This window comes from Bos taurus, chromosome 16, assembly GCF_002263795.3.
Source record: "Bos taurus isolate L1 Dominette 01449 registration number 42190680 breed Hereford chromosome 16, ARS-UCD2.0, whole genome shotgun sequence".
Classification (NCBI taxonomy): Eukaryota; Metazoa; Chordata; class Mammalia; order Artiodactyla; family Bovidae; genus Bos; species Bos taurus.
The window spans coordinates 47,814,101-48,102,458 of record NC_037343.1 but is presented as its reverse complement, the minus strand read 5'-3'; the positions used below and the strand labels follow the sequence as shown (position 1 = coordinate 48,102,458).

General features: G+C 46.8%; 2 long non-coding RNA genes across 2 annotated transcripts; one reads left to right on the top strand and one right to left on the bottom strand.

Moving 5' to 3' along the window:
• Positions 1-235,999: 235,999 nt before the first annotated feature.
• Positions 236,000-237,198, bottom strand: LOC132342472 (uncharacterized). Its single transcript, XR_009490859.1, has 2 exons — positions 237,035-237,198; positions 236,000-236,902 (listed from the first exon to the last, which is right to left on the bottom strand). It is a non-coding gene; the product is annotated as an uncharacterized lncRNA (long non-coding RNA).
• A 100-nt stretch (positions 237,199-237,298) lies between these two features.
• On the top strand, positions 237,299-239,367 carry LOC112441788 (uncharacterized). Its single transcript, XR_003029653.2, has 4 exons — positions 237,299-237,367; positions 237,665-237,712; positions 238,291-238,577; positions 239,239-239,367. It is a non-coding gene; the product is annotated as an uncharacterized lncRNA (long non-coding RNA).
• The last annotated feature ends 48,991 nt before the right edge of the window (positions 239,368-288,358 follow it).

Genomic DNA, 288,358 nt, shown 5'->3' with positions numbered 1-288,358 from the left:
GAGGATGTGGAGAAAAGGGACCCTCTTTGCACTGTTGCTGAGAATGTAAATTGACACAGCCACTATGGAGAACAGTATGGGAGATTCCTTCAAAGACTAGGAATAAGACTACCATATGATCCAAGAATCCAACTACTGGGTATAAACCCTGTGAAAGAAAAGTGAAAGTGAAAGTCATTCAGCCATGTCCAACTCTTTGTGACCCCATGGACTATACATTCCATGGAATTCTCTAGGCCAGAATACTGGAGTGGGTAGCTGTTCCCTTCTCCAGGGGATCTTCCAAACCCAGGGATTGAACCCAGGTCTCCAGTTTGCAGGCAGATTCTTTACCAGTTGAGCCATCAGGGAAGCCCATAAACCCTGAGAAAACCGTAATTCATAAAGATACATGGTCCCCAATGTAGCACTATTTATAATAGTCGGGACATAGAATCAATCTAGATGTCCATTGATAGATGAATGGACAAAGAAGTTGAGAGGCATATATACAATAGATTATTACTAGCCATAAAAAGGAATGAAGTTGAGTCAATTGTAGTGAGTTAGATGAATCTAGAGCCTGCCATACAGAGTGAAGTAAGTCAGAAAGAGAGAAATAAATATCATATATTAATGTGCATATATGCAATCTAGAAAAATAGTACTGATGAACCTATTTTCAGGGCAAAACTAGAGACACAGATGTAGAGAATGGGTTTGTGGACCCATCACAGGGAGGAGAGGGTGGGATGAATTGAGAGAGTAGTGTTGACATGTATACACAATACCATGTGCAAAATAGATAGCCAGGGGGAAGCTGCTCTCTAACACAAGGGAGCTCAGCTTGGTGCTCTCTGAAGACCTAGAGTGGTAGATTAGGGGGGTGAGGAAGTCAAGAGGGAGGGGATGTATGTATACATATGACTGATTTGCATTGTCATACAGCAGAAATTAACACAACATTGTAAAGAAATTATCCTCCAATTATTATTATTTTAAAGCAGGGATGTGGGGAACGGATTCCAGCAAGAGGGGAGGAGCAGTATGTGTGTCACGTTTTGAGCAGCTTCAGTGGCAGGGGTTTTAACAACAAAGCCATGGAGGAGGATCGGTGGGTTAGTGCTGCAGGACCAGGTCTGGGATGTGATTTCAACATGCAGCTCACAGCCTGGTTCTCTGGCCCTCCCAGAGGGCTCAGTAGGCAATGTCCTTGGATAAATTCATTTTCTACTTAAATTGGCCAAAGGCTTTCTCCTGTTGCTTGCTAGTGAGAAAGATGGTCAGTACGTGCCAAGCGGGACTGCTCCTGTGGTCTCAAAGTTGCTGCTGTGGCCTCAAAGCCAAGTAAAGGAGACTCCAGCACAGTTAAGGAGAGCTGGAAAGACATAAAGGCACCTCACCTGAGCTTACTCAAGCAATACAGCCATTTCCCATCCGCAGTCACACCAACTTGTTGCCTTGAGCATAAATAAAGGAAACAGAGCCAGAGTCATCAAGATGGTCAGGCTGGAGTTGAGGAGCAGGAACATGGGACTATGGGAAGAGGTCCCTTCCTCCCCTTACAATAGGGGATGAGAGCTTCACCCTACTCTCCCTAAAACCAAATAGAGAGTGGAGTGCTATAGAAAAATTGCTTATAGATAATAAATAGGTCAGTAGTGCAACCTGGTTTGCTTGGAACAGATTCAACTATTGTTGCAGGGCTAAGTCGCTTCAGTCGTATCCAACTCTTTGTGACCCCATGGACTGCAGCCTGCCAGGCTCCTCTGTCCATGGAATTCTCCAGGCAAGAAAACTGGAGGGGGTTGCAATGCCCTCCTCCAGGAGATCTCCCAACTCAGGGATCGAACCTGCGTCTCTATGTCTCCTGCATTAGCAGGCTGATTCTTTACCACTAGTGCCACCATAGCGTCCCTCTCACTCTCACCAAGTGTCTAGGTTTGGACAATTGGTTCTGTGGTCACTTATGACTAAACAGCTGCTCATTCCCGGTTAGACCTTGTTGAGCTGCAAGACCTGCAGTCCCACTCTGGTCCTGGGGGATCGTAAGAGGGTCCTAGTGAGAACACAGCATGAGTCCTCTGAGTTTTGGAGGTGAGCACATGTGGACATAGATTCATGCCCTTAAAAAAAAATTATTTGAAAGGAGAAAGCTGGATGAGATATCAGCTCCAGCAGGGCAAGATGGAAGGGATGTACAACAATTCTGTGAAGGGAGTAAGAGCAACTCCCCCTTTGTCCTGACCACACCCACCCCCACAGCCTTCAGGGTGCACAGAGAAACCTCCTGGGGTTCTAGTGGTTTTATGTAAAGAACTAGAAGTTTTGGGGGAGATGCAGAAGTTGTGGGGATGCTGAAGCTAGGGAAGGTGGGGCATGGAGACCTGGACACTTTTCTGAGCCATCCTCAGTGACGTTGGCTCTTCCAGAAACATGAACACAACACCCCAAGGAAACTACACTCAGCCTCTACACAGAAAGTGAAAGTGAAAGTTGCTCAGTCAAGCCTGACTCTTAGCGAACCCATGGACAATACAGTCCGTGGAATTCTCCAGTCCAGAATACTAGAGTGGGTAGCCGTTTCCTTCTCCAGGGCATCTTCCCAACCCAGGGATCGAACCCAGGTCTCCCGCATTGCAGGCAGAATTTTTTACCTGCTGAGCCATCAGGGAGGCCATCAGCAATTGACAAAATCCAAGGGAAGAATTTCAAGACCAGGGACAGCTCACCCACAACCAATAGCTGCTCCCTGCATTAAATGACCACTGTGTCGCTATCTCTTTTCCCCTGGATCCTCCACTTCAGAAGTGTTAGCAGGTAGAAAAGCACAAAGCCGCAGGAGTGAGCACCCCTACATGCCACCCCCTACATGCATACCCATTTTCTAAGCCCCTTATGTGAGGGTCTGGCCCACACGGGATTAGAAAGTGTTTTGAAACATTTACCAAAAGAGAGTTTTAAACTGAACTGGATTGATTTTCATAAACAATAGTGACTAGAAATTAGATCTGTCAATTAAATCTACAAAGACATCATTAAGTAAAGAAAGAAGGGTTTGACAGAGCATGGTTATTGAAGGAAGTTGGGAAGAAAAAAAACCATGGAGTTGAGATGTCTCAGTACACAGCTCAGTTCATGGCCTAACTTTGTGCCCAGCATTCTCCTCTCAGTGGGAAGTCTACTTCCCCCATTCTCATTGCATGTGATGGGGAAGGGATGTCCACTGTTCACTTTCCTCCCACCTCTTCTCCCCCTCCCACCTCCACTTGAGTAGTAGAATATACAAGCAAGGCTTCACCAGAGTGAACCTCAAAAATCTGCTGGAACTCTGGGAGAAGGAACAGATATTTTTGCAGTGTGATTGCTTAGCTGGTGGAGTCATCAGCCTGAAAACCATTGAGCCCCATCTTTCCACTACAAGAGAAGAACTTAACTAAGGGTGATGCCAGCACGGTAAAAAGAAGAGCCAAGAAACGCAATCCACCTGGATCCAACTGTGCCTGGAGCTAGATGCAAACCTTGAGCTCTTTGGCTTCATAAGGCCACACATTTGTTTTACTTGATAAGATATTTAAAAACAGTTTCTGTTATTATACAGAAAAATATTTGTCTGATACAGGTGCTCAATAGGTGGGAAAGGAATTTGTATCAGTCAGTCCTTAGAAGGAAACAAAAAACAGAGACAGATTAAGGCAAAGGAACTAGCTGGGACCAGCAGGAGCAGAAGGCTTTACTAGCCACAGCCTCGTGTCATCAGAGCCCATGAGAGGAGGAACTTAGGAAAAGGGATCAGCTGGAGGAAGTTGTAGCCATTTTCACAACTGCTATGATGCTAAAGCAGGGGGTGAGAGGCGGGAAGCATACTCGATATTTCTCACCTTTGCCCTTCTCCTTAAACCACTGGCCAAATCCAGAGGGAAGGAATCCTGGGTGATGCAACGGGAGGGATGCATATGTGAGTGCTTAGTCGCTCAGTTGTGTCCAACTCTTTTCAACCGATAGGATGTAGCCCACTAGGCTCCTCCTCTGTCCATGGGATTCTCCAGGCAAGAGTATTGGAGTGGGTTTCCATGCCCTCCTCCAAGGGATCTTCCCAACCCAGGGATTGAACCCATGTCTCCTGCATTGCAGGCAGATTCTTTACCATCTGAGCCACTGGGGAAGCCCTCAGAAGGAGTGCAGGATGCTTCTAATCTCCTAGCAATGCCCTCGTTCAAACAAATAGCAGGTTTGGAAGAGGCTTTCCTGTATCCAAGCCTTTGAACCTAAATCGAATCCCCCACAGGACAGCACACCAGCAAGCATCATAAAGGATAACACTGGGGCTGCCGATCTTGGATAATTTCACCCTTATTTCAAGGCTGGTTCGCTCCATACTTTTACACACATTATCCCCCTGCTGGTGTTTCCTCCCATGCTTTTCAATTCCATTCTTTGTTCAAGACCTGAAGCTTCATCTTGCCTGGAAATCTGGTCCATACCCCTCCTCCCAACCATAGCCTGCAGTACACCTCCCCATCCCTATCATAACTTTACCACCTTTAACTCCATGCACCTGACTGAGCCATGTATTTGGAATCAACCATGGCATGAGCAGGTTAGTGCCGATGCCTCAGGTTCACTCATGTAACTGTCTTTGTCTCATTTCCCTAGCCAGAGCTTGCAGCAAACAACCACCCCCCTAGAGGGGCTGGGTCTTATACTCCCTATATTTGGAGGTCTCACCCTACCCTATCTCCATCACAAACACACATCTGCTACTTGGCCCTCTTTCCTGCCCACGTGCCATACAGTGCAAATAGTAGACACCTACTGAATATTTATGGGCTGAAGTGGGTTTTAGGGGGGAATGGGGCTAAATAAATTCAGAGTCCTAGAACCACAATGTCTGTAAGATAGATTTATGCAGAGAACAGAGCAACTTCAAATAAGGGAAGTGTATGAACCAACACAGGAAGGATGAGTCCAAGGTAGACCCATGTTCTAAGCAAGGATGGGGTGCTGAGCTTATAATGGGGCACCAGGAGACCTCAAGGCTTTGAGAACACTCACCCACTCAATGTCTCATTTCCCCTGAAAATTTTACTTAAGCTATTTTGTCTGCACTTCTGCCTATGCTATGTAAATAGCTAGTCAAACTTTCAGCCTTTCCAATAAAAAATTCCATGGAGCATCTTACCCACTGTGAGAAGCGCTGCTTCCTCTTGTGTTACTTGATGGTGCCTCCTGTCTTCATCCCCACCCCACGGCCCATGGCAGAGCAAAGCAGCCCCTGATAGGACCAGCTGCTGCCTTCTCTATGTGGGGAGAGTCCACTGTGGACCAACCAGAGCCCAAACTCCACATGTGGGAGCCCAGTGGTCTGGACTTAGAGCTAAGACGTTGACATACCTGGAGAGAGCACCTGGCCACCTTCACTCTGCAGAAAGGTCCTGACCTCCCCTAGCACAGGCACAGACAATAGATGTTTCTCCTGAGTGCACAGGACAAAGCTCTGCTAAATTCTCAAAAGAGCTCTTATTTCTTATCCACTAATTTCAGCATTATTTTCTCCTGGAATTGCAAGACACAGCTCTTGGAGACCACTGGCATTTAAATAGACTGGCTGTATGGAAACGGGGCAGCATTCTGCATTCCTGCTACTGTGCTTACTGGGAGTCTTTGGTTAGGAACCAAATGCATCACCTTCAAATGCCACAGGCTTCCTTCACCTGCAACTCAATCTGATGTCATCCTCTTGTTTCCAGAAATGTCATAAATAACAACACGACTCTCAAACAAGTATACTTCTAGTAAGTTCATACGAAATATTTTTAAATGTAACAAGGCATTATAGAATTATGAAAATTTTCCTAGAAAAAAATGAGTCTTAAATAAAACTAATAATAAATGGGAAATTTTCTGCACAAAACTCAACATAATTTCCATTCCAGTTCACCTGGGGAAGAAAGGATTGATTTCCGATTGATGGAGGACAATGCTCATTAACAAAGGTGGCACCAAAGCAAGTATGTCATACCAGAGAAGATATTGATGGGGAACTTAAAAACATATCTCAGAGGAGGACCAGAGCCGCTCTGAGTGGACAGAACTGCAGATGAAATCTCTGCAAAAGCCTTAGCCCCACCTGTTTAGCTGCGGGCAGCTCACCAGATTCACTGAGTTGAAAGGCCAAGAAGTTGTTAGGATGATGAAATGAACTTATCTGATGAATCCCCTTTGCATATGAGTTTGGACTACAGAGAAGAAGAGATCATGGTTGACAGTGCAAGCAAATTTCCAAAAGAGAGTGTTCTCTCTACTTCAGAGTCAGCAAGGGACAGACTTCCTCTGGGCCACATGCACACAGCACTTGGGAAGACATCACCTCCATGCTGGGTTAATTTCTTGAGCTCCATAGGGGCAATTCATCTGGCTCCAGCCTCCCTGGCTTGTCTTAATTTTGTTTGTTTCTCCCTCAAGAAGAATTTTCCTGTTTATTCACTTCCAAATCAGATATTATCAAGTCTTCCATGAAAAGGTGGTTGGGCAAAATGTTCTTTGATTGCAAGATGTCAGAGCCAGATACATGCGCCCCTGAGTCCACTCCAAATGCACTCCCCCCACAATGTGAAAATGCAAAACAAAGAGCAAGGACCCAGTGCTCCAGAACTTGCCAACCCCAAGTCTCTACTCATGTCTGCACTAATAAACCCAGTGACCCTGAACTGCAGGGGCCTGAGATGAGAGTCAACACTGCTTAGGTCAATAAGAATCACAATGCCCGGGAAAATTCTGTCCTTGCTGTCCCAGACAGGGAACTGCAGATCTAAATGCTCATGCTGAGTAGGGCATCATCAAAACCCAATTACACACTGCAGTTGGAGCTCAGCATAGCATGAGCTAAGGAGCAACTTCAAACAATTTAAAAGTTTTATTTCAAGCAGCTTCCTCAGTTCACTTCCCCGAACTTAATTCAATCCATGAAGACTGAATGCCTACTGGGTGCCAAGATGGAGTTTGTGACATAAAGGGTGAGGCCAGGGTATCTGTAACTATGCTGCTTGCCATGCGGTCAATAAGAAATCCCATTACCAAGCTGGAGTTCCACCTACTTTCATCCAACTGTCTTCTCTAAGTTAAAGGAGCCAGGAAGCAGAAGCAGACCTGAAGATGGGTAACAAGAGAAACAGAGTCAGACTGGTGCCTGGATAGTGTGCTTATTACACAGCTGATATCATATGCTTGTAATTCATCCATCCATAGATCCAAGAGATGATGGTCTCAATCCTATGAGATGTGGTGAGCCTCAGATGGGTAAGATCTATAAAGGGTCTAGCCTGCCACCCACATTACTTTTTGACTGTTGTATAATAGATCACCACAAATTTGGAGGCTTAAAATAATACTCTTGGGGACTTTCCTGGTGGTGCAGTGGTTAAGACTTTGCCTTCCAATGCAGCGGGTGTAGGTTCCATCCCTGCCCAGGGAGCTAAGAATCCCACATACCTCTCAGCCAAAAGCTGAAAACATAAAACAGAAGCAGTATTGTAACAAGTTCAATAAAGACTTTAAAAATGTCCCACACAAAAAAAAATTCTTTAAAAAAAAAAATCAAGGTATTGATGGGCTGGGTTCTCATCTGAAGGCTCAACCATGGCAGGACCCACTATCAAGCTCCCTCAGATGGGTGGCAGAATGTATTTCTGGGAGGTTCATGACAAAGCCAGCAAAAGAAAGAGTCTTTGATTTTTGGAGCTTCTGACTTCAAGGAAGGTCCTATTTGAAAGAACTCACCTGATTGGGTCAGATTCATCTGGTGACTCAGATGGTAGAGTCTGCCTGCAATTTAGGAGACTTAGTTCCAATCCCTGTGTCAGGAATATCCTCTGGAAAAGGAAATAGTATCTCACTCCAGTATTCTTGCCTGGAGAATTCCATGGACTGAGAAGCCTGGCAGATTACAGTCCATGGTGTCACAAAGAGTCAAATACAACTGAATGACCACTTTTTTTAACCTAGAATAATCACTTCATGGGAAATAGATGGGGAAACAATGGAAACAGTGTCAGACGTTATCTTTTTGGGCTCCAAAATCACTGCAGATGGTGACTGCAGCCATGAAATTAAAAGACACTTACTCCTTGGAAGGAAAGTTATGACCAACCTAGATAACATATTGAAAAACAGAAACATTATTTTGCCAACAAAGGTCCATCTAGTCAAGGCTGTGGTTTTTCCAGTGGTCATGTATGGATGTGAGAGTTGGACTGTGAAGAAAGCTGAGCGCCAACGAATTGATGCTTTTGAACTGTGGTGTTGGAGAAGACTCTTGAGAGTCCCTTGGACTGCAAGGAGATCCAACCAGTCCATTCTGAAGGAGATCAGTCCTGGGTGTTCTTTGGAAGGAATGATGCTGAAGCTGAAACTCCAGTACTTCGGCCACCTCATGCAAAGAGTTGACTCATTGGAAAAGACCCTGATGCTGGGAGGGATTGGGGGCAGGAGGGAAAAGGGGACAATAGAGGATGAGATGGCTGGATGGCATCACTGACTCGATGGACGTGAGCTTGAGTGAACTCTGGGAGATGGTGATGGACAGGGAGGCCTGGCATGCTACAATTCATGGGGTCGCAAAGAGTAGGACATGACTGAGCAACTGAAATGAACTGAACTGAACTGGATCTCCTTTTTGGTTAACTCAAAGTCAACTGATTAGGTGCCTTAAGTAAATCTTTTTTCCTTTGCAACATAATATCATTTAGAAGTGCCATCCTGCTGGAACTCTAGAGGAGGGCCTTGTACAGATTGCAATTCACACAGGAGGTGAGAATTTAGGGGGTGCATTTTAAAATTCTGCCTCTCACAGTGCCTGGAACACACAGTTCAGTTCAGTCGCTCAGTCGTGTCTGACTCATTGCGACCCCATGAATCACAGCTTGCCAGGCCTCCCTGTCCATCACCATCTCCCAGATTTCACTCAAACTCTTCTCCATTGAGTTGGTGATGCCATCCAGCCATCTCATCCTCTGTCATGCCCCTCTCCTCCTGCCCCCAATCCCTCCCAGCATGAGTTTTTTCAATGAGTCAACTCTTCGCATGAGGTGGCCAAAGTACTGGAGTTTCAGCTTCAGCATCAGTCCTTCCAATGAACACCCAGGGCTGATCTCCTTTAGAATGGACTGGTTGGATCTCCTTGCAGTCCAAGGGACTCTCAAGAGTCTTCTCCAACACCACAGTTCAAAAGTATCAATTCTTTGGTGCTCAGCTTTTTTCACAGTCCAACTCTCACATCCATACATGACCACTGGAAAAACCATAGCCTTGACTAGGTGGACCTTTATTGGCAAAGTAATGTCTCTGCTTTTGAATGTGCTCTCCAGGTTGGTCATAACTTTCCTTCCAAGGAGTAGGTGTCTTTTAATTCCATGGCTGCAATCACCATTTGCAGTGATTTTGGAGCCCCCCCAAATAAAGTTTGACACTGTTTCCCCATCTATTTCCCATGAAGTGATGGGACCAGATGCCATGATCTTAGTTTTCTGAATGTTGAGCTTTAAGCCAACTTTTTCACTCTCCTCTTTCACTTTCATCAAGAGGCTTTTTAGTTCCTCTTCACTTTCTGCCATAAGGGTGGTGTCATCTGCATATCTGAGGTTACTGATATTCTCCTGGCAATCTTGATTCCAGCTTGTGCTTCTTCCAGCCCAGTGTTTCTCATGATGTACTCTGCATAGAAGTTAAATAAGCAGGGTGACAATATACAGCCTTGACATACTCCTTTTCCTATTTGGAACCAGTCTGTTGTTCCATGTCCAGTTCTAACTGTTGCTTCCTGACCTGCATACAGGTTTCTCAAGAGGCAGGTCAGGTATTCTCATCTCTTTCAGAATTTTCCACATTTTATTGTGATCCACACAGTCAAAGGCTTTGGCATAGTCAATAAAGCAGAAATAGATGTTTTTCTGGAACTCTCTTGCTTTTTCGATGATCCAGCGGATGTTGGCAATTTGATCTCTGGTTCCTCTGCCTTTTCTAAAACCAGCTTGAACATCTAGAATGTCATGGTTCATATATTGCTGAATCCTGGCTTGGAGAATTTTGAGCATTACTTTACTAGTGTGTGAGATGAGTGCAATTGTATGGTAGTTTGAGCATTCTTTGGCATTGCCTTTCTTTGGGACTGGAATAAAACTGACCTTTTCCAGTCCTGTGGCCACTGCTGAGTTTTCCTGGAACACACACACAAGCCCTTAACAAGTAGTACCCATGCTTGTTTGCATCCTCATCAAGGACAACATTATCTCTACTTCATATTGGGAATCTGAGGCCAGGGTGAGTTCAGTAACCAGCTCAAGATCTTATAGCTAATTGGTAGCAAAGCCAGGATTTGAGGCAGAAACTTCTCATTCCACACTGCATGCTCTCTTTCACACAATAACCTGCTATCATGAGCCCTCTTTAAACCAAGTAGAGTTGTCAACTGTGTTAAGGCTGATTCTCGACCTTCTTTGAAGTATGAAGGAGAAAAGATATGAAGTATTAACTTCTCCCCTGGGTCATTCTCTATCTATTTTGTTCTATTATAGCTCCAGTGTTTTTAGGTTAGGGTACATATATTTATGCGCTCATGAGACAGGGGTCCTTTCCCCAGGCCTAAAGATGCATCATTCTCGCTCTAAGACAACCCTGGGACTCCAGCTCCTCTTTGCCAACTGTTTCCGGTGATTTAGGAGATCTATTTGGTATTAATCTTCCCAGGTGGCTCAGTGGTAAAGAATCTATCTGCTGATGCAGGAGATGCAGGTTCAATCCCTGGGTCTGGAAGATCCCCTGGAGAAGGAAATGGCAACCCACTCCAGTATTCTTGCCTGGGAAATCTCATGGACAGAGGAGCCTGGTGAGCTACAGTCCACGGGGTCAAAAAAGAGATACAGTATGGCAACTAAACAACAACAACAACAACTTTTTGAGATTACCAGGAAAGGTCTCCTTCCCAATAAAGGAGAGAGAAATAAGGGGGAATGTTTTTTTATTCCTTTCCTTTCTACCCTCTTCTCCCTGATGAACACAGTTGTGTGAGATTGCAACACTTGGAACTTGGCTGCCACCTTTTTTTTTTTAATTGGAGAATAATTGCTTTACAATGTTGTGTTAGCTTCTGCTGTACAACAGTGTGAATTGGCTGTAGGTATGCATACATCCCCTGCTTGAGCCTCCTTCCCACCCCCATCCCATCCCCCAACTCCTACCTCTCTACGTCATTACAGAGCACCAATTTGAGCTCCCTGTGCTATACAGCAGGTTCCCAATAGCTATCTGTTTCCTACATGGTAGTGTATATATGACAATCTTCAAACCATAAGATAAAGTTCAAAAGTTAACCGAGACCACTGGCTCAGAGTCCTGACATTGCCAAGAGGTGACCTAACCCTGGCACTGACTTATTCCAGGCTCCTTGTGAGCTGGGACAGATGGGCACATGGATTAAGTCTCATATTCAGGCTTACAGCTTCAAGTATTCTCAACTGAGAAAGAATGAGAATGAAGGGATGCAGGAAGACAAGGAAAGAGAGAGGGAGGGAATGATTGGTTTTAAACATGCTGCAGGAAACCCAAATACCTGTCAGAACATGAGGAAACACATCTCCCCGCTCACCACGAGGACCACCAGTACACCTGCAGCCCAGGTCATGGGTTTCAGAGCCGGAGGGAATGGGACAGGCAGGCCCACCTTGGGTCCATTCCCACATTCTGTTAATCTCTCCTACATTTGCATGATGTCTTTAAAGTTTCAAAAAAATATTCTTTGATCAGCTGAGCAAAGCCTTCAGGGATCTGGGAAACATTTTCAGGACTTACATTTACCACTAACCATTCTGAGATGGCTATAAAAGAATCCATAGCTAAAACAAATGGTCATGATTCGAGTTAGAGATTTTTTCCATCAGCTGTTGAAACTTTCAGATACCACCAGACCTCTTCCCTGCCCTCTGAAATCTCTACCCCAGCCCAGATTCAAAGAACAGATTCCTTCCCTCTCCCCACTTGTCTCTCCCCAGATCACCTTTTACACCTGCACCATCACTAGGGAACCCTAGCCCTAAGAGACTGATAGAAAGAAGGAGGCAGAGAAGCAGGTATTTCCTGTCTGCTTACGTAGCTCAGAAACTCCACCACTAAGGGAGAAAAGTGAAGAAGGGATCCAGGACCAGCTCAGATAGTGTGTGGTACTCTCTAACGTCCTGGGATAAGAGTCCAGAAAGTCAAAGCTTCCTCTGTCTGAATGTAAGCCTCAAGAGGAGAGGTGATAAACAAGCCTCCTTCTTAATCCAAAGGGACAAGTAATTTGGGTCTACACATGCACTGCTGCTGCTGCTAAGCCACTTCAGTCGTGTCCGACTCTGTGCGACCCCATAGACCGGCAGCCCAACAGGCTCCACCGTCCCTGGGATTCTCCAGGCAAGAACACTGGAGTGGGTTGCCATTTCCTTCTCCAACGCATGAAAGTGAAAAGTGAAAGTGAAGTCACTCAGTCATGTCTGACTCTTAGCGACCCCATGGACTGCAGCCTACCAGGCTCCTCCATCCATGGGATTTTCCAGGCAAGAGTACTGGAGTGGGGTGCCATTGCCTTCTCCGACACATGCACTAGGTCTGTTAAATTAGTGCATTAGCATCCCATTTGGCTCTTCTGTAAATGTAATTTCCTGTGTCCCAGAACAAGTTAACATTCTCATTAGCAAGCATGTGACCATGATCAATATATAGATATATTCTTTGACCCACAACATCCCTATGTTAGGCGGGGTACTGGTTGTAGCGTTATGGGCCCTGCCATCAAGAAGCTTACCTTGTAATGGTGTAGTAAGATATTTCTGTGAACACTTATATAATAAGAGATTCAAATGTCAGTTCTAGACAATGAGAAAAGAAATAACCTAAGGCAAGATATGATTAATTGCCAAGTGAATTGTTCAGACAGTAATGACAGGAGGTCAGAGTGGAGAATGATTGCTTCAGTCGAGGGTAGTCAAGGATGCTTGTATCATCCTACAATTAGAAATGTGGAGACAAGGCAGAGACATTGAGTGAATGAGTTTAATATCTGTTTCCCAAATGTAGATATTGAAATAAGGCTTGGAAGGGAGATGGGAACCAGAGGTTGATGGACTTCTTGTTTGAGAGGTCAAATTCTGAGAGACTCTCCATCTAAATGGCCGATGATACCTTTGGGAAAATGAGGAAGGGAAATCTGTGGAGCTGATTTCCAAAGTACACAACTGACAGTCTTATACAATGTCTTAATTTCGTGACCAAGTACCTGCCTGGATAAGACTCATTATTGGGCCATGATTAGAGAGAGTTTGTCTGTGTTCATTTTAGGAATGTTCTTCTGCTTCTGGCAAGAGCAAGTGGCACTGAACTTTCTCTCCTGCTGTCAACATCTATAAACTCAAACAAATCAAAACATATGAGACAAATGTTTTCAGGCATTGGAAAGAAGTGAAGAAACAAAATCTCTTGAGAGAAGAAAACATATGAGGTGAATCTGACTTTCAGCCCAGCTCTCTTCCTGGGGACAGGGAAGAGCCCAGTGGTCCCACTGAGCTGAAGACATAGAGATTGGAGTTTGGTGCTGCTGGAGCAGATGGAATTTGTGAGGCAGGACCCTGGAGAGCAAGGAGGTGCAACAGAGGCACAGAGGGGATTCCCCATGAGTAGCTGGCCAGGATGAGACTCCTCCAACCCTAGCAGAGGTTAGTTTCTGTGGGGTTGAGAGAAAAATAATACCAGAAGCCTCACAGTGCTTGAAAGAGTTCTCATTAATTCACTGACTTTAGGTTGAGAAACCAACATCCTGCAGGTCTGAAAAGCCAAGGGAAGAATTTGGGGCAATAGCAAAAACTAGAAAAATGATGGGAGGGGGTGGTCATAGAAGGAAGAGAGCCTCAAAGAGGGAGCAAGATATTCTTCATACAAATGCTGCCAAAATCTCTGGATGACCCCTGAATTGTGAATGTGCATGGCAGCCAGCCAAGTCCAAGGAGACTAAGCACAGATTGGCCTTCTCCCCACCATGCTGAGAAGGAAACTGCGTGATCACTAAAATACACTGTGACAAAATTTATGCGATTCTGCAAAAGCAGTAATACAAGGAAATATATAGTTTTAAATGTTTATGCTGGAAAGAAACGAAAGTCTAATATCAGTGGTCTATGATTCAATCTAAAAATGCTTGAACAAGAGTAATAAAAAGAAAGAAATAAAAAATGTAAAAGCAGAAATCAAAATAGAAAACAAAATGCAGAAAAGAATTATGAAACCAAATGTTTATATTTTGAAAAAAATCAAGAAAATAATACAGCTGAAGCTAACTGAGAAATAAGTGAGATATAACAGAAATTAATATCAGGATCAGAGGTGAGTACATTACTACAAATCCTACAAACATTACAGAAATGGTAATAGAATACTAAAAGTATTTCTTTTTTTGCTGATAAATCAAAAAACTTGGGTGAAATAGACACATTTCTTGAAAAATACCACTTAACAAAACTCTCATAAGATGAAATAGAAAACTCAAATAGCCCAGTATCTGTTAAGCAAAATGATTCCATTTTTTATAATATAAAAGGTAAAACTTAATGCTCAGATGGTTACACATGGCCAATTCCATCCAGCATTCAAGGTAAAAATTACATTAATCCTCCATAAACTCTCTCAGAAACTACAGAAGCAGGAAATAGATGCAAATTTGTTTTATGAGGGTAGCATAACTGAGATACTAAAATATGAAAATCTATTAAAAAGAAAAAAAATCCATGAAGTTCTGCAAATCAAAGTCAGCAATATATAAAAAGATAATACATTATGTTAGCTTATACTATGAATTCAATATGTGAAAAATCAACAGAATTTACCATATTAGCACAATTAAAGGTAAAATCAAGTGTGTAATTAAACATCTGATAATATTCAATACCAGTTCATGCTAAAACCCATCAAATGAGGATATAAAGATTTTTTGATCTGTAAAGGGACTTGTAAAAAAAAATCTATAGCTATCTTCACACAAAATACTATATTACTGACTGCTTTCCTCTTAAAATAAGGACAGAGAGTGCTATTTACTCTCATCATTTTCATTTGGCATTAGTAGGTATTCTATCCATTGTAATGAGTCAAGAAAAACAAAGGCAAAAACATTAGAAAGAAAAAAGAACTCTCTCTGCTCACAGTGTTATGACTATCTTAATAAGAAATAATGAGTAATCTATAGGCAACTACCATAACCAATAATTAAATATATCAATGTCACAGGAGACAAGCTGTGGAGATACTCACAAATCAATTGTAGTTTTATAAATTAGAAATGGACAATTGAAAATTTAATTAAAAAAATCAATCTCATTCATAAAAGCTTTGGAATTACAAAATAGTCCAGTATAAATTTAATATAAGATGTGCAGGAGCAGTACACTGAAAACTATAAAATATTACTAAAAGTAATGGAAGAGGATCTAAGTAAATAGAGATGTCTGTGGGATAGAACACTTAATATCATTAAGATATTAATTCTGTCAAAATCGATCTATAGATTCAATTTAATTATCTAAATTCCAGCAAGTATTAAGGTAAGATATGTAGAGCTGAATCTAAAATTTGTATGAAGATGCAAAGAACCTTTCTAAAGGAATTTGAAAAAAAAAAAAATAGAGAACTTACAGTACCTAATTCCAAGTCAGTGTAGTGTTGACGTATGGATAGACATAAGATTGATTGGATAGAATGTAAAGTCTAGACGAGACCCACACATATATGGTTAGCTGATATTCAAGAGTGCCAAGGTAATTCAATGGAGAAATAATATCCTTTTGTGACCAATGGTTCTGAAACAGATATCCATACTATAAAATATGAATCTTCATCTCTACCTCATACCTTGAAAAAGTGAAAATGAAAGCATTATTTAGTTGCTCAGTCATGTCTGACTCTTTCTGACTCCATGGACTGTAGCCCACCAGGCTCCTCTGTCCATGGACTTCTCCAGGCAAGAATACTGGAGCGAGTTGCCATTCCCCTCTACAGGGGATCTTCCCAACCCAGGGACTGAACCTGAGTCTTTTGCATCGCAGGCAGATTCTTTACCATCTGAACCACCAGAGAAGCCCACTTTATACTTTACACAAACTTTAAGTTTGAAATAGACTTAAACATAAAACTATAAAGAAAAAAATTGTAGAAGGAAAAAATTACAGGAAAATATTTTGTGAAATGAGGGTAAAGCAACATTTTCTTAAGTAGGACGTAGACAGCAATAACCATAAAAGAAAAAAAAGCTAGATTTCATCAATATTTAAAATTCCTGCTTATAAAAAGACTCAGTTAATAAAATGAATGGACAAGTAATAAAATAGAAAATGCATTATAGACTATAGAACTCCTATAATTTAAAAGTAAAAGAAAAAAATAAAGTAACCTAATTAAAAAGAAAGAAATATTTGAACAAATACTTTACATATGAAGATATATGTATGGTCACTAAACACATAAAAAAATGCCCAACATCATTGGTCATCATATCAGTATCAATCAATATCCTATCAATGCAAATTAAAATCACAATGTGCTAGCACACCCATCAGAGTGGCTGAAATTAAGACTAACAACACAATATGTTGGTAAGGAAGGGGGACAACTAGAATGCTCACACATCATTGATGGGAGTGTGGAATGGCACAACTGCTTAGGAAAATGGTCTGGCATTTTCTCATAAAATCTAGAAAACCACCAACCTTCCAATCCTGGGTTTATTGACATGATAAATACAAACATATGACCATAAAAAAATTGTGTGTGAATGTTCATAGTAGTTGAGTCATCATAGTCAAAAACTAGAAATAGCCCCATCACAAGGAAAAGAGCTAATCAGACTTTACTACATTCACACAATGGTGGAGAAGGCTTTATATTAGTTGCAGTCCAACAGATGCAAAGTTTCAGTTATGCAAGATAAATAAGTTATAGAGATCTACTGTACTGCCTTTAGGAGAAGGCGATGGCACCCCACTCCAGTACTCTTGCCTGGAAAATCCCATGGACGGAGGAGCCTGGTAGGCTGCAGTCCATGGGTCGCTAAGAGTCGGACACGACTGAGCGACTTCACTTTCACTTTTCACTTTCATGCATTGGAGAAGGAAATGGCAACCCACTCCAGTGTTCTTGCCTGGAGAATCCCAGGGACGGGGGAGCCTGGTGGGCTGCCGTCTATGGGGTCGCACAGAGTCGGACACGACTGAAGTGGCTTAGCAGCAGCAGCACTGCCTTTGGTTAATCATTTATATGCACTTAAAAACTTGTTAAGAGGACAGGTCCCATGATAAATGTTCTTACCACAGTAAAATAGAAAAGGAGAGAAAAGGAAATTCTCCAAAAGAAATATGATTATAAACATTTAGAAAATCTGTGTGTTCTACTTTAAGTAAATTTCATCTTGTGTGTGTATTAAGTCATGTCCAAGTCTTTGCAACCCTGTGGACTACAGCCCACCAGGATCCTCTTTCCACAGGATTCTCCAGGCAACAATACTGGAGTGGGTTGCATGTCCTCCTCCAGGGGATCTTCCCAACCCAGGGATCGAACCCACATCTCTTATGTCTCCTGCACTGGTGGGAGGATTCCCAGCACCACCTGGGAATACCCATCTTAAAGTGATTCATAAATAAATATTCAACTCTAGTTAATATCATTAACTATTTTCGCTGAAATATGTAGGAGAAAGTACACTGATGTCTGGATTCCCAGGTGTTATAGTGGTAAAGAATTGACCTGCCAATGCAAGAGAGGCAAGAGACATGGGTTTGATCCCTGGGTCAAGAAGATCCTCTGGAGGAGGAAATGGCACCCCACCCCAGTATTCTTGCCTGGAAAATTCCTTGGACAGAGGAGATTGGTGACCTACAGTCCACAGGGTAACAAAGAGTCAGACATGACTAAGTCTACAACTTACTTTGAAATGCACAAAAGGTAAGATGGATTTTAGATAGATAAATAAATAGATATATTGATGATAAAGCAAAAATAGCAAAATTTTAATTGTAGAATTAAGATGATGAGTACATGGGTGTTCACAGAATGTTCAGTCACTAAATCATGTCCGACTTCTTGCAATCCCTTGAACTGCAGGCTGCCAGGCTCCTCTGTCCATAGGGATTTCCAGGTAAGAATACTGGAGTGGGTTGCCATTTCCTTCTCCAGGGGATCTTCCCAGATCAAGGATTGAACCTCATCTGCTGCATTGGCAGGTAGATTCTTTACCACTTGGCCACCAGAATAGCCTGTTCACAGGATAATTCTTTCAAATTTCCATGTTTGAAAATTTTAATCATCAAATGTAGGGGAAAATAAATGCACCTAACCAGAAAATCTAAGACTCTTCAGGGCAGGACTCCACACAGAACTGGGTTTTTTGTCTTGCTGTCACTTTATAAATTTAGTCAAATGAAGAAATGAATTCTTACCTTTTTTTTCTTTTTTTTTTTAACCTCTGTACGTCTAACAGCATCAACCTCCTGGAAAGGCAGCGCTCCCTTGTGTTTCTTGTCTGGGCTCTGTCCAGCTTCTCCTAGACCTGACTTCTAATTCTTCAGAGCCTGCACTGGATTAGGTCTCTAAGGGCCTCTTCTGAGGACTCTCACATTTTTAATCCTCTCAGTTTTGTTCACATAACTTTCAGCTTCATGTTGGCCACACTCACTAAACCATCTTCACCTCCCAAGCTCTTCTGGCCTCAATCATTTCACTCCCAGGCAGTTGCCTCATGTGATAGACCCTTCCAAGTAGGAGGTTAAGCCACATTCCATTTAATCTTCCTGTCACCAACTGGTTAGAATCACTTTAAGATCACCCCTTTCCCTTCAACCCCCAACCTGTCTCTAACTCACGGTTTCCCTTCTGTGGAACTTCAGTGGCTCTGGAAACCTACAGAAGAGCCACCAGCTTCAAAGCCAATGCCCGAAGCTCTTTGTCATCAGGTCTCACCTGGCCTATCAGGTTCCCAGGTGCTCTCTTGAAGGGTTGCTGCACCTGCCTCCCACCTGTGACCTGTCCTGTGCTCCACCAATGTTCTACCATGAGAAGTTCACCCTCATTCATGGTTCACCTCCAAAGACCACATATTTCCTTTGTCCTTCCAGCTCCAACATCACCCCAAGGTCTGGATTTGGTGTCCCTCTACCTTTAAACATTTCTATGTGGATGTCTTCGAGGCTTCTCAGTCAGCATCTCCAAAAGAAAGGCATTGACATCCCCCTAAATTTGCTTCTTCTCAGTGTCCCCGCACTAACAAACAGGGTTCCCACTGATTCACTTTGACCAGACACATTTTCATGCACTCTGTCCCCAGACCTCAGAAGCTGCAGTTTACTCTATCTGCCAAATAGATCCTTGCAACTTGCCCCCAGCCACCTGCGCCTCTGCTCTGAGGGGTTGCCGTGGACCTCAAACCAGTTTTCTGTTTCCCTTATAACTCCCCCTTCTCCCATCATGCACAGCTTTCTTCTCAGCCAGACATCAGAGAGAATCTTCTAAAACTACCAAGATCATGTCTTCATTATGCTCTTCCGGGCTTCCCAAGCAGCTCAGTGGTACCAAATCCACCTGCCAATGCAGGAGACACAGGAGACTTGGGTTCAATCCCTGAGTCAGGATGATCCCTGGAAGGAGAAATAGCAACCCACTTCAGCATTCTTGCCTGGAAAATTCCATGGACAGAGGAGCCTGGAGGGCTACAGTCCATGGGATTGCAAAGATTTGGACATGACTCACACACACACAAAAGCACTTCAGCTTCCAATGGCTGTTTTTTCATTCAGATGGTATCCAGAATCCTTGCCACAATTGGTCTAAAAGACTTAAGGGTAGGGAATTCCCTGGTGGTTCATCAGTAAGACTCCAGGAATCCAATGCAGGAGGCCTGGGTTCCATCCCTGGTCAGAGAACTAGATCCTACATGTCACAACTAAGAGTTCACATGCTGTAACTAAAATCCTGTGTACCACAACTACGACCTGGTGATTAAATAAACAGTAAATCAATAAATAACTTATTAGTGCTTAAAAAAAAAGAACAGGGCTGGTCAGTCCCTTCCCTGACCCTCCCTCTCACTCACTCTGCTCCAGCCACACTGGGCTTCTCCCTTAGCCACATGGACGCCAGTTATGACTATCTCTCAGGAGCACTGCCTTGACATTCTCTCTGCTAGGGGCTCTCCTGCTTCCAATATTCAAATGGCCAGTTCCCAGAGCTCCTCACATGCTATTCCTCTCTTCCTCCTTTCCCTGCTTTATTCTACAAAACATCTGCAGTAATCTGGGTACTACCAGAAGTGGAGGTGATAAAGCATGCAGCATTTTATTAGGAGAAATGCCAGTCAAAGAAACTGGGAAGGAGGTGGAAAAGGCTGGGAGCATGGCTGGGGCCAGTTCAGGTCTGACCCAGGTGAGTGGGAACAGTGAGAAGGCAGGTGAGAGCCTAGAACTCTGGGTGGTCTCTGGAGGGGGTTTCAGCCAAGCCACTGGAGAGTCCTTGAGCCCAAGTGTTCAAATGGGGGGTCCCTCAGCTCTCAGCACCCGGTCTGCATTAGGAGCCCAGCATTCAGATCCGAGGAGCAGCCCACAGGAAGAGTGACCTGGGCACAAATTCAGTGACAGATTCAGAACCCTGAAGCATGGGTGCTGGTCACTCACGATCCCCTTGGTGGGGGGAGCTTTCTCAGGCAACCACATACCTGAACTTCATGCTTCTATTTCCTGTCTATCCTCTTTTGAGAAGGAAATCAACATAAGGGAGCTGATCTGTTTCCTCCTTTAATTCCAGCACCTAGAATAATGCCTGTTGCTGCTGCTGTTCAGTCTCCAAGTCATGTCCAACTTTTTGTGACTCCGTGGACTGCAACTCGCCAGGCTCTTCTGTTCACAATCTCCCATAGTTTGCTCAGGCTCATGTATTTTGAGTTGATGATGCTATCCAACCATCTCATTCTCTGTTGCCCCCTTTTCCTTTTGCCTTCAATCTTTCCCAGGCTCAGGGTCTTTTCCAATGAGTTGGTTCTTCGCATTAGGTGACCAAACTACTGGAGCTTCAGCTTCAGCATCAGTCCTTCTAGTGAATATTCAGGGTTGGTTTTCTTTAGGATTGACTGGTTTGATATCCTTGCTGTCCAAGGGGACTCTCAAGAGTCTTCTCCAGCTCCACAATTCAAAAGCCTCAATTCTTCGGCACTCAGCCTTCTTTAATGGTCTAGGTGCATAGTAGGTGCTCAGTTAAATTTCTTGCATGAACAAATGAGTAAATGATTGAATGAATGAATCAGAATGCTAGCTTTCTGCCCACTCTGAGTCTGTGGAATCCCTGGTAACCCCTCCCTTATGGTACAGAGTGTTACAGTATTTTTCCTCTATTGCCAACATGGGCATGAGTTTCAAGGGCTCGGCTCCTGGCTGTAGGTACTTGGCTCCATCCTGGTACCAAAGACCTTTTGGAAACCAGGTTAATGTCTGTTCAATAAATCTCTGCTGGTCCTCATTTGGCCCTCGGGATACTCATGTGAGAAAGGGCAAGACTAGACTTCCCATTTTGCAAATAGAAGGTGTGGAATGCAGAGTTATCGATCACTTTCTAAATGCTGTGGCTTGCACACCTTATGTACTGCAACCGGTAAAGCCTCAAGGTCTTAATCTCACCCCATCACTCACCTCCATTTAATAGATGGGTCAGCTGAGACTTAGGAAGTGACAGGGCCAGTGCTAAAAGCCAGAGACTGTGACCCTTTTGCACAGAGCCCCAGCACCCCTTACTGGGTGGAAAATAACCCAACCAAGAGGCATCTCAAGAGACCTTAGATTGGAGATCTCACATTCACCTGTGAGCCATCTTCCCCCCTCCGTGAGGCTCACGACTGATGTGTGTCGCTCTTTTACCTTGGACTTCAAAATTGCAAAGGTATGTGAGTGAACAGGTTAATGCTGGGACAGCGCCTTGGAGTTCCAGAGCAAGAGCTGCTCCTAAAGCCCCACTATGATTATTCAGTATTATTAATAATCGAGTCAGAGGAAGCTGAGGTGCCCAGTGCCTTGTGGATTGATGGATCACCACATCCCTTAGCTATTTGCTAATGCCATTATTTTTACAGCTTAATCTGCTGTAACCATTTTTCGATAATCAGGGAAGCTAAATTAAATGAAATGCAACTCCTTGTGATTAAGCCCAGCATCTTGCTTACCAAAGGATATCCACTCGGGTGGGCAAGTTCTAAGCTGCCTTTTCAATGGTCTGGTTATATCTTTCTTTTTATGACCATGTTTTAATTTATATTTAAATATGTTTATTTTTACATTTAATTTATATTTAAATACATATACATATTTATTTAAATAATTGTGCTGTTGGAGAAGACTCTTGAGAGTCCCTTGGACTGCAAGGAGATCAAATCCATCAATCCCAAAGAAAACCAACACTGAATATTCATTGGGGGGACTGATGCTGAGGTTGAAGCTTCAGTACTTGGCCACCTGATATGAAGAGCCAACTCATTGGAAAAGACCTTGATTCTGGAAAAGATTGAAGGCAGGAGAAGGGGATGACAGAGGATGAGATGGTTGGATGATATCACCGACTTGATGGACATGAGTTGGAGCAAGCTCCAGGAGATGGTGAAGGACAGGGAAGTTGGGCATGCTACAGTCCATGGGGTCGCAGAGTCAGACATGATTGAGCAACAGAACAACAGGAAATATTTAAATTAACTTTCATTGGAGTATAGTTGTTTTATAATGTTGTATTGGTTTCTGCTATACAGCAAAGCGAATCAGCTATGTGTACATATATATCCCCTCTTTTTTGGATTTCTTCCCCATTTAGATCAACACAGAGCATTAAGTAGAGTTCCCTGTGCTACACAGTAGGTTCTCATTAGTTATCTATTTTATGTTGTTGTTGTTTAATTGCTAAATCATGTTCAACTTTTTGCGAACCCATGGACTGTATAGCCCTGCCAGACTCCTCTGTCCATAGGATTTCCAGACAAGAATACTGGAGTGAATTGCCATTTCCTTCTCTGGGGGGTCTTCCTGACAAAGGAATAGAACCCACATCTCCTGCACCTCCTCCATTGGCGGGCGGATTCTTTATCACTGAGCCACCAGGGAAGCCCTATCTATCTTACACATAGTATCAATAGTGTGTGTATGTCAGTCTCAATCTCCCAATTCTTCCCACCATGCCCCGCCCCCAGGCTGCAATTCTTTATGTTGCCACCACCCCTGTGTTCCTCCCAATACACAAATTTTGACCACATTGGAGAAAACTCATGGATTCTGAGACTTAGGCACAGCTAATACCACCAAGCTCATGCCTCTCATTGGAATTCTCACCTTCACTCAATGCTGCAAAGCCTGGAATGACAAAGGTCTTAAGTCACCACCAACTTTCCAACAAAGTTTCAGAATAATCAGAAGTTTTTCCAGATAGAATCATGTCTGTTCCTTCCCAGCACTGGGTGGTGTGACATGCCAGCACATCACAATCTCCAAGCAGATTCTTGAGCGTTTGTTGTGAAGGCCATGTAACAGAGAGCACACTTTAAATCAAGGAATACTCACACTGGAACTGATTTGGGATTAATTTATTTCTGTGCAGACCTTCTGGAGTAGGAAATGGAAACCCACTCCAGTATTCTTACCTGGTAAATCCCATGGACAGAGGAGACTGATGGGCTACAGTTCATGGGGTTGCAAAGAGTGGCACATGACCCAGCAACTAAGCACAGCACAGTACAGACCTTCAGTAGGGAAAAAAAAGGGTTGGGGGAAAGATGTTCAAAAATTCACACACATCTGTGGCTGCCGTAAGGAATGTTTTAAAGATAGCACCATACCAAGAATGTAGAAATAAATTAAGGAGGCTTACGAGCTGTGCACCAGAGACAGTAGCACCATCTGCTTTAAGTAACAATTATTTTCCAGAAAAAAATACACTCTGAGACTGAGTAAATGTCCCCGTAGTCTAAATATTTGCTTTCCACAAGCATCCTGGGAATGATATGCAAATATCCCAAGAACTCAGAAGGCATTACAAAATATTGAAATGGAAAGGAACAAAGTCATTCTGCTATGCGGTGTGTTCAATTGCTATGTAAATGTGGAAACATTATTATTTATTGCTTTTTCAGCTCTGACAGTTGGAAATATTGCAGAATCACGAGACATCTGTTGAGTGGGGCGTGCAGAGATCTGCAAAACCGCGATCGAGACTGAACTGTGTTATGTCTGGGCTCCTGGGTGCAGGTGTGAAGTCACAGCGAGAAACAAATTGCTCCAAGCTCTTCGCAGCCACTTACTTGGCAAAAGTTAAACACTCCAAGAGTGCATTCTGGGACGTGCCATGCTAACTCTGGCGAACACACGGGTGGTTTCTGTTTCCCGCAATCTGTTACAGAAGGCCTAACGCTGCCCGGGAACTAAGCCATCCCATGAAGTCCTTCAGAGGATAGTAAGCAGCACAGGCTTTGGGGATGAAACTTAGCAAGGTCCTGGGCCTTTTCCAATCAATGGAAATTGATTAGATGTCAGTCAAGAAATTCAGACAAGGCTTTCTATGGGCTCCTGAGGCCACAGGAGGGAGTGAGAACAAGTAACAGTTTCCCTTGCTGGCTCCTCATGGTGGGGGGGCAAGCTTGTTCCTTAAATGGGGTGAAGGTAGGTATCTGTCCAGGGCTTGGGCCAGAGCAGCAGCACCAGCAGCAGCAGCCGGTGGTATTGAGTGCAGGGGGCGTGTACAGTACCCTGCTTTTGCTCCTGACACCCTGTTTCTGCTCTGAGCTCTTAAGAAGTGGTAGTTGCCTTTTTGGGGGGTGGGGATCTTTTTGTATCTTGTCCTGAATTGGTCCCAGCTGCGCATGCACACGGTTATTTTTAGTCCCTTAGAGTTTGTATTTTGGGCTTCCCAGGTGGCCTTAGTGGTAAAGAACCCGCCTGCCAGTGCAGGTAGGCATAAGAGACACAGGTTCCATCCCTGGGTGGGGAAGATCCCCTGCAGGAAGGCATGGCAACCCTCTCCAGCATTCTTGCCTAGAGAATTCCATGGACAAAGGAGCCTGGCAGGCTACATAGGGTCACGAAGAGTCAGACACGACTGGAGCAACTTAGCATGCACTCATGCCGATTGTATTTTGTTGCTTGAGGAGACATACGTCTAGGAGCAGCACTGCAGCAAAGTGTCCCAGGTCCTAGCCCGTCTCCGAGTGGACAGACATGTGCTCCAGTCCCAGCTCTGCAACTTGCTGGCTGCAGGGCTCTGGACAAGTTGTGGGACTTCAGTAGGTCTCAGTTTCTTCATCCGTAAAATTGGGATGCCCTAGGGTTGTTATGAGAGCAGAATTATCTAATATATATCAAGGGCTTAGTGTCCTTATTTCCAGAACTCCTCTCTGTCCCTCCTCTGCTTCCCCAACTAAAGGGAGTTTCCATTAAAAATACATCTGACATCTTCGCCAGCACTTTGAAAATTTTATTGACACGCGGTGGGGGGCCTTCAGTCATGAGATAGGATTCATTAACTTGTGTCTGTGACTTTTGAATTGTCTCCTGCAGGGTCTCTGTTTGATAATCCAGGGCCTTGTTCTAGCCTTTGATATTTCAAATCTGCCAGGAGCAGCGGCACACAGCCCCAAACACTAGATCTTAAATATTCCTAAAAACACCTTCCCTTCCCGCTGTCCCAGGCTCACCCGGAAGACCTGACAGTGGTACTGGGCGAACTTTAGTGAGCAACCGAAGAGCATCGTTATGCCGCGCCTGACCACCCCAAATCACTCCTGCCATCTTTCTCAGAAAAGCAAGAAAGCTCTCTGCTTGTCAAGGGTTCACTGCAGACGCTCTTTTAACATCTATTAGATTTCTAATAGATATCTACTGTTCCTCCACACTTAGATAATATTTATTTAGGGGATGCTTGCTTAGGAGAGGCTTACCACGTGTCCAGCCTGGGGTTATCATTATTTTCATTATTCTTGTTATTGTTGAAAAAGTGAAAGTTGTGTCCAACTCTTTGCAACCCAAGGACTGCAGCCTACCAGGCTCCTCTGTGCATGGAACTCCTCAGGCAAGACTACTGGAATGGATAGACATTCCCTTCTCCAGGGGGTCTTCAGGATCCAGAGTCTCCTTTACTGCAGGCAGATTCTTTACCATCTGAACCACCAGAGAAGCCCTCTTGTTATTGTTAAACCTGCTCTGTCAATGATGTGGTGGTGGTTGAGCTGCTAAGTCATGTCTGGCTCTTCTGAACCCATGGGAAGTAGCTGACTAGGCTCCTTTGTCCATGGCATTCTCCAGACAAAAATACTGGAGTGGGTTGCCATTTCCTTCTCCAGGGGATCTTCCTAACCCAGGATTTGAACCCGGGTTTCCTGCATTGCAGGCAGATTCTGTGATGTGCCAAGTGCCAAGTTACTTCAGTCATGTTCAACTCTTCTGCAACCCCATGGACTATAGCCCACCAGGCTCCTCTGTCCTTGGGATTCTCCAGGCCAGAATACTGCAGTGGTTGCCATGGCCTTCTGCAGGGAATCTTCTTGACCCAGGGATTGAACTCATGTCTCTTAAATCTCCTGCATTGGCAGGCGGGTTGTTTACCATTAGTGCCACGGCCAGATCCCTACCAATGGTATCCTTATCAATGATACCTGAAAATATTACCAGTTAGCACACTGGTTTTCTAACTGGTAAGTAAAATTCATGGGTTCTTAAAGTTCTAGTTCCTAGGAATAGCTTCTTTATTCCCCTGGTTTCTTAACTGAAAATAAGAAAAGGATCGCCTAAGGATGAGATGCTTGATACTATGTTCAACTCCTTGAGAAAGCAACACAGGCATTAGAAAAGCACTGTGCTGCATAAACCTGTTCCTGCTTTTGCCCTTCCCCCCAAATTAAAGGATGCTCATCATCCATCATTTATAGGCAACCTCCCTGGGTATCAGGGAGAATGTCAGCATGACATTGGCCAGAGAAGCAAGGACAAGGTGCCATAAAAAGCACATGGAGAGGTCCAGAAACTGGGGAGATCCCTACTCCATGCAGTGCACAACCCACCGACTGGGTGGAGGGATGCTCTGGAGGGAGTATCCCGGTGTCTCTGGAGCTACAGGGAGACACAAGGCTGACAACAAAGAACATGGAGGGAGATCTGCTGTTGCAGAAGGACGCACACCCAGAGCATCCTCAGGGATGCAGAAAATGAGGGACCTGCCCACAGCTGCACAGAGATGGGTCTAGAGAACAGTAAGTTTTTATGCATGGGGTGAGCCTTGTTCATCCTCACAGGATGAAAAATAACCCACTGGGGTAATGTGAAACATCTCCAGAAAGCAACAAATGAGAAGAGAGATGGACTGAAAACAGACCAACAAAAAAAATAAAACAGAGCAGAGGGTGAGGGGGGAGCACACAGGACACAGGTGGATTCGGATGAGAAAAGATGATTGACAGGCAGCAGGCAAGCAGAGGGAGCGGGGGGCCCATGAGGCTGCCCAGCTGCAGAGGATGGGCGGAGGAGGCCCACACAGAGCCCTGACAGGCAGCTGGAGGAACGCTATCGCTCAGGGGCAGCCCCACAGAGACCCGCACAGCATTTACCCATCCTGACACTTGAACCTACTCTCTGAAGATCCACTGTGTGTTGAGAACTTAGTGTCGGTCAGGCTCAAGCATGGACTTGTGCACACTTTATCAAAAGTGATCTCTGCCAACCTCCATGGTTCCTTAAGCAGCAAGTGATGGAAAAGGTTTTTTTAGCAGGGTCCACTCCCTGTCAGCAAAGACCAACACGCAAACCCTGTTCCCATACAAAAATTCTCACTTTTGCTCCACATGGTGGAAAATCCAAACCTGCATAGACCTTATATTTCCAGAAACAATGCTACTGCTATGTCATTTAGGGTCTTTTGGAGAATGTGTGATTGCAAAGCATATTTTAACACATTCTTGGTTAGGCATTCTATTTGTTCTTCTCCCCCAAAGCTTATCGATTTCATTTCCTTGAGGACATGTCATGGGCCAGAATCCTTGCAAAGAGAAATTAAACCATGAGAAAGAGGGAGCATTTGATCTGGGCTCTGAAAGTTGGCTATAAGCATATTGTGTATATTTTCGAATTACAGTTTTCTCTGGATATATGCCCAAGGGTGAGATAGCTGGATCATATGGTAGCTCTATTTTTAGTTTTTTTAAGAAACTTCCATACTATTCTCTGTAGTGGCTATGCCAATTGACATTTTCACCAACGGTGTAGGAGGGTTCCCTTTTCTCCACACCCTCTCTAGCATTTACTATTTGTATACTTTTTGATGATGGTCATTCTGACTGGGTGATGTGATACCTCATTTCAGTTTTGATTTGCATTTTTCTAATAATTAGCAATGTTGTCTTTTCATGTGCCTATTGACCATCTGTATATATTCTTTGGAGAAATGCCTATTATGTAATGCTTTGCAGTCTCCTAGGCTGACTGGGCGGAAAGGGCAATGGCACCCCACTCCAGTACTCTTGCCTGGAAAATCCCATGGACAGAGGAGCCTGGTGGGCTGCAGTCCATGGGGTCTCAAAGAGTCGGACACGACTCAGCGACTTCACTTTCACTTTTCACTTTTATGCATTGGAGAAGGAAATGGCAACCCACTCCAGTGTTCTTGCCTGGAGAATCCCAGGGACAGCAGAGCCTGGTGGGTTGCCATCTGTGGGGCTGCAGAATCGGACATGACTGAAGCAACTTAGCAGCAGCAGCAGGCTGACTGGGTGCAATTAGATGAACAGGTTGCTGTAACCTTGGGGAGTGGGCAATGTGGGGACTCCACATGGGGAGGAGTAGGAGCAGTTTGTATCCAGCTCCACACTGTCAATGCTGATCTCTCCTGCAACAATCAAGGAACCTGAAACTCCTTCTCTGGGACAAACCAGAGAAAACGGAAGCACACAGTCCTCCCACCCTTAACCCCAGGATCTCAGAGAAACTGGGGATGCCACTGGGCCACTCAGAGAAGGCACTTTAGCCAAAGTAAATTAAAACTCACTGTAGAGAGAGATGATGAAGTTTGGACTCTAGCTGTAACTTCAAACAGCTGCAAATTCAGAGATCAAGAATGTTCCATGTGGCATGAAGCACCCCAAGGTAAAATGTGAAGCAGAGGTGTGAGGCAGGGAGGACCTAGAGAAGAAATATCCCGGTGTCAACTACAAGTTGGCACTCAAAGAGAGCATCTGCCAGTGACTGAACAACAGCAAGGGTGTTTGCCATCTGCCTCTGTGGAGACTGAACTCTGTGCCGCTGCAGCTGCCACACTTCAACACCCCCTGAGGGAAATTCAGGGTGGACAGTGAGGCACTCTGTGCTCCTGGTGGAAAGATCTTTAGACAGTTAGATATTTTCAGGAACTGGTTTCCTGATCCCAACCCTTGCACCTCTTCATATCTAGAAAAGCACTAAATCCCTTCATGGTGACATCAGCTCCTTGTGACTAGCAGAAAACCTTTAGTAAAGTACGGGCTGGATACGTTGAACACCCCCTTCACCAAAATCTTATGTATTGACCTTTCCCCACTGCCTCTCTGGAGCAGTCTCTCAGAGCTATTGGAGGTGCTGTCTCCTGGGCTGCAGTCCTCATTTTGCCCCAAATAAAATTTAACGTGCAACCCTCACATTGTGTATCTGTTTTAGTCGACATGGCTAAGTCCAAAACAAAGATGCTCTCTTGAGCAGCACCTGGCTGAGAGTTCCTCCAGTTTCCAATTGGGAGGAGTCAGACGTCAGTGGCAGAGCTCTTCCACAGAACTGCCTTTATCTGTGTCCTTCCGTCACATGGACTCCATCTCGGGCTTCACTTGATGGCCATCAGAGCATGAGTGCTGTGATAAGATCACACCCCGGCTCCACGACTGACCAGCAGTGTGATGCCAAGCAGCTGCCGACCTTGTCTTATCCTAACAAGAACCATCTCACAGGTGGCTTTGACAGCCCAAATTGGCATCTGTACACTGGCACCTAACTTAATCTTGGAGACAGAATTTGGGGGAACTAGAAAAGAATAGATTTATTGATTTGCCAGCCAAAGGGGACCACAGCAGGTTAATGTCCTCAATACTGTATGTCCCAACCCGGGGCAGGTGGTGGTGGTGGCAGGTGGGGTCAGTGGGATTTGATCAGGGTGCCTGCAGGGTCTGCATTCCTTCGATCCAGAGATAATCCAGTATCAGGTGGCCTCCTGATGGACTTCTGTGGTTCTTGAGGTTATTGAACTGTGACCTTCTCCTAGAAATGAAAAGTGCTTCATTAAGTAGTTAACATTTTCCATTTGGTGGGGGTTTTATTTCCACTGAACAACTCAAAGATATTGTTCTGTGCTTCCCTTGAGGGGGAACCAGGTTCTGCCCCAAGGCTGCCCTGTGGTTTCTTTTCTGCTCTTCCTGTCTTCACATCCCCTCCCTCTCCTGATTAGCAACTGTTTGAACCTGCCCTTTGGAATTCAGGCAAGGTCAAGGAGGGTGAATGAAGCCCTGTGGAAAGGCTTTTGTGTCCAGGAGCCCCACAGAGTCCTGCTAGTGTTTCAGCTTGAGGATTAAGTGAATTAATATTTACTCTATAACAAGCATGCTGCCAGTTGGCTAAAATGATGGATTTTACTTCTTTTTTTCTCTCTTCTCACCATCTTTGTTATGTTTGACACAAAGAACCCTTTCAAGAACTGTTAAGTGTCTGGAGCAGGTAAACCCTCCCCACAACTTCAGGGAAGGTCCAGGTGCCCAGGGTGGATATGCCAGGGAGGCAGCCTTTGGTTCAGCGATGATGCACATTGAGATCCCAACATAACAGTTTCCTGCACATTATCTCTTGTGAAGCAGCTTCAGGGCCTTTCTCATGCAGCCACACCTGGTCCCACATTCAAAAGGCCCCAGCACTAAGCTTAAGGCTTTCTCATTGTTGTCTTGATACTCTGAGTAATTTTCTCACAAGGGATGCTACATTTGCATTTTGCAATGGGCCCCAGAAAAAGATGTGATACCCATGAGGCATTGTACCCTCCAGGTTCCAGGGCAGCTAAGGAAGGACCCAACCTGAATGAGTAAAACCACGTGCCTTGAACTCAGACTTGCAGGATTTTCCTGAACATTTTAAAAATTATGGTAAAATACACCCAACATAAATTGACAATTTTAACTGTCTTAACATGAGAGATTCAGTGAGCAATTTCATTTGGTAAATTTATCATATGGTGCAACCATCAATACCTCCAAGTTCTGGACCATTTTCCCCACCCCGACAGAGAGCCCTGCTCACTAAATGGTCACTCCCCATCCTCCCTCCCTCAGCCCCTGCAAGAGAAAGTGAAAGTCGCTCAGTCGCATCTGGCTCTTTGCGACTCCATGGACTACACAGTCCATGGAATTCTCCAGGCCAGAATACTGGAGTGGGTAGCCTTTCCCTTCTCCACGGTATCTTCCCAACCAAGGGATCAAACCCAGGTCTCCCGCATTGCAGGTGAATTCTTTATCCGCTGACCCACAAGAGAAGCCCAACACTAATCTGCTTTCTGTCTCGATGGATTTACCAATTCTGGAAGTTTCACACAAATGGAATCATACAATACGAGGTCTTCCTTGAACTTTTGGACACACATTTAACTCACTTGTGAAACAGAGATAATATACCTAATCTCAGCATTGAGGTGAATGCTTAGTGACAAACTACCCAGGCACAGAATAAATGGTGGTTATGGTTCTTGTAGGGCTTCCCAGGTGGCGCTAGTAGTAAAGAACCCACCTGCCAGTGCTGAAAACATAAAGGAGCAGGGGTTCGATCCCCGAGTCAGGAAGATTCCCTGGAGGAGGGCATGGCAACCCACTGTAGTATTCTTGCCTGGAGAACTCAATGGATGGAGGAGCCTGGAGGGCTACTATCCACAGGGTTTCAAAGGGTCGGACATGACTGAAGCGACTGCACCGAACTGAACTGTGGCCATACAACCCAGCCAATGCTGAGTTTGAATCCTGCTCTTTGATTCTAATCCTAACTTCTATACTCTGAATCTCCTTGCTGCCTGGGTTGGATTTCCAAAGGGACAAGGATGAGGAGCAGGTTAAGCCCATGTAGACAGAGAAAAAAAAGATGAGAGAAAGTCTGGAGGAAGAAAGCACAGGCAGAAGGTTGTGGGTGGAGAAGTGAGGTGATGAGCTGGGCTCCCCAGTTGAGGCCGCCACCTGGGACCCTTGGTGCCCATCCCATGAGTCCGGTCTGCCTATCACGGTTGCCTTACAGTACCTGAAGGACCCTGGCTAAGTTTTCATCGGATCTAGACTCTGCTCTGTGGGAATTGTGGTTGAAAAGAAGGATTGTGCAGGATAAGAGAAGGCAAGCCAGCCAGTGCTGCATCCTGGGGACATTCTTTCTCTATCACAGAATCAGTGATTTGTTTCGTCTTAAAATAACTACAATGCTGTGCTGGAGCTGAGCTGCGGGAACCTCCTGGCATTCAGAAACAACAGCTCACGATGCTTCACCGTGTGTCTACCTGCCTGTAGTTAAATGGAACAGGCATGGCTTGATACCTGGGATTCTTTCTTTCCTGTTTGAGCAGGGCATTGTTTCCGCCTCCCAGTGGGCACAGATCAGCAGCACAGGAGCACAGGAGCAACACCAGCCTTTGGATACAAGGGACAGAGGCCTGGACAATGGACCACACTGTGGCTAAAAGGCCCTAGCAAAGCAAGCAGTAGCTCCAGATATCTTTGGAAACAAAGTTTCTGCTCTCATGCAACCTTCTTTTTTTGTATGAAAGTCCAGTTGGACACCAGTTGGAGCCTTCACTATCCCTTGAACTTGACAAGAGGACTTTTCTCTCTGAAATAGTCAGATTGTCATGGGGTGGTCCATGGAGGACCAGGAGAGACTCTGGTTTCAGAACATTGCCAAACAAAAAGGGAGAGATGGATAAGGGGACACGGAAAGGTGGTTCTCCCAGGAGCTCTGATTCATGGGGTAGAGGACATTTACAGGGTAAAGAACATTTTTTTGGCTTTAACCTGCATTTTCACTCTTTCACAATTATTGAAATCACATCTTCTTTCATTCCTATCATCTTGGTATTTCTGTCTCAATTCTTCCTCCCTCTTGAAATTTGCTTTATTAATTATTATTATTAAATATTATTATTGTGCACATGTGCTCAGTCGCTTCAGTCATGTCCGACTTTTTGTAACTCTATGGACTGTAGCCCACCAGGCTCCTCTGTCCCTGGGATTCTCCAGGCAAGAATACCGGAGTGGGTTGCCACGCCATCCTCCAGGGGGTCTTCCCCAACCAGGGATCAAACCCAGGTCTCCTGCATTGCAGGTAGCCTCTACTACTGAGCCACCAGGTAAGCCAAAATATTATTATCATATATTATTTATTTATTATTATTTATTGCTTTATTCCATTATTTATTAACTTTGTTTTATTTCATTTCCCCTCCAGAGGTTTGGAATATCTGCACCCTATTTCTGGTAAACTAGTAATTACCTGTAAAATTTTTGCCAATGAACCAATATATGTTTTTTTCTTGTAAATTTCTAAAATTAATCAGATTCTATAACCTCTTTATAAGACAGCTTAAATCTTTCTATATTCCATCTCTTTGTAAACTCGATATTATTCAAAGTTTTGTCAAATTTTAGTTTCAAACGATTTTCACATAAAAATTAAACTTTTAAACTCAAACCTTTTATGTTTAAAAATTGATTTTAACTTTTTGAGTCTTTTTAACCTTGCATAATAATTTTATTCAAAATTAGACATTAACACTATTTTGAAGGCCTTGACTAATATTGGATCTTATTTCTCTCTTCTTCATTTCACTTTTTTCCTTATAGCTGTACTTTTCCTGTGCAATATGCCTGCTTCTTCTTGGATCCAACTTTTGTTCTGCTGGTGTAAATGCTGGACAATTTCCTTTCAGGAATATTTTGTAGGTACTACAATTTTTAAAAATCTGCATGTTTGGGAGAGAGTTTTGCCCTCTTTTTTTGACTCACTCCGGCTTACTATAGAATTCTCAGTTCAGACCCTTTGCCCTTGGAACTTCCGAGATACAGGCCCACTGTTTTTAGACTTTCAGGCCAGAAAATGGTAACTGATGCCATTCTAATTCTTGATATTTGGAAAATAGTCTGCTTCTCTTCTATACATTTTTAGATTAGTTTTTTTTTTTAACTTGAATTTCAAAATAGTTTAGCTGTATTTAGGGCTACGTACAGTTGTGTGTTTTACTTAGCATTCAATGGGTCCTTTTGATTCAAATCTTTCTTACTACTACGGTGTTTCTTCTGTTGTTTTGTTATTAATTTTTTGCTCTTTTCTGTTCTGAATCATCCATTATTGGATGATAAATTGGATGTATTACTCATGTCTCTTAATTTTTTCTTCCTTGTTTCTCTCTTTGCCTCATTTCATCTCCCAACTCATTGATGGTTCTGAGCCATTTTCACTCTGCTCTCTAGCTGTCTATAGAATATTCCTTTTAGAAACCTTGTTTAGAAGTATTTATTACTGTCCACTCTTATTTCTTAATAGCTTCTTTTTAGAGAGCAATCTGCCCATGTTCCTAGTAAGGAAATTCAACATCAAAAAGACATCAATCCTCCCTAAATTGATGTATGGGTGCAATATATTGCCAATTCAGATTCTAATATGAATTCTATGGAACTTGACAAATTGACTATAAAATATACATGGAAGTGTGGGAAACCAAAAATGACAGTAAAAACAATGACAAGAACTTAGGGTTTCCACCACCTGTCAGCACTCACCATTAAGCAGCCCCAAGTAGGGCAAGGTTGTGTTGCCAAGGAAGGTGATAAATTGGCTGGACATAAAGTATAGAGAGTCTAGAGTTAGACCCATGCATGATAAAAAGTTATGACAGTGCAGACTAATGGGGGAGGAGGAACTTGCACTAGTTCCATTGGTTATCCATATTTTAAAAAAGTGAACTAGGTTATCGACCTCAAGTTATACAAAATTAAAAGTAAAAATCAGAACTATAAAATGTTAGATTTTCTAAAATTTATTGATCTTAAAATGAATTAAAAAATCAATAAAATTTATTGATTATAGAATTTATTAATATATAGTTGATTTACCGTGTTGTGTTAATTTCTGCTGTACATCAAAGTGACTCAGTATACATGCATACATTCTTTTTCTATATTCGTTTCCATTATGGTTTATCACAGAATATTGAATGTAGTTCCCTGTGTTATACAGGAGAACCCTGTTGTCTATCCATCCTATGTAATAGTTTGCATCTACTAATCCAAACTCCCAATCCATCCCTCTCCTACCCCTCTCCCCCTGGGCAAACACAAGTCGGTTCTCTATGACTGTGAATCTGTTTCTGCTTTGTAGATAACTTTATTTGTGTCATATTTTAGATGCCACATATAGGTGATATCATATGGTATTTGTCTCTCTCTGTTAACTGGCTCACTTCACTCAGCATGATAATCTCTAGGTTCCATCCATGTAGCTGCAAACCACATTATTTCATTCTTGCTTTATGACTGAGTGCTATGTATATATGCATCTTCTTTATCCATTCATCTCTTGATGGACATCATTTAGGTGGCTTCCCTGTCTTGGCTGTTGTGAATAGTGCTGCTATAAACATAGAGGTGCATGTATCTTTTTGAATTAGAGTTTTGTCTGGATATATGCCCAAGAGTGGGATTGCTGGATCATATAGTAGCTCTATTTTTAGTTTTTTGAGGAATCTCCATACCATTTTCCACAGTGGCTGCACCAACTTACATTCCAACTAACAGGGTAAGAGAGTTCCCTTTTCTCCACACTCTCTCCAGCATTTGTTAATTGGAGATTTTTTTAATGATGTAAACTCTTAAGTGTTTAAAACAAAATACAGAATAACATCTTTCTGACCTTGGAAAAGGGGAAGAGCACTTAAATAGAACCAAAAATATTAAATAGCTTTAAAAGATAGATACTTCTGTCTAAATTGCCATTTAAAATGTATTAAAACTACTGTAAAGAAAGTTAAAACTGGAAAGAAGATATTTTCAACACATATAACTGAAAACAAAAAGGTTTTATTATTTAGAATCTATGAGAAAGTCCTTTAAATCAACAAGAAGAAAAGAAAAGTGAAAGTGAAGTAGCTCAGTCGTGTCTGATTCTTTGCGATCCAGTGGACTGTAGCCCACCATGCTCCTCTGTCCATGGAATTTTCCAGGCAAGAGTACTGGAGTGGGTTGCCATTTCCTTCTCCAGAGGGTCTTCCCAACCCAGGGATCAAACCCAGGTCTCCCGCATTATAAGCAAGACGCTTTACCGTCTGAGCCACCCAGGGAAGTCCTAGAAGAAAAGAAACCAGGAGAGAAATGTGTAATGGACTTGAACTGTCATTTCGCAGAGGTAGAAACACATATGTCTAATAAAAAAACAATGAGGATAATTCGTTAGAAACCAGGCAAAGGCAAATTCAGATACCATGATAGGCCGTTTTACCCTCATGGGTATACTACTACTACTACTACGTCGCTTCAGTCGTGTACGACTCTGTGCGACCCCATAGATGGCAGCCCACCAGGCTCCCCCATCCCTGGGATTATCCAGGCAAGAATACTGGAGTGGATTGCCATTTCCTTCTCCAATGCACGAAAGTAAAAGTGGAAGTGAAGTCGCTCATTCATGTCCGACTCTTAGCGACCCCATGGACTGCAGCCCACCAGGCTCCTCCGCCCATGGAATCCAGGCAAGAGTACTGGAGTGGGGTGCCATTGCCTTCTCCACTCATGGGTGTGGCAGCAGCTAATAAGCTTATGATGGGTTTCCCAGGTGGCGCTAGAGTTAAAGAACCCATCTACCAGTTCATGAAACGTGTGAAGCACAGGTTCAATTCCTGGGTCACGAAGATTCCTGGGAGAAGAAAATGGCAACCCACTCCAGTATTCTTGCTTGGAGAATCCCATGGACAGAGGAGCCTGGCAGGCCACAGTCCACAGGGTCACCAAGATTAGGATTTGACTGAAGCAACTTAGCACGCATACATGCAATAAACTTATGAAACAGTGATCAGTACAAATTTGTACAGCCACTGTGGAAACAATTTGGCATGTCTTGTAAAGTTGAGCATACACATATATGAGGACTTAGTGATAAATTTTTCTAGCACCCTAGGAAATAACTGGGACTTCCCTGGTGGTCCAGACATAAAGAACCCACCTTCCAATGCAGGAGACAAAGGTTAAATCCCTGGTTGGGGAACTAAGATCCCACATGCCATAGGGCAACTAAGCCCCTGAGCTACAACTAGAGAAGTCTGCACAGTGCAACAAAGAGCTTGTGTTTGCAACATAGACCCAGCACAGCCAAGGTAAATAAATAAAATTAATGAATTAAAAGAAAAAAAGAAATTCTTGCCCAGGGGCACCAGGACCCAGCACAGTTCAGATTAGCAAAAAAAAAAAAAAACACCTGGGAACAACCCAAAGGTTCATTAATAGGACAGTGGTAAAGAATGTAGTATACCCACACAGTAGGATATTAAATACCATTAAACATGAATGAACTATAGTTAACACAGCAACATGGGTGATGCTGATAGTATAATATTGTGAGAAAACAAGCCTCTGTGATGTACCATTAAAAAGGAATGAGCTATAGATTCATACTGTATATGAGCTATAGATCCATAGATCTTATGGGATCTGTATTTTCATGCAACTTTATGTTTCTAAGATTTATCTTGTTGTATGTATCTATGTGGGCTTCCCTGGTGGTGCTAATGGTAAAGAACCTGCCTGCCAATTCAGGAGACAAAAGAGGTATGGGTTCCATCCCTGGGTCAGGAAAATCCCCTGGAATAGGAAATGGTAATCCATTCAAGTATTTTGCCTGGAGAATTCCAAGGACACAGGAGCCTGGCAGGCTACAGTCCATGGGGCCATAAAGAGCCAGACATGACTGAGCACATACACATACATAGATACGTGTGTGTGCATGCATGCAAAGACGCTTCAGTCAATTCCACTCTTTGCAGCTTCATGGACTGTAGCCTGCTAGTCTCCTCTGTCCATGGGATTCTCCAGGGAAGAATACTGGGGTGGATTGCCATGCCCTCCTCCAGGGCATCTTCCCGACCTAGGGATTGAACCTGCATCTCTTGCATCTCCTGCATTGGCAGGCAGGTTCTTTACCACTAGACCCACCTGGGAAGCCCACATAGATACATACAACAAGATAAATCTTAGAAACATAAAGTTGCATGAAAATACAGATCCCAGAAGACCACATCCAATAGGTTACCATTTTTATATAAATCAGAAACTCTCAAGACTCAGCAATATACAGGTTAGAGACCCACATGTAGAATTATCTTCTTTTCCTTCCAGTCTCTAAAGAAAGTCAGTGAAACAGTGAGGCAAAACCAGATAAGCTCAGAATGACTTTTGAACATCTTTTTCTTAAGAGCCTCGGTGAGTGAATATTTCTGTGTTACTGTGTTACCTAGTAATGATAAATCATTTGGAAAACACAAGAGCTAAAAAGGAAGAAATAGCATTGCCAATCATCTGACATATTTTTAAAGCCTCTCTGATGGGAGACTGTCTTCTGTTTTGAAGACTGAAAAATGTCAGTCTGCATCCCCTTGATGTCTTCCAGCTGTTGTGAGGGCAGAGCTAAGGCAAGAGATGTCTACACAGGAACTGCATTGCAAAAGGACTTTTGTCAGTTTGAGCTGCAAGGTCCCTGGCTCCAGAGAGTCAGTTTCTTCTCATCAGTGATCTCACACTCCTAGGTCAAATGACCATTCACTTGTGCCCGAGTGACAGACATTGTGCCACTGACATCCAAGTCAGACCAGCTTCGTTGCTTACCATTTATGTGAAAGGTGTGCCATAGTGCAGTCTTTAGAAAACCAGATTTTTGAGAATAGAATTTCCACTTAAAATAAAATTTAACAAGCTCTCTAGAGAAATTAGCTGAGGCCAGAGATCTAAACTTGCCAAATAAACATACTGTCAGATTCTAAGATGGACAAGTTTCTCCCTCCTGCACCCTGCTTTTTCAACATTAAGGATCTGAATAATCCTAGTTTTCCTCTTGCTTCCGATAGAATAAATGTTCATAAATATTCATTTTTTTTCCAACTGGAAGCATTAGGCCTTGTAACTTCGAGTGGAACTAACTGAAAATTAATGATGGTTTCAGAAAATGCAAGATTATATACACAGAAGCAATTAAACACAAACCTATTAATTATTTAGCAACTTGTTAATGAGTAGAATTCCAGCATCAGAGTTTTAGCTACTCTAGATTGCCCCTGCCAAGTCACTCATATACCACCCTTTCAAAGTTTGGCTTTGAGAGGGGAAAAATTGGGGGGAATTTCACATAGATCTGCACCTTGCAAAATGGAATCTGGGATGCCAATTACAGAGAGATGGCAAAGAACTGAGTTGGAAATGGAGCAAAGAAATCATCTCAAGATTTTGATCCAAAACCCAAGAGGTGGTGAAGTTTAATTTCAGATTCAGAATATTTGTTGTGAGAAAACAAATGTTAGTGCTATTTCTATTCTGTGCATGTGGATACATATATACTGAGGATTTTAATACGAAATTGACTCATTTGAAAGTAATTGTGTGTTTCTTCATGTTTGTGTTATTTTAAGTAAACTCAACATACAAAATCCAAAATTTACAAAAACACTGAAGTAGGATCTTCATGGATATTACAGAACCTCAAGCTCTAAGTCTAAAATTGATGCCTAGGGATATGCACCAGGGATTTTCCTGGTGGTTCAGTGGTTAAGAAAAGTCCTTGCAATGCGGGGACACTAGTTCGATGCCTGGATGGCAACTAAGACTCCGCACGCATGTGTGCTACGTCACTTCAGTCGTGTCCGACTCTTTGTGACCCCATGGACTGTATCCCACCAGGCTCCTCTGCCAATGGGATTCTCCAGGCAAGAATACTGGGGTGGGTCACCATGCCCTCCTCCAGGGGATTTTCCAACCCGGGGATTGAACCCAGGTGTCTTACGTCTTCTGCATTAGCAGGTGGGTTCTTTGCCACTACTGCCGCCTGGGAGGATGCCACAAACCCCAGGGGCGACTACACCCACCTGCCACAACTGCTGAGCCTGAGCCCTCTGAAGCCTTCGCACCACAGATACTGAGGGTGCCACGAAAGATCCTGTGTGACTCGAGGGAGACCCTGCACGCCGCAACTAAGACCTGTCAGCGCCAAATAAATCGTTTGGTCGCTAAGTCGTGTCCGACTCTTTTGAGACCCCATGGAGTGTAGCCCGCCAGGCTTCTCTGTCCATGGGATTTCCCAGGCAAGAATACTGGAGTGGGTTGCCATTTTTTTCTCCAGGGGATCTTCCTGACCCAGGGATGGAACCCATGTCTCCTGCATTGGAAGGCATATTCTTTACCACTGAGCCACCAGGGAAGCTCAGCCAAGTGAATAAATAAATATTTTAATTTAAAAATTAAAATCCATGCCTAGTGTATATTTCACTTGTAAAATTGCCCTTATGTCTTCCATCCCTTCCCTAGGCTGGTAACTCTCCATTCCCTGGACCTCCATGCTGAATTCCAGACGTGCTGCTCAAGCTTCCTACTAACACGCCCATGTGCATATCTAACAGACTTCTCAACCTTAAGCCTCTTATTCCAACATCTCAGTCCCTAGAAATGCTAGTCTTCTCCTTTCTTGACCCAATGTCTTGGAGTGATCCTTGATACCCCTCGTCTTTTCTTTCACATCCCACATTCAATCCACTGGAATCCATCTCCTCAGACACACATTCCACCCTCTTATTACCACCCACACAACTGTCATGTCCTTTGAGCAGCATTAATGACCTAACTGGTCTACAAGCTTCTACTCTTCTTCCTTCTCCTGCCTCCAGACTATGCACAGAGAAGCTTGGATGATCTCTTTAAAATGTAAATAACATCACGTCATGGAACTCCTTTGCCCAAGGCCATTCAATTGTGCCCCATTTCTCAGAGTAAAAGCCCAAGTTCTTTCATGTCCATCAGGGCTGCGCATCACCTGCCTTCAGTACTGATCTGACCACATCTCCAGAAACTTTCCCCTTTGCTGCTATGCTCCAGCTACATATGGGCTCCTGTTGTGGCCAGAATATGCCCAGAGCCCTTGGCCAGGACCTCAGTGCCTGGGTCTCCTGTTCAATGTCAGCTTCACAGGGCAGACCCAGCCTTAGTGCTGCCCTCCAACCAGCACTGCCACACCCTCCAACCACTCACCTAGCAGTTTTTTTAAGTCTGTGCATTTCCTTTGTGTGTTTCCTACATACTTCTCATGTGCTTCTTATGTGTGCATTCACTCATTCCTATATCTAATCATTTATCATTCACCCATTGTCTTTTCCTCCTACAAAAATATAGGGGCGGGTGCCATCTGTTTTGTTTACTGCTGTATTCTCTGCACTAGACCAATGCCTAACATAGAGTAGGCACTGAATACATGTTTACCAGATAAAGTAATGAATAATGATTGATTCATTAATGAAATTATGAAGGAATTAATTATTAATGGATGAATTATCAATAAATGAATAAAGATTGATTGCATTGTGAAGTGAATGGAAGGTGGCCTAAAACCACAGAGAAAACTTACAGAATAAAAAAAAACGTTTTTTTTCCAAGTCATATTTAATTGTGAATTAAAAAGCCAAATGACCAAATCAGAGATAAAAATTGCTACGTGTTGAAATTCCTCCCCCACCATCTTGCAGACATAACCATGTGACCCAGTCTTCCTGCTGGACCCCATGGAGGCCTCGTCAACCATATGGACATAGGGTTTGGGAAGCTTGCTACTCAAAGTGTGGTCCATGGGCATTGACCAGTAGTGTAGTCATCACATAGGAGCTAGTTGGAAATGCAGAAACTCAACTCCATCAGGACCTACTGAGTCAAAGTCTGCATTCTGGCCACATCTTCCAGTGATTCATTTGGAAGAAAAGAGCTGCCACTCCCACTTCATCTCTGCTGGTACAGAGATTCAAACCTACTTGTCCTCCTTTGGCTAAAGGAGTGTCACAACTTTTCTGCTTTACCCAAATGACATCCATTCCATTTATTCACTCTCATCAGAACACAGGTCCCAGTTCCTGCACCATCCCCTGTAATAATGGTGAGCAGCCACAATGCCCAGGAGATTAGGAAGCTGCTGACCATCTTTAAACCTTTCACTAGGTTCCTGGCCATCAGCACACTGCTCTTGACATGTCTTGCAATCCTGGAGCCCTCTGAGCTCTGCGCCCCACCCAACACCATGGCCCACCCTGGGGAAAGCAGCAGTGGCCTCTCCACTCCAGCCATCTCACAAGGAAGACATAGCATCCCCAGGGCAATTCTGCAGCTGAACTGGAAGGGGTGCCCACTGGGTGGGCTTCTTGGGCCTTTGTGTTTCTTCTGCTCCATTTCCATGCTCTAAGCTGGGAAGCTGAAAACCTTGGGATCACTTCCCAACCAAAACAGTGTCGTGGCTTAGGACCGAAATATTTGCAGACAAGCCTTGTGGAGTGGGAAAGAAAAGAGGGATGGATGAGCCCAGAGTGCAACCCTGGAGGGTCTCTCTTTCTAACTACCTTTACCTCCACTGGAAAAAGGAAAAAAAAAAAACAAGCCCACCCTCTGAGCAGAGCTCAAATGAGGGCTGAAGATTCCACCCGTCTGTCACACGCACCTATCAGCCAAAGCTGCTGAGAGTTCTAAAGGAAAAGTGGGGAGATGTTTGAGATGCATACATGCTATTTAATGAAAGACAGCTTGTGCCAGACGAAACAGAATTAATGGATCAGATGGAACAAGAATATAAAAATAAAAATTTTAAAAATGTCCTCAGAGTAGTTACTGAAGATAAAAACATGAAGCAGGTTCAAGCATTTCTGAAGAAGCATCAGAGAAAGTGTTATCTAAAATGATTATATTTTTTGCATTTATTTACTTTTTTAATTGAAGGATAATTGCTTCACAGAATTCTGTGGCTTTCTGTCATACATCAACAAGAATCAGCCATAGGTGCCCACATCTACCCTCCCTCCCAAGCCTGCCTCCCATCTCCCTCCCCATCCCACCCTTCCAGATTGTCACAGAGCCCCTGTTTGAGTTCCCTGAGTTACAGGGAACTCAGTAGATGGATGGCATACCAGAACACCAGAGGGAACAAAAGGAGGTGGGAGGTCAAGTGAGATGCTCACCTGGAAGGATGAGGAGGGTAAAAGGGCTAGAAGACAGCGGATGTGGCAGAAGGAGTTCTAGACATCCACATAATAGAAGCCCCACTGGGAGAGAGAAGGGCAAATGGAAAGAAACTTTTTTGAAAAGTAAGAAAAAAATCAAGAATTTCACAGACTTAGGAAAAGATGTTCTCGGCTGAAAAGGGCTCACAGAGGGCCCAGTTGGATAGATGAAAACTACAGAACAAAATAAAAAAAAGAATAAACTTTACCCAGACACATTAGGGTAAAATTTAAGATCATCAAAGAAAAAAGAAGATTCTAAAAACTTTCAAAGGGGTAGAGCAGATAACCTGCCATGGTAAGTAAGGTTGAAGATATTGCTTATGTGACTCCAATCTGCTGTTGAGAAATGTGAAGTCCAAAGGTAGAAGGAAAAGAATTACAACCCTGGGATTCTGCACATGGACAAGCTGTTGTGTAAGTGTAGGCAGAATACAAAACTTCAGAACATTTACCACACAGTAACCATTAAGAATCCAGGCTCAGAATTCCCTGGTGGTCCAGTGGTTAAAAATCTGCTTCGCAATGCAGGGGGTAAGGGTTTGATCCCTGGCCAGGAACCTAAAATCCCCTATGCCTGCCGAGCAACTAATCCAGTATGCCACAACTAGAGAGTCTGGGCACCACAATGACACAACAAAGATCCCACGTGTTGCAACTAAGACCCAATGCGCCAAATAAATAAACAAATACATATCTGTAAAAGAGCTCACACTCAGCAATCAAAGCCACAGACCTTCAGATTTTAATGTATGAATGGTGGTGTGTTGGCTTAGTCACTAAGTCATGTCTGCCTCTTGCAACCCCATGGACTGTAGCCCACCAAGCTCCTCTGTGCATGGGATTTCCTAGGCAAGAATACTGGAGTGGGTATTCATTTCCTTCTCCACCATTGTTTAATACCACGATGCTATTCTGTTATAGCAGCCCAAAGGCACTCAGATACAAGGCAAGAACTTCTCTCAGCCTTAGGCGAGAATTGATGACCATGGCCCCATGGGGGTTTGCAGTTTGAATCCACACCCTCTGTAGAGGAAATACGCATCATAGCAAAGTGGTTGAAAGCATAGTTATTAGCACCAAGGTGCCTGAGTTCAAACCCAGCTCTGCCTAGACATTCTATGTGACTCGGCTCAAATTGCACAATCTCTTTTTATCTCCATTTCCCCATCTTTAAAGTGAAGTCGCTCAGTCGTGTCCGACTCTTTGGGACCTCATGAACTGGAGCCTACCAGGGTCCTCCATCAGTGGGATTTTCCAGGCAAGAGTACTGGAGTGGGTTGCCATTTCTGTCTCCAAGGGAGGATGTAAATAATACAGTGTCTCGCAGGCAGGAAGCTCTATACGGAATTTTTGTTGAGGGAAAACACTGAACAAGGTCCTGGATTTTAGTGCCTCCAGGTGCAAGGCAGAAGTAAACACAGATCCTCTCCGGAGGAAAGCATCCCAGCCCAGGATCCTAAGGGTTCCTCAGTTAAACATGAGCTCACAATTGGAAATCACAAAACACACACAGGAACAAGCCACCAAGCAGCAGAGTCACAGGAACAGTATTCAGCATGATTGCAATAGCACCCCACTCCAGTACTCTTGCCTGGAAAATCCCATAGATGGAGGAGCCTGGTAGGCTGCAGTCCATGGGGTCGTGAAGAGTCAGACATGACTGAGCGACTTCACTTTCACTTTCCACTTACCACTTTCATGCATTGGAGAAGGAAATGGCAACCCACTCCAGTACTATTGCCTGGAAAATCCCATGGACGGAGGAGCCTGGTAGGCTGCAGTCCATGGGGTCACACAGAGTTGGACACAACTGAAATGACTTAGCATCAGCAGACCTATAATGGTTTCACATATTAGGATGGCCATGTATAGAACAGGAAGCAAACATGTATAAAATGAAATAAAGTGTTTGAAGACATGAATAAATAAAAGAAATGATCAACATGTTTACATAAAATTGAAGAAAGACCAAACAGATGGAAATTCAAATTAAAATGCCTGAAATTAAAAATTCAATAGATTGGTTTTTAAAATTGTCACAGCTAAAGACACTTGTTGCTGCTGTTTAGTCATTAAGTTGTGTCCAACTCTTTTACTGTAACTCGCCAGGCTCCTCTGTCCATGGGATTTCCCAGGCAAGAATACTGGAGTGGGTTGCCTTTACCCCACTAGGTGATCTTCTCAACTCAGGGATCGAACCCGAGTCTCCTGCATTGGCAGGTAGGTTCTTTACCACTGAGCCACCAGGAAGTAAACTGGAAAATAGACTTGAAGTAATTATTCAGAATACAGTATAGAGTGAAAGACACAAAAAATGTGAATGAGAGACTCAATAATCAAAACAAAGAATGCAGAATGAAAGGTCTAGTGAAAATTCTAATAGGAGTTTCAGAAGGAGAAAAACATTTTTTCGAGTAACGATAGAGATGTTCAAAATGAAAGTAGGTAGAAATTTTGCAGAATAAATTTGAACATTCAAGTCTCAGTCTCAGAAAGTGCAGTGAATCCCAAGCAGTATTAGATGAAATCCACACCTAAACACTGTGTTGAAATCAAAGAACATGAAAATCTTAAAATCAGCTAGAGATAAGGAGATTATCCAAAAAAAATCACATAAATTGTAGGTTTTATAATAGAAAAAAAAAAGAAGCAGCTAGATAATAGCAGAATAAAGTCTTCAAACGATTCTCACCTTGATATTGTCATTCAAAACTGCAGGATGCTTATATGTGTGTGTGACATAAAGATATTTTCTGACAAACAATAGGAGATGTTATTGGATGCTTTTATGCTCATGGAAATGACCTAGAAGAGAGGCGAAATGTGGCCATTATTGGATAATGTCCTGGAGTGGGTGAGAGGGTCCAGGAGTTGGCAGAGGGTAAGGAAGAACTCTCATCCTAACAGAAGGAGAGGCAGAATCGATGCAGGTAAACCAACAATCCTTGAAGGTGGGGACATGTGGAATTTGCTTCTGGATGTTTCTGGCTTCTCCATGAACTGGGAACAAGGTCATTGCTATCAAGGGAGAATTTCAAAGGAAGGTGTGAAATAATCCTTCCTGGAACCAGGGAATAGATGGACTAGATATTTGTATCACTGAGTCCAAGCTTGTACTGCTCACCACACCACAGGCCAATAAATCAAGTTGCTGGGGCAAGGAGTAGCAACTTTATTCAGCAAGCCAGCAAACTAAGAAGATGGTGGACTAGTACCCTGAAAAACCATCTTGCCTGAGTTAGAATTCAGGCTTCTTTTATACTAAAAGGGGAGGGGTTGTGGCTGGCTGTTGCGGACATCTTAGTGCTTGAGTCCTTTGTTCTTGCAGCTGTCCAAGTAGGTCAGGTCAAGATGTTCCTCCAACAAGATAAATTCTTGTTTTCTACTCTGCAACTTTTTACCTTTCTATAAATGGGAAAGAGTTATATTTTTTAAAGGTCAAAGCCTTGAGAATGGGCTATCCTATATATTTCATGCTATAGGCAACATTCTATAGCTGCCAGGCTCCTCCATCCATGGAATTCTCCAGGCAAGAATACTGGAATGGGTTGTCATTCCCTTCTCCAGGGGATCTTCCCAATCCAGGGATCGAATCCAGGTCTCCTGCATTGCAGGTGGATTCTTTACCATCTGAGCCACCAGGGAAACCACTTGGGGATCATTCTTAACTTGTAGCAAAAGCAACAGAATACAAAGTTTAAAGTAAAGAAACAGATCCACAATGGAGTCAGATTTGTTCTTCTGTGGGGCTTCCCTGGTGGCTCAGATGGTAAGGAATCTGCCTGTAATGAGGGAGACCTGGGTTCAACCCCTGAGTTGGGAAGATTGCCCCTGGAGGAGGGCATGGCAACCCACTGCAGTATTCTTGCCTGAGAATCCCCATGGACAGAGGAGCCTGGTGGGCTACAGTCCATGGGGTAGCAAAGAGTTGCACACGACTGAGTAACTAAGCACAGAGTTACATTTACGGTTCCCACCAAAGACCCCTTCAGGATGGTGGTTGCCTCTGTACAGCCCAACCAGGAATGAGGTTTTGCTTCTCCTCCCTCCTCCGTGTTCTGAGCCCAGGTACAGATGTGCAGTAGTTGGCAATTAGTCAAATGAGGTTTGGCAAAGTGAGTGCCCAAGGAACACTGTGGTATTTCCGAGGACAGACATGAAATCCATTAAAGTTACTGCCTACAAGGGTGGGTGTGGAAGTGAAGGGGAAGAGGAAACATTAAAATAAAATGACATAAAGTAAACCAAGAGAGGTGCCTTGCCAGGACAATAATGGCAGCCTGAGGTGAACTGAAGCATGTAATTACCCAACTGTGTGCACCTGAGGTCTAAAACCAGGGAAGGAAAGGGGGAAAAGAGTGTCCATTTATTTGTCTTTTGAATAAACTGGAAAAGAAAAACCCCGACCCTTTTTATTCACCAGTGCGTCATTGTTCACAGATACATCAACAAGAAAAGACAGATAGATCCCCGACATGGGTGATCAAGGAGAAAAGTCCAAATGTGGACATTCGAGGGCCAACCACTGGCCCTGCCTGGGTGTCCGCAGTCACGTGGGGTCCACTTTGGGTTCAGCCTGACCGCATCTATTTGTGGTTACTCATCTGCCGCACAGCCGTTGATTTTATTTTATTTTTTCCTTGCCTGTGTTAGCAGCTGATTGAGAAATAATCATCTGGAATCTGGATCCACTGCAGAGCTATGCAAACTAGCTGTGAAAATGCCATAAATAACTCAATTGGCCACTTCGCACGAGGGTTATTTCTGTTCTATACAAAAAGGCTTATGTAACACCCATACAACTCGCTGTTTTGAGTTGTTAGCGGGTAGAGAAAAGAAGGGAACTCGATACTTCTCTCAGGGAGAGAAAACCCTATATATAGCAGCTCTCTGTGATCTGGAAGCAGTTCCGGCGGACTTCAGTGTCAGATCACAGCTCCTTCCACGTTCTTCCCTCCTGCCTTTGGCCAGCAGCTCCTCCACCCAGGTGTGTGCATCAACCCTGGCTGCATAACAACCAGCCCCAAACAGAGAGGTTTAAGCAGTAACCATGTGTTTTTTCTCATGTCCTGTTGGCTGACTGGGCATGGCTGGATATCCTTATCCCTCCTCCACCACCCATGTACCACTGAGGGTGACTCATGTGTCCAATTTCAATTGGGAGCTCAGTCAGCGTTGGGACTTCCACACTCTGTGTGCACCTGAGGAAGGAGCTCAGAGTAGAGCATGCAGGTGTGAAGGTGACCCTGATGGGAAAGACCAGAGAGTCTGAAGCAGTGCTGGGCAGCCGCGTATGCCCTTCCATCCAATCAGCTCTGCCTGGGGCTCTTTGCTCTCGGCTGTCCCCTCGGCCACTGGAATGTGCTTCCTCCTTCCACTGCCTTGCCACTGTCCAAGGCTGAGTGCAAATGTCATCCCTCCTGTGGACTGAGAAGCCTCCCAACTTCCTGCATGGGTCACTCGTGTGACTGGTTCCTGCTTGGGCTCTGAGCTTTGCTGGTCTGTGATGTGAAGAACTGGGAGAATGCCAGACATCACCCTCTAGAATGTTCTGCCAGGCCATCCAGGAGCTGGCAGCTGCCATTTAGTAGAGCTGAGTGCCTTCTCTGTGTGGCAACTTTCTAAAAAAAGTGCCCTAGGTCAGTGGAGCAGAGAGACCAGGAGATCAAATGCAACCAACCAGAGTGCACGCATGGTCAGGTACCTAGTAGCAGCAGCAATGGAGAGATGCCAAAGGGAGCTGGTTCCCTCCCCAGGGCAGGAGAGACCCCGGGCTGGGCACTGTAAAAGCAGGAATGATCACCCCCAGATCATTGCTCTTGTAATGTGGGGCTCCCTGGTCAGGGTACCGTGAAGGATGAATGAATTAAGGAGCAGAGTGATTAGAACCAGGCCTGGCAGAGAGGAAGTACTGGCTAAGAATGAGCAGCCAGAACAGAAGCAGCCTCAGGCCATCACCCTGGGTCCTGGCCGTGGCCGTGGCTGACATCCACTGCACCCTGGGCCAACAGAAAGGAGTTCAGGTGCATCAAGGAGTTGGTTCCACAAAGGAGAAGGGAAGCACAGTAACGCCATCAGTTCCACGATGCTTCTGTGCAAGGGAGCTCGGGTTTTGATGATACCAGCTGCCTGCCCTGGGCTATGCTTTTGCTGTTTAAGAACCAGGTTACTAACCCTCCTTCTCACGGTTGGGCCCATGCGGGGCCGTGCTGCTTTCAGCCTCCCTGTTGCAATCCCTGACTTGCTTGCTTTTCCTACACCAAGTTGTTAATTCTCTTGCTCAAGGTTGGCGCACATGCGGAGCAGCTCTTATCTTTCCCGTTATGATGTTGTTGGACTTCCCTTTTAGCTCAGTGGGTAAAGAATCTGCCTGTGGTGCAGGAGACCCAGGTTCAATACCTGGGTTGGGAAGATCCCCTGGAGAAGGAAATGGCAAACCACTCCAGTATTGTTGCCTAGAAAATCCCGTGGACAGAGGAGCCCAGCAGGCTACCATCCATGGAATCCCAAGAGTTAGCGACTAAACCACCATGATGTTGTAATCCCTGACATGCTTTCTCTCTTACTCCACTCATTTCTCTCTCCACCCAACTGTGGGCCCAGCAGCTACAGCTCCCAGGCGTACCCTGGACCATCTGCCCTCCCTGGATATCTCTACCCTGCCCATACTGGTGGCCTCTAGCCCTCCCCATGTGCCAGGATGCAGAGATTTACCTCTCTACCTGGGATGTAATTGTGTGGATTATGCTTTCATATGCCAATTCATCATTCCCGCTTTAAGTACTATTTATATAAAGATTGTCTTTGTCACTCATTCTCCCTTATTTGCCTTTGGGCCTGAAGTTATTACCCCAGTTTCAAAGGGCTGTCACATACCTTCCTTTCAAAGATGGCCGCGTCAGGCCCGAGCTGCCATTTTTCATTAGTTTTACAAGACTTGGGGAATGTCTGAATTGAGATAACTCTGAATTGGTGGCCTGTAACCTCCTGCTGGCCTTCCAAATGACTGCAAACCCCCTCCCTGTTTCTGTCACATCCCCAGGAGACAACGAAGGGTACTTTTCTGAGGGTGAAGTACAGCCAAGCTGAAAGCCTGGTGTTCAGGGCAAAGTCACATCCTTGGGCCACCTGAGTGAACCTCTTCTGTAGCAGACCCTGGATTCCCCGAGGCCCTTCCCAGTGAGGAAGACCCAGCCTCGATGTAGGAGCTGGGAGGAGGGAGCACTTGGGTTCACTAGTGAGAACAGGAGCTGGGCTCAGAACCAGGAGGCTTTTAAGAGCTGGATGTGAATGCATCAAAACACTCATGCCCAATAGACCCATCTCACTTCTCTGTCTATAAATAACATCGGATGCCACTCTTTTTTACACGCTCTGAAAAACCCTGCTCCTGCCTGGATGGACTCTTGTGCAAAATGAAGTCCTGTTTGGGAGCCCTGAACAAGCTATTCATTTTTCTTTTCCATCGATTTGTTTCTTTCTGAACACAGATGTTTATGGAGCACTCATGGTGTGCTGGACTCTGGGACAAACCCCAGCTTCAGGACCTTCTACGTGAGTGAGTGTCCATTTGTCCATCCGTTGAGCTGTGGTGTTCACTGGGGACCAACTTTCTGGCTCATTGCCCTGCTGCCCTGTAATCCACATGATACCATAATAGGGAAGAACCTTTTTATTCTATACAAGTTAATCACTAAAGGGATGCTTCAGTTATACGAAATGGGCCATCTCCCAGATCCCTGCCTCCCGGGAAACAAACCTTAAGCTAAAATATCTTTGTTTGGCTCATGGGAAGTATCTTGACCAGGCTCACCTGTGAATGGCTACAAGAAGGAAAAAATTAATGCGTCCCTTTCGGAGGCTAATGGAAACCGGAAAGTGTTTGATTATTTGTTTGTTTGTTTTGGCAGCTATGGGTCTTCATCGCTTGGCTTGGGCTTTTGTCTAGTTGTGGTACATGGGCCTCCTATTGTGGCGGCTGCTCTTGCTGTGGAGCACAGGCCTGTGGGCTTCAGTGGTTGCGGCTCCCGGGCTCTAGAGCACAGTCTCAGTAGTTGTGCTTAGGTGCTCTGCGGCATGTGGAATCTTCCTGGACCGGGGAGTGAAGCTGTGGCTCTTACATTGGCAGGTGGACTCGACCACTGGAGCACCAGGGAAGCCCAGGAAGTGTCTGACTTTATTCTCTTCCTTTTAGTATAAAAGAAGCCTGAATTATAACTTAGACAAGATGGTTCTTCTCCATCTGCTGGATTTCTGAATAAACTATTTCTTGTCCCCACAGCTCATCTTTTGATTGGTTGGCCCGTTGTGTGATGAGCAGTGCGAGCTTGAACTCCGTAGAAGTATGGCACTGGGAGAAGGGCTGGGGAGTTTGGTAGAATGCAGATTCCATTCTGAGGGCCTGGGGGCCCTGAGGCTCTGCATTTCTGCTGAGCTCCCAGGAGATGCAAGGCTTCCATCTGAGGGCCCCTCTGAGAACTGCACTGTGTGAGGTTGTCCCCTCCATGCTATCAGCCCATCCTGACACTTCTCAGCCTGGCTACAGCCCCCATCGACTCTCCTGCCCCATCACCGACTCTTGTTTCTGGCCCCTGCCTGCCTTTGTCCCTGCCCATGGCAAGGTGTTCCAGATACACCACTCAGTTCCAGAATCATCGTCCTCCACCTCCCACCACCTGCACCTCCTGGACATCCTCCAAATCTTCCTCAAAGGGCTCTGCATCCAGGAAACCCTCAGGGTCTGCCCCTCCATACAAAGCTTTATGTAGCAAGAAATCAACCCTGAATACTCATTGGAAGGACTGATGCTGAAGCTGAAACCCCAATACTTTGGCCACCTGATGTAAAGGGTCAACTCATTGGAAAAGACCCTGCTGCTGGGAAAGACTGAGGGCAGGAGGAAAAGAGGGCAGCAGAGGATGAGATGGTTGGATGGCATCACCGATTCAGTGGACATGAACCTGAGTAAACTCCAGGAGTTGGAGATGGACAAGGAAGCCTGACATGTTGCAGTCCACGGGGTCTCAAAGAGTCAGACATGACTGAGCAGCTGAACAACAACAAATAGAGCAAGAGGTTGTGCAGAACAAGTGATGGACATGGAGGTCTGTCATGCTTCCAGATTAAAGGTGACTGTTTCTGCCTGTGAGTGTATCAGCAAAGAAGGGAGCTGTTTTCTTTCCAGAGGACAGTGAGCCTTGGAATGAGAGCCCAGTAGTTGCCCCCAAAGAGAGTCTTGATGCCTTTGTTCTAGAGAGTGTTGAGGTCCAGAGTTGAGCTGTCAGGGGGGCATGAGGGCTGTGGGGAGGGAGGTGGTGATGGGAAGGGAGAGACCCAGAACCTGGATTCTTAGAGGCTGAGGGGTGGCAGGTGGATGCTCGCTTGGGTCAGCCCAGGGCTGTGGGCTCCTGAGTGGGGGCAATGACCTGGAGGCCTGGGCAAGACCTCTGAACCAAGGCAGTGATGGAGGATGGGACCCGAGAGCCCTGGTCTGTCATCTGCTTTTGGGTGAGGCCTAGCAGTTACCGTAATTTCATTTCCTTCTGATTCTGGAGGAAGAAACTAAAGCGAGTTTTGTTTGATTTAGAAAATCATGAACCAAGCTGTTCCTTATTCCTCCAGCATCCTAGAATATCCTCACCCATAAATTGCTCCATGCACAAAGACCTGTTCACTTTGGTTTCCTGCAGCAGTTGTGGATTCTGGGCTCCTGAATGCAGGGTGGGGCCGGGGGCATCTGTCTGGGGCGTCAGGGGTCACCTGGGGTGATGGGTTCTCTCCCAGCTGTGGGTCAGTGAGCAGGAGCCCCTGCCCAGTCAATGCTCCAGTCATTCTCATTCTTCTTCAGAGTCTTGGGGCCCAGCCACCCAGAAGAAGTATGTGGAGTAGGCATCTCAGTCAGTAACAGCTGCTGTAACAAACACCAGGGATGGGGCGGCTTAAACAGCAGATGTTTATTTCTCACAGCCCTGGAGGCTGGACTCTGAGATCAGGTTGCCAGCATGGGGGGTTCTGGCCTGGACAGCCTTCCTGGCCTGCTGGTATCCGCTCTCTCACTACATCCTCACGTGTCAGGTGTCTCTTTACGAAAGGAGACCAATCCCATCATGGGGCTCCACTCTCACAGCCTCATCTAATCTGAATTCTCTCCAAGGCCCCACCTCCTAACTCCACCACATCAGGGGGTTAGGGCTTCCAAGTATGGATTTGAGGGGACCAAGCACATTCAGTCCACATCTCTGAATGAGTATGGCAGGTCCCCTGCCCTGCATCTCCTCTTGCTGAATGACCAAGGGCACGGGTGAAGAAGCTTCAAGGTGGCAGGAAGCCATGGGCTCCTTGGGGCACCGGCATCCCTCAGCCACCAGAGCCCTCAATGGAACACCTGTCTCCTATGGAGAGGCCCCCTCTGGCCCTCAAGCTCCTGGTCTCTGATGTGTTGTCCGAGGGTCTGTCCTGTGCTCCTACTGGCTGGGATTCCCTCCTGGAACCCCCAGCCCCTCAGCTGTGGTGGGGCTGGTACTAGGTGCATGGGTGAAGCCAGGCTTGATGTGCATAAGCTGGCAGAGAACAGCCCCTCTCTCAGCTCAGCTCATGAACTTTAGGTTCAGTGGTGAAGATTTCAATTGATCTGAGTCATTGATCTCTGCAGAGCACAGATCTGAGCCTCAGTTACTTAATGGCCACAGAAACCCACATGCGACACAAAATCCCTAGAAGTAGGCATAGTGGTTCTGGTGGGAGTTGATGGGTCCTTGGTATTCCTGCAGGTATGGGGGGAGTTGGGGCCTCGCCGAGCTTACCTGGCTACAGGAAGGCCCAGAGGGCCAGCCCTGTTCTGTGTTTGAGGCTCTGCTGGTGACTCCATGTCTGAGAGCTCTGCTGGTTACTGAGTTAGACCCCGTGGAGTAGCTGCGGGATGCTAGTCTGAGGTCCTCCTAGCACAGGGCCAACAGGGACAGTGGACGGATGGATGTTCACATCAGAGCCTCCAGGGCTGTGGATGCCAGAGCCCCTCTGCCTTGTTTGCTCCGCCCTGTCGCTGGGAGCATGTCAAGAAGCAGGACACAGGATGGGTCACTGGAAGCAGTGCCTGCTAGTCATCCTTGATGGTTACCCCTTAAGGAGAAGCTGCCTCTGAAATCCCACCACGCTGCATCCCAGTTGGGCTAATCAGAACTACTGAGGCAGAGCCAGAGCCTGTTGGTGTGGCCTCCCAGCAGGGTGGGGAGGGTGGTACCTGCCAGGGTCCAGCCCCGGTGGATCCAGGGAATTCGAAGGGGAGACGGCGTCGGCAATCAGGAGACAATAGCTTAATTAAGTGTTAATTAGAGATATAAAGAGTGGTTAAATAGGGATAGCTCAGTGAAAAAATTCAGTGGAGAAAAGAGGCTGAATAACTTGGTTTACATGGAAAACCAATAAAACTCCAAGACAAGGAGTTTGCACCACCCACGTAGGCCGCAGGCGTCCTCCCGTTCTCCCAAAGGAGAGGAGACACTAAGGCCTCCCTGGTCAGATCTTAGAAGCCCAGGCAAAATCAGTAGGCTTGATGGTCCTCCAGCTCCAGATGGGAATTCAGCCAGAAGGTGAGAGAAAGAACAACACAGGGAGACCAAGCTTCGGTGAGCAAGGCCCACACTTTATTTTCCAAAGTAGTGTTTATACCTTAAGTTGTGCATAGAGGGTAATGGGGGAAGGGGTAGAGTCATGCAAGGTCAGCAGTCCTTGATCCTTATCGAAGCCAGCCTTTCTTCCTGCAAACTTATCATATGCAAAAGTTTAGGTGATTTACATCATCTTCTGGCCAGGAGGCCTGTTAACATTTTATGACCCTTTCTTCAGAAAACTTATTTTTCTCTAAAGGTGATTATTCTAAAGTCAGGCGCCACCCTCCGAAAGCATTAGATAAAGTTGCATTCCTATAGGGCAAAAGTGTGGTGGGCTATGACAAGAAAAGAATTAACTTAAGGGTCTAAGGTAACAAACATTAAAGCTACTACTTACATCCCTATACACCAATTATATTAATCAATACACTCCCAGGGACACAGTAGGTAAGGGATATGGAAACTTAGCAGCAAACATTGGCCCAATAAATGAAAACCCTTCACCAATATAATTTCTAATCAACCCACTATTACTATACTAATAATCTTCTAACTGCTCAAAGGAATCTGTATTTAGAAAGTTTAGAACATCTCGTGCCTCTCACAGTTGGGAGGCTGTGAACAATCACATGTGGCCAGAAGAATCTATTCAGGCAGGCTAGAGAACTTCAAAGGAGTTTGTGAACTAAAACAGTCTTGTCATGCCCAGGAACTTTATTAACTGGAGCTGTAAGTTAACTCTTTTTCAGAGAGAGAGATGGTGGTGGGGGACAGCCCCCTGTAAAGTCAGAGGTGTAGGTGAGAGCACAAAGCAATAAATAGGCAGACTCTGGTTTGGGGGGTAGATGCTTGAGAATTTCCAGGAGGACTCCTGAGGCTCGATCCAGCCTTTGCGTATGCCGAGCCTCCTTCCTCATGACCTTTGCCACGGGCAGAGTTCCTCACACTGGCACCAGGCAGGTACCCAGGAGATCTTTTTTTGAGATCTATTTGCTTTTTCCTTTAGATCCTCTGAATTTCTGAACGAACGGTCACTTCTCTGTGGATTCATGAAGGCAAATGATGACAAGAAGACAGGAAGCTGGTGTTCTCCCAAGAACAGGACTGAGGGTGACTGCTGGAGGGCAGAGTGGACCCAGGCCAGGAATGTGCTGGCTCTAATGGGGAAACTCCCACCGAGACGAAAGTGCATTGGCTGCAGTGAGATGATCAAGAAGCCAGCAGCAGGTTCCCGATGGCGGTGAGTGTGGCATCCACCACTCATGGCGGGAGGTGCTCCCATGAGCTGACTCCACCTGGGTCTGGATCCACAACACATGGTGAGGAGGAAACCAGTGATGTGAACTCACCCTATGATACTGAAGAGCTGACAAAGAAAATGTTTTGCTCAGTTGATTGAGGTAGAAAACCGGGAACCTTGAGACTCTGAAGATGGGGAGACAGAAATAGACTTTAGGAGGCAGGAGCCAGAAGGCTGTCCAAGGTAAGAAAAAGGAAACCTTGAAACTAAGTTGTTTTTTGTTTTGTTTTGTTTTGTTTTGTTTTTTTCTGAGTTTGGACAGGGCTATCCCTGCTAAAGGGACAATGCACAGGGACTTAAACCTAAGCCAGGAACCTGGGTCTCTCCCTGCTCAGGATAGCTGACTGTCTCTGCCACCCCCCAACTCCACGCCAAGCTTCATCCTTCCTCATGTACAGGATGGTTTCAAGGAGCCTGACACCTGAAGGGAAAGACTGTGACCTTAAGACTCCCTGCTTAGTCTAGGAGGAAAGGTGACAGAGCTGACACATTCAGCTGGTTCCCTGCTTCCCTCCCACCTTTCCTGTCTCTTCTTCCTTTTATCTTGGTGCTTAGTATATTTTTGTTACTGAGGCAACAATCACATAACTCAAATTAACCAATCTAGTACATCCTCAAGGTTGTGCAAACATCACCTCTATCTAGTTTCAAAACATTTCGCCAACCCAAATAAAAACCCCCATCCTCCATTCAGTCTCTTCATTCTCCTCCCTGTTTGGATCTCCAATTTCTTTCAGCAGCTTTTCACAGTTTTCCGTACAGAAGCATTTCACCTCCATGGCTAAATTTATTCCTAGGTATTTTATTTTTTTGGATGTCATCAAAAACACAATTGTTTTCTCAATTTCCTTTCAGTATTGTTCATTGGTGGTGGATGGAAACGCAACTGATTTATGTGTTGGTCTGATGTCCTGCAACTTCTCTGAGTTTACTAACTCTAGTAGAAGTGTGTGTGTGTGTGTGTGTGTGTGTGTTTGAGATTTTCAGTATATAGAATCATGTTTCCTGTGGTTGGAGATAATTTTATTTCTTCTTTTCCAGTTTTTCCAAACAACACTGGATGTTGGTCTTCCTTTCTCAGTTTACCTTCCAGCCTCTCGCCCAGGAGACCCCTGACCCCCTTGCCCAGCCTGGGTTAGCTGTCCCCGCTATGTGCCCCATTCCCTGCTTGTCCCTGTCATCACGCCCCACCTGCGTTGTCATCGCTGGTCTGCCTGTCTTCATGTCCTGTGCGGGTATGGATGGTACCCATGGAGACCACACAGCCAGCGTGGGACTGGCATGCAGTAGGTCCACGTGCACTCGGGTGACAGTGGCATTTTTGTGGGGTGGCTCCATCACTGCACCTTGAACACCTCCTACATTCCCCTACTCCTGGAATATCTCAACATACCACCACCTCCCTTCCTGAAAAGACACCTCAAATTCACAGTGTCGCGGTCCTGCCTTCCAGACCTATACAGAGTGAGGATCACGCCTGGGGTCAGGAGGGGACGATGAGGACACTGAAGGTCACTCTGGCCACAATAAGCTAAGTATAAACACTACTCTGATAAAACAACAGTGGTGTCTTCCCAATTTGCAGAAGGAAAGCCGTGTGAATGGTAACAGTTTCTCAATCTTCCTTTCTATCCCAGAATCTTTTTTTAAACCTTGGGTGGTAGTGGTCACTTGCACCCAGATGGGCACAGACACACAGCAATGGACACGTGGGAACAAGGAGTACGGGGACCACCTGGCAGAAGGTGAAACCTCAGCAGTATCTGTCCTGAGGGTGCCGAACACAGAGGCGATGTAGCCACTGCCAGAGATGCTGCACAAGGCAGAGAGCGTGGGCAAGAAACACCACACCTTCTCCCCACCTTCCTGAGCCCTGATGGACCACATCATCTAGAAGCCAAGGACTTAGGAGCCCAGGAAACACAACATATAGAGGCCAAGTCCACAAACAAGCATCACATGGTTCCAAGTGAAATATCACAAGTGACTCAGTCCAGTCATTTGATGAAGTGGAAACTATCATTATAATCCCATCCCTTAGGTGGTGGTGGTTGTTGTTCAGTCATGAAGTCATGTCTGACTCTCTGTGACCCCCTGGACTACAGCATGCTGGGCTCCTCTGTCCTCCACTATTTCCCGGAGTTTGCTCCAATTCATGTCCATTGAGTTGGTGATGCCATCTAACCATCTCATCCTCTGCCGCTCCCTTTTCTCCTTTTGCCTTCAGTCTTTCCAGCATCAGGTAACAGATGAGAAAATTGCCCAAAGAAGAGTGCAACTCACTGGTTGATGAGCAGCAGGAGCTGGACTGTGATCTACATCTTCTCACATCCAGAATGTCCATCTCCTACCACACCGCATCACTTCACACATTTAAAACAATCTCCTAGAGATGGAACATCTGTAACACGCAATTCCTGGAATGGGGTGGTGGGGGGAGTTTACCCAGATGCATGAGTCATAGTCTCCCACCTTTAGAAGAACCTGCAGCCTGACTGCCTTGCTTTTTTTCTAGGCACATCCCCTCCCAACAGCCCCACATGCTCGTCATTATCTTGTAAAAGACAAATATGGTTTATGCTCACTCTCCTGGTATGTTTCTGGCTTGTCTCTTTTGAAGTGATTTCCCCTGAAATGTACGTCTGGCTATTACCATTTTGCACACAATAGCAAAAACACAAGCCCTCTTGAATTTATTAGAGGATTGTGATTTTAATCATCTTTTATGACCCACCTTAATTGTATATCATTTTTAATGACAGTTGAAAAAAATAAGTTATTCTTGCTGACATTTTTATGACCTATTTAATATCACAGATCAGGAGTTTTATTGGATTGCATTCTGGGTATGACATACAAACTCAGAAACCAGAGGGGAGAAAAGTGGCCTGGCCGAGTTATAGACTGTAGGGAGGAAAAAATGCTGATAATGGTCTTACAGGAGAATTGTTTCAGATTACACGGGTTACCCTGGGCTTTTATTTCTGTGTCTGTATAATAATTGTAATTTTACTGCAAAAGCTGAGTGTTGGATAAAGACTTCCCTTAAGGGGTAATTTGATTTAATAAAAAAGCTCTGCCCAGGGTCAGTATTACAGAAAACCAGGGGATGTTTCAAGACCCTGCTTCCCATCTCAGACAGCAGCTACTTTCCCACAGGGCTGTTTTGCTGGCTTCTGGTCTGGTAGAGAATTTGATTTCTTAATACAGTTCTGTAGCACAGGGGCAAAAAAAACCTAAAGACTTGCTAATTGTTAAATCAATGATGCCTTAACCTCTTTTCAAAGTTTCAAGTGTGGAAAACCCTAAACCAACCCAGGAAAAGGCTCTGTTTGGGGTCTCCACCTAAGGCCTGCTCAGAATTCTATCCCATCAGGACCAGCTCCTATTAGGGACACCTCAGACTGTCTTAGGTCTTCTCTCATGGGGAAGGGGTTAAAGTGCCTGGCAGGTTCTCTCTGTGCATCTCGAAGGGCCAACTCCTGACTTGTGAGTGCTCATGGCCTCTCCCTTCCTGAATCTGGCCTCGCACAACTATGGAGTTGATGTAGCACAGATGGTCAGCATTAACTTAATGCTGCTTTAAAGCCAAGACTCCAAATGCTCTCCATCTAGCCAAGATGGTTGCCTACATTATCTCCCGAAGATTCTTTCATCTTCCCAGATAGGAATACGTAATGGGGACAGGATGCTGGTACCCCTGATAGGGCTGCAATTGGCCCACCAGGCAAAGTCCTAATGAGACCTTTAACTGCACATGAGACCCAGGAGAGATAGAGGGTCTTGTCTGTGAGAATCTGGATAGATGCGAGGGGGCAGAGCAAGGAGCAGCAGGCTCAGAAGCTTCCAGGAGCCCCTAGCAAGTGTGACCTAAATGATCATGTGGACGGCTGTTGATAATTTATTCGGTGGTGTCACATTCTGCTGAGCAGAGATGCACATGTGTGGCCTGTCACTCTTCACCGGGGGTTTAAGAAGTTGGTGCTGCCAGGAAATCTTTTTCTCCAGAATAAACACACGTTCCTCCTAGAGAATTCCTTCTTCCGCATGTCAGATCTGATGGAATTCACGCGAACCCCAGTGAACCGCAGCCAATTAGACACCAAGCGACACCGAGCTGGCTGGCTCCCTCCGACACTGCTCATCAGAAGCCCTGCTTTCCACGGGCACCTCCGTTTAGTGCTATTCCAATTCCAGTCCTGACAACAGAAGAAACGCTGCAGCCAAAATGTTGTTTGCATTTGGGTTTTTCTCTCTGCAGTTTACCCACTTAGCACCTGTTAGGATATCTTGAACTGCACAGGAGGAGCAGGTGGGAGTCTGCCCTAATCTGCAGAAATCCACTTCTGGAGAGGCAGAGGGCATCATCCGCCCACCCTTGGTCTCCACACTTCCTGCCTGGTGTGTGTTCTTGTGCATGCTCAGTTGCTCAGTCGTATCTGACTCTTTTGCACCCCCATGGACTGTAGCCCATCAGGCTCCTCTGTCTATGGAATTTTCCAGACAAGAATACTGAAGTGGGTTGTCATTTTCTACTCCAGGGGACCTTCCTGAACCAGGGACAGAACCCATGTCTCTTATGTCTCCCACATTGGCAGGCGGATTCTTTACCACTAGTGCCACCTGGGGCCCCTTCCAATATTCCAGAGGCGGTCAGTGATGCAAACCCTGTCACTTCATCTGCTCGCTCTGAGTGTCTGCTTCCGGTTTCCCTTGTGAGCTAGGACACCCACTGTCCACTGCTGGCCAGTTCTGCAGGACTATCCACTTGGGACGCTCCTCTTTGTTTGCAGTGACAGCAACCACTTCTGAGCAACTGATACACATGCCTTCATTCCTCGAGATGCTACAGATGGCATCTACCAAGTACCAGTTCTATTATAGGTCAGGTACATGGCTGAACCACATGGACCTCCACCCATTCTCTCATGGGGTAAATCTATTGAGGGGAGGCAATGAAGGAACAGGTAAGCAAATTATATTAACAAGTGAGGTGATGAAAAAAGCTGTGCAGAGACACAGATGAAGGAGGGAAGTCAGTGATGGTCAGGGAGAGGGCAGAGTGGGGTGGGGAGGATGGAAAAGATATAGGGAAGACAGGGAAGGATGGAAGGAAGGATGGAGGAGAAGATGGAGGGGGATGCAGGGGAAGATGGAGGGGAGGCTGGAGGGGAGGCTGGAGGGGAAGATATAGAGGAGGATGGAGGGGAGGATGAAGAAAGATGGAGGGGAGGATGGAGGAGAGGCTGGAGGGGAAGCTGGAGGGCAGGATATAGAGGAGAATGGAGGGGCAGGATGGAAGAGAGGATGAAGGAAGGATGAAGAAAGATGATGGGAAGGATGGAGGAGAAGATGGAGGGGAGGCTGGAGGGGAAGATATAGAGGAGGATGGAGGCAGAGGATGAAGAAAGATGGAGGGGAGGATGGAGGGGAGGATGTAGGGGAGGCTGGAGGGGAAGCTGGAGGGCAGGATATAGAGGAGAATGGAGGGGGCAGGATGGAAGGGAGGATGAAGGGAGGATGAAGAAAGATGGAAGGGAGGATGGAGGAAAAGATGGAGGGGAGGCTGGAGGGGAAGATGTAGAGAAGGATGGAGGGAAAGGATGAAGAATGATGGAGAGGGGGGATGCAGAGGAAAACAGAAGAGAGGATGGGGGGAGGCTGGAGGGGAAGATATAGAGGAGGATGGAAGGGGAGGATGGAAGGGAGGATGAAGAGAAGATGAAAAAGATGGAGGGAAGGATGCAGGGGAAGATGGAGGGGAGGATGGATGGGAAGCTGGAAGGGAGGCTGGAGGGGAAGATATAGAGGAGGATGGATGGGGAGGATGAAGAAAGATGGAGGGAAGGGTGCAGGGGAAGATGGACGGGAGGATGGTGGGAAGCTGGAAGGGAGGCTGGAGGGGAAGATATAGAGGAGGATGGAGGGGAGGAGGGAAGGGAGGATGCAGGGAGGATGGAAAGAAAGATGGAGGAGAGGATGGAGGAGAAGATGGAGGGAAGGATGTAGGGGAAGATAGAGGGAAGGCTGAAGGAGAGGATGGAAGTATGATTCTAGAGATGAGATGAGACATGACCTGAGAAGGACCCAGTGTGGTCCTGAGGTTGTCCAGCAAAAGAACAGGAAGCACACCTACGGGCATGAGGAGGCATGAGGAGGGGCGGCTGCAGGCTCCCAGTGATCTTGTGGAGTAGGGGGTAGGCAGGAGCAGAGCGTGAAGGGCCCAAAGGGACAGCAAAGAAGTGACTCTGATGTGGAGAAGCTGCAGGTTTTGAGAGAGGGGTGGAGAATCTGGTTTGTGGTTTAGGACCCCAGGGCTGTAGTGAGACTGTAGGGGTCGAGGACAGAGGCAGAAAGAGCAGAGAAGGCCATCAGGATTAGGCAGGTAGGAGGTGATGGGCCAGGGCAGTGATGGGGAAGGAGTCCTGGGTCCTGGGTATATCATGACAGTGGAACCAACAGAACTTGGTGATGACTTGGATGAGGGAAAGAGGAGTCAGGCAGGACCCCTGGGGAAATGGAGATGACCACATAGGGGGCAGTCTAGAAAATCTAAGCTTGAAGCACAAGTAAACAAGTAGGAGTGTCCAGGCATCCAGTGTTCAGAGGAACAGCTCTGGGCAGGGAGACGAATTTTTGTGTCATTACCCAATAAGTGGGAGTTTTAAAAATCTCCACAAGGCATAAGAGCACCCAGCAAAGTGTGCAGCATAGATAAAGTGACCAAGAAGCCCAGCCCCGAGTCCAGGGCTCTCCTGCGAGACAAGGGCAGTGGGGAGACCAGTGAGAGAGACTCAGCAATGGTAGAATGCTTCAGGTGATGCTGACAGGTTAGGCAAGATGAGCCCTGGGAATTCAACCACTGGATCCTCCAACCAGGGTTAGATCCTCCAACTGGGTTATGTCCCTCATAACCTTGACAGGCATCACTGCAATGCAGCCAGAGTGGACAGTCCTGAATGGAGAGAGGCTTGCTTCATTTCCAGTATATGCTTTTTAAAACTGTATTAGTGTATAATTGGCATAAAATAAAATGTATGTGTTTAAAGTGTACAATTTGATAAGTTTTGACATAGAGGTGTGTCTATGAGCTTATGTGTACAAAGATGTACCAGCACGTATGCTAAGTAGCTTCAGTCATGTTTGGCTCTTTGAAACCCTATGGACTGTAGACTGCCAGGCTTCTCTGTCCATGGGATTCTCCAGGAAAGAATGCTAGAGTGGGCTGCCATTTTCTCTTCCAAAGGATCTTCCTGACCCAGGGATTGAACCCACATCTCTTATGTCTCCTGCACTGGCAGGTGGGTTCTTTACCACCAGGCCACCTGGGAAGCCCCACATAGATGTGCATATGTATGTACATATGTCTGTAAAATCAATAAAGATCAGGAACACATCTCCGACCCTCAGAAATCTGTGATCCTTCTTTCTTGCCCCTCCCAGCTGACGATCTGCTTGCAGATGTAGGTCAATAGGTCAAACTGCATTTTCTAGAATCTCAGTCACAAGTTAATGGAATCATACAGTATGTATTGTTTTCTGTCCGGCTTTTCCCCCCTTGACCTGGTCTGTTTTGAGATTGATCCTATTCCTTGCTGAGTAGTGTTCCATCATATGGACAAACCAGTTTGTTTATGCATTTATCTCCTGATGGATATTTGGGTCATTTCTAGTTTTTATTAGATATTTATAATCAGTTCAGTTCACTCACTCAGTAAGGTCCAACTCTTTGCGACGCCATGGACTGCAGCACATCAGGCTCCCCTGTCCATCACCAACTTCCAGAGCTTGCTCAAACTCATATCCATCGAGTCAGGGATGCCATCCAACCATCTCATCCTCTGTCATCCCCTTCTCCGCCTGCCTTCAATCTTTCCCAGTGTCAGGGTCAAAGCTATTTATAACTGCCACAAATAAAGCTACAATGAACATTTGTGAACAAGCCTTTGTATGAATGTTCAAGTACATTCACTTTTCTTGAGTAAATGCCTAGGAGGGCATTTCATTGGCTGGATCATATGACAGGTACATGCTTAACCGTTTAGGAAACTGAGAAACTGTTTTCCAAAGGGGCCCTACCACTAATCTTTCTCATGAGCACCCTACGCAGAGACAGAAAGAGTTCCACAGGTGTCTGCAGCACCCAGGGTTCAATGCTATGAAGCTGGCCGCACCTGGCCTTCAGCAGTTCATTAACATCCAGCTGACCTCTTCCTGTTTTCTTCCTCCTATCTTCTACCATGGATGTTGTTGTTGTACAGTCACTCAGTCGCGTCTGACTCCACAGCCTGCAGCACGCCAGGCTTCCCTGTGCTTCACCATCCCCCGGAGTTTGCTCAAACTCAAGTCCATTGAGTCAGTGGTGCCATCCAACCATCTCATCCTCTGCTGCTCCCTTCTCCTCCTGCCTTCCATTTTTCCTGGAAAGCACCAGGGTGTTTTCCAATGAGTCAGCTCTTTACATCAAGTGGTCAAAACATTGGAGCTTCAGATTCAGCATCGGCCTTTCTAATGAAAATTTGGGGTTGATTTTCTTTATGATTGACTGGTTTGATCTCCTTGTAGTCCAAGGGACTCTCAAGAGTCTTCTTCAGCACCACAGTTTGAAAAGCATCAATTCTTTGGTGCTCAGCCTTCTTTATGGTCCAACTCTCACATCAGCACATGACTACTGGAAAAACCATAGCTTTGAGTAGAGGGACCTTTGTCAGCAAAGTGACGGCTCTAATTTTTAATATGCTGTCTAGGTTGATCATAGCTTTTTTTTCCAAGGAGCAAGCGTCTTTTAATTGCATGACTGAAGTCACCATTTACAGTGATTGTGGAGCCCAAGAAGACAAAGTCTGTCACTGTTTCCATTTTGTTCCCCATTTATTTGCTGTGATGAGATGTGTCCATATGTCCTAGACCCCCTGGGGGACCTGCTCGCCCTGGGATTTCAGGCTAGTTGGTTCCCCTGTGACCTCAGCTTTCTGATGGGTTCAAGAAGAGTGGAGTATGGTAGATTTTCTGATTTTGTCTTATTATCGTAGAAGTGACATTTTCTGCTTTCTACACCTGATATGGAAACGGAGCTAGTATTCAGTGTGCATGCATGCATGCTAAGTTGCTTTAATCGTGTCAGACTCTTTGTGACCCTATGGAATGTGGTGTGCCAGGCTCCTCTGTCCATGGGATTCTCTTAATCCTCTTCGAGGCACTTCAACTTCTATTATCAACTCAGTTCACAAGTGAAGAAATGAAGGCAGAGTGAGAGTTTGTGTGCCACCCAACGTCAAAGAGCTATGAAGCCACACAGCCACTATGGAAATCTTATGGTAGGTAAGATCCTCAAAAAAGTAAAAAACAGAGCTGCCCTGTGATCCAGCAATGCCACATCTGAGTACAGATCTGGAGGAAACTGTCACTCTCTGGAAAAGATATCTGCACCCCCATGTCCACAGCAGCATTATTCACAACCACAAAGGCATGGAAGCAACCCAAGTATTCACTGACTGACACATGGGCAGAGAAATGTGGCGTGTATATGGGATTAAAGTGGAATACTGCTCACCATGAGAAAGAAGGAAATCCTGCCATTGGCAAGAACACAAATGAACCTTGTGGACATTATGATAAGTGAGATAAGTTAGAGAAAGACAGATACTTTATGCTCTCACTTATATATGAAATCTAAAAAAGTTGAACTTCAAAACAAAGTATTTTGTTTTGTGGCTGGTTCTCAGGGGCTTGGAGTTGGAGGAAAAGAAAAGCATTGGCTAAAGAGTCTAAGTTTCCAGTTATATAGTGAATACCTTGTGGGGATATAGCAAGCAACATGGCGACTACAGTTAATAATGCTGCACTATTCACCTAAAAAGTGCTGAGAAAGTAGATCTTAAATCATTGCCACACACACATACACACACTCCTACATACACATACACACAAGGATAGCCAAGTGAGGTGATGGATATGCTAGCTAACCTTTTTGTAAAAATCATTTCATAATATATAGTATATAAATCGTCACATTATAGACCTTACACTTGTACAATGTTACATGTCATTTATATCTCAATAAAACTGTAAATAAAAAAGAGCTAAGTGGCAGGGCTGAGATTTGAACACAGGCAGCTTGGCTCCAGAACTTGCCTTATTAATCATTAAACCCTACCACCTGCCAAGCCCTGGAGAAGGAAATGGCAACCCACTCCAATATTTTTACCTGGGAAATCCCATGGACAGAGGACCCTGGCAAGCTACAGTCCATGGGGCCTCAAAGAGTCAGACACGACTGAGTACACACACACACACACACACAGCTACTAAGCACACAGTAGGACCTTAATTAGTGTCTGTTAATTTGACAGAAGGAAGGAGAAAGAATGAGTTCTGCTGGCCTTGGCAATGCCACCTGCTCTGAGATGCACGTGTCTATGGATGTCCCTGTGTGACAAGCCTTGCCCTCCTCCAACCTGGCTTCCTGCAGGTAAGACCTCGCTCACACCACACCAACTCTTGGATCTGCAGAGGTCCATAATAACTCCTTGGTGCGAGACCCTTTGACAAAAGTCTTTGGTGCAGGGCTGTAATTGATTTCTGTATGGGGAGCATTCATATGCACGGCAAGACAATTACATTGTCGGAAATTCCCAACCGCTTAGATGTGTTCAAATTGTATTTTCAGAGATTCTTACAGCTTTTAAATCATTATCTGCCATCCACTGGAAGGATTTAATGGACTTCTTGTGAGTACCTTCATAAAGTACCCGCTAAATAGATCTGAACTACTACAGTCTCCCGTTCTTGCTGACAAAGTAATTTTGTATCATTAGCTTCAGTGGTTCAAGTACAAATCAGAAGGCGGAATGCACACACGCACCATTAGGGAACACAATATGATTGCTTTCTAGACATATTGGAGCTACTTGTGGAAATTGGGGAAATCTTGCCATTTTTAATATGCTAATGCCTACTTGAATTCTTTTCCTTGGTGCCCTTCAATTCAAAATGAAATGCTATTCATAGAGATTTCGCCTTTTTTAGATGGCAATGTTTAAGGATATGGATTAAAAAAATAAAGTTCTCCTACTTCCTAAGGACTTCGCCCCCTCCACCTTCCCATCTTGGGATAGATGTTCTTGAAAAAATAATGCATCAATAAAAAGTCAGCCCACACTGCTCTGAAGGTCAGGAGACTGCACTAACCATCTGGTACCTTCCAGCAGGTCGATTTACCCCTCTGTGCTTAGTTTACCCTTCACAAGAGGACTCTCAAGGTCCTTCATGCATCAGTCGTTTGGAGCAGACTCTAACCCCACGTGTGTGCATGTGCATCCGTGTGTGTGCATGCATCCATGTGTGTGGGTGTGTGTGACCACAGCTGCACCTGGAATGCTGGTTAGCAAACAGTGAACCCATTCGCAACTTCTCAATAGCACACTGACCTCTGGATTTTGTTTGGACTTGTTTGCATGCCATTTAGGTAATGATTTTGTCTTTCTTAATGAATGGACAATAAAAACCAAAGTAGAGGGGGCAAAAGAAAAGCCTCTGATGATCTGCAATTTACAACTGTCTATAAATGACTGATAACCCTGGATGAGAGCCATTGGGGAAAGGTCCTTATTAGAGTGAATCTCACATACTCATTGCAGCCTGAGTGCCCTGACATGTTTTTAAATTTTCCTTTAAACGTTTGTCATCATGGTTATGACTGCTGCTGTTATCACCATTGCCATTATTTTGCCTGGAGAATTATCCCAGGAGGCACCAGATGGTTACTAAGAAATTGTCTTGAGATGCCTTTCTGAGAATGTGGGTCTGTGCCTGAGAGTCCTAAACACTGGGAGGTGTGGGCATGCACGGGAAATAAAAACAACCCTTGCACAGATCTCCCCAAGGAAACTAAATAGGCATGCCAGTATCCAATTGGACATGAGAGGTAGGAGATTGGAAAACTGTAACCAGGGGTCAATGGCCAGAAAATACACACCTTAGCTGCAAATCTGCACACCCGCGCAGTGCTTCAATGCAGTTCTTCAATGCAGTTCATGCATATTTAGTCGACCGGTACAGTCGACTCGTCTATTGAATATGGCAGATCAAACAGGATGATAGAAAACAAATACCATCTCTCTGGAAATCCCCAGTGAGCACAGGGCAGTAAAGCTGACAGAAAGTCATTACATTGTGTTTGTAAAATACATTCGAAGAAGGACAAGTTGGAGTTGCGCTGAACAACAGAAACAGAACCAGTTTCTAGTAGTTTGGTGGTTACTAAACTGAGACACGAGCAAATAAACGTGAACTTCTGGAGTCTTTCCCGAGGTTTCATGTGTGACTTGGTTACCACTCAAGTTTCCCATGTGGGGTAGCTTGCCCCTGCAACAGAGTTCACAAGCCCAGGTCGGGGGCCACCAGAGCCCTCATTGGATCCCCCTGATCCATGTAGACTTGCTCAGATCAAAGCATCTTCAGGACTTCCCTCTGGACCAGTGGTTAAGACCTCACCTTCCAGTGCAGGGGGTACAGGTTCGATCCCTGGTTGGGGAGCTAAGATCAAGCATACCTCCCAAAACAGAAAACAGAAGCAATATTGTAACAAATTCAGTATAGACTTCTTAAAGCTGCTGCTGCTGCTAAGTCGCTTCAGTTGTGTCCGACTCTGTACGACCCCATAGATAGCAGCCCACCAGGCTGCCCCATCCCTGGGATTCTTCAGGCAAGAACACTGGAGGGTGTTGCCATTTCCTTCTCCAATGCATGAAAGTGAAAAGTGAAAGTGAAGTCGCCCAGTCGTGTCTGACTCTTAGCGACCCCATGGACTGCAGCCTACCAGGCAGGATCCTCCATCCATGGGATTTTCCAGGCAAGAGTACTGGAGCGGGTTGCCATTGCCTTCTCCAAAAGACTTTTTAAACGGTCCCCATTGAAAAAAAAAGAGTCCCCTTCCACACTTGGGCTACTTCTCCAGCTGTAGCAAAACCTGCCACAGGGCAGCCAGGGCACAGAACACCTCCTTGGACCCTTCTTCTAGAAGCAGTCACTGGGGGCCTCAGGATGCCTCTCTGCATTCAGACTCATTCGTCGGTCCCACCAGCCACGGTTCCTCTTAAAGCTAGTACTGTCAAGGGAAGACAGCCTCAGTGCCAAACTCCGGCCATTCACCTATGTACCAACTTGCACAAGAGCAGTGCAGAATGCAGATTTCATCCATTCTCCTGAGTGAAGCGTGCCTCCGGGAGCATGCCAAGGCTCATCAAAGCTTGGTCCCCATCACATACCAGCAGACTCGACGGTGACATCTCGCTGACAGCCCGTTCACACATCGCGCCCAGCTTGTTGATTGGCACCACTTTACTCGGAAGGAGTTGTTATGGTGAAAGCGCTTGAGGCCAGCTCCTTGCCCTACCTTACAGGAAAGATCTAAACTCCCAGCATTCCTCGAGCCCTGATTTGTCTGAGGGGTGACGCCGACAGAGAGGGATTGACAGGGGATCCCAGGAGGGCAGACACTTCAGCTCTTTTCTGTTCCATTCTTCTCACCATGGTTTCCTTGATCTCTATGATATACACAACAAACAGGGGATCTGGCAAATGTGAACATTCGTAGCAAGCTCATCCCCTGGTCGCTCAGCTGCTAAAGAATCCGCCTGCAATGCAGGAGACCCTGGTTTGATTCCTGGGTCAGGAAGTTCCCCTGGATAAGGGCTAGGCTACCTCCTCCAGTATTCTTGGCCTTCCCTGGTAGCTCAGACAGTAAAGAATCTGCCTGCATTGCTGGAAACCTGGGTTTGATTCCTGGGTTGGGAGGATCCCCTGGAGAAGGGTATGGCAACCTACTCCAGTATTCTTGCCTGGAGAATCCCATGGACAGAGGAGCCTGGCAGGCTACAGTCCATGGAGTCACAAAGAGTCAGACATGACGGAGTGACTAAGCACAGCACAGCGCATATAAATAACCACAGAAATTGCCCCAAGGTCTCAGACAGGCTGGAGACAGACTATGTGGAGAGCGGTTCCTGCAACAAGATGCAGATGAGCCCTTTTTTATGAAAACATCCCTCCACTGGGCCCCAGGGATGCAGGGATGAAAGGGACCTCATGAGCTGGTGGGAAATGGGGACACGTAGGCAGGAAATTGGAGTATGCTGTGATGAGGGGCATGATGTAGGTAACTGGGGACTGAGGTGTTTTGGGGCACTGAGCGTCCCCTTAAATCAGACATTGTGGGACGGGTGGGGGAGGCATGAAGGTGATGCTCCAGAGAAGTGTTGGCCCCCAAAGACAGGGGAATGACATGCCAGGGAGTCTACTTAGGGAACAAAAGTCCAGTGGGGAGGTGCTGAGCAGTCACCTTCCAGGTGAGGATGCAACCTCAGGTGAGGGTGACTTGGCTTCCCTGTTCACCCTAAAACCCCCAAATTACCTGAAGAGTGCTTTCAGTTCTTGGAAGGAAACCAAACCAACAAATGGGTTGGGGGCCCACAGGAGATGTTAAGGTCTGGGGACAGGCAGCTGTCACCTGCCTTCCTGCTCCCAGACCTGTGTCTACAGCAGCACCAAGCACCTGATTTACAGAACCTGGACAGGAAGAGGGACATGTTGGGGATGCCACCAGTGCCCTTCAAGTTAGGATGAGCCCTTGGTGTGATCCCAAGGGGAGGAAGAAGCCGTGTGCCAGGATGGGCGACAGTGTGCATGCCTGACCAGGCAGAGGGCTTCAGAGTTGAGCCCTGGCACCGAAGGTCACTTCACGTCGGCCTTCAGTCATTTCAGGTATAGTTTTCAAAGCTTGGAACTGAGCCTAGTTGCCAAACAGAGTTAGTTGTTGCTGTTGTTTTAAGATTAATTTAATTTTCTCATGGTCTTGTGACTTCAGGCACATAATCTCCTTGCCAAGTCTCCAGTCTGTAAAATGGGAAGACAGCTGTGTGTTCTCTATGCAACTGCCATGAGCACATGCAGAGGGCACGTGGGCATGCACAGAGGACACGTGAACACACACAGAGGACATGTGAGCACACGCAGAGAACACGTGAGTGCACCCAGAGAGCCCAGGGCATGTGGCCTGGTAAGTGATGGTTGTTACATTTCACCACTTTCATTGAATTGTGATTATACTTGTATTTTAATTGTGACTTTTTTTGTTGTCAACCCTCCTCTGGCTCTTCCCCCTTCTTTGGTCTCTTACATGCCTGTTTTAAATTTGGCGGTCCATCCCAGACCCTGTGCTGGGGAACCCTCCAGGGTGGAGGCCTGGGGAACAGACACACCTCCCATCTTGGAAGATTAACAAAAGATGACCCTGTCCACCCTCTGACCCCTTGAAGGTGGAGCAAAGGATGAAGACTGCACCCAGCATTGGTTCTGCCCCAGCCTCTGGCTCTCACGTGACTGATCCTGAAACTTTGGGGTGGAGTCAGTGCGGGCTGTGGGCAGTCAGGGACTCCATGTCCAGTGTGTGACTCTGTCCAGCCAGCTTTCCTTGGCCTCTGCAGTTGCCTGGGCTATCCTGGCAACAGCAAGAAGGTCTTATGAGCTACCCATGAGCCTTTCAGTAAATCCAGTCTGCTTAAGTAGCAGAGATGGTTTCTGGGATGGTAATTAAGAACCTTGAATTGCAAATAAATAGTCAGTCCTTGAAGTGGTAGCTTATCTGCATGAACTGGGATGGACAGAGACCAAGAGGGGCTCACCCTCACCCTCTGAGACAGAGACCACTCCTCCCTCTGTACCTCTGTCTGTCTATCCGTCTCTGTCTCTCTCTACAAGATCCTGTGTCCCTTGTTCCATTAAATCCCACTGGGGCCAAAAGCAGCATCAGGAAACCCAGAAGTGACAAGTCCTCAGCTGTGCTTAAAGTCCTTCTGTTCTCCTGGTACCTGAACCCCATTGATCCTGCCGAGCTCCTCTAACTTACTTGCAAATTGACATTGGCTTTAACCCTGAGTCCTAACTGTGAGCTTCCCTGATGGCTCAGCAGGTAAAGAATCTGCCTGCAATGTAGGAGACATAGGAGAGGCAGGTTCATTCCCTGGGTAGGGAAGATCCCCTGGAGGAGGGCATGGCAATCCACTCCAGCATTCTTGTCTGGAGAATTCCATGGACTGAGGAGTTTGGCAGGCTACAATCCACAGGATCACAAAGAGTTTGACACAACTGAGCACGTATGATGCACCTAATACGGAAGGGAAAGCTTTGCCCCTGCTAATTGGATTTCTTGTTTCAAGATAGGGGAGTGAGCCATTCTGACCTTTTAAAATCAGCCTCCTCTTACAGCCAGTCACAGGGTCAGCCTTGGATGGAGAAAGCTGAGTCCTCCCCTGGAAGCTCAGCGACCCCAGCCAAGTCCTTCCCTCTCCCTGGGCCTCGGTTTCCTGAGCTGTGAAATTAGAGGGTTCTCTCCTTCAGTTACCCAATTAACACTTTTGTGTAGAGCAAATACGATTGCCTCTTGAGTGAGTCAATGAGTGATTCGTGGAACGTGCCAGGACAGGGCTTCAGTAAATATTCTACATCCTCAATGTCGGGTGATGAAAGTGGTTGGCTGTCAAGGGCACAGGATTTCCAGGGAAGTTGACTATCATCACCCTGGGGTCCAGAACCAGCACTGCCTGCTGCTCTCACCGGGCTGGAGGGAGACATGGATGTCGTGGGTCCAGGCAGGACAGCTGTTCTTCCTTTGAGCTCCTTTGAGTGTCAACTAGTCGCAAAGCCCAAATCCACAGGGACGACAGGAGGACAAGATGGGGAAATGAATTCAACACATTCTCAAACACACATTTGAACAGGAAAATTAGACTTATCCACAGAGGGCTCTTTGGTGATGATGTTTGCTTTAAAAACAGGACAGGGGCCCCTGGGCATCTGCTCTGTGTTAACTTGGGAAGTCCTGTCCCAGCCCCTGCTCCTTCTGTCACCTGCTGCCTTCCGTCCCAGGCATGAGTGATGGTAGCCGATGGCAGTGAAAGTAAGAAAAGCACCGATTCAGGGCCACAACTCTTTGGATTAATCATCAGAACATCTGCTGTCATTCCCAGGATGGGAGTGGGGAGACTGAGGCTGACTGACCTTGAATCACACAGCTGATGATGGCAGATGATGGGGTGCTCTAACTCCACAGCTACTGCCCATCACGATGGAAACAGAGGGGCAGTGACAGCCCTGGGGGGTTCAGGATGGGAAGCAGATGCCATGGAGCACTGAGAAGAGGAAAAACACACACCCCAGGCATGCCCACATCCTGACCCCCAGACTGTGAACTGTCACCTTACAGGACAAAAGGATGTTGCAGGTGTAATTAAGTTAAGGACCTTGAGATGGAGATTCACCCTGGCTTATCCAGGTGGCTCAAATTCAACCCCAAGGACCCTTGCAGAAGGGAGGCAGGAGAGTCAGAATCAGAGAGATTAAAAAATGACATGCTTTTCCAGATGGAAGAAGGGGCCACAAGCCAAGAAATGTGGGCACCTCTAGAGGCTGGAAAATGTAAGAAGTGGGCTCTTCCCACAGAGTAGCCAGAAGCAAACAGCCCTGCCTGTATTTGACTTAGCCAGGGAGACCCATTTCAGACTTCTGGCCTTCAGAACTGCCAGGTAATACATGTGTGCTGTGTTGAGCTACTAAACCTGTTGTCTTCTGTTACAGCAGCAAAAGGGAAGTCTTACACCCAGCCTGCAGCCTCCAGAGGGAGGCCGGCAGGTGTGGATCCAGCCAGCTTCTTGCCAGCCCCATGACCAAGGTCAGTTGGGTGAAGCTTCACTGGGAAGTGGAAGCAGTAAGAGGTCCTCCCTCCCACGAGTGGCCACAAAGCCCTCAGAGCAGTGCCTGCCTGGCAAAAGCTGGGTACCAACATTGTGCGGGACATAAAGGGAGCATCAGTTGCCAAAGTCAGTGAGTGCTTCTGGTGCTGCCTCCGGAGGGTGCTCCATCTTCCAGAACTGTCGCCCCCAGGTGTCAAAGTCAGGGTGGGAGATAGGTGTTCCGTGGCTCTCCTAAAATTCTTATTTATTTACTTATGACTGTGCTGGCTCTTCATTGCTCCACGTGGGCTTTGTCCAGCTGTGATGAGAGGGCTTCTCATTGCAGTGGCTTCTCTCATTGCCGAGCATGGGCTCTAGAGCACACGGGCTTCAGTAGTTGCACCTTCCGGGTTTATTTGCACCATGATATGCGGAATCTTTCTGGACCAGGGATGGAAGTCATGTCCCTTGATTGGAGGTGGATTCTTACCCACTGGACTACCAGGGAAGCGTCTCCTGGAATTCTTTATCACAACATCAGGCAGCCCTTTTACAGACAGCAGCATCATCTACAAGGATGATTTTGTTGGCTTGCTTTCCATCCAGGACCCCACTGGACTGTAAACTCCACAGGGTGACCATTCTCTCTGGTCTGTTCACTGTTAGAAACACAACTCAGACCCCTGGGCGTGGCTCATAGTAGCTACTCAACAGATGTGTGTGGGATCAAAGGACGAAAGAATCAGCAGCAAGGCTGTGGGTTTTTTTCCTTGAGCTGAGCTGAGACATGGATGAGAAACAGCTCTCAAAGGGTTTGAGAGGAGCAAGGAAACCACTGTGGGACTGAGCAAGAAGGGACACAGGGAGGTAAGAAGCAGCACAGGGAAATTTTCTTTGAGATGAAGACATAACAAACCCAGACAGGAGAGCCCTGGGATTTCCCATTAACATCTCAGAGTGGAGAGTGGTACTCAGCCATCAGACCTCGACCAGGGAGGGAGAGGACTCCAGAAGAGTGAGGAAGGAAACTGTCCTGCAAAGGTCAAACATTTCCTCTCATTTTGCAAAGCCTGAGATTTCTGATTTCTCAGTGGACAACTAATTCACTTTCAGACAGCCCCTTGCTTGTTGAATGTCCACCGAGAGATTTGAAAGGCGATTTCAATTTGGTTTCAAATTCATGCTCCGGCTCAGGAGAGATGACAGGTTGGAGGCCATCCTAACCAGTGAGAAGCGAGGTCCTTCCACTGAATCAGTGGGCTGGTCTGTCACCTGCCGGGGTAGTCAGGGAAACCTCCCAGAAGAGCCATATCCTGGGATGCACATGACCAAGACTGTGCTTTGGGGAAGCAAATTTCATATCGAATGTTGCAAAAATCCTGGTGCTTCTGGTGAGAAGAGTAGTTGGAGAGAGGTGCTTAGTTACCCCCACCAGAATCAAATTCAAGTGAATCTGCTTAGGACATAAATAAGGAGATGAGCTAGAGATGAGAAGTCCGAATGCAGGGTGGAAGTGTTCACAGGTGTTGGGAAGCAGGAGGTGGATGAGTTTGAAACAATTTTTTTAAATAAAAAAAATTTTTTTAAGGATTTTGAGCATTACTAGTAGAGTATCTGGGGCTTCCCTGGTGGCTCAGATAGTAAAGAATCTGCCTGCAATGAAGGAGACCCAGCTTTCATCCGTGGGTCAGGAAGATCCCTTGATGAACGGAATGGCAACTCACTCCAGTATTCTTATCTGGAGAATCCCATGAACAAAGGAGGCAGGCTACAGTCCACGGGGTCACAAGAGTTTGACACAACTGAGTGACTTTCCATTGTAGAGCCTGCACATCACCACAGGGGTCCCCAGGTGAACTTTAGGAAGACCACCTTCAGGAAACCTGGAGTGGAATGTCATCGAGCCCTGCTTCCTCTTGACTGGCATCACCCCTCTTCCATTGCAGTGGGCACCAATGCTCACTGGGAGTAACAGAGGTTGACACCAAACACCCCAGGCTGCCCCTTGAGTCTTGAGACCAGCTCTCATCTCCAACTAGGAGTACAGTTTAACTGTGGACCCATTACAACAGGCGATAGCCTGCATTCCTGGAGATTATGCTCCCTTCTGGAATACCAAGGTGGGCGTGCTGGCTGGCAACATAAAACTCAGCCCAAAGGGGTTGGAAGCACAGAGATGGGAGGGCCCGTCACAGCCCTTGGGATGTCTCAAGCATCCTTTTCACTCCCTGAGCCTCACACTCAGGTCTCCTCCTTGCATACCTGCTCCCTCATTTGAAATCTTGGAAGGGAACTTCTGTAAATAGAGCCTTCATGAAGCCATCAAGCAGCCTCTCTCATAAATTTTCGGGGACATTTTTCATGCCATAAAGGTTGTGTCATGATCGCTGCCCAGCTTGATTGCCAGCTTGGAGTGTTTGCTGGGTAAGAAAGGAAAAGATAAATCATGGGAAACGCAGCTTCATTATCATGTGACATTTAAGGATAATTTACACCTGACATCACGCCACTGCTGCCGTGGAAGTAGCGTTGCCAGGAGTCTCTGTCTTAGCCACTACCACGACTGTGTCAAGAGAATGGAAATAAATTGATCCAACTGAGTTCTCTGTGCATTTTTATTGCCTGTTTATCAACATGAGTGAATAATAATACACATGGCATTACTTACAGGTCCTGGAATTGGGGTAGAGCTGCAGCAGGGAGCAGATTCACTAAGTTTTTGGAGGAATTATCCTTGGAGAGAAAGGATGGTGGTCGTTGATCACATCCATGTCCTGCCAGGGTCTGGAGTCTGTCTTATGTTTGACTTTTTATGTGATAATTTCTACAAATGGTTAGCATGAGATCCCTTCCTCCCAGCACTTGGGGAGACACTATTTTCCCTTCACTCAAGTTGAATGCCCCCTTCACACCTTGCTGACCTGAAATGCAGCCAATAGCTCACTTACCACTTCTGCAGCTGTTATATCTCTGGTGAGACTCCAACACCATCCCTCAGTCTGTGGGCGTGTGGGCGTATTTTCCGCCATGTACATACGTGCAGCTTTATAAGTGTACATTATCCCTCCCCCCCGCCCCTGCAGCTAGATAGCATGCTCCTCGAGGCTACGGTCCCATTTTTATTCTGTTTTGAATCCTCCAGGTTAAGTTGGGGCCATGCCCTCTCAGAAAGAGGTTTCCTGTAATTTCACCTTGCTGAAAATTTGACCCTGGTGAAACCAGGGGTGTGAGCACCAAACAAAGGAACTGGGAAGACAAAAGGAAAAGAGGGAGTAGGAGAAGTGGGGATGCTGAGGGGTGTTCCATGTGGGGGCCCCTCTTCCTAGTAGAGAAAGACACCAACTGACCAGCAGCTAGAAGAAAATGATGCCTCTCATTAGGAAGAGTCACCTGATGTGTCCAAATGAGCTGCTTCCAGCACCACAGATAGAGTTAACCCCATCACAGCTCCTTCATGGCAAATAGATTGGGGGAAAATGGAAATAGTGACAGACTTTATTTTCTTGGGCTCCAAAATCACTGCAGACAGTGACTACAGCCATGAAATTAAAAGACACTTGCTTCTTGGAAGAAAAGCTATGACAAAGCAGAACAGCATCAAAAGCAGAGACATCACTTTGTTGACAGAGGTCGAATAGTCAAAGCTATGGTTTTTCCAGTAGTCATGTACAGATGTGAGAGCTGGACCATAAAGAAGGATGAGCACTGAAGAACTGATGTTTTCAAAATGTGGTGCTGGAGAAGACTCTTGTGAGTCCCTTGGACAGCAAGGAGATCAAACCAGTCAATCCTAAAGGAAATCAACTCTGTGTATTCATTGGAAGGACTGATGTTGAAGCTGAAAGTCCAATACTTTGACCACCTGATGAGAGGAGCCAGCTCATTGGAAAAGACTCTGATGCTGGGAAAGATTGAAGGTAGGAGGAGAAGGGGAATACAGAGAATGAGATGGATGGATGGCATCACTGACTAGATGGACATGTGTTTGAGCAAATTCCGGGAGATAGTGAAGGACAGGGAAGCCTGGCGTGCTGCCATTTATGGGGTCTCAAAGAGTCAGACATGACTGAGCAACATCACAGCCACAGATCACACACACACATCCTCAGATCACAGCCCATCTTCCTCTGGTCACTCTCATGGGCTGAGGGCTTCTGTCCAGTTACCCTGCACAGGCAGCTCCTGGGCACTTCTTAGAGGCTGTCCTGGGGCCTCCTTTCCTTGACCAAGGATGCAGTTTAGGTCAGAGAAGACCAAAGACTCAGCATATCCAACAAGCCCCCAGTATCCCAGGATGGGCAGCTCCTGTTCCAACCCGGGGTCAGGGGTGCTGGCTTAACTAATCCCACTTCTTTTACTGCCTCCCTGAGGGGTCTTGGGAAGGTTGTGTAAGCTCATGAAGCCTACAGTTTCCTCTTCACAGAAGGCATGAAGATTCAAGGAGATGTACCTGAGAGAAACACATAGAGCAGCTCCACTGAGGACCTGCTCAATGCACAGCTTCCTATGGTTCTGCCCCGCCCAGGACTTCCACTGACCCGCATCCCTGCTCCGTAGTCTGAGTCTCAGCCTCACCTTCTGTATCAGATGCTGTTGGACCCCTCGGCTTCTAATCGTGGGGATCCATTTCACCTATTATCCTGGCCCCGCTGCTCTTCCTCACAAAAGAACCCGATGGGAGCATCCTTTTGTTGCAACGTGGCTGTGATAGGCATTGCTGTTCTCAGATGATAGCATGATTCAGTCACTGTTTGGACTTGTCACTCGGGCAGAAGATCCATTCAGCTCTGAGTAGAGCTGAGCACAGGGAGATTCAGGGTCTCCACAGCTGTGAAGCCCAGGCCAGTGATGGAGCTGGTGGGAAAAAAGAAGAGGACTGGCAATAGGGCGAATGCATTTCCAGGAACCCGTCACCACCAACCACGGCCAGACCCAGGCATCACAGGCCAAGGCTGGGGCTATTTCCCACAGATCATGGAGAGGAGCCGGCCAAGCAGCAGCTGCAGCTCCTCCATCCAGAGGTGACACCCGAATAGCTCAGAGAAAGATCAGTGATGGAGCAAGGTGCCCCACAGACACAACAGGCCTCACTTCAGGTCTGTATTTCCAAGGGTGAAATGAGAATGGAAACCCAGCCAAGAGAAATTAATTAAGGCAGCGTACCCTAAACTGTATGTTTCTGTGCAAATGGATGCAAGGCCAGGGAGCCATGAAGTGGTAGATAATTGCCTTGGGGAATGTGGGGAACTTGTAATTTAGTGAAGGAACAGCCAGGGGGAATTGGGGAGAACACCAGAAGGCAAGACAAAGAAGTCCAGTGACAGGCTCCAGGGAGACTTCCCAGTGTCCCAAAGTGCTAAGTGGCAGGTGGAAAACGGAGCTCCAGCTACCCTGAGAGAACGCAGATGGCGTCAGAGAGCCTCTCACTTGTAGGGCAGCAAGTGGAGACAAGGAATGTGGTCCCTGAACTATTTCCTCCGTATTCTCTCCCTGCCAGCCTGCCTGCAGTCTGTGCCCCATCCTCCAGCCTGATTCCTCCTTCCCCAGTTGTTGGGAATCAAGGAGCACACATGACAATCCATCATCTAGTCTTTAGTTTTGCAGATGGGAAAATGGTGGGAGGAACCGGGACCTCCTGGGTCAGGCTGTGAGGTCACTGGAGATCTGGACTGGAGCCCAGGCTCGAGACTCACCCTCACCCAGAGGATACAGAGTTACAGAATACCCTCTGTGCCCCTCTTGCTGTCTAGCGCCAAAGGCAGATGGCTGACCAAGGATGGTGGACACCTCAGGGGTGGGGCCTGTGGATTGGGGGCAGATAAACATCCCACGGCTGGAAGTGCAGCTCTGGTCCCAGACACGGCATCTACTGGGGTGAATGTGTGATGGGGGGCTCTCCAGGAACAACCCCTGCCAGCGGGGAGGGGCGGCTGACCATCACAGGCAGACTTGGCCTTCTCCCTACGAGAAAGGTGAGAGAGCAGCTGCTTCCCAGCCTCCAGGAGCACAGTCCCAAGGGCAGGAGGGGGTGCAAGCTGTCAGCGCTGATGCAGCGTGATAAAGGTATGGGCGGGGGACACAGAGAAAGCTGTCCTGATAATAAAGATGCAGGAGACAGGACCTGGGGTGTGTTACAGCTTTGGGGTCACACATGTAAACTTCAGTTGTCTAACAAAAGTGCATCATCAAAGATTAACTCCCAGAGGAAAAGATTGTCCAGAAAGACAGACTACCAGGAGCTCTGCCAAGCCCCTCTTCTGGGTCCCCCACCAGGGTCCACTGCCTGACTGTGGACTCCTCCTACACCAGTGCCTTATGGCAACTATGATCCTTGAAGGTTCCCCACAAAGGGGCCTGTGCCAGTCAAAGTTGGGTCTTACGCTGGCTTAGGTGATGGCCACGGAGCTCTCAACTCGGGCACCCAATCCCAGGTCCTCTTTGGCCAAGCAGACAATTCTGGAAGGAGGATGGAGTGGGTGGCAGGTGAGTGGTGTGCGTGGAGGCTCAAGGGTGCGAGGTGTCCTCTGAACCCAGCCCCTGCTCGGGCCCCCAAGTGCTCTGTCCCTGCTCTTGCCACCTAAGGACAAATAACACTTGGGTGGCCTGGGTCCGTGAGGTCACATTGCACAGAGGGGACCCCTCCCCCTCAGGCCTGGCTGGACTACCCAGGGCTCTCCCAGCTGGGTTGCCCACAAGCCCTTCATTCACCCTGTCTGTCCAAACTTATCCTGCAGGCTGGTGACCTCTTGGGCACCAGCCTGACCAGGCCTGTGAAACTCACACAGGGTTCTCCCCTGGCGCAGGCATCTCCTCCCTCCGTGCTATCTGAGAGGCTATCTGCACACGTATGCTGAGCTCTCTGCTCATTTCCACGGACCCCCGGCTTCTGGGCCTGCTTCTGGGCCCACTGAAGTGGGTGTGAGGCTGAGGACTGTGGCCATCAGAAAACCCCATCTGATGACACTTAATTTGATGCTTTATCTCCTGTGTCATTTTAGCTGGCCATGGGGTCCAGTTTTTGGTCAAACATCAGTCCAGATGTCTCTGAAGATATTTTTAGAGGCAATTAATGTTTAAGTCAGTATCCTTGGAGTAAGATGATCACCCTCCATAGCCTGGGTAGGTGGGCCTCAGACAATCAGGTAAAGACATTGAGAGGAAAAGCCGAGGCCAAGGAAGGAATTCTGCCCCCAGACAGCCTTGGGAATGAGCTGAAACATCAGTTCTTCCCTGGGCCTCCAGCCTGCTGGCCCGCCCTGAAGATGCTGAGATTTCAGACTTCCCAGATCCATGATGGTGTGGGCCAATCTAAGTCAGAAAGAGTAAAACAAATGTCCTATATTCTTAAATATATATGGAATCTAGAAACAATGGTATTGATGAAGCTATTTGTAAGGGCAGGAATAGAGACAGACTGAGGATGGACTTGCAGTCATAGGGAGGTAAGGGGAGGGTGGGACAAGTTTGGAGACTGGGACTGACGTGTATATGCTACCATGTGCAGAACAGATAGCTTGCAGGAAGCTGCTGTGTGGTGCAGGGAGCTCAGCTCAGTGCTCTGGGATGACCGAGACGGGTGGGATGGAGCTGGGGGAGGCAGGCTCAAGAGGGAATGCATATATGTATACATATGGCTGATTCGTGTTGTTGTGTGGCAGAAACCAACACAACATTGTTAAGCAATTATCTTCCAATAAAAAAATGAAAATAAAAAAATAAAAGTTCTCTATCTCTTCATATACATAAATGTAGATTTCATATACACAATCCTATTTGAGCTGCTTCCCTGGAGAACTCTGACTAATGCACAATGCACCCCCCACTCCCACGTCCAAGAGCAAGCCTTTTCCTGTACCCAGAGGCCAGAACTCATCAGATATGCAGATTTGCCTGACAGGTGCATTTTGGTTTCACTCAACTTTTGTAATTAAAAGGCTCTTGCTCCTTGGAAGGAAAGCTATGACAAACCTAGACAGCATACTAAAAAACAGAGACATCACTTGGCTGACACAGGTCCATATAGTCAAAGCTATGTTTTTTTTCAGTAGTCATGTACAAATGTGAGAGTTAGACAATAAAAAAGGCAGAGTGCCAAAGAATTGATGCTTTCGAATGGTGGTGCTGGAGAAGACTCTTGAGAGTCACTTGGACAGCAAAGAGATCAAACCAGTCAATCATAGAGGAAATCAACCCTGAATATTCATTGGAAGGACTAATGCTGAAGCTGAAGCTCCAATCCTTTGACCACATGATGTGAACAACTGACTCATTGGGAAAGACTCTGATGCTGGGAAAGATTGAGGGCAGGAGGAGAAGGGAATGACTGAGGATGAGATGGTTGGATGGCATTGCCGACCCAATGGACATGAGTTTGAGCAAACTCAGGGAGATAGTGAAGGACAGAGAAGCCTGGTGTGCTGCAGTCCATGGGGTCACAAAGAGTTGTACACAACCTAGTGACTAAACAACAATATCAAGTCATGCTAGACAGCATGGGCCCTAATCAAATATACCTGGCATCCTCATAGAAGGAGAAAATCTGAACTCAGACACTCATGCAGGAAGATAAATGCAGATGTTCAGGTGACACTTCAACAAAGCCAAGGAATGTCAAAACTTGCCACCAAATTGCCAGAAGTTGGGAGAGACACCTGAAACAGAAGCTCCCTCCCAGCCTCAGATGGTATGTACCTGCCTACACCTTGATCTCAGGATCACAACCTCCAGAGCTGTGAGACAGTAAGCTTCTGTTGTTTAAGCCACCTGGTGTGTGTACTTTGCTGCTCCAGGAAACTTGCACAGCTCCCTTGAGGGAGGGATGTGAGCTGGAAGAGGAATGAGCACAATCCAGCCAAAGTAGGGCAGAGACAGAGGTGCTATCTGAGAGAACAGCATGTATGGGGGTCTTGGAGGTGGGAGATGGGGAGTCCAGGGGCCTGGAAAGAAGGTCAGTGAGGTCAGTGCATCTGGAACAAGGGAGACCAGGGATAAGGTGGGAGAGGCAACAGGACTCAGGCCTCGTGTGGGATTTTGTCTTCATAGTAAGTCCTCACTGAGGAGGTTTAGGCTGCATGGATGAGGTCACAGCTGGATTTTGACGACATCACACTGGTTACAGGTGAGGAGAGTCAAGGACTGGGACCAAGTATGGGTGTCCATGCAGGAGCCAGTGTGAGGCATCGAGGCTCAGACCCAGGTGCCAGTGGGGATGGAGACAGACGGAGAGATGTGGGAGATAAGATGATGGAGACAGATGGGGAGATGCAGGACATGACTGGAGGGCGGGATCAGCAGGACGTGATCTTTGCTCAGAGAGGGGAACAAGAGGGAGATTTCTTGACTCCCAGGAGTCTTTTCTGTGACTCTTACAGGGGAAGAAAAGCTGCAAGAAAATGAGAATTTAAAGGGAATCAAGAGTTTTCATCTGAGCAGGTAAGGTGACTTGGCAACACACAAGGAGACTGTTCAAGGAAGGGATCGGTTAGAATGTAAGAAGTTGAGAAGGGAGGCTTGGGATGTCATGTGGGGTGAATGTCTGCTTATGGACAAGATTGTCTGGGGCAAGAAGAGGAGAGGGGCTGTTGAGGCAAGTTCATGTTCCTGATGCGCAGTAAGATCAAACCAACTGAAATATTAGAGTTTGCAGCAGAGAAAGGTTTACTGCAGGGCCCTGCAAGGAAACAGGTCACTCCTGTCCTGAAGAAAGCTCTACAAAGGGTTTTACCAAAGTACTTTTAAATCCAGGTGAGGGAGGGGAGTCCCAGGGTCTGTGATCAGCTTGTGCACAATCCTCTGATTGGCTGACAGTAAGGCCACAGGATGGGGTCACAGGGGTTAACTGTATCAGTCCTTAGGCTCCAGGAGGCCTGGGGTTAGACACTCAGAGTCATCAAGCATTTAACATTTTCCATTTGTTGGAGCTGTGCTATGCCAAGTCGTTTCATTCATGTCTGACGCTTTGTGACCCTATGGACTGTAGGCTCCTCTGTCCATGGGATTCTCCAAGAACACTGGAGCAAGTTGCCCTGCCCTCCTCCAGAGGATCTTCCTGACCCAGGGACTGAACCTACATCTCTTGCATTTCCTTCATTGGCAAATGGGTTCTTTACCACCAGTGCCACCTGGGAAGCCCATTTGTTGGAGAAGGGGAGTTTTTTACATCTGCAAAACAACTCAGGAAATGTGCATCAAGTACTATTATCCAGGTACTTCAAGGAGGAGCTGCAGCAGAGGATGTGGGGGAAGGCCTGTCTGGGGAAGTCTCCATAGGGTCCCGCTCAGTTACAGAGCCAGCATGAACAGTTAGGGAGTCCCTCTGCCTTTAATTTTGCATAGAGAAAGAGGAGGCCACAAAGAATACAATAAGTGGTAAAGCAAGGGCCCCATGAAAGACGAGAGAAGAGCCTATTCTAGAAAGATGGTGTGTCCTGGACAAGCCCCATGGGCCCCAGAATCTGGAGGGGTAGAGCTGAATAACAGAATGAGGGAATGTCCTTATGGGTGGAGGTGGACAGCAGGACTCAGCTCGAGATGTGTCAGGTCACGATAAGGCTGCTGGACGTCCAAGTGGGCATGACGAGTCAGGAATCAAACGGAGAGTCCGAGTTCTGGAAAAGTCCAGCTGGAGAGGTGGGTGCTGAAGTCCTCAACATGCAGACATGCTTTAAAGCAGATGAAACCACCATGAGGGTGAGTATACACATAAATGAAGGGGGAGAACTCCCAGGTCTGAGCACTGGTCACTCCAGCGATAAGACGTCATGTCGATAGGAGGGACCGACACAGGAGGTCGCAGACACAGAGTCAAAGGCAGTGGAGACTTAGGAGGGAGTGGATCCTAACGGGAAGTGGGGGGAGGTCAGAGGGGGCGGGTCCTGAAGACCAAGTAAGAGTTTGTAGAAGAGGAATAGTCAGTGTTGAACTCAGCTCTGCTGACGAATCAGGAGAGACAGGCTGAAAACTCAGCATTGGGCTCAGGACCACAGAAGTCTTGATCAGAAACAGAACCAACAGGAGATGATAGAAAGACAGAAATATAGATAGGTAGATAGATATAAATTAGATAGAAATATAGAAAGATAAATAGAAATATAGAAAATGAAAGTTGTTCAGTCATGCCTGACTCTTTGAAACCCCATGGACTATACAGTCCATGGAATTCTCCAGGCCAGAATACTGAAGTGGGTAGCCTTTCCCTTCTTCAAGGGATCTTCCCAACCCAGGGATCGAACCCAGGTCTCCCACATTGTAGGCAGATTCTTTACCAGCTAAGCCACAAGCGAAACCCAAGAATACTGGAGTGGATAGCCTATCCCTTCTCTAGCAGATCTTCCTGATCCAGGAATCTAACCTGGGTCTCCTGCATTGCAAGTGGATTCTTTACCAACTGAGCTATGGGGGAAGCCCATAGATAGAAATATATACAGATGATAGATAAATAGATAGATAGAAATATAGATAGATAGAAATATGTGTGCATGCATGCTAAGTTGCTTCAGTCATGTCCGACTCTTTGAACTGTAGCCCACCAGGCTCTTCTGCCCATGGGATTCTCCAGGCAAGATTACTGAAGTGAGTTGCCATGACATCCTCCAGGGAATATTCCCAACCCAGGGATCAACCTCACATCTCTTATGTCTCCTGAATTGACAGGCAGATTCTTTACCACTAGCACGATCTGGGAAGCCCAGATAGCAATATAGGTATATGTAAATATAGATAGATAGATAGATGGATGGAAATATAGATAGATGATAGAAATCACTCATCTAGAAGATAGAAGTCACTCAGTCGTGTCTGACTGTTTGCAACCCCATGGACTGTAGCCTGCCAGGCTCCTCCATCCATGGGATTTTCCAGGCAAGAATACTGGAGTGGGTTGCCATTTTTCCTTTTCCAGGGGCTCTTCCTCACCCAGGAATCGAACCCAGGTCTCCCGCATTGCAGGCAGACGCTTTACTATCTGAGCCACCAGGGAAGCCCTAGATAGATGATAGTTAGATAGAAATACAGAGAGATGATAGATAAATAGATAGAAAGAAATGTATTTATTTGAGGTATTGGTCCAGGTGATTATGGAGGCATAGAAGTGTCATGATCTACAGTTTGGGGACCCAGGAAACCCAGTGGCAAAGTCCTATGAATCAGGGGGCTGACTGTATCAGTCTCAGTCCACAGGCAGGACACTGATGTCCCAGCCCCTCCATCAGGCAGAAGGGGTTGAACTCTCTTCTCCTGTCTTTTCTTCTCATGAGAGCCTCGCCAGATTGGAGGAGCCCATACTGGGGAGGGAGATCTTCTCTACTGAGCCCACCAATTCCAATGCTGATCTCATCTGAAATAATGTTTAAGCAAGTATCTGGGCATCCAAGGCCAGTCTAGTTAGTTACCACATAAAACTTACCATCCCAATGGCCTTTGCATTCAGCACGGCACCATTGACTCTTGTCCGTAAGGGAACAATGCTGGGGTGGTGGCGAAGATGAGAGCTGAGTGAGGTGGGATCGGGAGAGAGTTGCAGAGAAACTTTTGAGGACAAGTGCACACAGCTCCTTTGAAGAATTTCACAGCATGGGGAGGAAGAGACACAGGCAGCAGCTTAAAGGGCATGCTGATCAAGAGATGGCTCTTCTGAAGAGGGGAAAGGTAAGAGCTTGTCTGCATGCTGAGAGAAACAGTCCAAAGCACAGGACAAAACAGTGCCGCCTGACAGAGGAGGGAGAATGTGGCAGTGTCCTTGGGCAGATGAGAGTGAGGGGATCCGGGTGCAGAAGAAGTGGGGTCTGGCCCTGGGGGTGGTGGTTACTGCTTAGAGCACAGCAGTCCTTCGTGGCAACAGAAGTAGGAGTGGATTATGTGCAGGAAGAAGGGCCGACACATACAGACAAGATCAGAGGACATTTTCTCAATGAAACAGGAAGCCATGTGTTCAGCTGAGACTAACTTTAGGGGGAAAGGCTGTGCTGTGCTTAGTCTCTCAGTCATGTCTGACTCTTTGCAACCCCATAAGCTGTAGCCCACCAGGCTCCCTCTGTCCATGGGGATTCTCCAAGCAAGAATACTGGAGTGGGTTGCCATGCCCTCCTCCACGGGATTTTCCCAACTCAGGGATCAAACCCAGGTCTCCTGCACTACAGGTAGATTCTTTACCGTCTAAGCCACCAAGGGTAGGGAAGATTCCCCTGGAGAATGGATAGGTGACCCACTCCAGTATTCTTGGGCTTTCTTGATGGCTCAGATGGTAAAGAATCTTCCTTCAATTTGGGAGACCTGGGTTTGACCCCTGAATAGGGAAGATCCCCTGGAGGAGAACACAGCAACCCACTCCAGTATTCTTGCCTGGAGAATCCCCACGGACAGGGGAGCCTGGAGGGCTATAGTCTATGGGTCACCAAGGCGGAAAAGATGGGGATGTAAAGAAGGAGGGAATCACAGAAAGACCAGGATAGTGGGGATGTGCATGGTTCAGGAAATAAGACATGCTTCCTGGGAGCACTCAAGAATCCACTCCAAACCTATGACAAACACCAAAAAATTATAACAGGAGTCATGCTGGAGAGAAGAACAGAAAGCCAGGAGCTGAACATCCTCCTGGAAAGCAGGAGTGTGCTGGGGTGCTCTGTTGGGGGAATGGTCTGTGGTGCAGAGGTCTTCAGGGAGAGTGGCCAGCTGACAGGGGGATTCAAGGGAAGAGGGGGAGAGATGGCTGGCATGGGAGATAAGGAACAAGAGACAGAGCAGTCTTCAGGCCACAGAGTGAGGCCCTGGGGGGATGTCAGTGTCAACAGGGACAACCAGGATGTATTCAAAGGCAAAGGGAAGGTTCCCTTCAAGAAAAAGGAAGGATGTGGGATATTTGATCCCTGACTGATCGTGGGCTTCAAAAGCACAGCAGATTGTCTTGGATCTTGGGATGGACAGGAGATGGGATTAGAACAGGAGGTGAAGTTAGCCTCCTGGGGATTCAGGTCTGGGGGACCAGGGATGGCTAGCAGTCCTGAGCCCCACAGTGAAGGACATGGTAAGACTGGCCTTGACAGCCCAAAGGCAGACATGGGTAGAGAAGCAGCAGGGAGGCTGGGGGCTCACCTGGGCTGGGCAGAGGTCTGGGGGTGGAGGCAAGGAGGCTAGCAGAGGCTTGGTCTTACTCAGACCGTGAGAAGTTCCCTGTACCTCCTGGTTCCAGCTGCGGGCATGAGAAAGGTGGCTGTGGCTCGTGTGACTGAGTGTTGGGCACTAGCTCTGCTTCTTCCTCAAAGTCATCAAGTCTACAGTGGGGCTGGAGGGGCTCACTCCAGGAGTACAGGCCGCCTCTCAATGTATCAGTCATCTACACTGTGTAATAAATCACCACAGTGTGAAAGTGAAAGTTCCAAAGTTACTTACTCAGTCACGTCAGACTCTCTGTAACGCCATGGACTGTAGCCCACCAGGCTCCTCTGTCCATAAAATTCTCCAGGCACGAATACTAGACTGGGTTGCCATTCCCTTCTCAGGAGAACTTCCCTCCCCAGGGATTGAACCTGGGTCTCCCACATTGCAGGTAGATTCTTTACCATCTGAGCCACCAGTTTAGCAGCTGGGAACAATACCCAGTTCTGTGGGTCTAAAGTTGGGACGCGGTGTGGCTGGGTTCTCTGCTCAGGGTCTCATACTCATGACATCTGTGTTTGAGCACAAGTTTCCTGACTTCCTCATTTGGATGGCTGGCAGAATCAAATGCCTTAGGGATGGGACACTGCAGACACATCCTCTTGCTGTCTGTCATCCAGAAGTTACTTCATTCCTAGAGGCCACGTGCTGTCCTGGCCATGTGGCCCTCCATCCTCAGAGCCAGCAATGGAGAATCGCTCTCCCATCACTTCCCTCTCATGCTTGATGTTCTCATGCCTGAAAGAGCCACTTCCCCTTTAAGGGCTCACCTGATGATGTTAGGCCCCCACCTGGGTAAGCTCTCTCCCTTAAGGCCGACTAGGACATCACACATACCCTGGCTGCACAGTAGAATCTGTCATATTCATGGTTCTGGGGATTGTACAAGGAACATACACCAGGGGTAGGAATCTTGGGGACCATCTAATGAAGAGTCCTACCCACCACACCTGGTTCCTGTTTGATGACAGCCTTGTACCAGGAAGATGAGCTGCTCCAGGCTGATAATCTCATAGGTTTTTGTATCTTTATTTCCTTGTGTGTGTGTGTGTGTGTGTGTGTGTGCTTAGTTGCTCAGTCATGTCCAACTCTTTGCAACCCCATGGACTGTAGTCCACCAGCTCCTCTGTCCATGGAATGTTCCAGGCAAGAATACTGGAGTGGGTTGCCATTTCATACTCCAGGGTATCTTCCTAACCCAGGGATCTAACCCAGATCTCCTGCACCTCCTGCATTGCAGGTGGATTCTTTACCTGCTGAGCTATGGGGGAAAGCCCTTCTCTTTTTGTAAGCAAAGGTGAAGTCTTCTTCTACGGGATAAGGCTGGGGTGGGGCAAGCAGGCTGGGGTCCAGTGTGTGCAGAGCAGGTGGAATGGTTGAGGAAAGCATGGAAAGTTGAGCTGACCAGGGACACAGAAGAGTCGCTGGCAGAGTAAGAGTGGCCAGGTCTCCTTGACTCAGAGCAGGACCAGTAGGCCTGGAGGACCAGGTGAAAGATGAAAGAGTGAAGGTCTTTCCTTTCTTTATTCAGCCTGTGTTCATCTCTACATCCCACAATGCCTCATGCTTGGCACAGAGTGCATCCACAGCGTCCTGAAAACTCTCCCTGCCCCACCCAGGCATCAGTCTCATTTGCTAAGGAGCCTCAGCCATCAGGAGCCGCAGGCGCTTCCCTGACTATTCCCGGCTCCCCCATCTGGATGTCAGCCTTCGAGGACTCTGCCCGGCTATAACCCAGCCTCAGCCGGTATATCCGGGAACTGAGGTCTGCTTTAGCAGCAACACTTTCCTCGGAAGGAGAGGACACGAAGTCCAGCTACGCCCTCCGGAGCCAGGAATGTGTTTGTGTAGGTTCTGAATTGAATAAACACACAGCATGCGGCTTGCCAAATGCCAGCACCTTCATTTTCCAATAACAAATGGCTGGTTAGAATCAATAACAGTTCCCTGCCGCTATGCTAGCAGCAGCGCGAAGGCGGCGGAGGCGGCCTGGGCTCCGGCAAACAGCTGCTGTGCCCCGTCCCAGACTCCACAGGGGGCGCAGCTGCCACTTAGCCACGCCGGCCGGCCTCACCGCTGACGCTCACTCCAAAAACTCCTCCTGCTCTTCAGCTTCACAGATAAACCGGAAAATCTGCTGGGGCATGTAGGATCCATGTAAACTGTGTTTCAGCTTAGAGGGGGCAAGCGTCCAAGAGGTGGAGAGGGAGGAGGGAGTATATGCATTATCCAGGCTGGAAGCCTGGAAGCCTGGAACCTACTCTTTAACTCAAAGGGAGTTGGCAGGTCAAAATAACATAGAGCCATTTCTGGAGCTGCCTCTCCCCAGCTGTGTGATCCTGGCAATGTTACTTAACGTCTCTGTGCCTCACATGCTCATCTATAAAGTGAGGGTTATAATAGCGACTGTCTCATGGACATCTCTCAAACATCCATGTGAAGCCCTGGAATAGATCAATAAACATTAGCATTATCACTGATCCATTCACTCTCCCCAAAGTCATCTATTGGATCCAACCATGAGCTAGGAGCTCCTTTGACGCCCCCGTGAGCTGCAGGCTCTTTCTGGTGCTTCCCACAGTACCCCATACATCTCTCAACTCAAGGGGATGCTCCCTATTTGGGCATTGGTTGGGCTGCTAAAATGCAACCACTGCAGAGGTGAACCTTTTCAAAACACAGTCAGCCTCAAGTGAGACGCTGTGGCTTGCTGCCAGTCCCAGCAAGACTAAAGGATTCTCTCATGTCACAGCTCCTTCATGGACAATGTAGTAACTGCCATGGGTACAAAGTCAATTATGTGCCTTCACATTAGGTACCTCTTTTCTCTGGGTCCACCTTGAAAAGCACCAACCTTAGGTGGGGGCAGTACCATTATACTCATCCTGGCATCTGCCTCTACTTCTCATCAACCACATGTAGATAGCCTATAGGTGAATACCCACAGGATGGCTGGAGAGCCATAGGATGAATGGGTATTCATAGGATGCATGGATTCCTATAGGATAGATGGATAGCTATGAAAGTGAAAGTCAGTCCTATCCGACTCTTCGTGACCCCATGGACTGTAGCCTGCCAGGCGCCCTCTGTCCATGGAATTCTCCAGGCAAGAATACTGGAGTGGGTAGCCGTTCCCTTCTCCAGGGGATCTCCTCAACCCAGGGATCGAACCCAGGTCTTCCTCATTGCACATGGATTCTTTATCATCCGAACCACCAGGAAAGCCCAAGAATACTGGAGTGAGTAGCTTATCCCTTCTCCAGAGGGTCTTCCTGACCCAGAAATTGAACTGGAGTCTCCTATATTGCAGGCAGATTCTTTACCAGCTGAGCTACCAGGGAAACCCCATGGATAGCTATAGGCTGGATGAATTTTCATAGGATGGATAAATAGTTGTACAATGAATGGATTCCTATAGGATGGATGGATACCCATAAGATGGATGAATAACTATAGGATGGGTGGATACCCACAGGATGGCTGGATTCCTAAAGGATGCCTGGGTATCTATAGGATACATGGATACCCACAGGATAGATGGATTTCTATAAGTTGGATGGATAACCATAGGATGGATGGATAGCACTCATTGTTAGACACTCAGGATGGACCTTGTCGCTTGTCTTGCTCAGAAGCTTCAGTGGTCCTGGCTAATCCAGCATAGCATGCCACACTCTTCCTTATCTGGCCCTAGTTGTCCTCCTGGCTTGGTATAGGGCCCCTTCCTAGGGACTCCAGCTACACTGTGCACTGTCTGGCCCATGAGGCCACCTGCTTTGATCTGTTCAAATTTCTTAACTTCATCCCTCCTCTGGATAAGTTAACACATATCCTCTAAGGCTTAGCTCTGGAGGTCACCCACAGTTCCTCCGGAGGAACTGATGTTTCCTTCCTCTGAGAGTTTCTAGCCCCCTTACCACCATTGGTTGTTGGCAGTCAGGTTTCCCTCTCAATGATGAAGAAATGGAGCATGCTGTGTTCATCTCTACATCCCACAGTGCCTAGTGCTTGGCACAGAGTGGGTTCACAGTAAGGGTGGATGGATGAATGGATGGATAGATGGGTGAATGGATGGATGGACAGATGGATGAATGGATGGATGGATGGATTGAGGGATGGTCGGATGGGTAAATGAGTGGATAGTGAACTAATTTTAGCATCATTACTCCTATGTAAGACTGTAAGGAATAAGAGAGGAAATAAATAGTATCTAGGGATCCAAGGGCTCCTCTAGTTGATTCTCACAAATCATAGACTTCAGGCCTGTCATTTTCCAGCCTTTTCTCCCCTCCCCCCACCACTTTAGCCCTCTTCCCTGAGTTCTCACTCTTGTTTCTCTACCACTGACCATGACCTCTCCTGCCCAACTAGACCCTTGACACTGGCCTCTCTGGACCTGACCGTGTCCAGTGACCTCCATAATCATAGCAGGCAGAACCTTAGATCTCAGACACCCTAAATCACATCCCTGTCTGTCCAGCACATTTTCCAAGGATGAAAAGGCACTGAATGGACATCTTAGTGATGAGGAGATGGGGAAAGAAAAGAGAAAACAAGAGGCCACCATTCCCACACATGAGTTCACTGTCAGGGAGACATGGCTGTGTCAGGGCAGAGGAGAAAGGGGCATGTCCTTATAAGATGCAGGAGGGTATTCTTGGGAATCATGTAGGCAAATCCCTGGAGAAGGTCTCATTCACTGACTGCCAAGAATATGTCTCATGTCCCATGTCTTAAACATCTTCCAGAAGAGAGGGAATATTAACCGCATTTCACAGGTAGGAAATTGGGCACTCAGAAAGTGATAACATGCAGAATATCCTACAGCCAGTAAGGGGGTCAAGCCAAATTTAAACCCAAGTCTCTGATTCTAAACCCAAGTCCCTGACTCTAAACCCAAGTCCCTGACTCTAAAACCCATTCAAAACCCTAGCTTGTGGCCCCAGAATGATTTGGAGGGAAATAAATAGGAAAATGATTTTTTTTAAAAAAAAAGGAGATAGGGATGCAAAAGGCAAGTCCTTTGCCTTGGATGTCCACTCATTCTCTTGGCTGAAACCACAGGGGAACATGTGAAAAGCAGCCGATTCTGAGCCTGTGGAGTGGGAATATTCCACTGAGTCACGTAGCAGATGCTGGGTTCTCTGCCGCCCTGAGATGGTGTTAGCCCAGCATGTGACAGCGATTAATAGCGTATTTCTCAAATCAGCCCATTAGAAATAATCATGCAGGCAAACGTGGGCCATTAATCTGCCTTGGAACCCAACCTGTACAAGCTGACAAGAGGACGGGGGATGAGACTCTCAGAGACGCCCAAGGCAGGGGATTTTTGTGCACAGAGAGAACATTGCTGTGAAGTGGGAAGAACCAAAGAGGTCCCCAAAGTGCTACCTGGGCAGCATTCATAGGGGACCCAGGACCCAAGTGACTACAGGGGGCTCCGGGCTTTCTTCCTAAGGACCAAGGACAGCTCCACTCAAAGGCAGCAGCCTGCAGTGCTGCATTGTGAAGGACTTTGAGCCCATGATCAGTTACTCTTTCTGTCTTGGGTGACGGTGGGTATGTAAAAGGCACAGGTACCCTGAATGTGATGTCCCTGGACCCAGTGCTGTGCAGGGGGCAGGAGGGAGCACCCACCCCAGCAGGGTGGAGACTTTATCATTGACATTGTAAAACATCATCTCTACGTGGTAATAAGGGGGAAATGAACTTAGATTATTGTTCTTCAATTCTCTGTAGAAAATACTCTGCCCTCTTGCCTGCTCGGGGTGTGGAGGGGCACTCCCACCCACTGTCCCCTCCCCACTTGGTAGGGCTCTCCTGCCAACTGGCCTGCACTCTCGAAGGATCTCCCTTGCAGACTGTGAAGTCTCTGCATCCTTGGGGGCACCAGCACCTCCCTGTTCCACCTGGACCCCAGAGCTGCAGCACCTGTGGATTAAGAGTGAAGGAAGGAGCACAGGGTTCATGCTGAAACTGGCCACAAAGGTGAGGGGCAGGTGAGCCATCCCCAGACTCCAGATACCAGCAGGCTTGGTGAGTCCCTAGAGCCAGCCCTCCCTCCAGGAGTGGAAAGGTGATGGGGGGCTTTCTGTAGGCTTTTCTTGGAGACCTCGGCATCTTGATTTCATGATGAAGGACAGCCCTGCTTCAGCCTAAGTTCCGTGAGGGCTGGAGGCTTCTCCTTGCACCTCCTGGAGGACATCGGTGCCTCTGCCACGTGGCTTTTGTTTTCCTTTTTAACTTTATGAAAGTATAGTTGGTTTTATGGCTTCCCTGATGGCTCAGCAATAAAGAATCTGCCTACAATGCAGGAGATTCAGGAGACATGGGTTTGATCCCTGGATTGGGAAGATCCCCTGGAGGAACAACCCACTCCAGTATTCTTACCTGGAGAATCCCAAGGACAGAGGACGCTGGGGGGCTACAGTCCAAAAGATAGCAAAGAGTCAGACACAACTGAGCGACTGAACACACATAGTTGGTTTACAATGTTGTGTTAATTTCTGCTATATAGCAAAGTGGCTCAGTTATACATACATATATTATTCATTTTCATATTCTTTTCCATTATGGTTTATCACAGGATATTGAATATAGTTCCCTGTGCTATACAATAGTACCTTGCTGTTTATCCATCCTATACATAATAGTTTGCATCTGCTAATCCCAAACTCCCAGTCTTTTCCTCCCCAATCTCTACTACCCCTCTGCAAGCAGAGGTCTGTTTTCTGTTTGTGAGTCTGTTTCTGTTTCATAGATAAATTCATTTGTGTCGTGTTTTAAATTCCACATATAAGTGATATCATATGATTCTCATTCTTTCTCTGATTCACTTTACTTAGCACGGTCATCTCTGGGTCTATCCATGTAGCTGCAAATGGCATTATTTCATTCTTCTGAATGGCTGAGTAGCATTCCATTGTGTATATGGACCTCATCTTCTTTATCCATTCCTCTGTCGATCTAGGTTGTTTCCATGTCTCGGCTATTGTTCTTAGCTGCATATCAGCATTGCTTTGGTGTTTGTTGGTTGGTGCTAGTATCCTGTCTTCTGGGCTAAAGTCCCCATGTCCTCTTTCAGATGGAGAGAGTGGAACATCTCAGAGATGTGTACCCTGAGAACCCACTTCAGCTCCCTGCCTCTGCTGGACCCCAGGATTTCTGGCCCCATGAGCCCTGTGCTGATCTGTGTCCCCAGCTTCTCACCTGGCTCCTCATGTAGACACCACCTGATTGGACATGTAGGTAGGTCCCAGGCCCCTCCCAGGGTCCACAGCCACCATCTCTCCAGGTTTGGCTAGGTACACTGACTCGCTTCTCCCACCTCCCATGAAAGTTGGACACCATCATCCTTCCCTTGGTTTTTCAATATAGCCTGAAGCATGCAGGTGTTCCAAAGGGGCGACAGGCCTGGCACAAAGCCATGATAACACGGCAAAGTCTGGATTTGCAGGATAATAAATAAAAGGGGCAATCCCTCCCCCAACACAAGGGTTATTTCAAAGAGCACACCTTCTTCAGGCAACCAGCCTTATGTAGTACTTCTCAGAAAAGCAATCTTATAAGCAGCACTTCTAAGTTAGATAGGCACCACCAGCTGATGTCTTGATGTGGCTGAAGTGTAGCCAGGAATGTACTACACACACGAATGTCCCCTGAGTAGCTCTCTACCTAGACTGTCCTTTACATAACGGATGACTCTCCCCCATCCTAATGTTCTCATGAGAAACTCGAAGTGGATCCCCACACTCTTTGCTGTAGTTGATTTTTTTAAATGTCCCATTGTGTGATTCATAGCCATTTGTTTGGGCGACTCAGATATTTTCACCTACATGAGAACATATGGGAAAAGCAGAAGCCAATCTTCCCATGCACCCACCCCAGCTGTACGATCCTCACCCCACGCAACAAGCAGCCAAGTGTCCTTCACCACCCAGTGCAATTTCCCCTGCTGATTAACCTGATAATGATCTTTGATGACTGATAAATACCTCACAAAATGGCAGCACCACGACCCGCCATGGAATTCACTGTAGATTGTAGCCTTATTCTTCCACACCTTTCTCCTGTCTCCTGCCATGTTTCCTCTGGATTTCCTATTCTCAGGGAGATGCCAGGCTCTTCCTATTTACTGCATTCACCTGTCTGGGAACTTACTTAATGGGAATGGAGTGTGTCCATGAAAACATTGCTGCCATATCAGTAAACAAAGGATGCTACTGCCTTCAAGCCATCACATTACAGCTGCCATGATGGTGAGCCCTGAGGGAACTCAGGATGCAAACAGGATTCCCACTCCCAGAGGTGCACCCTGAGGGGACTCAGGATGAGAAAGCCCAAGGTATTGGCCCCAGATTGCTGAGGTACATATCAAAGGAATGATTTTAATTAACCCAGACTCTTTTGTCTTCCAATATATAGAAAAATACTTAATTCCTTACCTTGATACAACTGGATTTCTTCAATGAGCAGTAATCTTTTGATGTTCCAAATACCTGGTCTTTGTTGCAGAAACTCCTGCATATCCTAGCTCCTCCCTTACCTCTTCTGAGCAGTCCCTCTGAGCTATCTGAGGTGCCATGTCCTAGGCTTAAGTCCTCAGTATGTCCACCAAACTTCTTCAACTGTGGTGCTGGATAAGACTCTCGAGAGTCCCTTGGACTGCAAGGAGATCAAATCACTCAATCCTAAAGGAAATCAACACTGAATATTCATTGGAAGGACTGATGTTGAAGTTGAAGCTCCAATACTTTGGCCACCTGATGCAAAGAGCCGACTCATTGGAAAAGACCCTGATGCTGGGAAAGATTGAAGGCAAGAAGAGAAGGGGATGACAGAGGATGAGATGGTTGGATGGCATCACTGTCTCAATGAGTATGAGTTTGAGCAAGCTCTGGGAGATGGTATAGGACGGGGAAGCCTGGCGTGCTGCAGTCTATGGGGTCACAAAGAGTCAGACACGACTTAGCAACTGAACAAGAACCATGCCCACCAAATGTAACATTAACTCTCAACTTCTAAGCTGTACATTTTTTCTAGTTGACAGGTACAATCTAGGGAAATAAATATTTCTTTGGGTGATTCTGAAAAAATAATCCAGGGAAAGGATGGGTCTTAGTTGTACCATTTGATTTCCCAAGCAAGAGAGTTTTGGGGAAGCATCCTGAGTCATCCCTCTTTGTACAACTGTGATGCCAAAATGCCCTCTCTACACATCCCGCTGACTCTTCTTCAAGCCCCACTTTTAGCTCATCACAGTTGTGGGGGAAATTTAGGGCAAGTATAATCGTAGTTTTCACAAAGGAGGGAACTCCACGAGGCGACAAGTCTGGGAAGAAAGCTGGAGATCTCCTTGTGTTTCCTTATCAGAGATCAGAGCCTGGGAGAAAATAATGGAGCTAGATTCCAAGAAGCTTCTTATTTTTCCTTCTTAGGTTGTTTCACATCTTTTCTCATTAGAAAGAATAATGTCTTGTCCTTTTTGCATAAAGCCGGGGACAAACATAAAGTTCTTCTGTGATTTTTAAAGCCAGCAAATAGTCCGCCGGGGTGGGGGGGGGGGAAATACAGCCCCAAATGGAGGCCTCCGTAAGTAATAAATCTGCTACCTATTGTCGTCTGTTTTCCTAAAACAAAAGTGACTGCAGCAAGCGTTTTTTATTATTGCTCATATATTGTTTAAATATTTCAGCTGGGAGCCGCTGTGTGAAGAGAGACAATAGCCCGTCTGACATGAGATTTATTAGAGAAAGTCGGCACAAATATATTTGTAGGGAACAAAATATGTTTGCAGAGATTATTCCAGATTTACGGTGATTAATAACCAATCGGACACTGCAGACCTCAGAGAGCCACCTCCCTGGCAGTTTCCGTGCCAGGTCAAGTCAGAACCAAGCATAAACTTTAGCAGTGCCAGGAACCTTTTGTGAAAGAATGAGGTTTTCCAAATAGCGTGAGATGAATACCAGAAGCAGACTTTTCTGTTCGGAAAGTGCCAGACTACTTAGTTAAACACTGGCTCTCCAAAAAGATGTGCAGCCAGGAGGCATTCATGGGCTTGGCACAGGCAGGGGCTCCCTGTGACCTGCAGATGAGATGCCAGATGCCAGAGACGTATCTTTGTTCTGGGGATAGAGAGGACCGCAGAGCAGGGGAAGGTCGAGAGAAAGCCCTTGTATGCCTCTCTTCCATCAGCTGTGTCCAGGACGCTTCTTTTGGGGATGTATACTTGAGACCCCAAGCAGAAGTGGGTTGTCTTGATTTGAAGGTGAACTCTGACCCTAAGAGTATTGATCAAGTATCAGTGGCTCACACACCTCTTGGACAAGATAAGAATCTGGCTGCTTATCCACAGAGGTGTGAGGCACTCCCTTAAAACCCACAGAGCCTGCTGGTGAGAACTCCCTGCCTGCCTCCCTGCTGACCTGCAGCATCCAAAAATGGGCAGTGGCAGCCCCCAGGGACCCCTCCCACAATAAGGGTTTCCCCTCCTCGCATGCTCTGCAGCTCCCAAAGGATGGAGTGGAGGCCGTGCTTCCTTCCGGGCAGTCAGCCCCCCTGATGCTAGATACTGTCTGTCTCTTCTTATGAGCTGGAGCTGGCTGGAAACAGCAGCCTGATTAATAAAACTCGTGAGTAGCCCCCAAGGTCGATGCTCACAGGCTCTCTCAATAAGCAGTCCATAGATTGAATCTTATCGCCCCGGAAGAGTGAGTGCACCTTGTTGAGAGCTGGCAGCCATGCCCATCTGCCCCACCAATGACAAATGGCTCACAACCCACCAAGCGTGACGGTGAGCTTTGTCTGGAAGGCGTGGAGGTGCTAATGAAGAGTGCCCCCTGTGCGCTGCTGCTCCGGGCAGGTGGGCTCGAGTGGGAGTTTGCTTCCAACTCATGCACAGTGGCCGGTGGGGCTTCCAGCCTCCCCAGCTGTTGCCATGGAGAAGGAGTTGGATGGCTTTAACACAGCTGTGTGGATGTCTCCCCAGAGACACGCCACGACAAGTTGGACTGGAAGTAGCAAATGAGCAGCCATAATCTTCAACCGTATGAGTAAGTGATTGATCGAGTACAGAGGCAGTAAACAGCGCTCTGTGTTCTGGCAGCGTGGGGCCCAGCAAAATGAGATAATCAGTCTGAGACAGACACACACAATGTAGCCGCCGGGCGCCCCGTAACCTTCCATTGTGCACCATCCCGGTCCCCAGGAATCTGCCCAGAGCTAATGGCCACTTCCTGGGGACCCTGCAGATGCCAGGCCACTCCAGGTCCCAGCTAGCCCTGAACCCATTTCAGATGAGTCCTGCCACGTGTGGCCCCTGGTGCTTTTTAAATGACGGCTTCTGTCTGCTTCTCTCAATCAGCAACCCATCCAAATCTGCTTGGTCCCAAAGGGTACTTTGTGGAGGTAGGAATCCATAGAGTTGTGAACCCCTGGTACTGTCTGCCAGGGCTCTTTCCAAAAGGACTGCTCTCTGCCACCTGGGGGCTCCTCATCCCTGGTCAGACACAGCTGGTTCAGGGCATTTTATACGCAGTGCAGAGTGACTGATGACCGGGGGAGGAGAGATGAGCTGTGGCAACCAGCATCACCTCCTGAGATTTTGCATCAGGACACTGTGAGAAGTGGATGAGGGCAGTGGAGCATCGGGGGACATCCAGAACTAGGACGGCAGGAAACCGGTGACAACAGAGGCTCAAGAGGAGACAGGGAGACAGGTCAGAGCCAGGAGTCATTAACTTCTGCATCTACCGCTGTTTGACCTCCTCAGTGCCCAGGTGTGGTTGTGTCACCGCTTCTTTGGTTTCCTGTATTTCTGATGCTTTGACATCATGGGACCCTGTTGACCCTCGAGGGATTGCCCCTCCAAGGACCAGCCAATCCCTGAGATAGTGTGCTTTCCAATGCAACACCACCCAATCTGGAGCCCACTCCCTCTTCGCCTCCTCCATCAACTCCAGGGTACTATCCACCTGCCCTCATCACCCCAGGGCAGGTACCAGACAACTAGGGACTGCCCCAAATCCACTGACATCATTCACATTGAAAGTGATAATGAAAGTGAAAGTCACTCAGTCGCGTCCGACTCTTTGCAACCCTATGGACTATATATGTCCGTGGAATTCTCCAGGCCAGAATACTGCAGTGGGTAGCCTTTCCCTTCTAGAGGGATCTTCCCAACCCAGGGTTCAAACCCAGGTCTCCTGCATTACAAGCAGATTCTTTACCAGTTGAGTCACAAGGGAAGCCCCAAAATACTGGAGTGGGTAGTCTACCTTTTTTCTAGCAGATCCTCCCAATCCAGGAATCAAACCAGGGTCTCCTGCATTGTAGGTGGATTCTTTACCAACTGAGCTATCAAGGAAGCCACACACTAGCCAATCCTAAACCCGACTACCCCACCTTGTCTGTCACTTTCCACAGAAACCACACTAAAGGCTCTTGCCTGCATTTATTCCTTCTCCCTCTTGACCCCTGACCAACCCTGGTGCTTCCCTGAGAGAAGTGTCCCCTCCCCTTGGGATATGTGAGCCCAACAAACTCTTTTCAATGGCAGTTATTTCTTGATCTGGTGGCCTTGCCATACCTAAATAATAATAAAACCTGTATTTTAAAAAACATGGTATAGACAGAGTCTGTCCTTACCCCCTTATGCTTTGATGCCCTGCCAGACACGTGTTGGGGTTCCACCTTTTCCCCACCTCTCTTGCAGTTGGGTGGGACCTGTCACTGGTTGGGCCAGTGGGCAGTGGCATCCATGTGCTTGCTGGACAGGGCACTTGAGGAAACCCTCTGGCTTTGTCCATCCCCTCTGCCACTACAGTGATGCTTCCATTGCTCTGGGTCCCTGAGAGACCCCAGGTGACAGACATGGAGTGTCACATGGACTCTCAGAAGGTTACGTGTGAGCAGACACAGAGCTTGGCTGTGCAGAGCCGCTGGCTTGGAGCTGCTCATTACTGCACCATAACCCAGGCTGTCTGAGCAATGCATTGGAAGCTGATATATGCATTTATGATAAAATCCTTGTAACGTTGTTGTTGTTGCTATTTAGTCACTCAGTTGTATCTGACTCTTTGTGACCCCCATGGACTGTAGCCCACCAGGCTCCTCTGTCCATGGGATTTCCTAGGCAAGAATCCTGGAGTGGGTAGCCATTCTCTTCTCCAGAGGAACTTCCCGACCCAGGAATCAAACCCAGATCTCCTGCATTGCAGGTAGATTCTTTACCACTGAGCCACCAGGGAAGCCACTGGAACACTCCAGTAGGAGAAGAGTGACCACCCCAAGGCGGCCATGCCATGGGGAAGCCAAGCTCCATGGAAAGGCCAGGAATAGTCTATGTCAGCAGTGCTACTGACTGGTCATCCTGACTAGACACCAGACACGTGAGTAAAGATGCCTCCAGAGGACCCCAGCCCCAAGCCAGTGAGTAATCCCAGTCTTCCAGCTGAGTCTCACACTCCATGGAGCAGTAGCAAGATGTCCCCCCTGGGCTCTGTCCTAATACCTGACTCTTCTGGTGTAACAAATGTGGAGGTGAGTGGTTAACAGCAATAGCACCTGAGGCAAAGGTGGAGCCAATGGGGTGCGCTGAGGGGCTGGATCAGAGAGTGACAGCAATGCCCCAAGCTTCACTCACACCTCGAATGAAGACAGTGTGTATCCAGGTAGATCTTCCTGCTGGGCAGGTGCACTGAGCAGTTTGCAATTCAGAGCTAGAGTTTTATGACAATACAGAGGCTCATCATCAGACATCGAGGATGAGAGGAAGTCACTTGGAAATTTGGTGCAGCTAGAGAATAGGTCTCCTGGTCCCCAGTGTATCTCCGACAGAAACGCATTTACTGGTCATCAAAATCCCTTAAGGATATTCACAGCAGCAGTATTCATGGTGGACCCAAACCGGAAACAATCCAATTGCCCATCCACAATGGAGTGAGTAAATAAACTGTAGACTGGTTTGACCATGGTAAAAAGAAAAAGAATTGCTACATAGAGCAACATGGATTAATCTCACAGGATGTTAAGAGGGAAAAGGCCAGACAGAAAAGGGTATAAGCTTTATGATTATATTCATAGGAAGTCAAAAAAAAAAAAGAAAGAAAGAAACAGGTAAAGCAAACTGATCATTGTAGATATCAGAAGGTAGTAAGACGATGGGGGTTGTAACAGCAGGGAGGGGCCTCAGGAGACTCCTGAGGGCTGAAATGTCCTTCAGCCTGGCCCTTGTCATTCTGGTACTGTTGTGCTCCCTTCACAAACATTAATCAAACTGTGTGGTTTGTACACTTGCTTGCATATGTTATATTTCCCTTTAAAAAGCTTACAAAAAAAATATTCCTTATTCTCCATGCAGGTGGCCCTGTGCATCCTGTTAGGATTTTCTGTAACAAAGCTGGGATGAAAGGCAATTGTATACTTTCATTCTATGAACAGTCATTTAACCAGAATTTCCTTTCTCTGGGGCTCAGCTTTCTGTTTAAGAGAGATTTTTCTTTACTGGCCTCGGCTGGGTGGGAAGGAGGTCCCAGACCCTATAAATAAAACGCATCTCCCTTCTAGCAAGGTCGGTTATCTCTGCACCCAGATCCTATAATATCACTGCTGATTAAAATTCATTCAACTGAGAATTAAATACATTTGCTGCTGCATCACTGCCTTTTCATAAGACGTTTTTCATTTGTATCAATGCCTTAAGATTGATCAAAATGAGACATTCATTAAATAATTCTTAATTAAAGTTTCAAAAAATGCATAATCAATTCACTTTAATTACAACATAACTTTACCCCATCATTTTTATCACATACCTCATTGTGGCATTGCATGGATGGTTTCCCATCGGTGATAAGGGAACAGCATCCCACTGACCCAGAGGAAGGATCCTAGCCAGGGTCATACCTGAAGAGTGAACTGGCTTAAAAGGAGGGGACAGTATGACCTTGTATGCAATGACTCATTCACACTTAAAAATTCAGAGGATAAGATACAGCCCTGGAATAGGTTTGGTGGGGAAGTTGCTACCTGGAGCCCTGGATCCAGTCCTGGAAAGGGCAATGTCACTTCTGCAGGAAGCTGACCCTAGTGACACACCCAAATTCCTCATTCATCTCTGTGGTGTTAACATGAGCCAAGGGTAATAGGGGCTTGATGGTAACAGCAACAAGGCCTGCAGGAAGCAGGGACCACCCAGAGTTCTCCCCCACCCTCGTCTGGACACCTACACAGGTATTCTCCCTGCTTACCCCACTGGTCCAGTAATGAGTCTGGACACTCCTACCAGACCCCAACTCATCTTGCGTCATGGCATGTGCTCTGCATTCCTTTCCAGTAAACAAAAAACCTAGAAGAGTAAGGGTCTTCGAGAACCTGATGACACTCTTGGCTCAGAGAAACCGAGATGGTGAAAGAAACAAAGGTACATTTGCTACGAATGTCATGGTGAGCTTATGACAGTTGTTGCTGTTCAGTCACTAAGTTGTGTCCAATTCTGCAAGCCCATGGACTGTAGCACGCCAGGCTCCCTGCCCTTCACTATCTCCCAGAGTCTCCTCAAATTCATGTCCATTGAGTTGGTGAAGCTATCCAACCATCTCATCTCATCCTCGGCTACATTATGACCCTGGAGGGATGGATTTCTGTGTCTTTGTGGGAGACTAGCATCTATGATTCACACAGACCAGGGTGGAAAGAGACCCCTTTGAAATAAGGTTCATTTTTCTTTGTTCTCCCCTGGAGTCCCTTGGACTGCAAGGAGATCAAGCCAGTTAATCCTAAAGGAAATCAGTCCTGAACATCCATTAGAAGGACTGATGCTGAAGCTGAAGCTTCAGTACTTTGGCTACATGATGTCAAGAACTGACTCATTGGAAAAGACCCTGATGCTGGGAAAGATTGAAGGCAGGAAGAGAAGGGGGCAACAGAGGATCAGATGTTTGGATGGCATCATCGACTCAATTGTCCTAAGTTTGAGCAAGCTCTGGGAGATGGTGAAGGACAGGGAAGCCTGGCGTGCTGCCATCCATGGGGTCACAAAGAGTCAGACACAACTGAGCGACTGAACTGAACTGGAGCCTTTTGGCCATACATGGTCACAACTTTTCTCAAATCACATTTAAGTGGCATAATAGTTGTCTTTGTTGGTTGGCTTGTTTGTTAACATTGTTGTCATTGTTACACAAGGATCCTTGAGATGTTGTGACTGTCAGAAGAAGGGTTCCTGTATCATAAACTTCCAAAAGAAAATAGATCGGTACAAAGTAAGCGGGAAGGAAAAGAGGGAAAAAAGGAAGGGATAAGAAGGGAAAGAGGGAGGGAAGACAGAGAAAGGGAGAAGAAAAGAAAACAAATCCATTTATAGATGAGGAAGCTGAGCCCCGAAGAGGTCCCTTGACTTGTCTGCAGCACAGAGTGCGCAGCAAGTCAGAAGCAGAGCTGAGTGCCAACAGTCCAGACATCCCTCCACTGTGTCTGCAGCTGGGATCCCCAGGATCTTACTAGGCTACATGAACTTGAGTTGGACCTTAAAGACTAAGAGTGTCTAGACAGTCATGGCCACTGAGCAGCAGGGGACACCTGGCTGCCTTATGTCAATCTCTCAAGTTCTGGGAAGCCTCAAACTTTCTCTCTCCCTGCCCCCTTTTTTTCTTCTTTCTCTCCGTTCACATTTTCTGAACTTTTTCTCAGCCAGAAACTTGTACTCAGAGATACACAAGGAAAGCAACATCTCCTTGGCCTTGAGGAACTCAGACTAGACTAGAGGAGTCAGAGGGACCTGTGGATCCCCTGAGCTAGAAGGCGATAGATTCTGCCTGAATGATCTCCAGTCTTTCAGCTTTAACTTGGCCATCATTTAAGGAGGCCACCCCCTCCTCCATGCAACCCTACCCCAACTCTCACCTACAGCTCCTTCATCAAGCACTCATCCTGAAGTCTCAAAGGAAAGATCCTCGTTAAGTGTGTCTTTTTTGACAGGGACCTCAAACAGGCTGTAGGGAAGTGACAACCATCATGACTGGAGACTTCAGGATCAGCTTTTCTTGGAAAACTCAAAACCCTCATGGAACATTTGTAAGCAAGGAAGGTAGGAGAAGGTATACAGGACAGTCAGGACACCTTCTAGGCTGGTGACGTAATGATCTTTGTTTTTCTCCTTAAAACATACACACAGATAAAACTTGTCTGACCCAATAGTGCATCTTCCTCTGAATATCCCATGGTTTGTGCACTGCCATGCTCCTTAGCAAGAAAGGTTCCTTTCTCTGTTTCAAAGTCACCTGTTCCTTGACCGTTCCGAGCTGTATCTGGTGAACATTGATAAGGTTTGCTGTGCCAGCCACCCTGGGTGGAGACCGCACTGGTTAAATACGTTGGGAGAGATTATGAGGGTTTTGACAATACTTCTAAGCGGCTTATGTCTCAGTCTCACCTTTAGCCAAACATCTGTTATGAGGATTTAGATAAGATGTCTCCTGAGTGATGATATAAACCTGCACATCACCACTGCCCCCTCCTCATCCCCCCCAGAAAGAGAGGAACAATTTCATTGCAGAAGATTCAGACTTGTTCGGGGTGTTAAGATTTCAACTCCACACAAAAGATTGTGGCCGCATGACTAAAAGTCATCCTACAATGATGTGTGTCTCTCCAACTCACCTCAGACAAGCCCCTCTTGGCCACTGCATACCTGGGCTCCCTACTGTAAGCAGAGCCAAGAGAATTTAACTCAGGCATAAGAGTGAATTCTCTATCCCTAGCAGACTGCAGTCAGATAATTCCATGCCCACTGTGGGCAGGCACCATTCCTGGCCCTGGGCTTGGCCACGGGACATGCTTTAGCCAATGTCATGTTAGTAAATTATTGCAAGCATAGTCTTTTCTTTTATACCTTTTTTTCTTGTTTCTTTAAAAAAATATTTCTTTCCATTATGGTTTATCACAGGATGTTGAATATAGTTCCCTGTACAGCAAACTGATTCAGTTATAAGTGAAGTGAAGTCGCTCAGTCGTGTCCGACTCTTTGCGACCCCATGGACTATAGCCTATCAGGCTCCTCCATCCATGGGATTTCTCAGGCAAGAGTGCTGGAGTGGATTGCCATTTCCTTCTCCAGAGGATCTTCCTGACCTAGGAATCAAACCCGGGTCTCCCGCATTGCAGGCAGACGCTTTACCATCTGAGCCACCAGGGAATTTTTATTTTGTATTGAGGTATAGCCAATGAACAATGTTGTGATAGCTTCAGGTGAACAGCTTAATTCACTCCTACACCTGAGTTAAATTCTCTTGGCTCTGCTTACAGTAGGGAGCCCAGGTATGCAGTGGCCAAGGGTGGCTTGTCTGAGCATGAGTTGAAGACACAGGCGTCATCGTAGGGCAACCTTTAGTCATGTGGCCAAAATCTTTCGTGTGGCGCTAAGGTCTTATCACCTTTCACCCTGTGATAGCTCAGGTGAAACCGAGCTGGATGTACATATATGTGTATCCATTCTCCCCCAAAATCCTCTCCCATCCAGCTGCCACATAACGTTGAGCAGAGATCCCTGTGCTATACAATAGGGACTTATTATTTATGCATTTTAAATATACCAGTGTGTACATGTCATTCTTTTTTAAATATTCTTTTCCATTATGGTTTATCATAGGATACTGAGTATAGTTCTTTGGGCTAAACAGAAGGACCTTGTTGTTCCCTCTAAGTTAGTATACTTGTCCTTCTACCAGTCTGTAAACTACTAAATGGCACCCCTAGGACCTTGCACCAGCCCTGGCACACAGCAGGCACTTACACGATCACAGAGCGATTGGACATCTGTCAGCAGAGGGCAGAATTAAGGAGAGATCTGTGATGGTCTACAAGATAAAATTGAGGGTCTATGTCAGGACTGGGAGTAGGAAGAGACAAATGAGACATGGCAGGAGAGGTCACTTTCTGGGGGAACTTGCACCTGTAGGACCCCCAGAACAAGCAGCGCTGTTATCCATAGCGATGCCCAGGAAGTCCCAGAGAAGCTGTATTCAAAGTTGCCCCTCAAATGTTGTGTAGCAGGAGCTCCAACGCGGTTTTTCTTTGTACTGGGGAACCCCTCCATGAGTAGTCTACTGCTGTAAGGAGTTTGCACTCCCTGAATATCTGATGACAAGTGGGTTAGAAGGGGGACTAAATGCTGGCTGAAAATACAAAGGGAGCCTCTGTGTCACAGCTGCTGCCGTCCTCCAGTAACAGATCTGATGGAGGTGATGGAGACATGGCGTCTCCCGAGTATCTGCCTCCCAAAATGAAAAGGACTTTCCATAATAAACTCAAATTCCCTCTGCTGTAATATTCTTCTTTACCCTTCTACAAAGGACACACATCTAACTGATGAGAGGGGGACCTTATTTAATCTTTAAGCATGCTTTTGTGAAAACTAGCCAGCTTTATAAGGTGATTTAGTGAGTAAAAATTATACCCGCTCTCAAGAGGAAACAAAGTCTTTGCTTTCTATTTCATGGTACTGAACACCATGAAGAGTGCCGCTGGCGTTTAATGAAAAGAAAAAGGAGAAGCTCACACGTGTACAAAAGAAACTGATGACTTAACAGAGAAGTACACAAATCCACATGGAAAAGTGTGGGCTCCCCCACTGGGTTAAGAGCAGAGAGCTGTATTGTGCTGAGTGGCTTTTTTCCTAATCAGGCCATGTCCTTTATTCCTCATCTAAATCACATCTGAGAATGAAATGCAACTCGGTGTTCTGGCCTGCCACTAGAGACGACGGTGATGCATGACCTGCAGAAGGACTGTTCCACCAGGGAGGATGGAGTAGCTGAGGAACATAGTCTCAGCCAAGGGGGTGTGGGAAAGAAGTGTGAGGTTATTTCTGAAAGGGGGAGCCAGAGAAAAGCGTGGTCCAGGCCACTGGCAGAGATCATCTGCAAGTGCAGAGTGGCCAGCAGCCCACCAGCCCTCTGCAGGCAGTGATCCTCTTTCCACACTGAAATGCAGGTGTTTGGGACCAACAGACACATGCTGCTATATATAAATTGTATAACTGAAAAGAACCTACTGTATAGCACAGGGAACTATACTCACTATTTTACTTATAAGGGAAAATAATCTGAAAAAGAATAGATATATATGTATATATAACTGAATCACTTTGCTGTATACCTGAAACTCACACAACATTATAAATCAAGTTTATAATTGGGAAGTTCCTCTGGAGAAGGGCATGGCAATCCACTCCAGTATTCTTGCCTGGAGAATTCCATGGACAGAGAAGCCTGGCAGGTTACAGTCTGTGGAGTCCCAAGAGTCAGAAACGACTGAGCGGCTAACACACATAACAGATACACTGCTGCTGCTGCTGCTGCTAACTAAGTCGTGTCCGACTGTGCGGCCCCATAGATGGCAGCCCACCAGGCTCCCCTGTCCCTGGGATTCTCCAGGCAAGAACACTGGAGTGGGTTGCCATTTCCTTCTCCAATGCATGAAAGTGAAAAGTGAAAGTGAAGTCGCTCAGTCGAGTCCGACTCGTAGCGACCCCATGGACTGCAGCCTACCAGGATCCTCCGTCCTTGGGATTTTCCAGGCAAGAGTACTGGAGTTGGGTGCCATTGCCTTCTCCGAACACACACACTACTCCAACAGAAAAAGAAAAGAAGAAGAAATGCAGGTCCCTCTTCTGGCCACTCAGAAGACTACAGAGACCCAGGAAGCATAAGTTTGCTTCTTGATTGAAAAGAACTCTAGACCCAACCCAGTTGGTAATGAATCTGCCTGCCAATGCAGGAGACACAAGTGATGAAGGTTTAATCCCTGGATCGGGAAGATCCCCTGGAGGAGGAAATGGCTACCCACTCCAATACTCTTGCTTGGAAAATGCCTGACTCCTGGCAGGAACCCTCCCAGGAGATATAACCTAACATTTGGGATTAGGACCTTGGAGGGCTACTTAAGGTTGCAAACAGATAGATACAGCTGAGGACACATGTGCAAGTAAGGAAGAGTAACCTGAAAAAAATATATATATCTATATATGTGTGTGTGTAACTGAATCACTTTTCTGTATAGCTGAAACTAACACAATATTGCACATCAACTCTACTTCAATTTTTAAAAAGAGAGAGAAATTTAAAAATAAAAGAGATAGAGAAGCTTCAGAGACAGAAATGAATAAGATGACTCAGGGGGAACAGAGGCCCGTTTTAAGACCTCTCGACAGAAGACCTGAGCGTGAACTACAACAGCATTGAGAAAAACCAATTTACAGAAAGGAGAAAGCTCTGCAAAGTTCACATTCATTATATTTTATAAAAGATTCCTGTAACTCTAGGTCCTTCTCATCAAACTGTGTTTGGGGGCCAAAATGGTTTCTAAGAGGAGCTGACAAACTGTCACTTTGGGGAGAATTATTGACAAACTAGGGGTCCACAGAGCATGCAATTTGAAGGAAAATAGGGACATGGGGGATCTTGTGGTTTCCACTCAGATGCGAGCAGAGATCCTGCCCTCCCAACCCCCATCCTGCCACCTAGGAAAGCGAAGGCTGTTTGACTCCTGGCAGGAGCCCTCCAGGAGAGAAAGTCTAACATTTGGCAAACTAAAGAACGTCGGCTCTGAGCCATCAGGGTGGTGAGACGTCTCCTGCTGGAGAGATGTGCTGGAAAGGGAGACGTGAATCACTGATGCAGGGAAAGCATTTGGGGAATCTCGTGACTCTGGAAAATGTTAGTTCTCCAAGAGGAAGGAGAGGATGGAGGGAAACTGAACATGGTTTAAACAAGTCTCTACAGAGCTGAGAATGACGAAGAGCAAGGCACCACCCCTCTGTGAAGAAGCCCACCTAAAGAGAGAGGCTGTTTTCTGTCCCACTCTGGTTAAGAAATCCAGGGCTGTACTTTTGGTCTCTTATCCTAGCCTGTGCTGAGATACAGGACAATCGGTGCTGGTTAAGGACTTCTCCTGAGAGTATGAGATGGTGGATGGCATCAATGACTCAGTGGGCATGACCCTGAGTAGACTCCAGGAGATAGTGAAGGACAGGGAAGTCTGGTGTGCTGCAGTCCACGGAGTCGCAGAGAGTCGGACGTGACTTAGTGACTGAACAACAGACTCTTAGCTCCAAACATCCCCACCTCTGCTCCACACCACGTCTTCAGGATGGGAATGGAGACACCCCATGTCCTCCCTGTCGTTAGCCCCTTGTAGGGGAAGTCGCCCCTCCTCGAGGTCCCCATGGGAAGGGCCAAGCCTGCACGATTTGCCACATCGCCCTGGCCCCTGACTGGCAGGTGGTGGATGCTGGACCGTCATCCACACACGGGTGACCCAGCACCTCTTCCGTGTGCTGCTGCTCCCATGAGAGATGGGTGCAGCATTCCTTGACCACCCCCACGACACTGGCTCTTTCTGACATGTCTGAGTCCTCACGCTTTACAAAGGCAGATGTGGTGAAGCAAAAGGATCACAGGTCTGCAGGCAGAAACCTGTCTGAATCATAGACATGAGGTGATTGTTACCCCTCACACACCATCCAGGCTCTTGCAAATAGTGATGAATCCTCATGACACTCCAGAGAGAGGGGGCCATAATTACTCTCATTTTGGAGATTAGGCACAGAGAGGTTAAGAATCTTGTGCACTGCCACGCAGCTGTGAGTATACAGAGGATTCCACCAGGGCAGTCTCACTCGGGCACCAGCCTGCCTCCTTGAGCTGGAGGAAGCAGCAGCAACCCCTCTGGCTAGAGTGTCCCCAGATATGAAATGGAGAAAATAAACACCACCCCCATCATGCATTCATTCATTCATTCACTCAAGAAACCTATGCCTGGCATTGACAGCCTCTCTCAGAAGGTGCCAGCGGGCAGAAGGTGTGAGAGCCTGCAACATTTATGACTGTTTGCCTGCTTCTCCCCTCCCATGAATGGTGCACCTGGCCCCTCTCAAGAGCCTCTTCTGGCAGGTTTCACAGACACCCACCACACAACCACCCTGATGTGAGCGTATGTGCATGCTCAGCTGTGTCTGACTCTTTGAGGTCCCATGGACTGTAGCTCACCAGACTCCTCTGTCCATGGGATTCTCCAGACAGTGGACTCTGCTGCAATCCTAATAGTGTTGAATAAAATCATTTAGGTATGTGCCTCCCCTTCAAATGGCTCCCTGTGACCATCATACAACAAAAATAGACTTTTTAGTGGATTACCACATACACACAGAGGGACGTGATCACAGTCACACGTGTTGGTAAAAGTGACCAGTGCTAAACATACACCTGCTCGGATACGAGGCCAGGACATCCCCAGGGCTTACTCAGGGCTCAGGAGGCTTTCCTAGAAGGATCCAGGTGGTAACTCTCTTAGGCTTTGTGGGTCAAGAGGGAATTGAGAATATGATGCATGTACTTATTTTTTAATTGAGTTGATTTACTATGTTATGTTAGTTTCGGTGTACAGCAAAATGATTCAGTTATATATATACACACTCTTTTTCATAATCTTTTGCATTATGGTTTATTACAGGATACTGAAAATAGTTTCCTGTGCTATACAATAGGAACTTTGTTGTTGATATATGTACTTGTATAACAAGAGGAAACAAATTTCCACATGTTTTTATTGATGGCTGTTATAATGACTGAATAACATTCTTGCAATACAAGAATAAAGTGTTTGTTTCTTGGATAACATTTTGCTTAATTGGGGTTAAAGTTGGTGATTCATTTCATTAATTCAACTGCAATATTCATGTGGGAAAAAAACATTCTCAGCTCACGGTCGGCAGGAAAACAGGCTGCAGCTGGATTTAGACTAAAGGACTGTCTTATGGGTTTCCCATGACTGCTGTAACAAATTGACTCAATCTTAATGTCTTCAAACAATACAGTTTATTATTGTTCTGTTCTGGAGGTCAGAAGGCCAACAATGGGTCTCAGTGAACTAAAACCAAAGTGTGGACAGAGCTATGTGCTTCTGGAGGCTCCAGGGAAGAATCCCTTCCCTTGGTCCCTCCAGTTTCTAGAGGTGCCCACATTCCTCACTTGGGGCCCCATCCAGGAATCAGCTCACTTCTACCTCTGCTTCCACCATCACATACCCTCTCGGGCTCCTCTCTTTCCCTTCTTAGGATCAGGTGCTGACTTTATCCACCCTCCTGGACAATCCGAGATCATCTCCCATCTCAAATCCCTTCTGCCACAGATCTCATGTTCACAATTGTGGGTTGTACAACTTGCTCATCTCTGAGAAGGACCCTATTCTGCCTGCTACTCTGAAGCCCACAGATACCTTTCTTGCTCACTGATGCTCATGTAAATAATGTACAAAGGTAAAGTGACAGTGAGCCCCATCCCACCTCCCGTTACTTGTATAAAGCCTCAGAGCTGGTGAAACGGGGACCCTGGATTCAGCCCCGGTTCCCACTTCCCAGCCAGCCCATCACCACCTGAGACATTATTTTGATTCTATGTGGGAAGGGCAGGGGCCATCCCTTGTCTGCAATGCCTGGTACCACAGCTGCTGATCAGGATGTTTTCAGAATATATTCTCAGTGCAAATCAATGTAGTGATCATTTAATATGCCTCAGGTCTGAGGAATTAAATAGAAAGTTTAACTGGAGGATCAATTTTCACCCTGACGTTTGAATGTGAGAATATGCAAACTGTAGAAGTCACAGTGATTCTGTGGCGGTCCCATTAACTATACCAGCAAATCCCACCAGCACCAGGACTGCCTTGACCCACCAGAACCCACCTCACAGCTCCAGGGGTAATGTGACTGAGAACCCCCCAAGATCCATCCAAACTGCGTCGCTCTGCTGCTCTCTTCCATCCTAGACTCAATATTCTTCTTTTAAAACTTTTTGTAGACATCATATATTGTGCGTCCTCCCACAACCAGAGGTGAGCAGGAAGCTGGTCTGTCTGGTTCTCTGTTGTGTCTCCAGTTCCTAGACTAGTGCCTGGCACATAGTAGGTGCTCAATAAATTTTTGTAGAGAAAGAGGAGAGAAGAAAGGTAGGAAGGGAGGAAAGAAGGGAAAAGGAGTGAGGGGAGAAGGAAGAGAGAGGAAGAAAGGAGGAAGGAAACAGAAAATACAAGGAAGGCTCTCCTCAATAAATCTCGACAGCAGATACAGAAACTCTCTTCTTAACCTGATGCAGTAAAAATGCCCTGGAAGAGATGCTACTTTAAAAAGTTCTTGGTCCTACCTGAGTGTGTAAGTTCTAGAACCTTCCCAGGGTAAGTAGGAGGCCATGTGAGGTGGAGAGAATCACAAGACCAGAGGGGCCCCCTGCATGTCGCTGAGGCCTGGCTCTGCCCTTGGATCCACCCTTGGCTCCCGGCACCCTGTTTTAATGTGCTCCTTGGGATTCAGGGCAAAGCCCCCTGGAAGTAAGTTGAGCAGGTGCCATGGTGCCCTCCAGGGGCAGAGCAGATGATGGACACAGAGCTAGTCAACCTGCACAGCCTCCTTTCCAGATAACTGCTATTAACTTCTACAAGTCTGCATGTAAGTAAACAGAGGTACAGAGGAGTTAAGAAAACTTGCCTGGGGTTAAAATATATACAGGAAGCTTATTTGTCAGTCACAAAATTGTTTTCAGCTCCCTACCCAGGACTGCACCTGGTGTGAGGGTGGAGACCAGAATCCCCTCTCCCTGGCCAGGAAGCTCGTTGTCCATGATGGTGTTTCCCTGGATATCTGTTTAGCATCTGTATGCTTTAAGTGATCTGCTTATACCATCTGTACTGTCATTCACTTAATATGTTTAATTCACTCACGATTGATTCTTTTAGGAAGAATTTGGGTGCTGTGGTGGCTCAGACGGTAAAGAATCTGCCTGCAATACTGGAGACCCAGGTTCGATTCCTGGGTTAAGAAGATCCCTTGGAGAAGGGAATGGTAACCCACTCCATTATTCTTGCCTGGAGAATCTCATAGACAGAGGATCCTGGTGGGCTACAGTCTGTGTGGTCACAAAGGGTCAGACATAACCGAGGAACTAACCCTTCCACTTTTTCACTTTTCACCATAGATGGAAAACTGTCACTATTTGTTATAAATGGAATATAACCAAAAAAAAAAAAAAAACCCAAAATAAATGCAAGGAAACACTCAAATTTTTTAAAAAGTATTTTTAATTAAGGTATGTACATTTTCAAAAGTTTTATTTCTTTATTTCTTGGTTGTGCTGGTTCTTCCTTGCTTCTGTGCAGGCTTTCTCCAGCTGCAGAGAGTGAGGGTATTCTTTTCTGCTTTGTTTGGGCTTCTCATTGAGGAGGCTTCACTTGTTGTGGGCTACAGGCTCTAGGCACATAATTGCAGTAATTGTGGCATGTGGGTTCTAGATTGAGGGCTCAGTAGGTGTGGCAGGTGGCCCTAGTCACTCCCGCAGCACGTGAAATCTTCCTGGACTGGGGATCAAACCCATGTCCCATGCATTAACAGGTGGATACTTACCCACTGAGCCACCAGGGAAGTCCTGGGCCATGTGCATGCTAGATAACTTCAGTCCAGCTTTCTGTGACCCTATGGTCTGTAGCCACCAGGCTCCTCTGTTCATGGCATTCTCCAGGTAAGTATACTGGAGTGGGTTGCCTTGCCCTCCTCCAGGGGGTCTTCTCGTCCCAGGGACTGAACCCTCATCTTACATTTCCTGCACTGGCAGCCTGGTTCATTACCACTAGCACCACATGGGAAGCCCAGAGAAGCCCCTCAGACTTTTAAAAATACACCTCTCTGTGTATGGCCACTGCGGAAATCACAGGTTTATTTGAAAGCAAAATTTCTCACCTGTAGATAACAAGGAAGTTGTAAATAACAATACAACCAGCTATGAAGTCTACATACCAAAGAAGTAGAAATGTAAAAATCAAGATCATGCCACACCTCCACTGGAGGATAGGCTTAAGACCCCCCTTTCTTCCCTAAACCCTGGCATTGGGAATAATTTCTTATGCAGGTCCCAGTCTGTAAAGTAAGTTTCCTTCCATTTCTCTGTCAGCAAAGGCATCAGTTCCACACCTAAAACAGTTTTGACTATAAAGATAATTACTTACAACTTGTGCTTAAGATGCAAAAAGTGCCTGTTTCCCAGATTAATGGCCCATTTTATGCGCTGCTGTAGGCCAAGGCCAAGGGTGTCCTCATGTCAGTCCCTGCAAGTGTGCAGATGCAAAAACCGGTCAATCCACTTCATTTTCTCATGTGTCTGCCATTCTTTAAAAGCCCACAAAATGAAAGAAAATTTTGATTCCCATCCTCATGAAGACATAAATCCAACATCCTCTTTGATGGGTACTGCTATTTGTCTTCATTTCAAACAAAAAATCTGCAGATCTGGGAAGCCAAGAAGGCCCTGTCCGGTTTATTTATCATGATCAAGTTTATTTAGGTGAAGTTTGCGCCTCTCCTAATGATCCTTAGGATCATTTGAAGACAGGGCTCTTAGCAAAGAGAAAACATAAGACTGGAGGGATCAGCTGGATGTATAAAAATCAATATTGTCATAAAATTAAAATCTATCATATAGAAACCCATGCTTGATGATCAAGAATTTTATGCCTAAGACATGCAGAAAACAAGATGCTTTGCACACATACTTTCTGGTGTAGAGTCAAAATGTACCAGCTAAGAAAACAAAGTGATCAGGATTCTATAACAGCAAAAAGAACTCTATATCATGTATTGGAATCTATAACATTTGTGAAATGTTTTTAAAATCAGTTATAAAAAGTGAACCTCCATCTGTACACCTATCACTCCCTAAATCCCCCCCAAATCTTCTAATAGTTGAAATATCCCTGCCACCATTCCTCTGGAATGAGGATGAAATGATCGCACCAGATTCAGTGGTCTGATGCCAATTCTAATGCACCAGCTTAATCAGGAAAGTGCTGATATATTTGTTCTTTCATCACATTATCTGCTTGCAGCTCTCTTCAAGGCATCACTGATTCCGTAAAATATTATATCCTGCATGGCCCACAGACAGCTTTCTGCTATTTGGATCAAGGGAGAGATGAATTTCAGCAAATCAAACATAGTATCTGATACAGACAATGTCTGCACACGTCTGGCTGCTTGGTGGGGGAGGAGAGGAGGTGAAGGCTTCATCACACTGGATACCCCAGCTCTGCAATGATGGTGAGTAAACATCTGAACCAGGGGTGAAGGTTTTCACTTGAGAAGGAAGCATCTGACACAAGCTCAACAACGAGAATCTTGTGAGGGTCAAAATTCACCTATTCACCCAAAATGTTTTGAGTGCCAATCTGTCACTCATGGGGTCATAAAGAGTGAGACAATGAGCCACTGAACAACTGAACAACAACTATGTCACTCACTACTAGTGAGGATCAGAATATAATATCAATATTAGGGTTGGAATGGGCTGATGCTAAGGCTGAAGCTCCAATACTTTGGTTACCTAATGTGAACAGCCAACTCATTGGAAAAGACCCTGATGCCAGGAAAGATTGAGGGCAGGAGGAGAAGGGGGCAGCAGAGGATAAGATGGCTGGATAGCATCATCGACTCAATGAACATGAGTTTGAGCAAGCTCTGGAGGATAGTGAAGGACAGGGAACCTGGTGCACTGCAGTCCATGGGGTCACAATTGGACATGACTTGGTGACTGAACAGCAGCAAACAACAAGTATTATTATTAGGTTAATATAAGGATTTATTGACAGCTATGTGTCAGCTGCCTTACTAAAAACTTTGCATGTGTCACTGAATCCTCAAAATAACCACAAACAGCTGTACTGTTATTTTGCTCACTTATTGATGAGAAAACAAAGGCACAGAGAAATTAAGTAACTCACCCAAGATCTTAAGCAATGAGTGACAGGATCAAAATGAGGACCCAGGCAGCCTGACCTCCAGAGCCACACTCAGTGCAGACATGTCCTGATGAGTAAGGCAAGGACTCTGTCTTCAAGCCACTTGCACCATAAATGGGGACTGGTGGGGGGAGACAGATACAAAGACATTGGCAAAAGCCCTCATAGTGAGACCTTCACTTCTGATGGATAAAACAAAGGACAGGATTTAACTCTCTGGTGAAGCTGTTAACACAAATTAGACAATAGATGCAATACACTGCACTTCAGACAATGAGGATTTGGGTCCCAGAGAAATGGGAAATGAACAAGGTGAGCCCTATGATTGTCTGAGCACTGCATGTGCTCTGGAGCCTGGCAGACTTCTTGGATAAAGAGACAGAGCTGAGAATCCAGGGAGACAAATGCAGCCAGTGTTTGCAAGACAGAGTTCCAGAGAGGAGAGAAATGTAGAGGAACCCCAGGGATCTGAAGAAGCCCCTAGCATTCAGCCAAGTACTAATGAGTGCACAGGTAAGGGGAAACCACCCAAGGCCAGGGATTAAAATGACCCCAAAATGATTAGAGCAAACTGTGTGCCGTGCTCACACAGAGCCAGGTATAACGTCTGTTCCCACCATCCAAGGATCTTTCAGACTCAAGGAGAATTGAGTAGACGACTTGAGAAGGATTTGCCCTCATAGCGGGGAATAATTAACCCTAGTATGAGGATTGCTACTGTCCCTCCAAACAAATCTTAACAATAAGACCCTAAACCATCACACTCTTTGAAAATAATTAATTGCAGGGACTTACCTCATGGTTCAGTGGTTAAGAATCTGCCTGCCAATGCAGGGCACACAGGTTTGATTCCTTGTCTGGGAAGATCCCACATGCCATGGAACAACTAAGCCTGTAAGCCACAGCTACTGAGCCCACACACAGTAACTACTGAAGCCCACACTCCTTAGAGCTCATGTTCCATAACAAGAAAATGCCGCCATAATGAGAAGCCCATGCACCACCACTAGAGAGTAGGTCCCAGTAGTTGCAGCTAGGGAAAGCCAGACACAGCAAAGAAGACCCAGCACATCCACAAAAAAATAACAATAATAATTAAAAAATAATTAACTGCATCCCAGAGCAAAGTTCAATAACGTTTGTAGGAAAATAAAAACATCTTGTAACCAAGACTAAAGCCACAATGTCCAGCATTCAATCAAAGCAAACAAAAAGGAAAACACAACCATGATGAGGATAACATGGATCAACTGATCACACTAAAGCTATCACAAATGTTCAAATTGGCAGATGCGGATGTTAAAAAAGCTACTATAACTCTGTAGGAGTGGAGGCAGGGAGGAGTAGAAAAATTATTTAAAGAGATGATGGTTGAAAATTTTCCAAATTCAGGGAAGACTATAGACCCAAAGATCCAAGAAGTTCAACAAACCCCAAGCACATGCTAAAGAAATCTCATCTAGACACATCATAATCAAATTGCTGAAAACCAGAGATAAGGAGAAAATCTTAAAAACACAGCCAGAGAAAAAGGATACCTGATGGACAGAAAAATAAAGACTAAGATGACCGCTGATTACTCACCAGAAACAATGCAAGTGAGAAGACAGAGAAACAACATCTCTAAAATACTGAGACCAAAAATCCTGACAACCTAGAATTCTATACCCAGCAAAAATGTCTTTCAAAAATGACAAAATAAAGATCTTCTCAGATGTACAAAATCTGAAAGAATCTATCACCAGCAGAACTGGAAATGTTTAAACTACAGGAAATGTTTAAGATTCTCCTTCAGGAAAAAGGAAAATGATTCCACATGGAAATCTAGCTCTGAATAAAGGAATTAACAGTCTTGGAAATGGTAACTATATGGGCGAATATACAAGATTATTTTATTATTATTTACAGCTCCTTATAATATATTTAACTATTTAAACAAAAATAATGATATATTGTGGGGTTTATAACATATGTAAAACTGAACAGTATAACACCTACAGCATGAAGGGAAGAAATGAAGAAATGGAGATAGAGTAGTGTAAGGTCTTCATATTAAATGGAAAGAACTATTATAGGACTTGTAGGCAGCCTGTGATGTTAGAGGTATACACTATAAAGCCCAAAGTAACCATTAAAATAACAAAGGAAAAGTTGAAGCTAGTAATCCAAGAAAGTAGATTAAAAGGAGTCATAATAAATATCTGGTTAATTCATAGAAAGGCAGGAAAAAAAGGTAGGAAAAAAAGAGGATAAAGAAGAAAATGACACAGATAGCAAAATAGCTTAAAATCTAATCATTAAAACAATCATTAAGCATAAATGATCTGCTGCAAAGTCGCTTCAGTCGTGTCCGACTCTGTGCGACCATAGATGGTGGCCCACCAGGCTCCCCCATCCCTGGGATTCTCCAGGCAAGAACACTGGAGTGGGTTGCCATTTCCTTCTCCAATGCATGAAAGTGAAAAGTGAAAGTGAAGTCAATGAATAGGTGAATGTAAAAATGACTAATACCTTGAAGATGGTGGTGGTTTAGTTGTTAAGTTGTGTCCAACTCTTTGCCCCTGTAGCCCACCAGGCTCCTCTATCCATGGGATTCTCCAAGTAAGAATCCTGGAGTGGGCTGCCATTCCCTTCTCCAGGGGATCTTCTCTACCCAGGGATCAAACTTGCATTTCCTGCATTGCAGGTGGATTCTTCACTGCTGAGCCACTAGAGACACCCAACCTTGGAAGCAACAGAGATCAAAATATGTGGGTGACTATACAATGAGATTTGGTGGCTATTTAAAGAGTACCAGTGAATTAGTCTAAAAAGCCAGAACAGAAACAGGGATTATGATGTAAAGGGAATGCAAAAAGGGTGTGTGAAGATGGATACTGGGTAGTCATTGAACTGTGCTGAGTATAAAACAGAGTATAAAGGAGAAAGATAAGTGAAATGCTCTGTTTCCTCACCCAATGAAACACTGAGACGAAACCCCTGTTCCCAGAACCACTGGGGCTATGAGGGGATTTAGCACTGGTGAAAAAGTAAAAGTGGTAGTCACACAGTCATGTCCGACTCTTTGTGACCCCATGGACTGAAGCCTGCTAGGCTCCTCTGTCCATGGGACTCTCCAGGCAAGAGTATTGGAGTGGGTTGCCATTCCCTTCTCCAACAAATGATCTAAATATACCCAATTAAAAGTCAGAGATAGAAAGACTGAATTAAAAAGAAAGATTCAACTCTATGTTGTCTATAAGAAATATATTTTAATATAAAGACAGATTAAAGGATGGAGAAAATGTTATAACATGTTACCAGTAATGAAAATAAAGCAGGGATTGTTATGTTAATATTAGAAAACATTGATTTTAGCATAAAGAATATTAGGAGGAATGAAGAAGGTCATTTCATCACGATAAAAGGGCAATTTGCCAAGTGGACAAAACAATTCTAAATGCTTATGTATCTAAGTTTCAAAATCCATTAAGCAAAATTCAAAGATTTGCAAGGAGAAATTTACAGATTTATAGTCAGAGATGTCAATGTCTCCACCTCAAAATAATTGTAGAAATTATATAGATAGAAAAACAGAAATAATGTAGACTTTGAATGGCACTGTCACCTAACTTGACCTAACATTTATAAAATACTCTACCCCAAAGAGCAGAAGCTCTTTCTTTGCGAGTATACAAGAGACATGTGGCAAGAGATAAATAATTCTATGGGCCATAAAACAATATTAACAAATCTGAAATGATTAAAGATATACAACGTATGTCCTTTCTCTCAAATAGAATTAAATTATAAATAAATTACAGATATATCAAATACAATTCCAAAGTGTTTGCAAACTAAATAGCACATTCCTAAGTAACCCATTGGTAAAGTAAGACATGAAAAAGAGAAATTAGAAAGTATTTGGAATGAAAGGAACATGAAAATATTATATGTGAAATTTTAGAGATTCTGCTAAATAGTACTTAAGGGGAAATTATAGCACTAAACACCTGTATGAGAAGAGAAGTCTCAAATTAATGACTTTAGCTTTCACCAATTTAAGAAATATATGGATGGTAGTGTCTGCAACTGAAATCAAGAACACGAAAAAAGGAGGGGGTTTATGAATGAGACACACTGAGTTACTCATAGAGCATCTATATGATTATTGGAATTTAATGGTATATGAATCTCAAACCAAGAGTAACTGCAGACTGGATGTGTAGATTTGGAATCATTAGGATACAGAAGACAATTGAACCACAAGTGTAAGTTAAATTACCCATGGAGAATATGTAATGTGGAAAGGGTAAATAGATGAGGACTGAGCCCCGGGGGGACAATATTTGAGAGGTGGAAGGAAAATCAGAATATGATAAATTTAACAAAGAAGAAAGAATCATAGAGCAGGGAAAACAGAGGGCATAGAGAGATTTTCAGGAAAAACTGATAGTGTCAAATACAACAGGAAGATCCACGGAGGAAAAGATCACAAGATCCACTTCACCTGACTTTAAGAAGCACTTTGCAACTTCATCAAGTGTGCTTCAGTAGAGTACTGAGAACTACGAGGCAGCCAGAGTTGCTAATGGGAAGCCAGGAAGCTGAAATAGTCAGTGGAGTGTTCTTTTGAGAAGCTTAGATAAATAAACGGGGTGGGGGGGGGGGGGAGAAATTGTTAACTCAAGTGGCAAATGTGAGCAAGAGAAGGTTTCCAAAATGGGAAATGCTTGAGCGTGTCTATAGGGAAAGCAGCAGCAGGCACTCAAGTTACAGAGGTTGAGAATAAGGGAGGGTGAGTGAGTGATGGGTAACATTCCACGAAAAATATTGTACCTGCTCTACAGTGAAGAGCATAGATGGATCAGTGGACTTTGGCCAGGAAGAAAAATATGTTGATCACTGAGATGGAAAATAGGAATGACTTGGGATTTCAGGCTACCCTTAACACTAAATTTTGCTGGGTAACAAAACTGTGAAGGAGGGAAACTACAAAACTAAATTTTAAGGAATGTGCTGCCAAAGGTAATTGAATACAATATCCTCCCACCCCCTCCCACCTTATCCCACCTTATCCCCCCCACCCCCTCCCACCTTATCTTATACATTCTAAGACCCTGAATGGATACCTGAAACCATGCACAGCCAAACCGCACACAGCCAAACCACATATTGTTGTTGAGTCACTCAGTCGTGTCCGGCTCTTTGCCACCTCATGGAGCATGCCAGGCTTCCCGCTCCTTCGCTATCTCCCAGAGTTTGCTCAAACTCATGTTTATTGAGTCCGTGATGGTATCCAACAATCTCACCCTCTGTTGTCCCTTTAACCTCTTATACATGCACACTTATGATAGTTTAATTTATAAATTAGGTGCAGTAAGAGATTAATAACAAATAGAACAATTATAACAATACACTGTAAAAAAAAAGATATAAATGTGGTGTCTCTCTCAAAATATATTGTACTCACTTTCTTCTTGTGATGAGGTGAAATTCAGATCCTAGGTGGGACAGGAAGGGACAGCACGAGATTTCCTCACGCTACTCAGAATGGCATGTGGTTCAAAACTTAGGAATTGTCTATTTCTACAATTTCCCTTTTAATATTCTCTGACCCTCAGTTGACCATATCCAGCCACTGGCACCATAGGAAGTGAAACTGTAGATAAGAGGGAACAACTAATACAGAAAAAAGTTTCTCAGCTGTGACCTTGGATAATTTTATATTCCTAAAATGTCTTTGGTAAACATGTTTGGGTTAGTTAAGAGTGACTGACACATGGTAAACCCCATGCTTTACTCAGTTCAATATAAAAATTGATGTCTGCTTGCAGAGTATACACTGTTTGGAAAGGTGGAGGCGGGTACCAAGGAATTGTGTCAGTTGGTGGAGGTAAATTAAGTTGGTGTTAATGGTTCACTCAGAAGTCTGCAAAGAACAGATGAAAGACATATGTATGTTCACTAATAACCAATAGAATAGAATTAAAACCCATGGTGAAACACTCTTCTCTTTTCTAATTGGCAGAGATTCAACAAAGATCCTTTATAGTAGAGCAGATAGGATCTGCTCATGTTGTCAGACTCCTTGGTCTTCTTCACTTCTTAAAATTGTGTACCTTAATTCTCCAGGTCTGTTTCCTTGTATATCAAATGAGAATATGAATAATATTTTCCTCATCCAGGGATAAGATAATGCATGCAAGGCTCTTAGCACACAGTAAGCCTACAAAAGAATTCCAGAAAAACATCTACTTCTGCTTCATTGACTACTCTAAAGCCTTTGACTGAGTGGATCACAGCAAACTGTGGAAACTTCTTAAAGAGATGGGAATACCAGAACACCTTACCTGCCTCCTGAGAAATCTGTATGCAGGTCAAGACGCAACATTTAGAACAAGACATGGCACAATGGACTGGTTGCAAATTGGGAAAGGAGTACATCAAGGCTGTATATTGTCACCCTGCTTGTTTAACATCTATGCAGAGTACACCATGAAAAATGCGAGGCTAGATAAAGCACAAGCTGGGATCAAGATTGCCAAGAGAAATATCAATAACCTCAGATACGTAGATGATATCACTCTTATGGTAGAAAGTGAAGAGTGGCTAAAGAGCCTCTTGATGAAAGTGAAAGAAGAGAGTGAAAAAGCTGGCTCAGAACTCAACATTCAAAAAACGAAGATCATGGCATCTGGTCTCATCACTTCATGGCAAATAGATGGGGAAATGACGGAAACAGTAATAGACTTTATTTCCTGGGCTCCAAAACCATGGCAGATGGTAACTGCAGCCATGAAATTAAAGGACACTTGCTCCTTGGAAGAAAAGCTATGACAAACCTAGGCAACATATTAAAAAGCAGAGACATTACTCTGCCAACAAAGGTCTGTATAGTCAAAACTATAGTTTTTCCAATAGTCATGTATGGATGTGACAGTTGAACTATAAAGAAGGCTGAGCACAAAAGAACTTAAGCTTTGAACAGTGGTGTTGGGGAAGAAGACTCTTGAGAGTCCCTTGTACTGCAAGGAGATCAAACCAGTCAATCCTAAAGGAAATCAATCCTAAATATTCATCGGAAGGACTGATACTGAGGCTGAAGCTTCAATACTTTGGCCACGTGATATGAAGAGCTGACTCACTGGGGGAAAAAAAAACCCTGATGCTGGGAAAGATTGAAGGCAGGAGGAGAAGGGGACAACAGAGGACAAGATGGTTGGATGGCATCACCGACTGGAAGGATATGAGTTTGAACAAGCTCTGGGAGATGATGAAGGACAGGGAAGCCTGGTGTGCTGCAGTCCACGGGGTCACAAAGAGTCAGACATGACTGAGTGACTGAACAACAAAAATTCTACAGTGAGAGTTATCTATGTGTGCAATAGAGAATTATAAATTATGCACAACTTTTTTGGTGATAAGTTTTAAGGCGGTAGGTATTAAGAGGCTTTAAAAAACAATTCCCCATATAGGTTTCTATCCTAAAGGACTGATGAAAAAATTACTTACCAAGGAAGTCATGTCTGCCATCTTATCTGCTATTTCTTTAGGGATTTAAATTACATTAATATATGTGCTCTGCTGCTGCTGCTGCTGCTAAGTCACTTCAGTCATGTCCAACTCTGTGCGACCCCATAGACGGCAGCCCACCAGGCTCCCCCGTCCCTGGGATTCTCCAGGCAAGAACACTGGAGTGGGTTGCCATTTCCTTCTCCAATGCATGAAAGTGAAAAGTAAAAGTGAAGTCGCTTAGTTGTGTCCAACTCTTCGCGACCCCATGGACTGTAGCCTACCAGGCTCCTCCATCCATGGGAGTTTCCAGGCAAGAGTACTGGAGTGGGGTGCCATTTCCTTCTCCAAATATATGTAGTCAGTTATGTCCAACTCTTTGCAGCCCCATGGAATCTACCCTGCCAGGCTCTTCTGCCCATGAAATTTTCAGGCAGGAATACTGGAGTGGGGTGCCACTTCTTACTCCAGGGAATCTTCCTCATCCAGCGATCAAACCCACATATCTTGCATTATTGGAAAGCAGATTCTTTACCACTTGCACCTCCTGGGAAGCCCATACCACAGAACCAAATTCAGAGTAAACGTAGAGTCTAATGCATAAATAAAGATTTACATAAGATGTTTATGGTAGTATTATTAACAAGGGGAACCTGATGAATGGCTTCACAAATTAAGGAAATCTGCATGATGGAATATTATGTAACAATTAAAGGACTTTTAAACATATTTAATAAAAATGCAAATTATTCAAGGTACAATGTTAAGTTTAAAAAAAGCAATAATTAGAATGCAGTATTGTACATGCAGTGCCATCCAATTTTTGTGACACACACACACACACACACATATATATATATATACACATAGGTACAGAAAGAAAGAAAATATCAGCTAGATTTAACTCTGAGTGGCTGGATCAGTTCAGTTCAGTTCAGTAATTTGCCTGTTACTCCAGGTGTTTCTTGACTTCCTACTTTTGCATTCCAGTCCCCTATAATGAAAAGGACACCTTTTGGGGGTGTTAGTTCTAAAAGGTCTTGTAGGTCTTCATAGAACCGTTCAACTTCAGCTTCTTCAGTGATACTGGTTGAGGCATAGACTTAGATTACCATCATATTGAATGGTTTGCCTTGGAAGTGAACAGAGATCATTCTGTCGTTTTTGAGATTGCATCCAAGTACTGCATTCGGACTCTTTTGTTGACCATGATGGCTACTCCATTTCTTCTGAGGGATTCCTGCCCACAGTAGTAGATATAAGGGTCATCTGAGTTAAATTCACCCATTCCAGTCCATTTTAGTTTGCTGATTCCTAGAATGTTGACGTTCACTCTTGCCGTCTCCTGTTTGACCACTTCCAATTTGCCTTTATTCATGGAACTGACATTCCAGGTTCCTATGCAATATTGCTCTTTACAGCATCGGACCTTGCTTCTATCACCAGTCACATCCACAACTGGGTGTTATTTTTGCTTTGGCTCCAACCCTTCATTCTTTCTGGAGTTATTTCTCCACTGATCTCCTGTAGCAATATTGGGCACCTACCGACCTGGGGAGTTCCTCTTTCAGTATCCTATCATTTTGCCTTTTCATACTGTTCATGGAGTTCTCAAGGCAAGAATACTGAAGTGGTTTGCCATTCCCTTCTTCAGTGGACCACATTCTGTCAGACCTCTCCACCATGACCCGCCTGTCTTGAGTGGCCCCACATGGCATGGCTTAGTTTCATTGAGTTAGACAAAGCTGTGGTCCATGTGATCAGATTGGCTAGTTTTCTGTGATTATGGTTTCAGTGTGTCTGCCCTCTGATGCCCTCTCACAACACCTACTGTCTTACTTGGGCTTCTCTTCCTTGGACGTGGGGTATCTCTTCATGGCTGCTCCAGCCAAGTGCAGCTGCTGCTGGATATAGGGAACTTATTTTTGTTCTTTATGTGTATGTCTGTTTTTAGATTTCCTACAATGAGCATACATTATATTTACAATCAGAGGAAAACTTATTTAAAATAAACATACAATTGGGAACAATTCATTATGGCTGTTGAAAACAAATAGTATTCTGAATTTAATAAAGAGATACTTCCGAATTGTGCAACAATAACCCACAAATGACAAGTTTTAAATCCTTTAGAGTTTAAAAAATGAATGCAGATTTCAAGTACATGCATGGAATATGGTGTGAGGAAACAGCAACCCAAACACACTGTGCAGCGGCATCTCAAAACATGGAGCCGTTGGTTAATATAAAAATGTGTGAGGTTGAAGGGTTCCTGTTCAAGATGGCGGCTCACCCCATTCCCAGGACACACTGAGTCTACAGATATGTATGGAAGAATTCCCTCTTTAAAAACCTCAAAGCTGGCTGAGAGGTGACTGCACAAGGCGGGAAAGAGAAGAAAATCACATTGAAGGAGAGGCTGGGCCACAACCTTATCATAAAGCCCAACCCTTCATGGTGACCTGAAACCAGGAGAAAACTCAAAACCTGGAGCTTCTCTCTGAGGAGCAAAGCGTTCAAACCTTCATCGGATACTTCAGCTTTTAGGACCTGCAATTTAAAGACATGTTCCCAAACATTCAGGTTAGAAAACCAATAAACTTGCATCCTGAGACTTGTAAGACTGTGGTGATCTGGAGACAGCTCATAAAGGTCCATGTCCTGGGACCACCCCAGGGCCCAGTGCAGAGGCAGTTGATCGCTGTCAGACTTAAAATGAAAGAATCTTAAAGCATCTGCAGAAGAGGCAGATATCTAATTTAATGCACACACCTAGGAGCCTCCTGGACCACTCTCTGGGGACAGTGACTGGTAGGCACCATCTTCACACTTTCATTTCCCAGAAGGCAGATTTGTTATGAGTCTGGTGCCCCAATCTACTGCCCATGGGATGATTTTTTTTTTTAACTATAGTTTATGTACTGCTGCTGCTGCTGCTAAGTTGCTTCAGTCGTGTCCAACTCTGTGCGATCCCATAGACGGCAGCCCACCAGGCCCCGCCATCCCTGGGATTCTCCAGGCAAGAACACTGGAGTGGGTTGCCATTTCCTTCTCCAAAGCATGAAAGTGAAAAGTGAAAGTGAAGTCGCTCAGTTGTGTCTGACCCTTCGTGACCCCATGGACTGCAGCCTATCAGGCTCCTCTGTCCATGGGATTTTCCAGGCAAGAGTACTGGAGTGGGTTGCCATTGCCTTCTCCATAATTTATGTAGTGTGTTAATTTCTGCTCTACAGCAAAGTAAAGCAGGTATATTTGTATACAGATATGAATTGCTGTTGTTTAGTCGCTAAATCATGTTCGACTCTTTGCAACCCCGTGGACTCTAGCCCACCAGGCTTCTCTGCCCCTGGGATTTCCCAGGCAAGAATACTGGAGTGAGTTGTCATTTCCTTCTCCAGGAGATCTTCCCCATCTATGGATTGAACCTGCGTCTCCTGCATTGGCAGGCAGATTCTTTACCACTGAGCCACCAGGGAAGCTTTATAGATAGGTATGTATTTCCCTTCTTCATATTCTTTTCCATTATGGTTTATCACAGGATATTGGATATAGTTCCCTGGGTTATATTGCTGTAGCCATGGTGAATAGCTGATAGTCCTCCTGCACAGAGAGACCGTGTTCCTAGGTTGTTGCCTTTCTGTGCCCTGGGGTTAGAGTGAAGTGTTAGTCACCCAATCATTTATTGTTCACCCATCCTATAGATGTTAGTTTGCATCTGCTGACTCCAATCTCCTACTCCATTCCTCTCCCAAACCCCTCTTTCTTGGCAACCACAAGCCTCTTCTCTGCATCTATTTCTGTTTTGTCAATATGCTCATCTGTCTCATAGTTTGCCTGATAAAGATTTAAAAGTAATAGTCATAAAGACATTCAGCAAACTGGGGAAAAGGGTGGATGAACACAGTGAGAACTTCAGCAAAGAGATGAAACATAGCATGGATGGACTGAAGTGAAGTACGTCAGGCAGAGAAAGACAAATGTTATATGATGTCACTTATATGTGGGATCTAAGAATAATTCAATTTAATTTATTAGCAAAACAGAAACAGACTCAGAGAAATTAAAAAAAAAAAAAACAGACTTATAGTTCTGTTCTGTTCAGTTCAGTTCAGGTCAGTCGCTCAGTGGTGTCCAACTCTTTGCGACCCCATGAATCGCAGCACGCCAGGCCTCCCTGTCCATCACCAACTCCCGGAGTTCACTCAGACTCATGTCCATCGAGTCAGTGATGCCATCCAGCCATCTCATCCTCTGTCGTCCCCTTCTCCTCCTGCCCCAATCCCTCCCAGCATCAGAGTCTTTTCCAATGAGTCAACTCTTCGCATGAGGTGGCCAAAGTACTGGAGTTGCAGCTTCAGCATCATTCCCCCCAAAGAAATCCCAAAGACTTATGGTTACCAAAGAGGAAAGGAGGGAAGGAGAGTGGATAGGTTTAGAGTACGGGAACCTATATTCATATATATATGTGTGTGTGTGTGTGTATGTATGCTATGCTATGCTAAGTCACTTCAGTCATGTCCGACTCTGTGCGACCCCATAGACGGCAGCTCACCAGGCTCTGCTGTCCCTGGGATTCTCCAGGCAAGAATACTGGAGTGGGTTGCCATTTGTATAATAAATAAATATAGAAAATATATTAAATAAATATATATATATAATGCATGTATATATGTATATATGGGCTTCCCCTGTGTGCTAAAGGCAAAGAACCTGCCTGACATAAGAGATGCGGGTGTGACCCCTGGGTCAGGAAGATCCCCTTGAGGAAGGCATGGCAACCCATGTAAATCAGTATTTGTGCCTGGAAAATCCCACGGACAGAGGAGCCTGGCAGGCTGCAGTTCATAAAGTCCCACAGAATCAAACACCACTGAAGTCACTTAGCATGTATGCATCATATATATACATATATATATATATATAGCATTATAATATATGAGAAACATTGTAACTAAAATGTCAAAAGTTAAAGACAAGTAGAGAATATTGATAGCAGCAAGAGAAAAACAACTTGTTACATACAAAGGAATTCTCATAAGACTATGAGCAGAATTTCAGCAGAAACTTTGCAGACCAAAAGGGAATGACATGAAATATTCAAAATGCCTAAAGAAAAAACTTCCAATCAAGAATATTCTACCTGGTGAACCTATAATTCAGAACTGAAGGAAAGAGAGATAATGAATTTTCTGGATAAGCAAGAGTTAAAGGATTTCATCACTACTAAACTGATTTTAAAAGAAATGCTAAAGGAACATCTTTAACCTGGAAAAAAAAAGGTGCAAATTAGTCACAAGAAAGCATGTGAAAGAATGAATCTCATTGGATAGGTAAATATAAAGTAAAGGTAATGGATATATCACTTGTAAAGCACAAATAAAGGCTAAAGACAAGATAATAACAATAACATTTTTTTACTCAAGGTAAAGCATTGTATTTCCACCCTGCAACTCAGGAGACCCAGGTTTGATCCCTGGGTCATAAAGATCCCCTGGAGAAGAAAAGGGCTACCTAAACCAGTATTCTGGAGTCCAGTGTTGTCTCCAACCTCAGTGTCAACCTCAGAAAACCCAGTGCTATTAAATGTTAAGGCTGTCCTGTTTGAAGCTGTCTTTGGTTGTTGCTTAGTCACTAACTCTTTGCTACCCCATAGACTGTAGCCCACCAGGCTCCTCTGTCCATGGGATTTCTCATGCAAGAATACTGGAATGGGTTGCCATTTCCTTTTCTAAACAATAACTTTCTTGGAATAGTAAGTTAAGGGGCACAAAGTATGGAGAAGTAGAATATACAGTAAATAAATAATGCTTCTTGTGTTCTGGTATCTTCTGAGATTGCATATCAAAGGGGAAATATACATTTGTACAATCACCTTATACATGAATCTAAAATCTATTAAAATATGTACCAGGCAATAATAGATTAATACATTGAGGTGTCAGATAAATTGCTAAATATTGATGGATGTATCTTGCTTTTTGAAGTAAACTACTTTTATAAAAACAGGATACTTTTTACAATTCTCAGCAAAAAGGGACAACAGTTCATATTCTAATTTCATTTTTTCCAATAGAAGTATCTTTTGAATTTAGAAAAATTTTCCCTTAAAAAAGATAATAACAAAAAGACAAATTGCACTTCTGCTATTGCCAATGCTTCTGCCATCAGTATGTGATGAGGATTCTGTGGCCCAGAATCCATGGGGGCAGTGGTCCATGGATTTGACCAGCTTGGTCTCAAGTACACATCTGTTCTTCTCTGAACCAAATACTAATTAGTTTGTACTATTCTCACAGCAGTGACAAATTTTATTTTCTTGGGCTCCAAAATGACTATGGACAGTGACTGCAGCCATGAAATTAAGACACTTGCTCCTTGGAAGGAAAGTTCTGACAAACCCAGACAGTATGTTAAAAAGCAGAGATATCACATTGTCAACAAACGTTCATATAGTCAAAGCTATGGTTTTTCTAGTAGTCATGTACGGATATGAGAGTTGGACCATAAAGAAGGCTGAGCACCAAAGAATTGATGCTTTCAAACTGTGGTGCTGGAGAAGACTCTTAAGAGTCTCTTGGTCGGCAAGGAAATCAAACTAGTCAATCCTAAAGGAAATCAACTCTGAATATTCATTGGAAGGACTGAGGCTGAAGATGAAGCTCCAAAACTTTGGCCACCTGATGAGAAGAGCTGACTCACAGGAAAAGAAACCTTATGCTGGGAAAGATTGAAAGCAAAAGGTAACAGGGGTGGCCAGGGATGAGATGGTTGGATGCATCACCGACTCAATGGACATGAATCTGAACAAACTTCTGGAGATAGTAGAGAACAGAAGAGCCTTGTGAGCTACAGTCCACGAGGTTGCAGAGAGTTGGACACAGCAACTGAACAACAGCGTAGCTTTGATCAAACTCCTCCTTGTCTTATCTGAGGACTAGAACCTAAGCTTATGATATTTCCCACCAATTCTATATTCCATCCATTTATCTAACAAATGCATATCCAGTAGGTCTAGATAATGGTGTATAAGGTACAAAGTTGGAGCGCCAAGACTAAAATATCATTATTATTTTTTTTTTTGAAGAAGCCAGGAAACTGGGTAAGATAAGCAAGGGGATGAGTTGCTGAGGTCAAAAGTAGTCCAAGAACTACATTTTGGATCAAAACTAATGCTGAGAGGCTTGGGAGAAAAATAGAAATCAGTAATGGAGATAGAAAAGGAAAGGCCAGTGAAGAAAAAACAAAATACATGAAACAACAAATCATAAAATGATTAGCATTTACTGAACTGGAAGCTAAGCATTGGATGCATTTCAAGGAGGAGGGGCTGACTTTGTCAAATGTAGCCAACATGGTCAAGATTGCAGGCCCCTGTGCAGAGATGGATGGAATTGTTTTAAAGTGGAAAGGTGATGGTTATGAAACTCTGCACATTTACAGAAAAATCAAGGAATCGTATATTTAAATGAATGACTTTATGGCAGTAAATTATACCTCAAGAAAACCGTTTCAAAATAAAAAAAGAATTGAGCATATGTCTACCTAGCATTTCTACCCTCAGGTATTCTCTGCCCAGGATAAATGAAAATGCATGCTTATAAGAAAGACAGGTGAGTTAATATTCACAATATCTTTATTCAAAACACCTCACACTTGAACTAACCCACATGTACATTATTAAGTGAATGGAAAAGTGTTTTGTGATGTGTTCATACAAGGTTAAATTACTCAGCCTTAAAAAGAGAAAAACTGCTTATTCAAATAAAAATATGTGATCTCAAAAACATTACTTTGAGCAAAAGAGACAGACATCAAAGTGTACAATGTGATTTATTTCATTTTTATGAAGCTCTGCCACTCTGAAAATCAGAGAAGTGAGATTTTATTCCGAAAAAATTGCTCCCGTGAATCATTGATTGTACATTGGACTTCTTGCATGAATTAGGGAGTTTGCAACTGAATTTTAATTTCTCATGCACCTGATGTTTATCCTCCATTATTTTCTCTCTTTAAAACCCATCAGCATAGATGAAGGAATCAGCTTCTATTTTATGTACCTAGTTCTATATTATTTTTGTGCATTTATAACTGGCCTCTGGAGTTCAGTCTCCTTAATGATATAGCTGTGCAAGATGCTAGACCAGTTTATTACAAGGAAGATGGGAAACAGACTGTGCATATTAAATGTGAAGATTTTTCTACTGCCTGCTCAACAATCAGGAAGAAGGGTGACTCTTACCTTGAACCAGATGCTGCTCTCAGAAGGGATCTCCACTGGTTGGCATGTGGCTCATTAATTCCCAAACCAGACTGAGTCCCGTAAGATCTTTGGACAGATTGTGTCTGATAACTGATTCTTACATTTATCATTTTGAACAATGTGATTGAATTGGGACTGCCACAGAAGGCTCTACTGAGATACACAAGCACACTCAAGTCTCTCCAAGCTCCAAATTAGCACACTATTCATGAAGTCCTGAAGTTTTGTATCCAGGTGGTGCTCAGTCATTCAGTTGTGCCTGACTCTTTTTGGCCCCATAGACTGTAGTCCTGCAGGCTCCTCTGTCCATGAGATTTTCCTGGCAAGAGTACTGGAGTGGGTTGCCATTATCTTCTCTAGAGGATCTTCCTGACCCAGAGATTGAACTCGCACTTCTTGCATCTTTTCCATTGGCAGGTGGATTCTTTACTGGAACCCCCTGGGAAGCCCTGGATTCAGGTGCTGTGTGGTGTGCTCAGTCATATCTGACTGTTTCAACCCTATAGACTATAGCCCTCCACATTCCTCTGTCCGTCAGGATTCAGGTGAGGGCTCCACAAATCATTCCAATGCATTCAAAGCTCCTGTCTATTTAGTCAACAAGGTTCTTAAATGCCAGGAGCCTACTAGATGTGCTATTTTTCAGGAACTGGGGGTGGAATGCCAAAGATACTAATTTTCCAGGTCCACCTCCCCCTAGACATTACCCCTCCCCCGCATGCCTTCCCTCACACTCTGACACATACACTGAGGTACTCACTTGGAGCGTACTCACATCAGACTGGCCTGGAAAGAGACCAAGGATGTGGGATCATCATTTCTCATCCACTTCTTTTGGTGCCTTTGGGAGACCTGTCAATCACAGAGCCCCATTCCTGCCTTCTGCATCTCAGAAGTGGGTGGGTAACTCAGGCCAGCCAATGAGAATATTCCATTCCTTCAACCACAGTGATTGGGTCAAGGGTGGTCATGTGATGCCAGCAGGTCCAATTAGAGACTCCTGTGTCATTGAAACTTGGAAGAGAGCTTTTCCCCTCCAGTGGTTGGGAGCTAGAGAAATAGGGTCCAGGCAGGCAGGTTGGAGGTTGAGGGCATGGGTGTTATGGGCAGACCCCCTGGGTTCTGGTGGTGCTTCTGCTATTCCTTGGATTCCTCACCTGTGAGATAGGGCAGATAACTGCACCCTCCCTCAGAGGAGCAACCTGAATAAGAAATACATGATCTAGTGCGTAATGCTTAGTGAGCATCTGCTATGGGCAGGAACTGCCCTAGTCTTTGCTAATAATATTGTCTGATTATCCTGCCTGCTACCTACAGAGAGCTACCAGGGAACCCCATTGACCAGAGACAAGCAGAGCTTGAGGGACGAAGGTGATGTAAGTCACACACATCATTGGATCTCCTGGATCCGGTGTACCTTGAGGTCTGTCTACACCTATGTCTCCCAAGTATGTGAGTTAAAATTCCCCCTTTACTTAAACCAGTTTGAGATGAGTGATTATTACTTGCAACATTCTGATTACTACAAAGTCATCCATAACCCAATCTTATGAAAACTAAAAATATCTGTTTCATGTTATAAAATGCCTTTTTCTGCCTCAAAACATGTTCCCTTCTTGAAAAAATTCAGAGAGGAAAACACTAGAGTTTAATTTCCTTTTCAATTCAAGTCCCAAAACTCAACCACACTGAGTCAATGGCAAGTTATGGAGCCGGTCATCTGGTGATTTTTCTCTCTTTCTGGAATATATTGTCCTTTTAATGGCAAGTACTATTTGTATTTGCTGCAAGTAGAATTTTCAATTACTCTTCTGACATCCAGATCGGTCATTGCTTTTTATTATGCTCTGGATTTGGGAAGAAATATGCTCCTGACAGCAACTTTATTTGAATTCTCCTGCTTAGGTTAATAGCAAATAAAGCCCAGGATCACCACCAGGGCCAAACCAGCAGAACTGCTTCTGTTGTGAGAAAGGCAACCATTCAAGATGCTCTCCTTTCACCTGTGCTGTGCTTGTAGTCTTTGTGGTTGGATGTTATTAGCCTTTCAGAAGCTGCTTGTCTGGGTCATCACCTAAAGTGGACTCTTTGAAAGGACTCCTTTCTCCCCTTTTAAACTAGAAACTGTTCCTTGAAGCAGACACTGGGCTAAGCCCTTCACCTGCATCAGCACCTGGAGATGCAGGTAACGCATCCCCATTTTACACATAAGCAAACAACCACACCTGAGGCCAAGTGATCAGGAAAGTGGCAGACTCGGGATTCAGACCCACACTTGTCTGAACCAGAAGGTACTTCACGAGCCTCCAGTACCATTCAATTGTTCAGAGACATGAAAGTCCCTGTACAGGTGCTTTTTACATGAAAACCTACTAATACACCACCTGCTAACAGGGGCTATCACACATCGGTTCTCAGCCCCACTCCTGCATTTTGACTCAACTTCAGGCACAAAGTAGTGTGGACACAGAAAAGGTGGCTTGGAGAATCACCTGCAGGGCATCTGTAAGCCTGAGGGGTCTTTGTGTGGGATGAAGGTGAAGTTGAAGGGCTTTACAGCTGATGACAATCTAAATGTCCAGCATCATGGCTCACTGAGTCTCTGGAGCTGTCACTGACCCCTCCAGGTGCTCAGATACGGCTGCATATAAGATGTTCTTTCTGAATAACAAATTCTTCCTTCTCTCCTCCTCCTCTTCCTCCACCTTCTCTCCTCCTCCTCTTCCTCCACCTCCTCAACCTCCTCCTCATCCTCATCATATGTTTCTCTCTCCCTAGCTAACACAAGATTTTCACCATCTACTATACCCTGTAGAAAGGAGCACGACACATTTAAAGATTTACTGGGTATTTGGTATGTCCTTGGAACAAATCAAGGAAAGGGGTGGAAATAAAGCATATAGGTCAGCCCCTGCCCCCTGTGACCCAGGCCAACTCTCTTTCAGTAAATTTTTGATTCCCTCATTGAGGCTCTAGGAGAAACCCAGCAACAGCCCTCAAAAGTCCATAGATATCATAATTCTTACAGAAGCATGAGAGGTGAGTGTGTCCATCTCTGTTGCTGATGGCTCTATAACATTCAGTTTGAGTCATTCTTTAAACTCAGCTGTGCTCTGAGTTCTGAGCCATCACCTAAAACCCTGAAGGTGGTTGAACCAAGATTTTCCTTAGATCAAAAAGCTGAGCAACTGCAGCAAAGATAATTGCTTTGTATAGCTCTTCATGGAAAAATAAAGACCCAGCCACATCCAACACACGCTAAATCAGCCCAAATATCAAACAAGATAGCCAGAGAGAGTGCCAGGCCTCAGATACAGAGAATAGGAAATAGGACTTTGGAAAACACAGGTGATTATCCGAGTTAGCCAGGCAGTAGACTTGGGCTCACAATCTTCCACAAGGACCCCCTGCTTTCTGATGCCAACTACACATGCAGAGGGTCTTCAAATTACCCTCAGGTTTGATAATTTTCTAGAAAGACACAGAATTCAGTGAAAGTAGTTCCACTCATGAGTACTGTTTATTACAAAAAAAGACTATGAACTAAAATAAGCCAAAGGAAGAAGCATATAGGGCAGAGCCTACGAGGGTTCAGAGGTGAAGTTTCCACTGTTTTTTCCCCTCCAGAGTCTGGACATGTGTGTTTTCTGAATCAATGTGACATGTGTGCTGCTGCTGCTGCTGCTACTAAGTTGCTTCAATCGTGTCCAACTCTGTGCAACCCCATAGACAGCAGCCCACCAGGCTCCCCCGTCCCTGAGATTCTCCAGGCAAGAACACTGGAGTGGGTTGCCATTTCCTTCTCCAATGCATGAAAGTGAAAAGTGAAAGTGAAGTTGCTCAGTGTGTCCGACCCTTCATGACCCCATGGACTGCAGCCTACCAGGCTCCTCTGTCCATGGGATTTTCCAAGCAAGAGTACTGGATTGGGTTGCCATTGCCTTCTCCGGACATGTGTGATGTATTGCCAACCAGAGAAGCTCTCTCTAGCTTCACTCTCCAGTTTTTACTTGGGTCTCATTGCATAAATGTTGGTTGCTCAGTTGGGTCTGACTCTTTGTGATCCCATGGACTATAGCCCACCAGGCTCTTCTATCCATGGGATTTCCCAGGCAAGAATACTTGAGTGGGTAGCCATTCCCTTCTCCAAGGGATCTTCCTGACTCAGGGATAAAACTCAGGTCTCCCACATTACAGACAGAGTCTTTACCATCTGAGTCACCAGGGAAGCATGGTTGAAAGATAGGTTGCCCGATAGGTTGCCCATATCACTGGACTCAGTCTCCAGTTTGACTGATGCCAATAGCCAACCTTCACCTCAGGAGGCAGTGTTTAGCCAAGCTAAACAAAGATGCCCCTTTCAGGTATGATTTAAAAAATTACTTCTCAGAACCTGAAGTCAAGGCCAAATCCCTCTTTGGGCAAAGCCCAAATTCTTTTACTCTGCAGGGATCCAGAAAAGAGACTGCTGACTTGGTGCTGGGGTGGTGTGAGAAGAGTGTAGTCAGCAAGGTCATGAGTGTGTAAGCCCAGGAGTTCCATTTAAGACAAATTATACTTGATTCCAAAAGTATATCAACAGAGGCAGCCACTCAAATTCAAGGACAAGTTTGATGGAGACTCCACAGGAAGTTGTCACAGAGCTGAGGGGTACTGCTACAGTAGAAGAGGACCATGGGGAAGACTTGGAATCTCCGGATGGAGCAGGTCAGGAGGCAGAAGTTAGCCATTGTTATTCTAGGAATGTTAACTGCAGCCTCTTTTCCTCTTCTCTACCCCAGGTGAGCTCCCCAGAAGTGAGGTTCACCCCTGCCCGCGGTTCCCTCTTCCCTCCCTGCAATCTGAGCTAATGTGTTGTTACACAAAGCCCTGAAAAGACCAACTAATTATAATGCAGTTGCTTGCCCTTATTTTATACCCTGTATTTCCCTGCTTGTTGAACTGAGGATTGTAACCCTATTATTAATTCATTAAGAAACATAATTTCATGCAAAATAATGTGTTTACCCTCTTCTATTAAGTTAAGGTTTGTGATTTCAAGAGCCCTGTCAGGCAAAGAGGTTCTGCTCCCCAGGGTACAGAAGGAGCCGCCAATTTCTCTTCCACCAGATACAAGGAGCTGAGAAGAGTTAATTGTGATTCTGATTTTTCAGCACATCTACTCAGATCTAAGCCAGATAACTGGTGGAAGATATTAAATGGGAGGGAGATGCTTGGGAAAATATTGTTTAATCATATTTTTATCTGGTTGGTATGAGATGATCTTCATTTGCATCTGGGTTCAGTGCGGCCTGAAAGGTTCATTTATATCCTGTAAGCTCTTGGGGAACCAACTCATTGGAAAAAGACCCTGATGCTGGGAAAGATGAGGGCAGGAGGAGAAGGGGATGACAGAGGATGAGATGGTTGGATGGCATAACTGACTCGAAGGACGTGAGTTTAAGCAAACTCTGGGAGATGGTGAAGGACAGGGAAGCCTGGTGTGCTGCAGACCATGGGTTGAAAAGAGCTGAACACAACTGAGCAACTGAACAGTAACAACAAAGCTCCTGGGGAAAAGGAGAACCAGTGATGTAGTTTTTAATGTTTATAATAATGCAGGGATTATGTCTCAGCTTCCCTCATAGCTCAGTTGGTAAAGAATCTGCCTGCAATGCAGGAGACCCGGGTTTGATTCCTGGATCTGGAAGATCCCCTGGAGAAGGAAATGGCAACTCACTCCAGTACTCTTGCCTGGAGAATCCCATGGACAGAGGAGCCTGGCGGGCTACAGTCTATGGGGTCATAAGAGTCGGACACAACTTAGTGACTAAACCACCACCACGTGTCTCAGATGAATGAGTAGCTGGGAAGGGACCCGGCGAGGAAATAGGTCCAAGAAGAGACCCTCTTCTGTGAGACCCTGTTCTGTGAGACCCTCAGTTTTCCAAACGGATGACCACAGATCCTCTCCGCCAAGCGCCTCATTGCCCCCTCACCACCGACATCTTGCTAAGACACCCTCCTACATCCTCCTGGTCCCCAAATGCTTGGAGGCAAATTAAGAACCTCAGGGCCTCCTACACACTAACCCTCTGGCAGCCCTGGCCATGTTGCCATTTCAGGACTTAAATTAAAATCTCATGGCTGAGGACAGTAGGAGGCAAAATTTCATTTTGCCATTTTTCTTCTCAAAAACTTTCACTAGATCTTTGTGATTCTTGACCTCTGGAGCTGGATGTATGTTCCCTTGAAGAAAAAGGAAGATTAATGGATGTGGGGAAATAGCAGAAACACTCCTGAAAACCAAATGGGCAGCACGAGAGGAATGGCTCTTCCTGTGCCTGAGCCTAGACCAGACGAGTAAGGGGGGCGGGGGAGGACAGTAGGCGGGGAAGGGGGATGGCGCCTTTACAAATTGTACCAAATGGAACGTACAGTGCAGGCTGGTGGCTCAGCATTGTCCAGGGGAATTATTTTCTGTCCTCTATTAATGTTTTCTTCTTTTTCCCTCAAATGACTAATCTTGTTTTTCACGAGGATGCTTCTCCCAATTCACTCTGCTTTTGTTTGCTTTCTCTTTGTACATATCAGTAACTCCTCTGCTTTTCATGGGCTGTTTGTCCCAGGAGGGCCTGGGCTTTCTGGGGAGGATTCATGGTGTGAATGTAGGTGCCTGCTAGACCTGCACCAAGGCACCAGCCCCTGGGCTCTGCATTTCGCTCCAAGCAAGCAGCCATGTGACCCTGATGGCTCAGCTGGTAAAGAATCCTCCTGCAATGCGGGAGACCCCAGTTCCATTCCTGGGTTGGGAAGATCCCCTGGAGAAAGAAACAGCTACCCACTCCAGTATTCTGGCCTGGAGAATTCCATGGACTGTATAGTGCATGGAGTCGCAAAGAGTTGGACATGATTGAGCGACTTTCACTTTCACTTTCAAACAGCCATGTGACCCTAGGGCATCTGTGCTCAGTTGTGTCCGACTCTGTAGCCCCATGGACTGTAGCCTGCCAGGGTCCTCTGTCCGTGGGATTATCCCAGCAAGAGGACTGGAGTGGGTTGCCATTTCTTTCTCCAGGGATCTTCCCAAGGCCAGGGATCAAACCCGAGTCTCCAGCATCTCCTGCATTGGTAGGTGGAGTCTTCACCACTGAGTCACCTGGGAAGCCATGTGACCCTCGGGAGCAGCTCAGTTTGCCTCTTTGAGTCTCAGTTTTCTTGGTACAAAATGAGAGCAAGAAGGGCCCAGGAGCTGACCTATTTTGTAAGCTCATCTGGGAAATCTATTTGAAAAACCAGCTTTATTACCCAAATGGCAATAGTGTGCTTTTGTGAGTAAAATTTGTGTTTGTTTTTCCTCCCAAGAAGGCAACTTGGTCATTCTATCTCTGGGGGTTTAGGGGCACCCCCTAACTAGTACTTAGGGGTGAGTTTTGTTCCTTGACGGGTGCTATCTGGAGCAGACTGTGCTTGATGCCTGGCAGGACCTCTCAGAAATCCTGGGTTGTTGTTGTTTAGTCACTTTAGTCGTGTCTGACTCTAAGACCCCATGGACTAGAGTCTGCCAGACTTCTCCGTCCATGGGATTCCCCAAACATGAATACTGGAGAGGGTTGCCATGCCCTCCTTCAGGGGATCTTCCCAACCCAGGGATTGAACCTGATTCTCCTGTGTCTCCTGCATTGGCAGGCAGGTTCTTTACCACTAGCGCCCCCTGCATCCAAAGCTTGCTTTCTTCTCCCCTTAGACCATGTCTATTTGAAGCCCCAAAGAATGTGTATTCACTCCTAAATTCCCTAAGTTAGTGACCAATAAGAAGAGAATGTCAATCAAGCTGCCAGTCCTGAGCCAATCAGACCAAACTGTCCATCCATTCATCTGTAAACACACTGGGACCCCCACCTACAGTCCCACTCCAGACCAACTAACTGATGCTGCCAGGAGGCAGGAGGGGTGAGGGAAAATAAAGCAGTGGGGCTGTCACTAAGACCCCAAGAGGCCATGGACTGGAATGCCAGGGAGTCTTAGCATCTCCAAGGCAGAGCCAGAGGCAAAGGGTTTGGGGGCAGGGGGTTGATTTGTGGGCAGATTCCAGGGGCTAGGCAGAATGAGAGCCTTCAGAGAAGGAGGAAAGCCTGGCTGAAGTGTGCCCTGGTGGTATGGCTGTTGGGGAGCAGTTCTGTTGACCAGGAAGGCCATCTGAAGGCCTGGAAGAGGGTCACCCATCGTCTTTACCATCTGCAGCATGACTTCAGGGCCCTGTAGGTCTTACCAGTGCTCCAGCTGAGACTCCCAGGGCAATGTGGAAATGCTGGAGGCAGGGCTGGGGCCAGGGGCTCAGGGAGACCCAAGGGCAGCATAAGAAGTCAGCTGGGCAGGCTCATGGGGAGAAGCAGGTTGTTTGACGAGGGCAGAGGCCCAGGTGTGTGGTGTGGATGTCCTTCTCATGGCTCCTGACCATTCCTGCCCAGGGAGAGCTCAGCAGCCAGGACTCAGCCCCCCATCTGGCTCCCTACATGCCATCATCACTGGTGTCTGGCCCTCCTGCTCCTGCACATGTGTGTCAGTGGGGCTGGCCTCTCTCTGCTGATCTCTGCTGCAGAGGCCAGAAGTGGTCCCTCCCAGGACCACTGGGGTTTTCCTGGGAGGAAGGCCAGCACACACCCCTTTAGGCTCAGTCGGCCTTTCTTCATCCCTCCACGCAGTCGTCACAGACTGTAATTATTCTTACCACACAACTCTTCAGTTAACCCCCCTGGGCCTTCTGAAGCTCTGGAACAACCCCTCTCCCCAAGCTCCAGCCCACACCTCTTGATCGCTATTTCATGCAAACACAAATAACTCTGAAAATGAGCAGAAAGGGAGAGGGTGCTGGTGTGAGTGGGATGCTTCTGAGCCCGGGCAGAGCCACTGGCGAGACGGTGATGAGCCGGTGGGTGGTGGAGACGCAAGGAACACAGAAACAAGGCCAAGGCAGCTCCGAGAGAGAAAGGGAGAAAGAGAGATTGTTTCCATAGGGACAAGCAGGATATCAGAAGGAAGCTAGGAGGAGCTGGTCAGTCCTCAGGCCCAACAGGGAGGCCCTAGGATGGCCAGCTCAGGAGCCAGGCCCCAGGCGCCTGCCCCAGAGGTAAGGGACCTTGGACTCGACTCCACTCTCCCTGTATATGAGATGCTCCTCCTGCCATTCAGGGTCTGTAACTCATCTGACTCCCATCGTAAAGAGCAGACAGGAGCCATCCCTATAGAAAACCCCCAAGGTTCACACATCCCATGGCAGCCATTCTGATGCACAGAGCTCCTCAACCCCAGCAGCCAGTGGGAAAACAGGAAGTCCTGGCCTCAGAGGCCCAAATCCCTTTTTGATCCTAACTCTGGCTCTGTCCAGATGTCCAAGGCAACTCACACACCCTCTCTGGGCTGTGGATCAGCCTACATGAAATCATATCCCAGTGCGTCCCATCTCACAGGACCGTGTCAAGGCCCCGGGACCACAGGAGGGGCTTGGTGACTCTCAGCTACTGTGAAAACATTCTCTTCTTTCCCTCTACAGCTTACACCTGGTGACCCAACCACTGTGTCTCTCCAGGGCACCAGCAAGGTTACTGGATTCTGTGTGGCCCCACTTGGAACCCACATTTTGAGAGCATCCCAGTGTTGGAAAAATTTCTCCATGGAGCCAGTGTTCCTGCCTCCCTGTTTGCTGTCCAGGGATGTCTTGGTCAGACACTGGCTTGTCTTGAACTTGCTCCCAGTCACAGGAGGGACTCCACCAAAGGCAGCCTGGATGGGGAGTCTCAGAGCCAGGCTGAGATCTGATGGCTGGTGACTTGGTGGCCCCTGGGACTGCCCCTCCCTTTATCTGGCCACTCAGACCACAGCTAGCCTCAGAATTCCAACTGCCCTGAACACCCTCCTGCTCTGTAAGGACACCCAAAGCTAAGATGCTCAGGCATGTTTTCAGCTGGACCCTGGCTCATGCCTGCACCCGCCAGCCTGGTCTTAACTCAGCACAACGGCTCCCTCCAGCAAAGGCAGGAGGTCACGATGCATTCTCCTGTGCCCTCTGAGGCTACTCAGAGCTGCCTCCTCCACGAAGCAGTCCTTGATTCCCCTATATGGATGTTATCTCTGTCTGAACTCTCTCAGGACATTATATGTTTCTCTTTAACAGCATCAGTAACCTCCTACTGTCTGGCTACTTACTTTGCAGGGCCCAGGACCAAGTGAAAGTGTTGGGTCCTTGTTAAAAAGCAGCAAGAAAGTGCTGTTAGTTTTTGTTTTGTTTAGTCACTGAGTTGTGTCTGACTCTTGTGACCTCATGGACTGTAGCCCACCAGGCTCCTCTGTCCATGGAATTCTCCAGGTAAGAATACTGGAGTGGGTTACCATTTTCTTCTCCAGGGGATCTTCCTGACCCAGAGATCAAACCCATGTCTACTGCATTGCAGGCAGATTCTTTACCACTGAGCCACCAGGGAAGCCCCATATATGACATAGTGCTTATAATTTAATTTATTAATACTTTTCCTGTAAGTAACTATTTAGAAAAATTTGGGAATAGTTTCTCCACAATTCACAATAGCCTGGTATTTTTTGGTCAATAGCTACTATGGAATGTGAACATTCACTGGTCCATAAAGCTTTACAAGAAGGTCTCTCATGAGTATATCAGTTAGAATCATATTGTAATATATAATCTTATACTATTAAATTTCACAAGGAATTAGAAAATATTTAGTAGTTTTATAAACTACTTTGACCTTGGAATTCTCCTTCATATGAATATGATTACTATTACTAACCGTTGAAGCTTCCGACCACTGTCATTAGACTTACTAAAACATAGTTTTCCCCTTTCTTCCACAATCTGTCTTGACTGTCACTTTTTAAGAAATGTTTTCCATTTAATGTCTTTTTAAGTAAAGAAACAGTAAAGTTTTAAGTTATTAGTTTGCATTTTATCATTCCTCTTTATATGGCACAATGCCTGTTATAAAGGCAAAGCTAAACTTGTACGTGGATTCACCAGAACTATTGTTGTTGAGTTGCTCAGTCATGTCCAGCTCTGTGCAATCCCATGGACTGCAGCATGCCAGGCTTCCCTGTCCTTCCCTGCCTCCTGGAGTTTGCTCAAACTCATGTCCATTGAGTCGGTGATACCATCCAACCATCTGAGCGTCTGTCACCCCCTTCTCCTTCTGCCCCCAACCTTTCCCAGCATCAGGGTCTTTTCCAATGAGTCAGTTGTTCGTATCAGGTGGCCGACGTATTGGAGCTTCAGCTTCAACATCGTTCCTTCCAGTGAACATTCAGGACTGATTTCCTGTAGGATGGATTGTTGACCTCCTTGCTGTCCATGGGACTCTCCAGAGTCTTCTAACAGCACCACGGTCTAAAACTATCAATTCTTTGGCACTCATCCTTCTTTATGGCCCAACTCTCACATCTGTAAACGACTGATGGAAAAACCATAGTTTTGACTATATGGACCTCTGTCAAGAAAGTGATGTCTCTGCTTTTTAATACACTGCCATTCAGGTTTTGTAGCTCATGCACGCATGTGTCACAGGAAGGGCCAGCTTCGGGGAGGTGGGATCCGTGTGGCCTTGAGAATAGTACATGCAAACAGGCAGCAGAAGTGATTATTACACATTTGGCATGTGTTAATACATATTTCCTCTGCTCTGCATGTGCTCCTCTTGGGCCAGCAACTTCACTTACAAAATGCAAGATCAAAGGGAAAATCATCAATAATTTCAAGTATGATGACAGCAGAGCATTAAAGCCACCGTGGCTCTTCTGAGTACAAGCCTTGTGTGGCTGAACAGCTCACTCACCCAGGAAGCTGATTGGCTTCCTGCTTTGTTTTATCGTTTGTTCAAATGAGGCTTCCATCTGGCTCTGAAATAACCCAGAGCTCATTAAAGAAGGAATCTGGGCATGCTCCCATGCCCTGCACTTGGTGAATGAAAGAATGAATGAATGAACAGTCAGCACATGTGTGTAAGGACAGGGTTCACACTTTACACTTGCTCCACATCAAATGCCTGTGTTCCCTCACATTCGTATGTTAAACCCTAACCCCCAGTGGGATGGTGTTAGGAGGGGAGGCCCTTGGGGAGGGATTAGATCATGAGAATGGAGCCCTCAGGAATGGGACCAGTGCCCCAATTAAGAAGACCCCAGAAAGACCCCCCACCCTCTTCCCATCCCGTCCCCACCATGTGAAGACACAACAGAAGACAGCCGTCTACAAACTAGGAGGTGGACCCTCATCAAACACCCAGCTGGCCAGCGCCTTGGCTCTGGACCTCCAGCCCCTAGAACTATGAGAGATAAATGTTGTTTAAGCTGCCGGGCTCTGGTGCTTTTATGACAGCACCACAAACCGACACAAGACGACACTCAAGCCCAACTTCAGCTCCCCTTTTCTAACTGCTTAAAAAAAGCGTATGATGCCACTGATTCCGCTTACATGTGGGATCTAAAAAAAATGATACAAGTGAAATTATTTACGAATCAGAAACAAACCTACAGACATAGGAAACAAATTTATGGTGATCAAAGGGGGAGGAAGGAGGGACAAATCAGGAGTTTGGGATTAAAATATACACACTATTCTATATAAAATACATAAATAACAAGGTCCTACTGTAGAGTACAGGGAATTATATTCAATAACCTACAATTAAAAATAATCTGAAAATGCATATATATTAATACATATATGAATCACTTTGCTGCACACATGAAACTAACACAACATGGTAAATTAATTATACTTTAAAAACTGTAAAAAAAAAAAAAATAGAAGTGCTTAAGTTACAATGGGCCACACTTCTCCTATAGGAAACATGAGAATCTATGCAAAAAGTCTTGATTTTTAGATTTGATACATGAAAGGAAAAGATCCCTCATCTCGGCAGAGATGAGCACTGCTCTCAGAACTGTGTTAGGAACAGAAATGAATGATCCAGACACAGCCGACCCAACATATCTGAATGTCTGTAGCTGTGATTCATTCATTTATCCATTTACTCAACAAATAAATATTTATAAAGTGACTACTCTGTGGGATATATCAGTGAATAAAACAGGCTCGCTGAACATTTTTCCAGTGGAGAGATAAACATTAGACAAAACTCAAGAATAAGAAGATAATTACTATCGTGAAGAAACCGAAAACAGAGAAGACAGAAGGGTGCAGGCTTGGTGGGGCTGTATTTCTAGTCCAGTAGGTGTGTTGTTGAACCTCAGCCTCTGTGCACCTGTGCCAGATGGAAACATGAAGACAGAGTCTGGGGTGAAGTGGAAAAGGGGAGCTTTCTTGCTTTGCCAGGCAAAGGTGGCCACAGCGGGCTAATGCCCTCAAAACAGTGTATCCTCACTGGAGTGGGGTGGTGAGGAGTTTTACTGTGTTCAAGGAGCAGGGCATGGTCAGCTCATGGACACTCTTCTGATTAATGGGTGGTGAGGTAATGGGGAGTCGGCATCATCAACGAACAGGTTCCAATCCTTCTGGAGTCTATAGGCTTGCGAGCAACATAGAGTTAACTTCTCCTACCTGATGGGGGATTCCGTGTGTGCAAAACAGCTCTAAGGGCATGGCTCCAGCTATTATCTATAGTCCTTGAGGAGGAACTAAAGATACTTGACTTTGTTTAATGGCTAAAGTATGATTATTTTTCTTGCTTGACTATTTTCTTTTCTTTCTGTATTTTTCATTTCTCTGATCAAACTTATTCTTTGACTAAAGGTTTTTCTACAGACAAAAAGCAGGCAGAGGACATGGGTGGGGGGTCTATTTTGGGAAGGCCTCATAGGGTCCTGCTTGCTTACAGTTGGAGAAGGCCTTTCAGAAGAGGTGACCTTTGAGCAAGGATTTGAACCAGATGGGCTGAGCCATGTGGTAAACTCAAGGCTCATGTGGCATCCGGTGGGAATTACAGACACTCCTCAGAAGGGAGGCCAGATGGGGTTCTGCCCACAGACGCTCTGCCAGCCCCCAGGCTTCCGGCTGCCTCTTGTCTGAACACCATCCATGCCCTCCCTGGCTCCACATGTTATAGGGTGGACAGCTTCCATGCACAGAGCTGTAAGACTGCACTGCAGCTATTCTTTGGGATTTCTGGGTGTGACCCTACTTTTGCGTGGCCTCCATAACAAAGTACCACAAACTGGTAGGTTCAGACCAGAGTAATTTATTCTCTCTCTCAGTTCTGAAGCCTGGAAGTCTGAAATCAAGAAGTCAGCAGGGTCGGGCTGTCTCCAAAGCCCCTTAGAAAGGACCCCCTACTCCACAACCACTTGCTTCTTTCACCTTCCAGGCATTCCTTGGTCTGTAGCTACATCACTCCCATTTCTGCCTTCATCTTCACATCATCTTCTCCTTGTATCTCTGATTTTTCTTTCAAAGACAGCAGTCATAGTGGGTCAGGGTTACCCTAATGACCTCATCTTAACGTGATTGCATCTGCAAGACCCCATTTCCAAATAAGTTCACACTGACTGGTACCTGAGATTAGGACCTCAATATATATTTGTTGTTGTTCAGTCACTCAGTCATGTCCGACTCTTGGCATCCCAATAGACTGCAGCATGCCAGGCTACCCTGTCCTTCACTGTCTCCCAGAGTTTGCTCAAATTCAAGTCCATTGTGTCAGTGATGCCATCCAACCATCTCATCCTCTGTTAGCCCCTTCGGCATATATTTGGGAGAAACACAATTCAACAAGGCAGTAATTCAATTTAGTTCAGTTGCTCAGTCATGTCTGACTCTCTGTGACCCCGTGGACTGCAGCAAGCCAGGCTTCCCTGTCCATCACCAACTTCCAGAGCTTGCTCAAACTCATGTCCATCGAGTGGGTGATGCCATTCAACTATCTCATCCTCTGTCATCCCTTTCTCCTCCTGACATCAATTCTGCCCAGTATCAGGGTCTTTTCCAATGAGTCAGTTCTTCACATCAGGTGGCCAAAGTGTTGGAGCTTCATCTTAAGCATCAGTACGTCCAGTGAATATCAGGACTGATTTCCTTTAGGATTGACTGGTTTGGTCTCCTTGTTGTCCAAGGGACTCTCAAGAGTCTTCTCCAATACCACAGTTCAAAAGCATCAATTCTTCAGTGCTCAGCTTTCTTTATGGTCCAACTCTCACATCCATACATGACTACTGGAAAAAAAACATAACTTTGTCTAGATGGAACTTTGTCAGCAAATTAATGTCTCTGCTTTCTAATATGCTGTCTAGGTTGGTCATAGCTTTTCTTCCAAGGAGCAAGTGTCTTTTAATTTCATGGCTGCAGTCACCATCTGCAGTGATTTTGGGGCCCAAGAAAATAAAGTCTCTCACTGTTTCCATTATTTCCCCATCAATCTGCCATGAAGTGATGGGACTGGCTGCCATGATCTTAGTTTTTTGAATGTTGAGTTTTAAGTCAGCTTTTTCACTCTCCTCTTTCACTTTCATCAAGAGGCTCTTTAGTTCCTCTTCACTTTCTGCCATAAGGGTGATGTCATCTGAGTATCTGAGGTTATTGATATTTCTCCTGGTGATCTTGATTCCAGTTTGTGCTTCATCTAGACTGGCTTTTCACATGATGTACTCTGCTTAGAAGTTAAATAAGCATGGTGACAATATACAGCCTTGAGGTACTTCTTTCCCAGGAGGCAGGAGGCAGGTAAGGTGGTCTGGTATTCCATCTCTTTAAGAATGTTCCACAGTTTGTTGTGATCCACTCAGTCAAAGGCTTTGGTATAATCAACAAAGCAGAAGTAGATGTTTTTCAGGCAATAGAAGGAAGGCAATTATTTCATTGATCCCCATGGAGATTCCATTGTCCCATGTGGCTCATTTATTTGTCTGACTAAAGACAGGTCACATCTCTGTGCCAGTGGAAGGTGAGACTTTCAAAGCATCTTTCCACTCAATTCTGGGCTCTGTAGACATGGGAGTTCAGGTTGGGAGAAACACTGACCATTCATTACCAGTTGCTGTTATTTCTGTGGGGAGATAATCATGTGGTTTTGTTCACACAAAACCAGGAAGAATGTGCTACTGTCCAAGCTGAGCACCTCCACCATCTCCTGGGTCACCCAACATGTCTCTCATTTCTAATTTTCTAATGTTTTCGGTCAGCCATTCCTTGTGGTTGGATCCCCCTGGCTGCTTCCTTAGTGAAGTCCTTAGATGAATTTCATCTCATTTTGGTATTCATGGGAACATATTCAGAGTCTTGCTTGGTTTTCTTTTTCCAAAAGACTAAGAAAATTAACTCATGTGAACCATGGTCCCACACTCTTTTCTCATTTTGAATTCCTTTCTATACCTGTGCCCAGAAGCCTCTAGGTTTTGTGTTTTTGAAACAATAACCAAAGAACAATAACTTGTCACTTGGGGTTACCACCTTCGACAGATGGCTCCACAATTTCTCATTATGTAGCAAAAGAACAATGAACATAGGAGTCTGTGTGTATGTGTGTGCTACCAGAGCTTGCTGTCTCTATGTTTAATTAACTATTCTGCTTTTAGTCAGTAAATCAAGCAACAAATTCCCTGGTCATTAAAGCTGAACACAACAACCTGTAGGTAAAACCGTATGCTTCAAAGTTTACTAAGCTGTTAAGTGCAAACTTAGGTTTAATGAAAAGAACAAAGACCAGGAGGCAGGAGACCTGAGTTGTCGTGCGGCCTCTGCCATTTAATCCCTGAGTGACCTTGGGGGAGTCCGGTAACCTCTCTGGGCCCTCCGGTCTCTCCTGTAAATGTGAGATCTTGCGACCTGCTCTCTCCTTAATTCACAGGGATGTTGGAAGAAGGCAGTGAGGAAATTAATGTAAAGCCACTTTGGAGCAGATAAGGAGCTCTCTCAGAATGAGTATTCTATTTTAGCCCTATACATCTCCACTGAACTCATTAGCTGTGAGTCAAGGGCACAAATGCCAAACCCAGCCAGAAATTATTTGGCGACGACTACGGAATAACATGAAACACATTTCTTTGTGTCTTTGGCATGACCTTCAAAAGTGTTCCCCTTAACTAAGGGCCATGGCAAGATGGTCTCAAGGCAGTTACTATGTTTTTATTTTATGTGTATATATATACACTTAATTGCTCAGTCATGTTTTACTCTTTTGTATATGTGTGTATGTATATGTCTGATTCTTTGTGACCCGATGGAGCGTAGCCCACCAGGCTCCTCTGTCCATGGGATTCTCCAGGAAAGAATACTGGAGTGCATTGCCATTCCCTTCTCCAGGGTATGTGCGCATGTATGTATTTGACAGTGAGTGTTAGCTGAAGCATCGGGGATCTTCAGTGTGTCACACTGGCTTCGGTCTAGTTGTGGTGCATGTGCTTAGTTGCCCCATGGCATGCGGGATCTTACTTCCTCGACCAGGGATTGAACTCAAGTCCCTTGCATTGGAAGGTGAATTCTTAACCAACAGAGCACCGGGGAAAGTCCCTACTATGCTTTTAAAAGACAATGCCTCCTGGTCAGAATGGAGTCTTCCAAATGTCAAGAATCTCAGGATGGAATGAATGCAAGCAGGGGCTGGGTCAAAGATGCCAGGATGATAGGGGATCCTACACCCAATGCTGTGAAATAACTTGGATGAAATACACGTCTCTGGACTGTGTCTCTTTGTCTTTTCGACTGAGAAGCTGATCCACTTGTTCCCCATGGGAGGCACTGCATTTTCAGAAAACACTGGGTTCACCCTGTGCTGTTTTCATCTCATCTGACACGATGCCTGGGACATTGGGGTCTGGAAGGCATGAGAACAATGGTTTTCTCTCATTGGAAGGGGACTGGAATGTTTGCTACCAAGCCCAGCAGCTGGCTGCAGTGTTTACAGATCACAGCAGAGAGCAAGGCATCCCATCCCAATATCCTAGGGGTTTGGAGCTGGATGGCTCCTGAGAGGGTGTGTGTGTGTGTGGTGGTGGGGGGGGGGGGAGGTGGGTCAGTTGCAGTATCATCCACAGAGCTCAGCTACTCCCAACTGTTTGCTTGTCCAGTGGAGCCCTGAGTTTCTGTTGGTACTCTTTTCCTCTCAGATGAACTCATATGCATAATCTTATGTGTGAGGTCAAGTTCAGTGGTCCAGGTGGAGGACAGGAGGGCCATCTCAGTACCCAACACCACCCCCTGCCCCATGGCTGGACACGTCTCAGAATCTACTCTACACCCTCCTTGTGTGGATGTCGGAGGAAAGGCTTGGAGCGGCACTCATCCTTCTCAGGGTCACACAGCTGGTTAGTAGAAGAGTTGACACTAGCCCCACCCAGGTACCTGCACTCTGCAGCCAGGGCTCTTTGAGTCCCCTACGGTGGGTGTGTGCAATGTGCCTGACACACCCTAGAACCATCACCAACTATGCCTCTGTTCTGAGCTCTGTGAGTGTGTAAATGTGAGTACAGAGCACCCAGCAGTGACAAGAAATAGACACCAACTCAAATGTCCTTAAGCAAAAAAGGATAATCTGATGGCTTATGTACCTGATCTGTCCATCCCAGGGTCTCAGACTACAATCTCAGTCTCTCTCTTCCTCCTTCCTTTTTTCTTCACCTCTTTTTTCTTCTTCTTCATCTCCTCCTCTTCCCCCTTCCCCCTATATCTCTCTCCATCTCTCTTCTCCACTCCCTTCTATTTTATTTTGCTCCCAGACAGATTCCCACCTCATGGTGACAGAACGGCTGCCAGCAACTCTAGGCTTCCATCTTCATAGCTCCAGAAAAAGAGGTCTACCCTCCCAATGATTCCTATAGAAATCCTAGCCCATGCCTGGGCACACATCAGGCCATTTGCCCATCCCAGAGCCAATCTCCATGGCCAAGGGGACTGGATCTTTTGGCTGGCTTAGCCCACTCACACACCACCCCCAACTCTGGAATGAGTCTGACTCCAGCCAGAGCACGTGGAAGCCAAGTAGAGGGAGGACAGTCCCCGAGGACTGTGGCTTCACTGTTACAAGGAAATGCTAAGGAAAAGTCAAACAGGCAAACAAAAAGTCCTATATATTACAATCAATCTTCAGTTCCAAATTCTTAGGAAAATGTCAGGATGTTGGAGAGATCATTTATTTAAAGAAAGTGAAAATTCAATGTTTAATTTTAAATGTAATCTTTCAAAGAATTAAATAAGAATCAAAAAATCAAATTCCAGAGATGTTCATAATCACGCTATTTAAATAGTGAAACAACTGTTCTGCCACAGCTAGACATTTAGTTAAGTAAATCACGGGGCATCCTCCTAATGCAACATTATGCAGCTTTCAAAGTGATAATTATGAAGGCTGTAGCAATACGGCAAATGCCTCTGAGAGGAAGTAAGTGAAGGCATAAAACAAACTGTGTCTGTGCTGTGTTTATACAACCACCAAAAAATTCAGTGCTTGGGGCAAAGATTGGAGGGGGATGTAGAGAAATGAGAGAACTTTCATTTATTGGCACTGCAAGCTGGTAGGTGATTTTGTGTGTGTTATAAGTAACTGAGAAAAGAAAAAAATCAGGAATATATTGGAATGAGTTCAGTCTCATGGAGCCCTGCCTTGGCTGTGAGCTCCTGGCAGCACTCTGCCAGGCTCCCTCCAGACTCCACACTCTGCAGCTCGCCTCTCACCACCAGAAAAACGAGTCACGACCCAGCGCCTTTCAGTTTTAATGTGTGAAGGCAGGTGGGATTAGAGGCTAGGAATAAGATAATGAGATGTTCTTACAGTTGCATGAGACACGACTGTGGGACGTGTGCTGGATGAGATGGTGTCCCACCAAAATCCATTTCTTTCCCAGAACCTCATGTTATGACTGTATTTGGGAGTAGGGTCATTGCACATGGAATTGGTTAAGAAGAGATCATTTTGGAGTATGATGGGCCTTTTATTATTGTTTAAAAACTTTTTATTTTATATTGGCATATAGCTTATTAACAATGCCGTGAGAGTTTCACGTGGACAACAAAGGGATTCAGCCATGCATATACATGTACTCATTCTCCCCCAAACTCTCCTCCCACCCAGGCTGTCATATAACACTAAGCAGAGTCCCATGTGCTGTACAGTAGGTTCTTGTTGGTTATATAGCAACCTGTATACATGTCCATCCCAAACTCCCTGTCTCTTGCCACAATGCCTTTCCCCCTGGCAGCCAGAAGTTTTTCTCTAAGTCTGTGAGCCTATTTCTGTTCTGTAATTAAGTTCATTTGTATCATTTCTTTTAGATTGAGCATATATAGGACGTTATATGATATTTCTCTTTCTCTGACCTACTTCACTTAGTATAGCAATGTCTAGGTCGGCCCATCTTCCTGTAAATGGCACTATTTCATTCTTTTTAGTAGCTGACTGATTTAATCCTATTCTACTGGGTCCTTATGAGAAAAGGAGACAAAGACACATGGGAAAGAAGGTCATGTGACTATAGAGGTAGAGTCTGGGATAATGCATTTACCGAGGATGCTAGCAGCCACTGGACGCTAGGAGAGGAAAGGATGGATTCTTCCCTGGAGCCTTGTTTTAAGACACTCCTCCCCACTTTGTGGTACTTTGTTATGGCAGCTTCAGGAAGTTTATCCAGAATGCAAGGCCCAAGGAATCCAGACAGGAAGGGCTGGGGAGGGATTGCAGGTTGGACCATGCAAGGAAACTATGGTGGCAGAGCCTGGTTCAGGGGAAGCTAGGCCACTTGGCACCTGACCACATCAACAACTCAGTGGAGGGTGTGTTTTCAGACCACAGTACTCTAGGCTGGCTCCTCCTGCAGGTCTCAGCCCAAATTCCCACCTTCAGAACTTTTCCTTCAGTAGCTCCAGTGGTGTTGCCCTCAGCCCCTCCTGACCTTTACTAGCCACCCCCTCAATACATATATCAATCTCAATAAAAATTGCAAGCTGGTCCTGCAAATGTAGTTCAGGATGAGTTCCAGACCTTTGCTTCAACCAGAAAGCCAACCCAAAGCCTCCATGCCAGAGTACCTGTTTCATCTCACCTCCACACTCCGCATCCTGCACCAGTCCATCCACCAAGGTGGCAGGGAGCCTGAAAGTTCAAAGTCCCCATCCCCACACCAGCCGGCCCTCAGTTCAGTCCTCGAAGGAGGAGCCATGGTGGGAGCTGGGAGGGAGGTGAGGAGGAGCAAGGCTCTCTGGGTTTGGGACTGCAGCAGGAGCAGGAGCTGGTACAAGAATTGATTAAGGTTTCAGCTCAAGAATCTCAGTCCTACTAGCAGCCAAACGCATGGCAGAGCAATTGTGTGTGGTTCTGAGGATCACTGCCTCATTTAACTCCTCCAGCCCTGAAGGTAGAAGCAGCTTCTGAAAGCTAAATGCATGCTAAGTCGCTCAGTCCTGTCCAATTCTGTGCAACCCCATGGACTGTAGCCCACCAGGATCCTCTGTCCATGGGATTCTCTGGGCAAGACTACTGGAATGGGTTGCCATGCCCTCCTCCAGGGGATCTTCCTGACCCAGGATCAAACCTGAGTCTCTTATGTCTCCTGCACTGGCAGGCAGGTTCTTTACCACTAGTGCCACCTGGGAAGCTAAATACCTGTAACCAATACCTTCCTCCTTTTGCACCACTGGCCCTTCCAGTGCCTTCAAAGCCAATTCCTGTATTAAATCCTCTCTGTTCAATAGCACACCAGTGACTCATTTTCCTCTCTGGACACTGGCCATCCCACAGTAATACATAGACATTCCAGAGTCCTAATCATGCAGCCTTCTCACCCTTAGTGTTACTATAGTCGTCTTATCTACTTATGTGCTTATTTATTTTGCATCTTCCCCATTGAAATGTAAAAAACCAAGGATCTCTTTGGCTTGTTCTCCACCATATCCCCAGATTCATGCAGCACAAATACTTCTTTGAATGGAGAAGCCCATTCACCAGAGAGAATAAGACCAGTGTTATCAGAGAGACCAATCTGAGTCTCAGAGTGGAGGGCAGGTGGCCTTGAATTGACTTCCCTGGTGGCTCAGATGGTAGAGCATCTGCCTACAATGCAAGAGACCCAGGTTTGATCCCTGGGTTGGGAAGATCCTCTGGAGAAGGAAATGGCAACCCACTCCAGTACTCTTGCCTGGAAAATCCCATGGATGGAGGAGCGTTGTAGGCTACAGTCCATGGGGTCGCAGAGAGTCGGACAGGACTGAGAGACTTCACTTTCACTTTCACTATTGGAACAGATTCTCCCCAGCTGATGGAGCTGAGGCAGGAGATGTCCTCTCTCTCTCTTCCCTGGGATGTTCCATCCTCTCCCTCATTCATCCACCCCATCATCTCTGCCTCCTGGTTCCCCAGGGGCCTGAGTACCCCTTCTGTGCCCTGTGGCACCTGGCTCCATGCAGGCAGGTATAGGTGTGGCCCTTCCAGTGCTGCCTTCCTGTCTACATGCCCAGGCCAGAGAGCTTCTTCATGGCCCAGCCCATGTCTTGTGAGAGTTGGGGTCCTTAGACCTCACAAGGGGCCCAACACAGCCACTGTCCTTGATGCATGAAGGAGCTGGATGGATGGATGGATGAGGAAGGAAAGACTGAGGGCAAGTGCCAGGGCAAGCTTCCATCAATCCTCCCCAAATTAAGGAACCAACTCAATGAATAATAAGCATTTGCCACATTCCAGGCCATTCTCCTCCCTCCCCTCATTGTCTCCCCAGTGACACCTGGAGGTCATTCTTGATATTTTCCCATCAGAAAGATGGTGAGGCTGGTTGCTTGTCTGCAGCCAAACCCAGGGATCCCAAACCTAGATGTGATGCCTACAGCACCAGCCTCCAGGGCTCCTCCTGTTCCTCTGCCTCTTGATGATGGTCAGGTGGTCAGGATAGTTGGTCCTTCTCATCCTAGCTCTCACTGATGTGTTCAGCTGAGCCCGCAGGTATGGAACCAGTCTGCCTGGACTCCCGCCCTGCCTTGTCCACACCCAGGACTCGGCACACTGGACACTTTACTAGACCTCTCCAAACTCACTTTCTTCATCCATAAGATGGGATTTGAATGGCATCTGCTTGTGGAATTGTCGTGAGGATTAAGTAACTCAACATAAGGAAGGTATCTGGGGTGGGTATGTGATCAGCGTCAACTCTTACAGCATCAAAGCAACATCACAAAGCACATGGCCCATCATCAGCGTCCCCCTACACTCTCCAAGACCTGGTTCAAGTGAGGATGGAGAAGCGAGGATAAAGCAGATGCTACAGCTTCTTTCCTTATGGTCCAGAACCTCCCTGAGTCTGTTCCAAGCACAGTTCTGGAAACCCTGAGCTCTTGCCCCAGCCACTCTGCAGCCCTTGAAGTATAACAGGAACTGCATGTGTAATTTTATATCTTATAACAGCCACATTAAAAGTTGTCAAAGAAGAGCAGATAAATTTATCTCTATATTATTTTATATTACATTACACTATTTAACCCAATATATCAAAAATATGATCATTGCAGCACATAATCAATATAAAAATTATTCATGAAACACTTAAATCCTTTTGTGTGTGTACTAAGTCTTTGAAACCAGTGAGTATCTGACACAGCCCATCTCAACGAGGATAAGCCATATTCCAAATGCTCGGTAGCCACATGTGGCTCACAGCTACCATATTGGGGAACATCACTCTGGAGACATAATCAATATATTTTCAACTGAGCTGGAAAGAATTGGAATTCTGAGGGTTCCTGAGAACTGGCGGGTGGGTATTTCATTGTATATAACAGGAAAATGGGGCAGCACCGTCCATACAAACCAGTTCCAGCACTGCACACACAGCATCCTCTGCTCCAGGGGTGGAGGCTCTGAGAGGCTGATGGCCGGCTGTGAATCCTTTCAGACAGGGGGGACAGCCTGCCTGTGATGCCACGTCTTTAAGGTTGAAGTGGAGCCAACTGCTCCCTTTCACCATAGCTGCAGGCAACCATGGAAGCACAAAACTTCTAGAAGCTCAGTTCTGATCTTCTAGTCAAAAATAACTCCATGTCAAGTTCTGCTTTGATGGAGAAGACTTTGTCCGAGGCAAGAGTCCCTCAGAAAACTTCACAAAATCCAGAAAGAGAGGGCTCTGGAGTCAGACGGGTTTAGGTGGTAGGAGCCACATTCCTGAGAACAGGAGTGAATTCTTGCTTCCTCAGGGTCCAGTCTGTTACATACACACTATAGAACCACTGGTCCCTGGGGACACAGGTCCCATGAGAGCTTGTGTGTGTGTATGTGTGTTTGTGTGCTTAGTCATGTCTGACTCTTTGCGACTCCATGGACTATAGTCTGCCAGGCTTCACTGTCCATGGGATTTTTCAGGCAAATACTGGAGTGGGCTGCCATTTCCTCCTGCAGGGGATCTTCCTTACCCAGGGATTGAACCCATGTCTCCTGGATCTCCTGCATTGCATGCGGATTCTTTACCTGCTTAGCCATGAAACTTTGGCTGGCTGATTCTCTAGGGCCCAGACTGGGCAGCTGAATGGGAAAGCCACAACAGATCAACACTACCCCAGACATAGTTCTGCCTTCTGTGCTGATAGAGGGAGGCTTAACACAGAAGAAAAGCTCTCGGTTTACCACCAAGCTGTGCTGGGTTTGAGTCCTGGGCCTCCCACTGGGCGATGAAGCCTGGTGTTAAGAGCACGTACCCTAAGATCAGACTAGATTCAAATCCACATTGCACCACTTACAGCTGTGACCCTTGGGACAAATCACTTGTCCTCCCTGAGTCTCTGTGTCCCTGTCTATGAAATAGGGATAAAAGAGGCATGTTCCTTGAAGGGGATGAGTTACCATTTAGAAACATGCTCACAACTGCCAGCTGCCTAACAAGGATCCCATGTCAGATGATGTTGCTGTGTCATCGTCACCATGGTTATGACATAGACTGTCAGCTCATGGGGGCCTGGTCTCCATCCAGACAACAGATACTGACATTCAGAGACGTCAAGTGGTGTCACAGCTAGTTTGTGTGTGTAACAGCTAGTCCAGACCCAGGTCCCATTTTGTGGTGCTTGAATTAATACCATCTTCATAGTGGCCTATGAACTCCAAGCCTCCATATGCTAGTGACAGCATAAGGTACTGGAACCTCTGCAGCCACAGACCCCAGGGACACATGCAGAGGTCCTCAGCACCCTGGACAGGTCCCCCTCCACTCCTATTAACCCTCCAGTCCTGTAATTAGTCTACACATAGTTCCCTTTCCCTCCTTGGAAGGATACATTGTGATCATTTTATTGTAAGACTGAACTAAGCAAGGGCTTCCCAGGTGGCTCAGTGGGTAAAGAATCCATCTGCAATGAAAGAGATACAGGAGACATGGGTTTGATTCCTGGGTTGGGAAGATCCCCTGGAGGAGAGCATGGCAGTATTCTTGCCTGGAGAATCCCATGGACAGAGGAGCCTGGAAGGCTGCAGTCCATGGGGTCACAAAAGAGTCAGACTTGACTGAAAGGACTGAGAATGCACATATGAATTAACTAAAATTCCATGAAGATGTCAATTTCCTTTCCCCCATCAATGTTCTTCAACTATGCTGGGCTGGAGCTCCCTGGCCCAATCCTGAACCATTGTTTGGGTGCAAAAGTCTGATCCCCAGGCTTTTCTAGGCATTTTCAGGTACATGATAGTCAGGGCCACCCACTAGTATATACTGTGCTTTAATGCAGAAGTTTAAAAAGTCCCTTATGGGTAGATGAATTAGACAAAGGGTGTCTCTCCCTGTGAGTTTATGCCATGCCCTTGCTGGAATGCAAAACTTGGCAAATGTAGCTCAGCAAGGGTTTAAACACCTACTGGTCCATTTGGATAGAAACCCTTGTGCAGTGCACAACTTATACAACTGTACCTGATGACCCTAAGAGCAGTCTCACTCCAGGGGGTAAAATGTTCAACCTGATTTAACTCAAAACTGTGATTTTTCTTATCCACTTTGATGCTCTTTCTGCCCCTAGTTTTGAACCATATCATGAATTCAGTGAATCACAAGGGAGTACCAAGCATGGTCTGTGATTTTTCTCAATAGCTACTGCTCTGGCTCCTCCAGGGCTGGCTTGAGGGGGTTGGAGATAATCTTATAGGATAAAATCCTCTTTGACTGGGGCCTCTACAAGGTGGCCATGATTGGAGAGTTTTTGTGAGTGTAACACAACCAGGGCTGGCCTGACTAATTCTGTCTCCTGATTGAATTCTTAACATCTCCCCTCCCAAGCTCCTCACAGTCACAGCCCTCTGTGGTTGGCTCAGCTAGGTGGGCAGCTCTTTTGAAATGGTTCTTCTTGAGAGATTTCAAGTCTGGGTATTTACCACAAGCCCTAATAAACTCATGGAGTAACTATATAACTTGACTCTTCCCTACATCCTGGAAGAAGTAGAGATGCATCACAGTCACGGGTACTCGGGTTAGTGTCTCCCCTCTACACTTCAAGGCGAGATTCATCTCCAGTCCCGGGCTCTACAAAGTCCAGGACTCAGGTCAGATATTCCCCTATACATCACTATCTGTGACTGTAGTATGAGCAGCACAGGGAGCCATGCAGCTCTGAGGCATCATTAATGGGGTTCTTACAGATAGGCATGTAGTCTTCCTGAAGCTTCCCACGCTTGGGCTTGGCGGAACTTCACGCTAGCCCTGGCCTAGGGAGGGATGGAGTCTGGAGGACCCTTCTCTCTGATCAATCTCCTTTGGCTTTCTCATCTTCTCTTATGTAGGCTGGAGGCAGGTGACAGGGTCACAGAACCAGTCCCACTGTCTCTCAGAAAGTTCTGCATGTGCAGACTAGTCTACTTGTCCTTTGAAACTGAGGACAGGCATTACCTATTGATCTCAGTTCTGGGGCTGCACTCTGACTCCCAGACCAAGGGGAAAATCCTGCCAGGCCAGTGTCCTATGACCTATTACACCGCTGCTTCTACTCTCTGTGTCAGAATGTGAACTACTAATATCATGTTCTACACAGGAGGAATCAAGGCTTTTCCCAATTTAATTTAGCCAGAGAGACAAGAAGTGATGTCACCTCCACTTAACTGATAATCACCGTTATTATGTGTACAACACGAACCTGACAATATTTTCAAGAGTCCTGAGCTTCCACTTGTTAAAATAAAGGTGTCAGATGGAGCCTGATGCTTCGATCAAAGCCAAGATCAGGGCCTTGCTGCCTCGGGTCTCAATGTACTGACATCTATTCTGCTGTGTTTCTCCATCATTTTCCAAACACTCTCATGTATATACTTCTGACTCTTGGTATATCTCCTGTGTTTCCTTCTTTCTTTGATCAGCTTTCCTTCACTGAATTTCTCTGCCCCTCTGTGTGTGTGAGTGTGTGTGTATGTGCTCACGTATGTTGTATCTATGCCTGGATTTTTTTTTCTTAGAAGGTGAAAAAAAGGAATGTTTCTAAAAATACTTAAATGTTTTTAAAAAACAACCTAAACCATGGGGAGGTTTGACTAGATAATTGATAATGAATAGGTGATGAAGCGATGATGAAGGTGATGGTGGTGGTGATGGTGGTGATGCTGGTGGTACTGATGGTGGGTGGTGATGGTGGTAGTTATGGTGATGATGGTGATGATGATGGGATGACGGTGATGATGGTAGAGACAATAAAGGTAGCTAACATCTGTGCACGGCTTGCTGTTTGTCTTGCTGCTGAACCTTTTCCATGCATCATCTCCTCCACCCCATGATACAGACACCACAACGGGCCCCACTAGACAGCTGAGGCACAGAGTGATTAGAAAACATTCCCAAGGGTCAAGTAGCAACACTGAGAACTGAAAAGCTTTAAAATGCTTTGGCTTTATGGAAGAAAGTAAGAAAAAATCCTGAGTGCCCTTTAAGAATTCTTGGGACTTAGATAAGAACACCTGCCTGGGCTGTGTTGGGCAGCATTAGCAGGAAGTTTCTGCTGAGATCACAGGTGGGAAAAGACAAGCAGGGTGACAAGGGAACAGCAAGAGAGATAAGAACCAACAGGCATTGGTGCGGAGGTGGAACAGACGGAGGCCAGCTGCAGGGGGAGGCAGGAGGAGGATTTGACCTTTTTCAGACACTGACTGAAAACTTTCTGCTCAGGTATCATCCAGCTGGCAGTGTGGGCTACGAACAGGGGTGGCAGCCTCACAGAGGGATCCTCTGAGAAGTCATGTGAGCAGTAATTTCATTCTACACCATTAGCCCCCAGACTTCATTGGATCAAGAGCACCCAGAATAGCCCATAACTTTACACTCTGGCGGGAAAATTTTTCATACCTAGAAGTAATAGACAAAAAGCTGTGACATGCACTCTGGTCAGAGTGGCTCTCCACACCCCTAGTTGAGGGGGCCCAGTCCCCAACATCCCTAAGTGGACTTAAGCACTTGACAATAGACTGTTGGCCCATCATTAAAAAATCATACCCTTCACTGTCAGGAGTCACACTGCGATCCAATAAAACCATAGCCTCAAAATCAGCAAGATAGTAATTCGGGAACCATCCCCTCCCCACATTCAGCCTGTTTCACAGACTTCAAATTGACCTGTCTAATCTCTTATCTGTAGCTATGAAATTGTATTTCCCTCTTAATAGGCCCACAAATGTTATAGATGACTAGTTGAGGAGCCAGCAGAGCAGAAGCAGCAGGCGTACTAAAAAGGGCCATCAGGTCCTCAAGCTCACAGCCTGGGCTGCCAGGCCCACTCTGTGCTCAGAATCTCAATCAGCTCTGGCCCCAGTCTGGCCAAAGGGCCAGAGACATGCAGCCCACCTACTCCAGAGAGGGAGATACGTGTGTGTGTGTGTGTGTGTGTGTGTGTCTTTGGGGGTGGCAAGGGTGGTTCAAATAGGGCAAGATAAGGGAGGGAGGGGGATTCTTCCCCCTGGGCTCCTTCCCATGGGGGCACCCCCACCAGTGGTCAGCTCCCACCTTTCCCTTTCTGCTCTAACACAGCTGAGCTCATCTTCCTCTGCCTTAAGTCTTCCCTGGCTCCCCACTAATGTAAACACAGCCCCAATTCCTGAATTCTGTGTTGTGTTCAAAGACTCATTATTTTTGTTCTGCTTCGCACCCCTAACCCACCTCCTTCTGCACCTCAAACTCCTTCACTGTGGTTTCCTGTCTCTGTCCATCTCCCACTGCTTGGAATAAATGTCTCTCTTCCTTTCTTTACCTAGATGACTCCTCTTCATCTCCAAGGCTTCCTCCAGGAAGTCTTCCTAAACTGCAGGCACCTGTGCCTCCTGTATTGTGTTAACGGATATCACCCAAAACTGTACATCTAAGTCCTCATGCCCAGAACCTGTGAATGTGACCTTATAAGGAAAAGGGGATTTTGGAGATATAATTAAGAATCTTAAAATGAGACCATCTTGAAGAAGGGCCATAAATCCAACGACAGCTGTCCTAAGAAAAAGGCAGTAGGAGATTTGAGATACAGGGAATGGGCCATGTGAGGACGAGGCAGAGATAAGAGAGATGAGTCTGCAAGACAAGGAGTGCCAAGGCTTGTCCTTACCACTGGAAGCCGGAGGAGGCTGAGTGATCCTTCACCAGAGCATCAGAGGGCGGGTCCTTCTGCCAGCATCTTGGTTTAGGCCTTCTGGCCTCCCAAACTATAACAGAATAAATATATCTTGTTCTAAGCCCCCTCCAGATCATCCTAAATTGTTCCAGCTGCTCCCAGAATATACTCCCACACATTCTAGACCCAAGTCTCACCTCTTCCATGCATCCGTACTGACATCATCCACCTCCATTCCTTCCTCATTGAACTAGGAGCCCCTAGCTGAGGATCCCTTGTCACTTCTGTCTGTTGTAACCCAATCCCTTTGCCTGGGGCTCACTGGGGACACAACACATGTCTACTGTGTCATAGTAGAGCTTCCTGGGCAGCGCAGTGGTAAAGGAACTGCCTGCAATGGAAGAGATGCGGGTCTGATCCCTGTGTTGAAAAGATCCTCTGGAGGAGGAAATGGCAACCACTCCAGTATTCTTGTCTGGGGAATCCCATGGACAGAGAAGCCTGGTGGGCTAGAGTCCACGAGGCTGCAAAAAGAGGCCCATGACCAAGAACACACAACACATGCTGTGTGTCATGGAACAAAGCAAAGGAGGCTGGAATCCCCTTCAGATTTCAGAAGAAAGGGCACCCTTGTCTCCCTTGACCCCTCCTCTCATGATTCGGAAGCCCAAGTCTTTCAAGGTCATTGGGGAGGTCAGCTTCCTCTTTGACAAACCCTCAGCATGCAGCTCCCACCCCCAGACCCCTATTACTGTCAGCGACTTCACATCTTTATTCCCAAACAAGAAGTCTCTGTCCCTGGCAGAATCTTTCCTTCATCATGACTTCGTGGGAGGGGTCCTCTCACTCCTCAGGCCTGCAAGGACAATCCAGGCTCCAGTCTGGAAGCTACCAGACTTGCTGGCACAGGTAACAAGTGGAAAGAATAACAAGAGTCCTAAAAATAGAGACAACAAACACTTATCAAGCTTCTATTAATACCACATGGGAGGGGAGGTGAACCCCCCGCCCTCCCTCTCCTCGGGAGAGGCAGTGCAGCTTGTTGATGACCACAGGGCTTACTGGTGACACCTCTGCATCATTATAGAGGCACCTACTGGCGCTGAAATTGCTGGAGCCCCAGAGTCCTGACTGTCGAGTTGCCATCATTTACTGGCTGCTTGCCTTTCATTATCCTCTGCTCTGATTTGTCCCCAGTGGGTTTCACTGATGCTGGGAAGATGTGACCTGCCAGCAAAGACGGCAGAGTGCTTCTGAGGTGCCTCCCTCTCCCCAGAGCTTGTGACTCACCCACATGGGTTATAAGTTTCCAAGGTCATCAGCCAGGGCCCAGGGCTATAGCAGGCCCTTGGCATCATTGTCACCCACCTGCTATGTGCCAGGCACTCTACTGGACCATGGGCAGCCAGCAGAGGTAACTGAGATGCTAGTTATACCCTCAGGAGCTCACAGACTGGTGAGAAAGTGAGAAAGACACCAGAGCCCAAACTCCCAAAACTGTGAAGAGAGAAATTGTATCGGAATCTACAGAGCTTGAAAATAATTGGTTAGCTGAGAGGAGAGAGGAATATATAGGTGAGTCCAGCTTTTTTTCCTGAGAGATGGAAGACTGGGGCCCTGTCAGGAGGAAGGAGAAAATGAGGCAGAGAACAAGGAAATTTAAGAATGAGGAGGGGCTTCCAGGGTAGCTCAAACTGTAAAAAAATCTGCCTGCAATGTGGGAGACCTGGATTCAATCCCTGGGTCCAGAAGATCCCCTGGAGAAGGGCATGGCAACCCATTCCAATATTCTTGACTGGAGAATCCCATGGAGAGAGAAGCCCGGTGGGCTACAGTCTATGGACTTAAGAAGAGCCGGACATGACTGAGCGACTAACACACACACCCAGGAATGAGGAAAGGTGGGAAGTTCAGTTTTTGACATGTTGAATTTGAACTTGACAGGACATGTGCTTGGGCATCTTTCCAGAAAACTGGAGTACAGGAACTCGAGAAAGAGCCAGGATTACAGATCCAGGCTTCAAAGTCACTCTCATCTAGAAAAGACATAGGAAGTTGAGTAATCCTCAGGATTCTTACTTAAAATGTGTGGAACAAAAATTATATATGTCAGGAATACTTTTGCCTGCAAATAATGGAAAAATCAACCAGAAAATTAGGTCCTATTTTCTTGCATAGAGTGAGAAGTTGTAGGTGGAAGCTGCTGGTGTTGGTTCAACAGCTCAGTGAGGTCAAGCTTGGTGTCTCGTGATGCTGTTGGTCTTTCTTTCCTGGTCCCAAGGTGAGTGCCACTGCTGCAGACCTGCATCCAGAACCAGGCACACGTGGCAGTGCTTCTCTCTGCTCTACCAGCACAGTCGCCAAAGAACATCATTTATGCTTACTGGTCAGCCCTCTGTCATCTGGCACTATCTATAGAATTAAGGAAGCCTGGAGAATGTGATAATCTGTTTGTTCAGTTCAGTCTCTCAGTTGTGTCTGACTCTTTGTGACCCCATGAATGGCAGCACACCAGGCATCCCTGTCCATCACCAACTCCCAGAGTTTACCCAAACTCATGTCCATCGAGTCGGTGAGATGCCATCCAGCCATCTCATCCTCTGTCATCCCCTTCTCCTCCTGCCCCCAATCCCTCCCTGCATCAGGGTCTTTTCCAATGAGTCAACTCTTCACATGAGGTGGCCAAAGTATTGGAGTTTCAGCTTCAGCATCAGCCCTTCCAATGAATACCCAGGACTGATCTCCTTTAGGATGGACTGGTTGGATCTCCTTTCAGTCCAAGGGACTCTCAAGAGTCTTCTCCAACACCACAGTTCAAAAGTATCAATTCTTCAGTGCTCAGCTTTCTTCACAGTCCAACTCTCACATCCATACCTGACCACTGGAAAAACCATAGCCTTGACTAGACGAACCTTTGTTGGCAAAGTAATGTCTCTGCTTTTGAATATGCTATCTAGGTTGGTCATAACTTTCCTTCCAAGGAGTAAGCGTCTTTTAATTTCATGGCTGCAATCACCATCTGCAGTGATTTTGGAGCCCCCCAAAATAAAGTCTGACACTGTTTCAACTGTTTCCCCATCTATTTCCCATGAAGTGACGGGACCAGATGCCATGATCTTCGTTTTCTGAATGTTGAGCTTTAAGCCAACTTTTTCACTCTCCTCTTTCACTTTCATCAAGAGGCTTTTTAGTTTCTCTTCACTTTCTGCCATGAGGGTGGTGTCATCCGCATATCTGAGGTTACTGAGATTTCTCCCAGCAATCCTGATTACAGCTTGTGCTTCTTCCAGCCCAGCGTTTCTCATGATGTACTCTGCATAGAAGTTAAATAAGTAGGGTGACAATATACAGCCTTGACGTACTCCTTTTCCTATTTGGAACCAGTCTGTTGTTCCATGTCCAGTTCTAACTGTTGCTTCCTGACCTGCATATAGGTTTCTCAAGAGGCAGGTCAGGTGGTCTGGTATTCCCATCTCTCAGAATTTTCCACAGTTTATTGTGATCCACACAGTCAAAGGCTTTGGCATAGTCAATAAAGCAGAAATACATGTTTTTCTGGAACTCTCTTGCTTTTTCCATGATCCAGCAGATGTCAATTTGATCTCTGGTTCCTCTGCCTTTTCTAAAACCAGCTTGAACACCTGCAAGTTCATGGTTCACGTATTGCTGAATCCTGGCTTGGAGAATTTTGAGCATTACTTTACTAGCGTGTGAGATGAGCGCAATTGTGTGGTAGTTTGAGCATTCTTTGGCATTGCGTTTCTTTGGGATTGGAATGAAAACTGACCTTTTCCAGTCCTGTGGCCACTGCTCAGTTTTCCAAATTTGCTGACATATTGAGTGCAGCACTTTCACAGTATTATCCTTCAGGATTTGAAATAGCTCCACTGGAATTCCATCACCTCCACTAGCTTTGCCTGTAGTGATGCTTTCTAAGGCCCACTTGACTTCACATTCCAGGATGTCTGGCTCTAGGTGAGTGATCACACCATCATAATTATCTGGGTCGTGAAGATCTTTTCTGTACAGTTTTTCTGTATACTCTTCATTACCATGCCATGAACAAGGGAGCAAGGGGATGGTTAGTGCTGACTTAGCCATAGCCAATGTCTCCCATAAGGAAAGTAAGCAAGAAGGGAGGCTGAAAATACAGTGTTTTGGAAACCAAGGAAGGCAGATGTTTTGAAATAGGCAGAGAGATCAGGTGTACTAATGTCCTCAGATACAAAAAATTTGGTGATTATTTGAAGACACTCCAGTTCTCATGAAGTTCAAGGAGAGAAGAGGACCATGGATGGGGGAGAGGGTGGTGAAGACATTCGGGGAAAAAGAACATCCCCTTTTGCTTTCCACCTTTCCTAACATCAGGGTCTTTTCCAATGAGTTGGCTCTTCACATCAGATGGCCAAAGTATTAGAGCTTTAGCTTCAGCCTCAGTCCTTTTAACAAATATTCAGGGTTGATTTCCTTTAGGAATGACAGGTTTAATCTCCTTGGTTACTGAAGAGAAAGCAAAGTTCTCCTGCCAAAAGACCTTTTTATGTTACAACCTGGAGTGGCCATATGTCTGCACACAATTTAAAGAATATCTTTAAATATGTTTGAGCGAGTGAGTCACACTGCTCAGTTGTGTCCAACTCTTTGCACCCCTATGGACTGTAGCTTACCAGGCTCCTCCATCCATGAGATTTTCCAGGCAAGGATACTGGAGTGGGTTGCCATTTCCTTCTCCAGGATAGGATTTTGGAAAGCCCTATAACTTTAAAAATGTTTGGAAACTATCGGCGTCATCCAACTCTCTTGGTTAATGGATTTGATATTTAGCAAGATACAGACTAGCATTCAGCCCAGTGTCAAGGAGTATACCTTTCTGATGATACTCTAACTGAAGCGCCAATATTTTGGCCACCTGATGTGAAGAGCCAACCCACTGGAAAAAGACCCTGGTGCTGGGAAAGACTGAGGGCAGGAGGAGAAGGGGACGACAGAGGATGAGATGGTTGGATGGCATCACCAACTCAATGGACATGAGTTTGAGCAAACTTCAGGAGATAGTGAAGGACAGGGGAGCATGGCATGCTGCAGTCCATGGTGTCACAAAGAGTCTGTCATGACTGAGTAACTGAACAAAAAACAATACCTACATACGTTACCTTTACCACCACCCTCACCCCCATTGCAACCAACACCACCACAATGACCACCCAACATAAGACTTACTTGTCAGGCATCTGCTGTGGGAGAGGTATCTATCAGTTACTTGTGTGAATTGTCTCATTCCAGTTTCACAACAGGTGTTAGAGTTTAGGCATCTAACATCTAAATAAGTCACTCAGTAGTGTCCAGCTCTTTGCAACCCCCCAAACTGTTGCTCTCCAGGCTCCTCTGTCCATGGGATTCTCTAGGCCAAAACACTAGAATGGGTTGCCATTCCTTTCTCCAGGGGAACTTCCTGACCAAGGGATCGAACCCAAGTCTCCCACATTGCAGGTAGATACTTTACCATCTGAGCTACCAGAGAAGCCCATTTTATTCATACCTATTTTTACAGATAAGGAAACCAAGCTTCAGAAATCTTCCCTGGAGGCTCAGGCAGTAAAGAATCTGCTTGCAATGTGGGAGACCTGGGTTCAATCTGTGGATTGGGAAGATCCCCTGGAGAAAGGAAAGGCAACCCACTTCAATATTCATGCCTGGAGAATCCCATGGACAGAGGAACCTTGTGGGGTACAGTCCATGTGGTCACAAAAAGTCAGACATGACTGAGCAACTAACACACACACACTTATACAAACCAAGCTTCAGAGGATCTACCAAAACTTCTCAAAGACTGAGTCCAAGATCCTTGCACCCAGGCCTATGTAGCCCTCTGGTTTGCACACTTGCTCTCTGTCTTACAGTCAGACTTGGTCTCCAGTGACACTTTACTGTTCTTCTGCTTGGGGTCCCTGGGATATTCCAGCTGAGCTACCATCCCTCCTGTCTGGATCCCTACCTTTGGTCTACTCATCTCTTCAGCTCTTGGTTTTGAGAAAAGAATGGAAGCCAAGAGCAACCTCTGATATAAAAATATGGAATATCCACTTTTGGCAGCCATGATAGGGTGGCCAGACAGTGCGCTCAGGCTCCAGGGGACAGAGACATGGGTGACCCCAAGGGGAAGCAACTGGCCCTTGGACTCACCTTGGCACACAGGGCTGGCAGGGACCCCTTCCAGAGGCCACAGGGCCATTGTGCAGAACAAGGCACTCAGGCAGGAACATGGAGATCCATCACTTCCAGGGACAAATCAGAGAAGCCCATTAGCACACCACCCGTGCTATCTGGATGTGCAAAGCAGGAACACAAGAGAGATTAAAGATGCCAGCATGCCATGATGACGACCAAGGCTGCCTCTATTTGTTTCCCTCTTATCTGCAATTGGGGAAAAGGAGGAGAAATGTCTCTAGGATTGCTCAGAGATGTGCTTTATTTCAAAGACTTGGAGACAAAAGGATATCAGAGACTGGGTGAGTTGAACATGCAGGGACCTGACAGCCCTTGTCGGATGCCTAATGAGGTTTGCACGTTATCTATGGTTCAATAGCCCAGTTTGCCAGAAAACATCAGCCCACTCAAGCAGATGGAGGTTTGCATTCAGTTCTGCCACCCACTCAGCCTGTGGCCTCGAGGCAGTCCCTCCCCACCCTCTCTGGACTCTTTTGTCCTCGTGTGCGATAAGCCTTTCGCAAAGGGCCATTGAGGACTAAGCCACAGTGTGCCTACCAATGACCCTGTAAATGGCTAGTGTCATTGGTAACATCTGAAGGAAAGCCTTGGCTGGGCCAAGTGACATGGGGGAGGGTCTGTCTCCAGGAAGCATGCAGTGGGCAAGATTCCAAACAAGAGGGGAGATGTCTTTAGGGCAGCTCATTTCTCTGTCTCCTGGTCATCCGGTCAAGAGTCTAGTCCAGAGTCATCACTGAGCCTATCTCGGTTGAACTGCAGGTCACACCCAATTTCACACCTGACAGAGACCACGCCAGGTGACCAAGCGAACATCATCCATCACTGCTCAAATCCTGTCACCTTTGATCAAGGAGACGTGCACCCAATAGGGAACTCAAGCGGCTGTTTTCATTTCCATAATCAAATGTTTTTGTACCATCTCCTCTTGCCCTTTCTGCTCCCCATTCCCTTCTTATTTCTATTTGAGCAAAATGTGCTCAAACATCCCCTTTCACCCCACTAGGGACAAAAAGTGCCTGTCATGTTGGTGTAACATTTTGGAGAATGAATGCAACATTTGTGTCTATTTGCTAATCGGAATATCGATTTGTTCTTGAAATGAAATGTCATGTCCATGAAATTCACGGATGTAGAGGAGGAAAAAAAACTCCAACCTTGACTCATGCATCTTCAGGAAGCTCTTATAATGGCTTAGCCTCCGGTGTGGGGGCCAATCTCAAATATTGGACTCAGGAAAAGATAGATCACCCAGGTGCCCTGTCCCTGCTCTCATCCTCTGCTGGTTGTCCAGGGCCATTTGGATGCCCTAAAAGAACATACAACAGGAGTGTTTGTCATGCCTTATTTGGTGAGCCACGTAGCAATGGCTCTGTGCCACTGTGACTGGATAAATGGTGTAGGCTACAAAACAGGATGAAACAAGACAGATGAAAGGCAACAGCCCCAGGTCATTTCAGAGATAAAAGCCCTGTTCCTTTCACAGACAGGAGAATCTGTGACCATGAACTGACAGGTATCAGGTGGTCCATATTAAGATGCCACGGACTGCTTCAGAATGTGGGCTTCCCAGGTGGCGCTAGTGGTAAAGAACCCGCCTGCCAGCGCAGGTAGATGTAAGAGATGCGGGTTTGACCCCTGAGTCAGGAAGATCCCCTGGAGGAGGGCATGGCAACCCACTCCAGTATTCTTGCCTAGAGAATCCCATGGACAGAGGAATCTGGCAGGCTGCAGTCCATAAAGTCGCACAGAGTCAGACACAACTGAAGCAACTTAGCACACAAGCATGTGCACACATTTCAGAATGAAGCTGAGCTTTGCTTTCTGGGCACAGGTGAGAATGTGGATCAAAAACAAATATAGAGTGGGTGTCTCTTCAACTAGGCTGCTTCTTAAGCAGTGACCAGAATCATACGTTATGTTCCTGGCAAGGAGGACTCGCAGAGATGTGGCAGTAAGGTTTCTCAAGCCCGGCCTTGTTCACCCAGGAATGTGCCTACACAGTGACTAACCCTAGCTCTTACCCTAGACAGAACACAGCCCTTCTCGTGTGCAATGACCTGAGGATGCCCCATCCCTACTTCTATCTCTCAAAGCAGCTGTGATCTGATGCAACATTTTGTGTGTTAACTTTGCCAGCCTGTGGATGTCCACATGGCAAAGACTGCTAGGAAAAGACCCACTCAGTTTTTCATTCATCAACAGGCATTTTCTGAGCACCTACTGAATTGTAGTTGTTCAGTCGGTAAGTCGTGTCTGACTCCTTGTTACTCCATGAACTGCAGCACACCAGGCTTCCCTGTCCTTCACTATCTCCCAGAGTTTGCTCAAACTCATGTTCATTGAGTCAATGATGTTATCTATCCATCTTGTCCTCTGCTACCCCCTTCTCCTTTTGCCTTCAATATTTCCTAGCATCAGGATATTTTCCAGTGAGTCAGCTCTTTGCATCAGGTGGCCAAAGTATTGGAGCTTCAGCTTAAGCATCAGTCCTTCCAATGAATATTTGGGTTGATTTCCTTTTCAATTGACTGGTTTGATCTCCTTGCTGTCCAAGGGAATCTCCAGAGTCTTCTCCAGTGCCACAATTCAAAAGCATCAATTCTTTGGTGCTCATCCTTATTTATAGTCCAGCTCTCACATCTGTACATGACTACTGGAAAAACCATAACTTTGACTATATGGACCTTTGTAATCAAAGTGATCTCTGCCTTTTAATATGCTGTCTAGGCTTGTCATGGCTTTTTCCCCCAAGAAGCAAGTGTCTTTTAATTTCAAGTCTGTACCTACTGCATTTCAGACACTATTCTAACTAAACACAGGCAATGTAAGAGTGAACTGAATTGAATAGTCCCTGCCCTCCTGGGGCGGGGGTTGTGACGGAAGCCTCACCAAGCAACTAAAAAGACAAGGTTATAAAATAACTGCCAGCTACTTATAACAATAAGTGTTATTAAGGAAATGAACACAGAGCTAAGATGAGAAAGAAGCCTTGAACCAGAATCCCATTCCAAATAGGAATTAGTGGAAGATTTATGGCCATAAACTGAACCCTCGGATATTGGAAAATGAAAGAAAAACTGCAGAAGAAATAAAAAGATGAAGGCCAGGATCTGTCAGGCCTGAGCTAAGTCACAGAAGCCAACATCTACCTCCTATCCCTTAGGTTCCTTCTGTTACTAAGTCCAAGTTCACTCTGCTGACAGAGAAGATGACAGACTAATGTCCCAAAATAACCATCTTATCAAAGTCTGGATGCCAGGTTCTTTTATAGAACAGAGATTGGGGGGAGGTGAGGAAGTAGAGTAAAAAGGTCAAAAGTTTTACAAATATCTCTTAAAATGGCCAGCCTTGGAGAGGGGATGTGTTAATTTCTTCTTTCCTGTAGTGATCCACAGGTGGAAAGGATCCTGAACAAAGGCATTTTTGGCTTAACATTCAGGCAGAGGGGCAGGGTTCTCTGAGGCAGGCCTTTATGTATCATTATAATAACCAAAGCAATGAAAATCAAAGGTTAAAATCAAAGACGTTGTTTTGTTGTTGTTTAGTCACTAAGTCATGTCTGACTCTTTGCAACCCCATGGACTGTAGCCCATCAGGCTCTCCTGTCCATGAGATTTCCCAGGCAAGAATACTGGAGTGGGTTGCCATTTCCTTCTCCAAATGATCTTCCCAACCCAGGGACTGAACCCATGTCTCCTGCATTGCAAGTGCATTCTTTACCACCGAGTTGCCAGGGAAGTCCCCCACAAAAAGACAGAAACATGGAATCAAAATTGACTCTTCCCTGTAACATTTCAGCCAAGGCCTCTCCTTGAGTGCTCCCACATCCCAACCTAGAGAGGTTCATTGTGGCTTGGCAACCACCATAGATAAATTCCAGGCTCTTCTTAGTCCTGTTCCTTTCTGCTGATTAGAGATCATGACAAGTGCAAGCCATCCCCTACACTCTGTGGAAATATCCTATACACACAATAGGAGGTGGTGCAGAATGATGGGGGTGCTCCTGAATTACAGCTCTTCCTATGGCCCACTATGGGAGTTGTGAAGATTTACTCCTACTAAGCAATTTCAGTTTTTAAAGATGCCCCCTTAGGGCTTACTTAAAATATCAAAAGCAATAATAATATAATCCTAATAATAATATTTGTTCTTCAATCCTCTGTTTTTCTACTCCCTTACCCCAGACAACCTCTTGAAAGGCTTTCCATCAATTCCTGCTTGCTGCTTCTGTTGTTTAAGAAAATGTGGGAAGGAACAAAAGCAGCCCTGGTGGGAAATAGGATTTGTGACTCTACAGAAAACCCAACAGGTCTTTGGAGAGAAGGGGAAAGGAATTTTAAAATCAGCCTCCTCCCTCCGTTTTCAGTGGTTGGTATGAGATTTTTCTTGGTCACAAAGACCAGGTGCTAATTCCAACAAGCTCCAGAAAGAACAAGAGCTCGGATGACCCATGTAACTACAAAGTCAGCAGCAGGGAGGTTCCTGCTTCAGCTGTGGGTGGATCCAGGGCTGATACGGTTTCTGGTCTGTTCTCCTCTCTCAGTTCTGCTCGCCTTGTTCTCCAGAAGATCCATCCACAGGACATCCTGTAGGTCACCAGCAGGTTCTCGTTTGCTGCCCCAAATTCCAACACCAAACACCCTTGGGATTTCCTAGCCCAGCACATTGTCTCATAGATGAATTTTACATTACACTTTGTAATACCTACAGAAGGCTGGTCTCTGTATGGAGAGCGTTCATTGGAGGAATAGAGTATACACCTTACAAGACCCCAAATTCTTCCTCCCATTGGGGCTTATAGAGCTACTGGGGAGAATCCACCAGGTTTTTGTCCTAAAATTTTGGGAGAAGCTTAATTTGTCAACACTGCACTTCCAGGCAGATTGCCATTTGGGATGGACTGCTTCCTGAGACCCATCAAAAAGCCTCTGCCTCCAGCATCACAATGGGATGAGGCAAGGTCATGTATGAATTTCATTTAAACATTTTATGTTTCAACAGACTGGGGTAGAATGGAGCAATTTCTGGCTGCTGCTCTCTGCTTTGGTTTGAATTGGAAAGTCAGTCTGGGCTGCTCTCTTAATGCAGTCCTCTGCCCTAACTGGGGCCTCAGTCTTCCTCTCAGCACAGGGAAGGATGGAGAAGGCGATACAGGTGATTGTAAGACGCGCTATGACATCTCTGCCAGCAGGTTCCCATGCAGAGCTCCAGAGCTGCCATTTACCATGTTAGAGCCTCAAGGCTGGTGAAGCCCTTCCTCTTGGGGGCTCCTGTGTGATGGGAGATTGGGCCCAGCTTCCTTTTCCCTCCAGCCTCAGTCAGGCTGTCAATCACTGGCTTTGACAGGCGGGCCCCACACCAGACAACACACTGTCTTGACTGAGGCTCAGAGCAAGGTAGGCACTGGTACTCTATGTTAAGATCTGAGGTTGCCTTTCCAAGAGATGGTGTAATTGTCTTTGAGAGACTGAACAGGTTACTAGGCAATGGCAAGATCATAAAGAAAAAAATAAAACTCTAATCCACACCCGGCAGCAAGCAACCCAGAAAACCAATACAGATGAGGGAGGAAGAAAACTCTTTTCTGCCCTTCTAGGTTCTTCTGGCTGATCTAAAAATTAACTTGACATGAGGCAGATCAATAGGAGAAAATCAAATTTCATTCCATACCTACAGGGGGTTTCCCAAGTGGTGCTAGTGGTAAAGAACCCACCTGCCACTTCAGGAGACATAAGAGACATGGGTTTGATTCCTGGGTTGGGAAGATCCCCTGGAGGAGGGCATGACAACCAACTGAAGTATTCTTGCCTGGAGAATCCCATGGACAGTGGAGCCTGGTGGGCTATAGTCCGTGGGGTAGCAAAGAATCAGATACTACTGAAGCAACTAAGCACAGCACAGCATAGCATAAAACATGAAGGATTACAAAGGAAACCAATGATATTAAAACATAGTTATCAAGACTGAAGGCAGGAAGAGATGGGGATGACAGAGGACGAGATGGTTGGATGGCATCATTGACTCAATGGACATAAGCTTGAGCAAGCTCTGGGAGATTATAAAGGACAAGGAAGCCTGGCGTGCTGTAGTCCATGGGGTCACAAAAAGTCAGACATGACTGAATCAGCTTAGTACACACGCACATAAAGGAATTCACATACATGAAAGGGTCAGACACTCCACAAACCTGAAATATTCAGGGATGAAAAGGTAAGATGAGGTAAATACTCCTTCCTGAGAGAAGGAATTGGATGAGCCTGGAGGGTCATTCACAGGACAATAGAAGGAGAGCAGGTGTTTAGTAATTAGATGCTTGCCCTGCCACTTAGATAAAATTTATCTCTAGTAATAAGTGTTTTTCTGGGGGAAAATAAAATCTCCAATTTAAATTCCTCTTGGTGGTTAAGGGAAAGGTAGTTGTTTTTCTTGCGCTGCAGCATCTCTACTGCCTTTAACTCAAAATAATCCAAATGCCAAAGAAACACATGTGGAGGAGGCCTGTTCTAAGCCTCTCTACCCTTATCTGCAATAGGCAGCTGGCCAGGGAAACAGGCTGCTGCGAGTCAGACTTGTAGGAAGTCAGATTATTATCTTTGGTAACTGATTCCAGAAGCCAAAGGATAACCCTTGTCAGCTGAAAAAAATATGCACAATGTGAGAGATGTGAGTTAAGTTTTATTTGGGGACAAAATAAGGACTATAGCCTGGGAGACTATTCCAGATAGCTCTGAGAAACTGCTCAGAAAAAGCGGTGGTGGTGGGGAGAAGTCAGTGTCGGGCTTCCTAAGAGATGCTAGTGGTATAGAATCACCTGCCAATGCAGAAGACATGAGAGATGCAGGTTCAATCCCTGGGTGGGGAAGATCCCCTGGAAGAGGGCATAGCAACCCACTCCAGTATTTTTGCCTGGAGAGTCCCTTGGATAGAGGAACCTGGCAGGCTATGGTCCATAGGGTTGCAGCGAGTCAGACACGACTGTGGTAGCACGCATACCTGCACGGTCAGTGTTACATGTGATCTAGTGAAGGGGGGGATGGGTGCATGTGATCTAGTGAAGGGGGAGGGTGCAGTCAACCACACGTTTTGGCAGAGGCTTGTTGCTAGTCATGAGGAACAGACATCACTGTTAATGATTTTAATGCTTTTCTAGATACAAAAAGATGCACGAATTGGGCTCATAAAATCTCCTGAAAATATCTAACAGTTTGTTCCACCAGTTTTTCCCAGAGTACAGAGCACTCTATTCCTGATCTCCACCCTGAACTCCTTTTGAGGGGTGTTGAGGGCCAGCAGCTGTAGTGGCCAGTGACTTTATCCTTATAGAGGCAGATGGCAAGTTTTTGTTGACAATCTTGCAATAATCAGCCCCCAAAGGCCAGGACCTGATTAAAAACTGCCGGCTTCTCTAAATTTTGTCCCTGTTTCCAATGTAGGACCAATCACAGAAACCCAAATGTGCCCCCCGCAACTAATCACATGTAGCACCTTGATCTAGTCATCCCCTCCCCTCCACAGCTTTTTGACCACCAGCCCCTATCAGGGCACACCTGAAACTTCCCCTTTTCTTCTCTGATGCCCCCCTCTCCTCTGCCTGCCTTTGTGTTTCCACCAAAATGCAAGTGTGTGGCTGACCCCCTGGGACAGACGCTGTGAATGAATGGTCTGTGCTTGCTCCCACTCTCTTTGTTCTTCTCCACCCCTTTAAACAGGGCTTCACGGCCCGTCACAAATGGGGTAAAATGTGAATGGAACCCACTGCAGGCACAACCACTCCAACATCCCTTCTGTCCTGTCTCCCACGCTTTTTGGCAGCATGTTACTGATTTTTTTCCCCATGAGTTTCTTTTTTTATTGAAGTATAGTTTATTTACAATATCATGTTAGTTTCAGGTATACAGCACATTGACTCAGTTACATATGACTGATATATATAGAATTGATATATATAACTGATTCAGTTTTATATGTATATATATTCTTATATATATACATACACACACACACACATATATATATATATTCTTTTTTAGATTTTTTTCACTTTTAGGTTATTGCAAAATATTGAGCATAGTTCCCTGTGCGATACAGTAGGTCCTCACTGCTTATCTATTATGCATATAGCAGTGTGTACATGTTAATCCCAACCTCCTAATTGATCCCTCCCCCTTTCCCCTTCTATAACCATGAATTTGTCCTTGAGATCAACTCTGCAGATACCAGCCATGAAGCCAGTCACTCTCCCGCCTCTAAAGGGCATAACACAAAGAACTGGGTATGAAATTAGTAAACCTCAAAGCAGGAGTGAGCAAGGTGGCCAAGGCTTCTCAGTTGGCTTCCTCAAGAGGGAGCGAGTGTCATCTTCCCATTTTGAAAACTGCTCCTGTCCTTGCTTTTGTTCCTCTGTTGTCTTTCTAGGTAAGAGACCTGTGTCCCAGGCTGCCTGGAGCATCCACTTTCTGAGGAAGCTGCCAGAATTAGTTTCAGAGGATTGCATCAAAGAATGACGTGTTACTCGGCTTTGGACATGCAAAGAGAACTGCAGGGCCAGAAGAAAGCAATTAGCACAAGAAAAAGGAGCGAATTCCTTTATAGCGGCTGAGCCTGGGACTCCCAGAGGTTTATCTGCCCTGGCCAAAGATGGTCTATAATTATCCCCACCTCAGGGAAGCAAGGAAGGCAGGAGGAGGTGATGTCCAGGAAGTAAGTGAGAGGTGAGCAAGCAATCAACACACTGGTGGTCCAGGAAAGGCCAAAGGGAGGGGGTGTATAGGATCCAGGTTGTTGGAAATTGTGTCCCATTCCTCTCCTCATCCAGCCCAGAGAAAGTCAAGTGAACTGTAGGAGCAAAACTAACACCAAGGGTGGTGGGGCTCTGTCTCTGTTCCCCAGGTGAGACCCTGGAAAGAGCCCAAGTCTCAGCCTCCCCTCCAGCACCCATTGGGTAGGGTGAAACCACTGGGTGGCCCAAGTCCCAGCCTCCCCTCCAGCACCCATTGGGTAGGGTGAAACCACTGGGTGGCCCAAGTCTCAGCCTCCCCTCCAGCACCCACTGGGTAGGGTGAAACCACTGGGTGGCCAGGGTGGTCTGGCAATGTCACCCTTGTTCTGAAGTGGTAGAGACAAATGGAGAAGGTAGGAGTTTGTTCGTCCCCCACAGTGAGCTGGAGGGCTGGGCACAGGAGGTGAGAGTAGGAAAGGTAGGTGCAGAGTGAGCCAAGAACCAGCCCAGATGCCACTGGATACAGTCTTCCACAGATGGGTCTGCACTGGCACCTGGAGCCCAGATAAGGTCAAACAGCCGGGAGAGACCCTGAGGTCCCCAGGCAGGCTCAAAGCCCCGGGGTCAGCAGAGTGCCCATCAGCCAGGCAGATGGGGACAGAAATGGATGCCCTGCCCATGCAGAGCATGGCCCCCTCTACCACAGGTCTTTGGAAGCCTCACTCTCCCCTGGACCACACGCCATCAGGGAAAGCAGGCAAGATGGAGGTGAGGCAGATGCCCAGTTACTCTAAAGGCTCTAAGCTCATCCAGACAGCCCCCACCTCCCTCACGCCCATGTATGCAGGGAGCCAGGGAAACATCACCCATCCAGGCTCTGCAAAGGAGTCGCCTGGCCCCTGTACTTCTCAGCTGTGAGCTCCATCTCACCACGATTGCCCTCAGCACCATCCACCCAAGTAGGGGGTGGGCATCAGGAAACATAGATCATGGTTGTTCACTCAGCAAGGTTTATGAGAGGCTTTGATGCTCTGGCACCAGAAACATGGCAATGACCCTGCTTGCAGAAGAGCTATATTCTAGAGCAAGGAGGGGAACAGCAGCTCATGCACGATTCCATAAATACAGCTGACTGTAGAGGACCAGACCCTTCCAAGCTACATGAAAGGGACTTCCCCAGGGGCCAGTGGCTAAGACTGCACTCTCAGTGCCAGGGTCCTAGGTTTGATCCTTGCTCAGGGAACTAAGATCCTGCACGCCACGACTAGGGATCCTGTGTGCCCAACAAAGACCAAAGAAGATCCTGCGTGCCACAAGTAAGACCCATTGCAGCCAAATCCATCAATCAGTCAATCAATAAAAATATTTTTAAAAGAGCTAAATGAGAAGAGTGGAAAAGCAATCATCGGAGCCTAATATTTATGAAGTTTTCACTATATGATTAGAAATGTCAGCCAATGGAACATCCAGAGATTCACGAACGCGAACCACTTCCCTCAAAACCCTAGTAGTCTCAGGAGGAACTATGTTACACAAGTACACCCACACACATTCAGGCACACTCATATACACACAATGCACATACACACACTCATATACACACAACACACACACACACTCATATACACACAACGCACACACACACACACTCATATACACACAACGCACACACACACACTCATATACGCGCACACACACACTCATATACACACAACGCACACACACAACATTCACACATGCAATACAGTGTACGATGTATGTACACATTTGTATACACGTGTATGTGCAATGGGCTTCCCTGGTCACTACAGGCTTCCCCAGTGGCTCAGCAGTAAAGAATCCACCTGTAATGCATAAGACCTAGGTTTGATCCCTGGGTCAGGAAGATTCCTTGGAGGAGGACATTGCAACTCACTACAGTATTCTTGCCTAAAGAATCTCCATGGACAAAGGAGTCTGGCAAGCTACAATCCATAGGGTTGCAAAGAGTTGGACATGACTGAAGTGACATAGCACACACGTGCACATGTACTTGCAACTACATATATACTTGACGGCGATGGCACCCCACTCCCGTACTCTTACCTGGAAACTCCCATGGACGGAGGAGCCTGGTGGGCTGCAGTCCATGGGGTCGAGAAGAGTCAGACACGAAGGGGTGACTTCACTTTCACTTTTCACTTTCGTGCATTGGAGAAGGAAATGGCAACCCACTCCAGTGGTCTTGCCCGGAGAATCCCAGGGACGGGGGAGCCAGGGGCCTGCCGTCGATGGGGTCGCACAGAGTCGGACACGACTGCAGCGACTTAGCAGCAGCAGCAGCCTCATGTGTATACACATTGTGCATGAGCACTTGCAGGCATATATAGACACACCCAAGGCCACGTACATTTACACACGAAGTATATACATACACACATGCATACAGACCTACTTGCACACACACACAAAACACAGACAGGCACACACAAACTCACTACACACACATGCATACTCACATGCATGCACATGCAGAGCTGCACACACATACATATATGCACTCATATATACAAGTACACACACATATATATGCACACACGTATATCATTTTAATTGCAAATAAAAGTGGGGAAAATGTATCTCTACCTCATGAATTGTGGCACTAGTGGTAAAGAATCCACCTGACAATGCAGGAGATGTGGGTTCAATCCCTGGGATGGGAAGATCCCCTGGAGAAGGGCCCAGCAACCCACTCTAGCATTCTTGCCTGGAGAATCCCATGGACAGAGGAGCCTGGTGGGCTACAGCCCACGGGGTCACAACAGTCGGACATGACTGAAGCGACTTAGCAAGCACAGCTGATTGAATTGTAGCCCATATGCTCCAATATCCCCTGCACCTCCACCCCCTTGGTTTTACCTCCCACCATCACCAAGCTCCCGTCTGGAAGAACATCCTCTGGCTTTTCTCTGACAAGTTTTCCTGGCACCTGAGCATCAACTCCAAGCTGACACGGGCTGACAGCCACAGCCGATGGGAGCTGGGCAAGTGGTATGCCTGGACTCCATGTGGATTCCAAGTCAACCACCGATCAGAACTCATCAAAGAAAGAGAGAGAGACAGGTGTGCTACATGGGACAGACTGGCCCCAGCCCCAGTTCCAAGTGCACTTTATAAATCCCTGCTTCATAAACTGCCCTCTGACTGACAGTGTTGTACTGAGTAACTGTGTGGAGATATCCTGCCAAAATATTATCCTTGGCTCTGTCCCCCAGGGAGATGGATGCGCCATGCGCCGGCCTGACTGCTGACACAGCGTTTGCTCCAGAGGGGAAGTCGCTTTTCATTTATTAATCTAAAAAATTACATCTTGCATCAGGAGATCTCTAAGCAAGCCTGGCCGATTATAAATGCGTGTCATTCATTTGTCCGTCCATCAGCTCCTGAATTTATTCAGTGTTTGTGGTGAGATCGTAAATAGATGTTGACACATGCACAAAAGCACAGAAAGAAGGGCAGAGGTGTGCATGTGAAGTGTATTCAGGAGGTCCTTTGATAACCATGAAGCTAATGTACAGATTGCATCAGGTACGTGATGCTAAAAAGTGGGATGTGACCATTGGACACCCAGGTGGCATGGGGAGTGGCCCCTGAAGGCATATGCCTTCCCACCGGTTCACCTCGCTGGAAGAACCATCCAATTAGAACTTCACAGAAGCTTTGTCAAAACTTCAGGGACACCAGGAAAATAAGGTCCTGCACAGCACATGTACACCGAGGTGCTTTAAAAATTCTGTTGAATGAGTGAATGGTAATGCAAGAGAAAGCCCCACCACCACTGAATAGGAGTGAATAAGGAGAAATCTCCCTGGAGGAGGAAATGGCAACCCATTCCAGTATTCTTGACTGGAAAATTCCATGGACAGAGGAACCTGGCAGACTATAGTCCATGGGGTTGCCAGAGAGTCAGACATGACTGAGCGCACACACCCACTCACCTTGCCTTCCCTCTCAAGGGCCTGCCCACCTCCACCACCTGGGACCCCTCTCCATGCCCCTCACATCCAATCAGCTCTCTGTATCTGCAGGCTGCTCATCCTCAGATTCAACACACTTCTGTTCCATCTGCACTTGATTGACCCTGTGGGTGCAAATCCCTGACTGCAAGAGACTTGAACATCCTCGGAGCTTGGTGTCCATGTGGGGGAGGGGCAGTCCTAGAACCAGTTCCCCAGGGTACTGAGGGATGAGTGTCCTTTCTGCGTCTGCTACCACTTGCTTCCTCTCCAGGACCTCCACTTGCTCCTTTCCTTGCTTAACAGGTACCAAAAAAAGCTCTAGGCTTGAGATTCAAGCTCAGGGCCCTCTCTTCCATGTTCTAGTGAAAGGAGCTGAACTAAAGTTCACATTTTCTCAGCATTCTGGACAATGCAGTTTGGGTAATATTTCAGGGACACTCTGGATAATTCACCAATGAATTAGATTCAGCCAAAGGATGGACGAAGGTGGTCTTTATTTTTTATTTTGGGGACTCACCCTGTATTACTCGGCTTACACACTCTTCTCATTTACCAGTCTTAGCTCTGAAAACATTCTAACTTTTGAAAAGAGCAAAGGAGAAAGGTCACCTCCCTTAATTTATTCAAAAACCCTCATCTAGTCGATATCCATTCATTCAACAAATATTTATTGAGTGAATTGTTCTTCCCTAAGAGGCGTTGCAAAGTGGCCTTAAGTAATGGAGCCCACCAGGCTCCTCTGTCCATGGAATTTCCCAGGTAAGAATACTTGAGTGGGTTGCCATTTCCTTTTCCAGGGAATCTTCACAGCCCAGGGGTTGAATCCTCATCTTTTGCATTGGCAGAGAGATTCTAAACCACTGGTGCCACCTCAGAAGCCCAAGTAACGGTGAGGCACCTAATAACAAATGTCTCATCAACAGGTCATATTGTTTAAAAGAAAACATCTATTTACTTTTACAGCTGCTGAAAAGGCTTGATAAACTCCAACACTCGTTCCATATAAAACTCCTGGTAAACTAAAAATGGAAGAATATTTGTGCCCTTGCTGCTGTTACTGCTGCTAAGTCACTTCAGTCGTGTCCAACTCTGTGCGACCCCATAGACGGCAGCCCACCAGGCTCCCCCATCCCTGGGATTCTCCAGGCAAGAACACTGGAGTGGATTTAAATGATCACAAATACATACCTCAAGCCAACCAGCCTTGCATTTAATGTTCAGTTTTTGAAAGTAATGTGTTCAATTAAATATGCAGAATCATCCAATCTTATGTAAGTGGATCTTACGAATATACACACATTAAAAATGGGTGGAGAAAACAACATTCACTTGATTTCTGGGTTTGGTGATAGTAAGTGATTTTGGTCTTGTTGTTGTTCAGTCGTTCAGTCGTGTCTGACTTTTTGCAACCCCACGGACTGCAGCATGCCAGGCTTCCCTGTCCTTCACCATCTCTCAGAGCTTGCTCAAACTCATGTCCATTGAGTCGATGATGCCGTCCAACCATCTCATCCTCTGTCGTCCCCTTCTCCTCCTGCCCTCAATCTTTCCCAGCATCAGGATCTTTTCCAATGAGTCAGCTCTTCGCGTCAGGTGGCCAATAAATTGGAGCTTTACCTTCAGAATCAGCCCCTTCAATGAATATTCAAGACTGATTTCCTTTAGGATTGACTGATTTGATCTCCTTGTAGTCCAAGGGACTCTCAAGTCTTTTCCAACACCACAGTTCAAAAGCATCAATTCTTTGGCGTTCAGCCTTCTTTTTTTTGTACTTGTGTCTATTTTCTATATTCTCTTCAATTTTTTTTTTAAACAGCTCTAGATTATTAAAGGGGCACTTAGAACAGGATGGGTTAACATTTTCACCATGTGAGTGTGGACCTAAGAACAGCCCAGCACCAAGGCCAGCCTGGCCAGGCAGGAGCCAGATGGCCCACTGCTGCCCCTGGACAGGATAGGGGCCGGTATCACACATGTTGCTAAAAATTTGGGTCCTTTTGCACTTCTGAGTGGCCTTGGGACAGCACAGAGCTCTGACCCCCGTGGTTTATTCTACAAGAACCCCTTGGAGGCCAGATCAAAAGTCAGCAACTGGGACTTCACTGGTGGTCCAGTGGTGAAGACTTTGTGCTCCCAATGCAGGAGGCCCACGTTCAATCTCCTGGCCAGGGAACTAAGATCCCATATGCCTCCGGTGTGGCAAAAAAAAAATTCTCTGTGTTTAACATATATACATTATTGGTATTATGTGAAGAGTTGACTCATTGGAAAAGACTTTGATGCTGGGAGGGATTGGGGGCAGGAGGAGAAGGGGACAACAGAGGATGAGATGGCTGGATGGCATCACTGACTCAATGGACGTGAGTCTGAGTGAACTCCGGGAGTTGTTGAGGGTCAGGGAGGCCTGGCGTGCTGCGATTCACGGGGTCGCAAAGAGTCGGACACGACTGAGCGACTGATGTGATCTGATAAAACAGGTAACTAATTTACTGTATAGCACAGGAAACTCAACTCAATGCTCTGTAGTGACCTAAATGGGAAGGAAATCCGAAATATATATATATATATATATATATATATATATATATATATATATATATATGTATACAGCTGATTCATTTTGCTGTACAGCAGAAACTGCACAACATTGTAAAGCAACAATACGCCAATAAAAAATTAACTGTTAAAAAGCAAAACATTAAAGTTAATGACCAAAATGAACCTTTTCTGTGAAACAAGTATCTTCCTCTGTCTCTGGAATCACAGGGGTGTGAGGAGGTTCTGTGTGTGGGGAGTGACATGCACAAGCCCCAGAGGCAACAGAGTTAATGTAGCTGGATTTTCATCTTCAAGAAGTCTGCTCCTGACAGACTTACTCAGACTGCTTTCACCATACATCTCAGCTACCCATCTTGCTACAATCATGTGTCATCTGGGTACCAAGGTGAGCAAACCTGCCATTCAACCATGCAGTTCTCTAGGACACAGTATCAGCAAGTCAGATGAGCAGAGAAATGCCAGGGGGAGGTCCACACCTGTTTCTAAAACCGGAGGGCCCCTGCTGAAAACCTGTAGCCCACACACATCCGTGACACCAAGGGGTAAGGAGGGACTGGAATCCGGGGGTTGGCGGTCAGGAGCCACATGATGAAGCTTAAAGTGGGCAGCACTTCCTTTCAGCCAGCACCCCAAGCTGCGGTCACAACCAGCACCACGTCACACTGGCAGATTTGCCAGAATTCTTCACTTTCGGTCAGCTCGCCCTCCCCCAGAAGCTCAGAAACAGAAAATGCCCCAAACGACACCATTTTCTCTCTTCCTACATAAGAAAATTTCTCTTGAAGGCTAAGAGGGAAACTGAAAATTGAACAAATCCTTCAAGGAGCAGAGAGAGGAGGGAGAAACACGTGTACTTTCTCTTCCTTCAACCCCCTGATCTCCCACCAGGGCCTCCATCAGACCATCAGCAGCCAGGTGACAAGGACATCTGGGAAGCAGTGTGCACGAGGCAGGTCCCTGGACACAGAGCAGATGCAGGAAGGACAGACGGGACCAGAGGACATGGGACTCAAACACAAAGCCCAGAAAGAGAACCACTGGATTATAAACAGTGCCAGCTGCTATGTAATGGACATCCAGAGGAGGACAGAGAATGTTCTGCAACATTCTCCTGAAGAAGGAAAGGCTGGAAGGTCGTCTTGCTGCCGACCAACAAGGAGAAAGAATAGGGAGGGGTATCCCCTGGCGTATGTGTGCATGCTGCATATTCAGTCATGTTGGACTCTTTGCAAACCCGTGGACTGTAGCCCGCCAGGCCTCTCTGTCCATGGAATTTTCCAGGCAGTAATACTGGAGTTGCCAAGCCCTGCACCAGGGGATCTTCCCAACCCAGGGATCAAACCTGTGTCTCTTGCATCTCCTGCATTGGTAGGCAGATTCTTTACCACTGCACCAGCCCCGGTCGAGTGCCCCAAAACCAGTCTATCCACTGCATCCCAGTTCCGGCCTGGCAACCTAAGGGCTCTTGGCCACTTTAGTTTTGGGATCACAGGTGCAAATTTTCCCCTTAAGACTGCACTGTGCACATTGATTTTGACACGTGTAAAAGGAGGGAAGTCGTAGTGTTGTCAGAGTGACTGCATACCTCCCCACAACTCTGGGGGTTTAACTCCTGAGGCTCCCCCCATATCCTGAGAGGAGAGCCTCTGAGCAGACAGCCCAGCCCCCCACCAGAGCCTCGCCACCCACTTTGCCCCAAGGACAGCCCTGGGAACCCAGCAGAGAGATGACCTCCCCCAAATACCATGACATAAGCCACCCCCAAATCATGACCTGGGATGGACCCAGAGTGCTTACCAACTAGAAGCACAAGCTCAAGGCAGACAGACTGACCTGAAAGAGCCCATAAGCCTGTACATCCATGTCTCACCTCCCCTGCGCCCCCAATCAGAGCTCAAAGATCCTCCAGGTGTGCTGGAAAAGGGCAACAGCTGTTTCCCCAATATTCTGGAAAGTTTATGAAATGCAACCATTTTAGAAACTCAAAAGAAATATTGAGAAAAGAGAGAACAGAATGGTCCCCTAGCATCCTCTTGGACATCTCCAGGTGACCCATTGGCCATCTTCATTATTATCCACCCGAAGGGACATCTCCCTCCAGCATCACCCATGGCCCTGCTCACTTTATTCAGCTCATCTGACTCAGGAATTTTTCTCCCTGGAGTCCAACCCTGCTCAGATCCAAGAGGGAGATACGTTGTGAAGACAGACAGCTCAGACATTAGTGTCTGCATGGAAAACAACTCCCAGTGGGGTTAAAATCCAATTACCGCCTGAATGTAACTCTGCTTCTCCATTCTGGATTAATTACTGAGCACTCCCATTTTGCACCTCTTCTTTCTTCCCCTCACATTTTTCTCAGAAGATGAAAATTGCTGTACAAATCATCTTAGTTGAGAAAACGCAGTGGGAAAACCTAGTCATTTTTAGGAGAGGGAGGTAAGATTCACAGCCCATTGGAATGGGAGGGAAACGGTGTGATTCCACAGAGGACAAGGCGAGGATGCGAGGACAGGACAGCCCTGGAGGTGAACGGGCACAGATTCAGATTTTCAAGTCTGTGTGTCAAGGGACTTGGGAATTTGAGGACAAGCACAGAGAAGGAAGCAGCAGAGGATGAGATAGCTGGATGGCACCACCAACTCAATGGACATGAATTTGAGCAAACTCTGGGAAATAGTAGAGGACAGAGGAGCCTGGCATGCTGCGGTCCACGGGGTCACAAAGAGTTGCATACAACTTAGAGACTGAACAATAACAGCAACTGTTGTTCCAGAAAGCAGTGAAGTGTTGGTGTGAGGAGGTGAATTGTGGGCTCTGCCCACCACGTTTTCACTCGACTTGGGTGAAGCATTCAGTTGTCCTCCTGCAGACTCACCTCCTAATTGTTCTTTGCTCAAACTAAGGTTCTATTCCCTAGCCCACACTAGCTGGCATGTCCACGTGGGCCATCTGGTAGAAGACTATACCCAAGTTGAAGAGTGTGCCAAGGATAGCTTGTCAAGATCAGCCATCTCTTAGACACTCAACAAGCCACGGGCCTCAACCGCCCTCTTGCTGGGTAGAGAGGTGAATGGAGGGTGAGGTCACACAGGACAAAGAAAGGAGGGGGCCTGGGGCCGGAGAGGACACCACTCTGAGACAGCAGGCCTGCACCAGTGAAAACAGACGGTCCTGCAGGGGGGCTGACGCCCTGCACATCTTCATCACTCTGCCAGGCATTCCACAAATTCTCCCTTGATACCAGGCCTTTGTCACATTTCAGCACAGGAGCCAAAGAGCACATGTGTGCAGGGGGTGTAGACGGCTTACATTCTGAGCCAGTGTCTAAGGGCACAGCCTGGAGCTCCCACCCTCACCCTGAGCCTGCCTGCTGGGAGCTCTTGGCCCATTGATGGGCTCCAGGGCAACTGCCCCAGGGATGTCCAGGCTACCCTTTTTTTTACTGCTATGTTCTCACCTGCAAACTTCAGACCCGAAGAGAGAAATATCTACTGAGTGCTTACAGAGTGTTCAGGCTTTATACATTCTTTTGTTCAATCCTCCTGACAACACTATGGCATAAGTATTATATTTTTTTAATTATTATTTTCTATTATATTTCTATTTTCATTTTACTTTTGAGGAAACCGAGACACAGAGGTATCAAACTAATAAATAACAGGGCAAACTGTGAAATCCAGGTGTCTCTTATTTAAAATCTATGTCCCTGACCACATGGCCAAAATTAAGTACTATGCAGGGGCCTTAAATATATATTTTAGAAATTATATATATATATATACACACACACATTTTGTGCATATATGTATATACATTTTGTATGTAAATCACATAAAAGAAATATATAAATGCATAGAAATACAATATACACATAGAAAAATATATAATGAACAATTTTATATATACATATAATTTTTCATTTATTTACACACATCTACATTATTTCTATTGACATTCAGTTTAGACTCCAGAATGATATCATGTTGTGTAGGCAGCTTGAATAGCTTAACTCAAATTATTTTTATAATGAAGTTATTTAAATAAGCCTAAATAGAAAACTAGGTAGAAACTTCTTGTTGTTATAGCTCTCATGGAACTATAGAAACAAAATGAATTTACAATTCAAATGCAAACAAAACTAAAAAACCAATAAATTTCAGATTAACCTCACTCAAGTGACTGATGATGCTGTTTCCTGATACCACGTAGCCTGGATTGGACAAGAAGGATGTATTTGCATGTTCTGGGCTTGATAAATCAACTCAGGTCTTCTGTTCTGGTGCATGATGAACCACCGATTAATTCATCATCATCATTGTCTTTAACTTTCTTTTTTAGCAATGAACTCATTTTTAACCAATGATCCATGATTTTAATGGACCAATCCATTTAAACACAGTAACACAAAATGTATTACTAAAGAACAAACTAGTAAATACGGTCTAACTTGAAATTCTTCATGGAACATTGCCTTGCTTGGCTGCCTCAGGCAGGGCAGGGCAGAACAGATTTTGGTTTTAGTGTCTTGTCCTGAGTAACGGGGCAGCTCTTTCCAGCATGCAGGGCTCTGCAGTGTCTCAACCTCCCCAGTCATCCTCTCTCTTCCTTGTCCTTTGAGTGACCTCCACTAGGCATCATCACCAGGGAAAATGAAGGCAAATGCAGAGCAAATGTCCTTTAGTGCAAGGCAGCCGTCCCCACCATACGGACACTGTTCACCCCTGTTCTAGGTAGTGATCCACGGAAAACATATACTTTATGAAAGAAACTCCAGAGGCTGCTGGGAGCACATCACAGACCACCTCCTGCACCCTGGAGTCTGAGATGCACTGCTGTGTGCTGGGATGCAAAACAAATTATGAATCCCCCAAAAGCTTGCTCTAGAACCTTGAACCAGTGCTCCTGGACTGAGAGGTATCTCACTGGAGCATCTGTCACCACTGTTTCTCTTTGCAGCCTCATGGCTCCAGTTAGAAACAGAAGACACATCAGCCATGCACAATCCCGGTCGGCTATGGTCCTGCCATCTGCCATGGTGTCATGCCAGGACATCAGGTAGAAATCACACAGGTCTGGTGAAAGGACCCTGGGCTTCATTATCCAGTCCAAGGAAACAGTCAACCTCTGTCACCTCTCCAATCAGTCAGACAGTGGGTGTCCTGGTCAGCTCGGGTTTTATTACAAGAATCACAGACAGGGAGTTTTAAACAACAGAAGTGTATCATCTCCCAGTTCTGAAGGCTTGAATCCAAGATCAAGATACCAGCAAGGCTGGTTCCTCCTGAGGTCTCTCTCCTGAACTGCAGATGGCCATCTTCTCCCTATGTCCTTACATGGTCATCCCCCCTGTATGTGTCTATGTCCTAATTTCCTCTTCTTATAAGGACACTGGTCAGATTGACTTACAGCCCACTTTAACGACCTCATTTTTCCTTAATTCTCTTTAAAGACTCCACCTCCAGATATAGTTGTTACCAAGTTGGGCTCATACTGCTCACCATACAACAGGCCAAAAAATTGAGAGATGAATTGTTGAGGCAAGGAAGAGCAACTCGATTCAGACAGCCAGCAGACCAAGAAGATGCTGGACTAGTGTCCCATAGACCCATCTTTTGCAAGTCAGAATTCAGACTTCTTTTATAAATATTAAAAGAAGAGGAAATGAGATTGGTTGTTACAAACTTCTTGTCAGAATCCTTTGTTCTTGCAGGTGAACATTTAGGTCTGGCCAAAATGTTCCTATAAACCTTCAACAAGACAAATGCAACTTTTTCAATTTAGTCCTGTTCACTCATCAGTTGTGTCTGATTCCACACAACCCCAAGGACTGTAGCATTCCAGGCTTCCCTGCCCATCACCAACTACCAGAGCTTGCTCAAACTCATATCCATTGAATCAGTGATGCCATCCAACCATCTCATCCTGTCATCCCTTTCTCCTCCTGCCTTCAATCTTTCCCAGCATCAGAGCCTTTTCCAATGAGTCAGTTGTTCGCATCAGGCAGCCAAAGTATTGGAGCTTCAGCTTCAGTATCAGTCCTTCCAATGAATATTCAGGACTGACTTCCTTTACCAGCTTCCCTGATAGCTCAGTTGGTAAAGAATTCACCTTTAATGCAGGAGACCCTGGTTCAGTTCCTGGGTCAGGAAGATCCGATGGAGAAGGGATAGGCTACCCACTCCAGTATTCTTGGGCTTCCCTGTGGCTCAGCTGGTAAAGAATCCACCTGCAATGTGGAAGACCTGGGTTCAATCCCTGGGTTGGAAAGATCCCCTGGAGAAGGGAGCAGCTACCCCCAGCAGTATTCTGGCCTGGAGAATTCCGTGGACTATATAGTCCATGGGGTGGCAAAGAGTCCGATTTCCTTTAGGATTGACTGGTTTGATATCATTGCTGTCCAAGGGACTCTCAAGAGTCTTCTCCAGTACCACAGTTCAAATGCATCAATTCTTTGGCACTCAGCTTTCTTCATGGTCCAACTCTCACATCCATACATGGCTACTGGAAAAACCATAGCTCTAACTATACAGATATTTGTCTATAATGTAATGTCTCTGCTTTTTAATATGCTGTCTTTTATGTTGGTCATAGCTTTTCTTCCAAGGAGCAAGCATCTTTTAATTTTATGGCTGCAATCACCATCTGCAGTGATTTTGGAGCCCAAGAAAATAAGTCTCTCACTGCTCACATTGTTTCCCCATCTATTTACCATGCAGTGATGGGACCAGATGCCATGATATTCTTTTTCTAAATGTTGAGTTTTAAGCCATCTTTTTCACTCTCCTCTTTCACCTTGATCAAGAGATTCTTGTTCGTCTTTGCTCTCTGCCAATAAAGGTGGTGTCATCTGCGTATCTGAGATTATTGATATTTCTGCAGGCAATTCAGCTTGATTCCAGCTTGTGCTTCATCCAGCCTGGCATTTCACATGATGTACTCTGCATATAAGTTAAATAAGAAGGTGACAATATATAGCCTTGACTACTCCTTTCCTGATTTGGAACCAGTCAGTTGTTCCATGTCTGGTTTTAACTGTTGCTTCCTGATCTGCATACAGATTTCTTAGGAGGCAGGTAAGGTGGTCTGGTATTCCCATCTCTTGAAGAATTTTCCACAGTTTGTTGTGATCCACACAGTCAAAGACTTTGGTGTAGTTAATGAAGCAGAAATAGATGTTTTTCTGAAACTCTCTTGTTTTTGTTTTTGTTTTTTTTTAATAATCCAATGGATGTTGGCAATTTGATCTCTGGCTCCTCTGCCTTTTCTAAATCCGTCTTGAACATCTAGAAGTTCATGGTTCACGAACTGTTGAAGCCTAGCTTGGAGAATTTTGAGCATTACTTTACTAGCGTGTACTGCAATTGTGCAGTAGTTTGAACATTCTTTGGCATTGCCTTTCTTAGGGATTGGAATGAAAACTAACATTTTCCAGTCCTGTGGCCACTGCTGAGTTTTCCAAATTTGCTGGCATATTGAGTGCAGCACTTCCATAGCATCATCTTTTAGGATTTGAAATAGCTCAACTGGAATTCCATCACCTCCACTAGCTTTGTTCATAGTGATGCTCCTAAGGCCCACTTGATTTCACATCCAGGATGTATGGCTCTAGAAGGGTGATCACACCATCATGGTTCTCTGAGTCATTAAGATCTTCTTTGTATAGTTCTTCTGTGTATCCTTGTCACCTCTTTTTATCCCTATATAAATGAAAACCTTTTATATAACTTTAAGGGTCAGGGCCTTGAGAATGAGCTCTCCTGCATATTTCAGGCTGTAGGCAACATTTTTTATAAAAGGTGCTGAACCAGCATGACAGAGCACAGGGTTAGAGCTAAAGGAATGGATTCCACGTGAAGCCAGGTTTGCTCTTCTCTGGTACAGTCACATTCTGAGGTCCTGGAAGTTAAGACTACAACAGCTGAATGTGTGATGGGACACAATGACAGTGGGTGACCAGCCTCATGGCATACGCCTGACACCTGCTGGACAGATGCTCCCAAAGACCTGCAACATGGATTCTCCCCTTGGAGGGGACAGTTGGTTATACCAAAGTGTGAATGAAATGTCTCTGACTTTGAGGAGGAGTTAGGATATGCCTGAGAGGGTCAGAGTCATCAGAGTGACTCAGAACATTTTTGCCATGGCCATTAGCAGTTTCAGCATACCAAAAGGAAATCTAAACACATCTCTAATTACTGCAGGTTAATTAGTTCTCCTCGACATTTTAGGAAAGAAGAGTGCCTGGAGGATCATATAAATCAATGAAATCCACTCCCTGTCTGGCACAGACTATGGAAAAAAGGCTGTGGAAGAGTCAGGCATGGCCGGTGTGGCCAGCATGACTGAGGTCTTTGGTCTTCTGCTGCTCACCTAGATGTTATGGGAAGTCCAGACTTTTTTCCTGGGCTCAGCTGGTACAGAAGATGTAGGAGGATGCAGCCATGGTACCAGAGGGTAGGGTGCAGGGTCTACACACATTTTCCAAAGCAGATTCCCAAAGCCAAGGTCAGGATTCCCAAGAACTCAGGTACAAGTTTATTGCTGTTTCTGCTCACACTTTTTCCTCCTCTCACCCTGAAAATGGGGAGTAGGACAGTTACCCCATCAGACCTGTCTCTATGTTCATATTCATGAGGAAACACAATCTGATAATACCATTAGTCTATGGGTGGTTCCCAACACTGACTCACATGGGACCTGACTGATTTCATTGGCCTGGAAGAATGCTGGGACTTTTTAGATGCCCTCCAAGTTGAAAGATACTGGCCTACAGGAAGCAACAGAAACATCCATGGTTTATTAGTCTGGTAGGACAACCATACCAAAGTTCGATACAAAGGAGGGTTTAAACAAGAGAAATTTATTTTCTCCCAGTCCTGAAGGCTTAAAGTCTGAGATCAGGTGTGGGCAGGGTCGGTTTCTCCTGAAGTCTCTCTCCTCTACATGTAGATGTCTGTCTTCTCTCGGATGACCACACGTAGACGACCATATCCCAACATATCATGCCTCTGCATGGGTCTGTGTCCTAGTCCCTTCTTCTTATAAAGACACCAGTCCTATTGGATTATGACCCACCTTTAAGATCTCACTTTACTCTGATTACCTCTTTAAAGACCCTATCACCAAATGCAGTTAAGTCCTGGGGGTTAAGACTTCAACATAGGAATTTGGGCAAGGGGGCCTTAATTCAGCTCATAACACACGACTTTGGAAATCTTGTTAATCTTTATCCTCTGCTGCAGGGATTCTTAGGAGCAGCATCAAAAAAAAAAAAAAGAATTATTAAAAAAAAATGCCTCTGCTCTCCTCAAGTGCTTTCCAAAGGGCAGTGCATGCAACATTGATTGCAGGGTAATGAATCTGCAGAAGAGACTCAAGGAATACTTGTTCAACCTTCTCTGCCCTGGGAAGTATGGATCTGACAGGCATCATCACAGACAACTCCTCTAACTCCAGGCAGCTTCCAGTCTAGACTCTAGACCAAAACAGGCAGACACAATATAAGAAGTCCCTGTAGCAAAAATTGCTGTCACAGGAAAAGCACAGACTCAGATTGTAATACCGTTGTAAAGGTAGATAACATCTTTTTAATAACAGCTTTGTAAAAATGTAATTCATACATCTACAGTTCACCCATTTAAACTGTGCGATTCTATGATTTTTAGTACATTCGCAGAGCTGTGAAACCATTACCATGATCAATTTTAGAACATTTTCATCACCTCAAAAATCATGCCATACCCATTAGCAGTCATTCCTCATTTTCCCCCAGCCCACGCTTCAGCTCCAGGAAACTACTAGTCTTCTTTCTGTCTCTATAGATTTGCCTATTCTGAGCATTTTGTGCAAATGGAAACTTAGATGACTTTCTGTGACTGGCTTCTTTCACTTAGCATGTTTTCTAGATTTATTCATGTTATAGCATGTATTGATACTTAATTTATTTTTATTGCTAAATAATATTCCATTGCCGGCTTCCCTGATGGCTCAGACAGTAAAGAATCTGCCTGTAATGTGAGAGACCCTGGTTCTATCCTTGGGTCAGAAAGATCCCCTGGAGAAGGGAATGGCTACCCTCTCCAGTATTTTCGCCTGGAGAATCCCATGGACAGAGGAGCCTGGCAAAGATAGACATGACTGAGTGACTCACACACACACACAGTGTTGCATTATATGGATGTAGCAAGTTTTATATATCCTTTAATCAGTTGATGGGCATTTGGGATGTTTCCACCTTTTGGTTATTAAGAAGACTGACACTATAAACATTCATGTTCAAGATTGCTTGTGGACATGTTTCATTTCTCTTGGTTTTACACAGGAGTAGAATTGCTAGATCACATGGAAATTCTAAGAATTTGAGTAAATTCCAGCTGTACGCCATTTTAGCTGCTTTTTGCATTCCCACCAGCAATGCATGAGGGTTATAATTTCTCCACTCCCTCCCAACTTTTTGCCTGACTTTTTGCTTCTATATACCCTAGTGGGTGTGACGAGTTTCTCATTATGGATTTGACTTGCATTTCCTTTATGGCTAATGATGTTGAGCATCTTCTCATGTACTTATGGGCCATTTGTGTATCTTCTTTGGAGAAATGTCTATTCAGCTCTTTTACCCACATTAACTAGGTTGCCCTTTTATTACTGAATTACAAGAGTTCTTTATTAGAAACATAATTTACATAAACATTCTCCTACTCTGTTACCCTTTCACTTTCTGGATGGTGCTCACAAAGCACAAGTTTTCCATTTTGATGATTTACAACCTATCTATTTCTTCTTTTGTTGCTAGTGTTAGCCTCTGGTTTTCCAGGTTTGCTGCCCAGATGTAGATCCTCCATCCTATAAACAAGCTGAGTGTGGATGATCAAGTCCCCAGCATTCTGAGCCACATCTGGAGCAGAGTCTCTGCCCATGAGCGGAGGCTAGTGGAAGAAGAAACTGCTGACTTCTCTGTGTCCCTCACTAGGAGCTTAGCATCTCAGGATTGAGTTAAAGGGGATGAGAACTGCTGGCAGCCTGCTTCTTCTGGTGAGATGCCTCATCCCGCAACATCAAGGGCAGAGGGAGCCCCATCTTCCTAACTAACCCCCACACAGCAAGGAAGGAAGAGGAGTGAGTGGTCATGGCCCAAGTGCTTCAGAACCACTGTTCTTACCAATTTTTAATAGAGATTCTTCAACAAAGGTTTCTTCCTTTGCTGTGTGCCCTTAGGACAATTTACAGAGACCTTAAATAGTTTCCTTTTTTAGCTTTATTTGCTTGTTTCATGGAAAAGCAGGTACACGGGACTCTTCACATTGCTATTTTGGATGCTGAACTCTTAACAGCCACTTTTTTAAAAGGGAAGGTCTGTGGGTTCCTCTAACAGTATCACAATCAAGCTGAAGGATGGAAAAAAGAGAGACATGCAAAGAGTGAGGGTATGACCACCTGCAACTGGACCGCAGAGTAGAACGGATTTTGTACAACAAGAGACAGAAAGCCGGTGTGATGATCCCAGCTAAGTGTAATGGATTGAACATAACTATTTATCTCTGCTTCCTCTCAAAACCCCACCAAAATATCAATAAAGGAATAAAAGAAGCACAGACATGCAAGAACAATGAAATCCAGGGAGGATAAGAGAGAGAAATGAGTTGACAACATTTTAGAAGCAGAGCACCAGATGATCAAATAGCAATGGATTTAGCCAACTAAGAAAGCTGAAATCTAAGCCTGCAGGGAAAGAGGTTGAGGCAATTTGTATCAAAGACCCTCAGAAAAGCTCCGGGCTTGCGTGTACCAGGTGATTCTGAAGAAAACGCGAAAATAGGAAGTAGACTGAAAATAGGGGGATGGGTTTGCACAGAAGCAGTTCAACCCCAAGGCTCCCTTAATCCCAGTGCAGTCAAGGGTCAGCCCTTCTTCCAGCCCAGCTGAAATAGACATCAAGGTATGGAGAGTTTTGCACATCTGAGAACAAGGATAAAACACTGACCTAAAAAGTGTGCAGGCTGAATAGGAAAAGCCCACGTCACCCCACTCTCTTTTCCCTGAATGCTGGAGCTCAAGTTTCAATTCCAAACATGAGATACATTAGAGAAGCTGCTAGTCTCACCAATATTTTCTATTGATCAGCCCACTGGAACCCCACCAGAAATGGCCCCTCCATGCATGCAGATCTTCTAGGGACCTGTGGAGTCCCTTTTATTATTATTATTATTATTATTGCACCTCACTCTGAAATATAAGCACACAACTGTTTTAGGAAAGCCTAAACCTTAGAAATCAAGAGACCAAAACAAGAAAACACAAGTGAGGAACTCCAAGGAGTCAGAAATAATGCAAGAAACAAGAGAGAACTTCACATATACAAAAATTCATGGCATTCCAAATATAAAAGAATATATCAAATCCTTGAAAAAAAAAAGCAGAATGTTCCATTTAAAATAGAACATATTCAGAAAACTAGGAAAGGCTTTCAGAAATTAAAAATATGCTAGTAGAAATTAAAATTTGAATAGAAGGAGAGGAGAATGAAGTTGAGGAAATTTCCTAGAAAGTAGAACAGCAATACAAAGAGACGGAAAGTGACAGAGAGAAGAAACTTAAGGGATAAATTTGGGAGGCTTAATGCCTTATTCCAGGTAGAATTCCTGGTAGAAATTCCAGGAAGGGAACATCAAAAATAGAGGCAAAGAACATCTTACAAAAAGGAAGAACTTAGGTTTCTAAGGTAAAGAGGCCTATTGAGTAGCCAGCAAAATGATGAACAAGACCTACCCAAGACACATGATTATAACATTTCAGGACCCTGGAGATTAAGAGATAATACAAAAAGCCTCCAGAAAATAAAAGACCAGGTATCAAAATGGCATTGTATTTTATGCAACAGTTTGGGAAGAACATCTTCCAAGTTCAGAAGGAAAATCTCCAGCCTAGACATTTATAACCAGCTAAACTATGAGTCACGTGTGAGGGTGGAATTCAGATATTTCAGATTCAGGAGATCTCAAAAAATGTAGCTCTCTTGCCACACTTTTCATGAAACTGTGAGAAGATAAGATCCATCAGAATTAGGAGTGAATGACGAGAGAGAAGGGGGTAGTGAGGGTACTCACAGGTGATAGCAGGTCTGAGGGCAGGGCATCCACTGTAGAGGAGGAGGAAGGGGATGCCATGAGTCACATTGCCCAGAAAGGTGAAGTGGAACTGGCAGACCACCTGGAATTGTGGGTCATCACGTGAACGGTCTTACAACTTTGGTTGACTGTATAGGGACACATGTGTGACAGGTGACCCAGAAAATGGAAACACTGGTGGTTATTCATTCTAGGGAAAACCGAGAGGCGCTCAGGAAAGGAAATGCAACCTTAAAACTACTCTGTGGCTCAGCCGTGAATAATAATTACATAATTATGTAAATGCTGAATATTGATCTAGCCACAAATTATGCTATCGGGAGCACAGGGGCAGGAGCCATGTGTGTGTTTTCTGTTGTTCTTTGGCAGGGTACAGTTTGCTTAGTAAAATCCTTATCCTCTCAATGGGAAATAGATGGAGAAGCAACTTAAATAAAAAAGAAAAATCAGATAAGCATTTATTTACTAATATCAAGGTCAGGGTAGAAGCAAGAGTATAAATAAAGGGGTTGACACTGGGAAATGGACGACAGAAAATTTCTTGCTAATTCTGTCCTAGAACTGTTAGGCTTTTAAAGATGGACTATGACAGCTGGGTGGGCAGAGTGTGGTAAGTTACCAGGAGGAAGGAAGATGGGAACAAAGAGCCACAGCGCACTCTGATGACAGAGTGCATGCAAAGGGCGAGAGGGGAAGCTGGGAGCATGGCTGGGAATTTGCTCTTCAGGAGAGTGGTGCTAGGACTTGAACAAGATGCAGTTGAGACGGAGAGTTGGGGCAGCTTCTGCTGTGTTTGGGGAGGGCCTCCAGGCCCTGCTGGTGAGCTGGAGGCTGGTGGATGATGGGAAAGAAGGAATCATGTTGACTCTGAGATTTTGGAGCCTGAGCCAACAGTGGTCAGAAGACAAGGACAAATGAGTGTAGATGTAGAAAAGCAAAAATTCTGCTCTGTTCATTGTACAAGATTCCTCAGGCCACCATAATAAAGTCACCATGATCTGGGTGCCTTAAAACTAGGGAAATGTATCCTCTCCCAGTCCAGGAGACTAGGAGTCAGCAGGGCCATACTTCCTCCAGAGGCTTCAGGGGAAAACGTTTCCTTCCTTCTTCCAGCTTCGTGGGGTGGCTGTCCATCTTTGATTTGTAGCTGCACCCAGTCTCTGCCTCCACTGTTATCTGGGCTTCTCCTCATATTACTTGTTTCAAAACTTCCCTCTTCCTATAAGGACTCTAGTCATAGTGGATTAGAGCCCACCCTAATGACCTCATCTTAACTTGGTCATATCTACAAAGACCCTGTTTACAAATAAGATCACGTTCACAGGTGCCTGGTTTAGGACTTGAACACATACTTGTTGGGTATATAGTTCAACCATAAAAAACACAAACCATGATATTATGGGTTTGGTTCTTAAAAAGTTACAAATCTCACCAGGCTCTGAGGACCCCTGCAGTCATTCTCCACTTTTTTGCTCCAGGGATCCCCAAATGTGTCTGATCATTCAGTTCTTCTTCCTATAATACTCCTTGCTAACTCCTGGGAGGAGGGGTCATGTCATGGTCTGTGCTTTACTGTTAAATGGCTTCTGGAATTATGGAACATGAGGAGGAGGAAGTCTCCAGAGGATGCTGGGTGCATGGAAACAGGGGTGGACAAGGAATGTGGAAGTCAGCATGGCTGGAGAGACCACACAGGATCCACATGGCTCCCTCCTCAGCCATGAGCCTGTACCTTTGTTCTGCAGTCTACTCTCTCTTGGCAGAGAAGATCTGTGGTTTAATGCAGCAATATACTTGGTCTTCATCCTTGGTTCTTGGCATGAAGCTCCTAAAACCTTTGGGATTTCCTGGATGATACGAGAGTCTGCTCTTTTTATTTGTGCCTTTATTTGTTTACTTTTTTTTACTGAAGTATAGTTGATTTATAATTTTGTGCTAATTTCTGCTGTATAGTTATATGTGTATATACATTCTTATGTTCATTTCCAATATGGTTTATTATAGTTCCCTGTGCTATACAGTAAGACATTATTGTTTATCCATTCTATTGAGATAGTCTATTGACATACATACTAGTTTGCATCGACTAATCCCAAACTTCCTGTCTACCTCTCCCTCCCCTTTGGCAACCACAAGTCTGTTCTCTGTACCTCAATTTCTGTTTTGTAAATAAGTTCGTTTGTGTCATATTTTTGATTCCACGTGTAAGTGATATCAGGTGGTATTTGTCTTTCTCTTTCTGACTTACATCACTGAGTATGGTCATCTCTAGTTCCATCCATGTTGCTGCAAATGGCATGATTTCTTTCTTTTTTATGGCCGAGTAATATTCCATTGTATATGTATACCACATCTTTATTGATTCATCTGTGGATGGACATTTAGGTCACTTCCTGTCTCGGCTATTATAAATAGTGTTGTTATAAGCATAGGGGTTGCTGATATCTTTTTGAATTATAGTTTTGTCTGGATATATGCTGAATCATATCGTAGCTGTATTTTTCATTTTTTCAGGAACCTCCACATCGTTCTTTATTGGGGCTAATTCTGTTCTAACCTGTGTAGAACTGTTAGGCTTTTACAGATGGAATAAGACAGCTGGGGTGGGCAGAGTGTGGTAAGTCAGCAGGGGGAGGGAGGATGGGAACAAAAAGCCACAGCACACTCTAATGAGAGAGTGTGTGCAGAGGGTGGGAGGGGAAGCTGGGAGCAGAGCTCTCCTAAGACACATAGATCGCTAGAGGCACCAACACCTCCTGCAAAGGCCTTGACTCTGTGAGATTTACTGGAGGCTCCAGGGAAGAACCATCAGGCCAAGGAACCAGCCATTTAGCTAATGAGATGGCTTCTTAAAGTGAAGGGTCTGGTGCCTCATCCCTGAGTGCATCCCCTCCCATCACTGCAAAAAAGGACATGTTTCATAGGGATGTGACAGGTTCCCAGGCAGACACATCAAGGGAAGGGGAGCATACTGCTCTCTTCTGGTCCTCCATCCGCACAGCCCGCTGGGACACCTGGTGTCCTTCTGCAGCCACAGAGAGCACAGAGAAAAGGATGCGAAAGAGAGGGTGAGGGAAAGAACAATGCACTACACAGTCACTTAAATCACTCTGCAAGCCTGCCAAGGCAATTTAAAAAAAAAATGGTGTAAAATTTCAATGGAGCAACACCCCTCCTGAATATCTGTCTTCCCGAATCTCTCCCAAGAACTTCCGAGATATTACCCAAGCTGATGTATTTTAGCCTAGAGTCTCTCAGTAGAGCTGTTTCTTCACTACATGCTATTTCAGATATTTTTATATTCTCTCTGCTTTGCTTCAATGATGGGAAATGTTTGTTTTTTTTACCCCTCTTTTCACAATGCAGCTTTCATCTGGCCCAAAAAGGTGGGTAAATGAACAAACAGTACTTCTTTTCAAAGAAAAGGAAATTAAAATAAGCTACAGAATAGAAGATCAGTGTGTCCTGTCCTGAGTGCCCAGCACTACAAGAGGAGGACATAAAGGCATTTCCAGCTAGCATGAGCATGAAACCCTCACTGTATTCTGACCCACTGGGTACCAATGACCAAGAAGCTGGAAGAGACAGTTGCCCCCATCCCCACCCCAACACACATACATGTTCACAAAGAGCTTTGTCTCTAACTGCCACCCAGTGGGCACAAATCGCGTTTAACAGTGCCTGAACTTACTGCCAATTGAATAATGACCACTATTTTAGGAAATGTCAGTATTTCTCTTAAAAAACCCATTTATTGTGAGCAGCTCTGATTTCAGGCAATCTGCCCGGCAAGCTGAAGCTGGGGACACATGCAGCTTGTTCTGGTGATGGCCAAGTCAGGCTCATGGGACTTCTGAGTGTGGCCGGATGAGATGCTCTGGATGCAGCATAGGTGCCAGACACCCCTCCCTCTGCCAGTGCTCAACGGGATAGCCCTAGACATTTGATAGGACCCTGGGGTTTTGTGCTACAATTCTGAAAGTGAAAGTGTTAGGTGCTCAGTCATGTCCGACTCTGCGACTCCATAGACTATAGCCTGCCAGACTCCTCTGTCCACGGAACTCTCCAGGCAAGAATACTGAGTGGGTTGCCATTCCCTTCTCCAGGGAATCTTCCCAGCCCTGGGATCAGACCTAGGTCTCCTGCATTGCAGGTAGATTCTTTAGTGTCTGAGCTACAATCCTGGGTCTCTCTAATTGATATAGTTACCTAGTCCAACTTTGTTCTGCTTGCCACATGCCAGGTCAGTAAAATTGGAGACAGATGTTGAGGCAAGAAATACAACTTTATTTGGAATGACCAACCTAGAAAACGTATTAAAAAGCAGAGACATTACTTTGCCAATAAAGGTCTGTCTAGTCAAAGCTATGGTTTTTCCAGTAGTCATGTATGGATGTGAGAGTTGGACTATAAAGAAAGCTGAGCACCAAAGAATTGATGCTCCTGCACTGTGGTGTTTGAGAAGACTCTTGAGAGTCCCTTGGACTGCAAGGAGATCAAATTAGTCAATCCTAAAGGAAATCAACCCTGAATATTCAATGGAAGGAGTGTTGCTGAAGCTGAAACTCCAATATTTCAGCCACCTGATGCGAAGAACTGACTCATTGGAAAAGACTCTGATGCTGGGAAAGATTGAAGGCAGGAGAAGAAGGGGACAACAGAGGATGAGATGGTTGGATGGCATCACTGACTTGATAGACATGAATTTGAGCAAGATCTGGGAGTTGGTGATGAACAGGGAAGCCTGGTGTGCTGCAGTCCAAGGGGTCGAAAAGAGTCAGACACGACTGAGTGACTGAACTGAACTGACTGAAAAGATGGCAGACGAATGTCTCAGCCCTCTTATTGGGATCTGGAAGCCAAGTTCTTTTATAGAACAGAGATGGGTGGGGGCTGAGGAAACAAAGAAAAAATGCTATTAGTCTTGTAAATATCTCCAAAAATGGCCAGCTCCAGGAAGGAGATGTGTTAGTTTCTTCCTTCCTGCCATATGCAAGTGGACAGGGTTCTGAAAAAAGGCACTTTAGTTTAACAGTCAGGCAGAGGAGCAGGGTCTCTGAGGCAGGCCATTATGTTTGATTATAATGACAGAGGCAATGGAAGGCAAGCAAAAGAAACAGTTCCAACATGGAGTCAGAATTGCTCTTCCCTGAAACAACATTAGTGTGGCCATGGGGGATGGGTGGGTGCTTACACTGGTCTCAGGCAGGTAGGGGCTGCCCCAGCTCACTACCCAAGTTTACAATCCCGGACTTCTGTTGGGTGGAACCACTCAAGACTGGAGACCCAGCTGGAATCCTACACTCTGAAACTCTTGCAGCCCCTCCATGGGGTGCAGTGAGGCCTAGTTCCTGCACCCCCAGCTGCTGGGGGGCATTCTGTCCCTTACAGACTGATCCCCCGAAATCAAGCCATGCCTCCCTCACAGTGTTCCAGTCCCCCTTCCACTGTGAGCAAAGCAAACTCATTCTACTCCCAACTCTGATACCTTTTGGAGATGGTGGGATCAGCTGGACATTACTAAGCAAGCAGGGAAAGGCAATGGTCTGAAATCAGAAAAGAATCCCAGATTTCAGAGGTGAAAACCTTTGCCAACCAGTACTACTGTGTTTACAGAAGCATGATTTGACCAATGTTCTGCTGCTGCTTCCCAAGTCCATCAGTGATTTGAGAAGATGGATTTTAGGTGTCCAGTAGTGGATCCCCATGTATGTGCTGATGCCTGGTGGGTGGGTGGTGGGGGGCACAGGGGAAAGTGTCTTTAAAGCTGGTTCTGCCCCAGAGAACTCAGGGTCTGCAGTGCCAAGCTGCGGTGGTCCCACCCACTGACCAGATGCTACCCCTGGCTGATGTCTGTTCAGAGGATTCATCCTTCTCATGCCTCACCTGCTTATACCATGGATCTGCAAGACTTAGACACGAGCGGGTGACTAGCTTACCCCAGACCACAGCCTGCTGAGTTGGCTGCCCTGGAGAAGAGAGGCTGAGAGATGGGGAAAGAAAGCTAATTGGCCTCCTCCGGCCATGGGTTATTGCTGGGCTCAGGCTTCCGTAATCAGTTGGAAGGAAACATTTCTCTATTATGGGTAGGAAAGTATCTGGAAGCTTTCTTACAGGAAATACTGTGGCTATTTGCTGGATCAGGCTGAATTGGGGGGGTGGGTGGGAAGAGGTTGGCTGAACTAAGGTCTGGGGCCATTCTCCTCCTTCAAGGCAGACAGATGTACAACTGTAGATCATCCTCCAGGCTGGGAAGGCTCCAATCCAAGGCAGAGGAGGAAGTGTTTCAGAGCCAAGACCCTGTAGAGGTGTGAGGGGAGGAGCTGTGCAGGAGGCAGGGTCGGGTTCACAAGCACCATTCGTCAGGATGCAGGTGAGCTGCACCTGCCTGGCTGCACAGACGAAGGGCTCAGTGGATCAGCCTGGATTGGCTCCAGCCACGATGACCATGTCCTGCCTCTTAGGAGGAAACACCTTGCTCTGAGCTTTATTTAGCAACAGGCCACCAACATGGGGACAAGGACACAGGTGGACACGTCAGATGGTCATTTCTCCTTCATTGATCACGGGGAACTGGCCCCAATAAGCTGGCGAGTGTCCTGATGGTGACTCCTACAGGGACACCCCTTCCCCTGAGGTCAGTCACGGGTTCTCATCTGTTCCCTCCACTGGGATGTGGGGGGCATATCCTCAGCCCCCCCTGCTGGGGAGGAATGGGTGGAGCAAGGGGGAACAGATCCACTTGGCCTCTGGGTTTAGAGGCAGCCCAGGCACCATCATGGTGGATGAGTCCTCCTCACCATCAGTGAGGGCTACAACCAGAACCCCGGGACTTGGCGGGTATTCAGAGCCTGGAAGAATGTGGGCAGGGGGAGGAGATGACCCCTCCATATCGGCAGAAGGCCAGTTTTATTCTCACCATGTACATGCTCACTTGTGTGAACACACATACCTGCATACACGTGCACGCACCCACATATGTGTAGAGACACGTGTATATACACCCATGCAGGCACACACACTCCCACATGTGGGCATGCGCACACACGTGCACACACCCTGTGGCATTCCTGTGTTTGGGCTCCAGACTCCAGCTCTGAGTTGACCCCTGGTTCTGTCCTGGTGCGTCTCTGGCAAGTTCTTGCACTTGCCTGTGTTTCTGTGTCCTCGTCTATAAAGTGTCAGGAATTGTCAGAGGTACCTCAAAGGATGGCCCCTAGACACCTGGAGACCTTAACCAGTGCCTGGCGCAGAGCAGGTGCTCCAGAAATGCCAGGAATCACAGTGCTCCTTCAGATCTGGCATCCTCACCCCCACACACACTCTCCCATCTTTGTGAAGCTGCCCGGATGTGCACAGTGGCAATGCTGGTCCCTCTGCTGTCTTGCCTTCAGCCTCGTGTACTAAACTCTCTGTCCCGTGCAGATGAAGGATGCTCCCCTGAGAGGCTGGGAACTGCTGCAGACGCCAGGTCTTCCAGTCTGGCTTCTCATGTTGTCCTGGGGAAGACACACCCAATCACAAACCAATGCTCTTGCAAAGTATGTTTTAAGTGAGTCATATCTTAGGTGTTCTTGCTGCACACACACAAAATGGTAATTATGTTTGATTGTGGCAATCATTTCACAATGTATACATATATCAAAACATCACGTTGTGTATCTTAAATGCATACAATTTTCATTTGCCAATTACACCCCAGTAAAGCTGGGGGGAGGGAAGTAAATTGGTAGGTAAATGAAGACTAGAGTTTTGTAGGCATATGTAAACTAGACACATGACAGACAACCTCCAATTTTTTAAAAAATGGTATTGTTGGATTCAAAGGAAATAAAATGACTGCCAAATTGCTGTAAAAGTTTCTAGATGTTTCCTTCCTCTTTATTTCTGCATTCATCTCATCAGAGGTTGGAAGTCATCAACTCGGGGCGGGGGAATACTGGGCTCCAGATCTCAGCAGGTGGAGCCCTGCCCCAGGCTTTGTTAGTTTTCATCAGTCATTCAGAACCAGACACTTCTAGGACCTGTCACATATAGGACACTGGACTTGAGTGAGGACTGGCAGGGTGAGGGATTGGAGTTCTGTGGAAGAAACGGCCACTGTCATTGTCAAAAGCAGATGTAGGCAAGTCGCTGCTTATTCGTTGGGGGCTGCAGCTGATTCAGAGTTTAGGCTGTAAAGGAAAGAGAAATTCAAGGCAATGAGGAATGAACTGATGAAAAAGGACCACTGTAGGGAAGGGAGTATTCTAATCAAGAGGTGTGGCCATTCTAATTAAAAGAGCTATTCTTATTAAGGGCATGGCCATTCTAATTGGCAGAGGCTGTTCTAATTAGGGGCATGATTATTCTACTAGAGGAGAAGACTCGTGAGAGATCCTTGGACAGCGAGGAGATCAAACCAGTCAATCCTAAAGAAAATCAACCCTGAATATTCTTTGGAAGGACTGATGCTGAAGTTGAAACTCCCATATTTTGTCCACCTGATACAAAGAACTGACTCATTGGAAAAGACCCTGATGCTGGGAAAGCTTGAAGGCAGGAGGAGAAGGAGGCAACAGAGGATGAGATGGATGGATGACATCATTGATTCAATGGCCCTGAGTTTCAGTAAACTCTGGGAGATAATGAAGGACAAGGAAGCCTGGCAGTCTGCAGTCCATGGGGTCACAAAGGGTCCAAGAAAACAACAATTCTAATTAGAGGAGATCTTATTCTAATTAGGAGTGTAGTAATTCTAGTTGGGTGATGTTCTGGTTAGGGATGCGGCTATGCTAATTAGGGGAAGGGCTAGTCTAGTCACTTCAGTTGTGTCTGACTCTGCAACCATATGGACTGCAGCCCACCAGGCTCCTGTGTCCATGGGATTCTCTTGGCAAGAATATTGGAGTGGGTTGCTGTGCCCTTCTCCAGGGAATCTTCCTAACCCAGGGATTGAACCCATATCTCTTATGTCTCCTGCATTGGCAGGGGGTTTCTTTACCACTAGGGCCACCTGGGCTTCCCAGGTGGCTATAAGTATCTAATAAGGAATACAACCATAGGGAGGTCCCTGTGACCATAGGGTCTCCAAGCATCTCAAGAGTCGGGCAAAAGCATTTTTCTTTTTCAGGCTTGAAGCACCGGGTGTGGGGAAGGGTTCTGAAAGGAAGAAGAGATCAGATAATAAATCAGAGAACATTTACCCCAAGGCTGGCCTATTCTCAGGAGGGGTTGCCTACTGGTTCCAGCAGAGGGTGGGCCTGGGGTGGAGAGAAGAGGAAGCCAGGGTGGATTAATAAGCACTTTGTCCCCTTGGTGGTGGGAACGAACTGTCAGCTAATTATTGACAAGGCAAGGCATGGGCCTACAGAGGGCTGAGTCTGGTCTTTTTCCAGGTGAGCAAGAGGGCATGAGGGTGTCATCTAAGTCACATAGTCAGTGGAGGGTTGCTGGGACTGATTCCCAGAGCACCAAGGGCCTGACTTCTTGACCTTAGCTGTGTTCTGTGGTCACAGGGCTGGATGTTGTCACTCCAGGTTCCTCACAGCTGGATTCAAATCACAGTACTGCTCCCTAGGGCAACTGATCTTGTCAGGAGACAGGGCTCTCTAGTCTTGGATTCCAGGTCTGTCTGAAGGCTGTAGGGAGAGTTCCATCAGATGGAAAACATAAACCTAAGCTGTCGAGACTCATCCTTAAATACTAACTTTGCTATTGTACCTCCAACCAGATAATCCAAGCAGCTCAGGGGAAAACTCTGGAATAAATCAGAAGGTCTATTTGTGAAAGGAACATTTACCTCTGTATTTATTTCTCATTTCCATAAATCTTCTAGGACTTTGGGGCTGCAATGAGGTGCCCCCCTAAGACCTCTGCATAAAGGAGGTGGGTAGACCCATGACGTGCAGGTACAGCACAGAAAGGGCACCTCTGAGAACAGGGCAGGGCAATGGCAGATCATCAGAGAGAGGTTGATCAGCAGAGACTTCGGGAAAGGAGCCCTAGGCATGCTGGGTGCTGACAGTCCAGCATCGACCAAGGGAGGGGACCTTGGCCAGAGGCCCTCAGTGTGCCATTTCAGAAGACAGAATGGAGGCACAGCTTTCCTCCTCTACAGCCAAAAAGCACCCACATCCTATAGCTGCCCTTGTATCAATTCCAGCCTCCCATGTGAAGGAGGATGGGGCTCCCCGTAGCAGGAAAGTGATCCTGCTTTCCAGGACCCTGGGGGTGAAGATGAGCTGAGCTTTCCAACACAAACTGCACTAGACTGGGGCCCCGTGAATGTAGCAGTTTTAATTGTACAGCTTGGGTTGACCTGAGTTATCTGTCTCTTGGGGCTGATCAATCTTTAGGCCGAGAGAGAGAAAGAGAGAGGAAGAGAAGGGAAAAGGAGAGGGAGAGAGGGAAGGGAAAAAGGAGAAAGGAAGGAGAGGGAAGGAAGTGTGGATGGGAGGAGGAAGGGAGGGCTGGATGGACTGAGGAAGCAAGGGAGGAAGAAAGGGAGGGAGGCAGAGGTGGAGGGAAGAAGGGAGGGAGTCTCTGCCTGAGAACTGCCCATCCCATCTGCATGTATGTCTGATTCAGTCATGTCTGACTCTTTTGTGACCCTACAGAGTGTAGCCCTTCAGACCTCCTCTGTCCATGGGATTCTCCAGGTAAGAATACTGGAGTGGGCTGCCACTTCCTCCTCCGGGGACCTTTCCCACCCAGGGATTGAACTTGCATCTCCTGCATTGATGGGTAGATTCTTTACCACTGAGTCACCAGGGAAGCCCTCATTCCACCTGAGTGCTCCCCAGAAAATACCCATAACCCCCTGCCTCCTCCCTTGCTGACTGTGTTATCATCTATTCTTGGTGTTCATGGCCTTCAGTTAGGAGAAAGTTCCTTGCCAATAATGAAGCAACTTTGGTACTAAATAAAGCAGTAAACTTTAAGAGGTGACCATCCAAGACCTGAAACACAATTTGCAATGTTCTACAGTTACCCAGTGGAGAAGGCACTGGCACCCCACTCCAGTACTCTTGCCTGGAAAATCCCATGGATGGAGGAGCCTGGTAGGCTGCAGTCCATGGGATCGCTAAGAGTCAGACACAACTGAGCGACTTCACTTTCATTCTTCACTTTCATGCATTGGAGAAGGAAATGGCAACCCACTCCAGTGTTCTTGCCTTGAGAATCCCAGGGACGGGGGAGCCTGGTGGGCTGCTGTCTATGGGGTTGCACAGAGCCGGACACGATTGAAGTGACTTAGCAGCAGCAGCAGCAGGAAAAGTTACCCAGAATGGACTGGGAGGTCCTGGGGGAGGTGGATGCTCTTGTGACTATGATTGTCCTCCAACAGCATCTCATGGAATAGGAGATGGTCTCCTCCTGCCCCAACTCTGCTGAACACAATCGTGATCACTTAATATGAATTGACATTGAGCCATTCCTTTTTTCATGCTAATTGAAAATTGCATATTGTCCTCTTGCAAATAGCTCTTTATGTCAATTACCAAATGTGGTATCCACCATTTTTTAATTAACCCCTCTCTGTAGCTTCCTTTGAAATCTAGTTGACTGGTTCATCTTGTCACAATTACAGTCAATAAACACCAAGATCTCTCCAAAGAATATTTCACTTTGTATTCAAAGGATTGCAGAAGGGGACCTGTGCTTTTTCTTTTTTCATCCAGCAGGAATGCTTCTACACACACACACACACACACCCCTATGTGAAAATCCTACCTCTTCTTTCCTTTTCCTTCAAACTCGTCCCAATTCTCTGACTCTCACTTTGGGAGATATCACTTTCTCCCCTAGTACTCCCCTGGCTTGCACCTCAAATACTGAGATTACAGTCTTCCTTCTTGTTATACTCAGTTATATACACACTAGGTCCAGCACTAGATTGCAATCTACCAGAGACCAGGACTTGTGTTTCCTGATGAAGTCAGGATTGAGATTTAAGCCTTCAGTGGGCATTCAGCCAAGGGATGTGCATCAGTCAGCTATGCTGCATAATAAACCACCCCAGAGGCTGCCAACTTGAAACAAGCATTTACTGGGTTCAAGGTCTGTAAGTTAGCTGGGAAGTTCTGTCAATCTGGACAGGGCTCAGTTGAGCTCAGCGAGTCTCATGCACACACTGATGGTCGGTCGATGGATCAACTAGAGGTTGGCTGATCAAGAATGGTCCCCCAGGCATGGTTCTTGACTAAGTGGCCTTGCAAATTGCAGCACATGAGCCTAGGCTTGCTCTGCTCGTGGCTGGTCTGCATTTTCTCAGTGCACCTTGCAAGAGTTTGCACTGGCCACTTTCAGCTGCTGTGTGGTGCTCTTTACATCCACCCCCATGGAAAGGGCCATGAGGGACAGAACACAGAGCCATGCATTGGTTTTGTCCTACACATAGAGCCCACATCTCCCCAAGCTCTGCTGGCCATGACCAGACTGCCCTCAGGGCTCCAGGCTCTCTGTGGCTTCTGCTTCCCTTTTGGAAGCCTTGGATCACATGCACAACACTTCCTCATAGAGGAGTGGGAGAGAGAAAGTATATGGTACGTGTACATATATATGGGTATTCAAGGTGTTCAAGGCTCACAGAGAGGCAAACACTAATTCCCACATACAGCCACCATGTAAGTGAAAACAATGGATTTTCTAAATTTTAGGTTGTTTTAAGCGTACAGATATTTCACATTATGAAAGGTGGGGTAGGAGGGGGACTGGACTACATGTGAAGCTCCTGATACTTAGGACCCCCTGCACCTCCCAAGCACCTTCTGGATTTTGTTAAGTCCCTCAACTTTTCTGTATCTTGGTTAAGCCTTTTATTTAAGCAGTTCTCAGGATAGTCTGACAGGGTTGCCATAGTGACCAGAGAAGAACACAAATACAGATACAAATGGAAAGAACACAGTGTTGTATAACTATAGGCCATTGTTATTATTATTAGCCCTGTTGGTGCTGTAAATCAACTGAAAACACTCTTGGTCCAAATTTCCAAGCAGACTCTGATATCCTTCCCCCTGCCCGAGTGAGTGGGCCAGAGGGTGTATTTCTGTCCATTCACACACCTTCGTTCATTCAAATCATCTTCACTAGGTGCCTGCTATGGCCCCAGCACTGTTATAGATGCTGAAGAGCCAGGCACTTGCAGAAATGACAAGGTCCTTGTACACATGGAATTTGCCTTCTGGTAGGAAAGACAGAAATGAAGTGGTGGACAGTGATTTCCGATGCTGCTCAGTGTTGCGAGAGAAGCGCACTAGTGGAGGTGGTGGGGAGTAGTACCATAGGGAAAAATTGGATGAATCTCCACCCCCATGTGGATAGGTGTCCCAGAAGCCCTCTCTAAGGAGATAGTATTTATGCTCAGTCCCGGAGGATGAGGAGGGAATTGAAATTAATGAAAGTTCAGACAGGCAAAGCCACCTGCCCAGGTCACACAGCTGGCTGGTGACAGATATCCATCAGGTTCTGATGTTCCAGATTCCCTTCTCCTACCCCACTGCTGCTCTGCTTTTTTCTTTTTTTCAGATTTAAAGGTCTTTATTCAACAAAGTTATCTCACTCAGTAACAAAAGAACAGGAGGTAACAATTCCCCTCAAGGTCTGGGGCAGTATCCAGCCCTGGCAGCAGGAAGCATGACCCGCTGACATATCAGCTGCTACTCAGAGCCTCAGGTGGCCACTTAGAGGTCACCGTTGGGGTTCTTCCGAAGGATGACAAAACCTTCTAGAACAGGGGTGACAGGAAGAAACTCCTCAGTGGCCAATTCTGCCTGCTCTCAGTGAAACCACTTCTCTGGGGTTATGTGTGCCTGGAATCCTGTGATGGTCTTAGGTTTGCTGTCCTGGCCCAAGCGGATATTCACTGGCAATGGCCAAAGCTCCTCATTGAATGTGACCAGCATTCAGGGCTGCATGGCAGCCACTAGCCCATAGAATATGTAGTGTGACTTGCCTAGGATGATGTTGCAAACATCTAGGAAGAGACAAGCACCGTGAGCAGCCCAGCCACGGCCCCTTGACTCACAGTGGATAACGGATGTGCTCACTCTGACACAGACCAGAAGGATGAAAGCCTCTCCAGTGTCCAATCCCTCCAACCTGGAAATGAAGCTTTACTCATTTGGTTACAGCCTGGTGATTCCAGCCATCACCCATGTTCCTTGAAAACCAGCATGACAGCACTACCAAAACTGTTTTCCACACCCACACACATCTAATCCTCCTGCCTGATATGACCACACAGCCAAAAGCCTCTAGGAGAAAGAGAATCAAGGTGCCCTCCACATTGCCAAGCTGGTGCCACACAAGGCTCTCTGATGTGTGCTCAGTCATTGCTTTATGAACCTTCTTCTCTGATCAGAATCAACCCATTCATTGAGTTAGCCATTGTTGTTATTTGGTTTGAAGTCATGTCTGACTCTTTGTGACCCCATGGACTGCAGCACACCAGACTTCCCTGTCCTCCACTCTTTCAGAGTTTGCTCAAATTCATGTCCACTGAGTTGGTGATACTATCTAACCATCTCATCCTCTGCTGTCCTCTTCTCTTTTTGCCTTCAATCTTTCCCAGCATCAGGGTCTTTTCCAATGAGTCAGCTCTTCACATCAGGTGGCCAAAGTACTGTAGCTTCAGCTTCAGTCCTTCTATTGAATATTCAGGGTTGATTGTAAAAGCTGAGATGCCCCCTACTTCTGAGTCCCAGGTTCTTCTTGGTAAGGGCCTGTGAGTGGAATACAGACTCAGAACCCCTTACAAGAAGCCTTGTGGCACTACCCAGGAGGACAGGGGTTTGGTCAAGCTCAGGACAGCCTGAAACAAATATAAAATAATCTGTGTCTGATGAGAGTATTAGGCAAAACTTTAGGGTCAATTTGGCTTGATTTAAATGTTTCCCACTCATTAGCAATAATTTAGAATACATTTCCTTTTCTCCCCCCCCCCCAAAACTTGAAGTTTTATTTTAATAGCTCTGTGATTTTGGAACAGAGCATTAAAATTAATGATATTCCAAATGTTCCAGTGTGCCTGGTGGAGTCTGATCAGTGTTTTTCCCTTTATAGATCATCAGTAATAGAACACTTTAATGGCCCTAGTATAACGCCATTCTCTCTCTCTCTGTCTCTGTTATTGAATAATTGCCATAGCCAGATATGGAACCCCCCAAAAAAGGAGGAATCATATTTCATTAGGCGTGTCAATGCTGGACCCTAAATAATTCAGTACCCCAGATTAAAATATTCAGTGCTCTCAATGTCCTAATGGGATATAATGAAATGTCCCCAAACGCTGCCGTCTTAAAATTAACATCCTTTAAATTCCGAAATCAATCAGTGGCAATGACAAGAGCCAAGTCTAATCCTTTATTGATTTGTGCAGCCAAAGAAAGGAAAAGGAGACTGGCTTAGTCCCACCCGTCCAGCTGGCCAACTGCTGGCCAGAAGTGTTATTCATTCAGTCTGTGTCCTGGTGCACTAAATACACCAGCTGGTCAGCCCCCGGTTTGTATGTGACAGACAATGCTTCTGGATCTCCAAAACCCGGCCCTAGTTCCCACTCGAGGTGTAGGTTGTGACCAGTCCTGTCCTGTGCACCCGTCAGAAGATACCTTTCACTCTTGGGTGGAGCTAGACTGAGTCACCCACGGCTCAGGCTCTAGGCGGCCCGTTTATTGGAAGGACAGGTCACTCATCCCCGCAACCAGCTCTGCACCACCACTCTGCTTTATTCTTCACAGCAGTTGTTACCCTCCTACATTATCTTGGTTATTTGGGGGAGGCTTCTTTGGACTCTGTCCTCTTATAAATTAATCCATCTTAATTAATCTTATAAATTAATCCCATCTGTGGATGGACAGATGAATAAATGGATGAATGGATAGAGGAATGCATGGATGGTGGATGGATGGATGAGTAAGTGGTTGAATAAATGGATAAAGTCATGAGTAGGTCATGGATGGATGCAGGCCACCCTCCTTGTAGTCTTTGCATAGAAAAACAATGCTTACTACATATTCATTGGCTAAATGAATGACCCAGTTCCCATATCCAACAATGCTGAGAATTCCCCATCCCCATAAGCTTGCTAATACCTCTGCTCTCGCTGACAGTCTTGCCTCACAGCATACCATTGACCTGCTGGACCATGGTCTTTGCATCTGTATTAGACCAGGAGTGTTCTCTGCCTTACTGACAGTCAACTTCTCCCCTTCAACTCATCTACATTCGACACACAGTAGGCTGTCACCCCTCCACACCTCTGGTAAGAAGCCACATGAACCCACACAAAGCAAATCATAAAAGAGTACTTTGAATAATTCAACAAACAGCCCCTGGAATCCAGGCACCTTTCACAGGCATTATGTGCCTATTGGCTGAAACTCAAAGGAAACACAGAAAATGAGAAACCATAAGAAGTCTTTTTTTTTTTTTTTTTTTTTTTTTTAATTTTATTTTATTTTTAAACTTTACATAATTGTATTAGTTTTGCCAAATATCAAAATGAATCCACCTCAGGTATACATGTGTTCCCCATCCTGACCCCTCCTCCCTCCTCCCTCCCCATACCCTCCCTCTGGGTCGTCCCAGTGCACTAGCCCCAAGTGTCCAGTATCGTGCATCGAACCTGGACTGGCAACTCATTTCTTACATGATATTTTACATGTTACAATGTCATTCTCCCAAATCTTCCCACCCTCTCCCTCTCCCACAGAGTCCATAAGACTGTTCTATACATCAGTGATAAGAAGTCTTTGTATGAAGATTAAAATTGCCTGTTGATAAAGGATCCTCATGTATCCAGTCAGACTCAAGAGGAAATAAGAAAATCCAGCACGTAAATTGGAATTAGGTCAAAAGGGCTGGGGCAGAATCACAGTGAAAACATCAGTTCACAAGAAGAAAATTGAAAGATGGCAGGAAGTTGGGCAACTGACAACATGCTCCCTGGGAGATGGGCTGTGGTTGTCCCAGCCTTGCCTCTGGGGAGTCACCCCTGGCTGGCATGGGGCAGGATGCTCCTGGCATGGCTCAGAACCAGGAGAGCTCACTGGAGAGACCCAGGCAGCAAGAAGGCTGTAAGTCCCAGGACACACGTCTGTTAACTCAAAGATTGTTAACTCAATCTTCAGAGAGTTGGACCATAAAGAAGACTGAGTGCCAAAGAATTGATGCTTTCAAATTGCAGTGCTGGAAAAGACTCTTGAGGGTCCTTTGGACAGCAAGGAGATCAAATCGGTCAATCCTAAAAGAAATCAATCCTGAATATTCACTGAAAGGACTGATGCTGAAGCTGAATACTTTGGCCACCTGATGTGAAGAACCAACTCATTGGAAAAGACTCTGATGCTGGGAAAGATTGAGGGCAAAAGGGGAAGAGGGTGGCAGAGGATGAGATGGCTAGATAGCATCACTGAATCAATGGACATGAATCTGAGCAAACTCTGGGAAATAGTGAAGCACAGGGAAGCCTGGCGCACTGCAGCCCATGGGCTCGCAAAGATTCAGTCCTGACTTAGAGACTGAACAACACTACCCTGGCTTCCACACCTTCCTTCGAGGCCCAGGGATCCCAGCCATGCATGAGAAAGGATAGTATAACCAGGCATGTGTTTACTTCTGAGGGGTGGACACAGCATCCACCATCCAGGAGGATGCAGAGACCCCTACATAGCCCCTCCATTTTATCTCCCAGTCATTCTCAGCACTGAGGACTTCAGGGTGGACCCTGGGGCAGTTGGCTTGAATGAAACAGACCTTGGAGCGGAACTGCTTGCAACACACAAGGACATTGTTCTGACACACTCTTTCTTTGCCAACTGCTTTGCCTAAATGCTGAAGGGCCCCAGACTCAATCTCAATGGCTTTTCCTGGGTTGACCACATTCTTTCCATGGAGTCCTACCTGACACTGATCCAAATAGCACATCTGGGGTCCCTGACACCACCCCCCACCCCCCCCCCACACACACACACACTGTTATTGTTGTTAAGCTGCTCAATCATGTCTGACTCCTTGCAAACTCCTGAACTGTAGCCCACCAGGCTTCTCTGTCCATGGGATTTCCCAGACAAGAATACTAGAGTGGGTTGCCATTTCCTTCTCCAGGGTATCTTCCCCACCCATGGATCAAACCTGTGTCTCTTGCATTGGCAAGTAGGTTCTTTACTCTTGAGCCACCTGGGAAGCCCCTATGCCCACTGTTACTCCAGCCTTAATGCCTCTCCTGGGCCTCAGAGGTACGTGAAGCTGCCTGCATCTAATGCAACTCAGAACCAATTGTGAAGTTTCAAACCTCCCTGGGGCAAAGCAGAAACCTGGTGTCCCCGTCTGCCCATGGGTCCTGCCCCATCTCCTTCACACACCTCACTGTGCATCCACTCACACATACTCAGAGGCTCAAGCTGAAACCCTGGGGACCCTCCTAGAGGAATCTTTTCCCCTCAGTAGCCCCCTCAGCTGACAGGCCAGCAAGGCCTGCAGACAGGTCTTGAAGTCCATCTGGATCCCTCTGATTCCCTCCAAACACAAAGATGCTGTCCCCAGTCAGGACCCTGGACATGGCTCCCAGCAGAGGCCTCTGGTCCATCCAATGTTGACTGAGCCCTGCCATGGGCTGGGACAAGTCTACACACCAGGGGGCAGCAGCAAACCAAACAAAAGCTCCCACCGTGGACCCTGACCCTGGAGAAGGGAGACCAGTGATAAACACATGCACTGTGCCAGTGAGAGCCAGGAGGACACTGGGGAAAAGGCATGATGGAAGTCAGGGTGATGTCCCCAGGGCATGTGGCGAACACAGGTCATGTCTGTCCTGGCAGGATTGTGAGGACTTTGACTTTTCTCTGAATGAGACAGAAGCCCCCAAAGTGTTTGAGAAGAGGAGTGAGGGGTGTTATCTGGTGGTTGAGTAAAAACTAGACCCTAGGGAGGCGGGAGTGGGAGCAAAAACTCAGGTAGGAGGCTGGGGAGGGGTCAGGATAGACTGCTGGAGAGACGCCGCAGCCTGGACCAGCCGGTGGCAGGACATGGAGAAGGATGGGCTCAGGGTCCACCTACGCCCTCAGGCCCACCCTGCAGCAGCCCAGCACGCCTTCAGAAACCTAAGTCAGCACATCCTACCCCTGGGACTGAATCCGTCCACAGCTTCCTGCCATCCTGAACCTCTGAAGAGCCAGCCTTCAGGGCCCCCTCCCTCCCTCTTGGGCCTGTCTCCTCCCTCACTGCACCGGAGCCAAGCCAGCTTCCCTGGGCCCCTCCAGCTCACTCCTGCCGCAGGGCCTTTGCACTAGTGTGCCCTCTGCCTGGAGGGCTCTCCTCGGACCCTCCCCTGGCTACTTCTTCTTTCTCAGTTCTCCCCTCTTTGGAGAGGCCTCCCTATCTTCCACCACCCCCACCATCACAGTAATCCTTTTATCTTCAAAACAGCTGTCACCACTGGAGGGTTTTCTAGGTGTTTATTTTCTGCACCCCTCCCCCAACCAAAACAGAAGTTAATGGGCACAGATGTTCTGTGGCTGATTTGCCGATGTGTCCTGCATCTGGAGTAGGACCTGGGTATCTAGAGGGCATCGTAAATATTTGTTAATTAGGAACACAGGAAACAGAACAAGTGTCCATCCTCCAGAGCACACCACGGGCTCCAGGAAGCTGCTCAGGCCCTGTGGACTTTCCTCAGCAACCAAGAGCCCAGATGGCAGGTGAAGTGACATCTGCATCATCCCGCAGGTGAGCCCTAAGGATCTCAGCTGCTCAGCCGCTGTTTGCAGAGCCTCTGGGTTCATGGCTATCTGCGGTCGGTGGAGATGCTGAAAGCGAAATAAACTACCAAGGGAAATGCAAGCTGGCTGCCTGTGGCCAGAGCACAGCCTGGGGTCCTATCCATCTCCTCCCCCGGGCCTTGCCTCTTGCTGCCCTTCAGGGCCACTCTGGAAAGTTGTCAGAGAGCAGAAGTGGCCTCTACCCATCCTGCCTGGCTCACCCTGGTGGGAGGGGCCCAGGCAAGGAGCCGCTGGCTTGTGCTCTATTGAAGCTGCTAAAAGAGCCTGAACAAAACCAGACAAGTTCCCATGGGCACAAGAGCAGAGAGGAGAGCTCTAGGAGACTGTCACCTCCTCCAACTGGGGTGGGGAAATGAACTCGGGCTGCTTTAACAGGGCCTGATAGCTTGCAGTGAACGATGTCGGATTCATGATCTCCAAAAAAGAAGATTTAGCTTCAGGACCAGGGACCAGGCTTGATCACTCAAGAGCTTTTGTGTAGCAGAGTTTTATTCAAGTATAAAAAGGGACAGAGAAAGCTTCTGACAAGACATCAGAAGGGGGACAGAGAGTGCTCCCACTCACCAGTCTCATCAAGGACTTTTACCATAGCCTTGACTAGACAGACTTTTGTTGGCAAAGTAATGTCTCTGCTTTTTAAAAGTAATGTCTCTGCTTTCCTTACTCCTTGGAAGGAAAGTTATGACCAACCTCGACAGCGTATTAAAAAGCAGAGACATTACTTTGCCAACAACGGTCCGTCTAATCAAAGCTATTTTTTTCCCAGTAGTCATGTATGAATGTGAGAGTTGGACTATAAGGAAAGCTGAGTGCTGAAAAATTGATGCTTTTGAACTGTGTGGTGTTGGAGAAGACTCTTGAGAGTCCCTTGGACTGCAAGGAGATCCAACCAGTCCATCCTAAGGGAGATCAGTCCTGAGTGTTCATTGGAGGGACTGATGGTGAAACTGAAACTCCAATACTTTGGCCACCTGATGCAAACAGCTGACTCATTTGAAAAGACCCTGATACTGGGAAAGATTGAAGGCAGGAGGAGAAGGGGACAACAGAGGATGAGATGGTTGGATGGTATCACCGACCCAATGGAGATGAGTTTGAGTAAACTCTGAGAGTTGGTGATGGACAGGGAGGCCTGGCGTGCTGCAGTCCATGGGGTCTCAAAGAGTCAGACACGACTGAGTGACTGAACTGAACTGAACTGAAGCAAGATACATTGTTAAATTGACTAAGACAAAGCAATGGAGAAAAAAAAAAGATTGTCCTTTTCTCCTCCTTGAGAACTCCAGACCCCAGTCTCCTCCTCGAGGGCTCTGGATCTCTTTCTCCTCCTCGGGGACCCTGGGCTTCTTATCAACCTACTTAGGAATTGACTCTCTCAGACCTGAAGGGCTTAAACACAGACATTTATTGTCTCTCAGTTTCGGAGGAAAGGTCCAAGAAATCAGGGCACTGGTGGGGTCGGTTTCTGGGGAGGCCTCTCTTCCTGGCTTGCATACTGCCACCTTCCGGCTGTGTCTTCACTTGGTCCCTTCTCTGGGCACCTGGAGAGAGAAAGAGGAAGAGAGAGAGAGCTCCCTGGTGTCTCTTCCCCTTTATCTAGGAACACCAGTCCTATTGGATTTGGGCCCACCCTTATGACCTATTTAACCCTAGCTACTTCCCTACAGGAGGTCACACTGGGGGTTAGGGTTTCAACCAACAGATCACAGGGACACAGTTCAGTTCATAATGAGTGGCTACCTATGTCACGACACATAGGTTTTCTGATCCCCATTTATTTATCCTCTAACAGTGTGTTGAGACCCTCCCTGGATATCCAAAAGAAAGCCTCTCCTCATATGAAGAAGTAAGGGCCTCAGAAGAGGAATGATATGAAGGCACAAGTCACATTGATAGAATTTTCTGGAATGGTTAGCAGTGCAGGAAAAAGGAAGGGTTCCTAGATAGTGATGCAGTTCATGAACTGTGGCTACTCTGTGCCAGGAACTGGGTGAGACCCTGAGGCTACAGTAATGACCAGGAGCTCCCTCAAGGAGCTCATAGCCCCCTGAGGGACACCATGCTGACCAGGTATGTCCATCTCCAGGCCCAGTGTCACAGGGAGGCACAGGGGATGCCCAGCAGGCAGGTCCAAGGCCGTTAGAAACTTGTAGGTGTTTGGTTCTCTTCCACATCCGTTCATCCAGGGGAGGGGCCAAGATGCCTCCAGCTCTGGTCTGTCTGACTCTGAGCCATGCTTCTTGGCCCCAAACCATCTTGGCCCCATTCCTGACAGGGTGGGAGGGGATGGAGATTGGGAAATAGAACACAGCCTCTAACAGAGGAGGCCACGGCCACACTGGGCTTGGAAAGAACAGTGGTGGAGAAGCCGAGGGTGGCAGTGTCCAGATTCATCCTTTCTCGCCCTCTGTGTACCTGGCTTCGGCCTGACTTCCATCACACCAGAGCACTGTCCCTTGCATGCCGCCCGAAGCATAGCCCACGCACCCTCCTGTAGGAGAGGGGTCTGTCAGGATGAGCTGGGAGGTGGAGGTCGGAGGCCAAGGAGTAGGGGTAGGGCAGGGGCGCCCATATGTCAGCACAGGTGAGTAATCCTGTAGCCGATGCAGCTCCCCTTCTCAGCACGGGGCCTCACAGCCCACGGCTGGCCAGGCCTGGGTAGGCAGTGTCCTCTGGGTCCCCTGGATTAGGCTCGGCCCACGGGGCACACCTGCTTCCTGTCCTCACAGACCCAGGGCTATCAGCTGTCACCACTGCCCGTCACATCTCCAGGCACCAGATCCTCTGCTGTGACAGGCGACACCATCCCATTTGCTACAGCAAGCTCTGTCCTGCTGTCCACAGTGTGGCAGAACTGCGTCCACAGCCAGAATACACTGGGGGCCTTGGCTCCACACTCTCCCCAGAGAGGAGTCAGTTCTTCCAGATTTAGTCCCCCAGTCTGGTTTCCAAAGTTCTGAGACCCACCTCCATTCCACCCCCCAAGGCTCCTGGGAGGCTTAGAGGGTCCACAGTCACACCTCAATCACTTGCCCAGGGGCTCCCCACCCCCATAACTCTCCCACCAGGTCATCCCCCATGGACTCCATCCCACCTCAGTCACACCCTCAGAGACCCCACCACACTTTGGTCACCTCCCCAAGGACCTCATTCCTCTATTGATTGCCCCAAGGACTCCACTCTGCCTCAATAACTCTCTCCCTTCAGGGACCCCCACCCCACCTCAAGCACCGCCTCCAAGGACCTCACCCAGACCTTGAGCTGGGAGGACCCTCGTGGGGATGACAGATGTCTGCTCTCTGTCCACAACCTCCTCCCCCTTCCCAGTTCCTTCATCCCCCTAGTTCTCACCTCTCCCACCTCAATGAGATGTCTAGACCAGGTACCCTCCTCTGATGTTTGCTGTCCTCTGTCTTCATTTCCACTCAGCCCAATCTGAGTCCATGGATCTTCCACTTCTTGCCACCAAAACTCCACTCCCTTGAGCGTCTATCAAACCCCACCTGCAGACCTCCAACCTGAGTTCCACCTGCTGGTCTGCCCTCCCCTACCTCCGCCTGCCATCTGGTACACGCACCCCATGTGACCCCCACCCCAAGAGGCCTCCGTGCCCCCACACTCCTGCTCTTCCACGGTTCCTGTCTCCTCCAGTTCTTCCTCAAGTCTGAGCTTCCCAGGAACTTGAGAAACAATCTCGAAAAAAACAAAGCATCCTAGAGGTGGCCTGCTCCCAGGAAACAAGAAGTCGCTAATGAGATAAAGGAAACTCTTCAAAGTGAAAAGAATTGGAACATAATTGATGTGCAGATGGTAGACCTCCCATAGGAAAACAATGGTGGGGTAATGATGCTGCCCAGGAGGAACCAAGCCCCGCTTTTCAGAGCCCTTCCTCTGTCCCAGCCACACGCACACAACTCGCAGGCTGAATATCAGGACTCAGCGGAAATGTGCACACTCAAGCAATGTCATTTCTGCTGGGAATTGTCTGGGCAAGGAAAGGTGGAGTTCCAGGCTGGAAGGCTTTTAGGGATCAGACTTTTCTTCTGCTTTGGGAGGAAGATGGATAAATATCACCTGGTGTTTACAAAGGGCTTCAGACTTTGCCAAGCTGTCTGTCGTCTCCAGCAGCTCAGCTGTGCCTCCTAACACGGTGTGGTATCCAGGGCATTTTCATTCTGACCCAGCAGAGGGGAACCTGCAGGCTTTGTACCATGATTGTACCGGGTCCCACATCTGGACCGCAGCGGAGGCATCCTCTGACCACCTAATGTGCTCCCTCCAGGCAGCAGTAGTGATGACAACACCGCCAAGGATACATAACCACCCCAAGCTTACCCAACACCAGCTTCTCCACCTCAGTGCTTACTGGCCTTCCGACCCGATGTCTCTTCACTGTAGGGGACTGCCCTGTGCCCTGGACAATGTTCACAAGCATCCTTGCCTCCACCCTCTAGATGCTGGTACTCCCTCCCACGCCCAGCAGCTGTGACGACCAAAAATGTCTCCAGATATAGGCAGATGGCCCGGCTGTGGACTCCCCTGGCTGAGAGCTGCTGCTCCACCCACTATCAAATTGGACCTTGCCTTTACTCCTCTCTGTGAGAACACTTGCACCCTGAGATAAGAATGAGCTTGCTCAGAGATGCATCCATGATCCCCCTGGGTTGGCTTCCCTGAATTTGACAGCTAACTTAACACGATGGAAAAGGAAGGAAGGGATGAGCCCAAAACAATGTCTCAGTGGTAGCAATTCAGAAGTGGCCACAAGAAAGTCCCCACGTGAGTCCCTGAGAGGTGGACCAGCAGGTAACACTGGGTTAACCTCTCAGCATCCCCAGGTCCTGAGGAAAGCCATCTGGCTTGGGGGTCTTGGCTGAAGGGCTTTAGAGCTGCAAGCACTCGCCTCAGGAAAGTGGGGCCTGGACCGCAGCCTGGGTAGGGTGGAGGCCACGGCCCCTGCTGTGCTCTAGGATGGAAGCCTCTGGTTGGAGGGACCCAGTGAGGTCCCTGAAGCAGAAGCCAGGACATGCTCTTGCATCATGGTGCCCTCTCAGGAAGCTGGGAAACCCCGCAGCGGCCTCCCAGGCAGGGGCAGCTTTGTGGTTCCAAAAATTACTCAGTCCTACATTTGGCAAATCTGGACAGGCTGTGCTCTTTGCCCTGTGCCCAGAGACTGGCAATGCGAACACAAACAGGGTGTGGCCCCACTCTCGGCAAGGGAGACACTGCAGAGCCAAAGTCAAGATTCATCTTGCCCGAAGAGGAGGGACCTGGTGCCGGGGGGTGCACAGCATCCGGCTTCAGTCTGCTACAGCCCTCCAGACCGGTCTGGACTCCGCCTTGGGCCATCCTGCCTTTGTGCAGCTAACTGGCAGGAGGAATTCTCACGCTTCAGTTGCCTGACATTCACACCTGCAGGCGTGGCCAATCAGCGTCTAATCCATGTGAACCTCGGGAGAATGAAACGGTCACAGCAGTTCAAATGGATCCCAGGGCTCAGCATCCTTTTCCATCACCCTCAGGCCTTGCCCCCGTCAGTGTGTCTGCAAAGGGTCTCTGCCAGACCGTGAGCATGGAGCCAGGAGAGAGGCACAAGAGGCTCTGGGAACACCAAAGCCATCACAGATCACAAGGGAGGAGTCTTAAGGGTGTGCTGGGCCCGCCTACAGCTGGACACCCACAGTCCTTCACCTGGGCATCAGTCCTCGTAACCCACCAAGTGTCGGGTTCCAAAATGGACAGGAGAGGGGGCTTCTCTGACCTTGCTATTGCTCCAGACAGTCCCCCAGGCTTCCGAGATGGTTGATGTACCTGTTCCCTTTAGTATGCCCCCCCCCACCGTCTCCCAGCCTGCCTGCCACCCCAATGCCTGTCAGCAGAGGTAGAGTTCAGTCTCCATTAATCCAGTGAATGAATGAATGATATATTGTTCTTTTTCCCACTGAGATATGGTCAGCCTATCAAGTCAAACAGACTTCCAAAATAATTGTTGAAAACCATCACTAATGGGCCTCTGCGAGGAAGAGCAGGACACTGTGAAAGATGTAACGTGTGACCCGAAAGCTGCCCAGGGTCAGGGAGATTTGTCTGACTTAATAGCCTTTCAGTGGAGAAGGTGAAGGACCTCCCCAGAAGAAGCAGGAGGTAAGCATGAGGCAGAGAGCAGTCCCCATAAGGAGACCAGAGTTGAGGAATCTGGATTCTAGCCAGGACCGTGAGAAAGCTGCTGAGGTTCTGAGTGAGGGAGAGTTCTATAGATGGACCGTTTGCTTGGACCACTTGCCCAGAGGTGCCACCCTCTGCAATACTGCCTCCTCGCACCCCCTTCATCCCTACCCTGTGCTCCCAAGTGTCATTTCAAGCCAGCTGGGTGTGAAATGTCCCAAGTGCAGCCTCTATAGCAGTCAGGACAGTAAATCTGCTCTCTGCATCATGGCCCCCAGACCCCGAGAGTCTCCTCTGCTAACTGGTTCCTGGTCTCCATCCAGTCACCCTCACCTGCCTCCCTTCCCTGCAAACACTTTTGAAAGAGAAAGTGTTAGTCACTCAATCATGTCCAACTCTTTGCAACCTCATGGACTGTGGCCTCGCCAAGCTCCTTTGTTCATGGAATTTTCCAGACAAGAATATCAGAATAGGTAGCCATTCCTTCTGCAGGGGATCTTCCCTGCCCAAAGATCGAACCCAGGTCTTCCTCATTGCAGGCAGACTCTTTACCATGTCAAACCTCCACGCCTAACCCATTTCAATATGGTAATGGACATGCTCTGGGTGTCATGTCCAGGTTTCACAAGGCACCTGCATCATATTTGGCATGTTTCACTTCCAAAGCTACATGAGTCATCAAAGGATGGATGTGGAAACCAAATCCAGCTGTAGGAAAAAGTAGATCAAGTGAGGACCATGATCAGCTCGTGTCTTCTTGCACCTGTGGATTCAACCCACTCTGGCTTCACAGTTATTTGAGAGGAGAGAGAGGTCAGACTCACTCAGGGCTTAGGATCTTGGTCTGAATGAAACCGTTTTGATGTAGGAGAAAACACACCAGGTCACACCTCCGTAGTGAAGAAGCTGCCCAATTACGTGTCTTCAGGGACCTCTCAAGGAAGGGCAAGGTGGCATCATCGGTCCACTGGCTTCGTTGCCTACACATAAGGGCTAAGCTTGAAGACATCATTTGTGTTATAACTTATGGTACTGGTTGTACTGGGAAAAGTCTCAGGGGGCTGGAAATGGATCAGGTACCAAGTATTAATAGTTCTATCTTAATGTTACAAGAATTAATCCTGCCATATGGAGTAGAGGCCAGATGAAACTGAGCAAGTTCTCCTGGGTGTGTGCACAAAAATGGTTATTGATGTAGAAAGATAAAAATCACAACTAATTAAAAATTTTTAAAACTTTTAAATACTTCCCTGACAGCATTGTAGAGATAACTTTTTAAAAATTAACTTTATGATCAAAGCTTTTTTTAAATCCTGCTAAGAACACAACATGAGATCTACCTTCTCAAAAAATTTTAAATGCATAATACAGTGGGCTTCCCAGGTGGCACTCATGGTAACGACCCCACCTGCCAAAGCGGGAGACATAAGACACGTGGGTTTGATAGATCCCTGTGTCAGGAAGATCCCCTGGAGGAGGGCATGGCAACCTACTCCAGTATTCTTGCCTGGGGAATCCCATGGACAGAGGAGCCTGGTGGGCAACAGTCCATGGGATCACAGAGAGTCAGACACGACGGAAGCGATCCATCACACACTCACAGTGCTGCTGACTGTAGGCATGAGTCATGCAGCAGGGCTCCAAAACTTACTCATCTTGTATAGCTGAAACTTTATACCCTTTGGTTTGGTTTTTTCCTTTTTAAATTAATTCTTATTGGAGTATAGTTGCTTTACAATGTTATATTATGTCAGTCTCTTCAGTCGTGTCCGACTCTTTGCGACCCCATGGACTGTAGCCTGTCAGGCTCCTCCATCTGTGTAATTCTCCAGGCAAGGATACTGGAGTGGGTTGCCAGGTTATATTAGTTTCTTGTTATTGTTCAGTCGCCAATTCATGTCCGACTCTTTGAGACGCCATGGACTGCAGCATGCCAGGCTTACTGTACAGCAAAGTGAATCAGCTTTACGTATACATATATCCCTTCTTTTTTGGATTTGCTTCCCATTTAACTCACCATAGAGCACTGAGTAAGGTTCCCTGTGCTATATAGTAGCTTCTCATTAGTTATGTATTTTATACATAATATCAATAGTGTATATATGTCCTTTCAATCTCCCAGTTCATCCCACCACCACCCCCTTTCCTCTCTTGGTGTCCGTACCTTTGTTCTCTATGTCTGTGTTTCTATTTCCATTTTGCAATAAGATCATCTATACCATTTTTCTAGATTCCACATATATGTGGTAGTAGACCATATTTTTCTCTTTCTGACTTACTTCATTCTATATGACCGTCTCTAGGTCTATCCATGTCTCTACAAATGACCCAGTATCGTTCCTCTTTATGGCTGAGTAATATTCCATTATATATATACACCACATCTTCTTTATGCATTCCTCTTTGAAAATTAACTCCCTGTCTCCCCCTCCCACAGTCACAGGCAGCCACCACGCTCCCTTCCACTGCTGTGACTCTACTCTAGGCTCCACATGTAAGAGCGATCCTGCAGTGTGTGTCCTTTGGTGACCGACTTCCTTCACTCAGCACAAAGTCCTCCAGGTTCATCGATGTTGCTGCCAATGGTAGGATCCCCTTCCCCTTTCAAGGCTAAATAATATCCTGTTCCATGCTTACCTTCACCTGTTTACCCACTGATGGAAGCAAGTTGTTTCCATCCCTCGGCTGTTGTAAATAATGCTGCAGTGAACACAGCAGAGCAGACCCCTCTCCAAGATTCTGAATTCAATTGGTTTAAAAGGAAAGGATGTTCTCATGAGACATCCATAGGGGCACCTGTGTGCACAAACCAAGGAACATGTGTGTGTGTGTGACCACATGAGGATGTGCTTCACAGCTGCAGCCCAGCCCATGATCAGAGGCTCAGGCTTTGAGTCACTGGCCAGAGGCAAAACCACCCACAGGAGGAAGTAGATGCCAACAGCTCAGACACATGACCCACATTACTTGAGGGAGGCTAGACACTCTCATGACCCAGTGCCAGCTCTGGGCTCCCCTGGCCTCTCTCTGCTTTGTTCTGCTGCTCTGCTGCCCCTGTCCATGGTGACTGGCTCTTGAAGGGACAGTGCAGGCCCCCTTTTTGTCCTCTCTCTCCTGTGTCTCTGGCTTACACAGTGAACTTCTCTTCAGCACCGAGGGGGTACCACCAAGACGCACCAACAAATCTCTCCCTGCAGCCCAGCCTGGCTTCAAACACCCTCCACCCAACACTCTGTCTTCCCCCAAAGCTGGCCACCCAGGCACTCTTCAGGTGATCCAGGCTTTGAGGAAGGTCTAGCAGAGTTATGCAGGAGAGATGCGGAGAGGGAGGAAGGTGATGAAGAGGCTGCCTCAATCTGCTACCTCCCATGACCCTGACCTCTCTCCAGGCTATAGTGGGAAGTATGGGCCAGCCCTGCCTGTGGACCTAGAACAGAGATGCCCTGGATTCTAAGATTCTTAGATCCAGATGCTAAGGCTTGACATGAGCTCAGGAAAATGTGTTTCCATCACCTGGGAATCCACTGCAGGTGCACAGCAGGCAGCGTCCGCCTCTCATGCCCTCTTGGCCTTTGCACCTTCCAGGAGAACCCAGGTGTGGATGTATCACAGGTGGCAGGAAGCCAGCAGGTTACAAAGATGGGCAAGGATGTGTGGGGGGAACATCCTTACCTCTGATGGCTGGTGTGGGGGAGAATGGTCACTCTTTCCATCATACACTTTCAGTAAGAACTAAGTCCCTGGCGGGGCTGCCCTTGTCCTAAGGTTGAACCCACATTGCTATGACATCCCAGCTCACTAGTTCATCCCTTTCTGTGTCAAGCAAGATGGAGGGTCGAGGGATAAAACGTTGTTCAAATTCATTCAAAAACAAAGATGAGCACTTTGGAATGGACGACCATGCCTCTGCTCTGCTTTCTAGAACAGCAGCCTTCAAGGTGAGTGGCTTGTGCTCTCTGGGAACTAGGTAAGCGCTCATCACTTCCATCTTGCTTCATCTCCACGATGTTCTTTACAGGCATCTACTGTGTCTTTTCTCCATCTTATCAGAAAAGAAACCGAGGCTCAGAGTGGTCAAATTATTCAATTCAACTCAAACCACCCCAAGATGTAGAGGTTTAGAATAGCTGTCATTTATAAGCTCATGATTCTTGGCTTGGTCAGCCCAGCCTCTGTCAAGTTGCTAGGACCAGTGTGGGGCAGAGCAGGGACTCGAACTATGAATCCACAGTCCTTACACGCACCCCCCCCCCACCACCTGCTGCCCCATCCTACTCCACAGAGAGGAAGGAGTCTTTTTTTCCAGAGGGGACTGGGGCTCAGACCTGATGATCTGATGCGCAGAACATTTGTGACTAAACCTGGGGGTGAGAGGGCACCTCCTGGCCTGGTATCCTTCCCTTTAGGAATATTTTACCCTACTGCCCTTTCCTGCTTTTCTGTGACCACCATCTCTGCAACTGCAGGGAACCCAGCAAACCTCTACAGGGTCCCTTAGATGTCCTGGTGTGGGGACAGCTGCTCCCCCAACTGTGTGGTCCCCTCCTTGTCACCACACATGACCCCCGTCTCCAGGGATGTGAGTCCTGGAATAGGTGGGGTTTCCCAGGAGAAGTGAACAAGATTGGCTGGGAAGGGAGGAGGGAGAAATGGGCCTCAGGCCAGCAGTGGAGAAAGGACAGAGCTTGAAGGAATGCAAGGACACGAAGCTAAGATTCCAGATGTAATATTTCATGGGCTGCCTGGTGAGAAGCAACCTTTCCTCCTTAGAATTACCCCAAGTGAGCTGCCTGCCAGGAGAGCCCCCACACACACACCAAGTTCCTGCTGCCCCACCTCCTCCTGAAAGCCAGCCCCAGGAGGGCTAAGAGGGCCCTCAGCTGCTGCACCCTGTCTGTGCAGGTCATGGCCAGGTCACTGAATTGTGGAGCCCATGTCATCAGCCCAGGTCAACACTATGAGTGAGCCTTCAGCATTCTGCTGACCTGACCTCCATTGTCACCCCCTGCCTCCATGGTGACCAGCTCCCCAGCCAACAGGCTCCCTTTCATTCAAATTTTTTTACTATTTACACCTGCACCGTGACCCTCTCCTCAGCAGGGAAGGGCCTCCAGTGTGACATTTCAGCCTCTCCAGAACCTTCCACAGCGCGGTGCATCACCCACATACATGCTGTATGTGCATCTCTCTCAAGGAACCGCATGTGCCCCAAAGATGGGATATAGTCAGATCGATGTCTGTCACTTCTGCCCACACGTCAAGTTCTCCAAGGTCAGCTTCTGCCTCTGAAGTGGCTGCATCTTCAGAGATTAGTTCTGGAGGACAGTTTGACAGAAAGCCCAATCTTCATCACGTTCATTAAAAAACAAAAACCAGCTGTGAAGGGACAAATTCTCTTGGGCACCTAGCCCCTGGAAGTCTTATCATTTTGTCCAGAAAGCAGGAGCAGACTGGAGAAGTTTCCCAGGCTGGTGAAGAGGTGCTGTGACTCTACATGAAAACACAGAGGTTGGGTTCACGCAAAACTTTCTTGCTCCTGCATTTGAGGGGCTTTGACAATCCAAAGCTGTCCTCCATCAGTCATACCAGGGGCATCTCTGCTCTAGGTCCACAGGCAGAGCTGGCCCATACTTCCCACTATAGCTTGGAGAGAGGTCAGGGTCTCTTCATCACCTTCCACTCCCTCCAGAACCTGTATCCACAGCTGGTATCCCCAAGGTTGCTTATCACCTGCTACTCCAGCAAGGTGGTCTATACAGTGAACATGTATGCTGCTGCTAAGTCGCTTCAGTCGTGTCCGACTCTGTGTGACCCCATGGACTGCAGCCTACCAGGCTTCTCCGTCCATGGGATTCTCCAGGCAAGAACACTGGAGTGGGTTGCCATTTCCTTCTCTGAACATGTGTGCGTGCGTGCTAAATCGCTTCAGTCGTGTCCGACTCTGTACAACCCCATGGACTGTAGACTGCCAGGCTCCTCTGTCCATGGGATTCTCCAGGCAAGAATACTGGAGTGGGTTGCCATGCTCTTCTCCAGGGGATCTTCCCCACCCAGGGATTGAACCCATGTCTCTTATGTATCCTGCCTTGACAGGCAGGTTCTTTATCACTAGTGCCACCAGGAAAGTCCCGTGAAGTAAACAGTGAATGGGAAGTGGGACTGATGGCCCCAAAGTGATTCCAGCCTCAGGGTTGGGAGAGGGGAGGCAGGCCTGTTTGGAATTTATGCCAGGTCCTTAGCCATTTCCATCAGTCTACATGGTCTCTGGCACAGACAGATCAGGCTGCCTCTGGGGCCTTGGACAGCAGCTGCTGACTCCTGGAACTTCAGTCCATTCCTACACAAACTGCTGAGGCAGCAACTCACTGCACTCATTCCTGATGGGTTCACAGAGGCCTTCATCTTTACTGGACATGAGCGTCTGGCTGGAGTGGGGCTTCTTTTCAGTCCAGAACTGTATTCCAAAAACATGGAGGTCACCTCTCTAAACAAGGGATCGGGCAACTCAAAGAGTGGAATGAGAAGAAGTAGGGGCCCTGAGTACCATGAGGCTTGAACACAACATGAAGTGGCAGGGGGCGGGGGGGGTGGGGTGGGGGAGGTGGAGGCAGTTATCCCAGCCAGAGGGATGGGCTGGGGTGGCCATGGCCAGAGGCTGTGAATCTCCTCTCCAAGAGGGTTGTGGAAAGTCCTGATCAGGAGGGCCAAATATCACCAGGACGTCCCCACCCCCTGGCTGTTATTCCATCCAATTTAATGTGAAACCAGCTTCCTACATGGGCGGAGCAGGGAGATCAGGAGACATGAATGAGTTTAAACAGGAGAAGCACTAAAAGCATGCAAGCATGTAATGAGTGCTCCTAAAATCAGCTTATTACAACACCAACATCCTCCTCACCCTGAAAGGCCAGCTTGAGCCCCACACCTTGCAAATCTTCCTGGACACCTGCCTGGAGTATCCTCATTTCCCCCATACCCCTTACCCCCACCTTTGTTTGTCCTACAATTGCCCCTCCTCTAACAGGATGATGACAATAACAAGGATAATAATAACTATATTCTGTTCTTCAAGAAGTAGAAGCTGAGGACTTGAGTAGCACAAGGCTTCATTCTAAGCCCCAGGGTGTGACAGTGGACAGAACAGCCTGCTTCCTTCTCTCCCATAGCTGACATTCCAGTAACAGAAGTAATAATAATGGTTGTTGTTGTCATTCAGTTGCTCAGTCGTGTCTGACTCTTTTTGATGCCATGGACTGCAGCACACCAGGCTTTCCTGTCCTTCACTATCTCCCAGAGTTAACTCAAACTCATGTTCATTGAGTCGGTGATACCATCCAACCATCTCACCTTCTGCCATCCCCTTCTCCTCTTGCCTTCAGTTTTTCCCAGCATCAGGGTCTTTTCCAATGAGTTGGCCATTCGCATCAGGTGGCCAAAGTATTGGAGCTTCATCTTCAGCATCAGTCCTTCCAATGACTATTCAGGGTTGATTTCCTTCAGTATTGACTGGTTTATATAATGATAATGGTAGCTGACATTCACAGCGTCCTTATTGTGTAATAGGTGTTGTATTTATAACTAAGTTGTGTGTATTGTCTCAGTGAATTTTCAAAACCACCCTATGGTGATCAGAGGTGCTATTATCACTTTCATTCTACAAATGAGGGAGTTGATGCCCATAAAGTTTAAGACATTTGCCAAAGCCACACACTGGGGACAACTGGGAGGACAAGAAAGGCTGGGACCAATTGCCACCAACTGAGAATTGTTCAGAGCAGAGATCACATGTCTTTCCCTCACTGGTCACAGAGCAGTCCTTTGGGCATTTTATGGAGTAACCAGAAGTCCTCATCCCTGCTGTGACTTTGGTGTCTGTGCCCAGGGCTGGAACAGCCCTCCCAGATAAGACCCCCAGCAGCCCAGGAGCAGGAGGAATGTTGAGGCCAGGCTGCAGAACCAGAGGTTCATGCTCCATTAACATTTGCACTTTTATATAGGAGTTTGGGTTGATAAACCTGAAAAATCTCTAGAAAGCATCTAATTAATGCATTTTCCCAAGTAGAATGTTTTAGTAATTGCTGTTCAAGCAACAGAAAAGTTGAGAAAGCTTTTATTGCAAACGCAGCAGGGACAGATAGCGATCCACATGGCTGCTTCTCCAAGGCACTGGCTCTCTTGTGCTCAACCTATTGACATCCATTAACATTCTTCCAGCTATAAAAAAACTGCATCTTATTCTAACACTCTCCATAGGCAGGAAGCCGGGGGTTGAATTACAAAGCCTGAGTAATTGCCCGTAGTCATTGTGATGGAAAATGGCAGAAATCACAATGAGTCATGGGGTGGTGGAAAGGCAACTGCTTAGTGACGATAATTCTGTAAGGATAATTTCATTAATGGAAGTGGGAGACGGCATCTGTGCCAGTGAATACTGTATATGAATATCCGCGGACAACGCCTTGTGTTTAAAAACGGCCGCGTGCAAATGGGTAGGCATGTGTCTGCCTTTCTAATGAATGCCCAAGCCCCAAGAGCTGAATGGTAAAGCACCATTCAGAGGTGATTTGTGATAATCACACAGGGAGAAATCCTTTCAGTGAAAGGAGACAGGAACTAGGATGTTTCGGGTGTGGATGTAAAAAATTTCTATTTGATTTGGGGCCACAAAGGATTCAAAAACATCAAGGCATTGACAGATATAATGGCTTTCACCAAAGGCAGAACTTCCCTGTTTCAGAATTTAGCACATGAAACATGAGTTCAAATCCGTGCTCCTAGAAACTTTAGGTTCCGGAGGACAAAGCTGGATGCCGAGACCCTCAGAGAACCCCAGGTGCTGCTCAGGGTTGGATCCTCGGCTTCTGTTTTGTGAAATGAGCAGGGTCCTGCACTTTGAATGAAGGTGGCTGCTCTGTACTGCCACATACAAAGCCATGGGATTAAAAATCTGATTGGATATTTTAGGACTAAACCATGGTCTGCCTAGACAGCCTCTTACTGGCACAACAGCTGCACCCACCTCCCCCAGTATGCCATCCACTCCTCCCAGACAGCTCCTTCCTCCATCCACCAAGAGTGCAACACGACCTCACCCTTTGCAGCCGAGCCTCCAGAATGAGTTTGGGCAGCATCTTTATCTGCATCCCTGGTGGGGGGGTTTGCCTTTGAGCCAATCACAGAACTGCTCAACTAAGAAGAAGAGACACGCTTTTCTCCCTGAATCCTAAGTGCTCATTTATTTTTTAAACAGAGTGGCAACCCTCTCCAGTATTCTTGCCTCGAAAATCCCATGGACAAGAGGAGCCTGGCAGGCTATATAGTCCATGTGGTCGCAGAGTCAGACACAACTGAGCGCACGCGTGCGCACACACACACACACACACAAAGTTCACATAACATAAAATTAACAGTGAATCTCTTTGAAAGGTTCAATTCAGTGGTGTTTAGTGCATTCCCAGTACAGTGCAGCCATCATCTTTATCTCATGCTGAGATCTTGCCTTATCCCAAAAGAAAACACTCATTAAGTGGTCACTCCCCATCCCTTCTTCCCCCAGGCCCTGGTTACCACCAATCCACTCTCTGTCTCTAGAGCTTACCTATTCTGGATGATTTATATAAATGGAATTATACACTATGTGGTCTTTTCTGTCCTTGAGCATAATGCTTTCGAGGTTCTTCCATGTGTCAGCTGCGTGGATCATTTCTTTTTGCAGCCAGATATTATCCTATCCTGTGGGCAAGCTGCCTTTTTCTTCATCCTTTCATCCACTGATATATACTTGGATTGTTTGCACCTCCCAGTTATGGAGGACACTGCTATGAACATTAGTGTACAGGCATCTTGAGTTCCTGTTTCCTGTTCTTTGGGGTCCATACCCAGAAATGGAGGTGCTGGGCCATATGGTAACTCTATGTTTAACTTTCTGAGGAATTCTCAGAGGCTTTTGATCCCTGCCTCCTGGATATACTGGTGGTTTCTCTGTCTCTGTCCCACCCTGGGTCTGGCATATTCTGCATGTTCATCCACAGCTACACTGAATTCAGGGAACATCCCAATGACTATGTTTGGTCCCGGGATATGCCATGTGATGTACGCATGTCTGCCCAGTTCAGGTTCTCTTGCTGAGATCTCAGGTGGGTGCACGTAGAGGCAGGGGATCCACACTGGACCAACCTCTGGGTCTGCTGGGCCCACCTGTCTTTATACATCTCCTTCACCAAGCAAGGACTGAGGGAGACCCTGCTGGAGGGAAACTCCATACCTAATACCTGTATTTTGAGGCCGTTGCAAACAGTGATTCCATGCCTAGGTCTACCAGGTCATTCTGTCACAGCAGATTCCAGGAGAACTGGCTAGACCACAGCCAAGGCCTGCAGGAGAGTCCTGAGCCCTAATCCTGTGAGTCCTGTGCCTTTCTCAATCCCAATCAGTAGGCCAGGATCCCTCGGTCCTGTTCCATTCCCAATTCCCTGGCCTCCTGGGGTCCTAAGAACCAGATCTACTCCGTACCTGAGTAGCCTACATTTCCCAGCCTTTTGTTGGGAAGGACTTCTTGATCTGGCATGTAGCAAAAAGGGGGATAAAACCTTTATCCTCTTGAGGTCATCTATCTATAGAAAAGGGGAAGGAGGTGTGGACCTCTCATACTCAGCACGCTGGCCCTGGATTCCGTCACCTTGATGCCGGCTCTGGGCATGTCAGTGACTGTGAGACAGTTACTGCCATATTGTGATTTATGAGAAATATGTATCTGGTATTCAGATGGTCAAAATATTTTTCTGATATATATTTGGTCTTTGGTTATACATATTTGGTCTCACATGTATTTGGTTCCAAACTCCCCAAACTCTTGGAATTTCCTGAACAGTAAAAGCAGTGGGTCTTTTGTTACAATATTGGGTCTCTTGTCCTCTGTTCCTGAAATCACGTCAGAGCCACTAAGGTGAAATGGGTGACTTGGTAGAAATGACAAGCCTCTCTCCACCACACTGGAGAATATGTTAGTGAGGTGACTTTTGAGGAGCATCTAAGGATGCAGGATGGTTGCCAGGGGAACCAACCAGGAATAGAGATGGTTCTTCCAGTTGGTTCTTTCTAGCACTGAAACTTGGAGTCCTAGCTCCTGATTTCCAGGGAAAGGAGGAGCTGGAGGTAAATCAATCTCCAATGGCCAATAGTTTTACCAATCACACCTATGCAATGAAGGCTCCATTAAAAAAAAAACAAAAAGGCAGGGTTCAGAGAGCTTCTAGGCTGGGGAACCAGAATGCTCCTAGGTGCCACCGTGCTGGACCCCAACTGCCACAAGGATCAGAGCCTCTTTGCTCAAGACCTCAAATCCATGTATCTCATCTGACTATTGATCTATACCTTTTAATATCCTCTGTAATAAACCCATAATCCAGGGAGTAAATTGCTTTCCCACGTGCTGTGATCCACTGTAGCAAATTCATCAAGCCCAGAGTGGGGATGGGGGTGATGGGAACTTCTGGTTTATTGCCAGTCAGTTAGACTGGCAATAAGAGCAAGTGACTGCTTGACCTTGTGATTGGCATCTGAAGTGGGGAGCAATCTTGTGGGACTGAGTCCCCACCCTGTGAAATCGGACACCACCTGCAGGTAGACAGTGTCAGAGTTGAGCTGTATTGCAGGACACCCAGCTGGTGTCTGAGAAATGCTTGGTCACAAAGGTAAGCCCTTGGTCAATGCAGGATAGAATCCAGGACTGGAACCCTTGGCTACTGAGACAGGCTGGGACCTGGGACTCTTGGCCGCAGTACTTGCATCTGGACACAAATCTCCTTGAGCAACAGAATACAAAGATACTATAAGGGACTAAAAGTAGCTATGTGCATGAGCAGTAGCGGAAAATTACCTACGAGATACAAACAGACGATACAAAGAGACAAAAAAGTCCAACTGCTGCTTCTGAAGAACAAGGAGCAAAAGCAGGGTACCTCAGGGTACACCACCAAGGGGGTGGGAAAAGCACCTAAGCCACCCCTTCAGCCAGGCCCTCAGACACACCTCTACCCTCACCCCATGTAAGGCACCAACCAGCTTGCCACCTGGAGGAAAGCAAGAAGTAGCCATGTGTGCTGTAGAGGGGGCCTGAGTAGTGGGTTCTTGTCTTCCCTAAGCAATAGAAATTGACGAGGGGTCAGACTAGAAATTCAGGCAAGGCTTTTACTGGGGCCCCTGCTGCAGCTTCTCAGGTGGCACAGCGGTAAAGAATCCGCCTGCCAATGTAGGAGATGCAAGTTCAATCCCTGAGTTGGGAAGATCCCCTGGAAGAGGAAACGGCAACCTACTCTAGTATCCCTGCCTGGAGAATCCCAAGGACAGAGGAGCCTGGTGGGCTTGCAGTCCATAGGGTCGCAAAGAGTCGGACACAACTGAGCGACTGAGCACGCACGCACTGCTGCAGGAGGAGGGAGAGAAAAAATAACAGGCTCCCTTGCCTGCTCCCTAGGGCAGAAGCTCGTTCCTTATATGAGGGGAGGGGAGGGGTATGTCAAGGGTTGGGCCAGAGGTGTGGTGTAGGTGGTATTGAGTGCAGGGAGCATGCATAGTACCCCGCTTTTGCTCCTAGCTCTTCTAAAGTAGCAGTTGAGTTTTTGGTCTCTTTGTATCTCTTGTCCAGCATTTGCCCTAACTGCGCATGCACACAGTTATTCTTAGTCCCTACAGTTTCTTTGTATTTTGTTGCTGGAGGACAGGTGTGTCCAGGTGCAAGCACTGCAGCCAAGGGTTCCAGGTCCCAGTCTGTCTCAGCACAGCCATTCCCAGAGGCAACAGGAAAAGCAAAACTTAAGGGGCTGGGGGGCTCATGGAAATGAGAGATCATTAAAACAGATTCAGTTCAGTTCACTCGCTCAGTCCTGTCTGACTCTTTGCGACCCCATGGACTGCAGCACGCCAGGCTTCCTTGTCCATCACCAACTCCTGGAGCTTGCTCAAACTCATCATGCCCTTTGAGTGGGTGAAACAGATTAACAATTTACAAATTATCCTAAAGAAAAATGTCCTATTAAGAAAAACTGATGAGCATATGCTATTGAGAAAGATACTGGCTGCAGAAAAGAATGGGATCCATCTCACTGAAACGACAGAATGGTCCCCCGCAAACTCATAGGCTCAGATCCTACACTACACCGAAGATATCGTTTATTAAACCCATTATGCTACTGGCCCGCAGTCAGTCACAGCTCAAACATCACCACATTTATGAAAGACAGTTACAGTCATTTGCAAGATAATTACCATTTTAATCTCAAACCAGCCCATAGGAGCAAATTGCTTTATAAGTAACCAGGTTTTCAGAATGTCATAATGGAATGCTGTGCGTAGCTCAGAAACAACCAGGGGCTTATTTTGTGATTGGCTACAATTGCAGGGAGGTCTGCTCTGCAGTGGGCTGGGGAGAGATGGGGGAGCCCCCTCTCCCGCTCTGTGCCTAAGGGTGGATACAGGGAGCCTCTCGCTTACATCTGTCTGATTCGTAGCTCTCTGATTAACATGGAGGGAGGACGGAGAGAGACAGACAGACAGACACAGGGAGGAAAGAGGGAAAGAAGGGAAAAGAGAGAGAGATGCTGTCATGAACGCAGAGAGGAGAGAGAGGGGAGGGAACAGAAAAGGGAGGGGAGGGAGAAGGGAGGAGAGTAGACAGGACCCCTAGCTCAGAAGCTGGCCTGAACGAGGAGCCAGGTGTGGGAAAGCACTGAGATCCTGGGACTCCAGCAAGAACACTGATAATAAAATAAGTTGCCAAGTTGATAACTTCATTTCCCGGTGCAGGACCATCTCTGAAAAACAGGAAGATCCAACTTCAGCAGATGTAGCCAGGACATTGCAGTGAGGAATCCATTTAAGACAGAAAAAAAAAGATCTGAACAAAAAGGGGAAAGGCAGGAGCTCCGGAGGGCTAAGGAGGGGGTTGTGCTGATCGAGGGGCTTGTGGGAGCCCAGTGTGACTCTGAGGAGCGAGGAGTAGAGTAGATCAGGCTGGATGGTTTGGAAGCTGCTGGCCGTGGGGGCACTTCAGCAGCGCTTTACCTCAGGAGTCTGAGGCGTGACATTCACTGGCAGGACACCTGTCGCTGCAGGCACAGAAGGGTATGCGCAGAACTGAATCACCACCTGGGGTCCTGGTGGAACATAAAGATGAGAGAGGGCATCCCGTCACTGCCTGATCTGGAGATGTTGAAACCTCTGGGAGCCAGCCACCCAACCATCCCTTTAATTTCCTCTAAAACATTCCCATAAAACACGGCTCCGACCTTGGTTACCTTCACCTAAAGGTGTCTGACATTATCTGACTGGGGACACAGATCAGATCCTAGGAAGGGAGGAGGAAGACACGGCGAGAGATGAGAGGAGGCATCAGGGAGGCAGAACCAAGAAAATAACTTTCTAGAAAGGGCCAGCAGGAGCCTCGTGCAGGGAGCTGGGGATAGAAAAGCAGGCAGTGGGTGTGGCCCCATGGCTGCCAAGGGTGACTCTGACCATCACAATTGCAGAGGAGGGGTGGGCAGAGGTGGGAAGCCAGACCAGTCCATAAAGATTGAATACAGATGAGGAGGAAACTGGATCCTGTGAACACATTTCCAGAGGTCTTTGTGTCACTGGAATTGGGGGGTGGGGGTGGAGAAAAAGGCCAAGAAACAGCAGGGATGTGCTCTGAAAGCATCTTTCCTCCCTGAGATGGCAGTGGCTGGGCCAGAGCACGTCTGTGAGAGAAAGGGGTGCAGTGACTCAGGAGGTAGAGGAGGGAAGTGAAGCAAACCCACGGTTGGGGTAGGGGTAACTAGCTCCAGGACAGAAGCGGGAGGCTGGCCGGCCTTTGCTGGCAAGAAGTTCCCCTGTTTCACTGTGAGGCTCACCAATGCCCCCACCCTCCCCTCTTCTAGAGATGCTGGACCACAGCACAGGTCAGAACAGAATGAAGAAAAACACAGGTAACTGCATTCCCAACGCTGCATCCAAACAAGCCTTTGTTCTGAAATCTCCATGGATGTTCCCCTCCAGCCCCTTTCTCCTCCAACCCATGCCTGCTCTGGAGTTTGCTCTTCCTATTCAGGGTACCGGTTCCTCTCCATTCACACAAGCTATATCTCATCCTCACCTTGGGCTCCCCTCACCACCACCCACAGCCCCTTGGAGCCCCCCTCCCCCAGCTCCAGATCATTCCATCTCTACTTGGCTTCAGCTCCCAGCACCGACCATATTCATTATCTGTTATCTGTGGCTGATGAACAAATCACCCCAAAGCTTAGAGCTTAAACAACACTCACTCATGACCTCATGCTTTTCCTGAACCTCCAGAAGCCGAGAGGGGCTGAACTGGGTGCCTCTGGTTTGGGGCCTCGCAGGAGGTCTCAGCGAGGCTGCAACATGAAGCCCCAACTGAGGCTGGGGTGGGGGAGTCCTGCTTCCAGGAAGGTTTTCTCACAGGGTTGGCTTTGGGGCTTCAGCTGTCCTTCCGGGGCGGGGGGCTCTTGGCCTCCCCAATCTCCTCCACATGGCCTTTCCAAAGGATATCCTAGACCTTTCTGCAAGAAAGAGAGCAAACCAGCAAGCAGGAGGGCACCCAAGACAGAAGCAGTGGTTCTCACAAGCCAGTCTCAGAAGGTTCTGTGTGTGCACTGTCACACCAACCTCAGAGCCGCAAGGAGGGGGATGCACAAGGGCATGAGTACAGGAGGCAAGGTCCCAGAGGCCCCACATCCTGACTCACAGCGTACGTTTTGATAAAGTCAGCCTTGATCCTACTGGTCCGTGGCTTTGCAGAAGCAGAAGCATCCTCATCTGATACCTCCCAAGGTAACTTGCATGGGGTCAGAGGTCAAGTGGGGGCGCAGCAAACAGAGGTTGGGGTCCAGAGCTTCAGATCCATTTGAACAAGCATCTTAGAGGACGTCCCATGCCTAATGCAGGTGCCAAGGTGACCCACCAGCTGTGGATGCTGTCATGGGGTTTTACAAGCCCCTCCTTCCTTCCCCAAAGCGTGTGCTGTACTCAACGTTACACAGATGCAGTAGAGGGCAGCCAGCAGAGGTCTCTCTCACACACCCAAGGTCGCTGACTGGATTCTCACTTGAGTATTGTTTCCCAACACAGAGAAAGCAGACACGGAGATAGTGTTGGGATAATTTAGTGGTAATTCAGTGGCATGCCCCTTTTGCAAAATCTCAGTTGCCCGCTGTCTTGTATGAGGGGAGACAAAAGTCTGGGTCACCGGATGCATCCTCTTCCACTTTCTTCTCTGTGCACACCCTGCCTCCCCATGGCCCACTGCTCCCTCACCCCCACGGTCCCCTACAGGTGAGCTTATTGTTAGCTGTTCAGTTTTAATACAAATATGAAAGAGAATCAATGAAAGTGATCTTAGTAAAAAATAGATTTCCCACCAGACAATTATAGAATTTTTCATTCCGATTTCTACAATTCAAAATGAAGCTTGGAGATGATTTTTTTTTTTCAGCAGCAAACCCTGAAACTCCAATCTCTCTGTCAGTAATGCAATTCTGAAGGCTGACTTTAGAGGACTCACCAGGGTGGACTTCTTGACATTAATATAGCAATATGTCAAATAAAAGCTCTGTCTAAATGAGTCCCGGCTCCTTTAATATACTGTGATCCCCTCTGAGAGTCAGGAGGGACTGGGGGGCCGGCACTGCTTCTGCTGGGGATGCCACATGATTGACAGTCACACACGCCACTTCCCAGGAGTTCATTAATGAAGAGCAGGAGGAGAGGCAAGTATTTTGAAAACAGAACAAGAGGTAGCTGTCCAGGGGACACTGATGGGGGCTGCTGATGGGCATTCACCTACATCCTTGCAAACTGATGCAGGTTGTGAACTGTGGACCCCTCAGCCTTGACCGTGACCAGGAAGTCCCCAAACCAGGCCACCAGCCCATAGCCCCACTGGGCCCAGCATTGCTTCTCCCAACTTGCCCAGGTCATGCCAACCTCCTGCTGGAGGGGGCGGTTCCTGTATTTCCCACACGTCCATCTTGCCACTGTAAGTTGTCCAGATCCACTAATCACCTAGGATCCCGGCCCACTGAGGGGGAACCACAGATGCCGCCAGCCACCCCGCTCCTGCTGATGCCTGAGTTTCCAAAATTTGCATTCTTTATTGTTTTACTCCACCCACTCCCCCACTTCTGAACTTTGGGCACAGCTCCCTGGTGGCTCAGATGGTAAAGCGTCTGCCTACAATGCGGGAGACCCAGGTTCAATCCCTGGGTCAGAAAGATCCTCTGGAGAAGGAAATAGCAACCCACTCCAATACTCTTGCCTGGAAAATCCCATGGATGGAGGAGCATGGTAGTCCATGGAGTCGCAAAGAATCAGACATGACTGAGCAACTTCAATTTCACTTTCTCTTTCACTTCCCCATCTCAAGTAATGCCACAGGGTCCATGATCCCTGGGTGGTGGGGGGAGGGTGGGTGGCAGCTTGGGGCCGGGATACAGGAAACTGCTGATTTTGGATCAAATTCTTCACATGTTTGTCTTTCTACCTACAAGTGGAGTTTCAAGTTCCCATCAGGTTTCCAAAGGAGCCGTGGATCCCAGAAGGTAGGACCAGCCATCCATGGAGATCAGCCCAGCTCATCCTGGGCATGCCCTGATCCTGGAGATACGAATCCAGATACTGCCTGCTCGGCCAGGACAGATGACCTGGCACAGGACCCAAGGGGCTCAGACTGCACAGATCTGCAGCTTCGTTTGTGCAAGACCCACTCCTCTGAAGTGCTGTGCTCCAGCCAGTCAGTCCACACCAGGATCTGAGCTACATCCTGGCTCCTGCTTATGGGACAGGCAGGGGGACAAGCAGGGTCACTTCTGGGAAAGCAAGCAATCTGCTTCTTTGGAGGAACCTCTCCTCCATTCCCTTCCCTCCCCAGCAGGGCTCAGTCAGCCATTCCCCTGCTGGTCCAGGCAATGCCCACAGAGGATGGCCAGTATCTGCAGCATCTCAGGACAATAGCCGGGTCTCCGCAGGACACTCAGATGGAATGTTCGTGCCACAGGAGGCAATGGGTCTTCAGACCTGCCGTGTTCATACAGCAAGGGGACTAGTGCTAATCTTCCCATCAAAGGTTCGCCTCCAGTGCATTCTCACACCAAAGGGCAGAAAACAACTGTGAAGGAACCAACAGCCCACCTGCCACATGCAGGGCCCCTGTTTGGACTGATGTCACAGCAAAAGTGCAGAGGGAAGAGCCAGCAACTGTGACACTCAGGACTGTTCTTCCCCACCCCAATCAGGAGCAGGGCTGTCGACCACACAGATGAGTGAGCGGATTTCACACTTGGCAGGGGCTTGCTCTGTGTGCTCAGATCATCCTGTTCCCTCCCTGAACCTGCAGATCAGCTCTGTTATCATCGTCCCCCTGTTGAAAAGATGAGGAAACCAAGGCCCAGAAACGTTAAGAAACCTACCCAAGGTCACATGGCATTGGTAGATTTTACAGATTAAAATACAGGAAGCCCAGTTAAATTGAAATTTGAGACATACGCTGAATAATGTTTGTTTAAAAAGTATATCCCCAAATATATCATGGGACATAACTACACTAAAACATTCCCCATGATTTATCTGCAATTCCAATTTAGCTGGGTGATCTGTCTGTTATCTGGTGACCTTACATGGTAACAAGGGACTTGAACACGGGCCTGAATCTGGGTTGTGATGCTCTGAGCTCATGTTCTCTCCAGAAGCATCCAAGAAGCTGCAGGGAAGTGGTGAGTCCATGATAAAAAAAGTACAGACCCTGATCCTTGGCTCTGACTTCGAGATCCCCTCTCCTCCACCACCTATGATAAAGGGTTAACAAGGGAGAGAAAGAGCTGGGTGGAGGGAGGTGGTCATGCATGGGACTCGGGCTGTAGGAACACATCTCAAGATGAGGCCGGAGAACTGACCTCAGAGTCCCCTCTATGTTCAGGACTAGAGGAATGAATCTGCAGGGGAAGTTGGGCTTTTGTCTGCTTTGTGTTTTATGTTGTTATTTAGTTGCTAAATCGTGTCCAATTCTTTGCCACCCCATAGACTGTAGCCCACAGGTTCCTCTGTCCATGGCATTTCCCAGGCAAGAATACTGGTGTGGGGTGCCATTTGCTTCTCCAGGGGATCTTCCTGACCCAAGGGTTGAACCTATGTCTCCTACATTGGCAGGTGGATTCTTTACCATCCTAGAAGCCCTGGGCTTTTGTCTGCATCACTTTATTTTGTGCCAAGAAAGCATTTGATGTGCATGCATGTGTGTGTGTATATAAATGTATGTCTGCATACATGTGCAAGAAACACTTCTTAAAGTGCTCTGGGAAGGCCACCTCTAGGTGACAATGTCTTCTAGGACAGGCGACTTGCCAGAGTGAGGCACCTAGAGCTCTGTGTGCCTTGAGCTCCGGTAGCTCAAGGTGAAAACAAAGAACTAAGACCAGTCCCTATAGCTAAACAGTAACCACACCAGCCCTCGTTGGCTCCCAGCTCCATAAACTCATTTGTTTAATTGTCAGTTCACTCCTATGGAAAGTGTTCCACACTCCTCTGTGTTGAAGAAACAGGGCTCTTTATTAGCTGCAGTAATAAAAAATGACTTCCGCCTCCCCAGCTCTCCGGAAATGAAATGAGCCCAACTGTGTTTTCCTTTCCTGTTAAATTCTCAGTCTCCACTATCTGCAGATCAGCAGAGACACGGTGTGTTTAAAAACGTCCAGTTAATCAAAAGACTCTAAGAGTCATTAGAAGGTTTGGAAGTTCCAGTTGTCTACAACCAGGCTAATTTTTAAAAAGAAGTTTTAAAAAATTGACCATTCTTTGGGAACATTCTGACCCTGAAGCAAGGCTGGGGAGCCTTGGACTAGATATTTAGGTGCAGCTGTCAGAAAGAGAACTTCTGGAACAATGTGGTTTCTTTTCACCGCAACTTGGTGGCAGCCACCACTCCCACAGCCCCAGAGAAGGGTCAATGCAATCCTGCAATGTTTACTGGGCGCTGGCTCAGGTATAAGACATGTCCAGGAGTTAATGAGATAGACAAGGGTCCAAATCTACTGGGCAAAGGGCAACGTCCAGCCTAGTGATTATGCAGTGACCTTCAACTTGAATGAGCAACTTATTTTCTCTTCATCCAAGTTAAAAGCCCGCCTCTCCCAGACTGCTGTCCATGCTGCTCTAACCATCCCCCGACCATCACTCCCTAATCTCTGACTGCTTCCTCTGATCTCTGAGTGTTCCTCTGCTTTATGAGTGCTCCCACTGTCTATGAGTGCACCCTCCCTGATATCTGAGTGCTCCCCCTATTCTATGTGTGCTCCTCCCACTCTGTGAACGTACCCCTGTTCCCTAAGTGCTCCTCCTGCTCTATGAGTACTCCCTCTGCTCTCACAATGCTCCCTCCCCTGATTTGGTGGTGCTCCCTGCTCTATGAGTGCTCCATCCCTGATCTCTGAGCACTCCCTTCCCTAATCTGAGTGTTCCTCTTTGCTCTCTGAGTGCTCCCCCTACTTGGAGTGCTCCCTCTGCTCTCAGAGTGCTCCCTCTCCTGATTTTTGGGTGTCCTCCTGCTCTATTAGTGCTCCCATGCCCTATGAATGCTACCCTGCTCTATGAGTGCTCCATCCCTGATTTCTGAGTGCTCTCCCTACTCTATGAGTCTTCCCCCTGCCCTCACAATGCTCCCTCCCCCATCTCTGAATGCTCCCTCTGATCTCTGAGTGCTCCCCTTCATCTCTGAGTGCTCCCCCTCATCTCTGCGTGTTTGCCCTGAGTGCTCTGAGGCCTGTATTGGACTTCTTACCTCCATAACTTTAAGATAATAAATTTTCATTGTTTTAAGGCACTCAGTTTGTATAATGTGTTACAGCAGCCGATAGAAACTCATACAGTGCAGAGCTATGCATCACACCACCCAGAAGGCCAACAGGAGAACCTGTTTGACTTGGATAACACATCACTGTAAGCCCAGGGAAGCTGGAGTGAGGCAGCTTTAATTCTTGCTGAGGATCCCAAAAGCAGCCTTTTAGCACATTTGGAGACAGACACACCAGGTTCTATTCCCAGCTCAGCCACTTGCTGGCATTGTGATCTGGGCAGAGATTCTTCACCACTCTGACAGCTGGGTTCTATAAACTGAGAACCCTGAAAACACACGAGCAGAGTTACTGGGAGGTGTCTACATAATGTGTGTGTCAGCTTGTGTGGCTACTTGCCTGGGCCACAGGGTGCCCAAGGCACCTGGTCAAGCATAATTCTGAGTCATTTATGAGGGTGTTTCTGGGTGAGATTAACCTTTGAATCACAGACTGAGTAAAACAGATTGTCTTTTCTGCTGGGGATGGGCCTTGTCTAATCAGTCAAAGGCCTGAGTAGCACAAACTGGCTTATCCTCCAGGTAAGAGAGAACTCCCCACACCTGACAGCCTTGCCCCGAGATGTTGGCTTTCTCCTGCTTTTGGACTCAAACTGCAACCTCAGCTGTCCTGGGTCTAGGCCTTTGAACTTGGACTGAAAGTACACTATTGGTCCCCCTGGTATCCAACTGGCAAAATGGCTGGTCGTGGGACTTCTCAGCCTCTATAATTGTGTAGACAACTTCTTATAATAAATCCTCTCTCTCTCTCCACACACGCATCTCCTATTGTTTCTGTTTCCTGAACATGCTGACTAATAAAACGAGTGATGTTTCTGGCTCCATGCCAGGAGTACAGACTTGCCCAGCGGTGGGGGAGGACATTGGGATCTTGACCCCTCACAAGATTCTGTGCTCCACCTACCACCACCCCAGCATGCATGTCCCGCAGGAAAATCCTGAGACAGGTGCCCAGCCAGGACATTCAGTGTCTGCCCAGCCTGAAGGTCAGCATGCTCCCTCCCCCATCACCACAAGAGGTTCAGCCTCCTGGACACGTGAGCTGAGAGGAGGTGCTCCCATGGCTGCAGCCTCAGTGATGTGGTAAGCAGAGAATGCCGAGTTGGGGAGAAAGCTAGGCAGGCAGGCAGATCCCCTCTCTGTGTTTGCCAGCCAGCCTCCTTCTGTCTTTGAATGCCTTCCCTGGTGTCCCTTCAACAGTGCTGACCCTTATGCTGGACAATGGCACAAAAGTTTGGTGCCCTAAACACCCAGGCTAGACAGAGCATCCTGCCCAGTAGCCCCTGCCTAAGCTGCTCTCTCCTCCAGAAACTTGTTTTTCTCCCAGCCTCCCAGGACCTTCTTGAATCTCTGCTTTTGGCGGTATTTCAAAGTTGCCAGGCCAGTGACTAAGGGAGTCCTTAAAAGAAAAAGAAAGAGAAGCAAAAGAACAGTTGTAGTCACCCTCCATGGCCATGGGGGACTGCAGGGCCATTCCACAGATGTGTATTAACATATTGGGAAAATAGCACCAAGCAAGACCCCCGCCTCCCCACGCGAAGTGCTCGCCTTGAGCCATGCAACCTTTCATGTGTGTTACAGCTTCCCTAGTGTCACAGATAGTAAAGAATCTGCCTGCAGTGCAGGAGACCTGGGTTTGATCCTTGAGTTGAGAAGATCCTCTGGACAAGGAAATGGCAACCCACTCCAGTATTCTTGCCTGGAGGATTCCATGGACAGAGGAGCTTGGTAGGCTACAGTCCATGGGGTCTCAAAGAGTCAGACATGAGCTCCTCCTTCCATGTAGGAGGGCGAATTGCGAAGAAACATTGGTGGGAGAGCACGGCTTAGAGATAAACATGGTGCAGACTGTCCCTTCAAGGGGGCTGCCAGTCTTCCTCACGCTCAGCTGGCAGCTCACAGACATCCTGTACTTTGGCAATTTTCAAGGCCACCTGCTCCAGAAAGCCTGTTCAACTGCTCTGATGCTCGCCAGAGGCAAGATCCACACCTGCTGGCCGCCTGGGGTTGACTGGCACGTCCGGACAGGTTTTGTTTGGCTTGACACCACAGCCAGACAGCTATTGTGTTTGATTTGGATCCTTCTTGAGTTTTTCATTCTTCTGAGACCAGGGGGTCCCCACGGCACATTCATCTCAAGCCAATGAGCTCACCTATAGAAACTCTGCCAGCTTCATCCATCCAAACCTCTTATTAATGTTTGGCTGTGATTTCAACCCTGCAGAAAAGTCACAAGGATGGTACAAGGAACTCCCATGGACCCTTTACCCATAGTCACCAACTGCTCACATTTTGCACCATTTCCTTTGTCATTGCCTCTCCATTTTCCTATGGGAAAAATATTATGAAGCCACAGCCCAATTATCAAAAGCAGGAGATTTAATCTTGATGCAATACAGTCATCTAACCCACTGTCCATTTCATCTTAGGCCACCTGCGTCCTTCCTTAGCGTCCTGCTCCCCAGGACCCACCCGCACATATTGTTTCCCTGTCTCTTTAGCTTTTCCAGTCTGAAACAGTTCCTTATATTTCTTCCTTCTCCTTGACCTTGACCTTTCTGCGGAGGAAAGGACAGTTACTTTTAGAATGCACCTCTGTCCCTGTTTATTTGTGCTTTCCTAGGATCAGATCCGGGCTGTGTGTTTTCTCGGTTTGCGTGGGGTGATCCTGTGTCCTGACCATCAGGCGTGGGGTGTCCCGTCTTGGGACAGATCCTTGATCCCCTGGTTAAGGTTATGTCTTCAGGTCTCTCCCCTGTAAAATTATCCTTTTTCCTTTTATAATTAATAAATAATTTAATTCTTTGATTCTATAAATACTCCATTCATTGTCAAACTTTCACCCACTGGTTTCAACACCCATGGATGACTTTCTAAATCCTTTCTTCTTTATTAAGTAGAATTCTAGTATAAGGAGAACTTGCCCTTCTCCCCAGTTTACTTTTTCATTTAGTTATTTGTATCAGTATGGACTCATTTGTTGTTGTTCAGTTGCTAAGTCGTGTCCAGCTCTTTGCAACCCCATGGACTGCAGCATGCCAGGCTTTAGCATCCTTCACTATCTCCCAGAACTTGTTCAAACTCATGTCCATTGAGTTGGTAATGCCATCCAACATCTCATTCTCTGTCGTCTCCTTCCCCTCCTGCCCTAAATCTTTCCCGTCATCAGAGTCTTTTCCAATGAATTGGCTCTTCCCATCATGTAGCCAAAGTACTGGGGCTTTAGCATCAGTCCTTCCAATGAATATTCAGGATTGATTTCCTTTAGTATTGACTGATTTTATCTCCTTGCTGTCCAGGGGACTGTCAAGAGTTTTCCAGCACTGCAACTCAAAAACATCAATTTTAGGGGATTCAGCCTTCTTTATGGTCCAACTCTCACATCTAAACATGACCATTGGAAAAGCCATAACTTTGACTATACAGACCTTTATATGTCATAATTTGTGTATGCATTCTCCATGACCATTTGGGCTATTTCCAGTTTTTTTTTTTTTCCTGTGTGATGTAACTTTATTTTGGGAGATCTATGGAAGGCTTGCAACTTCCATGGGAAGGCTTAGGTGATAAATAGTTAATTTCAGTCAGTTTCAGCTCTCGTACAGCAGCAGGTTCTCATCCTCCACTCTAGCCTCATGGCAGGCAACACACACATTTCTTTCTTTTTTTTTTTTACTTTACAATATTGTATTGGTTTTGCCATACATCAACATGAATCCGCCATGAGTGTACACATGCTCCCCATCCTGAACGCCCCCCCCACCTCCTTCCCTGTACCATCCCTCTGGTTTTTATCTATTATAAGTAAAGCAGATATGGACATTCTTATATATGTCTTTTTGAGAATACATGGCATCATTTCTCTTGGGTAAAACCTAGCTGTGTAATTGCTGAGTCATAAATATAAAACTAACTCTATAAGAAAACGCCAAACTCTTTCCCAAGTGTTGACACGACTTTTCTTCCCCATCAACATGATGCGTGAGTGCTCTGGTTGCACCAAGTCCTCACCAACACTTGGTATCACCAGCCTTTTTTATTTTCGTTATTCTAGCAGGTATATTGTGGGATCTCTCTTTTTTTTAATTGCTGGACATTGAGCCTTTCAAAACTATTTAATATTGCAAAGATGAACATCCTGGTACCCATATTTTTCCTTTAAATTATACTCTCCCTGGGGTAAACTCCCAGGAGTAAAATTAATTGGTCAAAGAATATAAACCTTCAGAATTTAAATTGCCAACGTATGCTCCCATGAAGAATGCATCAGGATTGCTGGCCACTCTGACTTTTATCAGCATTCCATATGATCATTAAGAAGTGCTCCCAATTTTTTCACTGCTGTGTTGGAGTATCCTGTGCCCTTAAGAAAGTGTTCCAATCAAAGTGTCTGCTGATGAACTGTTACTGAGTCACCACAACCAGGCCTAGCAATGGAGCAGAGCGACCACCTCCAGACATCCACACAAACCTCCCTGACCCTCTCCCACTAGAGGTGAGGGTGAGACTATGGCTGGGCCAGCTTTAAGTGGGGTCTCCTGAGCCCCACGTGACCCTGACTCTCTCATCTGTGTCCTGCTGCCACTGGGGGAGGTGTGCATGGACCGTTGTCCACAGTGAACATACAGGAACTTAGGTTTTCTGTGCAGACAACTCCCAGGAAAGAGCCCACGAATCCAGACGTATGCTTCCTATGACATGCAATGCTGCCATCCTGCTGTGCCTTATAGCCCCTGGACTGGTCTGTGGTTCCCCTCACAAGTGGGCAATGAGGGGGTACATGGAGGCAGACCAGAGGGACGTTCTGGGGTTGCCTGCCCCATCCCTGCTGCATTGGCAAGCAAGAGGATTAAAGATAAAACCATATTCTGATTTACAATATTGTGTTAATTTCTGCTATACAGCAACATGACTCAGTTATACATACATATATATATTGTTTTTCATATTCTTTCCATTACATTTTATCACAGGATATTGAATACAGTCCCTGTGCTATAAAGTGAGTGAGTGAAGTCACTTAGTCATATCCGACTCTTTGCGACCCCATGGACCATAGCCCGCCAGGCTCCTCCTCTGTTCATGGGACTTTCCAGGCAAGAATACTGGAGTGGGTTTCCCTTTTCTTCTCCAGAGGATCCTCCAGACCTAGGGATTGAACTCAGGTCTCACACATTGTGGGCAGACTCTTTACTCTCTGAGCCACCAGGGAATCCCCCTATGCTATAAAGTAGAACTAAAATTCAAAAAGATAAATGTACCCCTATGTTCATACCAGCATTTTTCGCAGCAGCCAAGACATGGAAGCAACCTAAATGACCATCAACAGATGACTGGGTAAAAAATATGTGGTCCATATATAAAACAGAATATTACTCAGCCACCAGAAAAAAAAAAGAATGAAATTATGCCATTTGCAGTAACATGGATGGACCTAGAGATGATCATACTAAGTGAGGTAAATAAGAACGAGAAAGACATATATCATATGATATCATTTATATCTTCCCAAGCGCCTCAGTGGTGAAGAATCTGCCTGCCAAGCAGACGACTCAGGTTCAATTCCTGAATCAGAAAGATCCCCTGGAGAAGGAAATGGCAACCCATTCCAGTATTCTTGCCTGGGAAATCCCATGGCCAGAAGGAGTCTGGAGGGCTACTGTCCATGGGGTCACAAAGAGTCAGACACAACTGAGCGACTAAACAACAATGAAAACAGATCATTTATATGTGGAATCTAAAATATGATACAAATGAACCTATCTATGAAACAGAGAACAGACTTATTGCCAAGAGAGTGGAGTGGTGGGGGAGGGAAGGACGGGGAGCTTGAGATTAACAAATGCAAATAAATATATATAGGATGGATTTAAAAGCACATATTCTTTGAGTTTATCCATTTCCCATGTCCTTGGAGATTCCCAGCACAGGCACCCCCATCATCCCCAGGAGCTGCTCTCTCACTCCCCAGGGCCAATATCGCTTCTTATCTGGAGCTCTTTTTCCTTCGGAATGAGGGACCCAGGGAAGCCTGTCTCACCTGGGAAAGCATCCATCTGACACCCCGTTGTCTTTTCTTGGTGCAAATCAAACAGGTCTGGAGTCAATGCTAGCTGCCCCTGGCCATCTCCTCTGGGTAAGTTTGGACCCACGTGGTTGGGGACAGCTTGCTCACCCAGCTGACCACGCCCCAGGAAAGGGAGAGGACAGAGGACATGGACCACCCTTGCCAGGCCCCTCACCAAGGTCCGCAGGGAGGACTTGCTGCTGTCCTACCCACCCCCCAGGCCTCCCAGCTCTGACACCACACCTTGAGACAAGCTGGAAACTGTCAGCCCAGGACAATCTCTATGGACAGAAAGCTCCTTGCAGACACCCAGGGCTTGGTGGGGAGCTTAATAAAGTCGGGGTCCAGTTTTTGCCACCCCCATGGGCTGCAGTAGGAAAAGGGTCTAGATGTCCTAGCATCTCTTATAAATGGGGAGGCAGAGGCCCAGAGGAGGGGATGGTACATCGAGATTCTTGCTCATCACTTTCTTCCTCCTTGAAGGAGAGGGTTTGAATCCAGAGATCTCAGCTGGGAGGGGAGGGGAGAAGCCAGGCAGGCTTGTTCTTTCCTCCTATCCCCCAATAAACATCAGCTGGCTGAGGGTCTCTGCAAATCCCAGGCCATTCTGAATGGGAAATGATTAGTTACATAATGCAATATTAAGGCTATAAATCTTCCCACTAGCAGAACCCATAAACCCTGGTTTTTATTATCCACTTACTGCACAGACCCTGACTGTTCCTTCATTGCAGCACAATTATCCTACAATTACTGTTATATTGTTAAGTAAATAGTCTGCCGGAAGCAGCAATTCTGGGGCTCATAAATATATAAGCAAATACGAAGCGAGGCCCGGGAGCCAAGGGGAGGAGACAGGACCAGGGCACAGGTGCCCAGAGCCCCCAGGGTAGGAACGTGACACCCTGAGGATGCGCCTGCCTACCTGCAGAGGGGTGGCTGGCACCAGAGTCATCCTGGCAGGAGGGTTTCCCCTTAGAGTGGCAGCCAGGCTGTCATTCTGTTGGTAGTATCAGTCTCCCTTCACGAGTCAGGGAGCATGTGGCTAGAACACAGGGGACTGAGGAACGCGTCTGGATTTTCTTTTCTTTACAAGCACGCTCATTGCATCTTTATATTGAACAACTCCAAACTGGGAACAGCTCAGGAGTCCATCAGTGGGAGGATGAATAAACAAACTATAGCACATTCATATGATGGGATAAACAGCAGCATGGAGGAATGAACTGTGGGTCCAGGCAACAACAGAGAAGAAACCCAGAGCATGGTGGTGGAGGACAGAAGCCACAAGAGAACAGACTGCCTGGCTCCAGTGTCCTGAAGTTCTAGACTAGAGGAATGGAATCCATGATTTAAAACATTCTGACCACTGGCTACCAAGGGAATTGACTAGGAGGGGCTGGAGGGAACCTTCTGGGGTCATGGTGATATGCTAATGGTTGCACAAGAACATGCATGTGCCAAAACTCGTTAATGGCAAGGGATAATTAGGGAGTTTGGACATGTACACGCTTCTATATTTAAAATGGATAACCAACAAGGACCTACAGGGAACTCTGCTCACTGGATGGGAGGGGAGTTTGGGAGAGAATAGCTCAGATGGTAGAGAATCTGCCTGCAGTGTGGGAGACCCAGGTTCGATCCCATCCCTGGGTGAGGAGAATCCCCTGGAGAAGGGAATGGCAACCCATTTCAGTATTCTTGCCTGGAGAATCGCATGGACAGAGGAGGCTGGTGGGCTACAGCCTATGGGGTCGCAGAGGGTTGGACATGAATGAGCAACTAACACACATTTGCATGGCTGGGTCCTTTCTCTGTTCACCAGAAACTATCACAACATTGTTAATCGGCTATGTTCCAACACAAAATAAAGAGTTTTTTTTTTAAACTCATCCAAATTTTTCATGGTGAAGTCTAAGATCTCTCTTGGTAAATGTCACATTGCATTTGAAAATATGTGGGTTATTTTCAAATACCTTTTGATATTGATTTCTAACATAATTCCTAAGAGAACAGACTCTGATTTTAACACCTGTTCAGTTCAGTTCATTCACTCAGTCGTGTCCGACTCTTTGCGACTCCATCAATTGTAGCACGCCAGGCCTCCCTGTCCATCACCAACTCCCGGAGTTCACCCAAACTCATGTCCATCGAGTAGGTGATGCCATCCAGCAATCTCATCCTCTGTCGTTCCCTTCTCCTCCTGCCCCCAATTCCTCCCAGCATCAAGGTCTTTTCCAATGAGTCAACTCTTCCCGTCAGGTGGCCAAAGTGTTGGAGTTTCAGCTTCAATATCAGTCCTTCCAATGAACACCCAGGACTAATCTCCTTTAGAATGGACTGGTTGGATCTCCTTGCAGTCCAAGGGATTCTCAAGAGTCTTCTCCAACACCACAGTTCAAAAGCATCAATTCTTTGGCACTCAGCTTTCTTCACAGTCCAACTCTCACATCCATACATGACCACTGGAAAAACCATAGCCTTGACTAGACAGACCTTTGTTGGCAAAGTAATGTCTCTGCTTTTGAATATGCTATCTAGGTTGGTCATAACTTTCCTTCCAAGGAGTAAGCGTCTTTTAATTTCATGGCTGCAGTCACCATCTACAGTGATTTTGGAGCCCAGAAAAACAAAGTCTGACACTGTTTCCCCATCTATTTCCAACGAAGTGATGGGACCAGATACCATGATCTTCGTTTTCTGAATGTTGAGCTTTAAGCCAACTTTTTCACTCTCCTCTTTCACCTTCATCAAGAGGCTTTTTAGTTCTTCTTCACTTTCTGCTATAAGGGTGGTGTCATCTGCATATTTGAGGTTATTGAGATTTCTCCTGGCAATCTTGATTCCAGCTTATGCTTCTTGCAGCCCAGCGTTTCTCATGATGTTCTCTGCATATAAGTTAAATAAGCAGGGTGACAATATACAGCCTTGACGTGCTCCTTTTCCTATTTGGAACCAGTCTGTTGTTCCATGTCCAGTTCTAACTGTTGCTTCCTGACCTGCATATAGGTTTCTCTGTAGACCATAACATTTTTGCACCTTGTTTTACATCCCTTGATATGTTCCAGCGTCTCCTAGTTTATAGTCTATGGGAACTTGAATAGAATTTGTATCCTACTGTTATGTGAAAACTGTATAGATCTTAATCATGTTGAATAGGTTCATAGTGCTTTTCAGGTCTCCTATATCCTTCTACTTTTCTGTGTATTCATTCTATTAATTTTTGAGAGTTTGATATTGAAACTTCAACTAAAAATCTTTATTATCTACTTAAACTGTATATCTACTACAGTATATCTACTATAATTGTAATATATAGTAGAACTAGATATTGCTTGTAACTTTATATTATATGGAACTATATACATATATTGGAGAAGGCAATGGCACCCCACTCCAGTACTCTTGCCTGGAAAATCCCTTGGACGGAGAAGTCTGGTAGGCTGCAGTCCATGGAGTCGCTAAGGGTCAGACATGACTGAGCAACTTCACTTTCACTTTTCACTTTCAGGCATTGGAGAAGGAAATGGCAACCCACTCCAGTGTTCTTGCCTGGAGAATCCCAGGGACGGGGGAGCCTGGTGGGCTGCCATCTATGGGGTCGCACAGAGTCGGACACGACTGAAGTGACTTAGCTTAGCTTATATACATATATGTATATATATAAAACTTCATTCTGTATTTTCCAACTCTCCTGTAAATGTGTTATCATATTTTCATAATTTAAAAAATAAAAAAGAAAGACAAAAGATCTCATCCAGGACATCTCCCAGATTTGGGTTTCAAAGGTGAAACCACTAGAGTGATGGACAAAGCAGTGGCCTCCTCTGCAGAAAGCACCCCACGTGGCCAGTGTCCATTGGTCAAAGGGCTAAAAGCCTGCACCAAGTCTCATCATCCACCTCAGGGCCCAAGTGAGGGGAGGCCAGCTCTTCTTAAAAGGGTGACTCTTCTAGCTCCTCCTGTGCCTGCTGTGTGGTGGGACAGGACCAGCAGGTGGAAAGAATCTTCCAGAGACGTGTGTCCATACTCCTGCTGACCCTGGCCTCTGGGGACCGTGCATGAGGTTTATTTGATGCCAGAAGGGAGGGGAGCCCCTCAGTTGGTTTTACAGCACTGACACTTTTTGAAGTTTTGCCACACCCACTTCCTGTTTTGTTTTTCCCCCGGAGTGACCCTGTGCAGCCATCAGGACAAGTGTCCCCATTCTTGTTGAAAGGACAGTATCCTGCACCTCAGAAAGGCCAAGTGGACCACATCCCAGTGTCCAACACCGAATTAATGGCGTTTCCATAACAAAACCTCACAGTCCCCAGAGGCTGGCACCTTCTATGCCTCTTTTCTTACAAAATAAATAAAATAGATCAATTAAAGCAAGCCAGTTATGTCCTAAGGCAAAATGTGGGAGGCAAAGTAGCAGTCCCCTAAAGATGGTGACGCCATAATCCCCAGGTCTCATGACTAGGTCTGTTTTCAGGGCAAAGGGGAGTGAGGGAGGCAAGTGGCATTAAGGCTGCTCAGCAGTTGGCCTGGAGCTGAAGATGGTGTCCTGCCTCGTCTGGGTGGACTCGATGTCATCACCAGGATCCTCAGTGGGAAAGGAGATGCAGAAGCATCAGAACCAGAGGGAGGGCAGCGTGACAAAGACTCCACCACCCACCCCTGGCTTCAGAGAAGGAGGAAAGATCAAGGAATGAGGAGCCTCTAGAAGCTGGAAAATGCAGGTAAACTGACTGTCCCTGGAGCCTCCAGAATGAAGGCAGCCTGGCCAGCACCATGATTGTGGACCTGTGAGGCCCACTTTGGACTTAACCACAGATAGTGCGTGTTGCTTTAAAGGTCTAGCCTGGGCTACTTGTTACAACAGCCTTGGAGAACTTCAATACTTGCTCTGAAACCTCAGGGAGAACCCAGGATCTCTCTGCTCCCTTAGCTTCTCCCCCCATGGGATGCTCTGGTCCAGAGATTCTGACACTTCAAACCAGAACCCAGAACCCCCCACCCACCCCCTTCCCAGGACCCTGCTTCCCCACAGGGCTCAGGGAGTGCAGGACGCCTTTGGCCTCTCCCTGGGAAGTTTGCTCCTTGGAGCATCTGCTCCTGAAGGGCTATCTTTTCTCTGACTGGGCCCAGTCACTCCTGTTTACATTAATGAGGTGATTACCAAGCACAGATTTTAGGAAGTACAATATCACTTCTTAACAATAACAGTTTCCAACAAGCTGCTTTACAAGGCATCTGTTAGTCCCCACTCTTTAAACAGAACACAGGCTTTTAAAAAATTCTATTGCATTAACTTATCGAGAGACCATTCCCTGGAACATCATAAAACAAACATTAATTAGGGCTTCAGTTGGTGCCATCTCGACTGCACCGCCAGGCCATTCCACCCTGGGGATGCTCACTTTAAGAACGTCGGGTAAGAGTCAGAGTCAATATCTCAGCCTTTGGTGGAGAAGGAATGAGATTGCAGATACAGAGGGGTGGTGGGGAACAGCCAAGACATAAGCCAAGCCCGCCAGTGGCCAAGAGTGCGACCTGCACGTGGCTGGGTGACACTCACAGTTAGCTGTATCCTAGGCACCCCTGCCCAGGGCACCTAGACCTCTGCCCAGTTCCAAGAGCCCTACCCATTGTCCTGAGTGTCATAGGGTGATGCCTGGTCCCTTGGCCAGGAGGCATTGCAGGAGGCATGGGCGTGGGAGCCAGATGGCTGGGGACATCTCTGACACCATTTCCTCAATGGTGAGAGTGATTGGGATAAGCCTGGTTTGCTGGAACTTTCCTATTTTAGCCCCAAAGTGCCCCTGCTTCCTAGGAATTCCACACTGCAGAGGCCGGTCACCCTTGCTTTCCATGTTTACTCTGCCAGTGTCATGGACACCAAATGCTTAACGGGGTGAGAAAGTGCTTTCTCTGCCATTTGGAGACCTGCATGCCTCTCAAACTCACCTTCCTCCACACTCACCTCCCACCAGATGCCAGTCGGTACCCCCAGACCCTTGAATCCATCAAGGTCCCTCACCCTGGGTGCCCTCATCTGCTCATCCTCTCACCAAAGTCTACTGGGGTCTCCAAGGCCCCTATTCCTTCCCCAGCCCTTCCCTCCTGCTCTCTGCCCAGTCTCCACACCTGCTCCTTGGCCACTTCTCCCAGCAGGTCTCAGGCAAAGGTGGTGGCTACGCCTATAGCATCTTGGGGTCCCTGTTCCAACAGAGCTGCTTAGTAACGCGGCTGAGGAACTGAGACAAATACGATGGGGATTGTCTTCAGCCCAGGCTGCGGTACGCAGTTCTCAGCATCTAACTCAGGGTGACGTGGGGACATGTTTGAAGCGCTGACCTTGCGTGAAGGTGGGTCTCCTGAAATGCTTATGATGACATTTGGTGGGAATGGGGGAGAAGATGATGCCTGGTCCTACGTGGCCCCAGAGGCCAGACAGCTGTCCTGGGGCAAGGCTTCTGGTTTCCGGAAAATGTGGAACTAGATTCAGCAGCTCCAGTGATCATGCCTTCAAGGGGCTGCTGGAGTCCAAGGTCAGAGCTCATCTGGACGTCTTCAGTGAGCTGCTGGTGCTTAAACCCTCAGCTTTGGAAAGCTTCTGCCACGCTTTCTTCACCCTAAATAACATGTGCTATTCTTAGTCGCTCAGTTGTGTCCAACTCTTTGTGACCCCATGGACTGTTGCCCACCAGGCTCCTCTGTCCATGGGATTCTCCAGGCAAGAATACTGGAGTGGGTTGCCATGCTCTCCTCCAGGGGAGCTTCCCAACCCAAGGATTGTACCCAGGTCTCCCACATTGCAAGCAGATTCTTTACCATCTGAGCCACCAGAGGAAACCCAGGAATACTGGAGTGGGTAGTCTATCCCTTCTCCAGGGGATCTTCCCAACCCAGGACTTGAACTAGGGTCTCCTGCATTGCAGGTAGATTCTTTACCAGTTGAGCTACCAGGGAAGCACATCTTGAATAGCATAGTCCTATAAAACCTGAGTTCTTTAAAATTTGTGTTTACACTCTGGGGGGCTTGGCTTTCCATCTTTGCAGATCAGATCAGGGGCAGGGGGCTGGGGGTGCTTACCATGTCAGAGGGGAACATGCACTTCATCCTCTCTCTCTGTCCTCTCTCTGTCTCTCAAGAACCAATCCAAGTCTCGGGGACTGAACTTGCCCTATTTTGCCTGAGACTCAGGAGTTCCCTGGGGTGCAAACTTTAAGTTCTAAGGCCTGGATGATCCCCTCAAAAAGAGGACAACTGGTCCCTCTCTGAGCTTCTTGAGAGAAATGGGCCTAGAGACCAACTTCAAACAGAAAGCACATCCATGGGACATGGATCCTTTATCAAATATGAGACAAATAATCTGAGAGCTGGTTTCCTCAATATTTCTGGGAAAAGAATCATTCTAACAACATTTATTGGAATATTCATTGGAAGGACTGATGCTGAAGTTGAAGCTCCGATACTTTGGCCACCCAATGTGAAGAACCTGGAAAAGACCCTGATGCTGGGAAAGACCCAGGATCTTGGAAAAGACCCTGATGCTGGGAAAGACCCAGGATCTTGGAAAAGACCCTGATGCTGGGAAAGGTTGAAGGCAGGAGGAGAAGGGGATGACAGAGGATGAGATGGTTGGATGGCATCACCAACTCAATGGACACGAGTTTGAGTAAGCTCCGGGTGTTCATGATGGATAGGGAAGCCTGGCGTGCTGCAGTCTATGGGGCCACAAAGAGTCGGACACGACCGAGTGACTGAACTGAACTGAACAATATTTATTTACATCACATGCCAACTTAAAGGTCTAATAAAAGGCCAGGCCAGAGTGGCTGAACCCCACCTAAGAGCATCTGGGGTGAGCCTGGAGGGGAGGGCAGTCGCAGAACAGGAGAGAAGTTATTCAGTCCCCTTACCTTCTCCAGGAAGCAGCTTAAATCCTATGAAGGAATCTCAGTCTAGGTCAGCTCTTAAGCTTCAGTTAAAGGAAAACAAATCTAAAATAATCTCTTGCTAAATTAAATATTTCATCCTTTAATTCCACATCAACACTTTTCATTTCTCTCAAGTTTACAAAATAATAATAATAACACAAACTTTTTAACCATGCCATCCCCCAGTAGCAGGATTTGCAAGCAGCCCACTGTAATGTCACCACCTACTTCTCATCACATCTCCCTCATCGGCTGGGCTATTTTCATTGCATTATGTATATTTTACAAAGAAAGACACTGTCACCCCGAAGGGTAATTGTCCTTGAGCGTAATCCTGTCTGGATGGTGCACAGCAGCCCTCACTTCATTAAGTGCAAAGCCTCCACCTGAGAAAATCAATCGCAGCCTAAATCATAAAGACGAAAATCAATGGCCGCTACACGCCCCAGGCCTCCTCCGCACAAGCCCATTAGAGGGACACCGGGGACTGACTCCAGATGGGCTGGCCCTGCCCCCGTAACAGCCAAGAGTGTACAGGCTCCAGGCCGAGGGACAGGATGGGAGCTTTTAAAATCTAATCAGCAGAAGTCGCATAAAGAGAAGGGGATCCATTTGGTACCCTGCAGGTAGAACGTGAAAAGTGCAAAACGACATCCATTTGTTCAAAAGATCACTGAGGAACTATTGTGAGCCAAACCCTAGGAGTTTGGCTGGGTGTTTACCCAGTGTCTGTTCTCCAGGGGCTTTCCATGTGGTGAGGAGCACAGGTATACGGGCCCTCATCTTGGCCTGAGTGGGGCTGGGAAACACAGAGAGCTTTGTGTATGGGGGTGGAGGGATGGGGTCATTTGAGTTGGGTCTTAAAGGATGAATAGGAGGTTGTCAGGAACATTTTTCTTCATAATAGCGTTGGGAGGGATTGAAGGATGCCATCTTCTGACAAGTTTGGATTCCCCTAAATCAATACTTCAACCAAAATTCAGTCACTATTTCTTAACAGTCTTTGAGGTCCGAATGTGGCCCTACATTGGAGAAGTGAATGGGTCAAACCAGAAAGAAACATGAAGATCCCTTAACACATCCCTCCTTTAAATTTTGAAACTGAGCTGTTATGTGCTTCCTCTCTTCTGGGGGCTGTTTGGTGAAGCCTCAAAGCATCAGGTATTCTGGTTGTGTCCATTTCTTCTTCTCTTTCTTAACTCTCCTAGACTTGATTCCTTTACCATTCTTCATTTGGGGAGCATCTCCAAAATGTCAGAAGCTGAGCTTGGTGTAAGGATGCAGATGCTCTTGAGAGGCCTGCAGGAGGCCAGATTCTGGGCAAGGGTGATAACGGACTACCGCTGGACCCAGAGGACGGATGCATGATCCACCCTCGGGGAATCAGGGTGGGCCTCTGGGTGGAAGTAACTTCCAAAGTCACTCCTGAATCTGGAATCCCCTGGGTAAGGATGGGCGGGGGTCAGAGCACTCAAGGTAAATTGTTGGTACATGAAGAGGAGGTATCACACCCTCAGTCGCTTGCTTAGCACATTGTCTTTCCCATCCCCATGGCAACCCTCAGAGATGAGCAGTAGCATCTTAAAGATAAAGAAATATGTTAGAAAAGTCAAGGAATTTTCCTGACCTACTCTGCAAGGGAAGGACAGAGTCAGAACAAAGGCTGAGCCTCTGAATGCTCCTGGCCAGGGACTTTGTCCTCAGGAACAGTATTCAAGCTGCCAGTCTGCAACATCAAATAGCTACCTGCACATACATCCTGCCAACATTAATTGAGCATCTACTATGTGTGGCCCAGGGTCACATAGAGGAAGAAGTACACGACCCTCAACCGGCATGATATTTCCAACACCAGCCTCCCTAGGACCTTGCTTCTCAAAGTGAGGTCCTTAAACTAGGGCAGCATCAGCCTGGAGCTTGTCAAAAAATGTAGATTCTCAAGCTCACTTCAGACCCACGGAACCAGAATCTGCATTTTGACAAGATCCCGGGTGACTCCCAACTACAGTAAAGTTGGGAAAGCTCTGCTCTAGGGAGGGAAGAGGGTGTGGAGATGACCACCCATGAAGGTCTCCAGTGCTCCCTGTTCTGCAAACCACTCTGTACACTGAACCTCATTAAATAACACAGAGCAAAACCTGGCCCTCCCAACATCCTATCCAGACAGGGTTAAGGAGACAATTAGATAGGAGGAGAGAGGGCTGAAGTTGCTGGTGAGGTGGGTCGTGGGCAGAACTCAACAGGCTGTACATGCCACGCCTACCTCTGCAGGGCTGCCAGCACTGGAGCCATGGTCATCCTGCCACCTGGGCAAAGGTGTGGTCAGCATCCTGCAGTGCCGAAGTAGGTCCAGCCTCACTCCTGAAGTCAGTAGCCCCCAGGGCCTGGCTGCTGCTGCTGCTAAGTCGCTTCTCAGTTGTGTCCGACTCTGTGCGATCCCATAGATGGAAGCCAGCCAGGCTCCCCCATCCCTGGGATTCTCCAGGCAAGAATACTGGAGTGGGTTGCCATTTCCTTCTCCAATGCATGAAAGTGAAAAGTGAAACTGAAGTCTCAGTCGCGTCCAACTCATAGCGACCCCATGGACTGCAGCCCACCAGACTCCTCCACCCATGGGATTCTCCAGGCAAGAGTACTGGAGTGGGGTGCCATTGCCTTCTCCGCCCAGGGGCTGGAGGGAGATTTAAATGCCGGTCTACCAGTTTCTGAACCTGCACCCTTCACAGCAGCTGTGACACTAATGGGTGTGTTCGATTCCGTGAGCACCTGCTCTCTTTCCGGCCCTGCACACAAGACCATCATCTCTGTGAAGGCAAGAAAGTGCTTGGCTGATGGCATGTCCCCACCACCCACAACAGTCACTCATCAAATATCTGTCGAAAAAATACAGAGGTGACGTCATCACCTGAGCAAAGCACAAAGCCCATTCATGGGCAGACCAGGGGCCACTGCGGGCGCCCCAGGAGCAGGCGGGGGAGGGTGACCAGCAGGGTTACTTGGGGCCACCCAGTTGAACTTGGTTTCTGTGTCCTGCTCTTCTTGCCAAATGGGAAAACAAAATGCACTGTTCACTTGGCAGTAAAAGTACTTATGGTGTGAATTGACTCATGCCATCAAGAGGCATAAATAGGTTAGGATGAATAATGACAGTCAATATCTGGACGCAAAGCTCAGAGCACATTGTCCAGCTGCAGTGACCTTGCAGTAAGGGTCTCCCTGCCTCTCTTCCCCAGGGAGCTCTGCTCCCCAAGGCTTCCGGGAGATGGGATTTGAATCCATAGAGAAGGGTAGAACCGAGTGTCAAGCACAAGTCCTCACTGGGTTTGCTCAGCTCTGTGGCCTTGAACCAGTAACTGCACACTCCTGAGCCTCTCTGTGTCCCTCGTTTAAACATTAGACCCATCCTCCCAGGACGGCGAGGACAGGAGGTGATTCTCCCATAGCTCATTTTTCTCCATGTGGAGGCACCAGATTAAAGTGTCCTTCCTGAATGCTCTTCACCTCCCACACATCCCCTCCTCTCAAGGCAAGGGGGAGGGACTTAGCTGATGGGAAGTGATTTAACTGATGGGGAGTGGCTTACCTGATGGGGGAATGACAGCTAGTGGGGGAATCATTGTTTTCTTATTGCTGCTGAAACAAATGACTACAAATAGTATGGCTTAAAACGGCAAAGATTATTACCTTACAATTCTGGAGTTCAGAAGTCAAAAAATGGATTTGATGGCTGGAGGCTCTAAGGAGAGAATTTCCCTGCTTTTTCTGGCTTCTGGAAGCTGCACGCCTTCCTTGGCCCATGGCCTCATCATTCTCAGTTTCCATAATCCCATCACCATCCCTAACTCTGACCCTCTCTCCTCTCTCTTGTGAGGATGCTTGTGGTAGAAGGGACCCACGTGTCTACTCTAGGATCATCTCCTGTCTCAAGATCTTTACTTTAATCCTATCTGCAAAATCTCTTTGCATACATGGACATCTAAGGGAGCATTATTAATTAGCTCAGCACAGGAGAAGGACGTGGACACAGGAGCCCCAGGCCTTCCCTGACGAGGTGGCACATCCTGGCCCTTGTCACAGTGTGATAAACACTCAGGTGGCCAGACCTGGGTGTAGCCAGTGTCTGTAGATTCCAACAAGCACCTTGATCTTCTTCCCCAACAGCCTTGCCAGAAATGAAGATGATTTCCTTTCACTTTTTATGTGCTTGATTCTTGGGTCCTTCTCCGGAGCTGGAAGAGGGAGATAAGGGAGGGTGTGCCCTATGTCCACCCACTCAAATTCTAAACCCTGTTATATTTCCAGGAATGGATGAAAAACTAAGAAGAAAATAAAAGAGTACAGATAGAATGGAGATGGAGGTTTGAGAGCCATCTGAGCAGGTGGCCAGAGCCTCACTTCCATCGCCCCTGGGGATCTTGACTTTGTGAAAACACCGAGGTTCCTCGTAGCCAGAATTTAAGGCTGGCTTAAGGCTGTATGACTCGTGTTCCTAGCGCAGCCTGGGTGGGCCACACTGGGCCTTAGGCCTAAGGACACGAGTTTTGCAGGATCTTGACCTTGGTGGGTCACTGCAGCTTATGGAGGCTTTAACCACAGGCCAGGGGCTTTTTTTTTTTTTTTAAGCAAGTGTATAGTTTAGCTGCTGCAGGTTCATACATGCAAAATTGCTTCAGTCCTGACTCTTTGAGACCCTATGACTGTAGCCTTCCAGGCTCCTCTGTCCATGGGATTCTCCAGGCAAGAATACTGGAGTGGGTTGCCATGCTCTCCTCCATGGAATCCTCCTGACCCAAGGATGGAACCCATGTCTCGTGCAGCTCCTGCACTGCAGGCAGATTCTTTACCACTGAGCCACCGGGAAAGCCCCAGCTGCTGCAGGCAGGATGAGACATTTTAAGCAAGCCCAGTGTAGCCACAGCTTTGATGATGGAGAATCTTTGGGTATAAGGTCTTTAAGGCATCAGGTGATGAAATGATTTCTTTTTTGCTGCTTTTATAACTGTGTCTCTCAGCCAGGCTGGCAGGCCAGAGAGCCAGGATCTGAAACTGCAGGAGAAGCTGTGTTCTGCCTGCAGAGTGTTAGCTGGCCAATGCCCCTGACAGAGTGAACCGGGTCGGATCATCTGGCCAATTTCCTTCCCCTTGATTCATTTTTTTTTCTAATTGATTCAAGCCTAAAAGAGAGATAAAGAGGAACTAACCTTGAGTCTCTGGGGCTCTTACAAGTCATCGCTTACAAACACTCTCAAGAGACCTGGATTTATTAGTCATATATGTTCCAGTCATGGCTTTAGATTTCTGAATCCCTGGATGTCTCCACATCTGCAGATGTAGAAGAACTTTAAGTGGGAAGGTGAGCATCCTTCCTGTGAAGAGTGGGATATAGGTTTGCCACAAACCAAGGCTGGGGAAGATAATTAGGCAGAGGCTCATGCCCGGCTGCTGCTTTCTGCCTCTGCACCCAGCTTTGCTCCATTCAGGGAGCCAAGGAGGAAGTGGAGGATTGAGAATATGCCTCAGAATGACCCTCTCTCTCAGATCAGCGGCCAGGCCAGAAGGGATACATGACAGGGGTAGACATGCAAGTTCAGGCGCAGATGTGGCAGGGAATCCCTGGGAGGGAGACAGAGCTCTTAGGACACGTGCCAGGCAGGTGGGAAGGGGGAATGAGAGATGCCAGGCAGGTGGGAAGGGGGAATGAGAGTTTTCAGGTCTAACTGCTCTTAATGGAGTGAGGAAAGTGAAGAAAGTTAGGCCAGGTTAGGTCAATATTAAAAGAAAAAGTTGTATCCTGGAGGAGCAGCCCTTTAGCGAGTGGTAAGAGATGTTTGGATTCTTATCAACTGGAAAAATCCAACCTCAGAGGTGAGAAATGGAGACTCCCCCACAAAGAAGCACCGCACCCTGGACAGGAGTGAAACTGCAGGTGAACATTAAGGCAAGTGAGCAGGATCCTCCCCTTCTAAGCACAGTGACAGCTACAGGAACGAAACCCTCGACAGCCTGCAGGACAGAAAACGGAGAAAACTTCCAAGGAGGACCTCACTGTCAGGGCTGGTGTAGCCAGTGCCCTGATAGAGAAATTAAGCAATCAGAGCTCTAGAATGAGGCCCAGCAAAGGCAGCACTGTGGCAGGGAGGGTTCAAGCACACGTCTGTCATAGCATGTGTTCCAGTCCTAGCTCTGTCCCCTGCTGCAGTGCACCCGGGATTAAGTCACTCAACCTCTCTGTACCTCAGCATCTCCATCTGTAAAACGAGCTGGTGTGATCTCTACATTGTAAGACTGATTGAGGATTAAGCAGATTAGTGTTTGCAAAGCATGCAGCAGTGCCCAGCATAGATGGGTACCATCCACTGACAGGTGAATGGATAAAGAAGTTGTGGTACATATATACCATGGAATATTACTCAGTCACAGAAAGAACACATTTGAGCCAGTCCTAATGAAGTGGATGAACCTAGAGCCTATTACACAGAATAAAGTAAGTCAGAAAATTAAAAATATCATATATTAATTCATATATTTGGAATCTGGAAAGATGGTGCTGATGAACCTATTTTCAGGGCAGCAATGGAGATGCAGAGAGAACAGACTTGCAGATACAGTAGGCGAAGGAGAGAGTTGAAGACTTGAGAGAGTAGCATGGAAACATATGCATTACCATATGTAAAATAGAAAGCCAGTGGGAATTCACTGTATGATGCAGGGATCTCAACCCAGTGCTTGGTGACAACCTAAAAGGGACTTACATATACCTGTAGCTGATTCATGCTGATGTTTGGCAGAAACCAACACAAAATTGTAAAGCAATCATCCTCCAATGAAAAATAAATAAGCAGTCATGTATTGGGAGGAGGGGGCAGGGGGGGCAAGAGTCTATTCAGACCATGCCTGACAGGACGCTGGCCTGGAGGGATTAGATACCGGAATGCCATCTTCTGAATCAGGAAGGTGATGAGGAAAAGATTTGTTTAAACCATGGTTTTGGCAGACATAGGACTTATTGATTTCATATTTCTTACAGCAGGAAAGAATCCAGAGAAAAATGTCAGAAGAAACAAGTGTCTGGTTCAGAAAACAGGGAAACTGGAAGGAGGGAGGCCCTGAGAGGGGGCAGACACAGCCAGCCAGCATGTGTCAGGGGGATACAGGCCACACTAAAGAGCAGGTGGACCTGGAGAAATGAACTCGCTAGGTCTCCCCCAGAGAGAGGGGAGAGCCGCAGAGAGACACACATGTGGTGTGCTGTCCATGACCCCTCACTATCTCCATTCCCATGTCCATTAATTGAAATGGGATAAAACATAGGCACACTGGCTACATTTTAAGTCCTGGGGCTTCCTGTGTTGGCCATGCAGAAGGAGGACATTTAGATCCTTCCAGAAGATTCTATGGGAGAGCACTGTTTTCAGATATGCACTGCTCCACACCCCACCCTTGCAGAGAAATGTGTTTGACCCTAAAACGCACGTCCATGGCGTCAGGGACTGTGTCCTTTTTTCATTTGTGGCTGCACACCCCATGCCCAGGAGCATACCTGGTGGACATAATAATGACTCCCAAGGATGTCCACGTCCTCATCACCAGAATGCATGGATATGTGACTTTAACTGGCTAAAAGGACAGGGCAGGTATGATGATGGGCTTTGAGATGCAGTGATTACCTTAGAGTGTTGCGGTGGACACAAGGTCATTGCAAGGGCCCTTATGGAAAGAGGGGGCAGTCAGAAACGTGAGGACAGGGTAATGCCAGTCCACAAGCCCAGGAATACAAGCGACCTCTAGAAGTTGGAAAAGGCAAAGAAATGGAGTCTGCTCTCTAGTCCCTAGTGCTTCCTTGATGGCTCAGATGGTAAAGAACCTGCCTGCAATACAGGAGACCCAGGTTCAATCCCTGGGTCAAGACAATCCCATGGAGAAGGGAATGGCTACCACTCCAGTATTCTTGCCTGGAGAATTCCTTGGACTGAGGAGACTGGTAGACTACAGGCCATGAGGTTTCAAAGAGTTGTACATGACTGAGCAACTAACACTTTTACTGCACTTCACTTCAACCCCTAGCTTCAGTCAGTAATAAAGAGATGTTTATTTCACCTTCCTCTCACCTACATCTCACTCTCTCTCGGTTGGTTCCAAGCTTGACTAGGGACAAGCAGGATGTTACATAATGAATATCCAAAAACCATAGAGGACCCGGGTCACCTGCACAATGGCAGGTCCTAGGGATCCCCAGGAAGAGAGGGGATCTATGCTATTGACTGAAAGCCTGAATACCCCCAAATTCATATTGAAACTTTCCCCCCTAGGTCATGAGAATGGGGACCTCGTGGCAGGATTAGTGCCCTTATAAGAAGAGACACCAGCGAGTCCCCTCTCCCTCTCTCTCTCTCTCTGTCTGTCTCCCTCTCTCCATTTATCTGTCCACCATATGAAGACCCAGCAAGTGGGCAGCAATTTGCAAGCCCAGAAGTGGGTTTGCAAGCCAAGGAACCACATCTGTTGGCACCTTGATCTTGGACCTCCAGCCTACAGAATTGTGACAAATAAATGTCTGTGGTTTAAGCACCCCCACCAGGCCCACCCCAGCCTGCAGTGTTTTTGTTACAGCAGGTAGAGCAGACCAAGGCAAGAAGTCATCAGTGGATAAGGCAGGAGGTCAAGTCCAACATGCATGTCAATTTAAACATGCTCTGAGGGAGCTGCAGACCAGAGAGTTTACTCATAGTACTGGAGTAGATCTCCCTCCACACCCCCACCCCTTCCCCAGCTCATGCACAAAGATAAGGGGTGTATTGCTGCCCATCCACAGTAACCAGCAGAACCCCCTGGGTCAGTGACCACTACCATTCTCCCCACCCCTGGTGCTCACAGCTGTGTCTCCAGAGGAGGTCACAGCCTGCAGACAAAGGATATGACCCAGCCCCCAGGTGGCTCACTTCCTCCCATCCCCCAGCACCTGCTGGAGCTCTGGCCTCTCCCCTCGAATGAAGCTCCTCACTAGCCATGCAAGGACACCCTCAGTGGCTATTCCTGACATGCTTGCCTCATGAATTACTGAAACTCATCCATTTTCAGAAGGCCACTGAGCTGAACCCAGAGACCTTTCATAATTTAACATTTGATAACATTATGGGCCAGTGGAGTTTGGTGTTTAAATATTTCAGGCAGAAGCACAGGTACCCCACCCCCTTCCCGTGCAGTAGAACCCCAACCTCATTCATCATAGGGAGGGGAGGAAGGGATGGGTGGGTAAGCGATGCGGTTTCAGCCTTCCTGGGGCAGGTCCCATCCCTTCCCATCAAACACTGTTGAAAGGGGCTGCTAGCCCCCACCCAGCCAATTAGGATGACAGGGAACTAAATTCAAGGCCGCCAGCGTCCCCTTTGTAGGCAGTGAGCTCTCCAGACCAAGTGTCCGTGCCTTTCCTGTGGAGATACACCTGCAGCTCTGTCAGCTGAAAAAACTACACAACCTTAAAGTTGAGAACTGTGTTTTATATGGTGGACAAAACTGAGGACTTAAGTCTGACACACAGCATCTCAGACAGCTCAGAGGGACTTCTCTAAACAGGTAAGGGAGAAGCCAGGATATATAGGGGGTTTTGCAACAAAGACCAGGCAATCAGAACACCAAAAAATTGTTGTTAATTAAAAAAAACCAGACATCTCAAGCCAAGAATGTAGTGCTTTTCTATGTATTCAAAGATGCAAAATCAAGGCCTGTTGAAATCATTCTTTGATATGCACCTCAGATACATGGGGCCAGCATCCTGTGCTTTCTCATCTCTGGGGAAAGCTCTGGGCTAGGTAGGTTGGGATGTTTCTGTTCTCCATGGACACGGGAAGCATGGTTGGACAAGGGGTCAGTGGTTCTTTGCAGAGCTGGGCCTGCTCCCCTTCCTCTGGTTCCATTCGCCTCCATCACCTGAGCTCCTCCATCACCCAGGATCAGGGTGATGACTCTGTACCAGTATCAACTACAAATTGTCACTTGCCATGGGCACTTCCCATCTACCTCTACAAGAATTAAATCAGGTGCTGCTGCAGCTGCTGATTTTCAACACCCCCTGAAAGGAGCTCAGGGTGGAGAGCAGGAATGAGGCCCTCTGTGCTGATGCTGGGGAGGAGAGGTAGAAACTGGCAGGACAGGTCTTCAGATAGTTAAGTATTTTCAGGAGCTGATTTTATGAGCCCAGTTCTTGTGTCTCCTTATATCTAGAAAAGCACTAAAATCCTTCATACCGATGACTGCTTCTTGTGACTAGCAGAAAACTTCAAAAAAATATGTGCTGATACATGTATTCCCCCTTCACCAAGATCACGTATATACTGACCTTCCCCCTGCCTCTTTTGAGAATTTTCTCAGAGCTATCTGAAATCGTGTCTCCCAGGCTGCAGTCCTCATTTGCTCCAAATAAAATTTAACTCAGAACTCTCACATGGGCCATTTTTTAAAATCAGCATGAGGCAGCACTGATTGTCACATGAGCCCCTGTGTTTAAACACTCCTGTGCTTATCCAGCACCATTCACCACGTGCCTGTTGTAAGGGGGCCTGGTGCTAGGGACGAAGACATGTGAGGCTACAAACAACATGTCTGTCATGGACTGCCTTGAGCATCACCCAAAAAAAATTCATGTTGACATCCCAACCCCCAGTTGTTTGAAATGTTTCTGTATTTGGAGATGAGGGCTTTGCAAGCATGCTAAGCCACTTCAGTCACGTTCAATTCTTTGTGACCCCATAGGCTCCTCTGTCCATGGGATTCTCCAGGCAAAAATACTGGAGTAGGTTGCCATGCCTTCCTCTAGGGGATCTTCCCCACCCAGGGATCAAACCTGTGTCTGTTATGTACTGGCAGGCGGATTCTTTGCCACTAGTACCACTGGGAAGCTGGAGGGCTTTACAGAGGTGTTAAGGTTAAAAAGAGATCAGTGAGGGTGAATCCTAGCCTCTCTCATGTCCTTACACAAAGAGGGACATCAGGACACAGGGACAGACAGATAGAGGAAATGACACAGAGGCAGGCTGGGGAGAGCATTGTACTGCTATCCCAGTTGCAAAGCTCAAAGCATGAACACTTCTTTTCTATAGGACCCTCTTTCTCAGAAGGCCTTGGGTAACCCTGATGAAACAGAGAAAAAGGATGTACTGTCTTAAATTCTTATTGTCGATTGTTGCGTCACTAAGTTGTGTCTGACTCTTTGTGCAAAATGACCTCATCCTTTGAACCAAGCCTCCAGAATCAGTCTTTCTTTGCATCCCTGGGAGAGGGGTTTATGTTTGACTGTGAGCCAGTCCCAGAACTGGCTCAACTCAGAAAAAGAGACACAACTTTCTCCCTAAATTGCAAGTGTATATTTCTTTATTTTTAAAAGAGGTAAAATTCACATAACATAAAATTAACAGTGAATTACTTTGAAAGGTCCAATTCAGTGGCTTTTGGTGCACTCCCAGTATACTGCAGCCATCACCTTTATCTCATGCCAAGATCTTGCACTGTCCCAAAAGAAAACACTTACTAAGTGGTCACTTCCTATCCCTTCTTCCCCCAGCCCCTGGTCACCACCAATCCACTCTCTGTCTCTACAACTTACCGATTCTGGATGATTCATTGTTGTTAGTCACTGAGTTGTGTCTGATTCTTTTGCAAGCCCACGGACTGTAGCCCACCAGGTTCCACTGTCCATGGGGTTCTCTAGGCAAGAATGCTGGAGTGGGTTGCCGTTTCTTTCTCCAGGGGATCTTCCTGACCCAGAAATGGAACCCACACCTCCTGCACTGGCAGGTAGAATCTTTACCACTGAGTCACGAGGGCAGTCCCACTGTCTTAAATAATGCCCCCCAAATTCAGGTCCATCTGGTACCTCTGAATGACCTTCTTTAGAAAAAGGGTCTCAGCAGATGTGACCAAGTTAAGATGAGGTCATCCTTAGTTAAGGTGGCCCTAAATCCACCGTGACTGGTGTCCTATATAAGGAAGGTAATTTAGACCCAGAGACACACAGGGAAGAACAGATGGGGGCAGAGACTGAACTGATGCTGTCACAGCCGAGGACTGTGGAGGACAAGGAGGACCTTGAGAGGCTGGGGTGAGGGAGGAGCAGACCTGCCCTTGAGCCTTCAGGAGGGAACACGGTGATTTTGGATTTCTGGACACCAGCCTGTGAAAGAATAATCTTCTGTTACTTTAAGCCACTTCATTTGCGGGACTTCATTCAGCCGCTCCAGGAAACTAGTACAAAGGGATCCATCAGCTCAACCACGGACATCAGGGAACCAAAGCAGGGACCTGGCTTGTCTAAGATCCGGAGACTTGGGGAGATGGTTGCCTTCACATGGAGTGGGGAGGCTGGAAGCAATTTGGTTTTGAAGGAATGTTATTGCTAAAAACATGCCTCAAGCTGGGCCTACAGAAGCCTGTGTTGGGGCTTCAGGCTTTCAAATCTGGAGAAGCAGCATGCAAAAGCTATGCATTACCCACTCAGGAAACCACCACCCACACATATCACAGGACCTTGAAGGATACAGGACAAGGAGGACCTCCCAGGGACAGTCTGGGCCACACTCAGGAGCATCCCCCTGTTTACTACCTCCTGGCCCAGACTGATGGCTTGGGAGTGATAACCGTGAAATCAAGGGTTTGGGGAAAGCACAGGCTGGCTCATTCCCAGGCAGTGTGTGGAAGAGAAAGGAAAGGAAGTTCTATTGTCTAGAAGCCACTTGATCAGAGTCCCCTTCCTTCAGCAGCTCAGCCTGAACCCCAAGAATGTGGTGACTCCAGGCAAACTGTTAATGCTGAGTTTCCCAGCTGTAACACAGAGATAATACTTCACACCTGAGGGATGGAGTAAGGATTAAACTGCATTCCCTACAGAACGCCAAGCACCTTGTGTACACCTAGTAAAAGTGTAGCACAGCTCCTCACCAGCTCCCCACGCTCAGACACACAAAGAAAATGATGCTTCTTTATTTTCTGGAACTAATCTTGTCTTCCTAATAGACCTCCACCTGCTGGGTGGTGGGGTTGAAGGATGGGGTGAGGCTTAATGGAATTAAACTTACCTGTCCGCAGGGTCTCAAGGAACACTGCCCTCACAGCTTCTTATCTAAGATGCTCTTTACAGATGCACACAAAGACTTTCAAGCTTAGCGCCTCCCCTGTCTTCTCCCCGAGATGGCATCTGAGGCCACAGGCAGCTGGCCATGACATTGGTGTGGCAGAGAGAGGAGGGGACTTACCTGTGTTCTGGTCCCTGGGGCCTCCTGGCCTCTTTGGCAATCACACTCCTGGTCAAACTGACTGATGCCCCCCTTCCCCACTCACAGTCTCAGAATTCAGCCAGATGAGGGATCTAAAAACTGGAGGGATGTTTGCAGGTTATTCTGGAACCAGTGACCCTTCAGAAGGACTCTATCCCAGCTGGCCCTTCCTAGAGATGATCCCCTGAGGTCCAGCTGCTAGAGGACCACTGGGAAGCCTTCTTTGCAGGTATATCACATGCCCTCCTTGGGTCTGTCTACTACAAATTGGCACCTGCCTTTGGCTTCCCTGGTGGCTCAGATGGTAAAGAATCTGCTTGCAATGCAGGAGACCTGAGTTTGATACCTGGGTCAGGAAGATCTCCTGGAGAAGGGAATAGCTACCTATTCCAGTATACTTGCCTGGAGAATCCCAAGGACAGAGGAGCCTGAAGCACTGTAGTCCATGCGGTTGTAAAGAATCAGACACGACCGAGCGACTAACACTGTTACTTTTTCATTGGCACTTGCCACCTATCTCTCCAAGGATTAAGTCAGGTGCTGCTGTACCTGCTGACCTTCAACACCCCTTGAAAGGAGCTCAAAGTGGAGAAAAGAAATGAGACACTCTGTGCTCTGGGAAAAACTGGAAGAACAGATCTTCAGATAGATATTTTCAGAAGCCAATTTTATGAGCCCAAGTCTTATATCTCCTCATATCTAGAAAATCCCTAAAATCTTTCATGGTAATGACTGATCCTCAAGAGTAGCAGAAACCTGCACACACACACACACACACAAAATCTGTGCTTGGTTGCCTGAAATTCCCTTTCATTAAAATCACACACATTCTGACCTTCCTGCCTGCCTCTTTGGAGCAGTTTTCAGAGCTCTCTGAAATCCTGTCTCCCAGGCTGTAGTCCTCATTTAGGCCCAAATAAAACTTGACTCACAAACTCTCACATTGTGCATTTTTTTAAGTTAACAGATTCTAACCACCAGGTGAGATTCAAAATCACCTTCCCTGCCTTGTGGACTTTTGGGGAGACTGAGGAAGGCCCCTACCCCTTATTAGGCTTCACAGTGCCTACTCAGACACAACCATTGTGTCCTGTGCTGGCCCAGGTTTGTGTGTGTGTTGGGGGGCGGGGGACATGCAAGATTGTCTTGTCCAGGACCCCAGTGGGAAACATGACACCTGCTTCTCTGCCCTCCACCCTCCTCCGACCTATCTTGCATCTCCCTCTGTGCTTCTCCCTCGTCCACACCCCAGCCCCAACGACTTGAAGAGGCAGGTGGTCCACCCTCTTTTTGTTCTATGGTCCTGACCTTTCTCTTCACTTGACAACACTTCACACAGACTTCTTCTGGACTCTAGACCCCTGACCTCCCTCTCCTTAGAGCTTTTCCTTTAGAAGAACTTGCAGTTGTAAATCCTTTCTTGAGTCCCTTTGAGATGTAAATCTTCAGCTGCCCAGAAAAGTCTTTCTCAAGGACTTGGGAGTCATTCCTTTGAGATGTAATCAGATCTCCCTGTCTCCAGGAGGGATGGTGGGAGCCTAACTTCCCTAAGAGAAGCCACGACTTAAGCCAAAATTATTAATAGCAAACCCATGGGGGCGGGGTAAACAACCTTGACCAGCAGTGCAGCTGGTGCCCAGCACTCTTCCCCTCCTCACCCAGGTTTAAAAATCCTGCAGCCTTTTCTTTCTGCAGACTCAAGTCCACTCTCTCCCCTATTGCAATAGTCTTGAATAAAATTTTTGCTGCCATTTTTAGCAAGTGTTTGGTGCCACTTCCCACTGAGAATTCTTCCTCATTGTCACAATACCCCCAGCATCATTCCTTCCTGTTTCATAAGGTAGCACTTCCCTGGTGTCATCATGGAAACAGGAGACAGGCCAGGGACCCAGCTCGTTCAGGAAGGTGGTAGTGATGGGAGATTGAACACTTAGGGTCCTTTTTTCAAAATGTCCATTCTTTTCTTGGCCTCTTGGCTCCTTTATGAACACCCAGCTTCCCGGACTGGATCCTGAGGGTGTCTATTCTGGAATCAACAGTGTTAGACATGTAACTTCTAGTACAAGGAACAATGACTGCTCAATGAAGGAGCAGTTCTAGAAACATCACACACTCCACCCAGTTTCCATGGCCTTCTAATGCCCCTGGCTTCACCTCCACCATCCTCTGCCTGACCTTGCCAGATTCTTCCACTTCAAGTCCAGGCTGCTCAAACTCAAGGGTCCTCCTAGGATCATGGCATCTCCAGACCTCAGCACAGAGCTGGTTACACTTAGTACTTGATACCTGGACTGTTCAGCTTTCCCCAATTTGCTGGACTTTCTTTCTTTCAGAACCAAGTCTCACTCTTTCCTCCTACCATCCTAATTGATGACCACCACCCACCACTGCCATGCCATCCTCATGCACACCCCCAGAGTTCATATATATCCAAAGAGAGGTGCCCTGCAGTCCTCTGAAATCCCTAAATTTGATTCAATGTGGAGAACAACCAGAAAAATGAAATATTCAATGAGAAGGTATCAGTTTCAAGTTTCAAGCACAGTTCAACTGTTCTCCAAAATTATCTGAGCACCTACTATGTGCCAGGAACTGGAGGCCAGGAAAATGATCCTGTAACAGATTTTCCCAATGTAAGGATTGCAGATTCTTTCTTCTTTTCTCTCTAGATCCCAGCCCTGGGACAGACCCTGCTGGTTGCCAATTCCAAATCCATTAAGCCCTGCTCTCTTATTAACAGAACCCACTGATCCCCTGAAGGACCTAACCTACTCCAGTATCTTTGCCTGGAGAATTCCACAGACAGAGGAATCTGTGGCCTATAGTCCATGGGCTCACAAAGAGTTGAACACAACTGAACGAACAACACTTTCACTTTTCACACTTCTCACTTCTCATTAAAGAAAGGCACTGGGTCAGCCAAAGGAATCAGCATTTCATAGCCTCCTTCATACCTTTTACTCCTTGTCCTTCTTCTCTCTTCTGCCTAAACAACAGACACTGTACCTCAGCGCCAGCCCTGCCTGACTGGAAAGGATGCAGATCACTTGATACAGGTGCTGGGGGGACCTGCGTTCTCAGTGGCATCTTTGAGTGGCAGCACCCCTGAATCACCTATATCTAAGTTTCTTGTTATAGATATTTATTATAGTTAATGCAGGCAACACCTCTATGGAAAAATGCAAACACACGGAATGAAATCACAGTATGTTCTCTATGCAGAGATAATTACTGTAGTGTTGGTCAAATCCTGCTAATTACATGCACACATACATGGACACACATGGACTCATGCAGAGTGGAAGTAAGCACATGCTAACATAATTTTTTCATCTGCTTTTTTCTTAATATTAATTAATTATTAATTATTCTGCTGCTGCTGCTAAGTCGCTTCAGTCGTGTCTGACTCTATGCGACCCTATAGACGGCAGCCCACCAGGCTCTGCCGTCCCTGGGATTCTCCAGGCAAGAACACTGGAGTGGGTTGCCATTTCCTTCTCCAATGCATGAAAGTGAAAAGTGAAAGTGAAATCGTTCAGTCGTGCCTGACTCTTTAGCGACCCCATGGACTACAGCCCACCAGGCTCCTCCGTCCATGGGGTTTTCCAGGCAAGAGTACTGGAGTGGGGTGCCATCACCTTCTCTGAATTAATTATTCAATCATTAATTAATTATGCTCTTCATTCCACATCATCACGTACTCTTTTCAGCACAGTTTTATGACTGGGTCACATTCAAGTTTATGGCTAGTAGAAGGCTGAGTGCAAAAGAATTGAGGCTTTCAAATTGTGCTGGAGAAGACTCTGAATACTTAATGGACATGAATTTGAGAAAATTCTAAGAGACAGTGAAGGACAGGGAAACCTGGCGTGCTGTAATCTATGGGGTCCCAAAGCGTCAGGCATGACTTAGCTACTGAACAGCAACAATCACCATACTTTATATGTTTATTTGTTTAGAAACCATTTAGATCCACCCACCCACCCCCCTTTATTTTTGGCCAAAGTAAACACTGCTGCATTCAAATCTTTGTATACATCAATCTCTCTTTCCTGAGAAGAAATTTCTAGAAGCAAAAATGACAAGTGAATGGGTTTGTGAATTTTTTAAGAATTTGTACCTCTTATTATCTCCCAGAAAAGGATTTCTCAATCCACATCTTCCAGCACTGTCGGAAAAGGCTCATTTTTCTCTCTGATGGCAGCTAAGGTTTTTCTCTTTGAATCACAGTCACCTCACAGGAAGAGAAATGTGTCTATGCGGGGATTCGATTTCACTTATCCTGCCCAGAGACTTGCTTTTTCCATCTGTCTCATGCCTCTCATCAAAGAATTTCTGTACAATTCTCAGCCTTTCCCTGCCGCTGCGCAGATACCCGATCTGCTCCTCTTGCTGGGTCTTGAGACCTTTCTGCTCTGGAAGGTTTCCCTAAGTCCCTAACTCTGGTGGGCTATCAACATGTTCATTTTTTCTTGTTTAGTTTTCTCGGCTTTAATTTCTGAGGGTCTACTTCCTCCTTTTTCAGACACACCTGCTATAATTTTTTTTCCCCTAATGTCATGTTCTTGCTTTTGAGTGTCTTTTCTTCCCTTCATCTCTTAAAATACTTGAAACACACTTATTTTTATGTTCCTTTGAAGTTGTCCCATTTTCTGTACTTCCCAGCATGTAATGCATCCCTTTCATTACTTCTGTTTCTCACCCGGGGTCTAAGTCCCAGCTGTCCCCAAGGCAAGGGCACCAAGCCCGGCCAGACCCTTTCAGCCCAGAGATCCTGGGGCCGCTGGGTCCTCACTCCCCTCACCCGCTCTGGAACTGTGGATTCTCCTGTCCTGCTTTTAGCCTTAGACATCCATGCACATCCTTGCCTGTGTGCATGTGTCTGTCCACACTCTTCCTGTTCTTCTGCATTGGGTGAGGGGACTGCCCGGGACCAGCTCAGTCTCCTCTCTTAAAGGGAAGTCTCTTTACTGTAGATGCTCACCTAGTAATTACCTATTGGTCAACTAATAATAATGGTAATGATACAAATGATTTAATATGTGTCTCTGAGCTTCCAGGATCTTTTAAGGCCGTTTTAACAATTATTGCTAATTTAGACTTTTTTAAAGATTTATTTATTTATTTTTGGCTGTGCTGGGTCTTTGTTGCTGCACAAGTTTTTTTCCTAGTTGTGGCACGTGGAGGCTACTCTCTAGTTCTGGTGTGCAGGCTTCTCCTTGCAGTGGCTTCTCTTGTCGTGGAGCACAGGCTCTAGACCATGAGAGCTTCAGCAGTGTGGCTCGCAAGCTCAGACTCCAGCAGCTGTAGCGCATGGAATCTTCCCGGACCGGAGATTGAACTCATGTCCCCTGTACGGCAGGCAGATTTTTAACCACTAGACCACCAGGGAAGATCCTATTCTATTTACTTTTATTGAAGTATAGTTGATTAACAACATCGTGTTAATTTCTGCTCTGCAGCAAAGTGACTCAATTATACATCTGTACATTCTTTTTTATGTTCTTTTCCATGTTGGTTTATCACATGTATGGTTCCCTGTACCATACAATAGGATCTTGCTGTCCGTCCGATCTATGTGTATTATTTATTAGCCTATATCATCTGATTTGATCTTCTGAAAAACCTTCTCATTATCCTTGTCTTAAAAGACAAGAAAACTGAGGAAGAGATGGGTTCAGTAAATTGATGATAAGGATTGTGTAGCCAGCAGATGTCAGGGCAGGTTTTAAAACGAGACCCCCTCTTTGTTTCAAGTGGACCAGGTGCTGTGGAGACCTGCTCTCCAGCTTTTACGACCCTGCAGGGCAGACAGCCCAGAGGCTAGGACAGCTGTGCCTTGAACAACGAGCTCACATTACTGATGGGTAGAAGAAGGTGTGGATCCAGGGGTTCCTGGTTCCACCAGCCCACATTTCCCAATGCACAGAGGCCAAATGGACAGCCATGCCCAATGCCTCTGCACGAACCACACACACACAGACATGCTGGGAAAGCCAAAGAGATCTCCAGCCTCATGAGACTGCTGCTCATGGGCCTTTCTCAGCTGGGACTGCCCAGTTACGGAACATGGATCATCCTCTACCCACTAAAGACTCGCAGGAAGGGGTCATTTGGGAGTATTCTGTGCCCTTTTGCTCCCCCCAGGAGCTACACTTTATTGTTATGAGTTAAACTGGGTCCCCTCCAAAAATGTGGTGATGTCCTAACCCTTGGAATCTGTGGTGACTTTTGGAAATACATAGGGTTCTTACAGACATCCTCAAACTGTTATAAGGCCATTCCGGATGCAGTGGACTCCAAATCCAGTATGAATGGTGTCCTTGTAAGAGGAAAGACACAGGCACACACCTCCACAGAGAAGCCCCTATTACCATGGAGACAGAGGTCGTGGTGATATACCTATGTGTCTAGGACACCAAGCATCACCAGCAGAACCCCAGCAGTTAGGGGGAGGCCTGGACCAGATCCTCCCTCAGAAGCTCTGGAAGGAAACATCCCTGCCCACACCTTGATCTCAGATCTCTGGCCTCTGGGGATGGGACTGAAAGTAAGTAAATATTAGTTGCTCAATTGTGTCCAATTCTTTGCAACCCCATGAACTGTAGCTCTCCAGGCTCTTCGGTCTATGGGATTTCCCAGGCAGGAATACTGGAGTGGGTTGCCATTCCTTTCTCTAGGAGATCTTCCCAATCCAGGAGAACTAGAGTCTCTTGCATGGCAGGCAGATATTTTACCATCTGAGCCACCAGGGGAGCCCATGAAGATAAAACAGTAAATCATTTAAAGCCACCCAGTGTATGTCATCTTGTTACAGCAGCAGATAGAAACTGATCCCATTATCTGAGACCACTGCATTGTCCCCAGGCCTGCTGATACTAGTTGCCTTTGTTATCTTGTAACCAGGTAATTCAGTTAAATATTATATAAGCCAATCTATATGAGTGTGAAAGGAGAGCTTCTGCTCTGAAAACTAGCCTTCCCTGGAAAGAATAGATAAAGGTGAGTTAATGTATTGCTGTTGATTTAGGCTGGGCAAGCCAACCATAAGAGATTGGAAAGTAAGTCATATGAATCTAGAAGCATTCTAACCTCAGGTTGCTTTATATACGACTTCAAGTTCTCCATCCTACAGCAGAAATCAAAGACAGAGTGTGTAAGTGTGGTTTATGAGAGGGAGCAAAGGGATTGGAATTCCTATTGGGGAGCTGAGCTCAAAGAAACAGGCATTGTCTTACACAAAATGATCAACAAAACAATATACATGTTAGATATTTTATGTGAAAATGAAAACGTTTATGGCACACACATGGCATTTTCATGCTTTTCCACTTTATCCAAATTTCACTTCACTGGATAACCCAGTTATGTCTGTTATTTTTGCTCTACATCCAAGCTCTTTCCCAAAAGGCTAGTTGAGAAAAATCAAGCCAGTGGAACAGCAAGAAAATAAAGAATGTAGGTTCTTGGTATCCAAGTACTTGGCTGGGCTTATGATCGCCCTGCGAGCAGCCTTCAGATTCTATCCTGAGCTGTTTTTGTATGATTTACTCCTTGACCACCTTGCCTTTTGCCAGGCAGGGACATTTTCACCACAGCTGTGGGTCCATGAAATGCCCGTCACAGGTCTTTTCCACATAAAAGGCTGCTCATGTGCAGTGTTTGTGAGCGTAAGCTTGGGGACACCTCCTCCAATTCCTTCTCTCTCTTGGCTAGCACCCCACAGCACACGAGGTGCCACTCTGTCACCAAGCTGGATGAGATGCCATAATGTGGGGAGAAGGGTGGGGTCTGACATCACCAATAACCCCTGGGGGGCTGATAACACAACCCGAGCGCAGGGAAACTAGCCTTCCAATGAGACCTGGGACCAAGGAGGGACAGACAAATCCCCATCCTTCCTCCCCTTCATAGACAATACCCAGGTACTATTTCTCTGCAAGCCTTCCACAGACGCCCCCTTTCTATGTGAACATGACTGCCACCTGCTGTGTCTCTTCACCGCTCTTCACAAAGCAGTGAAAAGAAGGGTAACGGGTCCCACCACCTTGCTTGCATTTTCTTCTTGCCTTACCTCACTTTCCTTCTCACTCGTGCCACGCTGAATGTGTACCTTCCAAACACAGCATCAGCACTTAACCCTTGCTCCAGGCTCTGCTTTCTAAATGATGCAGACTTTGATGAAGGAGTCTATAGATATTTCAGAAATAACCCCAGTGCTCACTGGACCCTCAATCCTGCCTCACATGGGGAGCATTCATCATTTCAGGACACTGCCAATCAAGGGCATCATTAGAGCAAATCCAGGTATCTGTCACTAGATGTGAGATGCTGTCTGGCCTGATGGAGCTACATTTCTGATCACTCTTTAAAAGGTCCCAGAACCCACTGAGTCCCAGAATCTTTATGAAAAGTAGGACCTCATAAGGTCATGTTCTCCAGGTCTCATTTCACAGCAAGATTCCATTCAAGCCATCCCAGGAAGTCCAGTGTTTGTCCTGATCAAAATCACCCCTGGAAACTCAGGCTTCTCTGCTGTAGAGCATCTTTCTTCCTGTTGTAATTTAAGTTCCTTCTGCCTTTTAAGCTCAGTTCAGCCTCTCCTTATGTTTAAAGACTATGATTGGCTCCCCTGACCTCAGACGTTCTTCATAACCCAGGCATCTTGGTCGGCTCTGCTGCTGCAACACACCAGAGACTGGGCAGCTCAAACAGCAGACATTTACCACTCTCCTTTCTGGAGGCTGGAGCTTCTAAGATCAATGTCAGCAGACTCAGCACCCGGTGTGAGCCCACTTCCTGGCTGACAGACAGCCTTCTTCTTGCTGTGCCCTCACACAGCAGGGGTGAGGGGCAGCTCTGGGCCACTAATCCTATCAATTAAGACAACTGTCAGAACTCATCACCTTCCAAAGCCTCCCCCCATCCAAATACAGTCACACTGAGAATTGGGGCTTAAACCTATAAATTTGGGGAGACACAAACATCCAGTTCACAGCACCAGACTTCACCTGGCAGAGCTATTTAGTGAGGCCTCAGGATGGGACGGTGCAGGCTCCTGGGACAATACAGTTCCTTGCCCTGGACAGGGGCCTGGCACACCTCTTCCTCACTGCTGTACCTACAGCTTTGACCTTCACTGTCCTCACTAACCAGAGCCCTTAGCCTGGCAAGTAAGGACCCAGCAAGAAGCAGCCAGCACTCCCTGGCCACGTCCAAGTTGCAAGTAAATAAGCCATTTGTTCCTGGCCGATTTTGATCAAAGCTTCTCTGTCTTCCAAATTAGGCCTGAGTCATTTATAAAGTGTGCAAGTGTTTGGATTTTACCAGCAAGCATCCATCCATTTTAGGACAGATGATTAAAAGGCACTAATTAAAGTCCTTTCATGACTGATGCCCAGGCCCTAAGAATGATTGGCCTGCCCACTCCTGGCAGCCCCCAGTGTTGCCAAAACTCAACCTCTGTTAACTGGTACCAAATAGAAACATGGAGACAGAGTTTGGGGTGGAGTAAAAAGGGATACCTTTATTGCTTTGCCAGGCAAAGGGTGCCACAGAGAGCTAATGCCCTCAAGATTGCATGTCCAGCCCTGGAGGTGGGTAGTGAGGAGTCTTATAGTGTTCAAGGAGCAGGGTCTGGCCAGCTCATGGATATTCTGATTGGTGGGTGGTGAGGTAATGGGGAGTCAGCATCATCAACCTACTGGTTCCAACCCTTCTGGAGTCTGCAAGCTTGCAAGCAGCATAGAGTTAACTTCTCCCACCTGATGGGGGATTCAGTGTCTGCAAAACAGCTCCAAAGACATGTCTCAGAATATTACCTATAGTCCTTGGGGAGGAACTAAAGGTCCTTGACTTTGTTTAACTGCTAAAGTATTATTATTTTGTCTTGTTTGACTGTTCTCTTTTCCTTTCTGCATTTTCTCACTACTCCGATTAAATTTATTCTTTGACTAAAGTTTTTTCTACAGACAAAAGGCAGGTGGAGGACATGGGAGGGGTCTGTTCTGGGAAAGCCTTATAGGGTCCTGCTCAGTTACATCAGTGCATGGCCTGAGGGGAAAGACTCTGGAAGACAGCTGTTCGTGGGGACACGGGGAGGGCGGTAACAAGAAGGATGGTGCTCACATTCATCCCAAATTCCCAACTCAGAGGCATTTTACCTTCAAGGTCATCTCACTTGGCAAGAGGCAGACACCTGCTCCTCCCCCTGCATCTCAGAACCATGGACAGCACTCCATTAAATTGACATGCTGCTGCTGCTGCTAAGTCGTTTCAGTCGTGTCCGACTCTGTGCGACCCCAGAGACGGCAGCCCACCAGACTCCCCCGTCCCTGGGATTCTCCAGGCAAGAACACTGGAGTGGGTTAAATTGACATGGGATGTGTTTAAATCAAAAGTCAAGGGAATAACTCGATCATTGATGCACAACAGTGTACGGTAGCCCTAAGATGTGCCCAACCTCAGAGCAAGAGCTAGCTGGACTCTCACGGTCTGGGGGCGAGAGAGGACCAGTAGTAAGGTGATGAGTGCAGTGCCATGGGTCTCAGCCACAGCCTCTGCCCTTTCCCTGACCAGAAGGTGCAGACTCAGGACTTTCCTTCTCCTCCCCCCACCCAGCAAACATGCCCCCAGGGAACTGAACCTCTCCCACTGTCACCTCTGATTCACTGACGCCCCTGGCCCTTGAGCATGTTCCCTCCAAGATCGCAACCCCTCAGCCCCTTGGCTGCCTCCAACGGCCCTTCCTAAGTCTCAGGCTGGATTGTCCCACTTTTGGTTGTGGTCTCTGAAGCTCTCTATGGCCTAAGGAAAAGCAAGACTTCACTGCAACATTCGTGGGTAGCTCCATCCACAAAAAAATACCAAGAATAACATATTACAATGGCATTGGCGTACAGATCCATATCTTGATTTATGTATTGAAACATTTTTCTTCAACCTAAAAGCTGCTTTTTCCCCCTCTGATTTCAAAAGCTGTTGAAACATTGCATGGCCCCTGAAAGTTCTGTGGGCCGGGAGCACTGAGCCCAGCGTGCCCCATGGAGACATGGCCTGACTTTCCCATCTTCCTTGGCCCCACGAGTCGGTGGCCTCAGCCCCTGCTCTGCCCTCTTGGCCTCTGGGTCTCCACTGGAGCTGTTCCTTTCACTCTCAGTGCCTCCCACGCCCTTCCCTGCTCCCTAAGTCCTCCACATGTGTCTCCACCCTGGCACAGGGGTGATGCTCTGGGCCCTGTGGACAGAACCTGTGCATCTTCTCTGCTCTCTGATGGTGACCACACTGCAAGCCAGTCTTCCTGGCCAGAGGACGGGTCCCTTCCTTCATCCCACAAACACCCTCTGTGTGCCTGACTCTGGGAGACGCAGGATGTATGTGTTGCATGTTAAATCGCTAAGCTATGTTTAACTCTTTTGCGACCCCCATGGACTGCAGCCCACCAGGCTCGTCTGTCCATGAGACAAAGCAGCTGATCAATGGATGACCTGCTCAAGACAACTGGTCAGAACCAGCTGCTCTGACGCAGGCATTGTTGGGGAGGGGAGAGTGAAGGCAGAGAGGAAGGCTGAGGATGGAGGGGACCCTCCAAAGTTTCCAAAACAGGAGCCTCCGGGTGGACACTGAGACCCCTCCCTGTCAGTATGAATAAAAGCTAGAGCAAATCTGAGCATGAGTGGGTGGCAGTTGGCTCAAAACGGTTGGCAAAGGCCAAGACATAACCAGAACCTGCATGTCGGCATCTGGGCCTTCCTTGTGTTTCTTAGGCCTCTCCAACTCATTGAGAAACCCACTTGGGTGAAAGCTACTGCATTTCCCCAATATTTGAACATAAAGACATACTTGCAACAACAACCATGCAGAATATACTGTGTTTATGACACAAATTCCATAAATAACACTACTACTAAAAAATAGTAACAGAAACTAAGTTTATTGAGCACGTACTATGTCCCAGGCCCATCTGAAACCCCTTCCATGTGTTACCTCAGCCCAGCCCCACAGCCCACAACACACACTAAAGTCTCAAGAGCATCCGAGGATGGAAGCTCGGCCATCTAGGCGATGGGCCGGTGAGCCTCTGCGGGTGGTCTGGAGCCAGAGATGGCCCTCTGCCCTCCACTCTGTCCCAGGTGTCCTCAAAGACAGGAATTATTATTTCTATTTTAGACACCGGGCTTTGAAAGTGCTCCATCTGTTAGCATCAGAGCCAGATTCAAACCACTGGCTCACAGTGGATTTGGCTCCAGCACTGTTTGGTACCCACAACTGCCAAGTAAGCAGACATCATCAGATGGATCAACACAATCAGGCCCACCCTGTCTGACTGTGAGAATGAGACTGTCCATCTCCAGCGTGACACTAAGGGGACCCGACATCCACGCGACCCCCAGCCTCACAGGGAGGCTCTACTGGGTGCTCAACCTGCAGGGCTGAGAAAACAGTATCTTTCTGACTCACTCTTACTGGTCCTCCCCATGCTGGTGTCCCCAGATGGCGGGGGACAGGCAGCCAGTGGGGCAGGGGGACAGGGAGATGCCTACGGAACCTCTTTGGCCACATCTGTTCACTTGTCTAGATTGCTTTCAGCAATCTCAGCCTGATTCTTTGAAATGAAGCCACTGGCACGAGATTTACTTAATGGCTTGTCTGAAATTATTAGGGCTGATGCTGATGGAAGGGTTTTCACTGAACGCTGACAACAAGGTGGAGAAAGAGAGACAAGAAAACACTGGCTAATCTGAGCGGGGCCCTGGGGTAAAGGAAGGCAGGGAAACTTCCCATGGGGTGTTCAGGGCATTCCTTGGGCTCCATCTTAGAGAGTAAGTGATGACTTCAGGGATCTGGACAGGACATAGCCAGTCGCCTACAGTATCCACAGGGCATCTCTCCAGCCCTCGGGTCTCAGCACGTCTCCTGATCAGAAGGTTCAGGGCTTACACATTCTTAATGATTGAATGAGTGGTGTTCATGGTACACAGATTATGGTGCATGGACCCAAGACACGCCCCCAGAAAGTGATCACTCTGGGTATTGTTGTTATTCTAAGCCCCTGTGTAATTTAAACTCAAGGGGCTTCCCAGGTGGCGCTAGCAGTAAAGAACTCACCTGCCAATGCAGGAGACGTAAGAGACGTGTGTTAAATCCCTGGGTAGGGAAGATCCCCTGGAGGAGGGCATGGCAACCCACTCCCATATTCTTGTCTGGAGAATCCCATGGACAGAGGAACCTGGTGGGCTATAGTCCATGGGGTTGCAAAGAGTCAGACATGATTGAAGTGACTTAGCACAGCACTCTTGAAAGAGTCCTTTTGGTATTTAGCTTAGCCTATTGACAGAAGGATTATGTGACTTATACATGCGGAACAGGGTTGTGTGTCCCCAGAGCCCACCTGTGGATGGTGGGTGCTTATCACTGCAGGTGCAGGGGCTGAAAAGGCTGACTGTCCCTGAATCCCACTCTGCACCAGTGCTGTTATTCAGGAGGCTGGTGCTGTTATAAACACCCTGATTTTTACAGACAGGAAACCAAGGTTCAAGGAATCATATCATTGTCCAGGTCTGCAGCATCAGTAAGGACTGGATCTGGGATTTGAAATTGGACAGTTGGACCCTAGCAAGCCTGCTCCTAACAGCTCTGTTCTACCCCAGGGTTCAGTGTGACCTCACCTTATCTAATGACACCTGCAAAGAACCCCATCCTCACTAAGGTTACATTCTGGAGTCCTCAGTGGGCATGAATTTGCGGGGGACATCATTCAACCCAGTGCAAGGACCAATGGACCCAATATTCTCAAGCAGTTTGCAGCACAAGGCATTATCAGTTATCTGGTCTCTTAATTCAGCCCCAAACCTCTGCCAGAGAAGGTCACAGCTGCCTTGTTAGTCCTGGACCCAGATGCAAGCCCGGGCTGTTGTCTGGGACATCACCAGGTCTGGAGGAACGGCCCCTGGAGGGCATGGCTTGTCAAATTTGAGGCTGGAGTTGAAGACATGGGTGTTGGCAGCCAGCACGGCCGATGTGTGTGGGTTTCTCACCTGGGAATGGACTGAGAACCTCTGCCCTCACAGCAGCAGACAGGCCCACAGGTTATTGCCAGAGAAACCATCCAAAGATGGGCAAGCACAACCATCCGATGAGAAGCAGTGAGCCAGACCCCAGAGCTCACTCACTGGTGATCCATTGTTCAGTCACTCAGTCATGTCCAACTCCCTAAGACCCCACGGACTGCAGCATGCCAGGCTTTCCTGTCCCTCACCATCTCCCGGAGCTTGCTCAAACTCAAGTCCATTGAGTCAGTGACGCTATCCAATCATCTCATTCTCTGTCTGATGATCTTCTGCTAAACAAGGGGCTCTCGCACCTGCTCACAGCTGTGGTCCTTATCCCTCTGAGCCCATCTCCGAGGTGCTCAACGATTCAAGTACACTTTGTTTCTGGAAAGCCCAGGGAGGAAGTAATCATTAAAAACATGTAAATTAAGTTACCCCAGGAGCTTAATAGATTAGTCATCGACTTTTTCCCTCCTGTTGGATCTTAACCTTCTGTGGAAATTAATCACCAGATGGCTCAAAGAAGCCACCAAAGGTTGGCATGCTCTAGTCACATAGAGCAGAGGGACCCCTCCCCCCACCATCTTCACAGCGTCTCCCCCTCCCCAGAAGCCCGGCATTGACTCAGACATGACTATCTTGGGGCCAGCCCAAAGGCCCTGGACATCTACCTCCTCCTCCACAGCTGTTACCCAGGGCAGGTCCCACTCCATCGGACAGACACATCAGCCTCACATGCTCCAAAGAGAAGGGCTTTGGCCTCAACAGAGAGGGAAGAAAAGCAGGTTTCTGTGCCTTGTGAATTCATGCAGTCATTAGTCACCATATGAGCATTTATTGAGCACCTGTGATATACTGGGCTTCCCTGGTGGCTCAGTGGTAAAGAATTAGCCTGCAATGCAGGAGACCCAGGTTCGATCCCTGGGTCGATCCCTGGGTGGGGAAGATCCCCTGGAGGAGGAAAATGGCAACCCACTCCAGTATTCTTGCCTAGAGAATCCCATGGACAAAGGAGCTTGGCAGGCTACAATTCATTGGATCACAAAGAGTCGGACCTCAGAGCAGTGACCCCAGGCACGGAATCATGTGATCCCAACAGTATGGCCAGAGGGGACCATAAGGACCCTGGGAGCCCAAGAAAGGAGGTGCCAGAGGTTCCTGGGGAAGCCAGGGAGGCTTCATGGAGGAGACGATGCTCTGAGCTTCATCTTAAGCAGGGGCAGGCGTCTGCCATGGGAGAGCTTCTCCAGGAAGGAGCGGCCTGAATCAGGCCTGGGAAGCAGCCAGAACCAGGTTCAGAGCGTGACGCAGCCTCTGCCTCCAACAACCAGCTGTGTGATGAAGTTGTCACTCTGTAGTCATTTGCCCTCTCGACCACCAGTCTTCTGGCCTAGGAAGTCTTACTTGCAGGTAAGAAGCTACACATGTTGTTTGTCGCTCATCCATGCCCAACTCTTTGCAACCCCATGGACTCCAGCCCACCAGGCTCCTATGTCCATGGGATTCTCCAGGAAATAATACTGGAATTACCCATTCTCCAGGGGATCTTCCTGACCCAGGGATCAAACCCAGGTCTCCTGCATTGCAGCAGATTCTTTGCCAAACCACCAGGGAATCCCACACGTAGAAATGGTTACTGTTATTACTATAGCTGCCGGTGCCCCTATTATTACAGGTTCCAAGAGCTGGAGCCCTAGGGCTGCTGGAGCTCAGGCTGTGAGGCTGGAGAAACACAGAAGAAAGTAGAAGTTGGTGAACAGTGGTAGGCGGAGAGATGAATGAGTGAGTGCATGCATGCATGAACAAAAACAGAATAAAAGGATCAAGAATGATTGTGATGCCACATTGAAGGGTTTTGTTCTAGGATTCTGGGAGGACCTGCAAGGGACCCCAGGTGGAGCTGCTGGCCCAGACACACAGACCTGGACAGGTATGCTGCAGGAGGCACGATCCACAGAATCCTTTCCAGCCCTCCTCCTGGCCAACATCTTTGTCCATCACTCTGGCTTGACTCTTGAGGACCTGGGAGGCCCTCATTCAGTCCCTGCCAGGTCACCCCTCCAAACACCATCTTCCCACGGGGACTTCCACCCCTCTGTTATTCCACTCTTTATTCCCATCACAGTTTCCTGCCATAACAAGTGACCACAATTGTGCTCAGAGGACAAGTGGGGGCTGCCTCCAGAAGAAAGCATTGATGGCACAATCCCAGGGGGTTCAGCACAGCCGGGAAGGGGTACAGAGTGTGTGGCTTCATTTCAGACATTAAAGAGTAGGGCAACTTGGTGAGAGGCAAGTTCCAGTCTCACATCAGTTTGTGAGCACCTCCCAGGACAAGACCAGAGCTGTGCCCCTCTGCCTGCCTGTGCCTGTCACCCAGCATGTGGTCAGGGCCCAGCTCACCCCTGCTGACCCCCCAGGTTTCACAGTCCAGAGCAGCGGGTAAAGGGAACAGCACCCGTCTCTCCTCTCTCCTAGGAGCCTGAGCAGTGGTTACATGCAGGTCCGTGAGTCTGAGCAGCGGTTATATGCAGGTCCGTGGACCAAGGGCAGCCAGAAGCCAGCCCCCCGCCTCCTTGCTCAGCCAGGGGGCCTCTGTTGCTGAGATCCACACCCCAACTTTGCAAGAGATGCGCATGCAGCAGCTGCTTCTGGTGAGCGAGCAGAGTCGGGGAGATGCCAATTTGTGGCAGACGTCTGAAGAAGCTATTTCTAAAACAGCAATTACCAGAAAGGAGAACAAATTACTACTTACTTCAGAGACTTTCACACATGGAGAATCAGGGCCCTACAAAGTAATCAGGGCAATGTGTTTGCAAAACTGCATTATTTATATTGAAATATTTCACGGAGAAAGGTCAGGGACCAAAATTGAAGGTTAGCGAGGAATAAAATACCAGGGTCACCGTATCGCTGGGAAGTCTGCACAGGGCCTTGATTACCAACACATTAGGCACTTTTGAAAACTATTAAATAAATCCAGGCTGGTATCCAACGTTGGATTTCTAGGAAAATATGAGCTCCGTTGCCCAAACCCAATGGCGGAACTACAGAGCAGGCGGAGAGGCCTGGCCCAGGCCTGCGTCCCGGGGAGGGTGTGCCGTGCCCAGGGAAGTGGCCATTGGACACCCAGCCCATCCATCAGACCTTGATGGGTTGCCAGGCAACCACTCAGCCTCTCTAAGGTCCCACCCAGAGTCACCAGGACATTAGTAGCTGGTCCAGGGCTGGGGAGGGAAGAAGGGAGGAGGCTTGGGAAAGGGTAGAGCAGGCTGGTGGGAACTTTGACGTGGGCCCTGCAAGGGGATGACAGCAGGCAGCTCCCCTGGATTGGGGTCAAGGCCATGGGCCCCCTCTTTACACTGTAGCCCTCACCCTCCACTTCCAACTCTCCCCATGGA